The following is a 218,650-nucleotide window of genomic DNA, read 5'->3' on the forward strand; positions in this document are numbered from 1 at the left end:
CCGACGGGACTACCGGAGATCTCCATTTATCGTCATCGCAATAAAATAATAAATGATGCCATATGGTCATTAAGAGATAAGGACGTACGCCACACGCGCCGAGTGAAGATAACAGAGAGTATCCCGAGGATATTAAACTCTGTAGGTGTCACTCACCTTCACTGCATCAAGCCCTTAGATCCGAATCTATCCACACGGACTCCGATATAGATAGAGAAATAGAGAGAGGATGTTACTTACGGAACACGACCCAACTGGAGTTTAGTCTATTAACTCTATTTAGAGAGAGATCCCAATTTAGTTTGTTTAACGACGGAGAACAGAGCGTTGACCTGTTGAGGCAGGAGGCAAATTGACACCCGTCGGTTACCAGAGTGTAAATTCGAGGTTACCTTTTCAACCAATATAAATATTCATCCATGAAAAGCCTCTCCCCTATATCTTACGGAGAGAGTGGTGGTAGCGGCAGCATTTGTACCAGATTTCAAGGGAGAGTGTGTGTGATATATATATATATATATATACAGAGAGAGAGAGAGAAAGAAAGAAATTGAGTATTGCCATCTTTTAAATATTTTTGGTAGAACGGGGAGAGCTTCTGGTGCAGTGATCCCTTTAGGTAGCATTAGCAAAGAAAGAATAAAAAACACCGCGCAAAACAGCAGAAGCAAGCAAGCAAGCAAGAAGAAGAAGATAAACGTCTCCCTGCAAGGCTGCAATCTTTCCAATCATCCCCTTCTTGTCTCCATTCTCTATCCATCTATGTTCCTCTGGCTCTACCCAATCCTACCCTTTTGCCTTCTGCAACTGCAGTGTCAATACAACAAAACTGTTCTTCTTTAGAATTACAAATCCCCAAAAACAGAGGGCGGCATACACAAACATTACAGAGGAAGAAGAATAGCACCATCTCCTCTCCGGTTGTTGTTTCTTTCTTTGGCCTGTACCTCTCAAAATGGGTACTGGTTGGCGGAGAGCCTTCTGTACTTCCATCCCTCGAGACACAGAAAACACAGTTGCAGACAAGCAGCAACAAGCCCGCACCACCAGCCCCAGCCCCAGTCCCAGAAGCTGTACAAAGTTAGCCCTTTTTCTGTCCGGCGGTAGCAATCCCTCAACGCCGCGCTTGAAGTCCAATCCCTCCACCCCGCGCTTGCAAGCAGAACCAGTTTCGAGCCCCAGCTTGCGGTGCCGAACGACCGCAGCGTCTACTCTGTTACCACCATCTTCGCACGACAACAGTCCCAAGCTCCAATGCAAGACTACGGTGACAACAAAAAGCCCCCGACTATTTCAGGGCTCCAACCCATCGTCTCCCAGATCGCCTTCGACATTTTCCCTCCTCAAGTCCAGTTTGCGGTTCTCCAGGGTAAGAACTAGTACCGAGTACGGTTTGAAATTGTAGCTTGTTTTTCCTTCCTTTCTTATGCTATTGCCATCCCTCTTTTCTTTCTTTTTCTCATCGTCGTCGTACACAGTGATAGTTGGTTAGTGTTCGTTCGTGCAAAGTCGAAATGATGAAAGAATTTTTGACTTTATCGTCTTTTTCTCTGTTTCTCCTTTTTCAGAGTAGTTGCGGAATCTGTTTGCAGAGCGTGAAAACGGGGCAAGGAACCGCCATTTTCACGGCAGAGTGTTCTCACGCCTTTCACTTCCCGTGCATAGCTGCGCACGTTAGAAAGCACGGCAGCCTCGTGTGCCCAGTCTGTCGTGCCAGCTGGAGAGAAGTACCTTTACTCGCCGCCCACAAGAATCAACACCAATTCCAATCCGAAGAAGCAGTAAATGAACAGGACAAATGTCACAGTGCAGTGAAGCAGCAGCATCAAGAGAAGAGACGAGAATCCTCCTCTCCTCGGAACGTCAAGATCAAGTACGATCAGCCATCTAAATCGTCTGATCTACGGGTTTATGACGATGACGAACCGCTGCTCTCTCCGACGGCCGGCGCTCGGTTCGTTCCGATACCAGAGGCTGACGAGAACGGCGAAGAAGAAGATGAAGCGGAAGATGAGATCGAAGAATTCCAAGGATTCTTCGTGAATTCGACCCGTTCGTCCTCGTTCAAAGAAACAGATGGAGCAGCAATCAACACCACAAACTTGAGGAACGTCGAGGTTAGAATGCTACCAGAGGCCGCAGTTGTTTCGGTCGACCGAAGCCACGAGACTTACGTGATCGCGCTGAAGCTGAAGGCTCCTCCATCCTCGGCGCGCAATAGCTGTACGACGGCGCCGCTGCTAGATCCTGGCCGCCGAGCGCCCATCGATCTGGTCACGGTGCTCGACGTCAGCGGGAGCATGACCGGCGCAAAGCTACACATGCTGAAACGCGCCATGCGCTTGGTAATCTCGTCGCTCGGCTCCTCCGATCGCCTCTCCATCGTTGCCTTTTCGGCTAGCACCAAGAGATTGTTGCCACTGAGGAGAATGACGGCTAACGGCCAGCGCTCGGCGCGGCGCATCGTCGATCGGCTTGTCTGTGGTCAAGGCACCAGCGTCGGCGAAGCCCTCAGAAAGGCCACTAAGGTTCTGGAAGACCGACGGGAAAGGAACCCCGTGGCTAGCATCATGCTTCTATCGGACGGCCAAGACGAGCGGGTCTCCAACAATTCATCCAATCGACGGTGTACGACTTCGAACGTGTCTTCGACGCGGTTCGCCCACCTGGAGATCCCAGTTCACGCGTTCGGCTTCGGAGAAAAAGGCGGGCATAGCAACGAGCCGGCGGAGGACGCCTTCGCCAAGTGCGTTGGCGGGTTACTGAGCGTTGTCGTGCAAGATCTACGAATCCAGCTGGGCTTCTGTTCTGGCTCGGCTCCCGCCGAGATAACCGCCGTGTACAACTGCAGCGGACGGCCAACGGTGTTCCGATCCGGTTCGATTCGGGTTGGCGATCTCTACGCCGAGGAGGAGAGGGAATTACTGGTAGAGCTGAAGGTTCCAACGTCAACTATGGGGGCCCACCATATAATGTCAGTCCAGTGCTCTTACAAGGATCCGGCTACGCAAGAAGTGATCAATGGGAAGGAACAGGCGCTTCTCGTGCCGAGGCCGCAAGCCATCCGATCATCGGCCTCGAAGATCGAGCGGCTGAGGAGCTTCTACGTGAGTACTCGCGCGTCGATAGAGGCGCGTCGCCTGGTGGAGCGGAACGAGTTATCAAGCGCGTACAACATGCTGTCTTCAGCTCGCGCGTTGTTGATGCAATCGAGTGAGGGTGAGGAATATGTGCGCAGCGTGGAAGCGGAGCTAGCGGAGCTGCACTGGCGATTGCAGCATCAATATCAGAGTCAGCAGCAGATCCAAAGGCGGAATGGTGGTAGGGGTGCCGAGAGGGAACCCGTTTACGCGGACGAGAATGGTGAGCCGCTCACGCCGACGTCGGCTTGGCGAGCAGCCGAGCGTCTGGCTAAAGTAGCCATTATGAGGAAATCGTTGAACAGAGTGAGCGATTTGCACGGCTTCGAGAACGCAAGATTCTAAATTTTTTTAAAAGAAAAAATGTTGATTTGAATGAGGAAAAGGAGAAAGAAAGAGAAAAAAAAAAACAAGAAGAGAGAGGGCGAGAGCGGCCCCGGGCGTATAATAGAGACAAGCAGTAGAAGACGGTTGGGCGCTTTCTCCAGAGGGATAAAAACAGGGAAGGAAAACGAAAAAAAGTAAACCCCACAAGGAATTGATTGAGGAGGGGTGCGGCGTTGCTTGTCTCCTGTCCCCCGGTTTTTAATCTTTTTGATTAAAAAGATACAAAGAAATGAAGAGGGGAGAGAGAAAGAGAGAAGAGAAGTGGGAAGTACGTGTATGTAATCTTGCTGTGTAAATGCATGTGCCGGAGTTATGTTTCTATTTTCTTTTTCTTTTTTTTTATATTTATATAATTTTAGTTCAAATGGTTTATTGTTTAGCTTTATTTTATTTGGGGAAGGGGGTTGGTGGATGAGTGAAAATTAAGTGACAACATTCACTCCAAATAAAATAGAAGAGAAAGGAATTGGAATGATGAAAATTAATAGTTTTCATTTGAAATTTATCTTTTTTTTTTTTCATCTGCTCCAAAGATTTCCTTTACAGCAATCAGCATCCCCCTTATCCTCCTAGCTTATATCTATATATGGGGGAGGGAAGGAAGAAAACGTGACGTGAATGATTGAACAATGTTTCATTCCCAGAAAGAGTAATGCTTTCCTTTTGCTAGCAGCCTAGCATCGTGGAATCTTCAAACTCCTGGTGTGTATATGTATATATCTTCTCTCTCTCACACAGGCGTGAGCCGTGAGGTTGGTTCGAAACGAGGTTGGGATTCTTCTTGCTTGTTCATTACTCCATAGGTTGATTGTCTCCATCTCATGCTCTTACAGTGTGTGGGCAAATGCAACGGATGGTGACAGTGGGACGTTGATCCCTCCTTCCCTCCCAACCACCCAGCACACTCAATTGTCCAATCAAAATCAAATTACCCAATCTATAATTTGGAGTGTCATGATCGAACATTTTACTGTTTTAACGATGATGAATAGCTCAAACTATGTATCACCATTATCACCAGTTGCATCAACATGCATCTTATTGTTATGAGATATGATGGTGGGTTCCTCAATTTCTGGTTTACCGCCACATCGATGAATAGTGCATTAGATGGAGACGTGTTTGATATGGAAGGGTTACTATTGAGAGATGAGAGGAGAGGAGAGGGGGGACCGGGTGCACCACCCCTCCCCTCCATCTTTATATCCATCTGTTTGTATAGTTCTATACACATTCTCTTGTGGGATTTGATTCGAGGCCACGTTAGAAAAACTTTGTTAAGAAAAGGAGGGAGAAAAAAAAGTAAAGTGTACCAACTTTTGTACAAGCTTAAAGAGTGGGTGTCTGTGCATGTGTGCATGCTTTGGGATAGGAGACACTTGAGACTTAAGAGGGAGGGAAGGGGGGGTGCCTTGTGCCTTGTGGGCGATCAGAGATTGAAAACTGAGGCTGCACACAACGAGAGATAAAATAAAATAAGGGTAAGGAGATCAGGAGATCAGGAGATCCAAACTTAACTGGAGCCTGGGACCTGGGGGAGGGGGAGTGAGAGTGACTCTCTTTAGCTTTTGGTGATGGATGATTTTTCTTAAATTAAGGACACTTTTAGTTTTGGGATCCCCTTAGTTCCTCTTAAATTAAGCACCAAGTCCTTGCGTGCAGTGTGTGTATGTATTTGTATCTCTCACACACCTCTTTACTTAGGGTAACCCATAATATTCAACCCATCTGTGTTCTGCTCTCAAACTCGTCGAAAATGATCAACATCATCTGAATGTTCAGCATTGGATCCTGTTGCCGAAAGGTCAAGAGTTTGAGCCACAAGCATCATCTGACCATCTGTAGGATGTAGCTGTATTAAGGTATGTTAATTAAGTTTTGTGAAACGATATTTGCTAGGGGGGCTCCCCCAATCACATAACAACAATTGGAAACCGATTTGTAGCAATCAGTCAGTTTGTTTACTTCCAAGTACCAACAACACGTACGCAACCACCCCCCAATGACAACACATTATGGTCACAACACAAGTCTAAACTGTCGGGATGCCTTCCCCTGTAGTACCCGCACAAGTGACCGACCAACTAAGCATTTCTCCATTGCCATCGTCTTTCCTGCCCCTGGGGGACAAGTAAAGCTTTACGTTATGTGGCTTTGGGCCCATTTGAGTCAACCGTTACCAACATTGAGGCTTCATACAACGGGTCACAACTCAAGATCCAAGAATCTGATTTATCCATTATTATGTCGTTCTAATGAAAACAGCCAAAACCCACGCCCACGATATATATATAACCAACCTTCTTTCTATGCTTAACTATGATCTACGGGGAACCTATTCGATGGCTTTGATAGATTTCAGTATTCTGAATATGGAACAGGTGGCAAGTTCTTGTCCTCACAGTCACAATGGACTAACCCAACGTATTCAACTCTCTCTCTCTGCTTTATGAGTGTGTTTGTTAGATGGGAATTCACATGTTTGCCTTCTTCTATTGACAACCCATCTAATAAATTCTCCAACTCCAGTTTCCCACTGAAAACTCGAAAGGTGCCAAGGGTAGCCAAGGTGCTCAATCATAGTGAAAAGGAATTTAAACATGGCCGTTTTGGCCATTTCAAAATTATGCTTCTTTAATCTATTCAAAATTTAAAGGGTATTTATGTCCTTTTACATGCCATTTAACATCGCTTGGGCTATATTTGGTTGCAGTGCAATTTTGTTTGCATTAGTACAAATGCATGGGAGTGCAAATGAAAAAAATGTAAATTCTCGTTTAATTTTGATTTGACTTTTACTTTATTCTGCTTCATGTCTTAATTTACTTCATATGCAATGCAATAAAACAAATAAGCTATAATTTAAAATAAAAATAGGTCAGAATTTACACTCGAATCATTTGCACTGCCCAGCTTCACATCAGTGCAAATTTATTTGCATTGCAATCAAACAGTCTTAACTATTTTAGACAAAACTGGCAACTTTTCAGAATTCAGGTACTAGTACTACAGTGGCACGTTTTAAAGTTCAGGTACTAAAATGAGACTATCCCCAAAGTACATGGTACTAATCTATAATTTAACCTTACAATTATTGATCTCCATCTATGGAATATATTGGGCTTTAAATTTAAGATTGTAAGCCCATTAAAGAACGAAAACTGTTACAGAATAGAATCATACAATGGTTCACAGGGAAATAACTATTACAGCATAAAGTATAAAGTAGCCCAGATACATCCTATCAATCCTCAATGGAAAAAGCTTCACCAGTAAATCCAACGGTTTTAGATGAAGTCGGTTGACTGTCTTAATGGTGACACAACACTGCAACAGAAGCTCGTTTGATGTGGCAACAAACAAGCTATCTTTCATCTCCCTCGAACCATCTTTAAACTAGCCCTACCTCAATAATTCACCACCACCCAACTGGACAGTTACAAAGTGTCTAGTCGATTTGATATTCAGGACCATGGATTGCTGATTCTGGTCGGACGATGCCTGAGCTAAACCGGAAGATTGAGACAATAGGCATTGGCTCCACAAAATTATTGGCATGTGCGTCACACAGAGAGGATAGGGAAGAGGTCCCATCACAGAGAGAATGGATGCCAAAAGATGAGCATGCTCAGCTGACCTCAACAGCGCATTTACTGTTTTCATTTGGACCAGCATTTGAACTGCAAAATTGTACTCGTAAAAGATCCAAATACAACTCCAAAGATCATCAACATGTATACGTGATAAAGCTGATTTTCAGCATAGACGGTCTCTATGGAGGGAAACAATCTATAGGTAAGTCTCGTGGGTTGACACCTACCAATCTACCATATGCCAATCCACCAATCACTCACACATTTAAGTAAATACATAGGACAAAGCATTTAACATAAAGATGTAACCCCGTTGGAGAACAGGATTTTCAAAATAAAAGGTAACTAGAAATAAACACAACCAGAAAATAACTAGTAAAGAACTAAAGACGAGAGATTTTTTTTCTTTTTCTCATTACTAAAGGAAGCTCGGCCTCAGATTCACTGACCATCTTGCAAATTAGGTTTATCTTCCATTTGGCACCCAAACTAAAACTTTCCAAATCATTCCTTGCCAGATGAGAACAATGATTACACCACTAGTCTTGACCAGTGAACCTAACAATCTAGAAAGCACTAGTAAACTTCCAGCTTGTCAACATTTTGGCTCCTGTCTACCAGCTTATTTCAGGCCTTTTACACTGTTCAGGTTCAATTTTAGCTCCCTCAAAAGCAGAGTTCTACTCCAAGCAAAGTATTTAATACGAAACATTTTGCAGATAATATTGATCAACCCGCTTTTCTGGGGAAGACCCGAGGGGAGGGGGGTTAATCATGAAGGAAACGCCTAACATTCAAATTCCCAAGCGTTTGACTAGTAAGAAGTATGTTCCTCTGGTGAAAGACCGTTACCTTTTACTCTGGCAACAAAAGATCGATGATTGGGACTATAACAATATCAGCTTTTCAAAAGATAAAATATTAAAATCCTTGAACTCTTTTTTGGGGGAGAGACATTGAAAAACCAAGTGATGATGATAATCTCTACCAAAATTATTCAATAATAGTTACAAACTTACAATATGGAACAAAAGTCGATAGTTACATTATACTTGCAGCTTCATCAGCATACATCCATTAAGGGGATGGGATAATGAAATAGAATAAAATAATGAATGCTATCTGACCAATATTTTATGGAATCACCATCCTTGTATTAGTTTATCCTATTCCCTGAGTTTTAGGATTTCCAGGAGACATGATAAAACATGAAGAACAAGGTTAACTGTCAAAACTGTGTCAGGTACCTCAAAAAGCTTTGAACTTGGAATGGGGGTAATGATCCTCAATGGAAGCGTATGATAAATTTATTCAATTCCTTTCACTTGTAACCTGTTTTCATTAACAAACCGAAAGTATTTTTCTTCCCCATAATATGCCCTGAGAAAATAAACGAACATGTGAAAAGCTTCTACTAATATATTTATCATAAAAAATGCTTCTATTAACATGCATCATAATGTGAAATATAATTTTTACCCGAGGGTGCAAATACATGAATACAATCCAAAATATCCATTGCACTTTCAGTCATCTTTACAGATATCATATGTGAGATGTAAAAGACCCATTCCTTTCATCTATAAATTTACATTTGAGTTCCATTCTTTTAAACTAGAAAAATTTGCAAACTAATCTATAGCTACAAATAACCAAGCAATTTGGACCATTACTTAGAAAACCACTCATTTGATCATATTCTAGGCAAAGCATTTCTTCAAATTTAAAGATATTGACAACTTTTTCTTCCTTTGTTTTCTAAACTCTATTTTCTTCTTTCACTTCAAATAAAAGTTTAGTGAGTGTAAGGACATAAACATGGTGTATGATCAAATTAGTGGATCTAAGACCATTGGCATTCTTTATAGATTCCTTATAGATTACATTTCCCAAATAATGAATACAATCTCATTATATAATTAAAACTGCATAGATAAGAAGAAGAAAATTACTGAGAACAAAAATTAGGCATTTATTTTAAAATAGAATAGATGTGAACATAAAACAACATATTATATGGTATTGGGATATACACAATATAAGGGAAAAAAAGAACATAAAAGAAGAGATATGAACACGTCACAAAAAATAGAGAGAGAGAGAGAGATGAAATAAAACATAAATAAATTGCTATAGCATTGTGAACAAGTAATACACAATTTCACATATGAGATCAGAAGGAACAAGAAAGAATTCTAGCACCTGACATAATATGGAAGCCATCCATGTAACAACCTACATGGACACTTCAAATTTTTTGCACTTTGCACTTATACATGCATCTATGTTTATTTTTTTTTTCTTTTTCAACAATTAGTCCATTACATTAAAAATATGCAAGTTAAAGCTAAAGTATAGTAACCAAGTTCACCAATCCTTTTTTTGGACTTTCTAAGCCCAACACCTTACACCTGTACCAGATTCTAACACTTGCAATGTTAATCAAAGAAATAACTTACGCCAAATCTGCTAAGGTCTCTGACTTATTGATAGCCTTTCCCTCTGGGAGTTCAAGGCAGGAATGGTGCATTATCATTTCCTTCAGAGTTTGTTTTGTGCTTTTGACATCATTGTCCCACAAGATGCTCTGGAAGTCAAAATACACAAACTGTTTAGTTAATCTAATCCAATCCAGAACATCTAAAACATCTAATCTCTTCCCAAAGAAGCCAGAAACCATTCCAACAGTAGAATATATCAAAAAGAACTAAAATTCAATTCAATCTAGCTTCATCATTAAGGGCTATGTTTCAATATACAGGGGTTATCGCATCCCATCAAAGTTTGACCATTTTTTATCAATAATATAACCATTTTATTAGAATTAAGAAAAAAGATACAAATACAGGTGCGGAGAGGGGTAAACTCTTTTAAACCTTCCCACAAGGAACAACAGAATTACAAGATATATGTAGCCCAAAACATTTGATCCCTTCCCACCCCTTGCTTGGCAAGTGTGTCTGCAAAAGAATTAGCACATCTTTTAACCCACTGCAGTCTCACTTTCATACCCTGAGTCAGCCACTTAAACTTACTTCGTTCAATAATGTAGCTCCACAAACTGTCATCCTCCTCTAGCCAACCTATTACCAATTTTGAATTCCTTCAATGACCAACCTGCTAATGTTCAGTTCCCTAGCCCTTTTGCACCCTCTAAAACAGTTAAAATCTCAACTCAAAGTGAGTCCCCCACACCAACTGGACCTGAAAACAAGGCAATAGTTTCACCTTCCCCATTCCGGAAAACTCCTCCAACACCTGAAGGGTCAGGGTTTCCTTCACTACTACCATCAAAGTTAAACTTAGTGAAACCAAAGTTTGACCAATTGACCTCATCACATATACCATAAAACAGAGAAAATGTTTTGAGGGGCATCAGAAAAGCACCTTTCTTAGATATTCCCTTTTTACATCCTCCCAGTATAATTTCCCACTTGGAGAGAAAATAGAAGCATTCCACAGGGCTCCTCTAGCTACCATCACAGATGTGGCACCTGTCAGGAGAACCATGATCAATGAACAAATTTTAAATTACTAACAAGGATGATAGATGCATGCGACAGAAAGTTGTGCATATTAAAGTAGTTTAAAGTTGTGTGGTGTTACTATAATAAACTTTGTGAACCTCAGATTTTGCAGTCAACATAATGGTTCATATGACAAGTTAAAGTAGTAAAATTTGGTATACAAACCAAATAGATAGTGAGATTAGAGTAGAAGCCCAAAAATGATCTAAAGTGGTGCAGGGGAAAGGTCTCCAGACTTGCATTTTCTTTCAGCATTTTCCACATGTTGCAAAGATTTGGAATCAATGCCTATGGTTCTGTGCATGAGGGGCAGCAGAGGGAGAGAACCCGCTGTTTCTTTGATGTATACGTATTTATTATGCCATAAATGTAGTTTGTCTTAATAGAGCATACTTTGATATAGATTTAGTTCCTCATACATAAATACATAATCGTAAAGGCCATTACTTGATCTAATGGTAAAATCTCAAGCTGACATGCACGAGAACACAGGTCCAAGCCTGAGGTCAGCCACTTTACACAAAAAAAAAGGTACCCGTCCCAAGACCCATCTGGGACCAACAATTGGGTAATGGCCTTTTTTATACATAAATCTTGTATACTCAGGGACCTCGGAGTCAGAGTCACGTGTAGAAACATCCCGTATACTCATGGTGAGTGTTTTTAAAGATTTACAAAACTTGCCTTCAGGCTCACCTTGAGGCAAGGCTCAAAGGTTAAGTCTCAAAGCTCAACCTCAAGGTTCATGTCAGAAAAGGCATATTCCTTGTGCCTTGAGACCCCCTGTGTGTACGTAACATGTATATTCATGGATATGCTTGCCTTGTGCCTGAATATATTCTTTGAAACATAGAAAACCATTTTGAGGCATTATTTTAACATTTAGAACTTTTTTAATATGCTGTTTAAGAATGCTACGACTTTCTCTTTTATTCCTTGTTAATATGATCATTTATTAATTTATATGGTATTCCTATATAAAAATTATACTGTTGTGCATATTTCTATGCTTCAGTTTGATGTTTTTCTTCCTTAAAAGATGGGTAATTCATTACGCTTTAAGCCTCATGCCTCAAGGCTTACACCTCACACATCTAAAGGTCCTGGTGCCTCACCTGACACATACATGCACATATTTGTATATATGCTTTAAAGTCCAACGGTAGGCATCTCAGGATGTGGTTATTTCTTCTTTGTAATTTGGGGGAAGGGGTGACCAATGCACAACCACATAACAGTTTTATAGTCATTTTATTTCTAGTGCATCAAATTGCATAATAAAGAAAGAAAACAATACAAGGGATCACAAATTGTGGCTCCCTCCACAAATTAAATCAGTCAATCAAATCTTTTGATTCAAAAGCAAATTAAGATCAGATTTGAGAATAAGTATGTTTCCACCTGTTGCATCTCTAATATGCTGAAAATCTTTGTAATTGAAGACATCACCATTTGCTATAACCGGTATAGATAATGCTGCTACAATATCAGCAATCTCACTCCACTTAGCAGGATCCCTTGGCCTATCTGCAACTTTTCTGCAATTTATTTGACACCAGACATGCAACATTTCACTATAAAAATAACAATGAGAGCTCATAAAAATAAAATAAAAAATAAAAAAACAATGAAAGGAGACAAATTCCATTGTTACTAGGGAATGGACAAACTCCATTTTTGATAAACCAGGGATATCTCTAACAGAGAGAGAGAGGGAGGAAGGAACCCTTATTTGTAATGATAAAAATCCACAGGAGTGTTTTGGTTGGCCCTTTAAAACATGTACTTTTTGAATAATGATTAGAGGTTTGCCCAATGTTGCAGGGAAACAGGCATGAGAGTTGGAATCCGATGCATATCCAAGAGTTTGACTCAACAAGATGAGACAACATGGATTCATGCATTGGCAGATTCATTGGCAAAGCAAGGGGCAACAAGAAATCATTTGTATTGGGGACTAGTCCCCCAATAAAGTAATCATGTTGTTCTTACAAAAAAAAAAACAGAAAGACAACAGATTCATTGGAAAACAGGGGTGGATAGAGGGAATTTCCTTTGGGGAGTGATGAGAGGTGATGTAACTTGAATGGTGTAACTTAGGTGACAAAAAGTAATTAAGGTGGACCTGGGTTGGCTAAAAAACATAATAAACCTCCAAAAAGGGGTTTAAAATGTAATCTTTATTATCAAGTAATATTTGATGTGAACAATATCACTTATCCTTTACATTACCCGTTTATTTATGTCAAATAAACTAAGAGATAAAAAGGAAATGTTACGTAGAAGTGTCCTCAAGAATCCAAGTGTCAGACTCCAATGCAAGTCCAACACAAACATCACTAAACCTGTTCATGGGCCGGGCTCAGGCTTGGCTTTTGCCAGAATTCTAATGGGCCCAACCTGAAGCTCTAGCCCAAAATAGTGTAAAGTTGCGCCCAAAACCCGGCCCATGAACAGGTCTACACATCATCATCCATTTAGGACAGTTTATGCAAGTTTTGCCAACTTTAGTAAAAAAATGAAATATTCCCAAACCACTCCACTTGATTAAGTTTCAAGCCATAAAATAAGTGTAAGAAACATTACATGCTAATATGTTTCCCAGTGAAATGTCTTTTTTTTTTTTTGAAAGGTAAAGTAAATTTATTAATAATAGAAAAGAAGATACAACAGACTCCTAGCCAGAGTAGGACTGGCCAAGGATCAACTCAGATTACAGACTCCAAGGGGATTGGGACCTCAGCAACTGAGGCACATTCAGGTGTTTGAATTCAGAGATTACAGATACCCAAGAAATCAGCTTGCTTACGCACCCTTTATTCCATTTAGGACAAATAAAAAAATTCTGAAATTCCAGATACTTGGTTGAACTACTTTATCACTAATGAGATCAAACAAGCTTTATTAATAATCAGTAAATGGTAAACACAAAAGCCTCTTATAAAGACAAGACAGACTCACAACCATTCTGGGAGGGATGCTCTCAAATAGAGTTCCCCCATCTCATACTCATTCAAGTATCAAAATATTGTTTATCAAATATAATTCTCAAAATCTGGTAATTTTGGTTTTGTTCAACTAAAAAGGAATTGTAATCAGTTTTGTAACTTGTAAGGCTCAGAACAGACCGGATGGTTGAACTGATGACCCAGTGACCTTTCCAGATCCTGGTTAAATGACAGTTTCATGGTTTGAACAGACCAACCATCTGGTTAACCTGTAAAACCGTGACCCAGTCAGCATTCTGATTTTATGCACAGTCCAAGTCTTAGTTTCTTATAACTAGGGATGTCAACAAGTCAGATTCGGCATAGGTTTGGCTCAACCCAAACTCAAGTCAAAACTACAGAAACCTAAACCAACCCCAACCTGACTAAAGAATATGGAAAGCCAAACCTGATCCGATCCACCCCACAAATAGCTCACCTACACACTACAAAAGCTACTTTTACAAATGTTTCAATGTTACATGTCAACAAGTTGGGTTTGGTACGGGGCAGCCTCAACCCAAACCCAACCCTAAACAAGATTAAAGCTGACCTGACCTTAACCTAATAGGGTCAGGTCAAAACAGTTTACCACTTAAACATAACCCAACCCACTGTTTGCCCTACTTACAACATAAGGAGAAAGCCAAATCGCACAAGGGGGCTTAGAAAATCAAAACAAAATAGACAAAGAAAAAAGAAAAACTAAAACTAAAATTGGCAAAGGACCATATTTAACATTTCCAGGGGGATTGAACATCAGATGATAAATGAAAGCTTCAGTGGTTCTAATCTTTTCAAGATGGCTAGCAATTTAGAATTGGCTGTTTTAACACCAACAAATGTAGGACCCAGATGACATAAGGATAATTCTTAGGAGGGTAACAATGGGCTAAAAATGGTTTAGGGATGATTCTAAGACTAGAAAGAAAGGTTAAGAGGGGTTAGAAAGGTTCCAGCCTTCCAGGTCAAATTGCTGAGAACCATAGTTTTTCTATGCAGTGGCAGAAAAATAGAAATTAAAAAACCAAGCATAGGGATGGAAGTTTTAAATGAAACTTGTGGACATGTTTGGAATGATGGATTGTATAGAGCTATTTGAAGAATAATATAGCCAGATCAATTCTAGAGATATTGAATGAACTCCCTTTTTTGTAGAATTTTTAGGCTGTTAATGGCTGTAATGGCTACTAGCAAAATTAGAGAGAATAGAGAGATGGAGAAGGGGTAAGGCTGTGTACATTTGTCCCTCCCCAGAGGCCCAGACCCCACATTGGCGGGAGCCTCATACACTGGGCTGCCCCTTTTTTAGAGAAATGGAGAAGGGACAGAAATTTCAAATCATGCATCAAGGGCCTACAATGACTCTAGAATATTGGAATTACTTGGTACTCAAAAATTAGAGAATCATCACCTTTGTTTTTGATAATGGAAACTAAGAATTGCAACTATGTTATGGACGCATTCCTCGGGAAAAAGTATCATCACCGCCGGCAGCAACAAGAACCTGACCCACCGCCGGCAGCAGCAGTGATTCAATGATCCTCGTCCTACCCAGTTCGGCAACAGCATATTAGATTAGATCATCTTGCTTGTTCTTATCTTATTCTATTGCTCTTATCTTATTAGTGGATTATCAGATTAGGATTAACTTATCTTATCCTTGGCAAGATAGAACTGGAAGTCTCCCTATTCAGCAAGGAGACTCCCTAAGATTAGGACTCTTGTAATCTCCTATTTAAGGAGACACCATTATTGAATGAGATATCGAATATTCAAGTAAAGAAGTGAATTAGGAGAGTTTGGTGATCTCTTGAACAAATCACCAAGGTGCCAAGTTAGGTTCATCAAGAGCAGGAAGGAACAAGGGAAACAGGAGGTTTTCCCCGTGGACCGACCCGTGACGAGATCCTATTCTCGGGCCCTCAACAACTTGGTATCAGAGAAAGGCGTCATGGGAGATCTGGAGCAGCTGCCATCCAGGGCCTCAAGCACCAACTCGTGGAGACCAGTTCAGAAGTACGTGAGATCAAAGACGAGGTAAGGGAGCTACGACATCTGATGGAGTTGTTCCTTTCTAACAAGGAAAGGAACACGGAAGGAGGGACAGCCACTAGCGGCCGCTGACCAGATCTGCCAGAGTCTTCCGGCAAACAGCAGTCCGTTAGCCAAGGAGCCGCAATCATCCCCAAGTACAGCAGGTTGGAATTTCCGTCGTACAACGGCAACGGAGACCCCTTGGGCTGGCTGTACCGATGCGAGCAGTTTTTTCGGAATCAGTGGACAGATGACCGGGATAAGGTAAGTCTCGCCGCCTTTCATTTAACAGAGGAAGCACAATTTTGGTACTATCAGTTAGAGCAAGAACCCGGGCTCGGTTGGCCCCAGTTTAAGTCCTATTGCCTCCTTCGATTCGGATCCCCACTGACCAGCAACCCCCTAGGTGAGCTGATTAACCTTAAACAGGCCGGAACGGTGGCAGAATACCAGCGCCAGTTCCAAACCCTCCTCGCGAGGGCATCCTCCGTGCGATCGGACCAGCAGGTGGACATGTTCACAGCAGGGTTAGTAGAACCCCTGCGGGTGGATGTCGAAATGCAGAATCCCCCAAATTTGGTTACAGCCATGAACTTAGCCCGGGCGTTCGAGCGCAAGCTGCAGCTCAGCCGCGGGACCTACAATGTGGGTCGTCCACCGAACTCATGGGCACCTCCAAAATCAGCGACAGCGACCCCCTCTCCAGCAGCCAGCCGGGAACTGAGATCTCACACAACCGCTACCTCTAGATCGGTGACAAGTGCAGGTAGCAACATGGCCGCTCCACCCATTAAGCGGTTGACTAGGACAGAAATGGCAGAACGCCGAGAGAGAGGCCAATGTTTCAACTGCGATGACCTCTACTCGGCAGGACATAGGTGCAAGAGGCTTTTTTGCCTCCTAGTTGATGAGCAAGAGGAGGAGGAAGAAGAGCCCGTCATATTCGAGCCGAAGATCTCCCTCCATGCGATCACCGGTATTAAAACCTCTCAGACCATGCAGTTACAAGCACAGATAGCAGGTCAACCGGTGCGCATTCTTGTCGATTCAGGGAGCACACACAACTTCATAAGTGAACATGCCGCCCTTCAGTTAAAACTACCAATGGAACTCCGGCCACGACTGCAGGTAGCCATCGCGAACAGTGAAAGAGTTCACAGTCCGGGAATCTGTAAGAGCATCCTGCTAGGTCAATTCTGAACTATTTTTTGCTGATTTATTTGTACTCTCCTTGGATGGGTTCGATGTTGTTCTTGGGGTCAAATGGTTAATTACCCTAGGCCCGATTTTATAGGACTTCAGTGCACTCACAATGACATTCCACCTAAATGGGAAGCAAGTTTCATGGCACGGTTGCAGGATTAAAGAGAGGACACCACAGGTCCATGCACTTCAGACAGAACCGGCGACCATGGAAAGACTTCTCACCGAGTTTTTAGATATATTCCAGGAACCCAAGGGGCTCCCTCCTCCCCGAGCATGCGACCATCGAATTCCTTTGGTGGCGGGTTCAGAACTAGTCATTGTCCAGCCTTATCGCTACCCTCACCTATAGAAGGACGAGATAGAAAAGCAATGTACAGAGATGCTGAAACAAGGGATCATACGCAAGAGTCACTCTCCTTTCTCTTCGTCGGTTCTGTTGGTGGCGAAGCAGGATGGAACTTGGAGGTTCTGTGTTGACTACAGAGAACTCAACGGCCGGACGATCAAGGATAAGTTCCCTATTCCCGTTGTGGACAAATTGCTAGACGAGCTACATGGTGCTCAGTACTTCTCTAAGTTGGACCTCAGGTCTGGATACTTTCAGGTTCGCATGGCTCCCAGTGACGTGAAAAAGACTGCCTTTCGAACCCACCATGGCCACTTCGAATTTTTAGTCATGCCATTCGGTCTCTCCAACGCCCCATCCACATTCCAATCATTGATGAACGAGGTATTTCAGCCCCATCTGCGCAAATTTGTTTTAGTATTCCTTGATGACATCCTCGTTTATAGCAAATCATTGGTAGAGCATGTGCACCATCTGCGGACAGTTTTTGAGCTCCTTCGGGGAGCGACAGGTTCTTTATCTCGGCCATGTCATCCACGGGCAGGGTGTGACGTTTGATGGTTCCAAAATTCAGGCTATCAAGGACTGGCCCAAGCCTCAATCAGCCAAGGCCTTATGCGGGTTCCTCGGATTAACGGGTTACTACCGCAAATTTGTACAAAATTATGGACTGTTGGCTGCCCCGTTAACCAACCTGTTAAAGAAGAATTCCTTCCAGTGGGACGACGCAGCCGATGTAGCTTTTCTAACACTGAGAAATGCCCTATCTTCCACCCCAGTCCTGCAATTACCAAATTTCGCTCTCGAATTTACAGTCGAGTGCAATGCCTCTAGAATGGGTATCGGGGCCGTGTTACAGCAGCAAGGGCACCCGATTGCTTTCTTCAGCCACAGACTGGCCGATCGGCACCTGAAACTTCCAGCCTATGAGCGCGAACTAATCGGCCTAGCCCGAGCCGTCCAGCACTGGAGGCCGTATTTGTGGGGGCTGTCGTTCGTCGTCAAAACTGATCATTACAGCCTCAAATACCTGTTGGAGCAACGCCTCACCACTTCCCCTTAGCAGCATTGGGTTATCAAGCTGCTCGGGTTCGATTTCCAGGTGGAATACAAGGCGGGTTCGTCAAATCGCGCAACTGATGCCTTGTCTAGGCGAGATGAAGACGCGATGGCTCTGTATGCAATTTCCCAACCCCGGATCTCCCTGTTAGACGACATTAAGAAGGCAACGCCACAGTCTCCGGAATGGTCGCTCCTGGTCCAGAAGATCCAGTCCGGCACTGCCAACTCCAATTGGTCACTTCACGACGGGTTGGTACTATATAAAGGCCGGGTACATCTTCCGCCTGACTCCCCGTTGATTTCCACCATCATCACCGGTGTCCATAACTCCACCCATGAAGGCGTTCAGAAGACACTACACCGCGTCCGAGCTGATTTCCATTGGCGGGGTATGAAGACTTCTATTCGGGATTTTGTCCATAATTGCTCCACGTGTCAACAGCATAAATGGGAAAACCTACACCCGGCAGGCCTCCTTCAGCCCCTTTCGATCCCGACACAGATCTGGGCCGACATTTCCATGGACTTCATTGAGGGACTACCCAAGGTAGGTGGCAAATCAGTCCTCTTCGTGGTAGTAGATCGCTTCTATAAGTATGCCCACTTCGTCCCTCCATCACATCCGTACAGTGCCACTTCAGTTGCCCTCGCCTTCTTTACACATGTTTTCCGCTTACATGGGTTACCAGAATCCATCGTCAGCGATAGGGATCCGGTTTTCACTAGTGCCTTCTGGAAAGAGTTATTCAGACTGCACGGCACCACCCTGGCCTTCTCCTCAGCTTATCATCCACAGACCGACGGTCAGACGGAAGTGGTCAACCGCACAATCGAGATGTATCTCCGTTGCTTCGTAGGGGATCAACCGCGACGGTGGGTGGATTGGCTTCCTTGGGCCGAGTACTATTACAACACGGCCTACCATTCTTCCCTCGGCATGACTCCCTTTCGCGTCGTTTATGGTCGATACCCTCCTCGCTTGCTGTCCTATGAGCCCGGTTCTACTCGTTTGGAAGAAATTGATCACTCCTTACAAGAACGCGACGCCCTCCTAGCCGACGTCCACCTTCGCTTACAACAGGCCCAGCTCCGAATGAAGCTCAATTATGACAAGCACCACCGGGAACTGTCGTTCGAACCAGGACAATTTGTTTGGTTAAAACTCCAGCCCTACCGGCAACGCTCCTTGTGCCACAGGGCTGCCCCGAAACTGGCCCCTAAGTTCTATGGGCCCTTCAAGGTTCTACGGCGGATTGGCAGTGTGGCCTACCAGTTGGAATTGTCGGAGAACAGCCGGATTCATGATGTTTTTCACATCTCCTTGCTGAAACCATTTATGGGTGATCCTCCGGACCAAATCCCCTCCCTGCCGCCCTTGAAAGATGGCAAACTTGTTCCCCAGCCTAAGGCTCTCACCCGCTTTCGTTTCAATCGAGGAATTCTTGAAGTCTTGGTGGAATGGGGTAGCTTACCATCGGCCGAAGCCACCTGGATTCCATTGGCAGAGTTCCAAGCCACGTATCCGGAGTTCGAGCTTGAGGACAAGCTCTTAGTCCAGGAGGGGAGTAATGTTATGGACGCATTCCTCGGGAAAAAGTATCATCGCCGCCGGCAGCAACAGGAACCTGACCCACCGCCAGCAGCAGCAGTGATTCAATGATCCTCGTCCTACCCAGTTTGGCAACAGCAGATTAGATTAGATCATCTTGCTTGTTCTTATCTTATTCTATTGCTCTTATCTTATCTTATTAGTGGATTATCATATTAGGATTAACTTATCTTATCCTTAGCAAGATAGAACTGGAAGTCTCCCTATTCACCAAGGAGACTCCCTAAGATTAGGACTCTTGTAATCTCCTATTTAAGGAGACACCATTATTGAATGAGATATCGAATATTCAGTTAAAGAATTGAGTTAGGAGAGTTTGGTGATCTCTTGAACAAATCACCAAGGTGCCAAGATAGGTTCATCAAGAGCAGGAAGGAACAAGGGAAAACAGGAGGTTTTCCCCGTGGACCGACCCGTGACGAGATCCTATTCTCGGGCCCTCAACAAACTATCACACTTTAACAATTGACTCAAAGAAAATAACTCCTAGACTAACATTAAAAAATTATAATAAACTACTTAATCAATGACTGAAATCTTAAGAACAAATAAACCAAAATTAAACACATCAAACTCTTTACACCAGACCCTCGGAAACAATATATAAAATGACCAAAATACACTTATTGTCTACGAATGCAAAAATACATAAAAATCCAGAAAAGCCCATATCTAGCACCTTGGTTCCCATATCACTACCTGATCAGAGATTTTCTTATATAATTTTTATGCAAAAATACATAAAAATCCAGAAAACTCCATATCTAGCCCCTTGGTTCCCACATCACTACCTGATCTGAAATATTTTTTGATATAATTTTTATGCAAAATACATAAAAAAATCCAGAAAACTCCATATCTAGCCAACCCCATAAATGATGACGACAATGATGATGCATTGAAAGGAAAATAGAAAATTCAAGATTTCAACTAAGGTGAAGAGGTCTTGCCCCAACACAAGAGATACTAGCATACACCGGGAATCAAACAACAAATAACAACTAAATGACTAATATTCATCATTTGCAATATATAAAGTCAACCAAAAATTAACATCAAGAGCCAAATATTCCACATTTTAAAATTCAGGATTTGAGAGCAAATTGTAGCCACAGTTCCTCTATTTTTGCTACATTGCTTTACCACAAATATCCTTTTATTGCTTTCCCTCAAATCAAATACCGAATCTCAAATAATGGGGCTCCAAAGAAACAAATATAATAGTTTTCTTAACAGTGAACAGGCTATGAACCTAATTGGTTTCCAGAAAATGTTTTACTGATTTAGGTGTCTTCAATTAAACATGATAATTTAGCCCATTCAATAAACCAGCCATCAACTCAGATTAATACACATACCAAATGGCTTTCGATGGAAACATGTAAATAGTGCACAATTAAATCCAATGTATGGGAGTGATTTTTGAATGGCCACAAACAGCAGAACAATGAACCCAACCATAACCTGAATTCTATGGTGATAGTCCATGATAGTTGCATTTCTTCTCCTTTTTTTACAAAAAGGACAAGAACTATATAACAGAAAAGAGAAAAGGTCTGTGTGCAGAGGACACTATGCAAAAATACAAGTAAAACATACACTCAAAATTCAAAAACTAAAGAAGGGTACTCGAACTTGAACTATATGAACATGGTTGAAGGAATGACCACAAGTTGCAAAACAAAAGCAAAAAAGAAAAGAGGCATATGCATCATTGATAAATTTTCTATACATCCACAAATTGAGCCCAGAAAAGAGACGATTAACACCTTGTGATCCTCACCCCACCCTATATTTGCAGAACAAATGTTGGCCCAAAAAGGCCTTGCATGTGTTCAGAATAAGCCCCTTATTATGGGTAAGTTTTATATTAAAGACTCCAAAAAATAAAGAGAATGAGAAATTATCATAAAGCACTTTTACAGTTTTACTTGATCAAAGGACATAAGCAAATAGGTTACCTTCCATGAACAGCAAGGGCAGAAACACCAGTTCTCTCAATACGCCGTGCTAGTTCTACCGTATCCTGAGATGATTTTAGAAGTCGAATCTTACATGTTATCGGTGTGTCCAAGTTCCTCTTTAATGTTGTCAGTATCTGCAGAAACAGGAAAGAACAAACCAATGAATACAGAATTGCTAAACAAAAGTAAATAACAAGTCCAATCACATTAGAGTGGCATGACTTTAATACATCATGAATAAGCTCTGGTTTAGCCAATAATGCAGCACCCATCCCTCCACTAATTGAGAATGACTTGGGGCAACCCATGTTGACATCTATTGCCGCTACATCTTTGCACCTAAAGGAAGATATACCATGTTAGTAATTCATCCAAGATAATAGAGAGTAAACCACAGCTACATCAGATTAACACATGACTTTTTTCCTGAAAAGGTGAAGTATGTATGATTTGCTGCAGAACTATATCAGAACATATAATGACTATTCTTCCGTTGCCGGGATTTGAACCCGGGTCTCCTGGGTGAAAGCCAGATATCCTAACCAGGCTGGACGACAACGGATTAAAATCTAAGTCATGATAAATTAAGCTGCAATAATCTAGCATTTTGATAACAGGTGAGGCTCATTTTGTGGTATGAACCTCCCCTGAACCCAGGTGCACTTAACCTGGATCTTGCTATATTTTGATGAAATACCCTTGAATTTGATTTTGAATAGGTAACCCACTATGCTATAGGACAACAATTTAATGCGTGGATGAGTTACTCATCATATAAACAAGGACTAAAAAGAAGTAAGCTTTCTCGCAAATCCTTCTAGAAAATTAGAAAGTTTTCATGTAAACCACAACTTCAAATGGGCGTTGAAAACCCTAAATTGTCATCCAAGCCTTATCCCAACTATATAGGATTGGGCTACATGATTGCTGCTTTGCCATTCCATTCTATTTAATGTCGCATCCATTGTTAAATTATGGGCACTTAACTCATTTTTAACTACTTCAACCCAAGTCCTTTTCGGTCTACCCTAGCCCTTCTAGCCCCTTCAATTTGCAACGGACCATTTCTTCTAATGGATGCTGTTGGTAGTCTTCTATGCATGTGACCAAACCCTCTTAGTCTACTTTCTCTCATTTTTTCACCCATGGGAGCTACCTAGGAATCTTAGAAATGGCCTTTTAACTCAGTCTTGTCATGAAAATCCTACTCCATTTGATGTACAAAGCATATGTTTTTGAATCAAGGCACCTAAAATGCGATGCATGTGCATTATACTTCTAGGAGTGAGCCTCAAGGGTTTTTTATCAGTCTGAAACTATATTTATTTAGCATAAAAAAAATGAATCACAGTGCCATAGATTGAACCAAGGGCTCTTTTTTTGTTGCACTTCTTGCCTTTTTTATCACCAATAGGATTAAAGTTTTTTTAATAGTTTCGCTCTAGTTGTGCTTCTTGCTTTTAGAATACTATGACCACTTACATGAAGAGAAAGAGAAAAGGGAAATACCTAGGAATATGCTCACTATTCACTCCAAAGGTGCAGATATAATGCATATTTTGAAAAAATTGCAAAAGGGAAATATCCAAGAAGCTATACATTGTTTGTCCAGAAGGTACATATAAAATACAAATAATCTAGTACCAAAAGGATGGCCGATACAGTTGACAAGCAAGGAGTGAATAGGGAACAGTTTTTTTGAGGTCCCTTACCTGTAAAGTGAAAATGGGGTAGGGATTATGGGCACAGCCTACTCGTAAAAGAGATGAAACGTATATACTTCATTCTTTGTTTCATTATGAATAAAACTAGTACCCAAGAGAATTTTGGTAGCAATCATCAAATTGAGTTGAGTTGTAACTAGAAAGGTCAATCAGGTTCTACCTTATGGATCATGAACACCTTTCTAGCATTCAGTCTGTGAAAGGAAGTAATCGGAGAATATTCGAAACATTGGAAAGGCCTTAGTGTCACTTTGCAAAGCTTTCTTGATGTATTTGTGTTTTGTTCTCTATGAGTTTAAGGGATTCAGAAAATCAGATACACAGGTTTTGCTCATAAATGGTTCAATATGTTAGGGTAGAGGGCAGCATACCATAAAGATTGTTTCCTTGGGCCCGCTTTTTTTATACATCTTAACATAATTATACATTAACAACCAGATCAATATGGTTCCAATTTCTAATTTTTAATAAGCAGACCAATTATCAATATATGAAGGAATTAAGAAGGTTGGTTGAGGAAATAAATGCAACATTTGCATAGAAACACAGTACAGAAAATGGTATGGCTGATATGCTGGCAAGAGAAGGACTGAAAAAAGAAAGACCATTAGAAGGTGACTTCACAAGGGAGAAGTTTGTAACAGAAAGAAGCAAAGTGATAACTAGGGGGTAGCATTGCTAACCTCCATAAGGGGTGCTTGCACATCTTTACGTACACTTCTTTCATTAATTAATAAATTAACCAGTTGCTGCTAAAAAATAAGCAGAACAATATAGTTAGGCATATTTTAGAACTTCCCCATCATTGAGTTCTGAATTAGAAGAAGAGTGATGATGAACAACAATAACTGCAGGATTCAGAAGTGTATTTGAATTTTGATCACTAACGAAACCAATTGGTCATTCAACCAAAAAAAAACATTTTGCACCACTTGCCACTTGTGTGAAGAACCCTAGAGAGAAAAGTAGTTGAAGAATTGAAATGCAGATACCAGGCATAGTTGTCAAACGGAAAAATATTTTACCATATGGTTAACAGAGACAAAATAATAGCATCTAAGAAACTTACACTATCTGAGCAGCAGTGAGAGCCCTCACAGCATCAGAAGTGCCTATTTGAAATACCACCCGATTTCTTTCCTCATTACAAGTTCTGAATACAACATTTTCTGTTCCCTTCTCCACAAAATCAATAGAACCAATTGACTCTAGTGCAAGAAAAGAAAATGATACGAGTTAACAAAAGAAAAGGAATAAGAATAAGATTACAAAAAGACCTCATTAACAACAAAAGGTTGACTACCGAAAGTTGCAGTTTCTTTAGTTTCTCTTTTTCCAGTTATGATGCTGAAAGTTTATTAGAATGAAAAGAAAGGAAGAGAAAATACAAATGTGCTACCAGAAAAACTAGAGAACAGAATAAGCAAATTGGGATTTAATTCCCTTAGGCAAGCTCCTATTACGTCACTTCATCAAAATTCTTGACAACAGATCAAGATACACAAATCAGATGCTAACACCCCACAAATGAAAAATAAGGTCATATTATCCCGAAGATACAAGACTTATATTTTTCACAATCCAAAAAGATGGCAAATTATAATGCCCTCTCTGCAGGGGTATTGTCCAGACAACCTTGGCATTAAAACTACATAATTTCCAAATACACAGTGGCTGCTTAACAGCAAAAGAAGAGATATTGATGACAATAAGAATTTCAGTGGGTAAAATTGAGTCCTAGGTCTCTGTTTCAAAAGAGTTTAAGCACCAAGACACTTTTCTGCTGCTGAACTAAAAAGGCTTGTGGGAAATTTGATACATTTCTTATCCTGGAGGGATATGCTTCCCCTGTGGCCCAGGTGCTGTATTGGCCTGAAAAGGGAAAACAACTCCAAATACACAACCCCATGCGATCACGTTAAACAATAAAACAATTGGACCAATTGTCTCTGAAGCTACAATCTAGGAAAAGTATATTATGGCATCCCAAGATAAATGGATGTCTCATTAACCTATGCTTCAAATAATGTTATGTACATTCCGTGCATGTCCCATCACCAAAGAAATCCTCTAATGATCCATACAAACCAAACCCAGGATGACTAAACTACTTATTATCTCATATATACCAAAAATATAAAACTTTTTATTGCTGTCCTTTTCTTTCTTTGATAAATGGGTAAAACATAACAGTTAACCAAACAGAAGAGTTTTTAATCTTGTTCCGGCTCATTTGGGATAGGAGGAATGCTAAACTTTGTGGCAACCAGGTGCTCCACCCGTTACAGCTAGTGAGAAAAGCAATTTAATACCTACTACCCCCATTAACACCCACCGGAAATCAAGGAACATCCGTTTCCCCCTCTTAACAAAATCCTACCACAGATTATATGCTATATGTGGATGGGTCTTTCATGCCTGAAACAGGGATAGCAGCTACAGGTTATATAATTCTCACTAAGGAGCAATCTACTGTGTATGCAGCCAGCAGAAGAATCAATGCTCATGGAAGCCTTCAAGCAAAATGGTGGGCCCTCTTGGATGGGTTGAGCAAGGTAGCTGAATTAAACATCAGATCTCTTTCTATATTTTCTGACTCTAAAAATATTGTAAATATTTTATCAAACTATGCTAGGGGACTGCTGGGTTAGAGCTCTACAAGGTCAAATTTTAGGACTGAAAAATTTTTTTAAATACTTTTGTTATTAAGCATACATCCAGATCTATGAATGTCACTGCCCATTACAATGCTTGTAAATATAATATTATAGTATCTAAAAGGGGCAGTACTCAAGTGGATTTTGTAACTCTGCATATATTTAATGATATCTCCTCTTTTGGGCGGAAAAAAAAAAACATGTCAGGAAGTACACCACAACAAAACATTGCAGATTGCAAAAATAAGTTGGGACATCCATGTTAACGGACTATATACGATGAAACATAAAGTGTTTGTTTAGCATTCAAACAATGAAGAACGCAAAACTGAATGCGAAAATGAAAGCAGCACCATAAAAGTGAGGACCTATCAATTGGTGATTGCATAAAAAAAGTGCAACGACTGAACGCAAAAATAACCATGATACCAATGGGCATGTCAATGGAAATACCATTTATCCGGCGTTCGCACTTGACAAACTTGTGATCAATAATTTCCTCCCCGTAAGTAATATCTGCACCGTATTGAGCAGCTAACAACCTAAACGGTAAAGTGCCCTATGAGATAAAAAGAATAACTAAATTAAATTAGAATTCCAGAAAAAACACAAGCAAAAAATACATAGAAAAGGCAGTAATGATATATAGATAACATAATTGATATTCCAATGCTTTTTAATCAACGAAACAAACAGCAGAATTCGTGTTTGCAGTATACCTAATTACGAAGGGAACAATAAAATCGAGTCTAAGTTGACGTCAAAAGACATAGATTTGAATTGTACAACGGGCTTGAAAACCCTAATTTATGCACCCTCACTTTATAGTTAATGTTCTCCAGTACATTTCTACTGATAAGCAGTTTCTTATCGGTTTTGGATAGAGTAAATACAGAGATAACATCTACTCACCACTCGAACCATGGGAGCGAGTACAAGCTTGTTCTCGTATTCCATCTCCTTTGCAAGCTTGAGCTCCCAATGTTTGGCGGGACGATTCAGTTTGCGGAGTGTCGTTAAAACCCGCTACACAGATAAATTAACGCAAGATCTCTGAACCGTCGATCCAGTAAACTTAACGAATCAAGTTTAAGGATTTGGCGTGACATGCACAAAGGCGAAACCGCAGTAAGTCATGCAAGTGAGTCCGGATCTGCACTTGACAGAGCGCTCCTCTCTCTAAACCTCATAGCATATTCCAACCGTACATCGAAAGCATTCTTTGTATGCAATTATTTTTAGGAGATGTTCTCAATATACGGTAGAATATGTGGCTGTGAGATCGGGGCCGCCCCATTCCCTCATCATAAAGAAAATGGGCGACAATGGGTCAAATATTTTTGACCCGAAAGGTTTACATTTAATTCTCTGAATCGACTTTACAACCAGAAGGTAAATTATTAAAATATTCTTAGATTTAATTTTAATTTTTTAAATCTTCTTGAATTTCCTCCAAATTCTTAAAACCTAAGAGCCAATATCTTATAATCTCATTTCTAAAATATTCTTAAATGTCCATAATTCTATTTATAAAATATCTTTAAAATTTTATGTATTTTTAAGTGGTTGTCTTAGATGGGAAAATTACCGGATTTTCTGCCACCGAGAATTACTATTTGGACAAGTTGGTCCAAATAAATCCTGCGTTACCAAAGTTAAACCCCAATGTTAGTTAAGTGCCACGTACAAATGCACGAGGAAGGGGGTATTCATTTTTTCGATTTGTAGACGGGAAAAGCTATTATACCGGGTTGTGATCAAGAAATCTACATTCCTTTTTTTAAATTTATGTGAGGATTAAGGAAAGTCTATTTTTCTGGGGTAAGTGATACCCATCTCCCAGGTGGGTAAATAACTTTTCCATCAAAGGAAAAATTGTCAATATTTGGATGGAACAAAAATACCCCTTTTAATAATGAAACTTTATGGCTAAAATAGTCATTGGTTTATTTATCTCGGAAGCAGAGCCTTAGGAGGAAATAGTGGATAAGGATAGAAATAGAAATTGAATAAATAGAAGGGGTATTTGGGGCTTGGGGTGAAGCGGTTAAGAAGTTTGAATAATGTTTCGGCACTCAAATCTCCTACCCGCACCTATCTACAAGACACTATAATTTACAGCCACACATCGGAAAAATCTCTCATGCTTGTATGTCATTCATGGGAAGCATGGTTTTTAAAACCAAACCGGTCAGGGGGCTAGTTACCGATTTGAACAGTCCAACAATTTGACCCGAACGGCCGGCCCATTCTGACAAAAAAATTAAAAATTTTGAAAAACGGTCAAAACCATTCGAACGGATAACCGGCCGGTTCAGTAGTTTGCTGACCAAAATCAACGATTTTGGGGGGGGAAAGCGGGTTTGGGAAAAGTGACCAATTCCCGGTTTTTTGGTCCGACTGTCCGGTCCAGTCCAGTTTTGAAAACCATGATGGGAAGATGTTCCCAATGTACAGTGATGTCCCATCGATAGGAGATCCAAATGTGGGTTATAGACATGCAAGCATAAAGGCACATGACACGGCTAAGGCTCCGTTCGCTTTTGATAAGTTATTCACCCAGGTAAATGCACTTTCCAAAGTAAATAAACCAATGACCATTTTAGCTATAAAAATCTATTATTATATGGGACAATTTTGTCACATCCAAGTGTTGGCAACTTTCCACAAGGTGGGAAATAAGTTATTTACCCACCTGGAGATGGGTATCACATAAATATGTAAAATGAACATACGATTCTTGGTTAGAAATCGGATTCAGTCAATGCAAGGCCCGTTCAAACAGTCTTTATAACCTTGCATTGGGAATATCTCCCATAAAATAAAAAATAGAAGTATGAATATATCCCCAATGCAAGGCTGTAAAAACTATTTGAACGGCGTTCGAATGGATCTTGCATCGACTGAAGCCGATCTCTCTTAATCAATGAGATATCCCCAATGCAAGGCTGTAAAGCCCCCTAATAGTGTACATAAAAACATACAAGGTCCACTCTATACAATTTTATGTACCAAATAGACATGATTCGAGAAAAATTATAACCAAACAACTAGTATCATAGGTCGCCAATAACGTGGTATTTATCAAAATTCACTCGGGGGTATTTGGGCAAAGCCCTCCCAATTTCATGTATTTCCAGCAGCATAAAGGCAAAGCCCTTCACATTCGAAGTTCTGGTCAGGGTTCAAAGTAATGACTCCCAATAGGCTTATTTAAATGGAGTTTTGAGAATTATTCTTTTTTAATAAATAAAATATATTTTGAAAAAAAAAAACTAAAAAAATGTAAAGGTGGAAATTTCAAAGTATCGATACACTCCATCCATTATATCAGGAGTGTATAATACTTGAACCTTGGTTCTACTTTTCCGATATCCATTTTATATAAGATACATAAGATACATATAGACAAGTCCAAATTACCAATATTGAAGAGGCATTGAAATACACTTGTTTTTTATATAAAATAGTAGAGATAGAAAGTTAAGTTCTTCAAAATTATTGGGTAAAATATAAAAACCTTTCTTGCAGTTTTGAAGAAAAAAACTATATTTACCTCCCTTGCATCATTGTAGTAGTCAGAAAAGCGTTGGCCAAATGTATTTGTTTCTTTTAAAAATATCCATTTTACCCTCATATTTATCTATTCACAAAAAATTATTAAAATACCCTCGAAAGAACTTTTAACTTTTAGCTAAAAATCTTTGGGGGCGTTATTTTTTTTTCAGATTTTAAGAGTGGGGAAAGTTGGTCAATGGGATTTTAGTTCTCATTGACCAAGAATCCCATGTTCTTTTTTCAAATTTATGTAAGGTATAAGGAAAGTTTATTTTCCTGGGTAAGTGATACTCATCTCCTAAGTGCATAAATAACTTTTCCACCTAGAGGGAAAGTTGCCAACACTTGAACGGGACAAAAATGCCATTTTTAATAATAGATTTTTATGGCTAAAATGGTCATTGCCTTATTTACATGAGAAGTAAAAGAACATGGGTAAATGCACTTACACACATAAGTGTTTTCCAATAAAAACTTACATAGGTAACTGCATTTACTCGGATAAATAACTTACTGAAAAGCGAACGGGCCTTATTGAAAAGAGTAAAGTAATTTTACTTTGTAAATTTGTCGATTAAAGTATAGAAGGGAAAACTTTGACATTTTGAATTATGTAGAAAAAGGTCCAAACAAGCAATAAAGGCAATTTAGTAAATTATAAGTCTTTATTACTAGAACAATGACACTATGAGGTAATTGCATGTTTTTCAAAACTATATAGGAGGCTTTTATTAAAATGAAACCTTAGGAGGAGGTTTTTGTGATTGTCAGAAACCTCAGAGAAGTTTCTATATTTTACCCTTTTTTGGTAATAACGTGAAGTTCTCAAGTAATTTTGTCCCTTTACATTGATGTTTCTTCCTATTTTTTATCAAAGTATACATAGAGGTGGAAGGCTAAAGTATTAATGGAATATTAGGAAAATTTTAATTAAATGGATTTAAAAATACATGAATAAAATTAAATCTAAGTCTCAAATAACCATAACAAAACATACACATAGAAAAAAAAAAAAAGAGAGAAACCATAGACTTAAATCATTTTTGTGAGCCACCAATATATACCAAAAAGTCATTCCATCTATGTAACATACAATAAGCTCCAAAATTAATGCACAGTGGATTGCATGAATGCTTTGAACCATGGATATTGAATAGGGAAAATATGACCGAAACCCACCTAACAAATTTTAACTTCGCCATACATTCACAACAATTCAAATCTTCCAACACCCCCACTTTGACACCCACAACAATTCAATTTTAATTTTACTTAACGACTTAAGCTTTTAGGTTGAACAGTTTTTTAGATGGTATCCAAACTTGTTTGACCAATTGGTCTAGTATTCAATCCTAACCCAAACATTTAGGGTTAGGTCTACCATTTGCTGACCCAACCCAAATTGCCAGGTTTCATATATTTTTGGAGCGCTGTTGTAGCTCAGGTCTCAACATTCTATCAAAGTATAGACACTTAGGGTGCAGGGTGGTATGTGCCAACTGGGGCTCAGTTGGTAATTAATGTCTCTAGTTGTTTGAAGTGGAGATTTGGGTGGTAATGGGCCGAATGACCAATAATGGGTATGGCCATATGGGGGATCAGCTCCCCCAGTTGTGTTACTCATTCGGTACCTTTAATTGGTTGGCTAATATTTGGAACTTTAAATGCCCCCAAAAGATAAAGACTTTTCTCTTTTTCCTTCTCAACAATACCTACCAAAAGCCATCTTAAGAAAAGAGGATATAACATCGATGGCTCTTGTAGTTTTTGTGGGGATAAGGAAGTTACAGACCTATATTTTTAAAAATTGTGCCCACACATAAGAATTGTGGCTTACCTTAAACACTCCCCTGGAGGTGGAAGTGTAAAGTGGACCGTGTCGGGCCGACACGGCATGGCCTATGGGCGTCATGCCGCCCTCCCTAGTTAAAACTTTGGGGGTTGGCTCAACACGACCCATGGCCTGGCCCCGTGCTGGGCTGGGCCGTGCCGGCCCGTGGACCTAAAATCCCAGGCCTAACACGGCTCACATGGTTGTGTTGGGCTTGGCACGGCCTGCAAACCATCGTGCGCACCAGCCCGATTTACACCTCTACCTAGAGGGACCAAATGAGAATGAAAGTTTGAAGGATTGGTGGACAAGGGTCGGCAATAAAAAGGAAAACAAGATTCTTTTAGTAAAAGAAAAACTTGCATTTGTTCTTTGGGATGTTTGGAAAAATAGGAACACAAAAACTTTCAATAATGTTTCAAATCCCATTCCAATTATTTTAGATCGGACTCTTGATATGTTTGTAGAGTTTCTTGATGGGAGCAAATATAAAAGTCATTGCACAAATGGATAACGTGTGGAAACCAATTATTTGGAGTGCTCCAAAATTTGGCACTATTAAAATAAATTTTGATACCTCTCGTAACAGTAACGAGAAATGTGTTGTGGCTAGTATTGTTCGTGACCATCTTGGTCGGGTGATAGCGGTTAAAGAATATAAGTTCGGCACCTGTACCATCAACCAAGCGGAAGTGTGGGTTACATGGGAAGCTCATATTCAAGCGACAAACTATAGGGAGCATCCTATTATCATCGAGGGTGATTCATTATTGGTTATCCCGTGCCTCAACAAAAAGGCGGATGTTCCTTGGAATTTGAAAGGTATCATCTCTTGGTGCTTGAAGATGAGAGGTCTGTTCAAGGGAGGTCTTCGATACCAGCATATTTTTAGAAAAGCTAACCAGGCAACAGATTGGCTTGTTCATGAAGCTCTTTCTTCTTCTTCCCCTTCTCTAGACTATTGTATCAACTCCCTTCCCCCTTCCCTTCTTCTTATTTGTTTTGCGGGTTTTTGGAGACGTGCTATCCCCCGTTGTGTGTAGTACATTTCTTTTTATTTCAAAAAAAAAAAAAGTACAACTCTAGATGGATAACTTGTTCAATCAGCTTGTCCAAACAAGCCATATGTCCCACGTTTTTATTGGTGTTTATGAGTTATGACAAATTCCTTCTTGCGTGTATTGATTTGTCAAAGAAATTGCTCTTTTTTTTTTTGGATTGAAGTTGGAAGTCGTTTTAGTTTTCAGTCTTGAGATTCTTTTCACACTGGTAACTATTTTTTTGGTAAATTTTCACATTGGGAAGTTGACGGTCAATAGACGACCATTCGATATGTGTCCTGTTAGGCTTGGGAGGTCAACGCCTTCTCTTATGGTTGCCTTTCATTTTTGCCCACCGTCCGCTTGACAGATTTTGATCTGTTCAAACTGATTTTTGGGACACCGTCCATAATCCACATAAAGGTTAAAGCAAACCTCTTATGGTTGTGCTGAACGGCTGATCTTCACTCTTCATCCCCTCAGTTCATGTTCTTTAGGTGGGAATCGCAGGTGATAGGTCCGATACTCCTCCCAGAAAAGGAAAAGAGGGACATTTGATGACCTCAACACCAAAAATGAACCTAATTTTACAGGGGACCTACACTAGAAATAAAAGAAATACAACAAAGAGGACTTCACCCTTATCTCAGGACTCAGATGAATGAATGGTACTTGGATAGCCTTTCGACACCCTAACTTGATAGCATGGCGTCAAGTGATCTGCCCGAGAGGCCGGAGGGATGAGAACAACAGATGGAAGAGCTCTCGAAGCAAAGCTACTGGCCTGGCCTTGATCGATTCAATCCCCGACTTTTTGAGTATGATTCCTAAATTAATTTCCTTTGTTTTTTAATTTTTTTGGCGATCCTAAAATTTTGCTAGTAAATGAATCGACTAACCAAGTGGATGGATGGCATTCAGCTCTCCTACACACAGGACGTCATAGCCATACGTCCCTGTACTTGTATGTTATCATTTATGGAGGGATGTTTCCGATGTGCAGATCCGGACTGGGAAAGATCATGGATGATGTAGATTCTCAAACTAGAATGACTAGTCACTTAGGCTATGTTTGGTTTGAAGGAAAAAGTAGAAAAAGAAAGGAAAGAAAGAAAAACCTTTATAAATTTGGGATCGAATCTGCCTGCACCATGGTTGGAGGGATTAAGCCATTATGGGTTTGGAGACAGGATCTCCCTAAAGAAAGTCGTGTACACAACCTGAGAGCAGAGCATCCAGCCGTAACATGGGTCAGTTTGAACCTTGAATCAAATAATGACGGTATGCAGTTTCACAAACGGGAAGGGAACACACTGCATTAATGCAACATGGCTGGGCCAATTAATACCCTACGGTCGTGCCACCAGCACAGAGTAAAACAGGAAGAAAGAATGGCATAGCCAAAGAGGGCCAAGTCGGCTAAGCAAGTTGAAGCCTGAAAGATCTATCAACTCCCATTCAGAGGCAAAAAGAAAGAATGACAGGGAAGCATGAAGAAGAAAATATATTTCAAAACTGAATTCATCAGTAGATAATTACAAGAAAAATGTTTCTCCGTACGTAGGCTGTCCATTGTTAGCAGCAACTTGATAAATATATCATTCATTACAGGTTCAAGCTCACATCAAAAAGTTGCTCCTTTCCTCAGGCTGGGCAGAAAATTAGATTATACATTATAAATATACAAATGCATCCTACACACGAATTGGGCAGAAGCTCCTATCAACTCCCGTTGAATTAAATGACCCCCATTGGAACCAACTCTGTCTCTTTTCCTCTGCATGAAGAATATAACAGAAATGACATTGATGACAATGTGAGGATGTTATCCTCTTATTTGAATTTGACAAACGAAAGAAGTGAGGTGAAAGACATCTGTTTTGAAATCTTATTTTTGTGTTTGTTCCACCTTAGCTCGAATTTTTTGTTCCAAAATGGATATCTCTGTTTCAAGACTGAACATCCTGTTAAGTGCATGCATATTCTCAAGTGTCTCACTCAGGGTCCGGCTATCACTGCCATCACATCTCAGGTGCTGCATTGGACCATGAAGGAGCTTGTTTACTATACCACGGCTGAGGTCATCCACAGCTTTCCTTGATTTCTTTGGGATATCATCACCCATTTTCGACAAGCACTTTTCTAACTCTGCCATTCTAATTCTTTCAGCATATGCTCTCAGTTTCTTGATGGTTGGAACAGTTTCAAGGGAGTCTCTCCAAGCTTGGAATTGTTTTGATTCCTCAGCAATAATTGCCTGGGCTTCCATTGCTTTGCGGTGTCGGTCCTCCTTATTAGCTGCTACAACTTCCTTAAGATTGTCAACATTGTAGACTCTCGCAGTCTTGAGATCTGAGACACAAGAGCCTACATTCCTGGGAACAGATATATCAATGAAGAGCCTCAATCCGCCAATTTCTGGACTGCCAATAGGGAGTGCTTCAACATGCTCCTTCAAGAACAATGGGGTTTCTGAGGCTGTGCTGGTGAAAATCACATCAGCTTCTGCAGTGCAATTGAGCATTTCTGTTAGGGGCTTGTAGATTATCTCAACATCCTTTAGCTCCTCACGGATGGCAGCAACTCTGTCCTCAGATCGATTGACAACCACTATCTTTGTGCACCCTTTTGCAACCAAGTGTTTAATCACAAGTTTTCCCATCTTGCCTGCTCCAATCACCAACATTCTGGCAGTGGAAGACGAGGATTCAGGAAGCTTCATGAGGGCAAGTTCAACAGCAGCAGAACTGACAGAAACTGCACCAGATGCAATGTTGGTCTCAGTTCTAACACGTTTTCCAACACTGATTGCATGCTTGAACAGTCCACTGATATTTCTCCCAAAGCCAACAACACCTTGTCCAACTTTGACAACTTGTTTGACCTGAGCAAGGATTTGTCCTTCTCCTAGAACTAGAGAGTCAAGCCCAGCAGACACTTCAAACAGATGCTGTGTGGCATCATCGTCATGAAGTAGAAAAAGATGTTGACGAAGATCCGAAACAGGAATTCCACTTGTCTGCCAAACAAAAAAGATATTAACAACTAGGACCACATTTTAATTTCTACAATGGAAAAAAGACACATTGATCACCAAAGAAATTTTCATATTTGGTTGCAAGATAGGATCCATGGCACACATGCAAATAAGTTAGAAACTCAGAATTCACCATCCCAACTAGAAGATCTAAGCCAAGGAATAACCAGTTGAATGAGAACAACTATCTGCATATTTTGAATGGCTGCTGTCAATAACAAAATAAGTATGCTGTCCATCACAGGAGATTTCCTAGTTGGAACTCCCACAATGGTTAGTTCCTACTGCCTGCCCTAACATTAATTCGCTCTCCTCTATAGTACCAACCTTTGTTTCTTGCATCTAAAAAAGTAAAAATAGCCTTGCAGTGGAAAACAAAATGAAGATAAGAGTACATGGAGTAAAGGAGTACCTTGGCCATCCAGTCAGTCACTTCTCTGATCCCACGATGCCGAGATAGAGCCACTACATATATTTCCATTCTGTTGCAGGTACTAAGAACAGCAGCTTCTTCTATATGGTTCAAGCCACACAGCTCTCCAATGGCTCGAGGCCATTCTGCTTCTGGAATGGCAAGTTTCTCACGCATCTCTACTGGTGCTGTGTGCACACTAAGCCCTATGACAACAATGCTACTCCTTTCCTTGGTATATCCTGGAAAACAACAGTAATTAAACTTTCAAAAGGTTAGAAGTTAGAACCTCGAGATAACTTCATATAGGTTTTACAAAAGGATCATAAAATCTCACAAAGAGTCAGGCATAACGGAGAAGGAAATGATTTATGACATAAAACACAACAGCACAGATTATTCAATATGGAAGGTGCTCACAACATTGGTATGCACGCCCTCCAACACTGGAAAACTCGGAACCCAAGACAAGAAATGATCACTATAGCACATTAAAAGTTGCTAGTAAATTAGAAACTTGAGTATCAACAAAATGATGGTAGATTCCCTTGGCGTAATAACTAGTATAACATTGTTTGAGCCTTTTCTCATGCTTACGTTTTATAAAGTCTACAACATAATAAATGCTAGTTGCTATTTGTTAAGTATCTTCTACCAAACTACTAAAACTCAGGCAACTGGTCTCTTTGGTTTCTTACACAGGCATGGTTGTGATTTGGTATGTCAACAAACTGAGCAACGGGATAAAAATATCTGACAAAAAGGAAAGAGCTAAACCCCGCACACAACCATATAAATATGTTGGAAATAATTTTTTTCTTAAATATTCAACCTGTTGCTACATCGATCCTTCGTCACCTAAATAAATGAAAGAAATTAAACACATGCAATCCCTAGTGGAATTAACGGGACGTGAAGCACTACTAAATTTGAAGAACTTATAATTGAATTTTCAAAGAAAGAGGGACAGACATTTTAAAAGTTTGGGGACGTATTATCCGTTTCACAACCGCAAAGATAACAATGAATTGAAATTCAAACAATAAACCTCATCAATTACCAAACAAAATCAACTCCTTACAAAGAAAGGGGGAGGTGACAAAGGGTTGACTTACTATCAGCCGCCGATGTCTTGAGCTGTTCGAGAATGAAAACGCTGGAAGCCCTCGAATCGACGTTCTCATCCTGAACCAAAACATCGGACGCAGCCTCACACCTAGGGTTCAAAGAGAGCCCTCTGGTAGCGATTCGTCTCCTGTTACCGGCGGGCTTGCAAAATAAACGAACCTGAGAAGAGGAAGATGTTGAAGAAGAAATCCTTGAGGAAGATAGGAGAGACTCCAACTTCACGCCCGAAAAAGAAGTGGCGAACCCGCTCGTAGCTGCCATTGCAGCAATCCCTAACCCTAGAAGGTGAACAGATGGGTAGGAGAAGAGCAGAGAGAGAGAGGAACGTGGGAGGCAGGAGCTTTGCACGTTGTTGGTTCAGCGGTACCCTTCAAAAATCAAAATGGGTTAATTGGGGTGGGTTATGACTTGGTGTCTTTACTCTTTAGTCTCTACTTTTTTTGTCAACAAAGGGAGGAGGAGATGGTGATGAGAAAAAAGGTTAGGTTGGTGACGCGTCTTGATTTCTCTGCATTCTGATTGGCGGGTTGAACACACGCTTTATCCACACTCCCGCCCCACAAACGACTGAACGAGTCCCTCCACTCCAATAAACCTGTAATTCACTATTCTGAATTCTGACTGAACTCGGAATTTAATTATTTAAAGAATCCTCCCCCCTTTTTTCATTTTGACTCAACTCCCACGTATTTTCAATGGAAGTTTTTCGTACATTCATTTTTTTTTTAAATCTGAGGAAACTGGCCCAATCAAGATAAGCCACGTCGGCCTGACGTGTAGGGCCTACTTCCGCTATGGAAGATTTTTGGGCCTAACCATGGATGGATGCATGATTTATCAGCCCACTAAGATGGGGATCAATCAACCATTAGTTAAGTTTGGTGATCAGTATTAGGTTTATCAATAGAACTGTCTACTATACGTTTATCAACAGAACTGTCTACTATAATAGGAATAATAACAATTTCATTTGAAATGGAATCGTTCTGGTCACTGATTTTTGGGTTGATGGTTTGATCATCTTATTTAAACGGATGGTCTGTTCTGATAAAAAAACTAAAAATAGAAAACAATAAAAAACTATTGAACGGGTCGATGATTTGACTGTCCGGGTCAATAGGTCGTTGCCTTATTCAATAATTTTTTGTCAGAGATCGGATTTGAGGTAAAATGAAACCGATTGTCTGAATGGTTTCTAGGCCAAATGGTCTAACTATTTGGGTCAACGACGATTCAAAAACCATGGTGTAGAATAAAGAACAACCCCATATGTAATGGAAATACCACCAACTAAAATGGATTTGCCACACAAGATGATGGGTTGTAAGCTAAAACACTCCTTCAAATGAGATGTTTTTTCTTTAATTTTTGATAAGCAAATTGGGCTTTGGCTTCTTTATTCTATAAAGCCCATGAGAAGCAGGCCAAAAGTAGCCAAGCTAAGTAGCTAACACAACCTAATTCATTAGACCATTATTTATTAATTGAGAAGGTAGTAGTAATTAGTAACCACTACTTAGGCGTGGGCCGTGGGCAAGGAAAAAACTGTAGTGAATCCAAGGTAGCAGAGCGAGATATCCTGATAGATGGCAGAGATATTGATGGAAAGAGATAAGGTGGATGTGTCCAAGGATATGTGGCGATTTGGAGTTTGTGATGGAAATTGCTCTCTTGGATTTCATGCCCTCCTTCAGCCACACATTCCAATTGTGGTTTCTTTTTGCATAGGACCGTGGACAACTCCGTGCTCACAACTACAAGATTGTATGCATATGTAATATGATTTTTCACTTGTTTAATAGTTGTTTTTTGTAGGTTAGCTCCACTTGGATCCGTGGACCATGCCATAAGGATCCATTACAAGATTTTCAACCAATAAACTGAACTCTTTTGATTTCTTTTCTCTTTTGAACCAATAAATTCCATGGCATATACATGATATATATCTTACTTGATTTTGGTGCATATGGTAAGAGTTAAATTTGATTATAAATGTCAATTTATATATTTATTCTTTACCATATGCCTTTACACTAGTCTAAATGATAGTCAATAAATCCATGGTTTTCTATTACTATCTTGATAACAACACACATATTAAGTATAAATGGGCATGGTAATTACTAATTAAAATTCATGCATTAGGCTTCATGTAGCTAACCTCGTATAATTGGGACAAAACTTAGATGATGATGATTGATGGTGTGCGATCTGAATGCTGGAGGGAAGTTCGGATGTCGGTTGAACTGTAAGAAAAAGACATTTAGAGGACCTGAGGTGGTTTACCTGGTGTGGGTGCCCCGATACTTAAGTTGGTACTCTGGTATACGAGCTAAAAGCTTGAACGCTAAAAGGCTAGTGAGCAAATAATTGCGCGTACCCTGTGACGTTGATGTTGGTGCCCTTATATAGGTGAGCTATTATATGTCTTACGAAACACCTCTGAAATCCCCGACCTGTGCTACTAGGAATCCGTTCTACACTAGGAGGTGGACTTTGTGTTAGCTGATAAGGCTTATCGAGTATGTTCGATCCGGGCGGGATAAAGATAAGGTTTGCAAACATGCAATGTGATCCCGGAGAGGTCGGAGACAACTGACTAGCTTCTAGAAGTTGGTTGCGTGTCACCTTGGCAGGTCGGGCCATCACGAGCTACTCATACCTCGATCTTGGCCGAGGTGCCCGAGGTACCCAAATTGACCTGGCTTGCTGAGGTGGCAGGGAATGCTGAGTCATCATCCAATCAGCAGGTCGCTTCCATGTATTCGGGTGTTGATAGGTCAGGCCAAATTATCCCTCATCAATGATGATGGCGCATTATACTTAGCGTTTTATAATCATTTTAAGCTTATATCGTATTTACAGAACAAGATATACCTATGTGTAGACATACAAATAATAGCGGACTTAAAAAAATTGTGTAAAAAGCTAGCATTCTCAAACATAGATAGATCAAATTATTAGTTTTATGGTCATCAGTTTGTTATTTTTGCAATTTGAAATTCATTAACCTTTAGTCTGACTTTTGAGTTCAAGTTATACATGCCCCAAACATACTTTATGTTTGACTTTTGAGTTAAAAATTAACTTAAAGGCTGAACCGTTTTTGTCTCCGGGTCATGGGTCACCGATTCAACTAGTCGAGTTGAATGGTTCAAACCATGCTGCATCAGCACATATATATATATATATATATATATATATATATATATAATATGTTATATCTTATATGTATTATTTTATATTTAGTATATGCTTTTTAATTTTTTATTTATAGAAATATTAAAAATTGCAATTTTAGGCCAAAAAAGGGTTTTTTTTTCATGAAAATAGTGGGACAAGGCGCCTACGATACCTTTGGATGCATATATCTCAAAAAGTTACCCAAAAATATAAAAAAAAATCACCATATTCGGATATCGGGGTACAAAGTTATGGCCTCTGAAAGTTTGCATGTATTCAATGTGTAATCCGTGATTTAGTTATCGGGTTGAATGATTCTTGACTAAGTCAACGATTTTTTGACCGACCGACAGGTCTTAACTGAATCAGACCTAAAATTTTGGTCAAGTGATGATTTGAATGATTTGATTGGAATAAAAATGGTTTATTCCCCCAAGTCCCGACTAAAACTGGAATTAGAATTTTCTTTCTCAATATAAGAATCAGAATTGGCTGAAATGAATTTTCTTTCTCAATATAAGAAAAAATGGAAAATACCATTCCATCATAAATGAGAATCAGATTCCTGTTTTACCCAACCAAATAATTGAATTCCAATATCCTCCCACCTTTCACTTTTACATCACCATCCACTTTTTGCGTTAATTAAAAGTTATGGAACTGTGAGAGGGAGTCCTGGATGGGTAATTAATGTAGCATGAAGGACAAAACAAGTTCTGTCAGGACCCTGACGATTGAAAAACCTCGTAGGACCCATCAATGGAAAATCTCTGAAACTAAAATTTAGGTTTAATTTTGGATAAATCTCTTAAACTATACCTATACTCACTTTTATCCTTTAGTCTTACAGTATTAAACATTAACAGAAAAAATGAAATATTGAATTTATCCTTTACTATTTATCAAAATTTTAAAATAAAATCCAACTAACTATATAAACCAGTTCATTGCTCTTCGTGGGAGAGGATGCCGAAGTTTCCATCGTCACTGTAATTGCCACCGGTGACGGTGCTGCCTTTTCGGGTTTTGAACTACGGTATTCTCTCGAACCTGGGAGAAAGGTGAATAAATTAGATGGATGGAGAGCCTTCTTGAATCGAAGTTAGAAAAAGAAAAGCAATCTCTCAAAAGTCTAAAACACGAGCGGGGAGAGGCCTACTTTTTTCGCGTCTTGAACCAAAGGCATCTGCTTTGTCGTGGGTGGGAGTCTAAATCAATCTCCATTATCCTACTGTTTGCAAAGATTGCTAGGTCCCGACTCCAAAATTCTTCTTCTGCAAGCCAGAGTGGCGAGTTGGGTCATCCATGGTTTGTCTCCCTGGAAATGGAAGCTAGAGAACACCGGTGAAAGCAGAGAAGGCGTAATGGGAAAAGATTTTCTCAAATTCTTTATTTCTCCCTTCCTCTTTCTCGTCGGATTCAGATATCACTGATAATTTGAGGCAAGCTTGCCGCTTGGAGTCATGTGGGAGCGACTACGGACGGTTTGGAATCATGTAGGAGCTGGATTTGTTGGTGAAAAAGAGGAAGCACCGTAGCTCATCGGCACTGTTACACCGTTATTCACATTTCTCTTAGGTTTCAAGACGTGTTCTGAGCGACTACGGACGGTTTGTAGGAGCTGGATTTGTTAGTAATGGATGCCTTCCTCTTTCTCGCCGCTTGTAACAGTGCCAATGACGGTGCTCTCTGGGGAGTGGGGACAAACCACAAGTGTGGTTGTTACAACCGGGGCGAGGAATAGAGAAGCAGATCCAATGCGGCAGCGAAACTGAAGTTTGGAAGTCTGCGACCAGACCCCTGAGGTGCGCCCAGATTTGTCTTCGCCTGTGCCTCTGCTTAAGAAGAGCAGAGCCCAGAGCAGCAGATGTGTTTGCCTCTTAGTTAGAACTTCGTCATCAGGAGGTGGTTGTGGTGTTCCACCGTCACTGGAATTGCTACCGGTGAGTCGGTGACGGTGTTCCAACAGTGGCGGTGAGCAATAAGGGTATTTTAGGAATTTTAAAATAATTAACACTCATGTGATGTCACATGTGAACGGAGTGTGACAGAAAATTAACGGTAAGGGAGGTGTTAAACAATTGTCAGAAAACCTAAGAGTACTGCAAGACAATATCTAAACAGTAAGAGTACAATTGATCAATTTCGTGAATAGTAAGGGTAGTTTAAGAGACTTACCCTTTAATTTTTGGTTGTTGAAAGCAAGGGTTTTAAAACTTAATCGGACAATGAACTGGTTAGGGGTCCAGTTTTTAGGTTGAACAGTCCGACTGTTCAAATCAAATAGATAGCCAATTCTAACAAAAAAATAATAATTTTTTTTAAAAATAAAAAACACCAAAACCGTTGGATGGTTTGACCATCCGGGTCAACAATTTGTTGACTAAACCAATGATTTTTGGCGAAATAACGGTTCTGGGGTAAAATGAAACTGATCACCTGACCGGTTCCCTTTTTCGGTCCAACTATCTCCGGTCCGGTTTTGAAAACCATTCTTGAAAGAGAAATCATGGTTTAGGTTTTTTTTTTTTTTTTTTTTTTTTTTTTTTTCCGCTGTAGAAAGAGAGATTATAGTTGAAAGGAGAGAGCACCTTCTAATTCTAGAGTCTAGGAGAAGTATGCCAAAAAAATAATGGTGGTAGAAGGAGAATAAAGCTAGGGAAAGAAACTAAAATGAACCTAGCACATTAAAGCAATGGCAACCAGCTATCAAATTAAGTAAAAATATTGAGGTAGTGTTTGAAAACACTTAAAAGAAGTACTTTTAATAACTACATCTTTTAAGACATGGGACCACACATTAAGTGATTTTTAAGTACTTATAGGTGTTTGGTAAAAAAATGGGGAATAAGTACTTCTTTGAAAAAGTGACTTCAAGTTGCATTCTCCAAAAAAAAATAGGACAAACTAGTCCCTGACAAATTTTTATAATGACTAAAATACCCTCATGAGGGTTATACCTCCTCCTTCTCCATTCATTCGAACCTCAAACCCTAGTAGCTTCTCACCAATTGCAGGTCCACCGGCGACGATCGGTGGTGAGAAACAGTTGCCAGCGGACCTGTCGTTTGGCCTCTTTCTTCTATGTTTTGAAGTTTTTTTCTCATTTAATCGTTTTTTTTTTTCAACTTGAACTTTGTTCTTTGTAGATCTACTATTGTGAAATCTACGGTTCGAACGACGACTGACGACAAGAGGTTAGTTCTCTACAGAGATCGATCTCTGTATTTTCTTCCTGGGTTTTCCTTTTCATTCGTTCTGATATGTGATAAGTGATGACGAAGTTGGTTGCGTGAAATCTGAAATCCGAAACAGAGCTCGATCTCAGATCTCTGAAACGTAAATCTGAAATAGAGATTGACCTCAGATCTCTGAAAGAGAGATTGAACTGGTTTCGTGTTTCTCTACTTTTAGTTTGATAATCATGATATGGATTGACTGATATACCTGCAATAGCTGTTTATTATGTATTCCTATAATTTTTTTACCTAAACTTTATATGTTTTTTATTCTTATGCTGTAAGTTATGGGAAATCATAATGAATTGTATGTGAAGTTGGTTATATCTGGGTGCTGCCGGATACCCTATTTTGGGTTGTCTCGATGTCTTGAACTGGTTTCCAACCATGTTACAACTTATGTGAATTCAAGCTGTTACAACTTGATTTCCCCAAATGAAGCTAAAGCATATTTAGCTGCGTTTGAAATAAATCTATTTTTTGGTGATGGTCAACTTTTTGGGCTAAGTACCTCGTCACTTGGTCTGCTTCCAAGTGGCCAAACTGACCAGGCTGAGCTGGGGGCAGATTGGGTGTCGAGCTGACTGGGCAGGTTAGGTGCCAGACTGACTGAGCCGAGCTGGGCAGGTTAGGTGGCGGACTAACAGGGCCAAGCTAGGCATGTTATGTGACGAGCTGACTGGGAGGTGAGCTTCCTGTAAGGTGCCAGGCTGCCTGGTGGCGAGTTGACTAGGAGGTGTCGAGCTGCCTATTAGTTTCCGAGCTGACCAGAGTGCCGAGCTGACCAGAGGTCCGAGCGGGCTGGTGGCGAGCTGGATTGATCGTTGAACTTCTAGAGAACTGCAAGGAACCAAATGTCAGAGGACCTGGGGTGGCTAACCCGACGAGGTTGCTCTGATGCTTAAGTCAGTACTCTCATAGTAGATTGCGAGCTAAAAATCACAAAGTATGAGAACTAGGATTTTCTTACTTGCTTGCTTGCTTGCCTGCTGTCGTTGGGGTTGGTGCCTTTATATAGGCCTTGCTCATGTAACACCTCCGAGATCTCTGGGAGGTCGTGTTTAACGGGTCCGAGATCCTCGGAGGTAACTGCCATGCACGTTGACCACCTTTTGGGATGTGGGCCGACCTCCAAGGGTCATGGGGTATGCATGCCGAATTTTTCGGCAAGCATGTCTCGCAGATCGCCACCTGGACCTTAGTCAAATTGGCACACCCTCGAGGGAGGTCGCTCCTTGTGTCGAGGGCACTTCGGCCAGTGACGAGGTGCTGTAGGTCGGCCCTAGACGAGGTGCATCTAACCGACCTAAGTTGTGGTTGAGTTTGTCAGGTTGGCACTAGTGCCAGATCGGCGTCAGGGCCAAGCCGCCAAGCCGTGCGCATGCCGCCAGACCGCCAAATGGGACACCATCAACTTGGCAAATTTGTTGCCTAAGTGGTTCCGAATGTCACCTAAACTAGTGCCAGGCCAAAGTTGGAATAGCATTCCTCTTTCTAAGATAATCTCAAATTGCATATTGGTCATGACTAAAGTTCTTGCTCTATGGAAAATTTCCATGTAACCACTAGTTAATAATCTAGGAACCACAATCAAATATTAGCAATTATTCCAATCCAAAGTCTACATAGATTAAACCATTGGCTGATGTGAATTCAAGCTGTTACAACTTGATTTCCCCAAATGATTTGGAATGCCATCAACTGAAGTAACAGTTTTCAACAAATGAATTGGGACTTTTTCTGTTTTTTGCAAAAGCAGATTTGGCTCAGCATTATTTGCTCCTTTTCAACTCTTAATGATCTTTTAATTTTCTTTTATATCTTCTCCTTGAACATCATATAGGTAGAAAATAGTACAGAATTTTTGGGATGGGTTTCATATTCAATTCTGATTGGTTTTAATGGTTTTGTATGAGAAGAAAAGGGTACACTATAGGCATGGTTATCCGGTAGTCCATTAAATCCATTTCATGTACAATTCATAGTTCACAAAATGCTTTCTTATAAATGTTTAGTTTGCAACCGTTTGTCTTGATTTCAACAAGTTTTGGTATGCTGAACAATATCTGTGATGCTGGAAAGAGACAATGGGAATAACTTATAATCAACCAACCAGCTTTGACACAATAATTATAATTGAGACTCAAAACTACCCATTGATAGCATGCTGTCCGGAGAGAGAAAATTTGATTGCAATTTGGTTTGATAGAAAATAGGAGAGAAACAGAGTTGAGGGAAAGATTTTTAGGGAATTTCCCTTATTTTCTACCAAACCAAATACATGGTTAGACTATTGAGAATAGGATTCCATTATCCATAATGCGTCTTAAAAGTACTTTCTGAAAGTATTTTGTGTAAAATGCATCTTAAAAGTATTTTCTGGAAGTATTTTGTGTAAATTGTGCCTTAAAAACAATTTCTGTAAGTATTTTGTAAAAATAGTGCCTTAAAAGTACTTTCTGAAAATATTTGTGTAAACTGCGCCTTAAAATACTTTCTGGAAGTATTTTATGTAAACTGCACCTTGAAAGTGCTTTCTGAAAGTAATTTGTAAAATCTGCACAGTAAAAACACTTTTTGGTAGTATTTTGTTATTTATCAATATTATTCATTATTTATTAATATTATTCATTATTCAATAATGATAATAATAATAATAAGTGCTTTTAAGAAACAAGTACTTTTTTTAACAAGTGCTTAATCATCAAACAAGGCCTAAAAGTTCTCCATGTCTCAAAACCCAATAACTAAAGTTGCCATGGTGTCCAAGAGTCTCAAGACCAAATCAGCCTCCCACTAGATTGCCCCTCACAACATTTCATAGTACATCTTCCCCATGATGATATGCCAAAAATGATAATATCATCATCAGGAGATGTTCCCAATACACAACGGGATGTTGTGGGGGGCTGATTTGAACTCTACTTACTCATCCATTCATTGAAAGCATTATGGTACGAAAAACAACACATGTCCTGCCAGTGCAAAAGCCCTACCGGCTGGAACATATGTCCTCCCAGAATACTACCTTCTCCTCATTTAAATAATCTCACAGTCTTGCACTTGCTGCCATTCTAAGATTTTGGGTTAGGTATTCCAACTAATGGTCGGTGGGCTGCATTTACCAACTTGTTCACGGGCCCAATTCTTAGCTTTGCGTTGTTATTATAAATGTGAATGATTAGGAATCCCGTTATTAGTCAACATGAGTTTATGGATAGGAGTCTCAATTGGATTGGATTTGGTCCAATCCGGTCCAGTCTAATGTGAGTCTATTACAAATGGATTGGGTCTAATTCAATCAAATGAATATTTTGTACCATTTTGAATCGGTCCAATTTAATTTCTGGACCATCTAATCTGTTCAACTTTGTTTTAATTTAGATTAATTTTATTCCAAACTTGATCCAGTGACACTTATATTCTGATCTTCTATCAATGGACTAAATATTGGCTCAATCCAATCCAATCCAATCTAATGTAAATTCATTATGGATGGATTAGATCCAATCCAATTCAATAAATACTTTTGACCATTAGCTCTTGACTGATCCAATTCAATATGTGTTGTGGTCCATCTAATATGTCCAAATTAATTTTGGTTTGGATGGGAGATCAAATCAGCCCCTCACAAGACTGCACCCCACAACTTCCCATGGTACATTCTTGCTGTGTATTGGGAACATCTTCCGATGATAGTATCTAAAATAATGATGTCATCATCTGGAGATGTTTCTAATACACAGCGGGAATGTACAATGGAAAGTTGTGGGGCCCATTTGATTGCAAGCACACATGATCTTTTCATGTGCGTTGTACCTGATTAAAGCTGCAAATTAAGTACCAAAGAACACCTTCATGTCCATGTGGGACAGGATTTCTTCGATCCTTCACTCACTAAGAAATGAGACCATCTTATCAACCAAGGTTCAAAATCAATATATTTTGGTTTTTAGGATCACCAATACGATTAAATATATTGTTGGATTGTATTATTTTTTAATTATTAAGATTATTTTTAATATAATGGTTGGTGTGGTTAAAGAGGGTTTTATATATAAAAGGTGTCTTTTGCATATAGAGTTGAGAGAGAGAAAGAGGATGCTATTGGTGTAAGAGTGGAGTTTTTTCTCTTGTTTTTATTCTTTGAGTTGATAGAAGAAATAAAGATCGGGTGTACAAGAATTAAATATTGGTTTGGTATACAAGTTACAAGGTAACATTATATTTATGCATTGACAAATGATAGACCAATGTATATTTACATTGATAATAAGATGTAAAAGTACATCAATAAAAAAAAGAAGAAGTAAATTTGAATTCAAGTGAGCTTTTGATTAAAAAAAAAAGCGCGTATGTTTTATTGGAATTCATGTTTGCATCTATTACAACTAAAAATCTGTTTGATAAGAAGATAAATTTGTCAATGCAAAACTAACCCAATTTTATAATTTATATGAATCGTCTTACACTCTACACATTTACATTGTTTCCAAACACAACATAACCAATCGAAATACTAAACTCATTCAAATTCTCCATATTCATACCTAACCAAAAGAAAGACTAAGCTCATTCAAATTCTCCATAAACAAATTTTGAAACATGAATCCGGACAACAGTGAATCCATTTATGTCTTCTATGGTATCGTGTATTAATCAAATAATTAAAACGTTAACCTACAGGCTACTAAAATGAATGCAATATATTTTAATTTTGATCAAAATATCACAGTACTGCCATATTGCATTTACATAACCCAATACTCATCTCCATCATGAATGGCGCTTGCGATTGAGGGATCCCGGGATAGTCCTAATTCTGGAGATCCTCAAAAGTCAACATTCGCTTTCGTCAGCCCATGTATTCCAGTTTGTCAAAGCCGAGAGAATTGTCGGAATGATACTTAATTTTGACCATAGACAACTCACAGAATCACACCTAATACCATCTGAATCCATTCTAAGTCATGTGAAACACAATTGGATAAATCTGACTTAGAAAAGAGCATTAATTTTGATTAGGGCAGCAACTTGATCAGATCTTAGGTTTGGATTTTCGGGCTCTGGGCTGGACCTAGATTTGGAAACTGGGGCTTGACTCAATTTGGGTTGGGCTTTAGTGGAGGCCGTGAGTAGCCTTAGCCTGGATCAAACTGTCCAAACCCAACCTTACACAGAGAGTATAATGCGTAGTATGATCAGTAAGACCTTCAAATCTGGCCAAGCCAGCCAAACCCAAGTTTTTGGTAAGGGACTAAGGGTATCCCCAAGATCCATGTCTTGGGGTTGCTGATCGAGGTTAACCTCAATTTGGACCAGGCCTGCTGAGCCTAAGATCCACGCCTTAGCGTTGGACCTAGGTGTCTAGGTTAACCCCATATCTGGCTCATATCTCCGAAGTTGCACCCCCACCCCCACCCCCTACTTTGCTAATGTTAATATCATTTTCTAATGTGCATATAGGGTTTCCAGAAATGTATTCACATGACTACTTGAAATTTTGAGAGGGGTCTTCGTGGTCATATGCGTAGAGGACTTAGGAAAGATTAGACATAAAATCCCAAAGCTACAGATATCAAGAATCAAGGTTCAAAATATTAACATGTATAGGCTTGTATTAGTTAATACATATTGTATTGGGAGTTTTTCGATATACCCATACAGAGAATGCATTAGGGTTTTAACCGATTTAGGAAATAAACGGATTAAACTGATTCCTCTAAATCAGATTTGAAAAAAAAAAAAAAAAAAACAAAACTAAAAAAACCACCAAAATTGCCAAATACGCCTCTACCGATGTATCAGGCGTATAAATATTATGAACCTTGCCAAGAATGCGATTCGATCAAAATGGTGATTTCCAAATTATATTCTCATCAACGGTAATAGTCAAGACGGGCATTATGTGTCAAGTATATATGAACGAAAACAGCTATATCTGCAGCACTTGGATTCTGAATAAGAAGAAGAAAAAATGCACAAATGCTATAAATTTCAACAGTGACGTCGACACGGCCTTATCTACGACCACCAACCCCAAATGTCACTTCATCAGGTCGATGGTTTGAATATGCGAAATCATCTCTTCGTGTTGCACAAAGACTTGGTTGTAGGGTTTGCGCATGGTCAATATTAGCATCACTAATCCAATTGAGACACTCATAACACCATTATTTATGGTAAGGCCAAATTTGACGCCGATCAAAACCAGTCACGTGGCGTCAAGATTGAATAAGGATGTTCTTGTGTATGGGTTATTTAGGCCGGTTTGGAAAACCTTCTCCTAAGGACTAAACTACTTGACAAATACGACACCTCCTTTATAAATAGGTAAGATGGTCCTGAATAAATTTATGTGCGTGATACACAACACCTCTACCCTCTTGCTCCCCTATTTGAGGCTGTGTTTGGTGTGAACGGAAAAGTAGGAAAATCTTTATAAACCTTATATAGGTTTCTTTACTTTTCCCTTTATTTTCCTATCTTTTCTTTCAAATCAAACATAATCTTTAAGTCTGCCCCTTTTGCAGGTCTTCATGAGCAATTCAGCTCAACCGCTTAACTTGGTTCATCATCTTTATTTCTTGACCATATTTGACTATAACAATTTATAAAAAAGAAAGACAAAAAATTAGGACAATTTTTGAATGCCATAGACATGCTACATGTACAAAGAATACAATTTTTATCTAGCTTAATAACACAAGTTCCATATATAACTAGCACCGGCAGATCTATGTTGATGTCACAGTGGTCAATTGCTCCAATGAGATTCAAAAACAAACAAACAAACAAACACATAATTGTGAAACTTATTACAATTGCCCCCACTCAAATGAATGACATCCATGTCTCTCAGTCTCTCTTTCATGTGAATCAAGTTATGAGCTTTGGGCCTTGGGTTTTAACTTTTATGTTTTTCTACTTTCATTTTTTTCATTTTCTTTTTTCCCTCATTTCACATCCTTCAACAACTCAATCTTATCTTTCTATTTTGTCTCTACAAACCTAGAGATGACAATTTTCCCCGTTCCAGTGGGTATCCAACCTCCTCAACTTAATCAGGTTGGAGAGGGAGACTACCTTAATGGAGATGGGAATTAATAAAGATACCCAATCAAGGACAAGGACGGGACAGGGAGTGAAGTTCTTGCCCTACCATAACCCTAATGGAAAACTTGAGGATTTAGACCAAAATTTTTCATTTATTTCAAGTAAATTTGTTTCCACAAAAAAAAAATTATTAAAAAGTCAAGGATTTGGGTCCCCAATGGAAAACTCTTCTCCATTATAGATCAGGAATGGAGGTTAACCTTTCTTTCTAACGAAGACAAGGGTCAGGGATGGGGAGTATGGTCCATGCCCTAAACCCACCCTATTATTTATTTAGGGTCCATTTGGTTTGTGGGAATAGGGGTCTGGAATTGAAATCGGAATGGGCTATTCCGATTTCAACTGTTTGATTGGGTGGAATCGGAATCCCATTCCTATTCCTGTTGAAATGACATTCCCCCATTTGAGAGAATGGTCATTCCCTGCCTCTCCCTTGGGAATGAAATCTCATTCCTGCTGATTTTAATTCCTATTATGGACCATTCCAATTCTAATTCCGGAAGATTTTAATTCTGATTCTAACTACAAACCAAACGAACCCTTATTTTTTATATTTTTGATCGATAAAAACACCTTGTTATAACTAAAATGCGTGTCCCCACTGGGAGAAGGTATTGGATCCGCCATTATAAGCTACAGATGAATCCTTCCAATATCACCAAAGTTACTCTTTCAGTCAAGTCTCAAGTTTTTTGGCTAGTCATGGGACCAACTCGGAAGGTTCCCCCATCATATACAAGCAGTAACCATGATCTCCCTTCATGTGGCAAATCAAGTCGTCAAAACAAACCTAATGCATGTTCTATTATCAGGATTGTCAAATACAAACCTTTTTTAGGTATTCGGTGTTATGCACCATTAAACCTCCGCTTGATCCCTTTTTTCCCCAAAGTGATGGTGATTTGATTTTGCGACACTTCTGAAATAAACCAGCTGATACACCACCGAGCCACCTTCCTGTTGGTTCAACTATCTAATATGCTTGAGATTGGTAATTTGTTAAATTTTCAATGGGCCCAAATCTAATATGAGCCCACTGTAATTGAAAATTCTTCAAATCTGGCAACTTGATTTACAGACCTACCTAGAATCACAGGCAATAACCCACAAGTCCACAATAACTGTATATAGGAGTCTAGCTTAATTTAGGTGATGACCACCAGTTAGAGAATTCATTCCCTTGAATATTAAGGGGCGTTCTACGATGTGAATTCTTTTTTCGTGTTGATGGTCCCAAAATCAAATCAAAACCATTTGATTTGAAAATAAATTGTTTCTCAAAACAAAATCATAAAAAATGCGTTCTTGAATTTATGCTTTCAAAAAGATGTTTTCATTTGATTATTTAATAAAATTTGTTATCATTTTAAAAACCATTATTTTGGAAGGTTCCCCAAACATATATTCTTTCTTTGAAACAAAATCAAATTGTTTTTCCCTTTGAAAACAAAAACGGAGTTCAATAACACTATAACAGTTGTTTTTTCTATTCCAAAACAAATGAAAACAAAAGCATTGATCATGTTGCAGAAAGTCCCCTAAAGCAACAACTCAAAGTAACAAGGGAGAAACACCAATGTCCTTTTAAGATTATGTTTGGTTTGATAGAAAACAAGAGAGGGAGATGAACAAAATGCGGAGGGGAATTTTTTTTTAGCAGAATTTGTAAAATTTATTGAAAGCTTTTTCTCTTATCAAACCAAACACAGCCTTGAAATCCTCTGAAACCTCTCTAGTCTCCATCCCCAATACTCAATACATTGAAATTATGAATCAGCGCAGGCATTTTATTGCTCAATTTTATATGGGTCCCCCTCCATGCCACAGTCCACACTTAGAATGCCACTCTTCCGAGTAGACCTGTTCATGGGCCGGGCTTGGGTCGAGCTTTTACTCTTCATGAATAGAAATTTGTTAGGCCCAAGCCCGAGCCCGGCCCGACCAACGGGCTTACAACTTGGGCCCGAGCCTGGCCCTGATAAAAAGCCCGAAGCCCAGGCTTTTACTCACTGCTGGTGATTGTGTTCGTCGGAGCTGAGTTCGCGATGAATTCGCCAGTGCCTATATTCACTGATTTGCTGGTGTATGAGATTTGAAAGAGAAGTGAGAAGAGGAACGAGAGAGAGAAAGGAAGAGAGAGAGAGAGAGAGAGTGAGAGAAGGAGAGGACTCACCGCCGGAGTTGTTGCGCTGGTGAATGTTTGCCTCCTCGCCGGTTGTGTGGCTGCCTGAGAGTGTGAGGACTGAAGAGGATGTGAAGAGAATAGAGGTTCAGCTAAGGGGAAAGATGTGAAAGAGGTGAAAGAGAAGAGATGTTCGAATTAGGGTTTTTTAAGTTTAGTCTATAGATCGGACCGGTCCGGGCTGGGCTATTTTGGCAAATCCCGAGCCCAACTCGAATTTATTGCAGGCCGGAATTTTTGGCCCAAGGTTAAGCCTGTGGAATCATTTGCATGTTCAAGCCCGTCCGAGAGCCGGGCTAGGCCGATCCGGCCCATCGGGCCACCCGGCCATGAACAAGTCTACTCCCGAGAGGAGGCAATCTGATCAGCACACAGTTTGTGTAAAAACAATTGGAATATATCCTTCTAGGATTTATTGATAATCCTTCATCTCAGAACTTTTTGTAGCACAATATAATACAATAGACGCGAAGGTGAAGATGTATCTGAAAAGTCAGTGTGTCCTTTTGGCTAATTTCGTTAAACAGAAAAAAAAAAGGTGGTTTTAGGAACAAAGAATATTCAAAATAGCTTGCTTCTTAATTCCTAATAATTTCATATGAATTTGATATTCGTGCAACCCTTTCCAGATGAGAGAATCTTTCAGGAACAGCAACACCAGGAATGGTTCTTGATTCCAGTTTAGAAACCCAGAAACTTTTCCAAATGCAGCGTAAGACAATGTTAAAACGACAAAGACAAAAGTTTATTCTTCATACGACTACGTCCACCTCACACCCTAAAGAAGGAACGTCCAGAAAAAAGTGAAAATGAAATCAGTAGAAAGGGAAAAAAAAAAAAAAGAAACTGAAGAGAGAAGGAAGATCTAATTGCTTAAATGGCGAGTTCATCACTTTGATCATAGAAGTGCCAGTTCAAAACTAGAAATACGTCTAAAATTTTCCTGTCCAGATTCCAAACAGGAAACGAGTATACAAATAGGGATATATTGAGGTGAAAAATATCTGTAATAGCCACTTTCCTTCCACCGTTGTTTTGATTTTCCTTCTCAAAGATGATGTTGATCAAAAGGACATACAACTTTTCTTACTCATAGGAAATTGAATAGATGGAGAGAAGAGAGGAACCCACGTACAACTTTCCTTTAAAATCTTGGAAAATCGGTGTTTAAAAGAAACAAAACACTTCAATTGGTTATAATACAGGAATGAAATTACACTTATACTGATTAGGCTTAGGCATAACTCGAACAATAATGCTCGAATTGGATTTGGCTCAAATGGAATTGCCATAGGGCTACCATCTCTTTAATTTTGCTAAAAAAATCCCGTACATCTCACGTTTCCGTATTAATCCATCTATCTATCTACAAACACTAAAAACAAGGGAGTCTACTTTTTTTTTTCTTTTTCTATGCCAATTTTGAAGCAACCAATTCGATACTCTCCTTTCCACATAAACATTTTCTTAAGATCTCTCTCTCATTCTCAGGGACCTCTTCTCCTAAATTATCTCTACACCTGAACATCTCCTAATTTGTCTCACATGCCTAATGATCCATTTAATTCCATTTAATTCTAAGTTTTTTTTCCCACCCTAACCGCCCCCCCCCCCCTTTCTCCTAGGGATGGCAGGGGGGGGGGGGGGGGGGGGGGGGCATAGCTAAAATCCCCGCACTCGTCTTTGCCCCGTCCCCAGTATCGGGTTGAAGATTCAACCTCCATCGATGAAGACGGGGAATCCCTAACATGTACCCGCCCTGCAACCAAAGTTCTGGGGACGGGTAATCCCTGACATGTATTCGCCCCGCCTCGATGGCATTATTGTATATACCTCATTCAAATTAGTTCTGATCCGTTTACAACCTTACTATCTAATCATCAATTAAACCCAATTCGATCCAAAAACCCAACTAGTCGACTAAAGTTCCTTTCCAGAATCGATTATCATTCTTTCTTAAGCTCCTGCATCGTTTCGTTAATCTATAAAAAAGATCACATTGCACTAATCAATTTGACCAGTTTGAAGACCTAACCAGTAGCTCATCAGCATAAGAGTAGAACCTATAAAGTATAAAAACCAAGCATCCATCAAGAATAAATCAAGTCCCATGGTGGACAAGTCTGTGATGAAGAAAATTGGCATCTGAGCACTGAATCCAGGCACTTTACCATTATCTGTAACAAATTCTAAGTATTTAATTTAACTCAAACACCATATGTTTTAAAGAAGGGGAATACAAAGAAAAAAAAAACAATGGGTTAAAAATCTACAAGCTAGTCCCGCATTAAAAATAAAAAACCAAGTGCTCACAAGTATCAACGATAATCCTTCATCATGGTTCTAAATTCCAATCCCACAACCACAAACCAAATGGCCCTACTCGTGCTACACCTTAGCCCAGGCTCAGTACCTCCTCCTAGGACTCCTTGAACGGTGTCCACGCAGTGATCTACAAACCAAGAGGAAACTATCACAATCCGAACAAAGAAGAAAACTATCAAATATCTCACGAAACAACCTTTTGGCTTGGAGCATGCATGTCCCAAGGAGGAACTTCGTAAGAAAAATCCAAATATGACATTAAACTTTGCTTGCTGATAAACATGCTTCATAATATGTTATACATTTTAATGTTTCCATAATTCCATGCAATAATTTGTCATCATAAAAAAGGGGGAGGTTATTCATCTTATATTTTTTGATGATAACAAATACAAAGTCATTAAGGCTACTAATGAATATGCTCTAAATGTGCAACCTAAGTATACATATTCAATTATGTGCAAAAGAGATAAGAAAGTAAGCTGAGAAGCAAGTAGCCCCAAGAGAATAAAACGAATATCAATGCTAAATATTCAATTGAATATTCAATGCTAAATATTTAATGAATATGCTCTAAATGTGCAACCTAAGTATATGATTATGTGCAAAAGAGATAAGAAAGCAAGCTGAGAAGCAAGTAGCCCGAAGAGAATAAAAGGAATATCAATGCTAAATATTCAATGATAACAGCAGTCTCCAAGATCCAAGAGCTTGTTGATTGCATTAATTGGGATCTCATTGTCATTAGCATGCAATGTGCATAGTAGGGTTCAAATGTACTAACCATGGTGTGCTTAAAATACCTTAATGACCAATACCTAGGATAGGCAAACTTTTATAAAGCCATCTAGTTTGATACATGCATGGGTTATGCTTAATGGTGTGTTGGGTTTACTTCTCTTTCTTAGCCCTTTTCATTCAATATTATCACAATCCACACATAAAAGCTTTATGATAGAAACATTTAGAAGGTTAAGTGTGTTTTCACCAAATAAATTACATTCTGTTTTTCAATCTTGCAAGATAAAGATCAAGAACAATGTACAAAACAACTATTGTACTACCTTGGCGGTTTTGCTGGAGGAATTCTAGTGAGCATATTGCTGCACTTTAGTAGGTATTACTCTACAAGACATATTGAAGCATTTTCAAATTGACTCCACATATGAGAAGATATTAGTTTTTATTTTTAAATAATTTACTTGTCTCTCTAGAACTAAAGGAAAATAAATTGTTTGCTAGTTTAATTTCAGAGAAGAGAGAAGAAGAGAAGCCAAAACTGAGTGTATGTTCTAGTGTTCCTGTTTGCCCATGACTTAGGTTTCCAACAAATTGGGAAATGTGTTACCTGATCCAAAGTACACAAATGCGGCTCCATCTCACTCAATCAACTTTCTACTTCAATCCACAACCCTACTTTCCTAAAACAATAAAAAAAAAACAAGAGTTAGTATATGAAGTTTAAGTTAAAACTATATCAAAATCATCACTATTTAAATACCTCATCATCTATATCTGAATCATCACTATTAATGGTGTTATAAGTGCAATGATCCTCACCAATAGGAGCATCTACATAAAAGAAGAAAGTTAATTATAAAGGTGAAATGATGAACATTCATTTTTTTTCAATACATAAATATTCAATTTAAATAACATTACCTTGAATTTCATGCGCCAACCAATTTTGAGAACACATCAATGCCTCCAATGTGTTAGCACGAAGTCCTCTACTGCGATGTGGACTTACTAGCCTTCCCCTAGTGCTAATGGCAGACTCTGAATCAACTATGAAAATAGAAATATGTAGCACATCCCTAGCAATTATTTATAAGGTAGGATACTTGAGTCCATTTGACTTTCACCAAGCTAAAACATCAAAGTTCTGAGTTTTAGGCAGCACATTTTGTTCCAAATAATGATCCAAATCTGACTTCACAATTAAATTACTTGAACTCCTATTAACAAACAAGTCATAATTGGACAGTGGATCTTGTTTTTCCAATATCAATGTTTTCAGATGTGTAAACCGAACTAACTAAATTTTCACTGTCATGTCCAACTTCTTTATAGTTGGATTTGGATTGATACTCATGAAGCAAGTCATAATACAACTGATGAATCCTCTCAATCTCACCATTTGCATATATCATAGGAAAATAATATTCTGTTAACTTCATTATCTTGGATCCAATACTGCTACCACACCCAAAATGCCATTGATTACACATCAATACTTGTTAAATTTCTCAACCATTTTCAATGCCATCTTCCTTACAACCTCACATGAACATCTAAGCCACTGAGATAATACTATTTTGATCTCACAAACTTTGGGAAAATATAAATTTGTTGTGGGATACTTAGTTCCTGAGAATAACTCAGTCACATTATAAAACAACTTTAACCTCCCACAAATTTCTTTTGCCAACTCCCATTCTTCCTTACTTGGCAAATATTTATATTGTGATTCACGTTGCCAACATCATTCCCAGAGCTTGAAGATGGAAGAGCTATTGTAGTTGTATCATCTCCATTTAGGGTTGAAGCAAGAGACATGATAGCACTTTGGCTAGCCGGTACTACTAGAGAGTTTGAATTATCTCCTTGTCTAGACATCAAGATTCAAGAATAACCTTAAAGAAAAAATATATATTTCATAAGTAGTTAAAATATCAAGATTTACAAAGTAGTTAATATATTGAGGCAAACTTTTTGTAACAAGAATTCATAGGCATTTTGTTTTGCAAAAAATTAATGTTTTCTTTCATCTTTTATCCAAATTTCAATATGTAGGAGGTATCATGGCTAGTTTCAAGGACTGACTTTGGAGAGAGAGAGAGAGAGAGGCATAAGGTAGAAAATACTATTGCAGTCTTTGTACATAATTGGAAATTTCTTTGCAATGAAAATATTTATTTTATACACCCTATTGACATATGCTAGCTCTAGTCCATGAATGATAGGTTGCAGCTCTACTTCATTACTTCTATTAGTAAAACCTATCTTCCCACAGCTACAAGACAAGAAAAAAACTTCCCTATGCTCTTAAGAAATGAACCATAAACAAATAAGGTAGTATACAGTCTCCTTCTGGTTAATGATTGACCATACAAGATGGTCCAACATCTCATGAACAATCAGTTTAGCCTGTCATACTAATCTAACTTTTTAGGGTTAGTCTCAATGTTCCCTTCTCTTTTCTTAGAAGTGTTGAGTAATGTTGTATGTTCAAGTATTATTCGACATATAAGTGTTATGGTTCAAAGAGATTTGTAAGGAAAAGAAAGATGAAAGAAGGTTGTGTGTGGCTCCAAGGTTCAATTAGCTATTTAGTATAAAAAAGTCTATAATCAAAGGAAAAGTCAAAGTTTTGCTCAAGCTACTCATATGCTAATAAGTTTAAGTTTGGAAGAAAAGAAAATGATTTAAAGTTATTCTAAACCAATCATACTAGGACATGTGTGTAACCCAACATGATGAAAAGATTAATCGGACATAAATTTTTTTCTCCCACACCTTAGGAGATTGAAATATCATCATCAATATCTAACCATGAACTCCGAGCCTTGATGGTTTTGGAATCCATCAATATCTAACCATGAACTCTGAGTTTTACTGCACCACAGTCCCTCTTGAAACTCTTCCAAGAGCCAACCCTCTCAATATCTAACCCTCTGAGTTGTGCCCAGCACCACAGACCACAGTCCATAGCCCTTCTTGAAACTCTGAGTTTCAAGAGCCAACCCTCTCAATATCTAACCCTCTGAGTTGTGCCCAGCACCACTGTCCCGAATAGGGATGGCTCCTGTTTTTGTTTTGAATTACTCTGAGTTTCACTGTACTCATCACCCTGACTCTCTCTCTCTACCTCTGTGAGGTCTAAAGACCCTAAACTACACTTCTCTCAGTCTTCTCTGTTTGTCCGTCGACTCCATCCTTCCTCGGCCAATCGGCCTTGACGAGAATACTGAATGGTCGAAAGACCACAAAAGACAAACATAAAAATTGAAGAAGCAACTTCTTCTAGTTTGAAATAATATTTTGTATGAGTGCAAGTGCAGGCTCTTGATATGATACGAGGTAAAAGCATACTTCGATTCACATTTAGAGGGAAACCTTTCAACAAAAGAACCAACAGAAGTCACGAAGGAAAAGTATCAGTGAGAACAGAAGTCACGAAGGTAAAGTATCAGTGAGAGCTGTTTTCAAAACAAAAACTGGTTTGCTCTGTGCTAGGGTGGTCGACGGTCGGCGGTCGGCGGTTCTACGGTGGCGGCGGCGCCCGGCAGTCGACAGATGAACGACACTTCTTACTTCTTAGTTTCTCAGTCTGCAAAAACGAGGGTCGCTTGCAGACTGAGCCGCAACTCTATGCACTATGCTACGGCAATCGGCGGCCGGCAGTCGGTGGTTCTACTGTGGCGGCGGCGCCCGGCTGTCGGCAGATGAACGAAACTTTTTACTTATAAGTTTCTCAGTCTCCAAAAATGATGGTCTCTTGCAGACTGAGCCGCAACTCTGTGTACTATGCTACGGCGATCGGCGGCCGGCGGTCGGCGGTTCAACGGTGGAGGCGACGCCTGGCGGTCGGTGATTGTGTTGTGCGAAGGTTGTGCGACATTGTGACTGCGAACTGCGGTTCTAGTAATCTGGTTCTACCTCTGCGAGCGAAGAAGTTGAACAGTGAACGACTGTCAACTGAACGTATTACTCATACCCAAATAATTTAATACAATATATATAAGAGGAATAATTGTAAATTACATTCGGGGTCGGGGCGGGTTCGGGGATTTATAGGCAGACTCCACCCCCGCCCCCGTCCCTGGTCCGGGGCAAAAAAAAATCCCCGAACCCAACCCGCATGCATTTGTTACCGGAGAAAATCTGCCCCGTTCGGGACGGGGCGGGGCGGGGACCCGGATTTGTGGGTAAAATTGCCACCCCTACTCTCTCCCTTGTAAATACACGTGTTTAATTTTTCATCAATGTATAAAATATTTAATGCTTAAGTTAAAACTTTTTTTTTTGAAAACACCTAAACATTGAAATAGGATGAGTAAAAGAATATCTAAAATGTTAATAAGAGAAAAATAAATAAATAAGACAATAAGACAAATAATAAAACTAAAGTAATAAAAATTAATAATTAATTTAAATTATTATTATACTTATAAATAATATTTTCATATAGTCATTATGAAATTTTATAGTTATAAAATAATAACATTTAATTTCACTTTATAAACAATTAACACGATAGAAAATTCAAAATCGATTACTTTTTTATAATTTTAACAATAATATTTGTTAAATTTTAATTAAAATAATATTATACTTAATTTATAATAACAAATCCTAACATCATTAAAAAGTTTAAACAAATAATAAACATAGCATAATATCATAGCTTAAACTACACCTCAATAACAATTCACAAAATAAATTAAAATTGAATAAGAGTAAAAATATTAATTTAAACTCAATTTAAATTCAATTTTAAAATAATGAAAAATAAACACAATAAGCCAAGTTAAGTACAAGTTTGCCTTCACCCTAACCAGGCCTCTCTTTTCGCCACATCATTGGACACTTAGCATCTTGCCACGTCACCTTACCTCACATTTTACCGTTGTAACAAAGGCAAAAACTTTCTAAACATTAAACATATAGGATAATCAAAATATTTATAGGATTGATTTATTATAATATTTTTAATAAGTATTTATTCGTAAGCACATAAATTTTTGAAATTAATTTATTCATATCAATAATGATTGAACAATCAATAGTGAAACGTTAATAATTAATAACATTCATTGAAAATTTTCAATAATTAAATACTAAGTTTATTATTATTATTATATGAAATTAATTACATATTATTATTAACTGAAATTAATAATTATTACCTGAAATTAATAAAACGACAACAGTGTTCAATCAACTCCTTAAAAGCTAGCTACATTACAAGGTAATTTGCTATTGTCAAGTCTGTCTACGTGCTCACATAACAAACCCCAAGATCCTTACTTCCACATTAATTATTTACTTACTGTTACTAAAAATACACCAACCACTGCCTTATGAGTTAATGATTCATGACTTTTTTCATATACTTACATCAACTCATAATTGTCTCACGATATATGAGATCGATTGACCTGACCGCCGGTTAGTCGTGTCGTGATCAGGGTTATAAATTTCGAGAATTTCTTCCATTATTCTTCACTGGGACAAAAACTTAGCTATATATTAACCATTTTATTAATGTTTTTATCTTTTTATCATATTTTATAATTACATTGGTTGTAGGAATGCAAACAGAGATGGGATTCAAATCAGATGCACTTACAACTTAATTAAGCAAAAAATTATTATATACTTCTAATTCTTCTTGTTCTTTTTTTTTCTGTATTTAGTAATATACCTAAATCTCTGTACGTGCCGTTTGAGTAGTGCAGCATCACATTTAACTCCCCCTCCCTACATTAATTTAACCAGAAATAAATGACTTAGAAATACTAATCTACAACCCTTAAAGCTCAGTTTGGAAGGAGTATAGATACGAATTTGTAGAATACAAAACCTTATATTTTGTATGCATTTTCGCTGTACTTATTTGTTTGTATAATTTTTGTATGTAATATACTGTTTTTAAAACCGGACCAGATCGGAAAAACTGGGACTTGACCGGTTTCGTTTTCCTCGAAAACCATTTTTTCTCCAAAACTGTTGATTTTGGTCAGCAAACCGCTGAATCGGCTGGTTAATTGTTTGAACGGTTTTGACCATTTTTCAATTTTTTTAATATTTTTTATTTTTTTTTGTCATAATGAGCCACCTATTTGGGTCGAACGATCGGACCATTCAAACTGGTAACCAGACCCCTGACCGGTTCGGTCACCAGTTCGTTTTTAAAAACTATGATGCAATATTCAAACCAGATCTGACAATAAATTCAAAGTTTTTTGGTAGAGAATAAATTCACATTAATGTTATGCACATGTAAGTATGCTATCCACCCATTCAAATCCAATCAGTGTTTTCGAATCGTTGTTGACCTGGATGATCAGACTGTTTGGCCCAACAACCATCTAGGCAATTGATTCTGTTTTACACTTAACCCAGTCTTTGACTAAAAATCATTGATTTGATCATTAACCTGCTGAATCAGGCAATTAAACCATCAATTCATTTGACTTGTTTAATGTTTTTTGACAAATTTTTATTTTTTAAATTAAAACAAAACATCCATTTGAACCGGATGAACGGTTTGAAAACTTACTTCTAAAAACCAGTGACCAGAATAATTCCAATTACGGACCGGTTTTTAGAACTTTGCTTCCAATTATAAATCATACCACATCTCACGTTAAACCTGTCTTTCGTTTTTCTAACTCGCGTAGGTGGTAGGGACCCACAACATCGGTTTGAATAGACACACCATCATCATTAAACGGTAATTCGTAAATCGGCATGTAATGAGAGCGTATGATATGATACAGATGGAGTGTATTTAATAAGAGCCCGCCGTTCTCTGCACCCGTGGGTGCACGGCAAGCGTGAACAATCGTTTTTCCGCCGATCGGTTCCACGTTTACAAACGTTAGTGGGATGTTTCTTTTGGGGTTATGTTTGGTTTGAAGGAAAAGGAAGCAAAATCAATACAAAAGTTATAAAGGTTTTTCTACATTTTTTTCCTTTCCTTACAATTTCCTTCAAATCAAACATAACCTTGAATTAGGACTGGAAGGAGAATGAAAATGGGAAATTGGGAGAGAGTTTAAATGAAATCCCAAATAATTGGTTTTTATTTATATTTGTCCTTTTGTATCCGGTTCAACCGAGTTCAAGTAGCTAACGTTACTAACGTTAGCATGAGAAATTGGTGACGTGCGCACTCCTATTAGAGAGTTTACGCTTCCCGTACACCCACGGTTTCATAGAACGCGGACTCATTAATAATGCCTCTGATTCACGACTTCGTGGCTACCTGGTTGGCCGAGCCGCCGTAACAAAGGCGTTATCTAATCTTTTATCGTCAGCTGGGAGAATAATTAGAACGGAGTTAGGGATTGCGTTGATTTGATGCTTAAACCTCGGACGGTGGAAGTGTGACGTGGCACGTCAGCTGAAGCCAGATACTATTTTTTCTTTCGCCATTAAAAATGGAAACAATTCTCCCGAAAACAAGAGCCACGCTAGAAGCCAGATACTATTATTATTTTTTGTTTATTGTTTTGACCACAGGATAAAGATTCTAATGGGACCGAGAGCATTTTATTAGAAAGATCCTGTACTATGGGGTCTGTGACAAAAACCCCCTGTATTTTGTTTTGCGATAAAGACTCCTTTGTATTACTACCGTGAGATAAAAGACTCTTTTCTGTAACTTTTTGTTGAAATTTATCGTTTTAATTCCCAAAATACCTTTATAATAAATATTCCAACAATTAAGAGAAAACATTATTCATCTTTTCCAACCTCACGATACCAAATACCGTCTCTCTTTCTTTTCCTTCTCTACCCCACTTGCTCATTGGTTCAGAACTTCTCTACTCCATTCCCTCCGACCCTAATTATGTTTCCTTTCGAGAATCCCTTTGTCGTCATGTGAATCTCCTGATAATTCATTCAATGTGACTAATACTCTAGTTCCCAATCTTTCCAATCTTCCATCTCTGCTCTCTCCCTCACCTTCTCCTCCTCCTTTTAACCAGAAGTCAAGATATCACCGAAGAACAGGCAAGAATAAAGAGAACCGCCACTGTAATCCCCGAAATGAATCCTTTGGACCGCAAAACAGAATTCTTGGGAGGAACAAATGATGGCAGATTCAAAGTAGTCAAGGAATCTCCGATGGAGGCATTCGAATTACTAAAGCTCCAAGCAAGAATCATATGGTATTCAACTAACTGTCCCGTCGCCACAGTGAAACCAACATACATTTCATCCAAGAGAATGTCGGAGAGGTTGATAGGAGTACTAATCAAAGATTGTTGAGGCCTTTTCGTTCCGGCTTGGGCCATAATGACATTAAGCAGAGAATCCGAGTAATCAATCCATACATAATAGAGTAGAAGGGGAGGATAGTGGACGTATTGGGGGCCCTCATAGGTATCTTAGAATTGTAAAGTGCTCGACCAATGGTAAAGGCGGTAGTGTTTGTGAGGACGAGAAGACGGGATTCGAGCGTTGCGGTGCTGTAGAATAAAAGATCAGACAAACTGAAGCCGTTGAAGGCAAAATCGACGACGAAAGATGATCGGAGGAGCAACGCTTTAGCTAATAAAAACAAGAGTAACTGAAGGTGGACAGCCATTTTTAACGGAAGCAGCAGAAGAGAAGAAACTGCTTTGTCGCAGGCGAGAGAGATCTGAATGAAGTTCGGAACCAATGAACAAGTGGAGTAGAGAAAGAAGGTCAAGGAAGATAAACAATATTTTATCCCAATTGTTAGAATATTTATTATAAATGTAGTATGGAGATTAAAACATTGGATTTCAAGGAAAAGTTAAGGAAAGGAGTCTTTGTCTCACGGTAATAGTACAATAAGGGAATCTTTATCGCAAAATAAAGTACAGGGCGTCTTTATCACAAACTCCATAGTACGGGGGGTCTTTATAATTTACCCTTCTATAAGTTCTATTTAATAAAGTTGCGTGCTTATGGGCCTGACTAGGCCGATCTAATCCCCAATTTTGCGATATCCATGGGCCAGGTATTCCGGGATCGGGATGGCCGTCGCCGGTCGCCCCCTACTTAAGCCACCCAAAACACACACCCCCCATTCTTGTCTATTCATTCAACCAACTCTAATTAAATAACAAATACACGGAGGACAGCTAAGCTATATTCACGGAAATCAAAAGGGAAATCCAATGCAGCCTATTATACAGTTTTGGATAAATGAAGAAATTCAAACTAACCGTTTTGACCCTTGGGCAAAATCCCAAATGTGTTAGGATTTAACCATGGTTGAAATGGTTTCAGAGAACTGGGCTGGAGTTGGGTTAAACTTGGGTTAGTAGATGGCTTTAAAAGGGAGTGCTTACTACTCTGTTTTCGCACCCTTCCCGTCTGCTTTATTCGGAGCCTTCCCTCTACTGAAATTGGATGGTGGATACATCCATTTCCCCTTCCGTTTTTCATTTGTTTTAGGGTTTCATTTTGTTCTTCTTTCTTGTTTCGAGCTTCCAGTTTCTGCCTTTTCTGGTGAGCTCCCTCCCTCTTGATCCAATTCCTATGCTTTCGTTTCTGTTTGATGAACTCTGTGAATCACCCCCTCTGTGAATCATCTGTCTCAATTTCAACATGTTGCGCTGCAAAGCCTCTGGTTTTTGGTGGTTTTACTGTTTTAAATTTTATCTATCTTGAACTTATTGAAGAATTCTACGTGAACTCAGAAACCTCCGACAGAAATAACAATACCATCGATCGAGAACATTTCCACAGAAAAATTAATATGAGTAAATTATCTAGATCCTTGTATATGGCCCAAACCTTTAAAACTTCAACGTTCATATGGGAGAAGTCCATACACAACTATTTTATAATGTCTGGCAAGTACTGGATAGTGTTGTGTTGCATATGAAATAAAAAATTACATGAAAAACTTATCTCTAAATTATAATAGCGTTTAAAAATCCGAATTTTCTGAGATTTTTTAAGTCATTTGTCTATATTTTTTTTCTATACTTTTGTGATGCTCTATTTGAATCTTCCTATGTATATATTCTTTGAGGATGTTCTTCGCTTGTTCGAGTATCTGAGATTTTATATTTGTTGATCAACCAATAACAAGGTTGCTGAAAGGAGATGGCGGCGAACGGAACCGGAAACGGGAACCAAGAATTCAGCTTCAAGAACGTTGCAGCTGCTGGCAACGGGCTCGCGAGGATCCAAACTCATAAGAAGCAAAATGGAATCTGTCACGACGACAGTTCCCCTCCGGTTAAAGCTCAGACGATCGATGAACTGCATTCCCTCCAGAAAAAGAAATCAGCGCCAACTACGCCGATCAAAGGAACTCAAGGTGCTTTTGCCACAATTTCCGAAGAGGAGCGCCAAAAGCAGCAGCTCCAATCCATCAGGTAAGAGTGAATCAAAGAGAATTTTTTGTTTTTTTTTTTTATTGAAAACGCATTCAACCCATTTTAATGGTTCCTTCATTAAAATTAGCATGCTGACTTCTGAGTGAATTACCAAAATTAGCTTGCTGTTTGTTGCATTCCTTTTGGCTGCTTGAAGTTCTATGAGTATTTTCGGAAAATCGGTGTTTATAATATTTGTGATCTTTGTTCTGAAACAGTGCCTCCTTGGCGTCGCTGACGAGGGAGACGGGGCCAAAGGTGGTGAAAGGAGACCCGGCGAGAAAATCCGAAACACCCAGAGTTGCTCACGAGCATCACTACACACCGGCAATCAGCATCAGTGACAGCGCTTTAAAGTTCACCCACATCCTCTATAATCTTTCTCCAGCAGGTTTCATTCTCCTGAACCCTTAACCAACTATTCTTTTTTTATTGTTTTCCTTTACTCCAAGTTGTTTGTATTTCGTGATTTAACCGAATCACTGAATGAAAACTTCGCGTTATCGTATCGATTAATTTATCTAAATAGATAGATGCATGGATATAGTTTTTTTTTCTTTTTTCCCATGTTCTGGTTCTACAGCTTCTTCCGGGCTCTCTCTCTCTCTCTCTCTCTCGGGTTATTCTGTATATTTGAATTATGTGGATGTGAAAGATAAATTGACGATCGTTCCCTACAGAGCTGTACGAACAAGCCATAAAGTACGAGCATGGATCGTTCATAACGTCGAATGGAGCCTTGGCGACGCTCTCAGGAGCTAAGGCAGGTCGCTCTCCTAGAGATAAACGCGTCGTAAGGGATGAGACAACAGAAAATGAGCTTTGGTGGGAAAAGTAAGTTGGGTCTTCACTCTTCTTTTTTTTTCCTGTGGTGTAGTTGAATCTTCACTTTCGTTTCTTCTCAGCCATTGGTTTCATTATGGACCTCTCTTTTGACAAAATATATAGGGGTTCACCCAACATTGAAATGGACGAGCACACTTTCCTGGTGAACAGAGAAAGAGCCGTTGATTACTTGAACTCGCTGGATAAGGTATCCTTTCTCTTTTTTTCTTTTCCTTCCTTCATTTTGGATTTCAGCCATTAATGTTTTATAATTCAATTAAGAAATATTGAGTTGTCCATTTGCAAGGTAGGATAAGGTCTATTATTTTTTTGGAAATTAGGAATTCATTATTCATTTCCATGTCCCATGGGGATGGGTTGGGTCCATCTATTTTATTATTTCTGGTTAAAAAAAAAAATTGCATACAAAGAGCCTACACAAAGAAATGGGGAAGCTTTAATAAATTGTTCTTCTTTCCGAAAAGGATAACCTATGCTGTATTTAGCAACACGTCTCCGCGACCGACCGCGGAATTATGGTTCTCTTTCTATGAGCAACAGATCCAACCTGTGTTTGTGTCGATCGATCAGCCTTCATACATCATCTGATTCATCTCTGAATCATTTTTTTTTTAACGGTGGAAGCTTTATAATATGATAGTCTTCTCTCTTAACTTGCGTCCCATGACTGGTATCACTCACCATTATTTTTCTTAATTTTCTTCGGCGACAACTTTCTTGGCTTCCTCTGTAAATTGACTGGAGCTCCTTCAATGGTCCGTTCAACAGTCTCTTTTCTTGTCTTATTTGTGTGGGGCCGTTGCTAAACTACAATATCCTTCATGTGAGTTCCCACGATTCCACGAATAACGGGATCGGTGCGGGTTTTGGGATTAACCCGTCTATGGCTGTTCACGGGTCGGGTTGGGTCGGTTTACTATGGTTTTTCCAATCGATTCGACCTGGTCGGGTTATCTGACATAGAAACCAAAACCGATCTGATCGGTTTGAGTCAGGTTGGATCGGCTTGGGTTGGTTTCGGTTCTAAGTTCATCCCTGTGATAAAATCTTGCTAAATTTAAAAAATCATAAATTGAACAACATTTCAGCCATCTCTTATGATAAAATTTAAATGAAAAATTAATCACAAAAGTTGTTCATTAATCACTATTCACTAATCCAAAATTTCTTACAATCATTAAAAAAACTAGATGGCCTAATGGATTTTGAAACTTCATATTTGAATTAGAAATTAAGTTGATTCAGTTCGGGTTAGTCTGGATTAATCGGGTTAGTCTGAATTGGGCCTTCTTATGAACAGCCCTTTACCCGTCCATTGACAGGCCTCCGTTGGACACAATATTTACTAAGAAACGGTATGTAGTAATAACTGAATGTATAATGCAATTTCAGGTATATGTGAATGATCAGTTTCTAAACTGGGACCCAGAGCACCGAATCAAAGTCCGGATTGTGTCGGCCAGAGCTTACCATTCATTGTTTATGCACAACATGTAAGTAAAAGCGAAATTACATAAATCAGCATATTTTGTTTTCCGAAATCCGAATCCATCCCTCCTCATCCTCAGTCCTCTCAATGATTAATGGGCCTGGGCCTTGCCAGATAAGTCCTCTCTTGTCGTTGATATATACATATTGATACGTACTGTGTTGATTTGTTTATTAACCATCTGTACTATTTACCCATCATCATCCCATGATAGAAATCACTAGCTAGGCATCTAAGCTTTGGGTTAATGAAAAAAAAAAAGTGTACAGAGATGGAACAAAAGTATTAGTTAGTGTAGAAATGGATAACCGCGTGGAGTTGCAGGTGTATCCGACCCACGGCTGAAGAGCTGGAGAATTTCGGTACTCCGGACTTCACCATTTACAATGCTGGGCAGTTCCCGTGTAATCGATACACCCACTACATGACATCCTCCACGAGCGTAGATCTTAACCTTGCTAGGAGGGAGATGGTCATCCTTGGCACGCAGTACGCCGGGGAAATGAAGAAGGGTCTGTTCAGCGTTATGCACTACCTCATGCCTAAGCGTCAAATCCTGTCTTTACATTCTGGCTGCAATATGGGCAAAGATGGCGATGTCGCCCTCTTCTTTGGATTATCAGGTACACTATTACCGGATCGTTGCTGCATGCCCCCGAGAGATTAGGTGGTCTTGTCGCCCTCCCCCTCCCTTGAATTCTTTTTCTTTTTTTTTTTTTTTATTTGCAATCCTGGTTGTTAGCTTTTTGATTTCACTTCCATTTCCTTTATTGCTGCTGATCAGTTATCCAACTACGTTTTGAATGTCGTTAGGAACTGGGAAGACAACTTTGTCTACGGATCATAATAGGTATTTAATTGGAGATGATGAACACTGCTGGAGTGAGAACGGTGTGTCCAACATTGAGGGCGGTTGCTATGCTAAGTGCATTGACCTTTCAGGGGAAAAGGAGCCTGATATCTGGAATGCCATTAAGTTTGGAACCGGTACTAATCCCCCATTCCCACCCCCCACCTTCCTTTTGCTCTTTTCTTACTCTTTTTTAATGGGGACAGAACTCATTTATCATTTGATTTATGTATTGGCCTGGGGGGGTTGGATTGGGGATATACTCGGTTTGATCTTGATCAATGTCTGACTCCTAATTCCATTAACCATTAATGACTTGTGGTTGGCACCATTGGCAGTGCTGGAAAATGTGGTGTTCGACGAGCACACTCGCGAGGTGGATTATTCCGACAAATCTGTTACAGGTTACTATAATAAATCAGGAATTTAAAGATTGATTGATCGAGTTAGATTGGCAATATACATCAGATAAAACCAGAATCAATCTGTCAGGCTGAGAATGATTTCTTCTGATTTGTGTTTCTACTCTCTATTACTTACTGCAGAGAACACTCGAGCAGCATACCCAATTGAGTACATCCCTAATGCGAAGATTCCTTGCGTGGGTCCACACCCAAAGAATGTCATTCTTCTAGCATGTGATGCCTTTGGTGTGCTCCCGCCGGTGAGCAAGTTGAGCCTGGCCCAGACCATGTACCATTTTATCAGCGGCTACACGGCTCTGGTATTTTCCTTCAAATGCCAAATTAAAATGAATTGTGAATTCTAAACTTACGAGTCATGCATAATTCTACAGACAAGCTTCGTTGAAGCTGGAAACTGTTACAGGTTTCCGAAATTTCTGCAATTATCAATCATATGACCATTTCCTGGAATTAAAAACAGGTGGCCGGGACAGAGGATGGTATAAAGGAGCCACAGGCAACGTTCTCAGCCTGCTTTGGAGCAGCATTTATCATGTTGCATCCCACCAAGTATGCGGCTATGCTGGCGGAGAAGATGAGCAAACATGGAGCCACTGGTTGGCTAGTTAACACTGGCTGGTCAGGTGGAAGGTATGCCAGTCAGTCTTCACAGTCATATTACCATCAATTATCCCTATTATCCCTTGGAAACTGGAATAATGGAGATATGAATGCGATTCACCATTTTACTCCTTGCAGCTATGGCTCGGGTAACCGCATCAAGTTGGCACACACAAGGAAGATTATTGATGCTATCCACTCCGGTAGTCTCCTGAGAGCTAATTACACCAAAACTGAAGTTTTCGGGCTTGAGATCCCCACTGAAATTGAGGGCGTCCCTTCACAAATCCTGGATTCAATGAACACTGTCAGTTGGCTTTTCCTTACCCTCTTGGCTTCCTTCAAATTTAAAGTGCTCTCGACCTTCAGTGCTGTAATATGTGTACGTGTGTTAGTTTTGTTTCCACTAATATATGAAAATGTTGGATTGCAGTGGTCGGACAAGAATGCATACAAGGACACCCTGTTGAAGCTTGCAGGTTTGTTCCAGAAAAATTTTCAGGGGTTTATGAATTACAAGATAGGAAAGGATAATTCACTGACCGAGGAGATCCTCGCAGCTGGTCCTATCTTCTGATCTCACTAAAGCAAAGCAATTATGTGGGAGCTTGGGGTCTTATTTAAATGTTCTTTTTTATATGCTTTACTAAAAAAAATCTAAAAAGCCCCTAGACAACTATTATCCCTTTATTTTATAATACAGAAAGATGGTTATTCATTTTACCCAAAAAAAAAAAAAATTGTTGTAGCTTTCTTCTCCTCCCTTTTTTTGGCTTTTTAGATGCTATTAAATTTATTTTAATACTTCAGGATTAACCAGATGAATTGCCAGCTTAATTGGCCATGGACCTACATGATTCCCGGTAAAAACCCTGCACTAGACACGCGTAAATTATGGTTGAATTTCCATTTGAACTGATACAAAACTATGACAGTGCAAATGATTTTAGTGTAAATTCTAAAACAAAATTAAAAAAGAATTTACATTTTTTTACATTTGCACTCCTATACATTTATAGGAGTGCAAATAAATTTACACAGCAACCAAACAGTCTTAGGCTCAGTTTAGAAAGAGTACAAATACAAATACATATAAAATAATATAAAATATAAAGTTTTATACTTTACAAATTTGTATTTATATTCCTTCCAAATTGAGCCTTATCTGCAATTGTATTTCTTTTTTATCTAAACCCTAAGTTGAACCTTTATTTTCTACACTTCTTTAATGGCTGATTTCTTTCCACACTTGGGCTGTTCAAAAGGTCTTGCTCTGTAATTGTAAGTGCATCGATGTGCTGCAAATCAAATAACAATGAAGCCTCCTTAGAAAAAGCGCTTAAACCTCATTTCATTCATTTACGGCTCACTGTTAATCCGTTAAAATCTCTACATGAATAATGGGGAAAGAGAAAGACTAAGGCCATGTCTAAGAGTGATTATTTGGACCATTGAGCACTTATTGGTATTTGAGAAATAAACCTAAAATAAGTGTTTATTTTAAAAATAGGGGCTTATATTTAAGCCCAAATTTCTAGTTTTTTTAAGTGCTTATACAATAAACACTTATTAGCCATTTTTTTTCTTCCAAAATTATTCCTATTTGAATTTTAAAATACCACTTATAAAATTACCCCTAGTTGAATTTTATAAAAAGTACTTTTATGAAAATACTTTTACAAAAACACTTATAAAAGTACTTTTACGAAAGCACTTTTATGAAAGCATTCATAAAAATACTTTCGTAAAAATACTTTCTTAAAAGTGTTTTCATAAAAGTACTTTTGTAAAAGTACTTTAATAAAAATACTTTTTACAAAAGTACTTTCATAAAAATACTTTTTACAAAAGTACTTTCATAAAAATACTTTTTACAAAAGTACTTTCATAAAAATACTTTTACAAAAGTACTTTCATAAAAATACTTTTACAAAAGTACTTTCATAAAAATACTTTTACAAAAGTACTTTCACAAAAATATTTTCATAAAAGTATTTTTATAAAAGTACTTTCATAAAAGTATTTTTATAAAAGTACTTTCATAAAAGTATTTTTATAAAAGTACTTTCATAAAAGTATTTTTATAAAAGTAATTTAATAAAAGTGCTTTCAAAGAAAGGGTGTATTTTGAAAATTTAAAAGAAAATGAAGGACAAAATAATCACAAATGTTTATTTAAGTGCTTATTAGAGAAAAATATTACCAAACATCCAATATAAAATAAGTGCTTATTTTAAAAAATAAGTACTTGAAAAAGCTGGGTGTCAAATGCAAATAAGTGCTTATTTGAGATATAATAAAACGATCATAATACCCTCGTCAAGTACAATGTCAATGTTTATACGATCACATAATCAACTACACAACAGTGGATATTTGTTTTTAAAGAAGCAAATAAAGATACTTAGTTGTATGAGAAATCCCCCAAATTTTTTTCTTAATATACTAACGTAGAAAGCTATGCAAGAGTATATAAAATCAAGATATCCTGAAGAAACCCACCTTTTTTTGTCACATGGAGGAGGATTCTATTCTTCTTTCTCATAGTCATCTTCAGCCTTGATTGATGATATGACTCAAGTGAGTCCCCCACCCCCCACCTCCATTGTCTTCAATTTTTCAATCAGTAAGCAAGAAACTAATAATAACAAAAGAGGAATCATAGAGGAGGGATTATATACTGGGTAAATTTTCCCAAAAATAAAAATTCACACAGAATACACAAAAAAAAAAGAGAAATTTAAGCAAATAAAACCACACACACACAGATTCACCTTAATAAGCAACATGCTCCATTGTTCAAACAATAAGAGGCGGTGAGGAATGAGGACCAATGAGAAACCAGGACAGCATATAGAGTTTTGTAATCTTTTGTTCAGACAAAAGAACAAAGAGAAGCATGTTAAGGAGAAACCACAAATCAACATAGAGCCTTCACCAACCATTATTCAAACACTAGAATCAAGAAAGAGCAGACAAGGGCTGTCTGTGTTTATGCAGATACAGGACTGACAGTCCCTCCTACCACCCCAAGAAAAGAACTGTGAATCCACTTGATAAGTTAGCCAACCAGACAAGAATTTGTTTGGATAAATTGGCCTACAGCCCATTGAGTGGGTAACCAAGAACCCATTGTAATGGGTTGTACAAGTGTAGCTTCTAGTCCTATGGATCTACACCCAAGGATGAGAAACCATGATTATGATTCGTGCCCCTTTAGTTGGTATCTGTTTACAACACCCACGAATAACTCGTTGTAGATAGTAATATGGAATTTATTCATCAAAAGTAATATGGAATTTAAGTAATGCAGTTATGGTCAGAAGGATTACATGGTGTCATGGACCTCCTGAACTCTATCTCTTGGGTTCCTAATCAAACATCTTCCATAGGATTTCTCATCCAGTCAGACAGCCATTCTGATCAATTACTTTAAAATCATGGTTCTGATCAAAATTTCTAGTTCATAGCAATGAAGTATCTCATCTGTTTCTTTCCATGAAATGCCTGATATATTTCTCATTTTTTTGCTTGTCAGATGTTATGTAGCATACCCTTGAACTTCTTTATTCATACTTGCAGAATCTGATAGAGAAAAGCATTTGGCCTATGCTTGCAGCAGAAAGTTTAAAGGCTTTAGTTTAAGTCTATCTGATTTCTCTCAGAGGAAAGGTTGTTGCAGAAACAAGAGATTCAGAAGTTTCTGTGTTCTCTGCCTGCTAAGCAACTGATTTCACTTCATACCCAGAGGTTGGGCTTGAATACAATAATGGAGATACCCACCTCAGTTTGTTTATCTCAATTTGTTTAGTCAAAACTCAAAAGTCTAGTTGCTCATTGCACTGACCCGAAGTAGATAGAGGGATCAAATAACAATTCAACTTGTCCATGTACAGTTACTATGGATGTTTTCAAGTTTGAACAGTGCTGACAAGCCTTAAATTCAGGTTTCATGTTTTCAGAATGTTGACAAGTGTCAGGTGGAAATTTAATGGGCAACACCAAACGAGTTAGAATTTGAATAGGATGGGAAACGTGGGGAGGTGCATGTCCAAAAAATCAATGTGGCAAAATGCAAATGCTTAGATGGATGAGAGGTAAAACTAGAAAAGACACGGTTAGAAATGAAATCATATGAAGGAACCTATGAGTAGCTCCAATAGGTGATAAAACGAAAAAAGTAGATTGGGATGGTTTTTTTCACATGCATAGAAGCCCATCTATAACACCTATTAGAAAAGGTGATCTGTTACAAGTTGAAAGTACAAGAAGATCCAAGGGCAGACCCAAAAGGATTTGGGTGGAAGTACTAAGAAATGATTTAAGCACCCATAATTTAGCAATGGGTATGGACTGAACAGAATGGAATGGAGAAACAGGATTCATGTAACCAACCCCATATAGTTGGGATAATGCAAAGATGGTGATGATGATGATGACACGTAAACCCCACGATGATGGTGATAATGATGATGACACCAGACATAAGTTAGTTAAGAAATCATTAGCCATTTGATCATACAGACTGAATTAAGTAGCCTTATTGGGATTTCTAATATCCATATTGATGAAGCATGAAATTTTTTTTGATAAGCAATGAAGAATGAAATTTTCCAACAGAAAAATATTTACTGGCCATAATCTCGTATCTAACTGTACTTGAATGCCAAATAGTGTACATTTGAAGGGATATTACTGATAAATCAACCTGAACACTTATTATTTTCCTGAAGCTTGGAGATCTTTGAATTAGTCATTGTATTTTGAGGTCTCAACAATAAAATACAGACTAAGATTCACTAGACACAGCTGCATCATCTTTGTGCTTGATCATTCCAGAGTCGACAAGGATGGGCACCTCTGCAGCAAGCCATGGTGCAAGACCCAAACATAGAGCGTGCGCAATACCAAATCTAGGACTGTCAAGATAAACAAAATCTGAAATCAAGAATTGGCCATATACCTTTTCAGAATTTTTCTAGCTAGTTTAGCGTATGGGTCCAGATGATGATGTTCTGAGGTATGATATACTATTTTTCAGTTCCAGAATAAGAAAGTAATTTTTTTAGAAAGGAACCCCAAACTACTCTTGTACTCCCACTAATAAGCGAAATAACCAACATCAAATTTCAAAATAAGGAACGAAAGAAATATATTGTCATTAACTATTTGTTTCATGAGTCATAAGACCCATCAATTCCATACCATCCACACAAAAAAATGATAACCAAGATTCAAAGAAAAAATTTAAAAGGCTTCGAACATCATGCATCCAAAATATACGAAATTAAAAGAAAATTGAGGAGACATTTCATTAAAAGTATATATAAAGGAATATATTTACCAGTTTTTGGCCCACAGTGGCTTGAAGTGCACGGTCAAGCAGATTTTCCCACCTCTATACATCTAAAAGAAAAATACAGAACAAATAACAACAATTAAAAATTAATCACCCAGAAAAGCTTTGAAAGAAGAAAAGAAGGGGGGAGAGAAGAAAGAAAAAAGATAAAGAATGAACCTTATGTGTCTTTCCATCGAGCTGGGGGAGCTCGATCTCCGGAGCGGTGGAAGGGTATGTGACGGGAATGTCGAATTGGAGATCGAATTCGTATTTGAGGAGGTTGTGGATGTACCAGCACTTGCCAGTCCACCTCGTCCCCTCAGGGTTCGCAGCAGATATCCTGAACCAGTCGTTGTCGTTGGATTTGTTCATCCCCGTGTACGCAATCAGCGCCTTGTACTCCTCCTTCAGCCTCTGCGTCCAGGCCGCTCCATCCCTTGGACCCGCCTTCGTCGTCAACAGAGGGATCTGCGTCAGTGTCGATTTCGTGTTCGGATCCCAACCTTCCATCACTAAAACCCTCTCTCTCGCTCGGCCGCACGCCCTTTGGTGGAGGAAGAACCCGCGCTCCCGCTCCGTATGAGTTATGAGACCTCTGTACTGTGTGCGTGCTCTGGGACTCTTAAAAAGCTCTGGCAACTGGCATTGAGTAATTTCTGATCATGCGGACTTTTCACGCAGGGAATATATGGTAGAAGACTAGGGAGGTGTTTGGACCATTGCGTTTTTTCAATTTTTGATAAAACGTTTTTCATGGTGCTGTTTGGTTCTATTGCTATTTTCGAGAAAACGGAATCATGTAGAGTCACATCAGTCATCATGCCAAAAAACGCTTTGTGGAAAGAAAAAACACTAAAAATGTTTTCGAACAATTTTTTGGAAAGAAAAAAGAACAATAAAACATTTGTTTTTTTAGAAGCAGTTAACCAAACGTCATAAATTGATGCATTTTTTTGGGGTTTTGTTTTCTCAAAAAAAAATGGCAATGATCCCAAACACCACCTAAAAGTAATGACGTTTGGATCTCGTATGTCACAACTACTCGTAAAACCAAAGCACTAAGCCTGCATTTGTTTTAGGTGTAAATTCAATTTTACACCGATGGGAAATGTGAATCGGTTTAGTTGCTGATGGAAATTGGAAATGGTAAATTTTGAAAATTTATACTGATTATATTTGGTTGTTGATGAAGGGAAATTTGGCCCGACCTCGCCATCACTCGATGCGTGGCAAAAGCGAACAGCTCAGGGCAACAGAGCACCCAAAACACAAGCACCAAAAGAAAAAGGAGCACGAGCTCCCTACTAGGAGCCCGAGCTCCCTACTAAGAACCCGAGCTCCCTACTAGGAGCCCAAGCTCGCTACTAAGGACCCGAGCTCCCTGCAAGGAGCCCGAACTCTCTCCTGGGCCCTAAACCTCACAAGGCCGTGACCCGAGCTGGCCCATGGCAGCTCGGAGCACTCCCCAAACCGAACTCAAGACTTTGTCCCCCCCGTTACTCCGGCACTTCGCCTCCGAAACGCCAGACTAACCAAGCGTACCATACCTGACACCAAGGATGTCCGTTTCCAAGGGCGGCGCACCCGACTGATTTGGGATCTGATGCTTGACAGCCGCATTTCAAACAGCCTCCTGCCACCGTCGTCACCAGCCGCAGAAACGGCTCCGACAAAAGGAGCAGTGGCGGTTCTGCCCGGCCAAAAGGGATGACATCCAAACTGGCAGGAGCTCAGAGATAGTCAGGCCCGATCTGACAGAAACCTGGAAGTGAGTGCGCGAGGTGGTTATAAAAGGCTCCCTACCCCCCAAGAACAAGGTATGCAAACTTTGCGCTATCTGGTTTATCTTGCCTTTGAAGGATTCTAACTTGAGCTTCGGAGCCTCTACACCGGGTTCTCCCCGGAGCTTCTTCATCTCCCCCGTTTCAGGTCCCCAGTTACTCAATTTAGAGGCAAGGTCGTTGACAGCTAAGACCGGTCGGATCGCGCATCATCAGTTGTCAAGGTGTAAATTCTATGAAATTTTACACAAAGGAGGAGGAAAGCAGATGAAGAAGAAGAAGAAAAAAAATGATGAGAATAAAGAAAGAGAGAGAATGAAAGAAGAAGATAGAGAACAGACCTGCCATTGCCACCCTAGTTTCAGATCTGCCATTGCAATTAGTTGCAGCGATGATGATGGAACAGAGAAAGAAAAAAAAAGGGGGAAGAAGAAGAAGAGAGGAGAGAGAGAGAAAAGGGGGGGAAGAAAGAGACGTAAAACTACACTGATAATTTCGATGTATATTTTACATCGATTATCGGTGTAACAAATTTAAAAAACCAGTTTTACACCGATTTACAATGTAAAACTACACGCTTTCCAAACATGTGGAAAATCAAATCGAGGTATAAAGTTTACCCCGGTTCGATTTTTCACCCCAAACAAGCGTGGCCTAGAGCAAAAATTAGGAACCAAACATGATCCTAGGGGTGCAAATGGATTGGATCATGATCAGATCCTATCCTATTTGGTCGAATTCGGATCGCCCTTGTTGATATTTGGATCGGATCATATAAATTAGATTTCGGATCCCCCTATCCGATCAAAAAAAAATCTGATCTGATGTGTTATATATTTATAAATATGATATATACAAAATATAATATATATATATATATATATATATGCTATTTATTTATTTATAGATATATTATTTATATTGTTTTTTGATAAATTTGTTGTATTATTTATAAAAAGCATGTATATATATAATGAAAATGATTAAAATTTACCTTTTTTGTTTTTTCTTTATTTAATTTGTTATATTTTTTTATTTTAATTTTATTATTTTTTTATGAAAACAAGTCAAATTAAATCATATCTGAAGATCCAAAGATCTGATTGCATTCGAATTCAAATAAAGTCCTATCAGATCCAATCAGATCTTCGAATTGTATCGGATCTGGCATTAACAATGTTGGATTGGATCCGAATATACCCTAATCCGAATCCGATCTGATCCATTTGCATCCCTACATGATCCCTCAAGACTCCTTTTTTCTTGTTTTTTTTTTTTTAATTACCCATATGGTTTAACTAATTGACTAAGTATACCCCTATTGTTTAATTATTGTCTAACACTATCTCTATTATTTCTGAAAATTACCATTATCGTTAAAATACTGACGTAAGGGCCGAAATGTTCATTTTGCCCTTAAGTCAAATTGGAAGCTCCTCTAATTTTGCAATGCCGTCTAGACCCCCTACTGCTTAGAAGATGCAAAGCTCAAAGACAAAACCCTGCAACATAACCGTCTTCAATATGGTTTTCACAGGCGATTCTGAAAACTCTATAAATCGATCAACATGAGGTTGTAATTCGATCGACGAGTGGAGTCTTCAATTTGAGTTTTGCAACCCTGTAAACCGATCAACATAAATCCACAACATCAAAAACATCAAAATTGGGACTACAGCTACCATAGATGTCCTTCAATCATCCTTTCCACCTTCGAACGGAGCGTTCAGTCCGATATCTCCATACCGTTGATGAAGCCTCTATTACAATTCTTGAACCCGAGCAAATCCTATTTCTTCCTCAACGCCTACCCTTACCTCCCATGGTCTGACAATCCCATGAACATTAACCTCAACTATGTGCTTTTCAAAGGGAACCAGACCTACACCGACCCACGAAACAGCTTAGCTTACACCACCCCCCTCGACTAAATAAATGCTCGACTCGTCATCTTTGCCATAACCAAACTTGGTTCCCAAACGTTCAGCTGGTAATGACTTTAAGACAGGGTGGGATGTGGTTGTGATGTCTGGTGTAAGGATCACAGTATAATGAATCCGAATTCATAGGCATTCATGACTTTAAGGCCCTGTTTCCTTTTTGGATAGTTATTTATCCGAGTAAATGCAATTATCTGGATAAGCGCATTTATCCATATTTTTTAATTTCTCATATAAATAAGGTAATGACCATTTTAGCCATAAAAATTCATTATTAAAAGGGACATTTTTGTCTCATTCAAGTATTGGCAATTCCCTCCTAGGTGGAAAAGTTATTTACCCACCTACGAGATGGGTATATCACTTACCCGGATAAGTAATACCCAAGAAAATAAATTTTTCCTCTATTTTCACATAATCTCCAAGCTAATTTGGCTAAAAAAATTAGATTGAGAGCTTGGGGGTCCCTAAAGCGTAGGCCTCCTTGAAATTGTCTCTTATAAACTTTTTTCCAACTAATCTAATTTATCTTTCCATGATCTTTGACTTCCCCCACAAAAATTTCTTTTGGGTCTTTGCTATATGATTGCATATGCCTTTGGGGAAAAAAAAAAAAAAAAAAAAAAAAAACACGACATAGGATAGGTGGGACCTGAAGTCAAGACAAACTTTAACATAACTTCATTTCCTGCATAAGAGAGAAAAGGATTTTTTCAAGCATTTGTTTGGTTTTCCGTTCTCTCATATAAGTAATTAAATATGTTTTCCTTTGTTTTGCCAATATTGTGAGGCAAGACCAAGATAGGAGAATGGCTTGTTAACACATTTAATACCAATGGCTTTTGAGATGATTTTCTGAAGTCTTTGATGCATACGAAGACTGAAAAAGAGTTCAGATTTAGAGAAATTGACCTTTTTCCCGGATACCTCCCCATAATGCCTCGAAGCTTCCATGATCATTTGCTTTTGATATGTAGGAATCATTTGCAAAAAATAGAAGGGTAATAGCAGGGCACTGCCTATTTAGTTGAATACCAAAGATTTTTCCTGGCTCATACATATTCTGGAGGGTTAAAGACAATACAATTGAACAAATTAATAATCAATACGAAGACAGTGTGCCTCCTTGCCTCAAGCCTCTTGATGGGAGGAATTGCTTATCCGGGCTTTTGTTCACAAGAATCTAGTAGGGCACAGTAGAAATACACATCATGATTCATTCTATGAATCTGTCCCCAAAACCCATTTTTTCCATGACTTTTTTAATAAAGCTCCATTCAATCTTGTCGTGAGTTTTGTTCATATCTAATTTAATTGCCTTGAGACATTGCTTTTGTCTTATTATTCCTAGAGAATATGTAACTACAGGATTTTTCAAAATTATAGGAGAGGTTTTTGTTAAAATGAAACTCCAGGAGAGGATTGTATAATTGTCAGAAACCACAGGGGAGTAAGTTTATTTTAAAATGAAATTTTAATTTTGCATTGAATGTTTTCTTATTTTAGTAGACAAAAAATACCCTTAACATTCAATCTTAAAAGAACAAAAGGGCATTTCAGTGAAATGCATTTAATGTTTATTTATAAAGAAAGCAAGACAATGTATTCTAATTTAGCAAAAGAGACAATGGTTTGCAATATTTGGTAGCAGCGATTTTAAAGGAGCGGTAGACATTATTCACAAATTGGTTTGAAGAAAACAGTGGCAAACGTTCTAAAATTGAAGACTGGAATTGACTCCAAAACTTTGAAGTATTAGTTTATTCTGGTTGCAAAACTTATTGTGTGCAACGGGGAAAATTGTTGGTTTCGGATTCGCAGTAAGAGCAAGAACGGTCATCTTTGTAACATTTGATGTATCAGCAAGAGAGGCAACCGTCAATCCTCCTGGACAAACATTAGAAGGGGTTTGAGAAGCTCAAGAGATTTGTAGTGAAAATGAGGAGGAAATAATGATGAACAAGGTCATGTTGAAGATTGAATGTGGTGGGTATTATTATTATTATTATTATAAATTTCTTAAACCACTTTATCATTATTTAGTTAATTGACCAAATATATTTTTATTATTTGAAAATTGAAGTGCTCTTACTATTTCTGACAATTGAGTACTACTTTCCTTAATATGCATCACGTGACAATTGAGTACTACATTCTCGTGCAAGAAGCTTCCTTCCCGAAAAATCAATGATAGAATGTTTCTTGCCATCACGAAAAATCCTGAAACCCCCGCATATACAAGTTTCACATTCAGTGAAGCAACAAACTGCCAGTGTGGTGTTATGGGAACCAAAACGGTCTCGGCGATCTTCGGCGAGGTCGGCATAGTATTTCAAGCGGTTCCGATGGCGTGGCGTCAGGTCCTGACGGACATTCGTGAACAAAGGTGGACGAGGGGCGGCGGTGGAGTCGATGGACATTCGTGAGTAGCGGTTCTGAACAGAGCGGTGGTGACAACGAAGCCTTGTAGTTGTTCCGAACAGAACAATGACGGACATTGTTCTGCTCTCTCTCTCTCTCTCTCCCCCCCCCCCCCTTCCTGGTTCAACCTTGCAGCGGTGACAACAAAGCCTCACCATTCCTGTCTACTAATTGGTAAATTTGGTTTCAGCATTGTTCATCATCGAACACTCTCTCTCTCTCTCTCTCTCCTTCCTAGTTCAACCTTGCGGCGGTGACAAATCTGATACTCAGTTTATTATCTGAAGCAGCGAGATTTTGTACCTCCTCGCAAATCAGATTTTTGGCATAGTTCATCAAACACTGTTCGTCCATCGTCCCCAACCTCTTGCCTGATACCCTGTTCATTATCTCCATTAATGTTGAACCAGAGGTGACAAGGTTCTCCACCTCACCCAAGCATTGAACCAGCACTCTTAATTGTGCAGCAATTGTCGTCACCTGCAACTGGTCCTTCATCAGCAACACTGTGTTTCATGTAATAAGCGTCATTTTTCCTTTGTCGGCAACCTACAATTGGTCCTAAAACGTTGAAGTCAACCTCTGTTCATACCCACAATCAACATTTTGGGTTTTGGACCTAGTTCAACTTGGGTGTTCATCAATTGCCCTATCCATGAACTAAATAAATTCAAACAATATTTAATGCCATGTAGTTCATTAGCATAGGCTCACCCAAACATAAGAATATCATTTATGAACAATATATAGATGATTAAGCCTTAGTCCACACCTCTTCCAAATTTGACCCCTTTAAAATTGCCATTAAACATCCAAAAAAAGGTTAGACAAATAGGAGATAGTGGACAACCTTGCCTTAGTCCATGTTGGGGATGTATTCAATTGTAAGGCATCCCAATCAAAACCATTTGCATAGAGGAATAGGCTATGCAATGATTAATTAGTTCACAAAATGGGCAAGAAGCCACGTAACTTCAAACATTCTAAAACAAAGCCCCTCTCCTTGCAATCATAATTCATAAGCAAGGAAATCCATACACCACCCTTTCATTCTTTTAATGGAATTAATGACTTCTAAAGCAATGATCCTACTAACTGTAATATGCCAGCCTAGAGTAAATGCATTTTGCATGGGGATGAGGCAAAAGATAATTGCACAAAGTCTGAAGGTAATGATATTTGTGATAATTGTTGGAGGTTACATGCATGGCTATATTTGTAATGCTGATAAATTTTGGGGACTTGTATGTATTTATGGGAGGAAGAAGAGTATGCATGTAATTCTAATATAATTTGTTCTTTTGCCTATTTAAGCCATTAGTTGTGTGGGATGAGAATGAGAGAGTGAATGAGGACATTTTGATGTGAGTCTGTAGAGAGGTAAGTTTTAATTTTTTCTTCTCATAGTGTATGTTTTCCCTATCTTCCCTGAAGTAGAGTTTTGATCTCCTTAGGTAACATGGGGTTTTGATTTTCTTTATTTAGTTTGCTTTCCCATTGGCCAGCTCCAGTAGAGTTTTGATCTCATTAGGTGACATGGGATTTTGATTACCTTTATCTGGTTGTCTTTCCGATTGTCCAACTTCGACCTTAGAATTTTGATCTCCTCAAGTGACATGAGATTTTGATTCTCTTCATCTAGTTGGCTTTCACTCTAATCTTGGAGTTTTGATCTCCTCATGTAACATTGGATTTTGATTCTCTTTTTCTAGTTGGCTTCCCGATTGGTTAACTTTGATCATGGAGTTTTGATCTCCTTAGGTGACATAGGATTTTGATTCTCTTTATCTAGTTAGCTTTCTAATTAGCCAACTCAAGTTGGCCTTTTCCTAGCCAACTCCATTTTGCTTCATTTTGGTGATTATGAGATTATGACTTGGTTATACCCTAACTTTTTTACACGAGTTCCCCACCTCAAGTTTGAGGAAGGTGTAAAGATATGTATTGTATTTGTTTTTTTTTTTTTCAGTGTAGGTGTTGGAGGTTATAGGAGTATATTTGTAATGTTAGAGGTTATATGGGTAAATTTATAATATTGGGGACCTGCATGTATTTATGGAATGAAGAGGACTTGTGTGTAATTTTGATATAATTTGGTATTTTGCTTATTTAAGCCATTGGTTGTGTGAGATAAGAGTGTGTGTGTGTGTGTGAGAGAGAGAGAGAGAAGACATTTTGTTGAGCCTATGGAGAGATCAATCTTGTATCTCTTCTTCTCATTGTGGATGTTTTCCCTCTCTCCCGCGGATGTAAGCTACCAAGCCGAACCATGTTAAATCTTTATGCTTTCTCTCTTTCTTCTTTCTTCCATTTATTTTTCTTCTTTGTTTACTATTTTCTTTCCAAATCCTTGACAATAATAATATGCTAGCCTAGGGTAAATGCATTTTGCATAGGGGTGAAGGGGCAAGAGATAATCAATGAAACCTATAGGTAATAATTCTTACGATAATCTTAAATAAATTGGACTAATGCTTATATACTATAGTTCCAACATTTATGATAGAATAAAAAGGAGATTCCGTTTGGGCCTAGAGCTTCCATGGGCCTTATATAAAATAGAGCATCATGAATCTCTTCCTTTGATGGGATTGTCATACGTATAGAATTTTCCTCTTCAATAATTTGGCTAGGTAGTATATGGGTAGGAAATGAGGATGGATAAGGATTTGTAGAAGAGAATAAATTAGAAAAATAATTTTTGATAACACCTTAAATCACGTGGAAGTTGTTTGTCCTATTTCTATATAGACTGCACAACCAGGTAATAATGTTCTTGTACCACCATCTAGAAGCGAAGGAGTAATAAAATCTATGGAGAAGTACGGACAGACCCAATGCAGATTTCTGATTTCCACTACAGAGCTATAAACATTCAAAAGGTCAAAAACCCACACTCTATGCACCCATACCCGCCCGTGATTTGGCATCAATTCCGAAATGGCATCTACCCCGAATATACTTTGAGCTTATAAATTCTGACCCTGGGTTGAACCATCATTCTCCATAAAATCTAATGTTCTTATGTCCTTTTTGTCAACCAATGTCACTTTAAGCGTTGCTTCCAATGAAAGTTCCCCTAATTCCAATAGACAATCCAATTGTGCTAGCAAAAATCACTCATCTCCAATATTTGCATTAGTATGAGTAATATTTTGGATTTCCATAACGTGATTATTAATAAGTTTGATACTCTCACTTAACATGCCAATGGTGTCTTTGATATTTAAGTGATTTCACTTTCTTAAAATCTCTCTAAATTCCTCTACTTTGTCAAATAAAAGTAGGGGTATAAATTGAATAAGTTAATAAGTACTAAACCAAGCCCATAAGTAGACATAGGTCCAAGGCCAAAACCTATGTTTTTCAACTCAAACCTTGCCTCAAAGTTAAATCCAACACAACTTAGGATGGGTTTGAGTGGTTTGGTTAGGCGTAACTGAGTTGAGATTTGAAAGTCTTCACACTAAGGGTGGTCATTTTTACTCTGGCCTAGCCTATAATATATGTATATATTATTATATGCATTATATTTTATATTGTAAGAAATATAAAATATATTTTGTACATATATAATATATCATGTTGAAGTCTATTATTCGATGTTGAAGTCACTATGGCAGGAGTTGGATTTTATGGAAACATTTGCATGGGAAAGCACGAAAGATGCTGAAATTTTCAGAAAATTTGTGGAAAGAAACTGGGTGTTTGAGTTCCTTACAAGACTCAATCCTAAATTTGATATTACAAGGCAAAATATCTTGGCTAAGGATGATGTGTCACTTGCACAGGCATACTCTATGGTGAGCAGTGAAAAGTGCAGGCGACAGGTACAGCTACAGACCCCACCTCCTCTAGAATATTTTGCACATGCTAGAATAAAATCAAAGGGGCTGAATGAGAAAAAGGAAGTGATATGTGAATACTACAAGAAGCCAAAATATACTAAGGATTCTGGTTGGAAGCTTCATCAAGATCTTCTTCCTGAGAAGTTCCGGAACAACAACAACTCTAAGAAGGGTGGTAAGTTTAGAAAACCCAAGAATGCAAATGTTGCCATAGTGTCTAAATGTGAAGAAAAATCTGTTGTGGAATGGTTGGCAGCAGTGAAGGCAGAATTTGAGAGATATGGGAAATTTATAAATCGGTTGGAGTCTACTGTTGTATCTTCCTCCTCAGGCACCCCCTCTACATCCTCTTTTGCCTATTCAGGTATTCGTGCTTCTGCAAATCATGATACAATCCCAAGTAATCATAGAATTCCTTAGATTATAGATTCTGGTGCATCAGACCATATGACTAGCTTACCCAACCTCTTTTGCTCATACCAACTCCTCTCAGGTAGAGAGAAGATTTCTCTTGCCGATGGGTCTCTTGCTCCCATATCTGACAAGGGGAATATTAAAGCCTCTAATTCACTTGTTTTATCCTCTGTCCTTCATATTCCCAAACTTAGCACTGGCGTTCTATCTGTTAGTAGTTTAACCAAATCATTGCTGCAACATAACTTTCTTTCATACTTATTGTGTTTTTCAGGACCTGAAGTCTCAGAGGACGATTGGGAGTGGCCATGAGGTGAATGGGATTTACTTGCTGGATGTCTCTGATCAAAGTCCCGGATTACCGAGTGGAGTTGCTTTGGAGTCTGTTTTATCAGAGTCAGTTAATAGAGTCATGATATGTCATTTCATATTTGGTCATTTGTCTTTTTTTAGCTTTGAGTCATTTGTTTCTAGAAATGTTTAAGGGAATATCCCTATCGAGTCTTCATTGTGAGTCATATGAACTTGTTAAACATTGTAGACAATCTTTTTTAGTGAGTAATAAAATATCTATTTCTCCTTTCCATATTGTGCACTCTGATGTGTGGGGGCCATATCATTTACCTACTATGGGGGGCTACAAATATTTCATTCTTTTCATTGATGATTTTTCTCGTTATACATGGATTTACCTTCTAAATTCTTGGGTTGAAGTACCAAATATTGTACAAAAGTTTCATGAACTTATTCTTACCTAGTTTAACACTTGGATCAAAATATTCTAATATGATAATGCAAAGGAATATTTTTAGAAGCGTCTCTCCTCCTACTTTGATACCTTTGGAGTTATCCATTAGAGTTTCTGTTCCTACACTCCTCAATAAAATGAAGTGGCGGAAAGGAAAAAAAGACAAGTGGTTGAGGTTGCAAGGAGCCTTTTTTTTGCTTCCCATGTTCTTATTAAATTTTGGGGTGATGTTGTTCTTATAACTACATACTTGATAAATCGAATGCCTTCTCAGGTTCTGGGGTTTAAAACTCCCTTTAGCTTGCTTTTTCCAAATGAAGATCTATTTTCTCTTCCTCTCCGAGTGTTTGGGTGCACTTGCTATGTCCATGTTCACAGTCATCAAAGTCATAAGTTTGAGCCTAAAGCACACAAATGTGTCTTTTTGGGATATGCCTCAACACAGAAAGGGTACTGCTGTTTTGATCCAATTCGTGGCACTCGCTTTATTTCTACATATGTCACATTTGCAGAGTTAGTCCCTTTCTTTGGTACTTCTCTTGAGGGGGAGCATTCAGATGAGTAGTTTACATTGTCATCATTTATTCCTCTTCCAATTCCCATTGAATCTTCCATAGAGTCTACTCTAGTTGAGTCATCTATCCCTGCTCCCTCTCCTCCTACTACTCATCCCCCTTCTTTTTTTTCCTATCCTATTATCCAGAGGTGGTACCAGAGACATACAAGTTGTTTCCATGCCTTCAGATGTGCCTCTTGCTCCTTCCATCACTACTGAGATAACAAGTCAGCCCTCTTCTACCACTTCGGATACCTTCCCTGACCTTGATCTCCCTATTGCCCTTCGCAAAGGCAAATAAAAATGCACAACTCATTGTATTTCCAAACACCTGTCCTACAGCCTCCTTTCCCCTTCCTACTATTCCTTCATTGCCTCTGTTTCCACACATGTAACTCCCCAGTCTGTCCCATATGCCTTGTCCAAACCAGGATGGAGAGATGCTATGATGACTTAACTAAATGCTTTGCATTAGAACAATACCTAGAAAATTGTGGATTTGCCTGAGGGAAAGGAACCGGTTGGCTGTAAGTGGGTGTTCACTATTAAGTATCATTTTGATGGTATTATTGAGATATATAAGTCCCATTTGGTTGCTAAAGGATATACTCAGATGTATGGTATTGACTAATTAGAAACTTTTGCCCCAATAGTCAAGATGATTTCAGTTCGGGTTTTGCTATCTTTAGCTACTACTTTTGACTGGCCTTTTCATCAGTTTGATGTAAAGAATGTCTTTTTAAATGGGGACCTAAATAAAGAATTTTATATGTCTTTACCTCCAGAGGTGTATGGGAAGGAGATGCAAGGAAAGGTATGTAAAGTAAAAAAGTCTTTTTATGGCCTTAAGCAGTCTCCTAGAGCCTGGTTTGACAGATTTCAGGCTGCTCTTGTTACTTTTGGATACACACAGACTTAGTCAGATCATACTTTGTTTGTTAAGAGGAGAGATTCCTTAGTGACCTCCTGATTGTCTATGTTGATGATATTGTGGTTACAGGAAATGATACGCAGTAAGCTGTTCATCTCAAGAGTTTTCTTAACACTAAGTTTGAAATTAAATACTTGGGAGAACTCAGATATTTATTGGGAATTGAAGTTGCCAGATCTAAGGATAGTATCTTCATTTCTCAACGGAAGTATGTTCTTGATCTCCTTGTAGAGACTGGAAAACTGGGGGGTCGACCTATTGATCTAAATCATAAGTTGTTAGCGATTGAAGGTGAACTGTTGCCTGATAAGGGGGTGTTCTAGAGACTGGTTGGGAAGTTACTTTACCTTTGCATAACTCGGCCAGATATCTCCTATACAGTTAGTTTAATCAGCTAGTTTATGCATTCTTCCATAGATACACATTTAACAACTACTGAGAGAGTTCTGTGTTATCTAAAAGGGACTCCAGGGAAAGGCATCTTGTTTTTTAAGCATGGACATATGAAGCTGAAAGCATACACTGATGCTGACTGGGCCGGATGTATTAATGATAAGAGGTCTGCTTCAAGTTACTGTGTTATGGTAGCAAGGAACATTGTATCGTGGAGGAGTAAGAAATAGTCTGTAGTGGCAAGATCTTCAGCTGAAGCGGAATACAGGGCAATGGCACATGGAGTTTCTGAACTTCTGTGGTTGATATCACTTTTAGATGAATTGGGTATAGACTGTAAGAAGCCAATGATGTTATATTGTGACAACCAGGCTGCTATCAACATTGCACACAATCATGTTCAACATGACAGAACTAAACACATTGAGGTTGACATGCATTTTATATGAGAGAGAGTTGCCTCATGAGAAGTCTACCTACCATTTGTTGCTTCTGAAAAACAATTGGCTGTTATTTTGACAAAAGGTGTTCCTAAAGGAAAGGTGGTTCATTATATAAGCTAGCTAGGCATGATGGATATCTATGCTCAGCTTGAGGGGGAGTGTAGAGAGACTGGGCCAAATGGGCCCTAGCCCATTAGTGTCTTTCTTATTAGTTATTTCATGCTATGTTTTCTTATTGGGCCTTTTCTTTATGGACCTTTAGTTCTTTTTATGTTTTTCTAAGTTTAGTGCTGATGTGGACGCCTACTTAAGGGCCTCCTTGTAATTTATGTAACTTAAGTATGTTTTATAAAAGATAAGAGTAGGGGAAAGAGGAGACATTCGAACTCCTCATTTCTTTCTCCTTTCTTCTCCAATCTTCCTCCTTCTTCTTGTTGTCTCCTTCTTCTTCTCTGATTTCTTTTACTTTATTCTTAAATATTCTATTGATTTTATTAGTTTTGAATCACATCTAGGGGGACCCATGGCATGTGGGGCACTTGTAGGGCACACTTGGTGAGGAGCCCATCCAAACTCTTGCCATGTCAGCACGCCTTTCCTTTTTGTGCTAATATTTATCTATTTTGTGATTTTTTAATCTTTTGTTTTTTAAATTGAACAAATAACTCAGTTAGTCAATCAACTTTAAGACCTTAATTAAGACTTTCATCTCTCCTCATTAACTCACCATTATTCCCTTCTCTCTCTCATTAACTCCTTTAATTATCTCTTGTCATTAATCATTCCATTAACTATCTCTCCTCTAATAACTCACTCCACTAATTATCTCTCCTTTCAATTACTCCATTCAATTGTTTAAAATTCATACTCCTTTTCCTTTTTTATTTTTATTTTATTCTCTAATCTAATAAACTAAAAGCAAGTTGCTTAGGGGAGATCATTTCACTTTGATTTAGGCCTGGGCTCGTATCAAACCCACAAATTTCAAGGCCAAGCTTGGGCCTAATGCTTCAAGGCCATCGTGGGCCCAACCTAGACCATAAACAAATAACAAGTTAAAAATTAGTTAATAAAATTATCATAAATAGTTAAATCACCTAAAAATAAAGAGAGAGGGAGAGAGAGAGAGAGAGAGGGAGAGAGAGAGAGAGAGAGGATTCTAAGACATAGGTGCCACCCCTTCCATCATTAACCTATTTTAGCATATTTCTATAGGCCTCTTCCATTATTAGCGTATTGTATTCCAAAGAGAGAATTTTACTTTCATACAAATTCTCTTTATTTGTTTCATATTTAATTGGTTAATTGTTAGAAAATTATAATTTGAAATATAATAACTAAAATTAATAAAAATTACTTAAGTTTATAAAAATATTAAATTTTAACATTTTTTATCTAACAACTAAAAATTAAAATACATTTGAATTCTATTTAAAAATAACTAATATTAATAGGATAACAAAAATTAATAAGAAAAAGTAAAAAAATTATTAAAAGTATTAAAACAAAGCATTTGCATCCCATATAGAAATGAACTAAAATAATAAAACTAATAATAACATAATTAGAAATGTTATAAAACTCTTACTTAGAGATGACTATTACTTAGTCCAACCTAGCTAGACTTACAAATTTCCAAGGTTAAGCAACTATTTTTTTTCTAAGTTAGGTCTAGTTTGAATCTGCACCAAGCTCACACACAATACAGGTAATAGGATTATAAATGGATCGGACTAAGATCAGGTTAAATTGCATCCACATTTGATTATGAAATATCTAGATGTGCATCCACATTCAATTGTTATGTTGGACCTTGGATTGTATTCAGATTTAATCCAAACCATTTTATTATGTTAAAAATGACCAAAAATAGAAAATAATTATTTTGAAAGTATATATGTATAATAAATGTATATAAATATAAAATATTAAATTTGTCAATTATAAACTTTATATAATTATACATAATAACTATATGTATACATAAAATGATATTTTTATTAGACGTGGATTTTAATTGGATCGGATGGGGTTAAATCCATATCTGATTTGATTATTAACAATGCAAGTTCTAACATCCAAATCTGGGTTCATTAGATTCGGAGTTGAATCTGGTATCATACTTTCAGAGTCCATGGACAACCTTAGCGGGCAAGGCTCAAGCTAAGAAACCCCTAAGCTCAACCTAAAAGTTATATACATATATATGTTAAATATTATTATACAATATTTAGATAGAAAAATATATATTAATATATAAATAGAACTTTTTATATACTTTTTTATAATAGAAATTTTAATTGTAAAAAATATAATTAACATGGGCAAGTGTGTCCCTGTCAAGGTTCAAAGTATCAGAAATGCAAGGTGTATCGAAAAACAATTTTAAGAGATGTATCGGGATATGCTTTGGATACATATGGATATGGACGAAAAATCAAGATACACATAAATATGGTAAAAAATTCAAATAAGTCTTAAAAATATATTACTAACTATATTTACATATTTTATATGATTGTAAATAAGTCATTTAAATGTAAAAAACCATAATTTAATGATTTATATAAAGTGTGACATATCGGGACACAATTAGTAACCATTGAAAAATGATGGAATAACTAAAATATAAAAAACAAAAATAAAATAAAATGTGAATGCCAATTTTCAAAAATCAATATAATTAATCTTAATATTTATTAGTATATAAATTTTAATAATTAATTATAGCATTTATTAATAAAAACTTGTCACTCATTAAGAAAAGTGAAAATTTACTTAAAATTAAAAATACATATAATCATAGCAAATAAATATGTGTGGCTCGTTGGTAAACTTGTGGTTGTTAAAATCAAGTGACCAAGGTTCAAATCTTGCTATATCTAAAATTTGAAGATTTTACACTAACAAAGCAAAATTAATGAGAGAATTTGAAGCAGGGGCTAAAATTCAAATTTAAATTTAAAATTGCCTTGTAGTAATTGGCTAATTAATGAAAGAGAAATTAGACTTAAATAAAAATCTGGTATGTTGTAATAATAGTTAAAAAGAAACCTTGTTGGAACAATACGAATCGGCCCATATGAACCAATATGTTGCAATATTTTGAACCTTGGTCCCTGTCCTATTAATACATTATAAAAATCTGGCTTGAGATATTTTATTTTTTTGGTTAATTGGGATACATGATGGGGGTAGCCCATCCCCCATAGCTCCTTTGGCTTCAATATCTAAAAATAGTTAAAAAAACCTAAAAAAATGTATGCACGGGTTGTATTTGGTTTGGTTCCATCCAATTACGAATGTCATATTGCTCTTAGGGGTGCAACTTGGGTGGGTTGAGGGTCAATCCAACCTATTCCAAAGGCTTAAACCTCAAGCTTAGGCTTAGATTAATTCAATTATGACTACAACCTAATTTTATATATTTACTAATATTTAAGTATTTTAAATATTTATGTAATATTTATAGAAAATTTGTAACATTAAATTATTAATAAATTAAAATAAATAAAATAGAACAATAATAGATAATATGAAAAAATAATTATTTTATTAAGTAATTAGTAGCAATTTACTATTTTTGTTAAAAATTATTAACATAATTATCCAAACTGCTAAACTACTAAATTATTTATGTGACAAATTACTAAAATAAAGATTAATTATTTTAAATAACATTGAATTCCTTATGATAGTTATCAGTTTCAATTGTTTCACTTTCTTTTGACAAATCTTGTGCATTGCACAAGTCTCCATTAATAATATAGATATTAGTTATAGATAAAGGGTTATTTGGAGGTATCTAAAAGCTATGTCCTCATATCCTAAAAGCCTGAAGATGAGATGTTTTAGACATTAACAACAAAGTGAGGGGATGTTTCAAATAAGATCCATTTGGGAGACTTTAGTGCTGATTTATGCCTAGAATGTGCTGCTTTTAAGAAACTATGTACCAAAAATAGCTTCATGGAAAGTTTATTTTTCAGCGTAAGCACATGTTTGGCTTTCCATGTTTTTCACCAAATATGGCTTGAAGGCTTTTTTTTTTTAGGCTTGTATGCTTCAGGCTTTCTCCACCGAGACAGACCTTAGAAGTAGCAAATAATTTCCTTATAAGGTTTTATTTGGTTTGGTAGATTTATTTCTCTCTTATTTTTCTTAAACTATCTTTACGGTTTAGCTAATTGATTAACTATACAATCTTATGCTACTCCTATTGTTTCAAACAATTACTATGATCATTAAATCATAACGAAAAGGATGAAAATGTCCATTTTGCCCTTAAATCCTTCTCTCCCCATCCTTGCCGGTGAATTGTTCATCTTCTACAACCCTTCGACACACCAATAGAGTGGTAGCGAAAACACTTTGACAACAGTGATTGATACTCGGCCATAGCGGCCCTAATCGATTTCTCTTTCATATCTTCGGTGATTACTCACTATTTTGGGTTTCTTTTTTTCTTGTCCTCTCTCGTACCTATGTTGGTTCTCAAGCTTGATAGCTTCTTTAAAGCATCCATCTCACCTCCTCCCACAATCACTTGTTATGACCACCGTTCAGCCATCCAACATTTCCGACAAAACTCCCCATCATCGATTCTCCACTGATTTTCAAAGGTAAATAGCTATTGGCTAGGGTGGTGATGGGAAGGAGGGGGTAGATAGCGAAGATTCTAAAACAGGGCTATTTGAAGTCGTCAACGGTGTTTGATAGCGAAAATTCCGGTGAGCTCGTCTGATAGCGTAGCAGCTACTCGAGGTCGTCACCGACCCACATGGGTCCTGTCCTGTCCTCTCCGATCAACATCAACCTCATCTGGTGCAAGTGGGCTCCGAAGCTCCTCATCGAAGACTTCCTCCACTCCATCTCTACCAACCATCGGGATACCCCTTCGCCATCTGTCTCTAATTGGTTCGATTTTAGTTTGGTATTTTTGAAAAATCGAAGGAGTGGTTTAATTTTCGGTTATCATAGAAAAAAATTAACGGTTAACCAAACGGATGGTATATAATTATATTTATATTTTATATATATTTTTTAAATATATGTCACATATTTTCTATATATTATATATAAATATATACATATATTATATTTATAATTATCTATTTATAAATATTATATATATTATGCTTTTATAATATATTATATATCATTTATTATTTATAATATAATATTATATATATATATATATATATATATTTAAATAATATATATTATGAATATAAAAAACCGAAAAACTGAAGAACCGAATCGGTCAAAAACCGAAATCGAAATATATTTATAATATATTATATATCATTTATTATTTATAATATAATATTATATATATATTTAAATAATATATATTATGAATATAAAAAACCGAAAAACTAAAGAATCGAATCGGTCAAAAACCGAAATCGAAATATATTTATAATATATTATATATCAGTTCGATTTGGTTTAGAAAATTTAAAAAACTGGTAAGATCTGTTTAATTTGCAAAATAACTGAACCATGAACACCCCTAATGATTGAATTATGACAGAACTCTAATAATAAAGAAATAATTAATTAATCAATTATTAGAAAACTTGAGGGTAATTTAAGATAATAATTAAACCTTAACGATACAATTTATAATTAACTAAACAGTATACAGTAGGGATAATTTAAGAAATTTGAAAAAAAAGTGAATGGCGCAAGTTTGCTGAGCAGAAAAATTCTTCAGAGTTGAAAAACAGACGATCCGGACCATCATTAATTTTTACGGAAAAGACGGACAGGTCCAATGCAGATTTCTGACTCGCCCGTGAATTGGAGCTGCTTCCGAGGTTAGTTTGTTCTCTTCTCTCTCTCACTCGAAGTTGGAGCTTCCGAGGTTTTAGGGTTTTAGCTCGATGAGTGAATCTGGGAACAAATTCTGGGTTCTGTTGATCCAGATTGTTTTCTAAATTTCTTCGTAGTTCTTTCTTTTATGGCGCTTGGATTTTGCACCCGTTATGCTCTAAGTAGATCTTCGAAGCTCTTCCGGTTTCCACAGTGGCGATTTGCTTCAGTGCGCCTACTGTCAACTTCAAAGCTCTTCAGTAGTGGTAAGTCTGGAGCTTAAAGAAGGCTCTGTTTTCTTTCCTCATTTTATTTTTTATTTCAGATTCTGTTAGAAGCAATTATGCTATTTCTGAAACTTTCCTGTTGGAAACAGCTCGAGACATAGAGAAAAGCATCTACACAATTCTCACAATTCATCGTTGGGAATCCCTGAATCACATGGACTATAAATTGGCTTCGCTTAGAACTGTTCATGGAAAGCTGGCCTTAAAGTTCCTTAATTGGGTTATCCGGCAACCGGGTTTGGAATTCGATCACCTCACCCACATATTCTGCATCACAACTCACGTACTTGTCAAAGCCAGAATGTATGGACCAGCAAAGCTGATTTTGCGACATCTTTCTGAAATGGGTATTGGGGGAGATTCTGTATTTTCTGCTCTTATGCGGACATACTCGCTTTGCAACTCGAATCCTTCGGTTTTTGACCTTCTAATTAGAATTTATGTACGTCGAGGAATGTTAAAAGATGCAGTTGAGACATTTCGGTTGATGGGTGCTCGAGGTTTCAAGCCGTCTGTTTATACTTGTAATAGTGTGCTAGCTGCCATTGTGGAAGAGAGTAGAGTGGGGTTAGTATGGTTCTTCTTTAAGGAGATGTTGACCAGGAAAATTTGTCCTAATGTCGTTACCTTTAATGTACTGTTGAATTTTCTCTGTGCAGAAGGGAAGCTCAAGAGAGCTAGTTATCTCTTGAGGAAGATGGAAGAGACTGGTTATAACCCAACAATAGTTAGTTATAATACTTTGCTCAATTGGTATTGCAAGAAGGGCAGATACAAAGCAGCTTCTGGGCTTATTGATCACATGGGTTGTAAAGGCATTGAAGTCGATGTATGTACTTATAACTTATTTATTGACAGCTTATGTAAAAACAATAGGAGTGCGAAAGCTTATTTACTGTTGAAAAAGATGAGGAAGAAAAGAATATCTCCAAATGAAGTCACTTACAACACTCTTGTTAAAGGATTTTGTAAAGAAGGGAAGATTGCAATAGCTATCCGGGTGTTTGATGAGATGTTGACTTTTAATCTTGCACCAAATTGCATTACATATAATTCTTTGATTGATGGGTATTGCCAACAAGGGGGTTTAGAAGAAGCATTGAGACTTTTGAGTGAAATGGAAGCTTTGGGATTAAGACCTAATTGGGTTACTTATGGTATACTTATGAATGGGTTTTGCATGGCTTCTCGAATGGATTTAGCAAGAAATCTTCTTGAGAGGATGGGGAGAAGTGGGATTTTTATTGGCCATATCACATACACAATGTTAATAGATGGATACTGCAAAATTGGACAGCTTGGTGAAGCCTTAGAATTGCTTGATAAAATGCTACATGGTGGTGTTAATCCTGATGTTGTCAGTTATTCAGTGCTTATTAATGGATTCTGCAAAGCAGGAATGATTAAAAATGCAAAGGGGATTCTTTGCAAGATGCATAAGACTGGAGTTATGCCCAACCATGTCACATATTCTACATTAATCTACAGCTTGTGCAAGCAGGGAAATGTTATGGAAGCAATGAAGGCCTATGTAAGTATGAACCATGGGGGCTATGATGCAGACCTTATGACCTGTAACATGTTGGTTGCTTCTCTCTGTGAATGTGGGATGTTGGAAGAGGCAAATATCTTCATGCAACACATTGGTAGGATGGGCATACTTCCTAATTCAATCACCTTTAACTGCATTATAAATGGCTATGGAAGTATAGGTGATGGATTAAGAGCATTTTCATTGTTTGATGACATGATTAAGTTGGGTCATCATCCAAGTCCTTTCACGTATGGAAGCTTATTAAAAGGACTCTTCATTGGTGGTAACTTAGAAGAGGCAAGGAAATTTTTGCATAAACTCCAGTATGTTCCTTGTGCTGTGAATAGTTTTGTCTATAACACATTACTGTCTGAAGCATGTAAAGCTGGAAGGTTGGAGGAGGCAGTGTTTCTATATGATGATATGGTTAGAAAAGATATAGTTCCAGATGTTTATACATTTACTATTCTTCTCAATGGTCTTTGTAGGAAGAACAAGACGCTAACTGCAATTATTTTATTTGGGAAAATGAAGGAAAGGGAAACTTTACTACCAAACCGGGTCATGTACACTTGTATGATTCATGGTCTTTTCAAGGAAGGCCTACCAAAAGTTGCTTCCTATATGTATGAAGAGATGTTGGGGAAAGGTTTATACCCAGATACAGTTATGCTAAATGTGATGCTAGATGGATACTCAAGAATGGGGCAGGTGTATAAAGTGGAGAGTTTTATTTCTGCAGTAAATAACCAAAGTCTGTGTTGTAATTTGATTTCATATAACATTCTCTTACATGCATATTCCAAGAGGCAGCTCTTGTTCAGATGCTTTAAAGTGTACAACACCATGATTAGAAGAGGATTTTTGCCAGATAATGTAACATACCATTCCTTAGTTCTTGTACTTTGCAAGTCTGGCATACAGGATGTTGGGGTTAAATTTTTAGAAAAGATGGTAATGGAAGGTATAATTCCAGACTGCTTTACATTTAACATGCTTATTTCCAAATACAGTGAAAATGGTGAAATGGGGAAAATTTTTTATCTGGTTAACTGTATGAGAAGGTTAGGTGTGTCAATGGATAGGGATACCTACATCACAATTATTAATGGACTCAATAGAAAATATTATTTTCGGGAATCACATATTCTTCTGCATGAAATGCTTGGCAAAGGGTTTCTTCCCACCCATAAACATTACATTGCTTTGATTAAGGGGATGTGCAAGGTGGGTGATATAAAGAGAGCATTCAAATTTAAAGATGAGATGCAGATGCTAGGTTTAGCATCTTGCAAAATTGCTGAGAGTGCTCTTGTTAGAGGGCTCCTACAGTGCGGAAAGACTGAGGAAGCAATGCTGGTTCTTGATTGGATGCTTCGGACGGGTTTGGTTCCAACTAGTTCTACTTTTACTACTATAATGCATAATCTCTTTAAAGAAGCTAAGCCCATTGAAGCTTTGAAGTTGAGGGATCTGATGGAATGTTATGGGGTAAAACTTGATATTGTTGCTTACAATGTTTTCATTTCAGGTCTCTGTGCTTGTGGCAACGTTGCCACTGCCTTTGAACTATATGATGAGATGAAAAAAATTGGTATTTGGCCTAATACTACTACTTATACTGTACTTATCCGTGCCATTGTTAAGGAAAATAATCCTGTTAAGGGTGAAACATTATTGCTTGATATACAAGAAAGGGGATTCATTCCTCAATATGGAAATACTAGAGATTTGCATCAGAGATTGGTTGATACTCTGAAAAGGTTAAATTTATTACAGCAAAGGAAGAGGAAACAATGACGTAGGATGAGTGGGAAAAACTGGAGTGCTAAATTATAGTGCTGGCTTTTAAGAAGTAAAAGTTCAATTGGCTGGTGATTCTGGGATGTGGTTCATTATTAAGTAATCTTGTTAGGTGTTCACTGCATGCAATGTTGACACTTTGAATCTGTTCTTTTTGCTATCCATGTTGGATCATATCCAGATTCCACCCATGATTTTGCATAGAAGTGGCTCATCATCCCCATGCAAGAGAATTACCTGAACATTAAACCCAGTCCCAATGGTGGTAAGAATTCTAGTTTTCCTTTCTGTCGAAGTTGTAAGTTGATTAATACTATCTTTGATAAGATTTCTTAACTCTAAACTTATGGCTTTCAGGAAGAAACATGTTTACAGCTGGATAAGCCAAAATGGCTGTATACTGTACCATGTAAGTTTGCTTGTTGGCCTTGTTTGTGCTTTAATTACTTCTTGAAATATCAAGTTACCTTCCAACTCATCATGAAGAAAACTGGTTTCCAATCAGAAGTTGGATAAAGTGTCATTTGAGGTATCTATTTTGCACAAACTATATTCTATATCATGCTCTCTTGTAGAGTGGTTTGCATGACCTGTGCACTATTCTTGCTTATGATGAGTTTTGAGGATTAATTGTTACTTTTAGATGTTGTCAATAGTATGCTTGTTAAACTTGATGTGCGGAGTCCATATTCTCCTCCCCATTCCCTCGCAGCAGAGATGGCGAGATATCATTTGAATTTTTATCAATTCCTCTTGAATCTCCTTCTTCTCCATTTTCCTGCCAAAAACTTTGCAATCAGGTCATGTGTGTGATGCTCTGTCAGTGGATCCATGGTCTCGATACTGTTCACAAACAGAAGAAAAATTCTCTCATCAGGGATGCAACCTCCTTTCTCAGTGTTGCAACTCATGTGAATTTTTGTTTCTTGCTGCCTAAATCAAGAACAAGTGTTAAAAGTGAAAATTGCCAAACCAGTGGTTGCAGTTAGAAAAGGAGTGGGGATGGAGGGAAGAAACACAGGAGATTTCATACCAGCTTCCAGATGGAGAGAAGAACTTGCGATAGAAGTGAAAAAATTGCTGTTGGAACAAAGAAAGAGTAGGGGACAAATTTTGTTGAAGATAAGAAGGAAAAGTGACCATTTTTCTACTAGATTTTTGGCTTTGACAACCCCTGAACTTCGCGGAAAGGCCAATTTCGACCTTAAAGAATTTTGAGGGCCATTTCAGACCTCAAACTAAGTTGAAAAGGCCACCGGTAGCCCAAAAAACACACGGTGTTAGTGATGCCGTTCACAATCTGTTAAATAATGAATAAAATAATAAGAAATGCTGATGTGGCATTATTCAACTAAAAAAAATGAAAAATTACAAGTGGGTCCCACTAAATAAAATAAACTATTTAATATATAAATTAATAAATGTTAAAAATAATATATATTTGGGTCCCACTTGAAATTTCCTCTTTTAAGAGAAAAATAATAAGTGGATCCCACTTGAAAATTTCTCCTTTAAGAGGAAAATAATAGGTGGTCCCCCCCACACACCCCCCCCCTCTCTCTCTCTCTCTCTTCTTCTTCTTCTTGTTCTTGTTCTTCTTCGTCTTCCTTGGCGCCATGTTCATGTTCATTGTCGTTTCTTGGTGAGCAGAGGACGTTTGCAGCAGTGGTTCCTCTGCTCGCATTCTGCTTCTTTGGAATTTTTGTGTTCCTATGCAATTGGATTTCGTAGACATGGGATTGCATTTCAAGCAAATCAGAGCCTAGACATAGGATTGCACTCACTGAATATGATCGATGCCATGCTTTCAGAAGGCCAAATAAACGGAATAAAAACATTGGAGAGAGTCCTCCCTACAATAGCCATTTTACACATTCCTTTTCAGCAGCAAACTTTTTCTATAAGAAAGATGTTGACACAAGCCATTCACTTGTTCTCTGCCTTCTTGGATTGCCTATGGCTTTCAACCTTCTTCCTTGCAGCTTCAAATTCTTTTTCGGTGGGTTCTGGATGTGATTCACTGCCATTATATTTTGCCATCAATGATGAGAACATGGAAACAAATTGCTCTTTCCTTTGACTTCGTCGTTGAGAAATAACTGCAAGCAACTTTGACTCAGACTCTTTGTTTGATTTTTTTCTTTGTTTTAGAGGATCAGTAGGTGGCTCTGTTTCAACTACTTGCTTTGCCCATTTCTGGTAGGCTTTGGTTGCATTAAGCTCTCCTGCAGCTATAGTCTCATCAAGAATATCCTTGAACTTGTGTGAATCCAGTTCAGGATCTGAACAGAGCATCGAACAGAAAAGCATGTTCATATTTGCCCTTGTACTTCTGAAAAAGATCCTTCAAATCATTCTTCTCTGAACCAGACCCTTGGTAATTTGTTTCAAGCTCTTCGATATTAGCTTCCATAACCTTTTTGTACATTGTTCTGAAATAGTCGTGCAGATTTTGAGCCACTTCCCCCGCAAGCTCAGCATCATCAATACAACCAGTTTGATCATATGGTGCCTTTTTCTTGTCATCTCCAATAATGGATATCGCCTTCTCTAGTGCGAGCAGAGGAGCCACCACTGCAAGTGTCCTCTGCTCGCCCAGAAATGACAATGAACATGGCGTCGAGTAAAGAAGAAGAAGAGAGAAAGTGGGACCTACCTATTATTTTCCTCTTAGAAGAGAAATTTTCAAGTGGAACCCACCTATAGTTTCAAGTGGGACCCACTTATAATTTCAAGTGGTGCCCACCTATTATTTTCAACATTATTAATTTATACATTAAATGCTTTTTTTTTTAATTTAGTGAGACCCACTTGTAATTTTTCATTTTTTTTAGTTGAATAGTGCCACATTAGCATTTCTTATTATTTTATTCATTATTTAATAGATTGTGAATGACGTTACTAACACTCTGTGTTTTTGGGCTAAAGATGGCCTTTTCAATTTAGTTTGAGGTCTAAAATGGCCCTCTAAATTCTTTAAGGTCGAAACTGGCCTATTTGCAAAGTTCAAGGGTTGTTAGAGCCAAAAATCCTTTTTCTACTGGGTGAAGCTATACAGTGGTTGAAAGGCTTCATCAATGGAGTACTGTACTCTATGAGGGTGGAAGGATGGAAAGGTGTTTTGGAAATTCCAAGAAGGAAGTATTTGGTGGAGTTGAAGAGGAACCGAAAAAGGGTTGGTTTGTGGTGGTATCTGAATTTTTTGGACACAACAGTAAACAGCTAATCTGTTTACCCAAAGGAAAGCAAGGGATGGAAGCTAGTTGCAGAGAAGCTACAGAGTTTTTCTTTTTGTTGTGTATTTATCTATGTATGGTCTGCAGGGGTATTATTGTCCTTTTATGTTATTTTTATTAGTTGTACTGTCGCCCTAGTATTTATACTAATAGAGGTGCCGCCAGCCATGCTTTTTTGGCTCTCATTCTTTCTTCTCTCTTCTCTCCCTCTTCTCTTCTCTACTCTCTCTTTTAACCTCGATAATATGGTATCATAGCAGGTGGGGTCCTGAAAAGCAGATCGAGATTTTATCTTTTCCCTTTTTTCTTGTTCTCTTGGATTGAAAGATATCTACAGATTACAGATCTGATCTGAGAAAACCGTAGGGCTCCATCCTTTTCCTTTTTTTTTTAATTTTTTCTTCTTGGTCGTGTGCCAAGAAAACTCAGAAATCTAAATTAGATGCTGTGAAGGAGATTAGAAATCTCCTGTGGATTGTAGGATCCTTCTGTAACAAGGAAAGTATACTTAGTAGGTCTCATATGACCTTTTAGTGTGGTGAACACTGTGGACTGGTGCTGTGAAGCTTTTGTGGGGTCTGTTTTTGGTACAGTACTGTGTTTGTACAGACCTGGAAGTACTCAGATCAGTGTTGGGAAGGTGCTGTTTGGCGTACAGTAATTTTTTCTGGGGATCCATTGTGAACCGAAGCAGCTAGGGTGCAGTTCCAATGGCCTCTGAAGACAGTGTTACTTCTGGTGTTACATCTGGACAAAGAGGACTGAACAGTAACATTGACCATGTGAATTTTCCAATGTCCATTACCTCCCTTGATGGTAGTAATTATCTCGCATGGTCCAGAGAGATGAAGTTATATATTACAGCTAGGGGGAAGATCGGTTACATAAGTGGAACAGTAAAAGAACTGAAGAATGGCACTACTGAATATGATAGGTGGAATCAGGAGAACTGCTTAATCATGTCTTGGCTTCTCTCTACCATGTTACCATCGATCAAGCAGAATTTTGTGTGGGCAGAGACAGCATATGAGATTTGGGAGTAGGCAAAATCCACATACTCTGAACAGAGGCATTATGCTAGAATCTATCAGCTGCAACCTGCAAGCAGAGTCTTCTAGATGCAAAGAGGGGAAACGGAGTTTATCAGCCTACCATTCTGCCCTTTCCTCCATTTGGACGGAACTTGACTACTATTAGAGAATTGAATGGGAGAGTGGTAAAGATGCTAAAGCCTATAAAGCCCTAGTTTTCAGCAGTGTGTGTTTTGCCTTTTTACTATGGCTGAATTTAGTGTATGAACCTACTAGGGTTCAAATATTAGGTAGTAAGGATCTCCCTTCCATCAATGAAGTGTATGCCTTAGGAGGAATGCAATGAATAATTCAGAGGGGGAGTAGATTGCTCTAGCTGCAAGGAGTGTCATGAATACCACTAAGAAAGGGGATTTCCAAAAGAAAGGGGATGGGAAAGATAAATTATGGTGCACTCACTGTCAGCAACCTAGACATACATGTGAAAGTTGTTGGAACTTAGTTGGAAAACCAAGTGGTCTCAAGAACTGAGTAAGAAATCAGCACTGGAACAGAACAAGAAACCAAATCCTTAGTATCAGGGTCGTTCCTCTAGTTAGAAGAAGTCTGTCTCTACCAATGTGGCTTTTCAGGAGCAAACAACTAGTTCTTCTATGAACACATCTCAAGAGTATTATTCTGGTTCAGATCCTAAGGAAGACTTCTTCAATGCCTTCCGTGACCATTTGGAACCATATGTGGTAGGGCCCTTCGACAGATGGATTCTGGGTCCACCCCCTCGACTTCCTTCGTGTCTACATCAGGCAACACTACCTTGGATTTCCATGTTTCCTCTCAGACTTCGGAATCACCATGGATTATCAATTCTGGAGCTCCCAACCATATGACTAGTAAGTCCTCTTTGTTTCAGTCCTATATCCTTCTTTCTGGCAAAGAAAAGGTGAGACTTGCTAATGGTTCTTTCTCTTCCATAGTTAGTTGATGAGCTATCTCTCAATCGTTTGGCTTTGCTCTTCTAGATGTGTTTCATGTTCCTAATTTACCTATTAACTTGTCATCTATTAGTAGCATTACCCGTTCCTTAAATTGTTCAGTTACCTTTTTGCCTCATTCTTGTGTGTTTTAGGATCTGGCCTCTAGGAGGATGATTAGAAGAGGAAACTTGGCAGATGGTCTCTGCGTGCTAGAGAATAAAGCTGGTCTTGTGGCTATAGGTTCTATGAGCCAATCCCTTGTGAGTAGTGCCTACTTGTGGCACAATCGTCTTGATCGTTTGTCTTTTGAGTGTTTGAAAATTTTGCTTCCCAAATTGTTTAAGTCCATGTCAATTTCTGAGTTATAGTGTCAAACATGTCAGTTAAGTAAGCATTGTAGAAGCTCCTTTCCAATGAGAAATAAAAGATTGGATTTTCCTTTTCACATTGTGTATTTTGATGTGTGGGGTCCTGTTACTATCCCCTCTGAGATTGGCTATAAATATTTTATCACATTTATTGATGACTATTTCTGCTACACATGGATTTATCCAATGTGTTCAAGAGAAGAAGTACCAAAGGTTGTGCAAGATTTTCACCTAGTTTTAGACTGAAATACAATTCTTTGAGTCTAACAATGCAAAAGAGTATTTTCATAGTGACTTGACAGAATTTTTTACTTCTTGTGGTACTCTTCATTGAAGTTCATGTGCAAGAACCCCCCCAACAAAATAGTGTTGCAAAAAGGAAGAACCGACATTTGCTTTAAGTTGCTCGGGGCATGTTATCACATGCATGTTCCCAAGCGTTTTTGGATGGATGTTGTTTTGTCTACAACATATGTTATCAATCGTATGCCTTCCCGGCTGTTATCAAACCTTTTTCCCATAAGTATTATATTTCTATGGATGTATCCGTTTTTGAATCTGAACCCTTCTTTCAAGGAGAGAGTAATGTTGAGGAGAAACCGACTTAAGTTTTGCTTCCTCCTCATCTTGATCCTCCTCCCTTTCATGTCTTTCTCCGTCGTCGCAAGGATCAACAATGTTCAAGAGTTGTGGAACAGCTTGAAGCTGTGCAACCAATACCATCGAACTCTCCGGGGGTAGATCTATTGCAATCAGGTACCATTTACCCAAAAGGGCCTTATTAACCGTTTTGAGATTTCTGATGCCAAGGCCTCCAAATTTTCTAGGTTCGCACATCAGTCATGACTCATTAACTCCATAGGTACTTGGAAAATGACTTCTCTCGAATGTGAATGCATGCATAAGTTCATTGCGTTTGCATATAATTTTGGATCTGAACCTGGTACACCATTTAAAACCTCAATGCACCTACTAAGTGGATATGGGTCAGGTAGTGGAACTAATGGCAAACTCTTTTCATGATCTTTATTCATATGGTACGTTGACTCCATAGTAAATGCCATGCAAGCTTCACCATAAGCCTTCAAATTGTTGACTAATGTTTTTGACCTTTTGGGGTAATGACTTTGTCTAGGGATATTGGTCTCTTCCCTCTATTGGAAATATTTGTGCATCTGATGTAAGCATGGGATTTGAAGAATCCAACCTAGTATACTTAGTTTGGTATTTACCAGAATCCAATAAAAAGTTACTACTCTCTGCATCAGGGGTATCTTTATCTTCTTCCCTAGAAGATCTTGCACGAATAGTAATTTTAGTGGTGTCACAAAAAATTTTGCAAAGCTCATCCCACAAGGGAAATCCTGTTTGTAAATTTTTTTGCAATGAGATGATCTTGCATGGATGGATGTAATTGGATAAATTATATACTTAAATTACTAATACTTTAAAAAGATTGAATCATAAAATACATATGACTCACTCTTATGTAGGCCTCCCATACATCATCATATGCCAAAGTGATCTTCCTAGATGGATCCATACTAAAACCTGTTTGCTTGCATGCATTCTTGAACTTTTATACACACTTCATAGTTTTTGAATTTTGTTTTTCAGTTGCATATCTGTATACTTGCACCCTATCTTCCTATTGAAATCCCTTTGAACTTCTTTCCAACCAATAGAGGTAAACGTAGTAGTCTAATTATTACCCTTTTTGCACTGCTCTACCATCAATTCAACAAATATCCTCTCCTCCTTTCTTGACCATTTGGCATTATCTTTTGTATCTCTAGATGTACTATAAGGCACGTTAAAGTGATGGGGTTGATTGGTACCTATTCATCTCGGGCCTAACTGGCCAAGTGGGAGATGATGGTAGAGTGGCCATAGGCCCTCATTTAATCCTCAACATGTTGGAATATCCAATGGCCATGTGACAAGCCACATGTTGATGGTTATCTCCATGCAACACTCTCACACACAATCATTCATTTTAAATAGTTACCTATTTATTTATTTTTTATAAAAAGCATTTTCATGCATGGAGATACCAATGCTGTTGGATTATTTGGATCCATATTCCAGCTCTTATTGGATCAATGGATATCCATTTGACCCGGTGTAGACTGGATGACCAAGTGGTTAGATCCTTGGTCAACATGAGACACTTGTCTCAAATCTGATGGAGCATGAATTCTAATGTTAAGGAACACTTATCTCAATTGGTTATTCTGGTAACTGTTTGTTCCTAATGTCAAGGAACTTAACGTTGGAGAAGCAACTATATAAGGGATCACTCCCAAGTGCTTCAACAACATGACATAAGTTCTTTACTGAGAAAGGAAAAATATCCTCTCAGCCTCAGCTCTGATCAGATTAAGCAGTTCTCTCTTACACTTTGTTTGAGAGGTTGGTGTCTCGGATCCTATACTGTGCAGCTGCTATTATTCTCCTTGCATGCAGGTTCGACACATAGAGATCTCAGCCGTTCGCTTCTGCATATACTTGGATCATCAATTAATGCAAGGGCTCGGGTGTTGGGTGGAGGCACTTGCATCAATGCTAGCTTCTACACAAGAGCAAGCTCCAGGTATCATATATATGTTTCTTCTTTCTTTAATTATAATCATATGTACGCAATAGATTAATAATTAATTTGTTTTGAACTCCTTTAGTAATTAGTGGGGTTTGAACTCAAGGCATTATTTCTTTTGGTTACCAGCAGAGAACTAGAGGTTTCTACTCAACTTTCTACATCTATTCTGGGTATTCAATTCTCTGAGGGTTGTGTTAAGAACTTCTTCCGTGTTCAGTGCATATATGAACATGTAGATACATTCATCTTTGTATGTGTAGCTTTAGGCGAACATGTAAAGAGTTCTGTTTTTATAGGATATATCATATATGTGTAGGTGGAAAGCAATTATTCAATCTTGTAGGATTTATAAAGGCACAAAAGATAAGCCCGGTTCATAATTCCTGAATCTTGATAAAATGCTGGATTAAGGCACCAACATTTTCATGATCAAAGGATTCAAAAGTTTTCTTGGTTCATCAGACAGCTACTAGTGTTGGATACTAAGTAAAGTTAAGGAGAGTTGTTTATAAGAAAATACAATCTGGAATCTGGATGATGAGTGAGAACTGCCAAGTATTGGGCAACGATACTAGACCTTTAAATCTTTACCCAATTTTAGTTCGACTCCAACTAACTACATGAATCCTGTTTTGCAGAGTTGGTTAGTTCTAGATTTGGTGTCAGGTTGAATAAATAAATTATAGGGAAGAACTGTTGCTCTTTTGTTGGGATCATTCTACAGTTTGTGGTCTTACTTTGTTTTTTTCCCTTGGCATTTCACTCAATTTGAATGGCAAAGAGAAAGGCTATTTTTGGATTCTCTGATGCAGAATACCATTTTTTTTTTGTCTTGGCTTTTTATTATGTGTAATTTTTAAGCAACTAGTTAAATTTCATTTGGTTAAACAGATCTTTCAACTAAAACTATGAGCGTATTTTTGCTTTCTAAAAAGGGCAGCCCCAGTGTACGAGGCTTTTTCTAATGCAGGGTCTGGGGAGGGACAGGTGTATGCAGCCTTACCCCTGCACATATAGAGAGGCTGTTTCCATGATTTGAACCCTGGTCACCCAGGTTGCAATGGAGTAACCCAACCAAAGGCCTACCCTCTGGAAGAGAGAAAAGTAGTTCTGGTTTTAGCATTTATTATAGTCTTTGACAACGGTACTGTTTCTCAGTAGTTACATGGATGTTGTAATGGATTCTATGTAAAGGATTTACTTTCTATAATCCTTCATGTTCTTAACAATTCAAATGCTAGGAAATGATTTATGAAGTACTCCTTCCCCTTAAAACTCAAACCGATGGTGAGAACTTAAGGCCTCATACAAAGATTCAACAAGAAAAAAGTTATTGTCTTTGTTGTTATAGACTTGTTAACATGTTTTAATTTCTTGATTTTCTTCCTTCTACCCTATTGGGTCTTTTGCTCTTATTTATTCTTAATTTTGCATATACTTAGGTGAGCCTCTAATATATAAAATCTGGAGATGGTTCAAGGATGAACCTCCTTCCCTCTATGTTAAGAACAGACTAGAGCTTTTGCTGCATTACTGGTTGACATTTTTTTAGTAAACGGAAAAAAAGTATTGTAGTACTGTAAGGAGGGTGAGGAATCCTTAGAATTTACAAACAAGTATGACTATAATATCCACATGACATATACAACATGTTCAAAAAATGATGGAGCTCTACTGATTCTGGAAACAATCAAAAGGAGCTCTCATGAATTGGTGTTGTACTTTGGCCCATCTCAACAAGGTCTATCATTTTTTTTCCATTTAATTTTTACCCAACTTTCTGATTATAGGTGACTTATCTAAAAATTTCCTGTGTGAATAAGAACAAGATTGTATTCCTTCCAAACTGAGCCTGTAGAATTCCCATGTTTCATTGTTCCAGACATTTATGCAAAAAACACGGTATTTTCCTTGATTGTATATGTTGTGTTTCCTTCCATGGCTTGAGCCCTAATGGCTAAAATTCATGGCAGGCTGGAGAGTTCTCTTCTCGCATTCAGCAGCTAGCTAGCTAGCTGTGGTTCTGCTGCCAACCAGGACTTGGTCGGTTCAAAATTTTGGATGAGTTGATCATTGACCTGTTGCTGAAGAAGGCATCTTAATATATGAATCAACTGTGCCAAGTGAAGCTAGGCAATGTGCTGAGGTGTTCCATATGTGCCTTCACTATGGTCCATGGAGATTTTTTATTCCTTCTTCCCCAATGACATCCAACTAATTTTCCCTAGTTCTGTTTTTTCCCATTCTTTGTTATTCTTCTTTGATAGAGAACTGCATATCTGGCTGTACTTGAAAAGCCCCAACCATGTAATTTTGGTGTATGCTGCTTATTGGAAGTAATTTAGACTCGCATTTCATTTTGTAATTGTGATTTTGAAGGTCAAAGGATTGACATGATCTTATAAGCATTGGCATTTTAAACTCTCCTCTGCTATTTGTTATTTGTGAAAATTCAATGGTTCATTAAATAACCAGAACTAGTTTGATTTTCATAAAGAAAACAAAAAATTATGACAACAGACTTAAATGCCCCAAATTTAAGCCCAAAATAGTGGCAGATGGTGTTTTCTTCTATCGTTCTAGAGGAAAAACTTGAATTAGGCTCAATTTGGGTTTAAAAGAAGAGGCAGCATGGTTTATTTCCAAAACTTTTAGGGGCATTTAAGACTTTATGACATGGTTATCAAATCCATGTCCAAAGGGTAAAATTGGAAAGAGATGAAAAAAATAACAATTTACCCAGTACAGTGGGTGTTGCAAAAGAATGGGAAAATAAGAAACATCATTTATCTGGGCAAATCAAACAAAAAAAGAACATGGGTAAATGTGATTCCGAAAAAGAACATGGCCTTAGAAAAGAATTTGGCCTTGAAATAATTAGGCCAACAACTAGCTTAAGATAGGACCCGCCAGAGGGCTTTAAGTCTATAGAGTTTACACAGATCCTCTAGACTTCTTAGACAAAGGTCTCCTTTTAAAGATTTGTAGGCATTATGCCAAGATACCTAGTACTAGTAGTGTTTGCTTTCCTCCTCATAACCCGTCCAAAGAAAATGACTAATTTTCTTCTCAAGGGTTCTCATAATACTTTTGGGAATGCCAAAATCCATAAGTAGATATGTAGAGGCATAAAATAAAGGGCATGCTTTAGTAGAATAATTAGAGCTCCAGCTGAGAGAAAAATTTCCTTTCGAGATTCAAATTTAAAATAATTTTTCTTAAGGCTGCGTTTGGGAACGATGCAAATGGAGTGTCAATCCCGGTTCAGGGTAAATTTGCACTCTAGTTCATTTTTGCATGTGTTTGGCAATATTATATTTATGCATTGACAAATGATAGATCAATGCATATTTACATTGATAATAAGATGTAAAAGTACATCAATAAAAATGAAGTAAATTTGCATTCAAGTGGGTTTTTGATAAAAAAAAACATATGCTTTATTGTAATTCATGTTTGCATCCATTACAGTTAAAAGTTTGTTTCGTAAGAAGGCAAATTTGTCAGTGCAAGACTAACCCAACTTTACATGAACCATTTTATACTCTACATATTTGCATTCACACTTATTCGTATTGTTTCCAAACACAGCCTAACAAATCATCAAACATATAATGTCTTGCATTGCCTTTATGAATTAGAACACCCAAATATCTACAAGGAAGTGATTGTTTGCTAAAAACCAAAGCCATCCAAATCATTTTACATCAAGTATTAGACACCTTGGATGAGGTATACAAGTAACTTTTGAATTTATTTATTCTTTGACCAGACCTAGCTTCATAACCACCACATTCAATTCACTCTATTTAAGTCTTGTTTTTTTTTAATAAAATGAAAAAAAAAATATTACAAAATGAATAATCTAGCCAAGCAATAGGGGTGCAAATGGATCATATCATGATCCAATCCAATATATATATATATATATATATATATATATATATATATATATATATATATATATATGTGTGTGTGTGTGTGTGTGTGTGTGTGTGTGTGTGTTGTTTATCTATTTATAAATATATTATTTATATTGCATTTTTTTGTAAATTTATTGTATTGTTTTTATATAAAATGTATATATATGGTGAAAATAGTTAAAAAGGTACTTGTATTTTTTGTTTTTCTTTATTTAAATTGTTATATTTTAATTTTAATTAAATTGGAACGGATCATATACAAATATATAACTTCCTCATTGGATTCATATTCAAATCCATATTTATGAGATGCAATCAGATCTGCTATTAATAGTATTCGGTCATATTTGAATATACCTTGATTCAAATTCGATAAAATCCGTTTGTATCCATACCAAGTAGGTAGGCTTGTCAATGATATCTAAAACTTCACAACTCAATCCAATTATCACATATTTGGATGAGATATTTATATAATCATATTTGGATTTTGCAATCTAAATCCGATTAATAATAATAAATATAAATTATATAAACAAAAAAAAAACATACAAGTTTATAAAAAAATTGGATATATTATTACTATCATTATCATCATTTATAATTGACACATGCAAAGCATGTGCATGCTTACTAGTATGTATATATATAATGTATAATATATTAAATAAATTATATATATAGAGAGAGAGAGAGACTATGCATATAATATTTAATATATATTATACATAAATATTTATTTTTTATTTATTATAATCAGGTCTATTGGGTGAAACCCGATTGTCCCGAGAACCGATCAATTTGGTTCCGGGTCCAAAAAAATTACAGACCCTATCGGGTTTGGGTCCTCAACATTTCATATTGGGTCGGTTCTGGTTCTGACCCATACCCGACCCTTGACAGCCCTAGTCATAGCTTAGAGTAATCAGTGTCCCTCGTGATCATACCTTATTGTGCTTGAAGAGAAAACTAGATCTTACCTTACTTCATCCTTTGAGATCAATCCTCGCTTTTTTTTGCCTTGTGAATATATGTTGGTTTTTCAATGTATTTTAGTGTATAAATTTATATATAAAAAAAAAAGTGTTTTAGTGTAGAAGATTTAATAGCTTGTGAGTTATGGCTTTTTGAAATGTTTAAGTTGTGTATTAAAAAGTATGATTGAGGCATTGGGCCTTTGGAATTTTTATTGACTAAAATACCCCTAATTTTGAATTTGGGCATTCTTTACTAATATGATCAAATTAAAAAAATGTAATTTTTATACTACTATTTTGTTCATTCAATTCCCTTCCATTAAGTCCCATGTATAAGGTACATTAATTAAAGTTGTAAATAATGATTTTAATAGTATGATAACCTATATTTTTAAATCAACCCATAAACGAAACCACTTTTCATCTAGGTAGTAGGTAAGTAGTTCAACCATTTCAGTCAAATGAGTAAACCCATGATACTAAAATTAAACAACAAAAATTTAAAAATACAAATATATTAAAATATAAAAAATAAAGATAATCTGTAAAAAATTTAGGGTAGTCTATATTGTTATATATTTGTCATATATTGAACATAAGTATGATGTTATTCTTCTAGATTAAATAGAAATATACTAAAAGGACAAAAAAATAAGTATATACAATAGAAACACCCAAATAGAGCAAACAAAAACCCAAGCCATACGATGACAACCAAAAAAAAAATAAGTATGATAATATAAAATTTAAAATGACATGAGATGAAAACCATTTTTTGTGTCTATGTGGTGGGTCAACAATTTAACCATTAACTCTTTAAAAATAAAAAATACAAAAGAAAATATACAGAACAATTTTGGGCACATCCCTAATATTATATATTAATTACATTAAACAAAAAGAAGTATGATAAACAGTATTTGCTTTTATTAACGGTGAAAATGAAATACAAAATTCAATTGTCATAGTCAAATGGGTCAGCCAATAATGTAATAATTACACAATAAAAATACACAAAGTTTTAGAAGATATATAAAAATGTAGAAAATTTTGGCATATCTTTGATATTATATTCTCAATGTATTGAAAAAAAATGTAATAAGTAAGAATCAGTTTTATCAATGCTGGAAATGAAATACAAAAATTAGGAAAAAAATATAATTGAAGTATAATTCATGATCCCATTAATCGGGTCAAGGTCATTAACCATTGGATAAGCCCAATGTTCTAAAGATCAATTGCAATTGCATTTCCCTCACAAATAAATAAGTTAACTTGTGATATCATAAAATAATTAATGAAGCATAAAATATAAAAAAGTATAAACTTGTAGAAAATTTAATCATGTATTAAATATTATATATTCTTCATATCTATGGTGCCAAAACAGTATGAAACTAGAGTTGTGACCACCATCCCCAGTAAATTTTGATGGATACCACATGATTGGTGGCATACAAGTAAACCAATGAGTAACTCCAATAAGGGAAAATGAGATAAAGTAGATTACTGAAATTGTTTGGTCATGTGCATAGAAAACTATATATAACATTTTTTCGGGAAAAAAAAAACAATTTAATGTTGAAGGGGATAAAATTTGAAGATGGATATGGTACTAAATAGAATTGAATGCTGAAAGATGATTCATGTAGTCAATACCATATAATTGGGAAAATGATAAACATTGACCATGTGATTGGTTGTCACTTCTATGGTACCAGCTGAACTATGCTTTGATTACTTATCATTGTGCACACTTACTAGTAATAATTGAAGTGTTGAATTGAATGTCTTTTCTTTTTGTCTGTTAAAATAATTATCAAAACTTCCAATAAGATGGCAGCCAGCCCAACTTTCAAGTTCAACTTCAGCTATTGGAGGAGTTAATAACACTACTTATTTACCAAGGTCAATTAGAAAATGAATGAGAGTGATAGAGGAAACAATTATAGAGGGGTTACGCATGGATTTGGTGAGTGAGTTGTTCATTTCTTAGAATCACATGGGTCATTCAACTATTTCACAAGTATAAAAAAATACAAATGGTATACGAAAATACATACATAGAATTTGTAGAGAATTTTTTTGATGCATCTATCTAATATCATATATTTATCATACTAAAAAATGCAGGTATTATAAATAAAAATATCTTTCTACCAATGAAAGGAATAACTTAAAATAATAAAAAAATAATAATATTTCATGTGAAAAGTGAACTTCAGGCATGTACATACGAAACATGCATTGGCTAGGGGTGATTATGAGCCGGGCCAGGCTGGGCTTGACACTTATGCCAGGGGATCTAGTCCAGGCTTGAGTCCTAGTTTCAACTTTCAGGCCTATGATTTCAAATATATTATAAGAATAAAAATATAAAATAATATATTTTATTTTTTATCATCATCATCCAAGCTTTACCCCAACTATAAACTATATTTTGTTTTGTTATAATACCCATTTTAAATGCCTTCACTCAAGGTCAAATGTTAGATTTAAAAGTTTAAAATTATGAATATATATATATATATATAATTAGATTTTTAAAATAATCGTACTTCTTTACCAGACCCAAAAATTTCCAGTCTGATGTGGGACCACTACGGCTCAGTCAAATCTGAACACAAAGCCATAGCCCTGGCCTGAAAGTTTTGGGGTGGGATGAAAATGATTACAAACAGTGTACAAAAAGTCTTACAGCTGGTCCCAAACCCAAATAAAGGGTAAGGGTTACGTCAAAGTGGTAACCAATACCAATATTTGTTTTTTCCAATTTTTTCATGTTTGAACAGCAGAATGGAGAGACATAATTCATGTAGCCAACTCCATATAGGGACAAGGCTTATGTGACGAGAATGCTGAATTATATGAATGAATTTGTCATCATGTCCTAATTCGTTTTATTGGGGGTAAATCTCTAAAAGTATTCCTGAATTTTTTAACAATTGGCTAGATCCTTCCTGATGTTAATGTCCATTAGTGTTCCATCATAAGGGAAATGAATGAAGCCTTGGGGTGTGTCAATTGATCTATGAACTATTTGGGGATGCCCTTAGGTGATAATCCGAATAAAGAAAGTTTTTGGAACCCTATAATTGATATATTTCAGAAGAAGTTAGCCGCTTTGAAGAATAACTATTTATCTCTAGGTGGCAAAATCACATTGATTAAATCTACATTGACAAGTTTGCATGTGTATTACTTGTGAGCTTTTAGAGTCCCACTAAAAATAATTAGAGTATTGGAAAAGTTGTCGAGAAACTTCTTGTGAGAATCAGGGGATGAAAAGAATAATTATATGGTAAATTGGGATTTGGTCTCTAAAAGTAGGGCTGATGGAGGGTTAGGACTAAGTAATATTCGGAAGAAAAATGAGGCTTTGTTGGAGAAATGGTTGTGGAGGTTGGAAGGTGAGAGGGGGAAGCCGTGGATTAGAGTTATATTCGGTATTTATGGTCAAATAGAGGATGAATTGGATACAGGATCTTTGGCAAGGCCAATTGGAGATTCTCCTTGTAAATCTATTCATGACATTCTATATTCCTTTATACAATACATCAAGTATGGTCTTTGTTTTGGAAATCAGGTATAATTTTGGGAGCATATATGGGCCAGGTGATTTACCTTTGAAATACCAATTTCCTTATTCTTTTATCACTTTCCCGACATAAGGGAAAGTTTGTGTCTAGTTTTCTAGTTCCTTCTCAGTCCAACATTGGGTTTGATTGGGATATGGGGTTTAGGGGCTGCCTAAGGGATTGGGGAACTGAAAATGTAATGAATCTGATTCAAATACTAAATGGGGTGGTGTTGGATCCTTCTAAGAGGGATAGGAGACTGAGGACTCTAACTCCTTATGGGACATTCTTTTATGCTTACTTCTTTAATCCCCTTTTGCATTCTACCATTAATTTTGCACCAAAATTTCCATATAAGGAAGTTTGGGGTGAGCCGATTCCTTCAAGGGTTGGAATTTTTTGTTGGGAAGTCTTATTGGAAAGATATAATACATGTGATTTACTCCAAAGGAAAATGCCTTGTTGATGCTTATCTCCTTGTTGGTGTATTCTTTGTAAAGCTAATGGTGAAAACTCCTACCACTTATTAATTTCTTACCCTTTTGCTTTTGTTTATTTGGGATTGGTTTCTTTATCTTCTTGGTTACAAGTGGACCCCCTCGATCAAACATCAAAAGCTTGTTTATGTTTAGCTCATCATTCCTTATACGGCCAAAGAGAATGAGAAGGATTATGTGGAAATGCGTGCGGGCTGCTACTTGCAGGACTCTATAGGACGAAAGGAATTCCATTTTTTTTTTCTATATAAAAAGGAACGAAGTAAATAAGGTATTATTGAGGCCATAAGAGTTAGGGTGGTGCATTGGATAAAATTTGTACAACTATTTGATGATGTTTTTACGATTATATTGCTGAACAACTAGATGGAAGTGGCTAACTCTGCATCAGCTTGGTTTTCCACTGCTCATGTGTGGTTACCTCCTAGCAATGGATTTATAAAGCTAAATTTTGATGTAACAGTGAAAGTTAACTCAAGCCCTTTAGGTGTAGGGGTGTCTTCAATGACGAGGAGGGAAAGGTGATAGAAATGTATTTGTGCTCTATTGGGGTTGGGGACTCTTTTAGAGCTGAGAATCTGAGATATAACTGTTTCTGGATAATATTAGAAAGAATAAGGAACTGAATATACAAAAGTTAATTATTGAAGGGAACTCAATGGTGGTGTTAAGCCAGTTACAAAGGGGAAGCGGTTTTTGGAAGTTTGTTAATAAAATAATGGAAATCAAACGGCTAATTAGGGGGATGGACTAAATGGTGTGTTTGCAGGTGCTTTGACAAATCAGGGGTGGGAAATTGATTGATTGTACTAGGCTGTATTATGAAATTTTATTTTGCTCTCTTGTGGATAGTTAGGTATTTTTAACTATCTCGGGGTTGCTTTACCCAATTCTTATGAATTTAATGAAATTCCGCTATATATATATAATAACCAAAAAAATACTTAAATTTTTATTTTTCTTTTTAAAAATTTATTAATTTTTTATATAATTCAGATTGGAACAAAGCAAATTTGGATACCCAAGATCCTTGACATATTCATTTTCAAATCACCGTTTGTGATATCCGATCATATATTCAAACCAGATTGGATCTTTGATACGTGTTAGTGGATCGTGTTCTGTTATACCCTGATTTGAATCCGATCCAATCCATTTGCATCCCTAAATAGAACGAGGACACATCTACGAGGATTCTCTTCTCTCTTATCATTCTACATTCCTTGCAAAGAACACCATACTACAAAATCTTAATTTCAAATTTTCATTTTGACGATTGACAATTTAAATGAGTGTGATGGGCAAGATAATACTTTCCATATTTCTTTTTAACACATACTAATAACATAGGAGGATTTAATTAATTATCTAAAATATCAGGGATATTTCAATGCATTTTTTTTATAATAAAAATAGGGGGGGGGGGGAGCAATATTAAAGTGAAGGTTGGCTAGCAATTCATTGTGGACGATTCCACATTGGTGTCTCAATTATGTAATATATAAAACTAGTTTAAAGGGCACATGCTATGTGTATTAGCAAAAATATAAGCTTACATTATATAAATCAAATTTGACCTTTATGACATACATGCAAATCATGGCAAGTATCAATTTAATATGTCATTGCAATAGTTTGGATTTAACTTTTATGACCCATATAAAATCCAAGGTAAGTATCTATTTTATATAAATTATAATTCGTCACTTTATATTTTGGACTAGTGACACCTAGCCTTACAAATTTCACATGCAATAGAATAAGTCAACCTTTAGCACTCTATCAATTAACTTTAAAAAAATTCTCATGTGACTGTCAGACATCTTTTTAATACTTGTAAAGCCCTATATTGTCCTTATATAATTTTATGAATATATTTTATAGACATTGATAAAATGCAAAAAATAGGGAAGTAAAAGAAAATTAGAATTTGTAAAAAATATAGAAAATACAACAATACACATCAAATAGAAAAATACAATAGACTAATATAAGAAAATACAAAAAAAATGCAAGATATATCATGCTTTATCAATTAACATACATATTTTTGTTATTTTGGTATTTCAGGTGGATCTTTGTTGCAAATGGAAGTTAGTATGGACTATGGAGGGAGGTAAGTGTTACTGTCCCCAAAGTAAAAGGAGAAAATATGTCACTTAATAAACTTCCAAATGGAGGGCGCGTCATGCGTATACGGCGCATTTTAGTGCCCCCCGATAAACGAAGAAGGCAAGAATCTGAGAAAGGGCAAAAAAAAAAAAAAAAAAAAAATCGGGCCCTCCGATAAATTTTTATGTTTGTGCACTCCACAATTGAATTTTATTGTCCAACCGAGTTGGGAGAAAAGAAGCGACGGAAGGAGGTTGAGGAATCAGTAGACGTCCTTCTATTTGGTATTCACAGTCCCCGCGCTTCGCAAAATTGTTGAATAAAAGCAAAAAAATAATTGTGTTCAAAACCCTAAGAGTACTGGGGAAAACCTACATAGTGTTCTTTGGCTTCTGAGGAATTATATGTGATAGCGCATACATGGCCGGAGCTTCCCGAGAGCAAGCGCTCTCTCTTCTCGGTGCCGCGAAGAACCACGGTGATTTGGCAGTAAAACTCTCATCTTTGAAACAGGCGAAAGAGATTTTGTTATTCGGCGAACCGTCATTTGCAGCAGAATTCTTCCCATACCTCGTTGAGCTTCAGACATCGCCCGAAAGCTTGGTTAGAAAATGCCTCCTCGAGTAAGTTCGGTGTTCTAAGCTACGTCCTTTTCTTCACTCTTGTAGTTCTCTTAGTGTTTGCCATAAATTTGCAACTTCCACCATCATCTTCATCATCACTATCACCTCTTCTCGCTTATCTGCTTCTCTCCCTCTCTCCGTCTATCTGTACACCTCTATGATTGAACTGTATAGGTTGCATTATATGTTTTTATCTTTCAATAAGACATTACATGTTCGTCGAGTTACGCATAATGAGAGAAAAAAAAGAGGAAAAAATGGTTCAAGCAGGCGTCTTTGTGGTATATCCCACAATGGCTGCGAGGACTATTACAATAACAGGTGAAGGCGCGTTTAAAGGTCCTATATGAATATCGAAAACAATTTAAGGGCAAATACGAGGTGTTCTGGTAGTTGATTGATCCTATTGCAAGATGACTGTAGGGCATGGGCGGGGGCTAGGGCTAAACACATTGAGTGGCTTGGTGAGCATCAGCTTGCTGTTTTTTTTTAATTGTACTAGCCCTCCACTCGATACATGACATTCTAGGTGGTTCTTTTGTGGAAATCAAAGCATTGTGCACATTGGTGGATCACTTAATAATACCTAATGCTCAGGGAAAGGCCTTATTTGAGAAATAAATGAGGTAAAGATAGAGGAGGGAATGAGGGAGTGAGAGGGGGGATGGTATGGATAGTAAATAGGTAGGGAGAGATGAAAGATGCATAGGGATATAATAAGGTCTTGATTTCAATATGCAAGGTGCCAACCAGCGGGTTGGTAAGGGGATTTGTGTGGCTGAGGGGCATTCAGGGTGTGTGAGAGAGAGATATATTTTAAAGAAGGGGAGGAGGGTGTATATTGTAGGAGAGGAGGGAAGGGTGTCTGAAGGGGATAATGGGGAAATGGAAAATTCTACTCAGGAGATGGGTGTTCAAATTGTTGATTGAGAGGAGGGGGAGAAGAAGGTTAAATCTAGGAAAAGGTTGGAGGCTGAAATCCTTATGTCTTCAAGAATCAAGGTGGAAAAGACCTTGTAAAGAAGAGGGAAATTGGTGGACAAGAAGTTTGGGGGATAGGGAGTAGGGACTGTTGGAGATTCAATGAAGTGAAGAATTGTGAAGGACCTTCTGAGGAGAATTAAGCCATCAATGGTGTTGGCACATGAAACAAAATTGGAACTGGTTAATGATGTGTGGTTGAGGAGTATTTGGGGTTCCAGGAATAACAAATGTTTTTTTTAAACCATTGGTGGGTGCCTTGGGCGGTATTTTAGTTGCTTGGGAGGACAATCAAGTGGAGTGTGTGGATGAGCTATTAGGAAACTTGACAGTTACAGCAAGGTTCAAAAACAAAGAAGAATGGTTTTGAGTGGCGGTTAACTAATGTCTACGCCTCTACGGACCCACTTCATGCCGACATAGGGAGAATTTGTGGATGTAATTGTATGGTGTCAGCAGAATGTGTGAAGGGGCTTTGTGCTTAGCCGGTGTCTTTAATGTCACTCAGTTCTGTGTGGAAAAGAATGTGGGGCCTTCTAGAGTCGCAGGAAGCATGAGATTGTTGATGAGTGTGCTTAGAGATATCCAGTTGCAGAATTCACAATTAACTTTGTCTAACTTACAAGAAAATTCTGTCCATTGTAAACTGGATAGGTTTTTTGTTACAACAGAATGGGAAGAACATTTTGGTTCAATTGTGGAAGACCTTGATTAGCCAATCTCTGATCATTGGCTGTTATTGATGCAATTGGATGAGATGTCTTCTGGTCCTACACCATTCCAGTTCAAAGACATGTGGGTAAAACATTCTGAATTTAAGGAAATTATTGAGGACCGATGGAAGGAAGGTCATATAGGGGGTTGGGCTCGTTTCCAATATATGCAAAAATTAAATGATCAAAGGAAAATTGTTGAAGATTTGGAATGCCCAAGCTTTTGGAAGAGTTAGGATAAACAGGTGGAATCATTGAGGCAAAGGGATTAGAGAATGAAACTAAAGGCTGAATTTGTTGGAGGCAAAAATCCAGGTGTAAGTGGCTAACGGAGGGGGATGGGAACTGTAAGTGTTCCACTCTATAGCAAATAGGAGAAGAAAGAACAATAAAATCTCTAGGATTGTGGTGAATGGGGAGGAAACGCTGAATTAGGGTGGCATTGAATCCATTTTAACTTCACATTTCATGGCCTTGTGGCCCTTGTATGCACCTGAATGTCCAGTGAGGCCTGTGTTGGAAGGAATGGACTATGAAAGGGTTCTAGTGGATTTGATAGCAAAAGTTGAGGAACCTTTCTCATTCAATGAGATCAAGAGGGCAACGGTATTGGGAATGAGTGGTGATAAGGCCCCTAGGCCAGATGGTTAAAAAATGACATTTTACCATGAGTGTTGGGACAAGGCAAGATTTACAAAGAGTTTTTGATGAGTAACATGGGTTTCACTCGAGGGGGAAGGAGGGAAAAGGAATGAATGCTATCTTTGTGTCTTTGATACCTAAATGTGTGGGTGCCGTGTCTTCAAATGATTTTACCTATAAGCTTGAACAAAATTGTGGCTAAAGTTCTGTTGATTAGACTAAAGGAAGTACTCCATTTTGTGGTGCCAATGAACAAGGGGCCTTTTTTAATGGCAACCAAATTCTTGATCAAATTCTCATAGTAATGAGGCAGTGGAGGATCTTAGAAGATTAGGGAGAAAAGGTTTTGTGTTCAAATGGGATCTTGAGAAGGCTTATGATCATGTGGATTGGTGATATCTAGAATGGGTGATGGAGCAGATGGGTTTTGGGCAAGATGGATAAAAGGATTATGGGCCGTTTAAGGACAACCCACTTCTCAATTATCATTAATGAGTCACCAAAGAACTTTTTAAGCTTCTAGGGTGTATGGTAGGGAGACCCCTATCCCCACTGTTGTTTATGCTAGTAGCAGATGAGAGAGACAATTTTCCGGGTTTCTTGGAGTAGGGAGACAGGGATAGTCAAGTTGTTTCTCATTTGCAATTTGTGGATGACACTTTGATCCTGAGGGAATTTAGAGCGGCTCAATGTGAGGGCTCTTAAGTACATCTTAGAGGTTGTAGAGATGATAACTGGGCTGAAAGTGAATCTAGAAAAATGCAGCTTGGGAGATATCCAAACAGAGAGAAATGAATTGGAGTGTGCGGCTATTTTGCAGTGTGAAATTATTGGCTAATGAAACATTTTTGGCTTCCATTTGGGGTAGGGGTGTTCATGGGTCAGTTTGGTTTGGTTTGGTTCGGTTTCAGGCTGTTTGGCCAGGTTGGGAAATTGGCCACCTGAAACCGACCGGCCACAAGTGAAAACTGGCCCTACTGTAAAGAATCGGTTTGGGTGGTTTATCAGTTTGATTGGTTGGTTCAAACGACAGCCCATAAGTGATTTTCACTATGTTTTCAATAGATAAAAATCTTATATTGAATTGTTAATGTGAAGGAAGTAAGGTTTGCACAGGTAAAAATTAAACATTAAATGGTATTATGAAAACCATTTGCTGTATATGATTGTAGAAAGTGTTTTCCCTCTCTCTCTCTCTCTATATATATATATATAGTTGGGCCGGGTTGGTTTTGGTCTGTTAACACACGACCAAACCGAAACCGAACCAACATCTTGGGTTACCATAATGCATGAATTGGAACTGATAAAAATAGTTGAAAACCAGTCAACTTGGGTTGAGTTGGGTCGGTTTGATCGGTTTCATGAGCAACCCTTATTGGGGGGCAATTCTAGGATACAGCTTTTTGAGAGGCAATAATTGAGAGGTTTGTAAAAGGGTTAGCCGGTTAGCCTCTTGGAAAAGAAATTACGTCTCAAGGGGGGTCACTTTAATCAATTCTAATCTTTTTCTTGTTAGTGTTTAAGGCCCAGTGAAAGTTATACAGAGAATTGAGAAAAGAATTAGGTATTTCTTGTGGGACCGTGGGAGTAACAAAAGCAGTCATCTTTTAAAGTGGAAGGATGTTTGTAATTCAAAATAAGTGGGTTGGTTAGGGTTAGGTAGAATTTAGTAAAATAACAAGGCGTTTCTGGGAAATTAGCTTTGGAGATTCCCTAAAGAAAGATAGGCTTTTTGGTATTTGGTTAATAAAAAGCATTTATAGGTTATGCCATATTGGGTAGGACTTGGGCCCAACGAAGTGTTACTCTAGATGTCCTTGGAAAACAATTTTGATGTGGCTTCCTTCCTTCTTGCAGCATATTAGATATGATGTAATTTCTGGACAAAGGGTGAAATTTTGGGAGGACACTTGGTGGGAGAGTTCTCCTTTGTGCCTCTCCTTCCCTAGCATTTACAACTTATCCAATTGTAAGACCAAATCAGTTGCTGATTTGGTAACCTGTGATGGGAATGGGTTGGTTTGGGACTTGGGGCCGAGAAGACCTTTGAGAGACCATGAGACTGATGAGGTGATCCATCTGGTTAGCATTCTCAAAGGTGTCAACCTGCTTGGCTGCTTCCTTCAGGTAATGGTGAGAGGGTGTGGAGCGCTAACTGTCCTTGGCAATTTCACCTGTGCTTCTTTCTTTAGAACCTTTTATACACCAAATCAGAACTCTCCCTTTCCAGTCAAGGAATTCTGGTTTATAGCCCCATTTACCCTAAAGTCAAGATGTTTTGTCGGAAGGCTGCCGATCAAATCATCAATACCTATGAAAGACTCCAAAGGAAGTGGAGAAATTGGGCTGTCTCTCACCACATGTTTTTGTCCTATGCTTGAAGAGTTGGGAATCTACCAACCACCTCCTGTTGCATTGTTCCTACACCTCACAGGTGTGGCAATATTTTTTCCCTTTGGTAGGAAGACCTTGGGTAGCTGCTACTGAGGTTGTGGACTTGTTCAAGTCAGATGTGGTGAGTTGCTCTACCCAGAGGCAGGACATTATGTGGCAATTGTGTTCATGGTGCAATTTATGGGGGCTGTGGAGTGAAGAGAATGCTAGAATCTTTAAAGAAAGACACAAGCAGGAAAGGGAACTGATTGAACTTATAATGAGAAGAGCTGCATGTTGGGCTTTAATTTGTAAAGAGTTCAAAGGGGTTAATTTGAACGACTTGTTGAGGGATTGGCAGATTGTGGCAGATTTCCAAAGTAAAAAGCCTAAAAAAATAGTGGGTTGGTGTCCACCAGTAGATGCAGGGTTTAAACTAAATTTTGGTGGTTGTTGTTTGGTAATCCAGGGGACTCTGGAGTGAGAGGAGTGGTTTGGGTGTGCAATGGTTGCATGATACTAAGCTACTCGTGTCTGGTTATTCATGGGAACTCATTGAGGGCTGAACTGTTGGCCCTAATTCAAGGTTTAAAATTAATGGTGCTGCAAGAATTAAGGAATGTGGAGGCTGAGGGTGATTGCCAAACTGTTCTCTGCTGGATGAGGAATAGGATCAGATCCCTTGGCATTTTAAGCCTTTGGTGAGATTGTTTCACTCATAGGCACCACCCACCAACTTGAACATCTCATTCAACTGGGATACTAGAAGTGTTAACACACTGACTGACTCTTTGGCAAGAGCAGGGGTGGGGAGGGATGCACTTGATTGGGGTGCCCAGGGCTTGTCTGTAATCTATAATTTTATTGTTTTCTTCCTGAAGCTTTGTTGAAGGAAGCTACTTTGTACCTTTTGGCCTGCTGCTCTTATTGAGCAGGAAGGTGTTTCTTTCTCATTTAACGAATACATTTTATTTATCAAATAATGTAACATATATCATCAGGTGATAGATTGTTCACTCTTCAAACACGATGTCACACATCAGAAGGGAGAACTTTAACATATTCTTTCCTCCCTTAAGGCATGCCACTTTGACATGGGGGCATTAAGAATTCTACATAATGCTGATCGAGTTTCAATCTTTGAGCGTGCATCTCCCAGAAGAATAACCAGGCAAGCTTTGTGTAATTCCCTGGAGGCTGGACAACATGGAAATATGCCATAGATATTGCTGACTTCCCTTGCATATCTTTAGCATTTTTGGAGTACTGTAATCTTACATTTCTTTTTTTTTTGTAAAATTATCAAATGCTGCTAATGTTCATAATTGCTCAAAACTCATATTAAGTATTTATTATTAGTTTTATGACATTTTTTCAATCAGTTACTTGATGATACATTTCATACTTTCTTCTACCATTTTGAATTGTTTTCAGGCTGATCGAAGAGCTTGGTTTGAAGGTGATGGAGCGTTCATCTGTAATGATGCCAATGCTATTGTCACTTTTAAAAGATGATGCATCTTCTGTTGCAAGACAATCTATTATTAGTGGTACAAATTTCTTTTGCAGCATCCTGGAAGAGATGACACTACAGGTCCTTCTCATAGAATAAAGTATTCTTGTTATTTGGAATTTAGGCTTTATCTTTTATTTATTTGTTCATTCCTGTGACAGTAACCTTTTTTTGGTATTCTTTCTGTGACAATAACCAATAACTAGATTTCTGCCCTAAAGATTATATTTATGATTATAACATAAACATTCATCATTTTCCAATATTTCTTCATTTATTTATTTATCTATTATTTTTTTAACTTTAACTTTATCTTTTAACCATTTAATTTATTGTAAAAAGGAAGAAACTTTCTTTGTGGTGATATTTGTGATTAAATTATGCATGCCAATTAGTCTTGGACATTCTTCTTTTTGATAGGTAATGGTCAGAATTTATTGATGTTTGTGTTATTCAATGGTCTATTTTCCAACCAATATAAAAATGGTATATAAGGTGCCAAGTACCCCCTGTTCTCTACCCTCCTTTTATCTCTTCAGATGTTAAGTCAGATGCAGGTTTGCTGAGTTCATCACGAGTCTGATTTGTGGACATTTGTTGATCCTTTGCCTAACTAAATTGTCTGTATGACATTGCCTGCCCGTCTTCTTCCTATGAGTAATTTCCTATGGGAAGTTGGAAATTCTAAGAAGGACCATTTAATCAATTTAGATTGTGTTTGCAAGAAAGAAAGAGGATGATGACTTGGGTATGGGGAGTGTTAGGGAGAAGAACACCTCTTTAGCTTTGCAAAATGCTGTGGTGTTTCCTTGTGGAAGATCTAACTTTATGGCATCCCATTACCAAAAGCAAACACAACATGAATAAGAATGCCTGGGACTTGCGACCTGCCTATGGAGTAACTCTTTGAGTCTTTCTTTGCCCATGGGAAGCAATCATTTCTTTTTTCCCCTTTTTGTTAGGTGTATTAGGTATATGCCATCACTAGCACTTCTTTAATGCTTATGTGCCAGTTCTGGTTGTTGTTTGGCTCCGGTCTCTCATCTCTAAGGACACCAGAGAGAAGGTGTTGTATTTCATATTGTTTTATAATTGATAAAGTACAAGTTATGTTACTTATAAAAAACAGGGTAAATTACAAACTGCCACCCTGTACTTAGGGGGCGGTGACACATAGCCCCTTGAACTTTGTTTTGCAACAAAGATTCCCTTTAATTTCTGGATTTCAGCACTTTGCCCCACTCCATTAACAGGGTTGACAGTGAAGGTAAAATAACTTAATTTCCCATTTGAGATTTGATGGGCTGAGAGGAAAAGCTATTGGATGACAGAAATGGGTGTGCTAGGCACAATATCTCTTTTGGATTGGGTTACTGTGTTTCTAAGCCTCTGTTTGGGAGTGTTTATTTTTAATCTTATTTTGGGCTGGTACCACACCAATAAGCACTTATGTGCATTTGGGATATAAGCCCCAATAAATGCTTATGAAATAGGCCCGTTTTGAATAAGCACCCAAGGGTGCTTATTTTTAAGCATTTATTGAGAAAGCACTTATTGCTTTCTGATATGTCTTGGCCCACCACGTAATTTTTGAAATACCTATACTACCCGTGTTTGAAAGAAGCAATTTTTCACCAAACACTGGTAAGTGCTTATTTGAATAAGCACTTATTTTAACAATAAGCATTCCCAAACGAGGCCTAAACCCTTGCTAAAGAAGAAACAAAGTTCACTGTCAAGGTTTTGGAAGCATAGTACCTAGCCCATAAGAGATAGTGTGAGTTAATCCCCATTTTTATCATTTTAATAACTTTTTCTCTCAGCCCATCAAATCTCGAATGGGCAATTTTGCAATTTTACCTTCATTGTCAACCCCATTAGCAGATTAGCTGGGTAGGGGGCAAAGTGCTGATAGTGTCTCTTACTCCCCTCTGAGTTTATCTCAGGATCTTGGGTTTAGAATGGGTTTTGAGAATTGAGAGACCAAGAAACTTATGATCTAATCTCCCATTTAGAGTTTTGTTTGATTGGTATGTTTGAACCTTAAATTCAGTGGGTGCTTTTTCATCCTCCTCCTTTGTTACAAATCTTGATGAGTCCATTCCCTCTCTCTTTCCTTTTTTGGTTAAGGCACTTTGGGATGGTCCTATGCCTCCAAAGATTAAAACTTTTTGATGGAGGCCATTTTGATGATATTCAATGTAGGTGAATGCTCCAGTAAAGAGAAAAAACTTGGAAGATCTACCCTGATATGTGTGCCCCATGCCTAATAAGCAGTGAGAATGTTGACCATATATTCCTCTCTCGTCTTTGCATAACAAACTGGTTTTCTCCTCTATTTGGAGCTTACTGGGTTTCACTTGTAGTTCTCAGAGACTTATTTAAAAGCTCTATTTTGTCTTTGAGGACAATAAGAGGAAAATCGATGTGGAATTGCAATTAGGCAGGTTTTTGGTGTTAGAAGAATGGTAGTATCTTTAACAACAACAGCAGCAGATAAAGCATTATAGATGTAATGCCAGTGAAAGGGGCATGATTATCTCATCAGTTTGGGTTACAGAGCAGCCAATGTTTTGGCAGATGCCTTGGCAAAACAAGGGGCAGAAAGGGAGAACCTATTTTGGGGTGTAGGAGCAATACTTAACGTACCAAGAACTCAACAAAGATTATCAGAGAGGAATTTACAGGTGTCTTTGTGGGTTCTATGCTAAGGAGTGGCAGTTGGTTCTCAATTGATGGTCAAGTGCCTACAAATTAAAGGGAATGGCTTATGGATGCACCAAAATGAATTAAAGAAGATTATGGTTAACTAGAGATATGAATTTGAGAGTTCAATGGGTCCAAAGGATGGCTAATAGCATGGATGATTACTCGGCAATACAAGGGATTGGAAGAAATCAAATGTTTTTGTAATTTTTTTTGGTTTTGGAGATAAGTTGCTTTTATCTCTAACTGTATTCTAGTTATCTCATCTTTGATTAGTGAAAGTTACTGTTATTGATAAAACAAAGTGGCAGGTGGTTGCTGGGTTTACAGCAAACAAGACAAATTGCACAGGTTTGGGTGGTTCCTAAAACTGCAGTTGTCAAGTCCAATTTTGATGGATGTGCTTTGGGTAATTCTGGTCCATTAAGGATTGATGGGGTATTTAACGTCCATGTTTTATTTATTTTTCTTGAGGTTTTTTGGCCAGTTGGGGAGGACAATTTGTTAAGGGCTGCATTGTTGGCACATCTCTAAAGATTAATAGCTTTGATTGGTGCATGGCTCAATTTTTGTAAAGGGGCATGCCCTTAGTGAATAGGTGAAAGATGATGTATTGAAAAGACAGGTACCCCTATGCACCTCTGTACTGTAATAATGATACTTTTTTGTCTTTTCACAAGGGATGTGCCCTAATCAGTTCTTGGAGTCAAAACAAAAAACATACTCTTATGATTTGACTGGTTTTCTGGTTGAAGATGACTGTCATGTGGTGATAAATTGGATGTTCTTGGCAGTGGATGGACCTTAGACTCTTAAATTCCTCACAAGGGAACCTAGAGAATTAGCTGCTTACTTTAATAATTAATGCCTTAGCTAATTCACTTGCACGGGAAGTGGTTGTAAACTTAGATTTTTGCTGGGGCATGGGGACTGGGGTTGATTAAATCCATCCTGTAGAAGATGAACTTCAGTTTCTTTCTACTGGGGCATGAAGGTGACTATTAAATGCAGATTATACTCATAAAAATATGCAGATTATACAGACATCTTAAACTCAGTTACTGTTTATCTTTTTGATCTTTCTTGTCCAAGATTTCTGTACTCATTAGTTTGACAGTTTTATTATCATTTTGTTGGCAATTTATCACACTTTTCTCTTTATGCCCTTCTTTAGGATGGTCCCCGGTTTTGAAGGGCCTTTAGTATGGAAGAGGAAGGGTCCGGAGCAAAAAGGAATTTTGAAGGGCCTTTGGAAAAAAACAGACTACTTATTTGGTCTTGGAGGGAGCAAGCTCGAATATCAAAAGAACATCAAAAATCAAATTCTCTCTGACAGGTATAATTTGGGAAGGCTGGGCATTAAAGTAGGTGAAGAGCTCGGTCGGGTTATAGGGGTGTTTGCTCTGAACCTGATGGACTGCTGAGGGACTTTAGTAACTCGTCGGATTGTCCTGACGAGTTAGCCTCTAAAAAGGATACTTGAGAGTCTTATATCAAATCTGATAACCCTCGGTTGGAAGCAAATCAGGGATCCCATCCAAAAGGTTCTTCTGTCTCTTTAGGTAGGTCGAGAGGTGACGAAGCTGTTGATACGACCTTGGTGTGGGGCAAGAAGGAAAATTGTTTCAAGGACGGTAAGAGGAGACTCTTAGGGCCTTTAAAACCTTTGCTGAAGAGAAACGGAGCAACAAAGAGATTTGTGGTGGAGGCTAGAGAAGAAAAGGAAAAGAGGTGGGTTTGGCTAATAGCCAGATTTGACAAAAGCGGTAAGAAGAGGATCATAAGTGGTCCTAGTAAGCTTCTCGACGACGTTCTGCCTTCTGTGATCAACACTGCTGACCTCCTCTCTCTGGTCAGTAAGGAGTCTGATGGAAAACATGTATCCCCAGAGTTCAGAGGAACAACTTGCGTCTCTGGAAGCCCAGTTTTGCTGCTTCCAGAGGTTGTGGCCCCTGCTGAGTCAGTGAGGTTGGAAGGGGAGGAGGAAAAGGATTGGGAAAGGAGTGCTGGTAATGGGGTTGGATTGGGAGTTGAGGGCGAGGCAGAGGGTAAAGAAATCCCCTGTGATGATGAACTCACTGGAGGGCAGGTTGAAGAAGGTCAGCATTATGAGAAGGTTGAAGCCAAAAGGTTGGGTGTTACTTTGGGTCGAAAAAGTAACCTTGAAGAGAAGGAAGAGGATCGGGCTAATGGGTTAATTAACAAGAAAATGCACAACTCAAGATCTCACAATATTGTTCATGTGACTAAAATATTTTCAAGGCTAAAGCTTGGTGTGGCAGGTGCATGACCTACAAAATATTTCAAATGGGTGTGCAGAAGAAAAAGATGGAGAGGTAACAAGTTGACTGTCCCTGATCATAGGGGGGTGACTATGCCTGCTCAGCCTCCGTCTTCCACTATGTTGAACAGTTGAAGGATCATCAGGAAGGCAAGAGGAGCAACAGCTCTGATTCTACTGTGGTCCGGCCGCAGCAGAATTCTGATGCACTTGAAGAAGATTCCAGAGGCATGACATTACAGAATATAGTTGATAGAGAAGTCACGACTGGGAAAAGTTTGGGCCTGTTTTTATGGGGAGGTGAGGATTTTGCTAGGAAAGCTTTCGAGGAATTTGAAAGAAGAAGAAAGGAAGAGAAAGAGAAAAACAAAGATATCTCACAACGAAAAGGGGCATGGGACGAGGATTTTTCAACCCAAGAGGACATGCTCACAGATGAAGATTGATGCGGGTTCAGGAAAGGGAGATTTGTTTAGTGTTGGGTTTGTGACTCTTGTTTTTGGGGTTGTTGGAGTGTGCGTTTTCATTTTTCTTTTGGGTGTTTGGTCATGTTTCATTGATGTAAGTTGTGTTTGTATTGGGTCTTATTGGGCCTCTTGAGTGGGTTTTCAAGCTGTTTGGTGATTTCTTATCACCTTCTGCTGTACTTCTTTCTATTTTTAATGAATTTTCTTTTTACCCTTAACAAAGGATGGCCCCTGGTTTCTCTCTGAAATTGACTTTTAAAAACAAGGATAAGAAAACCTGGGGCTTTTTGAAGTTCTTTTGGACCTCATGTTATGTTGAGTTGGAGCCATTTTCAAGTATATCTGAAGTGGTACTTGTCATGGTTTCTCTATTATTTTATCCAGTTGTATTATGGTGTTGTGTGGCAAGCAAAGAAATTTGTGTTTACTCTATTGATTTTTTAGTCTAATATTTTCATAATACTGGTTCCCTTTGTTTGATGCAAATTATCTTTTGTATCTCATGGTAATAATGTACTGTGTTTTGAAAACTTATAGTTTCAGCAAACTGGTAAAGTTGAGAGGTGGCTTGAAGAACTTTGGATGTGGATGACTAAGTTTAAGGATGCTGTTTTTGGCATTGCCTTGGAGGTATATATTTGCTTTTCTGGTCCTTTTATAGAATAATCAATTGCCTTTGATTTTTCAATGATTATCCAAAATATTTGCCATGAAGAGCCATTGGTGCATTGCTCTATATTTGATGGGAAAATAGTTTTGTTGATAAAAGAAACCGGGATACGTTCATGCCTTCAACACTGACACTGATGGCTTACATACATGATGAAACTGTTACTTAGAATGAATTTCTGAGAGTAATGAGACTTAATAGCGATGAATGGCTTACATACAGTATGAAACTGACTGAGAAGAAGCCTATGGTTGGGGTTTTAGGATGAGAGTAATGAATGTCTTCGGCTGCCTGGGTGGGACTTTGGAGGTTTGTTTCTTATAATCCTAGTCCATATTAACCTGATATTTATTATAAAATTCAACATTCTACCATCTCCGATGTGATTTTTCAATCCTTGATTCCCTTGATTATTTAGAGCTCCTTTACTTTTTTACCTTTAAAATTATGGCACATGCAAGTTTGCTCATGTACAAGAAGATGCTATAACTATTGCATTGGTTTATTTACAATTCCCAGTAAGCAAAACAGGTATACCTAAGTATTCTGCAAAATTAGAGAATTCATATTGTTGGGAAATCTTATTGACTATACTTTTCTTGCATTTTGACCTTTTCTACAAAGATACTTGTGGATTATTGTGACATGATGTTTTATTTGACTGCAATAATTTGAAGGACTAGGCTAACATGGATGTTTTATTTGATATGATGCTGTAGCCTAGTTCTATTGGGACGAGGTTGCTGGCATTGAAATTTGTGGAAACATACATTTTTCTTTTTACACCTGATGGCAATGATTCCGAAACATCTTTCAAAGAAGGTATGGTGCTTCAATCATTTATTGTCTCTGGACATCGCACCTCTGGTTCAAGATTTACATGTCAGAAAAAATTAATGTATTTGTGAAATTTTGTCCTTATCTTCAACAGGAAGGGGGCGGAATTTTAATATTTCACGGGTAGCAGGAGGGCACCCAATTCTGGATCCAGCATTGTTTATATTAGAAGCAAACAGAGCTCTAGGTCTTCTACTGGAATTGTTGCAATCGGCTAACACTCTTCGTGGTTCTTTGATAATTACTCTTATTAACTGGTGAGCCTTAACATTCTAATTATCACATTTTTATCAGTGTCAATTTCTTATTAACTGCTTATTCATAAAAAAAGAATTCTTATTAGCTGCTTCATTTTCCTCCGAAGGTATTGTTGGTTAACTTTTTATGCTATATTTGTAATGGTTCAGGTCTACTTATAAAAAGATAGCTTGCTGCTTGGCAATGCTTAGCTAAGTTTAATCTAAATCCCAATAACTTTGGGTTGGTTATATGAATCCTATTTCTTCATGCCACTTGGTCAAGGGCCATATCTTTGTTAAGTTATGAAAAAAAATCTCAATTTCGTAGGAAACAGATATTTAATGTGCTAAGATCTGTAATCCCAGTAGAAGAGATACAATGACCTGAAATGAGGAAATCTGAATAAACATAGGTTTTGCTACAATAATAGTTGGAATGAAATTATGAATAATTAAATAATGGAATAATTAGTCAAACTATTTTTTTTTTCTGCAAGGGTAAAGTTTACCTCCTGATTATCAGGTTGTCGTTCCTTGGGAAGTTTCACATTCTTTTTTCCAGTTGCCTCAATCATTTTTAAATTGATCATCTGTTTGTATTATGGTGCTTTCTTCTAGGTTCCAAGCTACATCTTGTGGCTGATATTTAATTTTTTTCCTAGCATGGTAATGGATTTGCAAGGATATAGGATTGTAGCTTTTGCCTAAAGATTAAGTGGTCTTGTTGTTTGACATAACTGGAAAAAGAAAAGGAGATATTATGTGGGCAGTGTGGCTGGCCATGGCCAGGCCAAGATTGGGGTGCTTGGCACCTGTACATTATCTAGTCTTTTCAATTAATTAATAGAGTTTGTTGATCTGTTACTGATTGAAACACACGCACAGACATACTTTGATCCCCCTTTTGTGAATAACAAAAAAATATCTCATCAAGTATTAAACACTTCTCTATTTTGTTTGTTTTTCTCTACTTTTTATTTCTGGTGGGAATCAGGCACAAATTTCATATTCACTAAAGGAATATGCCATATTTTGATATAAGAATGCGACCAATTGATCCCTTTATTTTGCTTTTGTTGGCAGAGTGCATTGAAACTTATTTTTCCCACTCTGTCTTGTGGGTTTAATGATTGGTAGAGTTACAGGATTTATTTAATATTTATTTATTTTATGCTGATTGGCTTGATGCAGTAGTTATTAGTTAAAAGCTTCAGTTTCCTTTGAACCCATGTTTTTCTCCCTTGGACTAGTAGCTTTGTTGGTAGTCAGTGCTTTCTAATAATGAGAAACAAAATTATATGAATGAAACAAGTATATATTTGTGGTGGTGTGCCCCAGCCCTGCTGCTCTCCCTAATGGTTTGTAAAGCAAGTGGAGAAAACCAGGTTTGGACCTGGTTTTGTGGTACCAACATATTTATTTGACAAATAATTATCAGGACTAATGTTTATTGCATGGACATCTCTTCTCTTGTACAAAGACTTATTGCACATTCTGTTGTATTGTTCTTTTTCATGTACTGTAATACAAACCAATACTTTAACCTCACACTTTCAAGGAAAAGAAAAAAATATCTTCAATAGAGAAAAAAATGAAAAAAAAACTTAGATGTTTTATACTTTGTTTGTCCTTCCCCTATTTTTGTTATTTCTTTTTCTTGCTGAGTGGAAGCCCTTTTGTATCTATTTTGATTGATAAAGTCTTTTCTGTCTTGCTGAAAAACATCAAACATCTCATCAATCTGTTTACCAATTCTCCACAGTTGATGACATTAGTATGTGTGCATTGTATTTGGTTATTGTTGTCTGCCAATTGGTAATTAAATTTTCTAAAGGTTTTCACCCTTAAGGTGTAACTGTATGAGATTTTGACAGCTGGGAAACTTGAACAAGTGAAAAAGCATTTAAGTGGATCATTGTAGAGTAGGGAACAAGTTCAGTAATTTGAATTTCACCACTGTTCTCACTTTAGCTACCCTTGGTATCTTGATCCTGATCAACTGAAAGTTGCAATTCCAGTTAATACATGTTACAAGCAGGCATGATTCAAATGCATATGTGATATAAGGAAGACACTTCAGTTTATGCATTTTAATATGCAATCTGATACTTATTTAGGTGTTTTTGTATATTCAATGTACCAGTTATTCTTTGTCATGTTTGGATGTGTTCATGTGGACTGTGACTGTCCATATACACATCTACATGCTCACCCCTTGACAAGACAGATGTTAGTGTTGCCTTCTGTTGCAAGTACAATATTGTAGTCCAATCGAGATTGTTTTACTGCAACACAATGATGAGACAATTTATCCTATTTTATCAGATTCGCTCCGGAGGATGTACAGGATATGGGTTGTTCCAAAAATATTTCATTCATAAGAAAAATCCTTCTGGTCACATGTTTGATATGTCTTATCCACCAAGAAAAAGGAAGTCTTACTTTATGTCTAGAGTTCTTGATGTAGCACGGCGAGTAATACAGGATTATACATGTAATTTTGATGTTTAAAATTTCATGTTTTCCAGTAGTACTATCGTATGACTATTTCCTACATTGCCCTAGTCTGCCCTGAAATAGTTGTAGTATTTAATGACTATATATGTTTCTGACTTTGGCTGATGTTCTCCTGCATTCCAGTCATTAGTTATCTAGGGTATGATAATGCATTATGGTTAGATTGCATTGCCCTTATGATGTCATGCATGCCTTTTGTTTTTTGTTATTATTTTCTTTTAGATTTATGAGGGCCTTAATTGTTTTCACTATAGCTGTAAAGTATGTTTTGTTTTCTGTTTCACTGTTTTTTTATTGGTAGTTCTACTGTTTTTTAGAAAATTTGAAAAGGCTACTGAAGTTTGGAAACAGGTTGTAGTGCAAGTTCATCTGCTATTAATGGCATTATTGTGGCATTCTCACCAGCTCTCTTGTCTGAAGAAAGACGACAGTGTGGTGATAACTGATTGGGCTTGTGCTTGAGACTGCTGCATCGATGGCTCAAATAATGGGAGTAACGGGACTAGACAATATTAAACTGGACGTCATATGGCTACTGGGGTCTAGTTGATGCCAACACCATTGACCAGTTATAGGAGATGAGAATCAATGAATGAGATTTACCATCCTATGTGCTGAAAGGATCTTATTTGTCATGTGTTGCAGTTTATGTCTGTAAACTGTGTAGTCCATCTATTTCTTGGAATATCATCTGCTGTATGTTGATACAGCTGTTGGTTTGCAAGTGCCATTTGGAATTGTAATAATTATTTTTAACTGTCGATACACATTCAACTCTTGCAATAATTAAAATTCCTTTTCCTTCTGATTTTTTAATCACCCGGCAACTTTAACATTGCTTCCCGTATCATGATGGTTGGCTTTTTCTTCATTTTTTTTTGTTTCTCTCCTTCCTATTTTCTGTTTGTCTTGTAGCAGAGGTTCCTTTTCTGGAACATTCTTTGCTTTATTTGTTCTATATGTGGTGATGCATAACAGTGGTGGCCTGGTATTTGATGAATATGCACTTGTAAATTTGGAGGCCGTTTGCTCCAATTTTTCTTCTTAACCAAGTAGGTTATGAATTCACCCCAATTTTGTTTTTCTCGTCCTTTTTGCTTTCATCCATCAACTTGGTCCATTGAAAAAAATTCCATAAGATGAGCTGTGGATTCAGTTGATGGTTGTGTAAGCTGTACATCTAATGATCAAAATATGTGTACGAGGGGCAGACTATTGTAAAGAAATCATTCACTGCATGGTGATGCTTCGAAGTTGTTACTATTTTGATATTTCATTTTCACTTGAAAGGGTACTCTAAGGTCTTTATAAGCTTGAGTTCTTTACGTTTTTACAAGAGCTTATAAAATTCATGTCGCACCAATTCGTTTCATTTGCCTGTGAAATGGGTGAGGAACAACTATTCCATCTAATTCACACGATATGAATTGACATCTCTGCAGCTCAGTCCATTCATTTAATGTGCTTCCATGGGGTAAACATGTGGAAATCATGATTCAATGTAATCTATCTGACATGCCTTCTCCTAATTCCTTTGTCAAAACTCTCGTAGTCACATTTTTCTGAGAAACATGATGAACTAATTTCTAGTTGATGAAATATTTGTTTCGAATAATTGTCCTTGTAAGATGGGTGTAGGTAAAAGCCAAAAAAGTTCAGGGAGAGCAAGATGATATTAACCGGCACATGTCTTGTTTCTGCCTAAGTGGACATTACAGAACTTGAAATAAATTTTGATTCATATTTCTAATTCAAGTTATATGGAACTGTTAATAGAAGTTAATGTCTTCTTGATATCAATTTGATCTGCTGCTTCTGGTGTTATATGTATATTTAATTTTTTTCCTTAATAAAAGAACTATTTACAGACCATTTATAAAAAAATAATATTTACAGACCAGATTGATGCCAAGAGCAGTGCTGTACTTGGTTTTCCAGATGAACTTGTATTAGAGGCTAGGTGATTATTTGTGTAAAATGTTGATCAACTACTAGTTGCCAAATCATTCCCACTTTTTGTTATGACAAAAGAGATGCTGCATCTCTTTGTGTTCAAAAAGAAGTTCAGGCAGAACAAGTGTTTGCTATGCTGCTTGGATAGGCAGGTGCTGGTATGCACTAAATAGATGCCATTATTGTAAATAGATAAAAATTTAACTGTTTTTTGTCATAATAATGCCTCTAGGAAAATTTTCTAGTCATGTTATAGACTACATGGTTCCATGGGTAGCTATATGCTTGTTTTTTTGTAGGCTGTGGATGACTACCAGGGGAGGGGATGTTCTAAATATATGTGCTTAGATGCATCATCATTCCTGGACCTTCTACTCATAGTGATTGATTTGTCAAAGGAATGGAGTTAGGCTAATAACGTTCCTTGCTTTCTAATATTGTGTGCTCCTTTTTGTGAAAGGTTATGTTTGCATGCTAAGGCTTTAAAAAAAGCATGCATGTAGTAGTTGCCCTTAATATGTTCATATGTTTGAGGATTTTGAGTACTGTATGCTTGTCTGTATGCTTTTGGCTAGAGTATGTGGAATGGTCCCATCCTACCAAAAATAAGAGCATTATCTGGGAGGTGATACAAGTGAAAATTAATTCTTATTATATGCTTCATCACAGGTGACTGCCCTGGTTTCTTTCACCCATGTTTTCTCTTTGCAATACCCATGCTGAATCCATTCATGGCCTTTTGTTCTGTCTCTGAGACTCTGGATAACTTTTTCTCCTTTCTTGATGCGGGGTAGATGCGTCAGGCAGAGCTATGGAAATTAGGACATTAATTAAGTCCTCTTTCTTCTCTCTTCATTCAGTTATGGGAAATATCATGTGGAGGTTTATGAACTGGTAGTTCTGTGGTCAACCTGTGGGGTCAGTATGCCAATCTTCTTTGCCAAGATGCAGGCATCTGAGAACCTAATACATATTACCGTTAAGGTCATTCTTTTGGTATTGGAGGTTTTTTCCCTTCTTTTTCTTTTGATAAATAAATTATTTGGTGTTGAAGTTGGTTCTTCTTTGTCTTTAGAATAGGTAGAGGTCCATGTGGGGATGCATTTTGGCTGCTATTTTGTGGGGTACTAGGGAGGAATGGAATTTGTGGATATTCTCAAATTGAGATCATTCATTATTAACAATCTTTGATTTGATCACATAAAATTGGCTACTTTTTTTGTTCTAGAGTTGCAGATTATCTCAAGATGTTTCATCTGTGAATTGTGAAAGGGAGATTTTGTAAAAGTTATCTATTTTCCTTAAACAAAAGGAACTAGAAACTTATTTTTGATAGTTGCTCCTCAGGAACCAGGGTCATCTGTTGTTTGTGGTGTCTTCAGTGTTCATCTAGTTAAACTTTTCTTGTTTATTTTTAACCTAGAGGGAGTGGAGAATGATAAAGTTAGAGCTCATATTTTGGTGCTGATTTTCAGGCTTAAATTATTCTTGGTTATTGAGGGAGTTTAGGTAGTGGTCAGCTCATTATTCTGGTAATTCATTCTGACAGGTCTTAATGATTGAGACATTTTGTCCAGAGGAAAGGTAACTGGCAGCTATGCTGGATATGCCATTGAGATGGATCTTGATGCCTGTTTTGAGGAGTGAATTTTACTGGGGACTTTTTTTTGCTGGGTTAGTTTTGTATTTAATGGGGACTTTTTGGCAACCTCAGAGCCTCAGGTGTGGGTGGTGTGTTAAGAGAGGAAGCAGTTAGAATTCTTCTAAGCTTTTTTGGCCTGTGGGAACCAGAAACTCCTTGAGACTTGAGAGCTGAAATATTGGCTGCTCAAGGACTGAAATTGATTAACCAGCAGAACTGGAAGAACTTGATCTTAGAAGGTGGCTACCAAGTGGTTATTTCATGGCTACCGGCCGAAGAAGAACCTCCTTAGATGTTCTGATTTTTGGAAAGGGAAGCTAAATATCCAGGAAGATACCTGAATTGCTCGTTCAAGTGGATATCTAGGTCTGCAAATGGGCCAGCAGATTCCTTAAAAGCAGGGGTGACAAGGCAAGGACTTGAATGTTTTATTTTTTTAAGTCCCCAAACTTTTCTCAGGGTGGAGGGGTGGCCCTGGATTTTTTATTAATTCTCAAAACAAGCCTGAGGGGTGGACATATAAAAGTCTTATCCCTCTACAGGGGCTATACAAGGAGATTCATTGGTTCATATAAATACAGAAAAAGCCCTATGATCAAGAAAAAAGGACAAGCTATGGATGAATGTAAGGAAGGCTCATCTTATCCTCTTGGATAAACCTCTGAATATGGGGAATTCACACCTGCGCCCCACAGAGCATGCCCCACAGCACATCCGAATTGTGTATTGGGAACATCTCCCAACGACAAGTACGGGAGATATTCCCAATGCATGCTTAGATGTGCATGTGGGGCGCAGATGTGATTTCGAATATGTGATGGGGGAGCCGTAAAATCATGATAAACAAAACTGAATGGGGTTTACCAGGGTCCTTGAATGATTTGTAATTTGTATACTAATCAAATTATCTGTTAGTCTGTCAGCTGAAAGTCGTTGTATTGCCTGTGTTCTCTGTCTTGGGACAGTGAGGTTCTTTCTTCATTATAAATGAATGAAATTCATTTCTGTTGAGTGTTGACTATAAAATAATCATGTGCAAAGGGATGAGGAAAATGTTAATTTTCTGTTTGTCTCCATGAAAGTAGCTAGATGTGCGGAGTTTTTGCTTGTCTCTTTCTGGAGTAGACTTGGTGTGTCAAAAGGACCTTGTGTGGTGTTTTTGTTGTGGTCTTGTACCCCAGTTAGAGCATGGGTTAGAATCTTTCCTCAGGCTCTGTTTGCAATTCTAATCCAGACTACATGTAAAATTTGCACCCCTACTTTAATGCAAAATTTGCAGTTTTTTGTCTCATTTGTACCCATATTCTGTAGGCAGTACAAGTTTTGTATCCAAAAAACTGTTGCAAAAATTGCACCATGTTTTTCTTACTTTGATTCCCTCTCATATTAAGTGGGATCTATATCATGTTACTTGCCATTTTACTGCTCTAAGTAAACAACTTTCCTTCTATTTCCATTTTTTCTAGTATGAGGTAGGATTACATCATTTTACTTCCAAGTTTGCTCCTCCAAACAAATAAAACAAAGTAAAACCTGAAAAATAATGGAAGTGACACTCAGCCTATTTACATTTCCTTAAATATCCATCTTTGCAAATAAAAATTGGACTTGATACAAACCTCATGGTTCCTTTTCTTTGTTTTTTTTTTTTTTTTTGATCAGTAACTGAAAACTTTTATTAAATAGAAATATAAGTACAAGCAAGGGGGAGATAAAATGTCTTTGCTCCCCACCAATAGATCACAAGAAAAACTTAGAAATTAGCCCAAAATAAAGAGTCCCTATACGCCCCTTGTTTGGCTAGACCATCAGCAAGTGAGTTGGCACTCCTTTTCACCCAGCTGTACTTCACCTCAATACCCCTAGTAAGCCATTTGAATTTCTTCCTTTCATTGCTAAACCTCCACATGCCACTGCTGTCTTCCTTTATCCATCTTATCACCACCTCTGAATCACCTTCAATGATCAACCTCCTGAAGTTCAGATCCCTAGTTTTTTTAGATACCTTCCAGAGCTGCAAAGATCTCAGCTCTAAGTGAGTCTCCTTCTCCAATAGGGCCTGAGAAAAAAGCTAAAATAATCCCCTCCTCATTCCTGAACCCCAATTCCAGAACGCCCTGGATTCCCCACACTACAGCCATGAATATTCAGTTTTATGAATCCATAAGGTGGGGACGTCCAAGAGGGGCTAGAAGACCTCTTAAATTGGGCAATGTTAGCTATCTCTTTCCAGTTTCTCATCAAGTCAGCCAGTGAGACATCTGTGAATAGGTCCACAGATTTCAGCCAATGGACCACCCTTAACAGAATCAGTTCTGTTAAACTCTCATAGGTTCTTTCCTTGTCAGGAAAGATACGTGAGTTCCTTTCTTCCCACAAAGACCAACAAATTGCTGCCCTAATGCATCTCCACATCATTCTCCCTCTTTTCTTAGGCAAACTGAAGAAGGAGGGTGAAAACAGGCTTTGCACATCCACAAGGGGAACCCAAATACACCCAAAAAGGGAAAAAACCCACTCCCAAATAGTCTTAGAAAAACGGCAAGAAACCAAAAGGTGGTAGCCAGTTTCCCCATCAGCTTTGCAAATGGAACATCTATTAGGGGATAAACAAAGATTGAGTCTCTTTCTTTGAAGCAGATCAATTGTGTAGATTCTTTCCAGGAAAGTTTCCCAAATCCTAACAAAAACTACCAACCCGAGGAGGAATGGGCTTGCTCCAAATCTCACTAACAGTTCATGGTCCCTTTTCTAATCATTAGTGGTTGAGGAAGGAGGAATTGTCTGATGATTACTCAAACCATACTGGGTTGTGGGCATTTATTTCCTATTTTATTGGTTGTCAATCTTGAAACAGTTTAGAGATGCGTGAGAATTATCTAACAGGCTGGATGCATTATTGTTTTGGTCAGTAACATAAAATTTTATTAATGGTTATGAAATGTAGATTATGTACATTCAAGGATAGATAGCATTACAGAATTTGCAAAAAAAAGGACATATGAAAGAGAAAGACTAACCCTGCTCCATTTTTTTTTGAGAAAAGGACATCTGAAACAGCTTTTCATGATGTGATGTACAGTTCCAGTCCTATACTCCTATACAGGCTTACAACTAATATCTTTTATGGTTATTGATTGATATTCATGTACTTGTGTCTATGCATAATGTATGTATGTATGGATGGATGGATGTCAGTTTGTCTCTATGTATAGAGCCTTGGTGTACTTGGGCCTTGTTTATAGTAGTTTTTTCAGCAATGCATTACTTTGCCTTTCAAAATAACAAATGAATAATACAATGAGGATGCTACAATCAAAAATAAATTTATGAAATGATAGGGGACAAGATTATCTGAACTCCCAAGACTGGAAAAATCTGTTTGCTTGGGATGATGGAAGGTTGGTTAAGATGTTTGAGCAGGTCTACCACTGTTTTAACTGGTGTCTCTGTTATTAGAGACCAGATAAGTCAGGACCTTTCTGAGTCAAATCATATCATGGAGTTCTTATCTACTTGGGTGATGAGTTAGTGCCCTGGTGCGGGATTTGGAAGGTCAAAGCTCTATCCAAGGTGATTTTCTTTGCATGGACTGCTATTTTGGAAAAGATTCTTACCATTTGCCCATTACAGGTTTAGGGGCATGCCATTGGTCAACATATGTTACTTATATGGGTGCCATAAGGAATCAGCTAGCCACTTGTTAATTCATTGGAGTTTCTCTTATAGCACATGGACTCATTTCTTTCAGCTCTTCAATAGACAGGGTCCATTACGATGATATCTGAAAACTCTGTTCTCTTCTTGGTCGACTCAAAGTTTAGTCAAAGGGTAAAGTCTTTTGGAAGTTAGAACTTAGTCCTACTTGTCCTGTGCTGGAATCGTTGGAAAGTACAAAATTGCATGATTTTTGAAAATAAAGAATCCCTGAAGGGAGTTATAACAGGAAGAGTGGAGAAAACCATCATTCTGTGGTCCAAATCCCACAGAGTTAAAGAATCTCAACTATCAGCTCTTTTGCAAAATCATTTTGACAATGCTTTCTGTGTCCAATCTGTATCTTTCCTTGCAGCAGTCTGATTAGCTGCTTGCTTTGTTTTATATATATATATACACATATATACATACATAAACACACACACACATATATATATATATCTTGTCGTGTATAGAAGCTAAACACAGTACATGTTTTGAGGGAAACTCTCCCTCTTTTTTAATTGAGTTACATATGTCAAAAAAAGAATATAAAGTACAAACTTAGGTTAGGGAAGATATTGTCCCTTCTATATTTAAGCAGCTAGAAGAGAGGGAGCATAGGATGAAAAAGGTGGTGGAGGGTGGAGACTGGAGTATCCCTCCTAATGGTCATTGAAGACAGCAATGTTGAGGTGGTAAGGCCCACTGAGGTTTATTGTTATAGTGATGGTGAGGTAGTGAAGTTTTGTGTGATAGGAGGAAGGGTTAGTAAGAAAAAGAGTGCTCTTTAAGGTGGTTTGGTTGCCAGATTTACCTACAAGAGGGTCGTCCTGGAGCAGATGAGGATGTGGAAGTGTTGGCATAGGGGCCATTAGTCAGCCTATTGTGGGTTGTCTAGTCTGGTGCTGGGTTTTGGTAGGTTTAGTGGGAAATGAAAGGCTTTTGGTGAAGTATGCAAGTCTTTGTTTTTGATAGTTTGGGCAGAATTAGTTTGCTTCTGATGTTTTAACTAGTTGTTATTCCATTCTTTTGTTCTGCAAGTATGATGAGGCTCTTATATGCATGTAAGTTGCTTCTTGGGGCTGTTCTTTTGCTTGGGCTGTATTGCATTCTACTTTTTCCCTCTTTTATTTTAACACAAAACTTCTTTATTATTAAGGACTCTTTCTATTTGGCCTTGGGATTGTTTTAATTGTTCAAGAAGCTTGGTAGCCTTGAACCAACTTAAAAACTGTCATAGTTATATAGTGTAACAGTTATTTAATTTATTATATACTGTAACAGCTATTTAATTTATATTTTCAAGATCTCTTGAAACTTAAGGAGACTGATCCAAAAAGCGTTATCTGTATTCGTGCTGATTTCATTAAATTTTCATGTTGTTTACCTATTGAAGGTAATATACATACATAAAAAGAGGTGACCAATCAGGTGGTATTCATCAAAATTCATGGGGGTGCTTTGATTGGTCAAAGTTCTTCCGGTATGTATGCTGAGATTGGATAAGTTCACAGTTCTCAATTTTGTTTGTGCCTAGATTTTTGGGATGCTGGTGCTGGTGTTAACTTCAAAAACTAATGGGCATTTTAATAAAACTTAGGAGGCCTGTATGGAAATTTTTATGGTTGAGAGAAGGATACTGATTTAGATGATCATGAAAAACAAGTGACATTTAGATGAGCATGAGTGCATGACACTATAGGAGGACTGGACACGATTGACTGTCCAGGAGAAAAAGAAAAGTGGGCAGAGGAGGTCCTTTGGCCCAAGGATAATAGCACCAGAGGCTAGGGGAGTTGTCACAAAAGGAAAATAGTCCTAAAAAGAGTGTTATTTTTTGTTTGGTTGAAGAAGTGAGAGGTTGTTTAACCTGGTTCGTTCTTTTCTGTGTATGATTAGTGGGGAGAAGTAACTTGGGTTGGTTGAAGTCGGGGGGGGATTTGGTAGATGGTATTTTTTCCTTTTTTCAGCCTGGCAAGTTGCTACTATTTGGTAGATGGTATTCTTGGGAGGTTCTTTTTCTCTCTCTGAGCTTCTAATGTGTATTTGAGGCTTTTTAGTTTCTTTTGGACTCAAGGTTATTTATATGTGTTCCTTTGTGTGTGTGTGTGTGTCTAAGTGAAAACAAAAGCTTTTATGGTTCTCTCTGTCTGCAAATTCATTTACAACTAAAAGCAAATGAAATATTGAGAATGAAACTAGGTAAAAGTTACCGAAGTGGTGTTTGTTGACATCGATGAAAAGCTACAAGTAGTGGTTAAACTATATCTGTGATGGCTGTAATGAACCAAGGTGCTTTGACTTATGAGGTACCATAACGTGGGCTTTTCCTTCTCTCAAGGAAACAAAATGATCTAAACTTTTCCTGTGATTATATAGAAAAAGGCTATTTCCCAATGTTGGTCTCAGGGGTTGAAACGCCATAACGTGGGCTTTTCCTGCTCTCAAACTTGAACCCAATTTCTCACACTTGTCCGCTTGATATTTCACCATAGCACCAATCAATGACCCCTTTTTTCTTTGATTAAATGCATAGAAAATTCAAATGAAGCATTATTCACCAGAAGTTCTCTCACTTATGGCTTCAACTATCAATTTCTTGGCAAACATGGAATTTCAACTATCCATTTCAAAACTGTTCCATTTCCTTGATGTCCAGTGGTCTGCCAACTGCCTAGTAGCCTTTCAAAATTGAGAAGGGATGAATGCCCTGTATTCAGGATCTTCGGTCCTGGAACAAATGTGGTTTTATTCACTTTTCTTTCCATGATTTTGGTTTAGTTTCTCTTTAAGGCTCTCCAGACTTTCCCATCTATGGGGCTGGATTTTGTAATTTTCTTGCTTCTCCTATCAATTTCTATTAAATCCATACCTTTCAAAGAAATAAAACTATTGAAATCTATTGCTGTAAACTATTAAAAATGGTTTGTGGCTGTACAGTAATGAGAAGAAGAAATTCCAATCACTGACAAAAGACATGGAAGTTAAAGTAGTTTGGGTTAAGAGATGTGCCAACTCCCTTGCTAATGGGCTAGCAAACCTAGGGGTGAAAAGGGAGAACTTGTTTTGGGCTCAAATGTAACTTATATGTTTTTTTCTTGCTTGGGGGAGACAAGAGAGGTTATCTCCTCCCTCTGTACACTTTTTTATTAATTAATGAAATCCTTTGTTATTGACTAAGAAAAAATCTATTGCTGTAAACTAAAGAAATGCCCTTCTTTCTTAGGAGGTTCTCTTGTTGTGTTAGGTTTTTGGACATCTGCATTTTATTATTTTATTATTGTTAATTTGATTAATTACAAAGGTCTATAGTGGTTTCCATAACTTAATTGTAAATGTGATTGGAAATTTTGTAGGAATTTGTTTTTTGCATCTTAAACGATATGTATATTTGTCATGTTTTATAATGCTATTAGTATGGTACACCCTTGCATGTTTTGATACTAGCTAACAACATTGATCTTTGGTTGGCAGTCTTGCAGCCATTGCAAGGAAGAGGCCCATTCACTATAGTAGTATATTTTCTGCACTGCTGGGTTTTGATCCAAATTTTGAGACAATAAAGGGTGGTCATGGTGCCAGTATTCAATATTCTATAAGGACTGCCTTTTTGGGGTTCTTGAGGTGTGCTCATCCAACCGTTATGGAGGTAAAACTTTTCCGACATTCTATTTTGTTTCTTTTGTGCTATTTACTTATTCATTATCTCATGATATAAACCAAGCCAAGCTGCCAGATCCAGAAAAATAGCAAAGAAAAATTGTATGGAACTGAGATGGATGAATGGAAAAGTTAGGAAGGGTCAAATATGAAGTCATTCAAAGGAACCTAGGAGTAGCTCCATTAGGTGATAAATTTATACTAGATGTTTTATCATGTGCATAGAAGACCATCAGTAGCACCCGTAAGAAGAAGTGACATGTTGCAAGTTGAAGGAGCTAGATAATTTTTGAGCCAACAAGGTGAAGCTAGGTGACCAAAGGGTGCCCAGATGCCTAGGCGATGGATTTTATTGTTACCTTCAGACCCTTATGTGTGATACTATTATTTCGGCAAATTCCTACTTCAAGAATGATAGAAAACCAAAATAAAGAGAAGTGGAAGAGCAAGGGGGGTGGAGCCCCTGTTACAGACCAGGGAAGGGGAAAAGAGAGAAAAAAACTAAGAAAAGGAGGGGTAGACTGCAAAGAAGAAGATATGAAGACATGCATGTTGTTCTGTTCAAGCTCAAAAATCGAGGCTCTTCGGTTGAGACATTGAGTCTCTTTGGTCTTCAAGACCCATGGTCGAGCATTAAGAGAAAATAATAAAATATAATAGAATTCAGCATTCAGTACATCTTACAATTAAAAAGAATGATACTGTATAGCAGGGTGTACTGTAAGAGATATGAACTAAGCAATTAGAAAATCAAAAAATATTTATTTATTGCTGATAAAAAATATTTACTCATATAAATCACCAGCCTGGTTGCCTAGTTGTGTGTCTTATGTTTAAATCTTCAGTTGTTTGGGTGAGGTGAGTTTGTATTAGTGCTTAGTCACCTAGGCATTGACTTGACAGCTATGGGGGCTAGAAGGGCTTAGGTTAGACCAAGAAGGACATGGGTCCAAGTAATAAGAAATGATTTAAGTTCTCATAATTTCATGGATATGGCATTAAACAGAATGGAATGGCGGAACAAGATTCATGTAGCGTGTAGCGGACCCCATATGGTTGGGATAAGGCTCAGACAATGATGATTACTATTATATTGTTTGACTTATTGGCTCTGGATTTCTATTTGTTTCTTTGATTTGAAAGGAAAAGAGGCTTAGTGAGTGCATTTCCATGTATACATTGATGCCCTATATACTCTGTATTGAGTCATTTGGTAAGTGATCTCATGATCCCCATAGTTAAAGCAGCTCAACTCAACTCAACCTTAAATTCCAGCTATCTGCTTTTGGTTACAATCCCGTTCCATCATTATTTGTCTATAAAGAATTCTATTATCTGGGAATCATAGTTCTAGATATAGGTGTGATGGTTCTGCTTTGCTTTGCAAACCCTAAGGTTACCTCGTTAATAAAAAATGTTTCACCTAGTTGAATTGACTGCTATTTGATTTCTGTAAACATCTGGAAGTGACAAGGCTTGGCTGAAAAAGGGACACATTAATCATTTAAACTAGTCAAATTTTTAGATTTCAGTGTTACCTTAAATCCCTTAAATGAATTGCTCTGCATAGCCCTTTAACACAAACGACTCCTGAGTTGGCTGGTTTTTCTGGGCCCTGTGGATTCACTGATTTGACAGATGAAAGGTAGTCATCCTAATCTATCATAATATAGGATGTATCTTCAATGGGATAATTTCTTCAACTCATGTGGTATACTGACAGAGGATTGGATTTTGAACTTGAGATAAATACATGCTATTTGCATGATAATTGGTTTTACCTCTAAATATGCTCATTATCTCTTCAAAACAAGTTAGTTTTATCTTCTCCCTTTCTCTCTTGATGGTTTGATATTATTTGGAGATAGAGTGAAAAGGTACAATCATGATGATAGCAGCTAACAGCTTGATCCACCAGATATTAGATTATGTTGATACTGTATAGAGCTTTTATATCTTAATCTTGTTGATGATAATTATACTGGATTTAAGTAATACTTTTTATTAATGAGGTAGCTTCTCTTTAGTCATTCATTATTCTCATTTCAAATAAATTTTATCTTCTAGAGGAGAATTACATAAGGTGTAGGTTCCACTTTCTTCCTTTTTGTCAACTTGTTATTTTCTTCCTTTAACCATTTGCATGTTGAGGAGGCTTCGCGGTCTTTATTTTGTGGAAATTATTAACAATCAAAATTCTTGTTTCCAAATTGCTATCCTCCCCTACATTTATCTCTAGATATGACTTACTTTGATCATCAGTACTACACCTCATACCTGACATACATACATATTGCTTTGTTTTCTTTTGTTAGTCACGGGATAAATTACTCAAGGCTTTGCGAACAATGAATGCTGGGGATGCAGCTGATCAAGTTATTCGGCAAGTTGGTAAGATTATAAAGAATTTGGAGCGTTCACGTGATGCTCGATCCATCAAGGTAAAATGTGTAGAGAACAAACAATTCATTTTTGAGCTTTGCATGGTGATGATTATCCTATAGTGGTATTCTTATTCTTTAGTGCAAATTCATTTAATTTTTACAGCGCATCCATTTTTTGATGTTCAGGAGGATCAACCATCATCCCAAAATCCTGTTTCTGTGGATTTGGCAAAGAAAAGGTCTCTACTTCAGGATAATGAAGGCTCAACTGATGAAGTGTCTGCTAAGCGAACTCGCTATGGCCCTTTGGGCAACTCAGGTTTGTCTGTTCAGGTGCCAGGTGATTCTATGCAGGATGATGTTGGTGTAAACGGATTTGCTCCTAAGGTGCCTTTGCTGGACAATGATCTGACGCCTGTTGAACAAATGATTGCCATGATTGGTGCTTTATTGGCTGAAGGTGAAAGAGGTGCTGAATCTCTTGAAATTCTCATCTCGAAAATCCATCCTGACCTGTTGGCTGATATAGTCATAGCTAATATGAAACACTTACCAAAGAATACCCCACCCTTAGCAAGCAGATTTGGGAACCCACCTGTAGCTTCACAGGCAAGTTCTTCAAGCACTGCATCTCAAGTGGCCCCAACTGCTCCAGTAATGTCTTTGCAGTCTCCAGTGGTAACTACCCAAGTTGCTTCTTCAACAATGGGAATCAGCATGTCATCATCTGACTTGTCTGCAGTCTCCAATCTTCCTGCAGATTTTAAACGTGATCCTCGGAGGGTACTACTGAAATTTTGTCATTATTTGCAATTTCTGTCCACTGGACATCACTCAACTAGTTTTCAGTTTGCACTGAACAATTTATTTAACCATAGTGCTTAACATTTTAGATTAATTTAATTGGAAAATAATGCACATCTAATTTCTCAGGATCCTCGTCGGCTTGACCCACGGCGTGTGGCTGGACCTGCTGGTGCACAATCAGTGCCCATGAAAGAAGATATTGGTGATTTTCAATCTGGATTTGATGGTTCTACTTCTTTGAGTGGACCTCTTTCTATTCCGGCAGCGAGCAAGGTTGAAAGTCTTTCAGTACCTTCAACATCCAAAAGTGATATTAACTCCCCAGAAAGTTCAGTGGTTCCCACAACTGAGCAGCTAAACCCTAAGGAAAGTTTGGAGGCTCTGGATGAAACTAAGGAAATTGAACCAGTTCAAGAGGTCAATACTACTTCGGGCAATGCTCTATCCCCTGCTCGTACTGTTGTTGACGACCTGGTGGCATCGTCATCGTCGTCGTCGTCATCATCATCATCATCAGAAATTACAGTGACAGAGGGAGTTGATGCATCTTCTTCTCTGGATTCTGATCAGCAATCTCCAGCTATCCCTAGCACATCTGCCACTGATGATTCTCAGGACTTACCACCACTTCCATCTTTTATTGATTTGGCAGAAGAACAGCAGAAAAGAGTTTGTAAATCAGCAATTGAACATATTATTGAGTCATACAAGCAAATGCAGGCAATTGGCTGTAACAAGACACGCATGACATTACTTGCCCACTTGGTTGCTCAGGTAGTGACAATGTGCAATTTTATTGGTCCATTTCTCTCCACAGTTATTTAAGTACTTTTTTTGGCCTTATCCATTGTTATTGATGTTATATAAAGTGTTACTGAAACTATTCCTTCATTCACATGTACTGGTAATATTGATGTTGTGACATGGTAAGTTGAATGAAGACCTTTATGTAGTCTATGGAGTGGTAAGATTTCAAAGTTCAACTCATCATATTATGGATGAAGCTTTAAATTGTATTGTTATATTTTCTTCTTGCACATCATTATTTAGAGAATGTGCTTTGTTCTTCCCAAAGGCTAGATCAAGTAGCTTTTGGCTGGTGCATGTTGAAAAGCACTCTAACTGCTATCCATTCTCATGGCTGTGACTAAGATATTATATTTAAGCATCTTGTTTATTGATTAATCATCACTGGACTTCTTTGATAATTATGCAATGAATGAATTAAAGAGAAAATGTACACAAGGAGTATGCAGTGTGGAGACCCAAATTTTATAATAAAAAAACACCATTACCCAATGTTGGTCCACTGCATACAGTGCTAACCTTTGGAATTTTTTTTGGCACAAAGTGGCGTTTTCAGACTTGAATCCATGTTCTTATGCTTGACAGCCCAAGATTTTACCATTTACACCAAGTAATGGCCCCTCAAAAATTACAACTTAAAAGAAGATAAAAAATGGCAAGGGGTGGCAAACATAAACAACCTCTCCTGGACAAAGCCCCCACCTATACAACTGCTGCTATAAAAATTGCCCTGGTTGTTGTGAAGCTAGTTGTTGGACCATTTGATCTAGCTTTTGGTGAAGACATAGATGGAGGTTGTTTTTTTTATTGATATTGAGATTATTGGTGAAAGCAGTTTATCTTCTTCATTGCAAATTACAACTTCAGAACAAGCAATAGTGTAGACAGCTGGACTAAACAATCTACCTTGGGAGACTACACTGTTTTGGGGCTGGCTACATTGTCTCTTAAAGAATCTGTAGTTCTCTGGATACAGTGGATCAAGATGTTCACTGTGGAAGTCAAGGATGTAGCCTCCCTGATGTTTTGACGAAGTAGGTAAGAGCCCATCTTACTATGTATCATCCACGATATATTTGCATCGTTTATCATCCACTCACCTGTAAATCTCTCTCTACTTCACCTAAGAATATCCCTTGAAGGCCATTGATAAAATAGTATCCACTAATTAGGAGGGAAAATACATGGAAAGAAATTAATGAAGAAAGACGGTGAAGTGGTAATAGGCCTTTGCCCTTAATGTATCTTTAAGGACTAATGCTTCCTTGGCTCTTATTTTTCTTCTTGAATTATTTAAATTTAATTTGAAAATTTTATTGATGCGTGGAAAATAATATTAAATATGTGCAAGGATAGATGTGCTTAAAGCACCCTAAATTCACAAAGGGGAGTTGCACCCCCTCCCCATATCCCTTCTTTGTAGTTAGGATTTGGTATTTTTCCTGTTCCTCAAATGTGGTCACCCAAAATAAATGATCCCCGCTGACCCTCAAAACGTGTATTTTAATTAATTGTTTTCGTTCTTTCCACTTAAAAGAATTTAGCTTAGTGGATTTCCTAGACTTATTTTTTAAAGTCTCTTTCTTTCAAGAATAAGTTGGCTTGCACAGTGTGTCAGAGATTCAAGGAAAGGCACTTGTACATCTAGGTAGAAGCTGGTCAAGAGGCATTTCAGGCAAGTAATGGTAGGTAATCTAATACAAACAAGATGCTAACCAAGCTGTATCTTTGTTTCTGATAAAAGAAATATATGTACAACCTGTCTTGTGAGGATTACAAGAATGTAGTTTTAGAAATAAACTATTGATTTTTTATGGGTAACAGTAATTTTTTAACTGAAAACCAGAAAGTGATACATAAAAGTGCAGAAGTTGGTTGGTCTTGGCTAATCACCTAAAAATTTGAGATTACATTTAAACTCCCTTTACGTAATCACACCCCAATGTAAATGCACTCTGCCCACTCAAAACATTGAGATTACTCAGTCACACCCCAACACAAGTTGTCTCTGCCCATCCCTTGCGTTGCCAGCCCATCTGCTAAACCATTAGCTGATCTAAGTATCCAATTTATAGTAGCTCCCAACTCTTGATTTAGCTACTGCACTTCTCTATGGCCTTGGAGGGCAGCAGATCACTTAATAAATTGGCCATTGTGTTTGGCTAATGTTTTAGTATACAAAAATTGGAGTTCCTCTTTTTGCATGGATATGAGATGGCCATTGCTTGGAGTAATGGTAAAATCTTGGGCTGACGAAGTTTGAGTCTGAGAGCCACCACTGTATGCCCAAAAAAGCCAAATATTAGGTCTGTATCTGGTGCATCCCTGACAAGACCAGGTAGCAGAGACATTGGATAATGGTTTTTTCATTCTTTCTTTTCAAATTTTTCATGGAAATGAGGATCAAGCATGATTTTGACGGTGGATTGCTTAATAAATCAGGGAGGTCATATGACTAATGTATTTATTTTATGCAAGGAAAGAAAGGATATTGTAAGCATCATTTTATGCATTGTAGTTTTATGTGGAATCTATTGTGTACATATCTGAAGCTTTCTAGGGGGGAATCACCAATTCATGTAGTCCTCCCATGTTGATTAAATTCTGGTCGCTAGAAGTCCTGAATGAAAGTAAAGTATGCTATTTGGGGCATTCTAGAGGCTATGGAAGGAAAGATGGAACATAGCCCCTGTCAATCGCTATAGGTCTAAGTAAGTTGTTAGAACAGAGTTGAATAATTTCTAATGCATTGGATTTTGATTATGAATTTCTTTTTCTGCAGACAAAACAAAACTACATTTAGATATATTGTTTTCACAATTTGGGTTTTCTTGTTGATAGTACTATGTGTTTTTTCTTTGTTTTTCTTTAACTTGTAAGTGTTATCTTCCATCAGTTATTACCTGACATACTTTGTTTATTTGGCAGACTGATGCCAATGTTGATATTGTGGGGATGTTGCAGAAACATATTATTTTGGATTACCAACACCAGAAGGTACATACTTCTTGGACATTGTAGATTATCATTTTTGCCTCAACCTTTCACATGTTCTTTATTTTTTTTTTAAATTACTGGGCATTTTTAAGAACTTTAATTTTTATCTATTAAAAATAGTAGGGAAAATTTTCACAAAAAAAAAAAGAGTAGGACATGGATACTGGGGGTCAGGAGATAGAAGAGGGAGTTGATGGGTGATTGGTTTTTTTATGTGGATCAACTTTTTCTGGACATTTTCGTACTCCCTGTAAATCCCCGAAAGGAGGAAATATGAAAGCAAAGACCTTAACTTTTGGGTTTAAAGGAAAATCTTTTGTAGAACTTCACTTTTTAACTAAATGTGTGTGTGTGCACACTCACGTGTTTGGCCATATTTTCACTATAAAGCTTTTGTTTTGGGTTTAAAGGAAAATCTTTTGTAGAACTTCACTTTTTAACTAAATGTGTGTGTGTGCACACTCACGTGTTTGGCCATATTTTCACTATAAAGCTTTTGTTTCTGAAAATCTTCTTAATAAGAAAAAACTCCAATTTGGTTTACCAGTATTAGTTGGCCAAAACTCCCACGCAGGGTGGGATATGAGCTTATATAAGCCTAGGGTGGGCATGTGGATAATCTCAATGGTCTATTTGATGGATGTCCTGGGTTGACTGTTGGGATGCAATATGGCACAGATATATACAATTGTCTATAGGGATGCAAATTAGGTACCCAATTTGAATAATTTTCTGATCTGGGCTTTCATGTCAGGTTCTTTCAAAGTTTAACAAATGCTGAACCCAGGCCTGCCCAAGTAGCACTCCTAATCTTCTGAGGAAATTTGCTAGTTCACCTAGTACAAGGGTTATGAATTTCCAAGTAATCAAATTTTCAGCAATTGGAAGAAGAAGGAGATTCAAAAATGATCTTTTCTTGGGCCAGGAGTAAGCAGTTTGTGCCATGGATCTATATGCTTGAGTTTAGGGAAATAGAAAGCATCAAGCAGGACCTGGACATAACTTTCAATTGGGTCAGAAGGACAGCAAGTGGGATGGCTGATGGTTTAGCAAAACAAGGGGTATATAGGCAACAATTGTTTTGGGCACTATTGTAATCTTGTAACTTTTTTGAGATTGGGTTTTTATTTTAGGTGGATATACCCTTTCATTGTATTAACCAATTTCATATTTTAGTATAATTCCAATTTTTTTGCTGATAAAAAAAATATTTTACTTGCTGATATGCATATATCAGCAAGTTCAGCACCTGATTTTCTTGCTGATATGCATATATGCGAATTTCTATTCACATATATTTTACTTAATTTATTATTGGTTCTCTTAAATTTAGGAGTTCAAGTTCAGTACCTGATTTGAAGAATTTGCACTGTATCAGGCCTATTCAAAATTTATCAAATTCCCAACCCAAGCCCTCCCAAGTTGCACCCCTACTTAAAGTTCATTTTAGAAGCTTTTCCTGAGGCTCTGGTTGATCAACAAAAAAAAGCAGTTTCTCCCGAGGCTGGAATAGGAGGCCTTTTGCACTGCACAGATGATGAGATTATTTGGGCTTACAGTGGAGCTATCTCAGCAACACAGACCTGTGCTCTTCAAAAATGACTAGAAACCTATTAGGAGAAATTCTGTGCAATTGAACCGTTGAAGCAACACTAGATAGCATGTTCTTATTTTAGGTTTCAAATATTGTCTAATTGATGCCGATAAAAAAAAAATGTCTAATTGATTCTAGAAGTGCCCATAGTTTGGACAATGAGTAACTTATCTTTCCTTTTCACTCTTCTGTTCTTTGTTTATTTGTTTCCTACATTATTCCCCCTCTCCCTTTGAAGAAAATAATTTTTATTGGTGTTGGATTTTTTTTGGCTTATTGTTTACATATAACTTGTATATTCTGGTTAACATCTATGCATGTTCATGTAACTTTTTTGTATGTGGTCCTTAAACCTTTCTACAAGATGATAAATTGTAGCTGCATTTACTTAAATATAAAAGAAAATTGGTAAAAAGTAATGCTGCTAGTTGCTTTTATTCTTTTCCTTTCAAAGATGTTCTTTTTGAATTTAAGGTTTCTACAGTATTACATTAAACTAGTTTGTGTATTCTGAACCTTTTGGTGGATGTGATGATTTTTTTTGAATCACTTTTGTCATCTAAATATTTGAGATTCGTGATGCAGTTTATTCCTTTTCTCAGGGGCACGAGCTTGCAATGCATGTCCTGTATCATTTGCATGCTCTCATGATCTCTGACTCAGATGAAAACATATCAAATGCTGCCAATATATATGAAAAGTTTCTCCTTGCCATGGTAGGGATTCTACTGGTTCTCAAATTTATTTTCCAATGCACATGAGTTTATTTACTCCTCTGTTATGTAGGCAAAGTCTTTGAGGGATACACTACCAGCTTCAGATAAGTCTTTTAGCAGATTCCTTGGTGAAGTTCCTCTTTTGCCTGATTCTGCTCTGAAACTACTAGAGGATCTTTGCTATTCTGATGATTCTGGTCACCATGGGAAGGAAATGCGTGATGGTGATCGTGTCACCCAGGGCCTTGGTGCTGTATGGAGCTTGATTTTGGGGCGTCCTGTCAATAGGCATGCCTGTTTGGATATAGCTTTGAAGGTACTGTTCTCTAATTGAGCAAAAAATGTATATGTGTAAACATATATACATGTATAGTAGGAAGATGTTTTCTGGCAGTCTTATTTGGATAACCCTATTTAGGTTTGGAATTTTTTAGTTGAGATTTGTGATGGATTCCACAAATCCACATCTGACTCTGTATGGGTCAATTTAATTTACCACATTACCCATGGTATTGACTTGTTAAAATGATGGATCCTATCTCATTTTTTGGTATGCTTGCAAGTTGAGATGTTTCACAAGAATAATTAACATAAAAGAACTTCCAGACTTTGGATTTCAGTAAGATGCAGCATGGAAGTGTGGCAAGAATTACAGGTAGTCTGAGGCAAAGATGCCTACTTGGAATTTGTCTCTAGGTTGCTGTTCTTGAAAATCCTTGCCATTGGCTCACTGCTCATTGTTGAAGATGATAGGCTGATAGGCAAAACCTTAAACCACCCAACTCCTGTTACACTGTTCCTTAACCCCTGTTTCTATTTCAATCTTGATAGCAGCTAAAACATTTGAAGTTTGAACTTCCTGTAGGATAAATAGATGACTGAGTTTGTATCAGTAGCATCATTTGCATTCCCTTTCTTCGCTCCCTTAAACTTTTCTGGTTTTAAGTAGGTAGAAAGTTTCAAATATCTGTCCCTAAAATTCTTAGCCTTTTTATAGTAATCACAACCTCATTGGTCTCCTCTGTTGGAGTAGTCTTTTTACCACACACCAGTTTTTGCTTGGCAGATATCATTGTGGAATGCTTGGGGCCAGATGCATACTCTTCTCCTTGAGTAGCATCATCAGAATCTATCTACCCTGTATAAATATTTCCCATTCTGCATCTTGCTGAAAATTTTTGTTTTTATGTATAGGGAAGCCTGTATAAGTACTAGAGCCTATCAACTCTGCAAAGAAGCTTGTAGCATTCATCAGGTTGAATACTACAAGCAGTGTGCCATATATTTCTTCACTAGGGCTTATCTCCTATAACAAAGTAGCAAAGCCTGTCTAAATATTTCCCAGATGTTTTTATCTATTGACTTCTGCATTGTTTTATTATGGGGCAATGTAATGGTGCTTTAGAAGTATTTATGTTACACTAGAAATCTATTGCCTTTAAACATAAAATCATTGATGCATACATACATATACACATACATTCATATATGCATAATACATGCATATATACATATTTATATGAATTTGTATGTATGAAGACACGTTAGGTTCAGGTTGTCCAATACCTAAGGCTTAACCCAAACCCACAGTTAAGTTCAGTTCATATTTTCCAATGTTAACCCAACCCAACCCAACCTGACTCTTTTAGGTTGCAGTCGGACTAACCTGGCTGATGTTGCACCTCTACCCAATGTTTTCAAACCGCCATTGGCCTGGATGGCCGGACTGTTCAGCCAAGGAACCGTCCGGGCAACCGGTTCCGTTTTATCCCAAACCCAGCCCCTAGCCAAAAACCGTTGAATTGGTCAATGACCCATTGACCCAGGCTGTCAAACCGTTGACCCGTTCAACAGTTTTGGCCTTTTATTTTAATTATTTTAATTTTTTGTCAGAATGGGCCGTCCATTCAAACCGGATGGTTGAACCGTTGACCCGGAAACCAGTGGCCAGAACGGTTCCGGTTCCGGGTTGTTTTTTAAAACATTGCCCCTACCTATCAACCTATGAGATGCACTAATCATTGAAGTCCTTCAATATACAAATTGGTTGACTAGGAACTTTCAAGAAAGTTGCTGCCATCAAGTTTTACCATGGTGATCTTAACATTTGGACTATCTTTAGACCCTGGATAATACCAAATTCAATATTTGCTTCTGAATCTGAAGCCACCATGAAAATCTAGGTGATTGCATGAGGCTATCTTTTCTTGAAGCAACCGAGACAAGCCCAAGGGCAGCCACAGTTCACCATGCTTCAAACTATAGCAGCATTTGGTACACCTCCCACAGAGGACTATATGTGAACAACACATCAACTTAGCAAACAGCCCAAAATGCAGTACATGGAACTTGGTGCTACAATAGAAGGGGTAAAACCCACACCATATACTTCACAGAATCAAGTTTACTTCCTGAAGCTTCATAAATATCAGACAAATTGAATAATAGCAGCCAAGCCCCTAAAAACTCCCAACAGATTGTACCATATCCCAATATCTAAACTGTATTATCTGCAATTTTCTCTGAAAAAATCATGAAAATACTAAAATGATCTCAAATCCATGTGATTTCCATATCAGAGTTCTAAAATCACATTGAGTTAAGATCTAGGGTTTTCAGTTTCAGGAGTTAGTGCCATCCATATGGCATGATTACATTTGAGAAAGTTTCTGAGATGTTTCTTATCCAGCAAAATATATATCTACCCTATTACCCTACTTTGGCCGGATAAACAGGGTTGAAGGCCCTGTTTGGCATCATTCCTGTATCTCAGTTTCTGAGAGATTTTCTGAAACGAAGTATTTCTCTTTTTTTTTTCTCATTTCTGAGGAATTCTGAACGCATTTGGCAAAATGTTCCTGAGAAACAGATTTTCTGATTCACAGGATGAGAATGATGTTTGGAATTAGTTACCCTCATTCTTAAAATAATTTTTTAGTTTGAACCGCATTGAAGTATAAAACTAGATTATAGACACCAAACAAACATTGTACTCACATAGAAAAAAAACATGCACTCACTATCATGATCGCCAAACATTTTTAAACCACCTTCAAAATATGCACTTTTTACAATTCTACTTGATAATTGAAATAAAACAATTAACTAGTAAAACACATGCACAGTTCCTGGAACAGACTTCCCCGTATGAAAAACACATCTTAATTTTATATTTTGGCCACAAGGGATTGGCTCCAAGAATCAAAATGCCTCTATAGATGTTAGGAATCTCATTAAAAAGAGGAACAAAGAGCAACCATTTGGGGTTTTAAAAAAGAAGAGAAAGTTATCGTTTAGAGGACTTGTGCTGGGGTTTGTTGGTGCATGCAAGGAACGAAACCAACCATTTCTTTGACAACATAGAAGATCTCCAATCTGATCTAACTGTTTGCTGCCTTCTCAATCTCTATGGTCTCCATTCTCAGAGCTCCTCTCCTCTAATATAGTAGTCACAGTTGCCAGAACCAATTCACTGTTGCTAGTTTACCTTGGTTGACTGCAAACCCTTATCAAGAGCTGTGGTGGAGAATGAGATGACAATGAAGGTTTGCAACTTATATATTTATCACAAAAAAAAAGGTTTGCAACTTATATCTTCTAAATTTTGGCACTTTTGCATATTTGCCCTCACTTATATGTGTGGATAGAACACATGTATCCTATTTTAAAGTTATTCCAAGAAGAAGCGTGCACTTCTTTTTTGGAGGCACCATATTTCTTTTCTAAATGGGCCCATTTCTCTCAAGAATTCCCAACCAAACACATTTTTTCTTTGGAGAAATGTGAGAAGCGGTACAAATATTTCTTGGCATGATGCTAAATGCAGCTAAAATGCTGGTGTTGGAGCTGAGCACAAGTTATATGTCATTATGTTGTCTCCCAGATCAGAAAATAACAATCAATCTCCTCATAAAACAAGGGGAGAAAAGAAATGAATTTTATTTGTTTATTTTGTGTTTATTCTGCCAGGGAAGAAACTTGTGAAAAACTGAAATCAGTGGCCAGCTTAGGCTAGTTAACTATAAGGAGTGAATTGCACCATTGTATGCATACTAATATTTTAACATCAATAAACGTTTTTAACTTTTACTGATAAAAATATTGTAATCATATAGTAGTTCTAGCAATTTAAGGAGATCATCTTTGCACTATCTGTATAGCCTTTAATAGTTCCTGAAAGTACTTTGAAGCAATACCATTAGACTGGTATCTATAGCTTATTGATTGACAATCTGTGTAGAACCATTACTCTTTCAGCTGGCTCTTGTTTTTGTCCTCCACATGGGGTGTATATGTAAGGCAGTTCTTGAAATGGGATAAATGCTGGATACAAAGCTGGAGAAAAGATCAAACAAGACATTGATGCTGATTGATGTGTATAAATGATTTGTGATTATTTATCTGCTGTTTATGATATCCTGCTTGAACCAGAGCTTGTGGGTTAAGGGTCCCTATATTCTTCCTATTTCTTTTATTGTCCCTAAAATAAGTAATAAAAGAAGTTGCAAATGGGCATTCTATGTTAGCCATTTGTTTACCCTTGCTTTTTGGATCCTTCATTTCCCTGGCTTATTCCGAACCTGATAAATATCCCTGTAAGGGCCTTTTCTTTTTCACAATCTTTGTCTCTACCAACACCAGGGCACAATTAACTCATGCAAATGCTTTTATGCATATCCATCCTCTGTTGTTTAACCTTTTACTTCATTGTTTTAATTTTTATACTTGTTCATCTAATACTTTCAGTGTGCTGTGCATTCTCGAGATGAAATTCGGGCAAAGGCTATCCGGCTGGTATGTTGACTAATTAGTAATTACATTTTCCATTGAGATTACAGAGTTCAAAATTTAGCATGCCACCTGATGTAAAAGTTTCAAATATGCATGAGAAATATATATTTATTTTTCATTGGAATTTTGAGCAGCAACCTGTTCCATAAATGTATGTCCCCTTATTTTTTATAATATAAATCACTAAATGTATGTTCCCTTTTGATTACAGATTCCTTAAAACTAATAGTAATGCTGAGCTTGTCCTGATGACCATCATTTCTTTCCAGTCCCTTAATCCAAACCATTAAGAACATGCTTTGGAATTCACACTCTGCAAAATATGGCTCATTAGGCATCTTTGATTGGCTAAGATGCTAGGGACCAGATAAAAAATGATGTTCTTGAGACTGGCTAAGTTTTTTTACCAAAAGCTAGATTTGAGAAACATTCTTTTCCAACCTCATACTTTTTTGTTTGTCTTCCTTTCTTTTTTTTTATAAATATTTGTCTTCCTTTCTTTACCAAAAGCTGTTTTTATAGTTCTAACCTTTTATTTTGGGACAGGTGGCAAACAAGCTTTATCTTCTTACATATGTATCTGAAAGCATTGAGCAGTTTGCAACAAGCATGCTATTGTCAGTCGTTGATCAGCACATTCCAGATGTAGATCCTTCACTAGCATGGTCCACTGAACAGAGAACAGAAGGGAATGTATGGAACTCTATTTTCATTTCCATGTGTTTAGTTCCTGAAGTTCAATTTCTGTTGATTTTCTATTGTAAGATAAACTAGAGTTTCAGGATTTATTGAGACATTAGGGATTACTTTCTTGTCTTTAAATGTCATACATTTTTTTATTTTATTATTATTGTTTTTTATTGTTTAAATTTCATAGAACTTTGAACTTTCCATACCACTACATGAACAGAAATGCCCGAAAACAACAAAAAATAAACAAAGAAGGCAAAAGAAAATAAACAACTGAGGAAATTTGGTTTCTGCTTCCATTGTTTCTTTTCCCTTTGCAACTGTTGCATAATCCATCTGATTCTGCCAGTGTTCTTGGTTACCTCTTGATTAACTTGATGGATCATAATACAGAAGTCCACACTACATCTCAATTCCATCCATACTTCTTTCTTTCCTTTTATAAGGTATAAAGTGGGAAATGGTTTTAAAATTAAATTCTGGAAAGATCTTTGGTGAGGGAATCCACCGTGGAAGCCTCTTTCCCTAGGCTTTTTAACCTTACTCTCGACCAAGAAGCCACTATTTCTTCCTGCCTTCCAAACCAAACTGCCGAGAACTCCTTAAACCTCCACCTCAGAAGACCCCTAAGGGACTCAGAGATTTCTGATTTAATAGCCCTAATTCAGACCCTCAAAGAAGCCTACATCTCCCCCTCTTATTCTGACACCCAAATCTGGACCCTACACCCAAATGGAGAATTCTCTTCTAAGTCTATGTTCAGGGCTTTGATCGCTGATGATCAGCATTCCTCCTTTCCTTATAAGAAAATCTGGTATAGCCACATCCCTTTAAGAATTTGCTTCTTTGTTTGGGAAGCTTGTCTCCAGAAAGTAGATACTTGTGATCTCCTGCAGAAAAAGATTTTGGGAAGACGTTCCATATCTCGTCATGTTTGTATTCTATGCTTCAGCGAAGGTGAATCTGCAGATCACATCCTTCTTCACTGCAGGTTCACCCAAAAGATATGGTCCCACTTCTTGAAAATGGCAGGTTATAGCTGGGCTTTTCCAAAACACATTATGGACACATTGCATCAATGGCAAGGAACAGGGTTAAGTAAAAGGGGTTAAAGGGGTTAAGTCTTTTGGCAATCAGTGCTACATGCAGTGTTGTGGGGTGTCTGGGATGAAAGAAACAATCGCCTCTTTGACAATAAAAGCAGAACCCTGGAGGAGTTAATCTCAGATATTACTTACCTTTGCAACCTCTGAACGGTGAATTCAGATCTGTTCAAAGGACTTTCAGTCAATGATCTTAATAGAGATGTTTACCCCTTTCTGTTTCTCCCTCATCCCCAGCTAACATCCTTGAGGCACCCTGTCCCCAGCAGTGAAGGAGTGATGACCCTTAACTTCAACGGTAGTGTCTTAGGTAACCCTGGATTAGATGGTATTGGAGGTACAGTAAGGGACGAAAGGGGCAATATATGCTGGACTTTTAGTGGTCCAATTGGCTTGGCTGACTCCACAAAGGCTGAAGTGATGGCTGCTCTCACCGGAATCAGGATGATAAAAAATTTGGGATTCTTTGGACTGCTTAAATGTTAATTTAGTTTGGATTCCTAGGGAACACAATCATACTGCAGATGGCCTAGCTAAATTTGGTGTGTATTTGGAGCATTTGTATAGCGACAAGCTTCCTCCTTTATCCCTTTGGTGTGTAACTTGTAGGGGTTCTTCCCCTGCTTTGTATATCTTCCCATGTTCCCTCTCTTTATCTTAATGAATTCTGGTTAAATTTTCTCAAAAAAAATGCTGAGAAGCAAATATACCTAGTGTATATCCTGGTTATTATAATATGCAAATCCGATAAAGTCCAATACAGAAGAAATGTGAAACTTGGCAAACTGTTCTCTGAAAACAATGAAGATATTTTCCTGATAAGAAATGAATTTTACTTTTTTCTGAATTCTTCATCGATTCTTTCTTTTTTTTTTTTGGGGGGGGGGGAGGTGTCAGGAGTAGCAATGCTCATTTCACGTTCAGTTCAATTTTTGATTTTTTCTGTGCCTTTGTTTTGTTGCTGAAGCACATCTTTATTTCCATGCCCTTTGTTTTTATTTTCTCATTTTGTTCTTACAGGTTGCAAGCCAGGAAACATCTATCAGTGGTTCTCAGAATTCAGAACCTGGAGCTTCTGAAAGTGACTCTACAAAGGGCATACAACCAGTTCAGAGAGTTGCAGCTGTGTCATTGTCTCAAGCTCAGCGCCACATGTCCCTCTATTTTGCATTATGCACCAAGGTCTTATTTATTTCTCTTTTTTGTTTCATTGGTTCTATGTATCATTCCCTATTGGACCAAGAAGACCATGACTAAAAAATTGCTTGGCATTAAGGCTATGTTTGGTTTGAAGGAAATGGTAGGGAAAGGAAGGGTAAGGCAGGGAAACCTATACAAGTTTTGTACATATTTCCCTTCCTTTCTTTTGCTTTACTTACCTTTTCTTTCAAACCAAACATAGCCTAAAACATTCAGTGATGTTGGTTCATTTTTCTGAAAAGTTGCTTGACATTAACTAAAACAATCAGTGATGTTGGTTCATTTTTCTAAAAAGTTGCTTGACATTAAAACAATCAGTGTTGTTGGTTCATTTTTCTCACAGAAACCAAGTCTTCTTCAACTTGTTTTTGATACTTACGGTCGAGCTCCAAAGGCTGTTAAGCAGGTCCTTTCTGTTTATGTGATTCTTATTTTTTTCTGTTCATTTTTAATTGAAAAATTTGGGAAGGAGTTGACAGTATGTGTATTTTTATTTATCTTATACTTTGAACATGTTGAGACATTGCAGGCTGTCCATAGGCATATCCCTATCTTAGTGAGGACCCTAGGATCATCCTATACTGAGTTGCTGCATATAATCTCTGATCCACCACAAGGAAGCGAAAATCTTCTGATGCTGGTACAAGCATAGATCTTTATTAATAAAATCAATTTGTTATTTTGTTTTGCTTTATATTTGTAATTGTTATCCCTAAATAACACTGATTTTAATAACTTTTTCCTAAAGGTGTTGCAAATACTGACCGAAGAGACAACACCTTCTGCTGATCTGATTGCTACTGTCAAGCATTTATATGAAATTAAACTAAAGGTTATCATCTCATAATTTACATTCTGTTTTTCTTATTACCATCCAAAGCAAGGTTTCTAATATCCGGGTTATTGTGCTTATGTTTGTTCCTTTTCAGGATGCTGCGGTTCTCATTCCTCTGCTTTCTTCACTTTCAAAAGAAGAGGTTTTTTTTTTCTTATTTCCTATGCCCTTCATTTGGTTCTTTTTGTTACCGTTTTAATTTATATTACGTGCCAAAATTTAACTGATGTTGTACAATGCAATACGTTGGTATTGAAAGAGAAGGAGGTTCCTTATTTATCTGAGATTGTGGTTTACCAATTTGTACACATTTACCCAAAAATCAATAATTGTTTACTTTATCCATAATACCAACACTTTAATTACCTTAGATTTTACCTGAAACTATTTTTTTCTGTATTGTCTAATAAATGCGTATCATAGTGGGCTACCCCTATTACCTGGGAAGTAAGGGAATGTGCTCCATTTGTAACACATTCATTTAGCATGTTGAAGTTTATCTTTTTTTTCCCTTTGAGGGACTTAATGACTTCTTTCTCATTTAATGAATTCGCTCATTTTAGGGAAGTGGGATGAATGAATCTGTTGATGAATATAATTTGATATTTTGTTTTGAATAATTGTAATGGCCATCTTCCTAAGCATACCATAGCTATTGGATCAAGGGACTTTTTTTATCAGCAACAACGAATCTTTGTTCATTGATTAAAAGAATAGGTAGATGATTACAAGTTACATTACAGATTAAATGTGTCATGCTCTCCATTCTGGTAAGCACCACTGGATCAAGAGTTTTAGTGAGAGGAGAGCTGTTATTTTCCGACAGGAACCTAACACTGTCTCTGTGTAAGGATTTGAGGGACTTACTGTGGAGGGAGACTCACAGATAGACATTGGTTGGATGAAGAAGAGGGTCAGGGACCTAGAAGACCTTGGAAGCTTAGTTACAGGGCTTAGGTGTAATGGGAGTAGGTTTTCTAGTTGAGTTGTTTAGGAGAAAAAGATGCACAACCATGGGGTCTTCCATGTGTTAAATTAGATTGGGGCTCAGCTAGTCTTGAAAACAATGCATGTTCCTCTTGCTATCCTCTACTGGTGGGGAAAACTTGATCCTGAAACCCCTTGCCATGTTGCCATAATAAACCCATCTTTTTGAGTAAACACCAACAATTGGAACTTTCAACAACCAATATTACCACAGGGGAAACACCAATAAAAGGTGGGATGTATGCCTTATGTGGACTGGATGATTGAATAGATGGCCATTCCAAATGGACAATAATCTGATGTCTAGGGCTGATGGTTTTCCTGCTTGGTCAATGGCTCAGATTGCAACCTCATCCCTCCATGTGTCAGAAATATGGCAAGCCTTTTTTTATCAAAAATAAAGAAATATGGCAAGCCTTGTTGTGATGCTCCATGCATTGATTCCTGAAAATAATGGTATGGTATTGTTGAGTTGAAGGTTTTTTTTTCAACTAGTCTCATTTCAACCCCATAATTGCAAAAGCGTTGTTTTTAAGGTTAAAAACAGTTGCAAGTCCTACTCATGTTTTCGTGGGCAAAACTCTTGATGAAGTGTTGATTTCAAGTGAATAGATGTTAAAATGGCATATGACCATGTGGAGTTGGGTTTCTTAGAAGAGTTTTTTTGGGGAGGGGGTTTCTTAGAAGAATTTTTTTTGGGAGGGGGTTTCTTAGAAGAATTTATGAGGATCATTGATTATGGTGAATATATTGAGGGTAGATTGTTTTCATGTATTTCCTCACTATCCTTTTCTGTCTTGGTAAAAAATCACCAACAAACTTTTTTAAAGTTTCTTGATAAAGTAGATAAGGAGATTCCATGTCACCATTATTGAGAGTGGTCGTGAAAGTGGCAGCTTATAGCTCCTATAGTTTAAAAGCTACTTCTATAGCATCTTATCAGTCTAAAGTGTTTAGTAGTACTACTAGCGAGGATAAAGGCCAACTACACTTTTGGTGTAAGAGACTCGGTTGTGTGTGTTTTTCTTACTTGAAATATGTTTTTCTTCATTTGTTTGAGTCTAGTCATTTATAACTCCGGTGTGAAGTTTTTGAGTATGCAATTATCCAACATCATATCCTTTAAGCAATAATAAAAGTTCAATTCCTTGTACTATCATTCACTCTGATTTGTAGGAAACCATTTCTACTACCTCTTTTTAGATATTGTTATTCTGTTACATCTGTTAATTATTGTGTTCTTGATATAAATCGGTTTATTTGATGAAGCCCAAAAATGAATTTTATAACAATTTCAAAAGAACTTCACAAATTGGGAGTGAGTATATTTCTCTGGTCTTCAGTCCCTATGTTGGAACTCGTAAGCAAAACGGGTTGGCTGAAACAAAATTTTCTGCCTTGTGGAAGTTGCTTAGGCTAGTGGCAGGTATTAATGTTCCAAGAACTTTATGGTATAATACTTTCTCATTTTATCACCTATATCAGCTACTCATAGGTTCTTTCGAATAATTTCATTTCTAATCCTGTCTCCACCCCTTAGTCCCCCTATAATGTATAATATATATTACAAGTATTTGGTAAAATTTTCCTTAAGCTAAGTGGACTTCCATCACATAGGGCAGCGAATGCACCTCTCCATTGTGTGCATCTTGCTCTAATTCTATGGGCAGTTTCCTCAATTTTCCCTTGTTGTTGTTATTGAACCAAGGTAAAGAAAGAAGTCACGTTGAGGCATCTCTTGATGGTATTGCTTGTAATAAGGCATATATGGGTTTATCATCTTTGAAGGGGCATTTATGTCTTTTCTAAAGGGCATCCCAGTGCACGAGACTCCTGCCAATGTGAGGTTTGGGAAGGACAGATGTATATATTTGGGGTCCTTTGGTAATTTTGGATAAACATTAATATATCTTGTCTTTCTTCTTTCTCATTATTAACAACAAGAATGTACACAAAGAATAATGACTTCTTCAATGAAAAGTACAATCTGGCACAAGTTGAAGCCCCAAAAGGAGAAGGGACATAGGTCAAAAGTAGTAAGGGGAGACCTGATGGCCTATGATCATGTTGTGGTAGGTGATTTAGACGGTTGGGTCTAGGCCTAGATGAGTTGAATTTAGTAGATGAAGTAAACTTAATATGCATGTAACTGGAGCATTGAAAGTGTGATTGTGTTGCTAGAGCTATACATTAATCAAGTGAAACCTCTGCTTGATTATCTCAAAATATTCAATGTCATCAATGAATGAATTGTTCCTCATGGAATATAACCTCTGTTTTGTGTCTAATAGGTTATTATTTCATAACATGATGTATCATGCTTTTTTTGGAAATCCAATTCAGAGGTACTGCTCTGACAGTCGATATGGAGTGGACCTTTAACTTGATAAAACTCATACATTTGTTCTATGCTAAATATTGTATGATCCCAATTGTCTAATGCATAATGGACACGATATAAGAAATTACAGCCATTTTTAATAGTAACATATTAGAGAAATCTTACTAAGAATAAAAAGAAGTACAAGAGTAATAAATGAAACCTCTGCAGGAAGGGATGAGTCATTGAATTGGGTGTTCATTCTTAAGGTCGATATAGCCTCCCTAATAAAATGATAAAGCAATGATGGCCCTTCTGCTTTATTGCACATCCACTGAAGAGCCTCCTGGACCTGCCAGATTTGTAAAGAAACAAGCTCGATCACAATCTTTGAAGGGATAGGAGCTCAACTCAAATGGGATCTCCTATTAGGCCATAAAAGGCTAACAAAATTTCTTGAGCATGAATCTTGGTTTCTCAAAACCTGATCTTCCTGTATTCCCAATGAAGCAGCCATCGAAGATGAGGTTAATGACATCTGGGGGAGGGAATACCAAGACAGAAGGGCTATAACACTACCTTCAAAATATTTGATAGCGGGATCCATTGAATAATGTGCCACACATTACATTCTTCCTTGCTGTTACTTTATGCATCCTTTTCTGTGTAATAGTCTCAGGTTGACAAATATTAGAAGTGTTCCGTAGTGGCACCAAAAATTTACCTGGTCTGATAAGTGTTAAGCTGTTAAACCATATTGATGTCATTGATACCTGTTATATGATATCTTACATTTATTAATATAAAGATAGAGGGGAAAGGATTTCTCACATATGCAAATTGTGGTTCCCATATGACACCAGGTTCTGCCTATTTTTCACCGGCTTGTTGATCTTCCATTAGAAAAATTTCAGGCAGCCCTTGCTCGCATATTGCAGGTATGAATTAATGAATCTGTATCTATTTTGTAAACTATGCATATGTGCTTTTTTTATATGCTTCTTGGGCACGTGAGTTCATCTTTTCCTACACTTTTCTGTTAGGGCTGGAAGTCAATCCAGCTGCTTATTCTTGCATGGTCTCCATATATCTGGTTATGTTGATTCAATTGTTAGATCTGGGTGCCTTTTTCTATGTTTTGACCTATTTCTTACAGGAAATAATATGCTTACATGTGATTGATCTGTTGATGTCTTTTTATTTTATCTTATAAATTCTTCTTTTTTCTGAGGAATATCTTTTAAATTCTTCTTTCCCATATATGAAAAATATAGCATCATGGATGTTGGGGGGTGCTTTCACCAGTTTCCCTTGCATTTGAATTTCTTTTCTGGTGTTGCAAGAAGATTTTTTTTCCAAGTTACTATTCTCCATAATGGATTAGTGTCATGATGTAACGTGGTACCTTTTCGTTCAACAACCTTTGCCCTGTCACTGCTTTATGATTAATTAGAACAATATCAAATAAAATAATTTGTGAAGAATTTTAGCATGGATGTTAAACAAATTTTGAATGTTTCATGGCAGGGTTCAGCTCATACAGGTCCAGCATTAACACCTGCCGAAGTTTTGGTTGCTATCCATGATATTAGTCCTGAAAAAGATGGAATTGCTCTTAAAAAGGTATGGTTGCTCTTATCCTTTTAAAAATGATTGTTTCAGTTCTTGAGGACGGGCTGTGCATTCCGTTTTGAAATATCGTTGTTGTTGACCTGTTGACTGCAAATTGCATTAATGCAAGTCCAGAAGAAGTATGGAAATGCTCTTGAAAAGGCATGCTTCTTTCAATCATTTTAAAAATGGTAGTTATAATTATTGAGGGAGGACTGTGTGTTCCTTTTCGAAGACCATACTGTTAACCTGTTAACTGCAACTTGTGAGGGGTGGACCTGTCAATTGATTGGTCAGAGATCAGCGATATACTATTTTAATCTTTTTTATCGAATGACTGTTCCAAGCATCAACCTACAGGATGATCATATTGACCAGCAGGTTGTGATATCTTGGAAGTCTGGAACAGTTTAAAAGTGGAGTAGATGACAATTGTTATTTTGACTTTTATTGGAAATCTATTTGGTGGTATCCATGAAACAATGTGTCTATTCAAGGCATGGCTACTGCATTGAATTGGTAGCTATTTCCATTTATAGGCTATATTCTTATTATGTAGAAGGGCCATGACCAAATGTTGGTCCCATCTATCTGGGGTTTTGAGGGCGTGGTAGTCTTTGGCAATTTCTTGCAGAATGCAGCCACTTTCAGAGTAAAGCTGATGTTTTCACACTTGTCAGCCTGGAAATTTTCCATTGCACCAAGCAATACCTCTAGGCTATCAAATGTGTGCCTTAGATATTTTTTGATATGTCTGTTTAGATTTAGACATCAAATAAAAATGACCTTCCCGTGGTTCCAGATAACGGATGCTTGTTCAGCTTGCTTTGAACAACGCACAGTTTTTACACAGCAGGTTCTAGCAAAGGCCTTGAATCAGTTGGTATGTAATGATCATCCCTAAGAAAGTATACCATCATTACTTTTTAAGCTTGTTATGGTAACCTTTTCAATTTTCAGGTTGAACAAACTCCTCTACCTCTATTGTTCATGAGAACAGTAATTCAATCCATTGATGCATTTCCTACTCTGGTAAGTGTAACTCCCTGTTTCTTGCATTTGATTTTCGTTTCAATGTGAGATTATTAGGATACTCTTTACAGTGTATGCATCCAGTTTCATTGTTTGTGTTCCTATTTACAGAATTTGTAATATAGGGTAATTTGGGTTTGGAATGTAATTGCAAGTTGGGTGTTCTGAAAAAGCTCCTGTAAGGTAAAAAATGGTGTTTGGAATAACAAGGACCTTATCTCAATTTACTAGCAGGAATGCCCCTTGGTAGTGATATAGCAGTAAGTATTAGGAAGAAGAGCACCATCTTCTTCAAAGGAAAGAAAAAAAGAAAAGAAAAAAACCTTGAATCCACAAGGAGAGAAAGAAAGTCAGAAATTTGATTGAATTCTGATGTAATCTTAGTTATGTGCCGCAAGGGCACTTTTGTCTTTTCTTTTATTTCTTATATTGTCACCCTAACATAAAAATACAAAGACCGGCGCCACTAGCTATACCTTTTGGTCTCTATCTTCTTCTCACTCTTGATCGAAATCATGGTATCAGAGCAGGACAGCACTCTGTAAAAGGCGTCTTATCTGATCGAAGGTCTGAGATCGGCAGATGATTGACTGAGATTTTCTAGAGGTCGGTGGCTGCTCTTCCATTCTTCTCTGGACTGTAACTTCCAAAAGTCAGTCGAACTGATTAGGAACCTACACTGAAGTGCTTTTTATCATTGATTCTTGGTATTGTTACCAAGAACATCCTAAAATCTGCCCTAGCCGAATGGTGTAGGCTTGTTTAATAACTTCCTGTGGGTTGGTGATCCAAAACTGTGTGGGTGAAGAACCTGTGTAGGTCATGTGTGACCTGGTTCAGATGGAGAAATACGTCAGCAGAATTGTAGATGTTATATGTGGCTTAAACTAGCCCTTGTGAGGTCAGTTAGACCTGTAAATCTGTGACAGAAGGTTCTGTCTTACTGTGACTGCAATTTGATTTTAAATCTTACAGTGAGGGTTGTGTGTTTGTGAGTGTGTGGACTGTGGGAGAAGGGTTGTAGGTCTGAAACTTCTGCTAGCAGCCTTTGTTATGGCCTCTGAAGACTCTGCAACCTCTGGAACTTCTTTCAACCAAGGAGGAATGAACAGCAGTCTTGACTCTATGAGCTTTTTAACGACCATTATTCCTTTAGTTGGCAAAAATCATTTGACATGGTCTAAGGAGATGCGGCTGTACATCACAACCCGAGGTAAGGTACTGCTGAATATGATAAGTGGGACCAGGAAAACTGCATGATTATGTCATGACTTTTGACTATTATGCTACCATCGGTTAGGCAGAATTTTATGTGGGCTGAGACAGCCAAGGAAATATGGGAACAAGCAAGGTCAACTTACTCCAAGCAGAGACACTATGCTAGAATCTATCAATTGCAAGCCGAGTCTGCAACATGTAAACAAGGGGAAAGTAGCTTATCCACCTACTATTCTGCCCTCATATCTATCTGGAAAGAGTTAGATTACTATCAGAACATTGACTAGGAGAGTGAAAAGAATGCCAAAGCCTACAAACAGAGTGTCACAGCAGCGGGTGTTTGCTTTTTTGTTAGGGCTTAATCCCATGTATGAACCCGTTCGAATTCAAATTTTGGGCAGCAAGGATCTCCCTTCTATCCAAGAGGTGTATGCACTGGTTCAATCCGAGGAAAGTAGAAAATCTGCCATGAATCCCCCTGAGGGGGCGGCCATTGCTTTAGTTGCGAGAGGTAATACCAATTCAGCAAGAATGGGAGATGGTCAGAAAAGGGTTGATGATAAAGATAAAATGTGGTGCACTCATTGTTAGAAATCCTAACACATAGGAGACATGTTGGGAATTACATGGACCTAAATAAGAAATCAGCACAAGAACAGAACAAGAAACCAAATCAGAGGAGGTTCACCTCGACTAACTTGGCCTCTCATGAGTCACAGAGTGGAGGAACTATTGTGAACTCTCAAGGAAAATATTATCTTTGCCTTCCGTGACCATTTGGAGCAATACGGTAGGGCTTTCACACAAGCAGATTTTGGACCCACTCCTTCAACCTCTTTTGCTTCTTCCTTGGGTAACTTAGCTTTTGCATTCCATGTGTCTACCGATACCTCCGAATTTCCATGGATTATTGATTCTGGTGCTTCCAATCACATGACTGGTAAGTCAACCTTTTTTCCAATCATACACTCTTCTTTCTAGCAAAGATAAAGTGAGGTTAGCTGATGGATCCTTCTCTTCCATTGTTGGTCGAGGATATATATCTTTGCCATTTGGCTTGCCTCTATCAAATGTTTTACATGTTCCAAAACTGCCTATTAATTTGCTATCTATTAGCAGCATTACACACTCTTTGAACTTCTCAGTAACCTTTTTTCCTCAGTCTTATGTCTTTCAGGATTTGGCCTCTGGGATGATGATTAGTAAAGGGAACATGGTGAATGGTCTCTGTGTGTTGGAGAATAAAGTTGGTCTTACGGCCTCAGAGTCTTTGAGTCAGTCAAATAAGAGTCAAGTTACTTTGTGGCACAATCGTTTGGGTCATATGTCCTTTGAGTCTTTGAAGTACTTGTTTCCGTAATAAAAGATCAGATCTTTCCTTTATGTAATAAAAGATCAGATGTTTCTTTTTCCATTGTGTATTCTGATGTTTGGGGTCATGTAAATATTCCAATAGAGAATGGCTACAGATACTTCATATCTTTCATTGACGAATTCTCTCAATGCACGTGGGTATACCCTATGCACTCTCGAGAAGAAGTTTCTAAATTTGTGAAAGCCTTCCAACATATGGTATACACAATTTCAGACAGAGATTAAAATTTTCCAATCAAACAATGCCGAAGAGTATTTTCATGGTGACCTCACATAATTTTTTGAAACTTGTGGCTCTCTTCATCGTAGTTCTTGTGCTAGAACCCCTCAACAGAATGGGGTGGCGGAGAGAAATAATCGTCATCTTCTAGAGGTTGCTTGGGAGTTGCTTATACACATGAATGTTCCCAAAAGGTTCTGGGTGGATGTTGTAATGATTGCGGCTTATCTTGTCAATCGGATGCCATCTCGTCTCTTGGAATACAAGTCCCCTGATCAGCTCATCTTCCCTATAGCTCCATTGTTTCCTATCCCTATGTGTGTCTTTAGGTGTAAATGTTTTGTCCATGATTTGTCTCTTACCCGTGGTAAGCTAGATCCCAAAGCCATTGTTTGTGTTTTCCTTGGCTACCCCCTTTCCAAAAAGGGTTGTTGTTGCTTTGACCCTATTTCCAAAAAGTACTTTGTATCCATGGATGTTTCTTTCTTTGAAGATGTTTTTCTTTCCTACTTCTCCTTAAGGGGAGAGTCCATGTGAGGAGAAACAGAGACAGGTTTTGTTGCCTTCTCCCCCTGACCCTCCTCCATTTTAGGTCTTTTGTAGATAGTGGTACAAAAGTCAAGGCCGGGGTCAACAAAGTTCAATAGACACAAAGCATCCTAAAGTTGTGCAACCTATGCCATCGGGCTCTCAAGGGTTGAATCCATCACCGCATCCAGGTACTATTGTTCCAATTAATGTCCCTGAACCCATTGATATTGATACTGTAGGTATTCAAGACTGCTATCAGTCTTGATCACTAAGAAACTTCAGGTTCGAAAAGAAGAGAAAGTGAAGAAGAAAGAGGAGAAAGAGTAGTGAGAGAGCAATAGAACACAGGCTTTGAAAGGAAGGACAGAATCTCAATATTCTGCCGCCGCCACTTCAATTTAATATTTATATGTTATGCTAGTTACATGAAAGGACACATCTGCCCTTGGTGTTTACATCATAACACAACAATATAAAACTGAAAAGTAAATAACAACTAGAATAACAGAATAACAGATTGACCATCAGCTATGACTAGATACATTCTACCCTACGAACAGAGTGGAACCACAGATGTGGGGCCCACATCAGTGTTCTCTACACTCCCCCTCAAGTTGGGAGTAAATGTTCATCATTCCCAACTTGGATAGATATGCTTCTAGCTTCTTTCTTGATACAGCTTTAGTGAGGATGTCTGGTAGTTGCATACTGGATGTGATGTAAGGGAGGCATACTTCTTGAGATGAGACCCTCTCTCGTACAAAATGGCGGTCAACTTCAATGTGTTTGGTTCTGTCATGCTGCACTGGATTATGTGCTATATTAATGGCTACTTGATTATCAAAATACAGCATCAGGGGCTTCTCATACTCAATACCCAACTCCTCAAGTAGAGATCTTAGCCATAGGATTTCAGCCACTCCGTTGGCCATGGACCTGTATTCTGCTTCAGCACTAGACCGGGAGACAACACTTTGTTTCTTACTTCTCCAGGAGACAAGGTTTCCTCCCACAAGGGCACAATATCCTGAGGTAGACCTTCTGTCATCAACACTCCCAGCCCAATCGGCATCCGTATAGACCTCCACCTTCATGTGGTTGTTCTTGAACAGTATACCCCTACCCGGGCATCTCTTCAAATAGGCTAAAATTCTTTCTGCCGCAAGAAGATGTGTGGTTCTAGGAGAATGCATGTACTGGCTGACAACACTAACGGCATAAGTAATATCTGGCCGAGTGAGGCAGAGATATAGGAGCTTTCCTACCAATCGTTGGAACATAACTTTGTCTTCAAGAGGCTCCCCACTCTCTGCACTAATTCTGTGATTCTGTTCAATTGGTGTATTTGCAGGCTTGACACCTAACTTTCCAGTTTTTGCTAACAGGTCTAGGACATATTTCCTCTGAGAGATAAAGATCCCCTGTTTGGATCTAGCAACCTCAATACCCAAAAAATACCGGAGTACACCAAGGTCTTTCACCTCAAATTCTTGATGGAGTTGTTTAAGGGACTCAATCTCATGGCTATCATTCCCTGTGACCACAATATCATCAACATATATTGCCAGTAGTGTCAAGGAGGACTCCACCCTCTTGATGAATAGAGTATGATCTGACTGGGCCTGTACATAACCAAACTTCACAAGAGCTAGTCTGAATCTATCGAACCAAGCCCTAGGTGACTGTTTCAAACCATACAATGCCTTGTTGAGCCGGCAAACCTTCTTACCTGTTTCTGCATCATAGAATCCAGGAGGCAAACGCATGTAAACCTCTTCCTGCAGATCTCCATTCAGAAAAGCATTTTTCACGTCCATTTGGTATAAAGGCCAAGTGTGACTTGCTGCAAGGGATAATAGGACTCGAATAGTGGTCATCTTGGCCACCAGGGCAAAGGTCTCCAAGTAATCTATGCCATAATGTGTAAACCCTCTTGCAACTAACCGAGCTTTATACCTCTCAATGGATCCATCTGCATTATGCTTCACAGTAAATACCCATATGCATCCAATTGGTTTCTTTCCTTTGGGCAGATCAACTACCTCCCAGGTGTTATTTTTCCATAGGGCATCCATCTCAACCTGCATTGCATCTTTCCATTCCGGGACGGATAGGGCTTCTTACACTGTTCTTGGAATAGGGACATTGGAAATGGAACTAAGGTAGGACCTGTAGGTAGGAGATAGGCGATCATAGGATAAAAATTGGGAAATACAATGGGTTGTAGATGTGGTACAATGTCGTTTCCCTTTACGGATTGCAATCTGAAGGTCAAGGTCATCTGTAGGAGGTGAAATGGCAACAATAGAGGAAGTCTCTGTGGGCCCTTGGACTATAATATCTGGACATGGAGCTGCAGATGAGATTGGAGCTGGCCTGGACTACTGATGATCGGGGTCAACTTGCCTACACCGCCTGTGATAGACCCTCAACTCTTGATCCCTCTGACCACCCTCACCATTGCAGCTCCCCCTCAACTCCTGATCCCTCTGACCACCCTCACCATTGCAGCTCTCATCACCCAATGGAATAGGTAAAGGAACTACCCCACTCCCACTGTTCTCCCCCTGAAGACAAGGACTCAAACCCCTACTCTCACTGCTCTCCCCCTGAGGAGAAACCCGAGGATAATAGGGTGTCTCCTCAAAGAAGGTGACATCCATGGAGACAAACTTCCTCCCTGAGACAGGATCATAGCAACAATAACCCTTTTGAGTTTGTGCATAACCAAGGAAGATGCATTTGGAGGCTTTGGGTTCGAACTTGGAGTGATGGGGTCCGAGAAGCTGAACAAAGCAGGTACAAGCAAATGTTTTAAGGGGAATAGAAAACAAGTCCCCACGTGGGTGTAGAAGGGAAAAAGGAGATCTCATATCAAGGACCCGGGAAGGAACCCGATTAATAAGATATACCGCTGTGATGATAGCATCACCTCAAAAGCGGATAGGAACATTGGAAGTAAACATGAGACTTCTAGCCACTTCCAAGATGTGCCTATTCTTCCTTTCAGCAACTCCATTCTGCTGAGGTGTATGAGGGCAAGAGCTCTGGTGGATAACCCCATGATGAAGAAGATAAGATGTCAATGGTTTAGCAAAGTATTCCTTTGCGTTATCAGATCTGAGAACTTTGATCTTGGGCATCAAATTGGGTTAGGATCATTTGGTGAAAGTTTTGGGTCAGGCCAAGTACCTCATCTCATGAACGCATGAGATAAACCCAAGAAAAACGGGTATGGTCATCAACAAATAACAAGAAATATTTGTACCCACCCATGGAAGGGATGTGATAAGGCCCCCAAACGTCAGTATGCACAATATCAAAAAAATTATCACTCCTTTTATTACTCAATAAATAAGTCTTTCTACAATGCTTAGCAAACTCACAACTTTCACACTGCAACCGAGACAACTCAATAGACTCAAATAAAGCTGGAAACAGACTCTTTAGAGACCGAAAGGACAAATGACCTAATCGGTTATGCCAAAGCATAACCGGACTCACACTCTGAGAAACAAAAGACATCTTCTCTACTGACTCTTCCTGGTGGAACCTCTCCCCGAGCAGATAGATCCCATTCGTCTCACGGCCAGTCCCAATCACCTTCTTCGTCTCCAAGTCCTGAAAAACACATCGGTCAGGGAAGAAGGTTACTGAGCAGTTCATATGCTTGGTAATACTACTAACTGAAAGAAGGTTAGTATCAAGCTTAGGAACATGCAAGACAGATGACAGGGAGATAGTATCTGATAACTTGATGTCACCCTTCCCAGAAATAGGAACCAGGGAGCCATCAGCAATAGATACTTCTTTATCCCTACCAGAAGACAAATGGTAAGTGGTAAACAGTGAAAGCAAGCTAGTCATGTGATCGGATGCACCTGAATCTATTACCCAACAAGGTTTAGTAGTACCTGGAGCTAAGGCATGGTAGGCTGAAGCTCGAGTTCCTGAATGTGCGAAGGCAGATGTGGCAGGGGCTGATGGTGACTACGGTGGCTGAGCTGAATTTCCAACTTCCTTTTCTAACTGTATTAGGGCAGCCTGAACTGCAGCTAAGGTCTCTAAAGATGTTCCTTTTGTGCCAGATGAGGATGCTGAATCAGTGTTCACAGCCACATGAGCAATGCCCTTCTTGCTTCTCAACTTCGCAGGAACCAAGTGAGGATGCAGTTCCCAACATGTTTCTTTTGTATGTTTGGGCTTCTTACAATGTTCACATACCACATCCTTCTTGTCTTCCTTCCTCTTGTCCTTCTTTGAATCACCCCCTGATTTGGGTGTGACCGCTACAAAGGCTGGTGTGGGGGGCTGAGGTTGCATCATAACTTTCCTTCTGGTCTCTTCACTGTGTACGAATGAGTATGCCTGAGAGAGAGTCACACTGTCTCTAGTCAAAATCTATTGCCGCACAATATCATACTCTGAATTTAGGCCTGTCAGAAACTCAAATACCCGGTTTGTCTCAACCTGCTTTCTATATATCCGTGCATCTTTGGGACTCTCCCACTCAAGAGTCTCTAAGTGATCAATCTCACGCCACAGGGACTACAAGGTAGAGAAATATACCGAAACCAGTTTCTCTCCTTGTTTAAGATTTTTCACTTCACATTTCAATTCATATGCTCTGGCAACATTAAGGGGTTGGGAATAAGTTTCTTTCATAACATCCCATATCTCCTTAGCTGTCTTTGCCCACAAGTAATTTCGGCTAATATGAGGCTGCATAGAATTACACAGCCATGTCATAACCAAGTAGTTTTCTTGGATCTACTTGGTATATGTCGGGTCTCCCTTGGGGGGTTCTTTCATATCTCGCAAGAGGTACCCTAATTTACCTCTTCCCCCAATAGCCATCACGGCTGATTGGGCCCATTCCAAATAGTTTGATCCATCAAACTTTACGGTTGTAATCTGACCACCCATCTCAGAAACACTACCATAACTGATGTTCCCAAAGCTGCCTTCTGCCTGATTTTTAAACTCCATTTCTGTCAAGTCTCAAAACAGCACTTGGACTACCAATCACAATCAAAAAACAGTATAGGCCTGATTTGTATTCACAGTGTATGTGCACAAAACTGGGATAACTCTGATCTGAAACCAACTAGCCAACACAACAGTAGCTGTCCGTAGAGCTCTAACCCCTTAAGAGAGTTCGAAAACCCCAAAAGACTCTGAAAAACAGCTTAGAAGTAGGTCTGATATGCTTGGCAGAGTTAGGGTTTTAATCAGTCCTTAAAGTGAACAATTCAGTTGCACAATCCAATCAGTACCGTATAGATAGACTTGCAGTAGGGTTAATAAGAAACCCTAGAATCTGATCAATGCTAACAATAAACTTGAGGACAACTCTAGGTAGATCGCAAGGTTCAGTCTAACACTAGGGCTTGCCGCAAGATCACTTTCAAACCCTAGAGCAGAGAGAAACAAAGTTGAGACAGTTCGGCCCAACAGTAGGGTTTGCTATAAAACCCTAGTGAATCGAAGAGAGAAAACCCTAGAATGGTTCGGCCTCCCTCTCTAGATAGGTCCAACCTATCTTCTCTGATAGAACTTCTCTTAGAAAATAAATAACTTACAAGGAAAAATTGTTCGCTGCCTTCTAAGGTTACCCAAACCCTAGTCTTCTCTAATCCTTCCTGACCACCAACACTCTACAACCCTAACAAGCTTCCAACAACTGCTAGCACTTCTGGCGATCTCCAAGAATCAGTCTGCGAACTCCTCCTTTTCAGCTTCCAGTCCTAGGAGATTCTCATGTGGTCGGCTGGTAATAGACTCACATGAGAAACCCTAACTTGGCTCTGATACCATGTAGGTGTTCAAAACTGCTATCAGTCTTGATCACTAAGAAACTTCAGGTTCGAAAAGAAGAGAAAGTGAAGAAGAAAGAGGAGAAAGAGTGGTGAGAGAGCAATAGAACACAGGCTTTGAAAGGAATGACAGAATCTCAATATTCTGCCACCGCCACTTCAATTTAATATTTATATGTTATGCTAGTTACATGAAAAGACACATCTGCCCTTGGTGTTTACATCATAACACATAACAATATAAAACTGAAAAGTAAATAACAACTAGAATAACAGATTGACCATCAGCTATGACTAGATACATTCTACCCTACGGACAGAGTGGGACCACAGCTGTGGGGCCCACATCAGTGTTCTCTACAGATACTTCTAATTGTGATCTGGATCTTCCTATTGCTAAGAGGAAGGGTGTTAGATCATGCACCACACACCACCCAATGGCTCATTCCTTATCCTATGAGAATGTTTCACCCTCTTTCCATGCTTTCCTCTCTGCTATTGGCAGTGTCTCCCTTCCTAAGAGTGTTGCAGAAGCTTTACTTGTTCCTAAGTGGACAGATGCAATGAAGGAGGATATCAATGCCCTTCACAAAAATGGCATGTGGGAGTTGGTAGATCTTCTTGAGGGAAAAGAACCTGTGGGATGTTGGGTGCAAATGAGTATTCTCTGTGAAACATAAGGCAGATGGCATAGTGGAGAGGTACAAGGCCTAGCTAGTTGCAAAAGGTTTTTCACAGGTGTATGGAGTTGATTATGTAGAAACCTTTGCACCTGTAGCAAAAATGAACTATATTCTAGTTCTCTTTTCTTTTAGCAGCAAATCTAGATTGGGAGCTTCATCAATTGGACATTAAAAATGCCTTTTTGAATGGTGACTTAGAAAAAGATGTGTACATGACCCAACCTCCAGGTTTTTGTGCTAAGGGAAATGAGTATAAAGTCTGCAGACTAAAGAAATCTTTGTATGTCTTAAAACAGTCTTCAAGGGCCTGGTTCAGTAGGTTCCACAAGGCAGTTCAACAGATAGGCTTTAAGCAGTGCCAGTCTGATCACACACTCTTTGTGAAGAGAGGACAAGGAAGAATGGCAGTTTTAGTTGTGTATGTCGATGACATTATTATCACCAGTGATTGGGACTCAGAGATACAGAGATTGAAGAGATTCTTGGCTACTCAGTTTGAAGTGAAGGATTTGGGGTTGGAATTGAAGTTGCCCGCTCTAATCAAGGTATCTTCATCTCCTAGAGGAAATATATTCTAGATCTCTTGAAAGATATGGGGAAGCTTGGAGCAAAACCTATTGACATTCCTATAGATGTAAACCACAGGCTTGGGAATTGCACTAATGAGCCCATAGCAGACACAAAGCAGTATCAAAGATTGGTGGGCAGACTTCTCTACTTATCTATGACAAGACTTGACATTGCGTATGCAGTGGGAGTCCTTAGTCAATCTATGCATGCTCCCAGGGCCACACACTAGGAGGCAGCATACAGAGTTCTTAGATATTTGAAGAAATTGACAGGGCTCCTATTTGAAAAACATGGGCATATGAAAGTTGAGGTTTACACTGATGCAGATTGGGTTGGTTCTATGGATGACAAAAAATCCACTAGTGGCTATTGTGCCTTTATTTGGGGAAATCTTGTTACTTGGAGGAGTAAGAAACAAAGTGCAGTGGGCAAATCGAGTGCAGAAGCTGAATTCAGGGCCATGTCTCATGGTGTGGTAGAACTTCTATGGATAAAGAATCTCTTGAGTGAATTGGGCTTTCCTCTCAGTGGCCCTATGTCACTCTATTGTGACAATAAGGGATCCATCAACGTTGCAGCCAATCCTGTTCTCCATGATAGAACTAAACATGTAGAGGTTGACAAACACTTCATCAGGGAAAATTTTGAAAAAGGAGAAGTTTGCACTCCCTACATCAGCTCTAAGGAACAACTTGCAGACATCCTTACCAAAGGATTAAGGGATGATTGATATCTACACCCCAACTTGAGGGGGAGTGATGTAATCTTAGTTATGTGCCGCAAGGGCACTTTTGTCTTTTCTTTTATTTCTTATATTGTTGCCCTAACATATAAATACAAAGACCCGCGCCGCCAGCTATTCTTCTTCTTCTTCTTCTTCACCCCTTGTGGTTGGGATACGGCTTTGTTCAGTTAACTTTAGTTCATTATCTCAAATCTTTGCCAGATGGTATGAAAATGTGACTCTATTAGGTGTCATTATCCCCTCGTTGGAATGTGGAAGACTTATGTGGAGTAAGAGAAAAAAAGCATATATTTTTGCATGATGGACCTACTTTATATTTGAACTGGGTTTATGTGGGTTTATTTGGCTTGTTGCTGTTTCTGTTTTATGTGAGATGCACATGCATGTGCCATCTGCCTGGCATAGAGACTGGTAATAGTATGCATTATGATAGTAAATGTTTCTTGACACGCCTGCTTGCTTATTTTGCAGGTTGATTTTGTCATGGAGATACTCTCCAAACTTGTGAGTAAGCAGGTATGCTGGCTTGACCAAATATTTTGTTATATTTTTTGTTGGTGTTATTCAAGTGTGTGTGTGTGTGTGTGCATCATGGTTTAGCCCATTTCTTTAGGGGCCAATATGAAGGACTACAGGAATCTCTTTTTCCCCCCATATCCCCAGTATATTGCCTATGCATCAATGATATTTCAAATGTCATCGATAAATCAAACATTTAATGATTAAAATTTCATAATTTCATGGAAACCTTCCTTCATGTTGCTAATATCATCCTAATTTTTCCGAAAAGAAAAAAAATGGAAATTCTGGGTGGGATGACTAGCTTATGATTATGAATGTGATTCAATTGGTGAGTCATTGAAAAAAAAAAAAAAAGACAACTGGAAAAGGGAATTCTCAATCAAATAAAGATATATAATAAGGAAGAAATATTTGTTTAATGGTAACGAGTTAAATGTTTTTGGTAATCAGTATACCTGTTTGAGTCTCTTTATCTTCTCTTGTTTGATATGTACAGTTGTTTATTAGGCCCCGTTTGGTTCGTGGGAATAGGGGTCTGGAGTCAGAATCAGAATGGGCTATTCCGATTCCAACTGTTTGGTTGGGCGGAATCGGAATCCCATTCCCATTCCTGGTGGAATGGCATTCCCCATTTGAGGGAATGGCATTCCTTCCCCCTTCCTTGGGAATGAAACCCATTCCTGCTGACTCCAATTCCCATTATCATTCCTGTCTGAACCAAACAGACTTGGGAATAGACCATTCCCATTCCGATTCGGATTCCAACTGTGAACCAAGCGGACCCTTATTGTTTTTGAGTCTCAAATGTACAATTATTACCTATTCTAATAAAGTGTCATTAACAAATTCCATGTTTATAGTAATCTTTCCCTTTTTTTGGATTCTCCAAATATCTTAGTGAAGTATCTTTAAGTTTCTTATTTCTGTATGGAGAAGCATTTATCGGAGTTGAAATCATGGACCATGGTTTTAATGTTGTTATTGTAGTTTTAATGGTAGCATGGTTTCTTTCTTACAGATATGGAAGATGCCAAAATTGTGGGTAGGGTTCTTGAAATGTGCATATCAGACACAGCCACATTCTTTTCATGTGCTATTACAGGTTTGATATGGCATCTTTCTTTGAATAACGAATTGTTCCTTTCTTATTGGCGTTTACAGTTAAGCGTCTGTCCCCTTTATCCTGCTTGCAGTTACCTCCTCCACAGCTTGAGAGTGCTCTTAACAAGCATTGTAATCTCAGAGGTCCCCTTGCTGCTTATGCCAATCAGCCAACTGTAAGGGCTTCACTGCCAAGGTACATTTTTTGTTGACCCATCTGACTACTGATCCCATGCCAGAAAGGTGCTGTAGGTTTGTGCATCTTTATAAGGGTTGTTGTGTATTTGATTCTTGAGTTGATTTGAGGAGCACGGATGTGGTCAAATCCAGAATATGCCATTCTGGTTAAAGTTTTTTTTGTTTTTTAGAGGATGGAGGGGGGGCTTGCCTGCCATATGCTATAGTGGATGGACTGCTTTGGTCATGTGTGTTTTCCCTTCTTTTCATGTGACAGCTCTTTCCCCACCTGTTTTTTGCATTGACAGTTGGGCTATGTTGTAAATTTTATATATGTTTATTAATAATCCCCACGTGCAGACTGTTCTCTATTTCAATATAGTATATCTCAAAATTCCACCAGTTTTTAGTATCAATTTTTGTGTTCAAGCACAAACTTCATGTTGAATGAGTTAAACATGTTGTAGACCTTTGGGTCTTGTGCTCTCTATAGGAAGTGAACCTTGTGTCTTGTGCTTTTTGCTTTGTTATTTATGAGCTACTTCTTGCCAAGAAAGATGTGTTCCTCACTTACCAGAAAATACAAGGAATAACTTGCAAAAGATTAAGTATTCATGGCCTATATCATTATCAGTTTATCACCATTGTCATCATATGTAATTTATCTCACTATGGGATTGGCAACTCTATTCTCATTCGTCCAACAACCTAAGCCTATGTCTCCATGTTCCCTGAACCCAGTCTCTTCATCAACCTAACCCTGATCTACAGCTACTGCACTTTCATTCTGTGAGAGGTATCTATTATACATTTGTAAATACTTGTATAGACCTTATGTAATAGGAAACCTGTCACAGAGAGTATAGAAGTGCAAGAAAAAATGAGACAGATCCAGACTCCCAACTTACACCAAAACGAGTCCTTATTTGTACATTTGTTTGTCTTCATTTTGTGTGGCCAACCTTTCTTCTAAAAAGTTTGGCTAGTATTATTAGAGTCTAAAATGTACAAGTCCTTATTTGCACATATGTTTATCTTTATTGAATGTGTTTCTTGATTGCTCAACATTTTGTCTGAAAGTTTTGGCTAGTATTATTAGTGTCCTATTAATTTTAGTGTTGTTGTTGATCACAACTCTTGTAAAGCACATCCATACTTCGCTATCCACTTATCTCTAAATCTATGACAGACACTTGCTCAATTTCACCATCCTATTGCTATTGGATAATTGAGCTGTGACAAAATATGATGCTTAAACTTCAACCTATCTGCCCAATCTCTAATATTTTGTTCATTAAATTGTGATCTCTACAATTGGGAAGTTTAACCCTTGGAAAGCTGTCCTTTGACTTTGTTGTTCTAGTACTAAGTTTCATAAGCTAACTTAAGCTGTATAAAACAGATCGATGTTGGCGGTTCTGGGTCTTGCAAATGAATCACATGCACAACGATCATATCATGCACCTTCTCTACACACTTCAGATGCAGGTTCTTCGGTTCATGGTGCAACACTAACGTGACACCTATAGCCATTGAGCTCTAGAACTTGACTAGCAGCGCTTCAATCATCATGGAGGGTGAGAAAATGTTTATTGGCCCCATCCCATGGTTGCTATTGTTGAAAAGGAACAACAGTGGACGGCCCTGATAAACCTTGTCACGTGAGATTATGAACAGGTGATGGGCGGATTTTAACTGGTTAATAGCATGGAATCAGCGGGAAGGAATCATTTTATAGAGGGAGGAGAAATGTTGAAGAAAAGGATCCCTTCTTTGCAAGCCCGTAGGAGAATGTATCATAGTTGTATCTTATTTTCATTTTATTAGCTTATCCTTTTTTCCATCATAGTTTGATGATTTATGTTCTTTCCCGTCCCAATCTAGGGCTTGTTCAATAATATCTTTTGTTGAGTCTGTAATTTGTAGTTAAGTTTTGATCAGTCACGAGCGTCTTCCGTTTTAAATCTCTGTATTGTTGATTCTTGAATGTAATGGCTATTTGCTTTACCTCAGATTTACATTTTCAACTAATATGTTCATACAGATAGGTCTCAACTCTCAAGGGAGTTGATCTAGTGTTTATGTGGGCTACGCCTAATATAACCTTTTGAAAGTACAATGCTAAAGAATTATATCAGGAGCCAGCATTTATGTTGACTATTCAAAATTTTAGAAGCTGATCACAAGTACAAGACCAAAATTCAAAGTTGGAATTTAACATTTCAATATTGCCTTGATTATCTATGCTATCAAAAGGACCTTCTATATACCTTTGGTCATCAAGGAAATACTAATGGGATAACTGATAGCAATCAGAAGTATATGCCAACCTATGCTTTTGAGTGGTAACCTGATTGCTAAATACCTTACTTGCCTGTTTGCAGTGCCTCGATTATACTGATGCACAAGTATGAGAATGCTAAGTGATCTGAGTGTAAATTTTGACGTTTGACTCTTTTATTTGCAATGAAGACGAAATAAAATAAAGTCTGAACCAAATTAAGTAAAGCCAAATGCAGTTACTGTATCCTCATGTATCTGTACTGGTGCAAATAAAATTGCACTTCAAACAAATGGAGCCTTTGGATCCCGATCAAATCAGAGATGATGCACTTGTATATAAAAAATTGCACTTCAAAGTTCAAACAAATGGAGCTTTTGGATCCCGATCGAATCAGAGATGATGCGCTTGTACACAAATATTTTGTATACTTGGGTATGTCAAAATAAATTAGAAAATATAAATTTCTGAATTTTCGTATTTATATTTTGATCGTGTTTCTTTGGAAAAACTTTGGCTGTTGGGGGCCAATAGCCTCTGTTGTTGAGAACATTTTTGGGATTGCGACGTTACCATAGAGGGGTAAAATAGTAATTGCCTTCTATTTCTTTTGAATTATAAATATAGACATGGGCATGAATTAGTAAATGTGTCCAGCCTAAGAAAGCTCTCAACAGCATAGACTGTTGACCAAAGTTAACTCGTTTTCTTTTCATCTCCTATCCTTTTCCCTCCCTATATATGTGGGTGATTGTGTGGATAACACTGACGTATGGTGTGGAGCTGCCATGTCCTGGGAACCAACCAAAGACTCGTAATATTGCTTGCCCACAAAGCCACAATCTGGCACCAGCAAACATGTACTCGTTCATTTAAAAAATAAATAAATAAATACCAGCTCGGGAGCATATTCAACTCGGGAAAGGCAATATGGCTGCAACTGCAAATAGGGGGGGGGAGCCATGCCCCCAATCCCCATTTGTATGTCTTTTATATTTTGGCCCATCTAGTTGTTCAGCTTTACCCCCCCCCTGAAAAAGCAAAATAAATTAACATTCGAATTCAATACAATAAAGATATGGTATATTCAAATCTTATCCTTCAAATATGTGAAATATGGATTCAATTAAATTTGTTTCTACATTCAGAAATCTGACTGAAGCAGCATAAATCTACAAAGCTAAATATGAAAAAGAATAAACTGTATGATATAAACAGAAAAAGTAGGGTTTTTTTTTAAATTCCAAATCCTACTTAATCCTAAAAAGCCCTGAGTTAGAATTATAAAGAATCCAATGATCAAGTGGTCCAACACAAGCACGCGCGCACAGATCACAGTTTTCACACACAAACAAATCAGATTCTAGCAGATTAAATCAAATGACGCCTGAATTCAATTTGATTAATAAATAGATCACATTTTCAAAACTGACCCAATCTGATTATGGTGACATCAGAAATCTGAATCCAGTTTATGGATTGGAGTTGAATTCTAACTTCATTAAAAACCAATCCATTTGCAGCCCTGAGAGGCAAGAAGCTTTGATGGGGTTGAGTTTATACACCTACCCTGTTCTGAAAATGTATGGCTTATAATATTATCAACTTCTGTCTTTGAATTACTGTGCAAGTCGAACGAAGTTAAGGTCAACCCCAACCCAACCCAAGCTGTTAAGGTTGGTATAGCCCAACCTTTGAATTCCTGTTCAGGTTATAGCCCAATTTCTTCACTTTTTTTTTTCATTAAAATGTTCGTATAATTTTAAGATGGACTGATATTAGATACATATGGGTACAAGGTTATGGTGCTTTAGGAGTAATTTAAAATTATTGAATGCATATATTTGTTTTTATACATACGTACATACGTATTTGTTTTTGTACAAATACAGAAACATGTTAGATTCGCGTTGAAGTTGCGAAAATGCATCATCCCTAACCCAACACAGAGCTCTATTTTTCTTGCTTGCCTTGTCTTTGTTTTTTTTTTTTTTCATGCTTTGTTCCTGATTAATGAATTATCTGGTTTACCCAAAAAAAGGAAAACACAATCGAGAGTCAAATTCATATTTTTCAACCGAAACCCTAGCACAACATTCAAGCCAACATTTTTAGATTGGGTTCAGAACTTCAGATAACCCAGCCCAAGAAACACTCCTAATTCCCAATTTTCCCATGCATGTACGGGTCCTTCATGTTCTCAATAGAATCATCTCTTTTCAAGCAAATGAAAAAAGAAAAACCAAATGCTTATAATTTTGCACTCGAATAGGTGATATTTATAATGGCGCTGTAGGAAAGAAAATGTTTCAAAAGACCATTCTTCAATTATATGATTATCTATTAAACGCCCCAAATCCAAAGGGACTACAGAATACAAGAACTAGTCCAAATTGCTGGAACAAAGCTAGATTTGTAGCACAATTTTTCCTTGAAACACACACAAAAAAAAAAACCGATCTATAAAATGGCTCTCACTTGATTTTGATACAAGGCCTACCAAAAGATAGGGTATTGGCACAAACCAGAAATTTTGGTGTGCATGATTTGAGTCAGAAATCCAGTATTCCAGTGCAAAAAAAATTTACAAGTACATCACAAAAGCAACATCAACTCTACAGCAAGATTGAATACTGCTTCCCGCAAAAGAATATAAAGCAGAAAAATTTTAAAAGATACAAAAGAACACTGATTCTCTTCTGGACTGTTGCTGTTGTGCTGTTATATGCTAATGCTGCTACTGCTGTTGATGGTCGACAGTGGAGGCACTAACAATTGTGTGCTGCGGGATGAGGAAGCCCACAAGAACTAGATATTGTTAAAGCCACTGTCATGAAAAAGTAAAATGAAGTATGAGAATACAGTTTACTTATTGAATTAGTTTAAAAAGATAAAGAAGAGTCTATTTCCTTTCACAAGAAACACTAAAAACTTGCAAAGTTCAAAAGCTACCAAGTCAATGCCAAAAAACCCTACTTTACAGAATTCCAAACAAATGGTAATTATTGAGAGTCTAAAAATAATGCATGGAAAAGCATCTAACAAGCAGAACCAAAAAAAAGCATTAAGCAACTCAAATCTATTAGGATAATCATAGCCACCACAATCCATAACTTATAACACCTGATGCAGGAAAAGGTTAGGTTTATAGGAGAAAAGCAAGAAGCGGGAACACTATTATATAACCGCTTCAATAGAATTTGTGGTTATCTGCACAAAAGATTTTAATAAAAAAGATATATATTTTCCAATTTATTTACATACTTTGTCTTTTAGATAAGAAAAAGAAAACAGCTTTTATTTTCATTATAGACCAGTGTCTGCAACTGCTACTGTTTCAAATGTTAGGAGAAATCTTAAAGTGATTATAAACAGACCTGTTTCATTGACAAAATAATTAAGCAGCTGATTTTCTTCACTTCAGAGGAAGTATAACATCCAGGTTCTTCTGTAACCGCCAACCTCTGGGATGAACAAGACCATGAGCTTCCAAATGAAGATGCCAATTCAAAACCCTGCCACACCCATGGGGTATGCCTTCCATTTGACTTTCATCTTCCACCACCTGCTCTATAAATGTAGTCTCCTGAGAATGTTAAATAAAGAAAACCAGTTATAGCATGACACGAAAGGTTGTAGCATAAGCAACAGATATATGTATGATTTATCAAAGTACATCAGAATAAAGTATAACGCATACTTGAAACCCTTCCTTCACTGTGTCAAGCTGACGTATAGGATCTAACACAGGGCGATGCCATATCTTGGGGTTCCAGAGAATGGTGCTGTTGAAAGCAAATCCTGACATATCAACATGAAACCTTCTAAGCTTCTTGCTCTTCTCATTTGTGTGCCATCCAATTACTTGACTTCCATTGCAGACCGGGCCTTCCAGTATTGCCTTGTTTTTGCTTTGAGTGAGCATGGAAACAGGCCAAGTGCCAAAACGCCTGCAAATGATCATAAGAAAAATATCAAGAATTGTGAAAGCCATAACACACAGATAAAGGAAAACAGGAGCTTATAGCAAAATTTAGTGTTCAAAATTAGACAAATGGTGCTCCATTTTGTTGCTGGAGGCTTTAAAGACTAAAATGACTTTTTTTTGCCACAGAAGGTTGACATGGCAGAAACCCCATCCATATGATGAGTACATGATTCACCATATATGTACTTGTCCACATTAGAACTGCAAATGATAGCTACTTATCTGAATTCAAATTCGAATCTGGTATTATTATGGTGATCCAAATTCAATCCATCTATAATTAGTTTGAATGTAAATCAATCCGAAATTGATCCAATATATATCCAGTCCACCCGTCCCAGGACCAACATTGGGTAATGGCCCCTTTTCCCCTCATATCTTAAATAAAATTAGTATGTATCAATTAGTAAAGTTGGTTTGGATATTGTTGTAGGAAATCAAACTTTGATGGTTGCAGCTTAGGTAACCCATGTTAAGCTGAACTTCTAGGCCCTGAGAATTTTCATGTGAACCAAGTTTCTCAGAGCCTATAGGCAAATTCTCTGAGAGTTGAATTTCTAGTAATATTACAAGGGTTAAAGCTAGCTACAAGCAACAGATAGACAAATTTAGAAGTGGAAGGAACCTGTCAAGTTGTGGTTAAGGGAAAGAAACATCACGGGTGCTAACATTTCTGGATAAAGAAGCAAAAGCCTTGGCTACAAATTTGAATTGCTTGTTCAAATGGGCTCCAAGAGTTGATAATACCCTAGAAAATTCATTAGACAGATTAGAGTTACAAGGTATAATCTTGAATGGGGCTATCCAGGGTTGTGGGTTGAGTTGTAAAACCACTTCCGTTTTCTGGTTTTTTCATTCATGGGATTGAATAGCTAAACGCTATTCTCCTTGCACCTTATTCATTATTTGTTTGGTGGGCCGAGATTTCTATCTTCAGTGAATGAGATTCTCTTCATGGTTGCCAATCAAAAAATTATTTGTTCATTCTTTTATTTACAGCTCTGTGGTGAAAATAGCCACAGTTTGTTTCATAATGGACAGCAAATTTCCAGAAAAGAAAAGAAATACGGAGATAAAAAGTACGAAAAACAACCCAGGAAAAAAAAAGGCTAAACCCCAGTCTTCATAAAAGGTTAACCCAATCAGTCTTATTGCTTGCTGAAAATTATAAAAGAAGCATATTGGATGAAACTGCAATGCTAGCAAACAAAGTAAAGAACAAAACAATCTGGTCCTGGTTTGAGCCTTCTGGAATTTTGGCTTCATAATCATCTTTATGTTACTTCAAACCTTCTGAAATATAATCCGAGCTTTGACTCAAGCATACAACCTAATACCCTAAACCAAAAAATTTATGTCATATTGGCCTAATGTTTTTGGCTTTTTACTCTATTTATTTTTGTTGTGCAGTAGTTGCACAGAAAATGCAAAACATTTTTAGAAGACTCACAAATTGTTTCTTACCGATCACAGGCTTGACTGCAGTGATGCTGCAGAAGAATTAAGTGTGGGAGAAAATGATACATCTATAAATGTAAATTGATGAGTAAAATGATTGTTAAAAATAACAGACATTCCATGGAGCCAGGTTAGAATCCACTGCTTGATATGATGGTAAAATCCGTGGCTGACAAGCATGAGAACAGAGTTCAAATCTGAGGGTGGCCACTTTGTGCAAACAAAAAAAAAAATGCTGGAGGATAGAATGATATCCAGTCTACTGTCTACCCCTCCAAAGGAACCAGCATTTGGAAATTGGAATGGCCTCTACTCCATGGACCAGGATGAACACATGCATGGTTTGACATTTGATATTTGGGCAAATTACCATCCAAATGAGTACATATTCAACAAAATATCATCCATATGCACACTACAGGATGAATAAAACCAATCAAAGAAACAAGTCCAAAAATTGTATTCATAACAAATGAGCTTGGAAAAGTTTATGCTAGGCAATGTTATTGCAGTTCTGGAAATAACCACCTTTTCCAGTACTACAATCATATTGGGTACAAAATTAAACTGATTGAAATTGCCTAGAGGATCCACAATGGGTATATGTTAGAAGACTGACTGGAAAAACGTAACATCGGAGACAAAGTTGAAATATTCATGTAGAAAAGGAAAGTGAGGAAATTGGAAAAAGAAAGAATACCTGATTTCTCTTATGCTTTCAAATAGCTGAAGAGAATAGATGTTATCATCATCTGCAAAGTAGACAATACCATCCAGTCTATGGTGTTCAATATGCTCGAGTGCCGTGTTCCGCTGGTGAACGCCTCTGTCTTTTATATTCGTCAAATTCTTGGTGCACACCAGGTGTCTATACATGACACTGCTTTTCCTTAGTATCTCAGCAGTCTCCGTTGAAGCTGAGTTCATCTCCACGACAATCCACAGCAGGGGTGGGGGAACAAGACTTAACGTGTGTGCCAAGCGGTTGAGATAGAATGCCTGGAGTGCCCGATTGTATGTGGGAGTTACAACTATCAGCTGCTTCTGGGGGATGAAATCGAATCTCTCCACCACCTCTTGTTTTGTCTCAAGACCTAAATTCACCGTCTCCATCACGACATTTTCCTGTCTGGCAACGACTCGGAGGTCCTGTTGCAGATTAACCGTAGGGGGTCTAATCTCGAAGGAGATGCGATGGCTGTTGATATCATCCACATTCCAAAATGGAGCCAATCCAAGCAACAGACCAATAACGAAACATAGCAAAAAACTATACAACGACCGTTTCCACGTCTGATGACCCTTGCGGGAGTGTCTCAGCGGAAAAATTGCCGCCAGAAATCGCCAAATTCTAGCTGCCAATACGGAAAAGGACAGGGAAGGTGACGACGAATAATTTGGACCAGCGATAATCTTATGGGACGGAGATGAAATCGACAAAGGATTCCCCCCATTCTGGTAAGAACGGTCGTAATACGCAATGGATTGACTTCGCCGAAACGACGCCATAATTCAAATTGTGAAGCACAGAGAAACCCTACTTCATCCCATAGTCTGATCCGATTTCCATGGTTCCCACAAAAATTCTCTACTCGATTAAACAGCAACGAATCCAACAATAGCAACCAGATCAAATGAAAACAACACGAAATGAGAAAGAAAAGGAAGGGAACAATTGAATTAGGGAAATTCAATGAGGAGATCTAAGTTGATTCACCGGAGAATCGAAAAAAAGATTTGCGGTCACAAGTGACAAAGCGTTATAAGGATCAAAGCAGTAATAACAATTTTACTACCAAATCTTTGTTGATGTCGCACACTCGAACGTTTGTTTCGGCTTATTGTCTTTTCTACGACTGGTCTCCGGTTAACGTGTATAGAAAAGCGGCGACGATACAGCGGCGTTCCGAGAAAGGGGAGGAGACGGCCATGGTTGTAATATAAATTTTTGCCGGGGGCGAACTGCCCAAATCCTTGATGGATGATTGGGTGGTGTTGGGAACGAAAAATTACGCGCTACGCCTACGCGCCCGTACTGGAACAAACACCTGTCATGTTTTTTGGGACGAAACTGAAACGTGGGAAGGTTCTTCGGTGTCAATGGCACGGCCGGTGAGAGTGACAAAAACCCCCATTGTTTCTAATAAAGAAATTAATTAATATTTAAAAATGGTTTACATGAGTTTAATTAATCAATAGAGTTGTTGGGAAATTATTTTCCCGGGAACCATTGAAAGATTGGTGGTGGACCTTTCAAAGACCCTGTTGCTTGAAGGGGATTGTTATATAGAAAAATGTGTTTTTCTGTTATGACATTTGTGAAAGTGCAAAAATTTGAGGGTTTTCAAAAATCTCTCGATTCCTTCTTTTAACGTCATTTGAAAAGGCTCTCGATTAACTAGCTCATAGAATTTCAAGAATTTTCAAAGAAGCCTAATGGCGATGGTTTAAATAAAGATTATAAATTCATAAGATGGAATTCCCCCGATTATGGTGAGATTAAAATCAATTTTGATGCATCTCAAATGGAGGACGGTTTGTGCATCATTGCGGCTCTTGCTAAAAATCATTTGGGTGCAGTTTTGGATATTAAAGTTCATAAATTGGGCTTTACCTTCATCAATATGGTGGAAGCTTGGGCTGCCTTGGAAGCTTATAATTTAGCTTTGAACTTCACAAACTTTCCTATCATAATTGAGGGTGATTTCAAGATTAAAATTTCTTGTCTAAACAAATCCAGTCCATGCATGTAGAATCTGAGGAGTGTCATTCAAGACTGCCGGGAGCTCAAGGAGAAGAGTGGGAAGGGAATCATCTACAAGCATATTTATCGAGAAGCAAATCAAGCTGCAGATTGGCTGGACTCGCTCACCATGCTCATGAAACTCAATTGCTGAGTGATAGCTTTATATCTCTTAATCTTTGTAAGTTGCCTTGGCTGTTTGCATTTACTTGTGATTTGTGGGGACGTGCTACCCCCGTCTTGTCTTGTGTAGTTCCTTTAGTTTTATTAAAAAAAAATGGTTAATTAAGACGTAGATTAAAAGTAAGTTCAAAGCAAGAAAGTGAAAAGGCAAGAGAGTCTTCCAACTGAGTCAGCGGAAGCAGAGACCGGATCTGCTTGTGAGGCTCCCATGCGTGAGGAGAAGATCCCGTTCCGCGGAAGCATTACAGACGGCACTGATTCAGCATGTTTGCATGCGGAGACTGAGGGCATGTGTCTCGATAAAGCCCAAATCGTTGGGACCAGGGAGATGCATGTTGGTAGACTTCAACAAGTTGGGGTTGGGGGGAGTAGAGATCTTAATTTGGCTCTATTTAGCCACCAGGTGTGCTGTCTCATCAGCCATTCAATATGATTATAATTTGGGGCAGAATATTTAAAGAATGATTGAATAAATACTATCACTTTAAGGGAATAAAATATTACTCAAACAACAGCATCACGTCTTTAATACCAAATCAGTTTTACGTCTGGAGTAAAACTAAAAATATATTAGACAGAAGTAACCTCTACAAAGGTCTCAACCCTAGGAGTTTTTGTCCGTTGGGAGACCTTATGAGTTAGTAGTGTAGAAATTAAGTTCTTAGTTCTCATAAAAAACTAGTGGCAGAATTAGGGGGGAAATATATGGTTAATAGTGTAGTTGTTGAGCAGTCGAAGATGGATGGCATGTTTATATGCACTATTAAGTAGGTGCAGTAATTCTATATGATGATAATAATGTATTCAAAAGTTTTTATAAATTTTATGTATTTTTATTTTTATATTTTTTGTTTTTAATTATTAATTGGATGCAGATTGTCAATTCTAAATAGGTATATAAATATTTTATACAAATATGTGATAATTGGATTGAATTGTGAATTTTAAGTATCATTGACAGACTTATTTGTTTGGTTATATTCTTCTTTTTGTAATGTTTTATCTTTATTTGTTCATTTATGAAAAAAAAATGTATGATTTAAATAAAAATAAATGAATGAAGTGAAAAGTAGCAGTTCAATTTACAATTTAAACATCGCAATTAAATAGATACTAAATTCAAAAATGAGTATTTTAGTCAAAAGAAATTTCCAAAATCTTATTCATATTTTTAATAGTAGTGTATATATAGAATTATAAATGTGTTAAATTTTTTTATAATTTGTTTTATTTTTGTGTGTAAAAAATAATTCTAATGTGCTACACTTACTTTTTGTTTAATATGATAAATATATGATATTATAAATGTGCCTGATTTTTTTTTGCAAAATTTATGTACTTTTTTCATTTTTGTATTTTTATATTTTATTAATTTAATTATTTGTTTATGATATTAAATTTTGACACATTTGACCAATAAGTTGAACTAATGATCTTTGTCAAATAGTAAAATAATTTCATTTTCGGTCAATTCTAAATTATGTATGTCATTTTCATCATCAATAAAAACAATTATTATTTATTACACTATTTTTAAATGTGATTGATAAAAATATCATAAATGTGTCTACTTTTTCTATTTTTTGTAATTTTCTATATTTATTTATATTTTATAAATTTTATTACCTAACTATCACTTCATAGGTTGATCAATTTGAGTTGGATGGTTGAATTACTTAGCCACCACTTGGATAAAGAATGATTTTATTTTTTAAGTCAATTTTAAAATATATATATAGGTTTATATTGTTAAAAATATTGGAATACATCTAATTAATAGTATTTATTAATAAAAAATAACTTAAATATATGATTTAATAAGAACAAATGGGAGTCAATGCTTTAAGTAAAAGAGTTAATGAGAGAGGATTAAATGAAGTAGAAAGTAATAATTGAAGTTGCATTTTCAACCCTTACAATTGGAGATGGACTAAATACACATATATGGGCATTTTGCTAACATTAAAAAACTTTCACCCTGCATCTACACTTTTATATATAGTATATATTTTAATATACTTCTTTGCCTACACTTAGGAGTGTCCATGGGTCAGTTTAGTTCGGTTTTTAGTCTGCTTGATCAACCAAGTGGACTTGGTTTGGTTGGGAAACTTTCCATTTGAAACTAATTGACAATTAGTGAAAATCGACCCTACAATAGATAATTGGTTTGGATTGATTTATTTATGTTGGTGGTTGGTTCACAAGACATCCCATAAGTAGTTTTCCACTATGTTTTCAAAGGATTTGACCATGATATCAATAATACATTATGGAGCTGTTTGGCATCATTGTCATTTCCTAGAGCAACGGCGCCACATCAGCACCACATCGGAAAAAACAATGCTCCAAGAAACAGGCATTTGTTTGGAAATGTTTTTCCATAAAAAACGGTGCTCCAAGTCACGCCTCGGAAATCGGGAAGCCATGGCTTGGAGCAATGCCAAATTTGGCATTTCCTAGAGTTGCAGCTCGTTGCTGCCATCAGTGCAGCGATGTGGCACTGGATAATGGGTACTAGTGCTGAAAACGTTTCCTGGAGCAATGGTACCAAACAGAAAAAGTTGTTGTTGCTCCAGGAAACGTCCTACCTGGTAGCAACGATTCCAAACAAAAATTGCTCCAAGCCACACATCAGTAGCATCGATGCCAAACATATACTATATTTGAAAAACTTGTGATCAATTAATTAGTATCATAAACGCATTAACCAATCAGATGATACTTATCAAAATTCGTGGGTTAGTTTTGATTGGTCAAAGCTTTTCCAATAAAGTGTCTTTTTGGCATCATAAATTTTTCATGTTTTCAAAAGATTTAAAAAAAAAAAACTTCACCAAAAAATAAGATAGAAATCATAGATTGAATTGGTCAATGTGAAGGAAGTAAGGTTTTCCACACCGTGCTGGGAGGTGGTTGGAAGGCGTGTTGTGTGTGGAGCAAATCCAATCTTTGTGGGACAAGTTCTTGGCATCATGGATTTTATTCTATTCTATCATTTCTTATCATCTCAGGGTAATGGAAGAATGCATTATTAGGGGTGCATAATTAAGGTTCAATTTGAGAAGAGTATAAACACACACACACACATATACTACTTAAAAAAGCACCAATGGCCTCAATAATATTTTTGGATTTTCTAAGAACAAAATTTACTCCTCTATATTTAAATTTATTGATAAAAAATGAGGGCAAATAAGGTAATCGGTTATTGATATTAAATGGGTTTAAAATAGGTAATTTTAAGATATTCAATGCATTCAATCCTCTCTCATTAAATCCAACATTTAAGTTATTAACTTGCATTCATGTTCATTTAATCATATATTTAAGTCATTTTTGTTTCTTCTCATCATTAAGTTTTATTAATTAAATCCATACTTAATAAATTAATAATTCTAATAACATGAAAGCTTATACTTTTAAAGTCTACCTAACAAAAATAGTGTCTTCATCTAGGCAATGGTAAGAAATTAAATCATTTTGGGTCAAATGGGTCAATCCATATTGCCACAATTAAATAATAAAATGAAAAAAAATAGATAAAATGAAAAATTGAAAATTAAAAAAATTGGGAACATTTTTAAAATACATATTAAACAATAATAAGTATGATAAATATGAAATGTTTTTTATTAATGATGGAAATGAAATGTAAATTTAAAACCAATTAGAAATAAAAAATATTTTCCTATTCTACTCATTAAATCCAATTTTTAAGATATATGTTTATCATTATTAAATTCTTGTAATTAAATCCATAATATTATTTTAGTAGTATAAAAATAAATATTTTGAAAACAAAACCATTTTCTTCCCTCCCGGTGGAGGGTAAGCAATTCGACCATTTGGGGTCAAATTAATTAATAAATAATGTTATAATTAAATAATAAAAAATTAAAATAAATAACTATGAAATATAAGAAGTATTTTTATTTTTTATTAATGATGAAAATGAATGCTAAAATTAAAATCTACCTGGAAATGAAATGATGCCATATTCAAATAAAAATAATAATAATAGAAAATACAAAGGATCACAAAAAAAAAGATAAAGAAATTTTGGGCACATATCTAATGTTATATATTTATAAAAAATAAAATATTTGGTACATCTCTAATATTGTGCATTCATTATAATGAACAAAAATAAGTTTATACATAAGAAATAATTTTATCAATGATGGAAATGTAATACAAAATTTAATGTCAACCTAAAAATCAAACTATTTTTCTTTTTAGATGGTGGGTTAGTGTATTGAGTCAAATGATACCACAGACAAATAAAAATTAAGTGTGATAAGTAAAAAATATTTTATATAATGTAAATGAAATATATAATTTAAAGAAAAAATTATAGTCAAAGTCAGTTGTACATCTAAAAATAGGTCGCAAGTTGGTTCAGAAACCAACAAAACTTTGACAATCAGTTATACATTTCAAATTATAAAAAACCCTACCATGTCATTAGAGGCATATGTGGTTGTTACCAACATGGGACTCTTAGTCCATGTTAAAGCCTATATCGAAAATAGGTTTTCAGTTTCTCTTCCACTCCACCTGTGTCTTGACCTCCCTCCCTTCTCTCTCACTCTCATAGTCATATCTCGATCTTCATCTCCCTCTGTCTCTTCCACTATTTCAGCTTTGGTCTATAGCCAAATCAAAACCCCTCTCTCTTTCTCTCTCTATTGTTCTTCCTCAATCTCTCATTTTCTTCCCCCTCACTCTCCCTCTCGATCAATATCTCCTTTTCCCTCGATCTCTATCATTCTTTAGTTGGTGTAAATTTCATAGCCAAGAGTTTCTTGTGAATTTTTATCAATTTGGTATAATGATTTTTGAACCATACCAAGTTGGTCTCATGCTCTTTTATACAATATGATTAATACCATATAAGTGTGTAAGAAAATTAAAAAAAAAAAAAAGAACAAGAGAGGGAGTGGGGAGAAATTGAGGGAGAATGATAGAAATTAAGGAAGAATGAGAAATCAACTGAGAAAGAGAATGAGAGAAATTGATGAATAAAGATAGCTAGAGAGAGGATGAGAGAGATTGATATAGAGAATGTAAATACAAAAACCAAAAACCATTTTTATTTGTTTTCAAATCACACAGTCATTGAGTAGATAAAGATGACTGTGAGAGTGAGAGAGTGTGAGGGATATTGAGAGAGAGAGAAACTAAAAACCCTTTTTTATTTTTCCAATCACCCAACATTAAAGGGCAATTCCAGTATAAGCTTTTTGTTGTGTCCAATATGGATTAAGAGTCCCATGTTGGCAACAGCCACATAAGCCTTTGATGACATGTGAGGGTTTTTATAATTTGAAATGTAGAGCGGATTGTCAGAATTTTGTTGGTTTTTGGACCAACTTATAGCTTAATTTTAAATGTACAACTGGCTCCGACTATATTTTTCCCTAATTTAAAACTAATCTAAAAGCAAAGCTATTTTCTTATCTAGATGGTGGGTCAATGATCCAACTTTTTAAAGAAACTCATGATGTCATAATTGAATAATAAATATTTAAAAAATTATAGAACACCAAAAATTAAAATGTATAGAATTTTGTTGAAAACATTTGAGAACATTTCTAATGTTATATATTCATCATATTAAATAAAAATAATTGTTAAGATAAAATTTATTTTTATTTACGATAAAAATGTAATATAAAATTTAATAATAATAATAATAATTGTTATTTGCTACAAGCATTTAAGTTTATTTTTAATCATATTATTACTTTTGTTAATTTTCAATTTCTATCTTAGCTATGATATATTTACAATTCAAGTAATTAATACGAAGAAAATTTTCTCACATGAAACACATGTGTTTAATTACTAGTATATAGCAAAAGAGAACATTAAAATTTACTCTCTTTACTCTCCACTTTCTTTTAGACTGTGTTTAAGTATAGAAAGGTAAGGAAACCTATAAAAAGTTTGTAAAGGTTTCCTTACCTTTCCCTTCCTCTCCCTACCTTTTCCTTCGAACAAAACATAGCCTTAGGTTGTATTTGGTTTGAAAAAAAAAATGTAGGGAAAGGAAAGCAAAGATAGGGAAACTTGTACAACCAAACACAGTCTAGCCTTATAGCAAAAAAAAGGGCAAGGAGCCCCCCCCACCCATGGTGTTGTTTTAGCTTTTCTTTCACTTCACCAGTAAGTATGCATGTGCTTTGTACATGGTAATTTTCTACGATTTTTTATATATCCATGGCTATAATATTTATTCTTATTTATCATGCTTATTTTTTTGTTTAATGTGATGAATATACAATATTAGATATGTGTCCATATGTTTTTACAAACTTTTTTGAATTTTATACTTTTGTTTGTTTACATATTTTTAAAATTTATTATTATTTAATTATGACATCAAAGTCTGACACATTTGACCTAAATGGTTGAATTGTTGACTTTCCACCAAATAGGGAAACAACTCATTTTTTTGTTATTTTTAAATTTGTATTTTTTCTCTTGTCAATTAAAACAATTATTTTTTGCCACACTTATTTTCCTTTTATATGGTTAGTTAATATCTTAAACATAAAATTTAATGAGAGGGAGTTGAATGGGGAAAAGTGTGGTCATTCAAATTACATTTTGTACCCTCAAAATTAGAGGTACCAACTTCAAAAAATAAGGGTATTCTAGTCAATAACAAGATTCAATAAATGCTAATGAGAGTTGCTACCTTAAATACAAGACATAATGAAAGTGATTTTAATGGGGAGAAAAGTATGTGTTAAAGTTACATTTTTTTACCTTACAATTTTAGAGTGACCAAAAAAAAAATGGATATTTTAGTCAAAGATAAGTTTTGCAATCCTTTCACACTTTTAATGGTAGTACTAGTAAAAGTCCACGCGCATTGCACGTGGCAATATCAAATGATGATGATGATAATAGTCAGCAACCAAATGACCTTATTGGTTGAATCCTTTCACACTTTTACTTAATTTTTTTCTTTGTATTTTAGCCATTTCTATCTTTACTAACAATAATTCTTATTTTTCAAACATATTGTTGTTTAATATGAAGAGCTAGCAAAGGGGGCCCTGCGTTGCAGGGGCTCGCTCATAAACTCTCAGGCTCGAGCTCGATTTGAATTAGAGACTTAAGCTTGAGCTCAATCTCGGATACCTTTGGTTGCAGGTCTCTCAAGTAGCCGAGGTGCCGAGCTAGCCGAGGTCTCCCTCAATTGTCGAGGTGCCAAATTGAGGTCTCCCTCAACTATTGAAGTGTTGAGTTGAGGTTTCCCTAGCAGGCGAGGTGTCAAGCTAAGGTATCCCTTAGTTGACAAGGTGTCAAGCTGAGGTCTACCTTAGTTGTCAAGGTGTTGAGCCGAGATCTCCCTTAGTGATTGAGGTGTTGAGCCGAGGTCTCCCTCAATGGTCGAGGTGTCGTCTATCTCAAGCTCGAGCTCAGAAGTTTGAGCTTGGCTTGGCTCAAATTCGACTACCTTTGAATGCAAATCCCCTAGCGGCCGAGATGCCGAGCTGAGGTCTCCCTCAGTTGGAGAGAGAGTGGCATTCTTGTAATTTATAAGAGAGAGAGAGAGTTGGTAGGAAAGAGAGTGGCATTCTTGTAATTTGAAAGAAAAAAAAGCAAGAGAGAGGGTGGGTAGAAGATAGTGGAATTCTTGTAATTTGAAAGAAAAAAAGCAAAAGAGAGAGTTGGTAGAGAGTGGCATTCTTATAATTTATATGAAAAATAGGCAAAAAACACGGTTAGATTCCATCTCGCTCATCCTCATGCCTTATTACGTACACATTTCAGCTGAATATATTTATATAGACATATAACATTAATGCATGTTCAAAAATTTCTATCAAATTTATAAAAAATATATATATTTGTATTTTTATTATTTAATTTATGAGATAATAAAAATTACTTATTTACCAAGAGGAAATGTAATTTCAATATATTGTTTGAATAATGGTTTTTAATATTGTGGTCAAATCAATTATATATATATATATATATATATATATATATAATGAAAGTAGTTGAAAAAATACTTATATTTTTTTGTTTTTCTTTATTTCAACTATTATATTGTCTTTTCCTTTTAACAATTTATGATTTTTTTAAATTAAATCAGATCGTATTAGATCCGGATATCCAACATCTTGATTAGATTCAGATTTGAATCAATATTTATGAGATTCGATAAGATATTCGAATCGAATTGAATTCAAAATTGCTTCGATCTATTTGCATCCCTACCAAACCACTTGCCTATAATGACCTAGCCAATTAAATCATTGAACCATTTGACATGGTTAGTGGGGTCATGTGTTAGACATTAATGCTCTTTATTTTTTATCCTAATTTTTATCCCATTTCTATCATTAATGAAAATGATTCTCATTAATCACACTTTTTTTTATATGACAAATATATAACATTATATAATGCATCCAAAATTATCTACAAATTTCTATATTTTCTAGAATTTTATGTATTTTATTATTTAATAATAACATCATGTGTTGATCCATTTGACATGGATGGTTGAACCACTAACCTACCACTTGGATGGAAAAACCATTTGTTCTTTTTTGGTTGATTTTAAATCATGCATTACATTTTCATCACCAATAAAAGTAATTCTTATTTTTGCACGCGATAGTATCAAATGATGATGATGATAATAATTAGCAACCAAATGACCTTATAGTTGAACTGTTAACCTATTTAATCAGGAAAATGGACTATGATTAAGATATTAATTCATTTTTTTCTTTGTATTTTAGCCATTTCTATCTTTACTAACAAAAATTCTTACTTTTTAAAACATATTTTTGTTTAATATGAAAAACATATAATATTAATGTATGTTCAATTTTTTTATAAAATTTATAAAAAAAAATTATATTTTTATTTTTTATTATTTAATTTATGAGATAATAAAAATTACTTATTTACCAAGAGGAAATGCAATTCCAATATATTGTTTAAGTATTGATTTTTAATATTGTGGTCAAATCAATTATTTATATATAAATAGTATTTATATATAATATAGATGTTATTTATTATTTATTTATAAATATGTTATTTATATTACATTTTTGTAAACTTTTTATACGATGGAAATAGTTGAAAATACTTTTATTTATCTTTTTTTTTATTTCAACTGCTATATTTTCTTTTTCTCCTAATAACATATTTTTTTTTAAATTAAATCAGGTTCGTATATCCGACATCTTGATCGGATTCGGATTCAAATCAATGTTTATGAGACCCATTCGAATCTTTGGATCATATCAGATTTGAATATACATTGATTCAAATTTGATATGATTGTTTGCATCCCTACTAAACCACTTGCTTACAATGACCTAGATAATTAAATCATTGAATCATTTGACATGGTTAGTCGGGTTTTGTGTTAGACATTAATGCTCTTTATTTTTTATCATAATTTTTATTCCATTTCTATCATTAATAAAAATAATTCTCATTAGTCACACTTTTTATATAATGAATATATAATATTATAGAATGTACCCAAAATTATCAACAAATTTTTATATTTTTTAGAATTTTATGTATTTTATTATTTAATAATAACATCATGTGTTGATCCATTTGACATGGATAGTTGAATCACTAACCCACCACTTAGATGGAAAAACCATTTTGCCTTTTCGATTAATTTTAAATCATGTATTCCATTTTCATCATCGATAAAAGTAATTCTTATTTTCATATTTATTTTGTTTAATATGATGAATATATAACAATAGAATTGTATCAAAATGCTTTATGTATAAAGCTTATATTTTTCTTTGATATATTTATATATATATATATATATGTATATGTATGTATGTATTTAATATTTATTACTTATTTATGACATTATAGATTGACCCATTTGACTTAGAATGTTAGGTCATTGACCTACCTACCATTTAGATATAGGAATGGTTTCATTTTAAGGTTGGTTTTAAATTTTGTATTTCATTTATATCATTGATAAAATAATTATTATTTATCATATATATTTTTGTTTATATTATTAGTATACAATATTATAGATGTGCCCACAATTGTTTCATTTTTTTTGTACTATTCTATTTAAAAAAATAATTTTAATTATACATCATGGGTTAACCTATTTGACCTGAAAGTTTGAACCACTAATCCACTCCCTAGATAGGAAGATGGTTTAATTTGTATATTCGATGTCCATCATTAATAAAATTATGCCTATTTTATCATATTTATTATTTAATATGACAAATATATAATAATAGAAACGTGCTCAATTTTTTTCAAATTTTTTTTCTATATTTTTTATATTTCTAAATTTGTATTATTTATTTATGACATCATGAATGCCATTAATAAAATAATTATTGCTTATCATACTTATTTTTGTTTATATTATTAATATATAATATCATACATGCGCACAAAATTGTTTCATATTTTTTTGTACCATTCTATTTTTAATTATACATCATGGGTTAACCTATTTGACTTGAAAGGTTGAACCACTAACCTACCCCCTAGATAGGAAGATGGTTTAATTCCCCATCAGTTTTAAGTTGTATATTTGATGCCCATCAATAATAAAAGTATGCCTATTTTATCATACTTATTTTTTAATGTGGCAAATATATAATAGTAGAAACATGTCCAATCTTTTCTATATTTTTTGAATTTTTTATATTTCTAAATTTGTGTTATTTATTTATGACATCATGAAATTATCAATTTGACTCAGATGGTTGAAGTACTTACCCATGACCTAGATGGAAAATATGATTTCATTTCTAGGTTTATTTTAAAAATATCAAATTTCATTATATTAATAAATATTGTGTATGGATTTTTTAGTGGAATTTAATAATGATAAACAATAATATTTTTTTTATATTTCTAAATGTGTATTATTTATTTATGACATCATGAAATTATCTATTTGACCCAAATAGTTTAACTACTTACCCACCACCTAGATGAAAAATATGATTTAATTTCTATGTTTATTTTAAAAATATAATATTTCATTATATTAGTAATTATTGTGTATGGATTTATTAGTGGAATTTAATGATGATAAACAAAAGCATAAATGTTGGATTCAATGAGAGAGAATGTGATTTATATAATGACTTAAATGTTAGACTTAATGAGAGGTAATTGAATGTACTTAATGATATTCTTTTAATAAAATTTTCTGCCCTTTAAATGGAGATGAACTAAATTCAAGAGGAGGGATATTTTCGTAAAATAAAATTTCCAAACGCCAATACCTCCTCGTTCACACTTTTCTAAGTAGTATAGATAGATATATAGATAGCATACAAGAATACTTAAAGTGGAACATTGCTCTATTCAATGGAATGGGAGTGAGGAAAAGGAACTTGCATCATATGGACCCTTTGGTCCACATTTTACATGTATCCTCCAATAAATTTCGCCATGCCTTCTAATTCTTAAAATTTTAAAATCAATGGGAATCAACGGAATGATGCAACAACCCTTATCTCGTTTCTCTCTTTCCTGCTATTACCTTCTTTTTTTTTCTTCCTTCCATCACTTTTTACCTTAGTGCACTCTAAGGAACAAATGGGCAATCTCCTCCTCCTCCTCCTCCTCTCTCTCTCTCTCTCTCTCTCCATTCCTCAACTATTGCCATTAAACTGGTGAACCAAGTACCATTGTCCTCTATTTTCTCTCTCAATGTCTTGAAGATGCAACTAGATGACTATGTGTTTATCCTTTATTCAACCTTGTAAATATTCATGGGCGGAGCCAAGGGACCCAGGGGAGCCATGCCCCCCCTATGGTTTAGAAAATCTCCACTTCCTATGTAAAATTTCCCCTCCCCCCACTCTCTACCTCAATGATTGGCCCCCTATGGGTCCATCCATATTTCATTTAGGTTTTGGCCCACTTATAAAAATTTCCTTGCTCCACCCCCGTAAATATTGAAGAACAAATTAATTGACATGGGTTTCCATTGTATTTTTTAAGGATCTCAAATACACTAATAGAACTCCCAACCACACATTGAACTACTTATTTGAAAATTGTTTTCCTAAATTTAGATTTGCATTTTTATAGGTTTTGTGCTAATGTTTGGGTTTTTCCATTGTTGTTCTTCTATTCTACATGAGTTACCCTTACCCTTTTTCAATACTAACATTAATCTAACATTTGACAAGTTTAGGTGAAAATGGAAAACAGTGTTAATGTTACTTATGCTCAGTTTGAAAAGAGTACAAATGCAAATATGTACAGTACAAATACATAGAAAATAATACAAAATACAAGGTTTTGCACTCTATATATTTGCATTTGTATTTCTTCCAAACTAAGCCTTATGTGGCTAAAAGCCTTAATTCTTGTTTGTCATATCTAAGCTTGAGAGGGACTGTGGACAATGATATGTTACATTATTAAAGTCCCAATAATGGTAGATGATATGTATTGATAAGTTGCAATTACATCCAGGAAAAAAACTCGAGGGCCCGTTCATTTTTTGGATTGAGAGGGGAAAAATTGGTCAATGGGATTATACCCATGTTTTTTTTTAGACTCATATGGGTCCATGGAAATTTTATTTTCTCCAAACAAGTGATATCCATCTCAATTTTCTTAGGTATGTGGCCAATGAGAAGTTGCCAACACTTAGATGCAACACAAATTTCACTTTTAATAATGGCTTTTTGTGGTTAAAACAATCATTGTTTTGTTTACGCAGGAAATAAAAAAAAAGGCATGGGTAAATGCACTTACCCGAGTAAATAACTTCCCAAAATGTGAACGAGGCCTTAATGTTTTTTATCGTTCTCATCTCCTATATTATGTGGTATTTGTATATAACTGATTCATTGTTGGAATAAATGCGATGAATCTCACAAAATAGATAATCAGTCATAATAGTAACATGCAAATAAGGAATATGTAGTGTCTTGTGGGTAAGTGTGGTTATGGATGTAGTGTCTAGTGCGTAGGTGTGGGTAGGGGTTCTTGTGAGTAGGAGACCTGAACACTATGACCCCATTTATTTACCTAAATAAGAGGGGAAAAGTTGGTCAATGGGCATCTATTTCCCATTGACCAACTTTACAATGATATTTAAAGCAAAAAAACTTTATAGTGTTCTTTTTGCATTAAGTATTGAGCCCCACATTAAAGAGAGCTTTATTTACCCAATGAAACTTATCCATATCCTAGGTGGAAAAGTTATCCACTTAGAGAAAAAGTTTATAAAACATGATGAGATAAGTTTGCCGTTTTTAACATTAACTTGTTATAGTTAAAAAGGTCATTATATCACTTACATAAGAATTAAAGAAACATGAATAAGTAAACATACACAGATAAGTGTTACACAGGAAATGAACGGGCCCGATTGATGTTTACATCATAAGTTTGGAGCAATGCCAAATTTGGCATTTCCTGGAGCTACAAATGAACAGGGCTTAAATGTAAAAGTGGATCAAAGGATCTATATGATGTTTACATTAGAATTTGTAGAAATTGAATGTCGACACTCTCACTTATCTATAGGATACTTTAATTAATTGTGAGATACTTCCTTGACCCGATGGGGTCGGGATGGGGAATGAGGTCAATGCCCCGCCCTAACCCCATATATATATATTAATTTATATTAAATATATATTATTATATATGACATTATTTATACATATCAAAACACATTTAAAACAATATTTAGATTTTAAAATTTGTACTTATTTTAAATAAATCTATTTATTTTTAAATTGTTAACAAAAAAATCGATAACTCGTCCCCGTCAAGGATCAAAGACGGGGATAGGGAATATGATCCCCGCACCGTTGCCACTCCTACCGGAGGATCCTTTAAATAAGGGAAAATTTCACTTTAGTATCCTGAACTTTGGGGGTAGTGTAAAGTTAGTACCTGAACTTTCAAATATGTCATTGCAATACCTAAACTTTCAAAAAGTGTCAAATTGGTCATTATCATTAATCGACGTCGGTTATCTGTCGAAAATGTCAAAACTATCATTCAAAAGAAGACATTATTCATTATCTTCTACCTTGAGATTGAATTGGTTATCTTTAAAGAAAAAGAAAGAAAAAACATGAAATATGATAGAGGGAAACAATAAATGAAAGCAAAAAAAAAAAAAAAAGACAAGAATGCATTTTAGATCTAAAGGTAGAAGACAATAATTTTATTAGTCTAGTATCTCAAACATCTCAACGGATTCAGTCTCAAGATAGTAGATAATGAACAATATCTTATTTTGAAAGGTAATTTTGACATTTTCAAGAAATAATTGACGGTCAATTAACCACAAACACTAATTTGACACTTTTTAAAAGTTTAAGTATTGCAATGATACGTTTGAAAATTCAGGTACCCAAAAGTAAAATTTAATTTTCCCTTTAAATAATTTACAAAACAGTCATTTCGTCGTAGGCGGCTGTTAAAAGGCCTGCCAGGGCCTGCCAGGATGCCACGCGTCATCTTGATTCTGGCCGTCTGAGTTTCGGTTTTGCGCGCGTTGTTGTTACGCTGATTAATCCCCGTTAGGGTGGCATTCCCGGCGAAGTTGCAAGGGAGTGTTACGCCATCCGCGCTGGTTAGTAATTGCTTACATACCAGTTTCTGGGCCCTTCCTTCGTCTTCCTCGTGTGTCAACCGCTACAGCCATATCGACGAAGAGATACCTTCTTTATTGATAGGTTTTTCAATTTGCAGAATTCGATTTGTGGCACGGGGTCTGGATCTACTTTATCTGTATGATCCTTGAGCTTCGCTGGTTCTTGCTGGGCTCCCGATCGAGGATTCGCCGTTGAAGATTGCGAGCAATTGATCCGACTTTTGTTGATTCTACAGGTAATTTCAATACTTTTTTTAAAGAGTCAATTTCCCTTTTTTTTCTGTTTAGTTAATTTCTTTATGTTTTATATGTAGATCAGGTCTTTTTATTGTTCCGTGGTTTCACAGAGTTTTGGTTGCTACTTTTTCTTATTTCATTATCATTACGGGTTAGGATTCAGGGTTTGTAGGTATTGTTGATGCGACAATGGCTCGGGTATTTTTTATCTTAAAAAATAAATAAATTAGGGATTGAATTTTTAGATTTCCTTTCAAGAATGGGGATTTCAATAATTTCATTAATTCTGTACGGTTTTCTCATCATTTTCCTTTTCCCCGTTTATCTTCATTCCGTATGTCGTCAATTAAATAAAAGACAATGTTTATGGAAATTTGAAAGAATGAATAGGGATGCATGTGTTAAGGTACATGGATCAAAATATAAAGAAGATCAGAATGCAATTCTGCTGCGACCATCAGCGCTTGAATTTTATTGAAGGATTTTACAATTTCGTCAATGTGGTGCTAATTTCCTCCTTTGGTCTTGAATGGTATTGATATTTGGAATCCCCATGAGGGCGACAAAGTATAGTAGTTTTTTTTTTTCCTTATTTCCGAAGTATAACAATGAAGTTATAGATAGAGCTAAATATTATTGTATTCACTTTATGCTCTCTGTATTTGATCGTTAATACTGAAGCATGATTTGCTCCTTTGAGTGCATGTGTAATGTATCTTTTTTTTTTATGTGGATTTTCAGGCATCACTTTTTTTGTGGTTACTGCTTATGCGATTTAATCTAGGAAGCTTCAACGGGATTTAGCAAAAAGATGCGGGGCTATAGTAGAGCTGTAAGCAGTCTGTTGATTTTTGTTGAAGCCTAGTAGTTTCCTGCGTTTTAGATGGCACAATTGTTCAGATTTATTTTTCTACTCTCCTTACTATTTCATTACAATTTTTGTTATACCCTTCACAGGAACTCCATCAACGTGATGAAGAATTAGATGAATATGAAGAGGGTGGGGAAGATCAAGAGGGAGAAGCAGACGAGTATGAAGACGAAGTAGAAGAGGAAGATCCAAAACCTACCAAAGAGGAGCTTCAATACTTACAGTTAAGGCAAAAGCTAAAAGAAACCCTTAGAAAGAAGTATAAGAAGGAATCTGGTGCTGTTCCCAGTAAGACCCAGGAGGAAAAGAAAAAGAAGCTTCCATATGACAAGTGAGTGTTTCTTTAACCATACCACATAACTTCATTTTAAGTAATTGACTGGTTTTCTTAAGATTAATATCAACCACATGATGTGTGCTCCATTTCTCTAATAATATTGGCTTCTATCAGCGGTACTTTTCTCCTCTTTGTTTTTGTATCTCGTGGATTATTAGTGAGAGGACTGAATTTTACTTACTTCATTTTATGAAACTTGTGATGATAGATTCAGTTATCGTTATCAAAGCATAACTACTCATCAAGAAGCTAGTTGATGAACATGCTGACTGTATTGGTAACTAATTGGTCAATACCCATCACCTGTGATGTGGTCAGTTAGAACAACTAATCATCAAGTAGGCCAACAACACCTTGTTGACCAAGTCAAACACAAATTTATTTTGAAGCATTATTTATCTCTTATTACTTAATATCACATGTGATTTTATCATGTTAATGCATGTGTTTTGTTTTAAGCATTTGTAATATGTTGGTTGGGTTATGGTATATAATAATAGGAACAAGGTATAAAATAAAAGAAGACTATTGTATTTTTTTAGGTCTTTTCCAGCCCCTCGGTTAGCCTATCCATCCACAACATTTTATGATTGTAAATGAAGGAAGTAAACTAAATGTTCGATATCATTCTCTAATTGCATATTTGCAATTTATCTTAACTTTGTGTATGGAGATTGCATCAATATCTTAAATTCTTAAAATGGATTTTTTTAGGTAAACTAGTAAGCAAACCTAGGAACTGATTAATCATCAAATTTCTTATGAAGGGCAAAACAACTTGTCATTGTTTTACTGTATGGCATTAAGTTATGTAACAATCTATATTTTGATAATGGCACAAGCTGGGCTTTGTGCACACTGTAATCACCATGGACTCTTGACAGTTGGTCAAGTCCCCGAAGGTCCGGAGAGACGATGAGGAAGATAGGGGAAGAGAGGAGAGACAGGAGAGATCTCCTTGAGAAACCCTAGGGTTAGGGCAATGTGGTCTTCTTGTCCCCGCGGGGGAGAGTTATTCCCCTTTTTATAGAGAGGACCCCAATGCTATAAGAAGAAGGATCTAAAAGGAGACCCTTCCTATTAGGAAAGGGGATCTTCAACGAGATCCTTTAAGGATAAAGTTTCCCTTTTCCTAAGGATTCTCGTGTGGTGCATGTAGGCTATGTCCCCTTATGGGTTTTCCTATGAACAGGTGTTAAGGGAAAGACCTGACTGGTGTGCTCGGGTGTCGCTGGCCTCGGGGTCTATCCTCCGTTCATTACGGCGAGAGTTGCCATTTCATGCTCATCGCAAGTCTCAAGTGATGCTGATTGCTTATTGCATGTCCAGGGAGGTGTTTTATGTTCATCGCAGGTCTTGGATGACGCTTCATGCTCATCGCAAGTGTAGGATGGCCTTCTGTGCTCATCACAAGTATGTGGGCCTTACATTACTTTGATAAAGTGTCATTGTGCCATTACAAAGGTGTCCCGGTTGGGATTTCTCCGTTTTTCTTTTAACATTCCCACCATAGTCCCGGTGATAGTGAACTGCATGTACTTACACACACTTTGTTAGTATTGAATATAATGGATACAAATCTAGGCCTGAGATAACGAAGCGTAGGTGTTGGATTTAGTGATCAAGTGACTTCTTAATATAGAATCTTGTTAGGTAGGAATGGCAACGTTCGAAGAATGCCTTTTAACTTTTTTTGGGGGATTCTATTGTTTAATGTGCCTCAGTTTGTCATCACTATTCATGATTTTATTGTTAAATACTGTTTCAAGATTTCTGGTAGAACTGAAATAAATCATGCAATTAATATAATTGGATGGAGGACGGACATTAACCAGGACCATGGACACACTTACATGCAATAAGAGAGGCAATATCTTGGTATCCAGTGTGAATACCTTGTTTGGGTGGATTCCAAGATCCATCAACTCTGCATCTGATTTGAAAGGGAAGGTTCAAAAGGGAGGATATGTATTTGGATCTACCTTGGGAGGTAGACAATTTTAAGGTCATTTATATAACTTTTTTTTTTAAGAAACTTTTCATATGTGTGTGGTAATATTTATGGTCTGGAGCTAGATATTCTATATCCAGCTCGTTTATTGTTCTCTCTTCATGTAATAAAATCTTGTTTGATCTGTTACCAACAAAAAAATACCAAATAATTGATTTGGGATTTTCTGTAATGGTCAGTAATCAATATTTAAATTCCTTTTATCCGTTTGAAGAGATTCTGTAGTTGGCTACATGTTTTTTTTTTTTTTTTTAATCTTTAACTCCTAGAGTTTGCCATTCCTCATTTATAGTATTTCTTGCTTGCAGTTATGGATCATTCTTTGGCCCTTCTAAGCCTGTTATTGCTCAAAGAGTACTGGAAGAGAGCAAATCAATACTAGAAACCCGGCATTTGGTATCAAGGATTTCAAGTTCCCATCATACCGTATGTACCATGGATCTTTCTCTTTAGATGGTGCTGCATATTTTAATCCTTTTACAATCTCCCCCTTATACATGCACATGTATGTAGGTAGGGATCCTACATGTGGTGGGTCCAGCTAAGACATCTTTCCCACTGAATGTTCCTTACAATTTGCATGGCCAATTGTAATAGGAACTCCAGGAAAGGAGATGATTCATTCAGTAGTTTGGAGCTAGAGTCTTCTGATTGCACAATGTAGCATAGAAGTTCTTCTCATGGGACCACCATTACCACTTGTATGAACCATGTGTGCTGTAATGCAGTTAGGTCCTGGCAGCGGGGGGGTTTGAAGATTCTTTTTCAAGTGTCATCATTATTTCCCATATGTTTTGTGTTTTCCAGTTGATAATCTCAATTTTCCTCTCCAGAACAAAAAAGGCTCTGCTTCAATCACATCAGGAACAAAGCCTTCTGTACATGATAAACCACCAAAAATTATTAATGAGGTAAAATATGTTATAGTTTATTTATTTTTAATAAGTTGTTCAGGAACCTTAAAATACCTGTAATATGTTGTAACCTATGATCACCTATCTTGTAGTTACAAAGAAAAGTGCAGAAGCTCAAGGATACACGGAACTATTCTTTTCTGTTTTCCGATGATGCAGAACTCCCTTCTCCCGCAAAAGAGCATCCACCACGAAATGTTTCTGTCCCAAGTTCTGGTGAGATCATATTCTGATGAATCATATCTAGTTGTTCTTGTAGGCCATCAAGTAGTATTTTATTGGAGAAACTTATACAGGTTTTTGCTGATATTGAAGATGCCCGATCAGCTCAAGTGCCATTGAAGAGCAAACAGTCAATGAACAAGCCTAGCAGGCCAGTTTCCAATGGCCATGAAGAAAGAAAACATGTTTCTGTGAATCACAAAATGCCCCCTAAAGTAGGGCTCCAGAAGGTGGCTCCTACTAATAGGCCAAAGTCGATTTCTGCTGATCCTAAAAGACAGCTTGGTAGCAACTCTGAGAGTGGACCTGGCCGGCCAGTTGGGTCAAAGGGCTTGTCCTCCAAAATTCCAGTTCCTGCTGCATACAAGAAACCATCTGTAGTAGGGGCAAAAAGTTCCTTGCCTGGTGTGCAGAAAGTACCATCATTGAAGTTGAATTCATCTGTGCAAAAGCAACATTCAGAACAGAAAAGGGATTTTTATCAACCTGATAAGGCCAAAGTGATATCAAAACAGCCAGTTTCTTCTTCAAAACCCCAGGTTTACATCTCTCTCCTTCCCTCTGTCCCTCCCTGTGTGTGTGTGTGCTCTGATAGCTTCATTGCCATGGTAAAGGATGATTTTTTTATTTCTTGCTGAAAGATGCTTGACATTTGCTTGTTCTGTGGAACTGTGCAGATTAAGCCCCCAAACCAAATTCCAAGGCATGCAACCATGGGAGAGCATTGCCCAAAAAGGAAGCCTGTGAAACGGTATTCTGATGAAGATGATGATGACGAGGGTGTTCAGGCTATCAGCATGATTAGAAAAATGTTTGGGTAAGGTTCTCTTGTGTTTCTTTTCTGCCAATGTGTACATTTGTGAGGTTAAATCAAGTTGTAATCCAACAATCTGCTCGGGGTTGTTTAAATGCTGCTATATCGCTATTATGAATGGGGATGTAGCAATATAATAGCTAACATGCAGACTTTTATTTTGTTTATTTTATTTTATTTTCATGAGCTGTTTGTTGTTTGGCATGCTATTTTCCAGAAACCGCTGGTATTTAAGAATGGTGCAATAAGTCTATTCTCAAGTGGAGTAATAATTGCATCATTCAACCGTCTTAAACTACTAAGTAAAAAAAGGGCAGCCCAGTGCATGAGGCTCCTGGCAATGCAGGGGCTGGGGAGGGACAGATGCACACAGCCTTACACCTGCACAAACAGGGAGGCTGTTTCCAAGATTTGAACCCTGGTCACCCAGGTTGCAATGGAGCAACCCAATTGGCAACCTTTGCACCAATGCCCACCCTCTGTCTTAAACTACTAAGTGCCAGACATAATTAGAAGCAGTTTCAATGTTGTGTCGTGTGCATGCAGGATGGATTTTTTAGTTGGCCCTAGAATCATACCTGACAGCTTAAGCCTCCCTAGAAATCCCATTGTTTTCATTATTACTTTTCTTTTTTTAATATTGACCTCTGAAAAGAAAAGGCATTATAAACAGTTTATGCTATTGTGAAAGCAAAAATCGTGCATGATACACTGAATGCATAGCCAGTTCAAAGTTTGGGTATGATGAACAATCTAGACTAGTCACTCCCTCAAGTGACTACAAGAAGGATTATCCAGAAAAGGATATATGATGAACCGATTTTACAACTATGCCCCCTGCCAAAACTTAGTAGAGTGCTAAACTTAAAATCAATAGCAAAATTTATAACAAAAGCTTATAAACGTAATTAGATCTAAATAATTAAACCACCACAAAGGAAATAACGAAATTTAAAATTAATGAACATAGAAAAAAAAGTATACTTCATTTGTGTCCATATAGGATCAAGAATCTGGAATTTTTTGTTGCTTGCTTCATGGTGTAACTGGAGTAAAATCTTTTGCAGGTATAACCCCAATAAGTATGCTGGCAGAGATGAGGATGACAGTGACATGGAAGCTAATTTCGATGATATACAAAGGGAGGAGAGAAAAAGGTATGTATTACAACTTGTTGAAGCCTTCATGCCTACTCTTCTGTTAGTCTTGCTAAATGGCGGGGTATCAGTCATCCTTTGCATCATTATGTGGCTATCATCATGTTGATATAATCACTTCATAAGCCTTGATGTTGTTTTACACTCAAGGTACTTACCGAATGTTCTTGGTTTTGACAGTGCAAGAATTGCAAAGGAGGAGGATGAAAGAGAGCTTCGCCTCATTGAAGAAGAAGAAAGAAGGGAAAGGTTGAGAAAATTAAAAAAGCGCAAGCTTTAGCCGGCAATGACCATGGCCACCCCATGTCTTGGATGCTTTTCTTCTGTTTCTTCTATTTTGTAGGATGGTCTCCTTTCGATAACTTATCTGTCCCATCCCTTTTTTCCTTTTCTCCTCAATTGTAGTAATTGATATGCATGGCATTCATGTTTTGGTTAATAATGACCGTTTTCATTTAGTGGTACGATTATTACCTTTTCAATTGGGGGTCATAGAATTATGTGTTTGCAAGTCATGGACAAACAAAAGATGAAGACAGAAAAGTTATCTCTGACACGTATTTGGCTTATTTTTATCTCCACTTCCTACGGAGAATTATAGAAACAAATGCAGCCGCATTTAACATTTCATAATGCTTTACTTTCAGTTAAGGTCATGGAAACGAATTTAGATTCTATGTGCACAACACAATTCTATTTCAGGATTTCATTCTCGTCAAATATAATGAGGATTTTATATTTTTAATTAAGTATTTTATTGGAATTTCAGTCCCATGTAAGTCCATTACAAATGGATCAGGTCCAATCAAATCCAATGAATATTTTTGACCATTTGGGACCAATTCAACAGAAAAAAAAAAGAGGCAAGGGAAGGAGGAGCAATCAGAAGCTTCAGTGGTTTAGACGGGAGAGAAGAGTGGGCAGTGGAGCAAGCAGGGGAGTTGCAGGAGACACGAGTGCAAATGTTGGAAGATGGGAGAAAAGAGTGGACGGTGGAGCGGACAGGGGAGTTGCATGAGACAGGCACAGATGTCGGAAGACAGGAGATAAGAGTGGACGGCGGAGCAGGCAGGGGAGTTGCAGGAGAAACCAAGGTCGGCGGGGTGGTGTCGTATTTGTCTTGGCAGAGAGATATGACAGCGAACCAAGTGGTGGCGATGACTAGCCGGGGATCTGGGCGATCTACTTGACAGGGAAAGAGATTACATGCCTTCAAAATTTTCAGTCGGCCCTGTTCTGCTCTCCCATCTCTCTCTCTACTATTCTTACTATTCTTCTTTTTTTGTTCAGATTAAAGGGGCATTGAAGCTTTCAACGAACATGAACCACCAAATCAATGACTCCACTACCCATACAACCTTTATGTTAAAATCATGGAAAGGCTTGAAACAAGATAAATGGTTGTGAAATTTTCTACTGAAACAACCTATTTATGTGATAAAGTTTCAAAGTCTGAAACCAAAAACTGCTCGTATCTTGTAGAAGATGAGCTCCCGCCAGCCCCTCTTGGTGTTTTCAACAACTGTAGCATTGCCATATCTGCATCACAACTTGCAAACGATAATAATCAGAAAAGAAAAACAATTAAAAATGCCCCAAAACCAGAAGAATATAAATATCAGATTAGAAAGAACCGCAGCAACCCAACATATCCTCCTCTGGTACGTCCAGTTAGCTTAATAATGGTAACACCGGTTCCAGGCTCTTCAAAAGTAAGCTGCACCTACGTTGAACAAATGTATATCCTCGTCAATTCCAATTACCCAATCCATGAAGTTACGAGGAAAAAGTAAACAAGGACAATTAAACTATAATGATAATTGTCAGAAAATTTAAGGATAAATAAGTAAACAATAAGGGTATAATTTGTCAATTTCGTGAACAGTGTAGATAATTTAAGATATTTACCCTACAAAAGTAATTTTCACAACGTGAAAAAAAAATAATAAACATATTATTGAATCATGTTTTTGTTTTTGTTTTGAAATGCAAGAAAACCAGTTTTTTTTTTTCGATACAATAACCATTAAAATTATGGGTTTTAATATAGATACAAATGTTGTAGTGTCTTTTTTTTAAGGGAAAATTTTCATTCAAAAGCGTAGATTACATCTCTTTTGTAGTACCTAATAAAGGATTACAAGACTTAGCTCGTGTCCTATAAAATGGACTATTATTTATGAAACATGATATTACCTTTTTTTTATAGTAACTATTTTTAGGCTGCGTTTGTTTGTGGTGCAAGACTCTATCGATGGAGGTCAACCATTGTTTTAAAAGGCTTAAGCCTTGGGGCGTGAAGCGTACACCTTGAGGTTAGGTGCATAGATTTTGCTTAAAGCCTTAAGCTTCACAACTTTAATGTGAGGTTAAAGACTTTGCTAGAATGAGGCATAAACATCAAACCTAAAGGCCTGAGGTGTAAAAAGGTATATATACATATACATATTTTTATAATTTAAATCATATATAAAAACCACTTCAATAATTATAGGCCAAATAAAAAAAATAGAAAAATCAATAAGTCAAATCAAATTCTATTAGTTTTCCTTGGTGTTTTAAGAGAGTTCAATGCCAAAAGGATTGATCAAGTTATTAATTTCTTTTGGATAAATCAAATGAGATTTTTTCTTATTATTCTAAATGTAATGTCCCAAGTTTGTTATTTTTCTCATTTCTTCTACTAATGGGTTATTATTAGCATCATTATTATTATTATTATTATTATCAACTAATCAATATTAGTATTATTGTTATCATAGATCAAATCAATTGAGTTTTTTTTCATTTCTTTTAAATTGGTTTTTTACATGAAATGTAAAATGTTTATAATTGTTAATTGATTAGTTATTATTTTATTTAATGCATAAATGCCAAAACATATTGCTTATAAACCTCTAGTTTATAGATATGTGTACTTTCTATCATTTTAATTTGACATATTATATATTATTTTCATCAATTTATAAACTTTAATTATTTTTTTTCTTAAACGTCGAGGCTTACACCATGCAACTTCAATTTTTTTCCTTAAACTTTTGAGGCTTACACCTTGCAACTCCTTGAGGCTTATGCCTCACATTTATTGGGCAGTTACACCTCAACTACACCTCTGACTTTTAAAATCTTGAGTTCAACTATAATGAGTTTAAAAAGTTGTGAACCGTTGTACCTTGAAAATTGTTATTATCGATGTAAATATTACATTGATTTTATCAATGTTGTATTTACACCAATTATCAATACAAAACTCTACTGTGAGTGGAATTTTAAATTGATTTAAGATGTAGAATTACAATCCATTAAAACATCGGCAAATATGATCCGGGAATGAAATTTTACATCGATGGGCTCCCCGCCTGCACATGGAGGTTGTCCTGCTTCAGCTCACCTTGCTCTCCAACGAAGGCAGGTGGAAAAACCTCGAGCAAAGACAGAGCTCCACCTGTGCATGAAGGGAGCCTCGACCGGAAACACCACCACCACCTCCATGACCATCTACGCAAAGATGGTGCTTGAACTGAAATCTGGAGCCTGATCTGATATGGGTGAAAAAATGGGAGCCTAATCTGATGGCGGATCGTTCAATGACCTTCGAACTGAAATATGGAGCTTGATCTAATTGAAGATAGAAAAGATTGGGAGATCTTTGAATAGTATTTTGTCGGATTTGGCTTCAACGATTGAGTCTGGAAAGATTTCTCGAGAGATCGTTTTTCATTACTCTGACTAGGAGAAGTCACCGGATTTGACTTTGATAGTTGTTGGTTGATGATATCTTCTTGGCTAAGGTCACCATGAGCTTAAATAAAAAAAAAAATGTACAAAAAAATACTATTTCTAGCCAAAGCTTTGCCGCTAGGAAGTTGCAATGGCTGCCATCGCCTGCGACGATGATAATGCTCAATCTCTACTTTTTGGGTGTTTTGTTCAATTGAGTGAACCCGCACATATGTAGCGTTTTGTTCAATTGAGTGAACCCACACATATGTATTAAAACAAGGGACAAAAAATTAATTTAACTTTGAATCTTATGCTGCATTTGGATGCGATGTAAATCAAGAATCGATGTAAAATTTACGTCAGTTCGTTTTTGTATGTGTTTGGTAGAAGAGTATAATTATTATCGATGTTAAATTATACTCCGGTTCAATTTTGTGTGCATTTGGATGGAGTATAATTTTACGTTGATAATATATATAAAAGCGATTGTAAAACTTTACATTTTTTTACATTAATTTTCAAAATGCAACTTCATCAATGTATTTTTACATTGAGGACGTTTTACACTTCTTCCA

The 218,650-nt window shown here is 37.3% G+C and overlaps 9 protein-coding genes, 1 long non-coding RNA gene, 1 other non-coding gene and 1 pseudogene across 18 annotated transcripts; 6 read left to right on the top strand and 6 right to left on the bottom strand.

The window, feature by feature from the left end:
• The first annotated feature begins 437 nt into the window (after positions 1-437).
• On the top strand, positions 438-4,028 carry LOC104595574 (E3 ubiquitin-protein ligase WAV3). Its single transcript, XM_010256354.3, has 2 exons — positions 438-1,369; positions 1,569-4,028. The coding sequence occupies exons 1-2, from the start codon at positions 956-958 to the stop codon at positions 3,483-3,485; spliced, it is 2,331 nt and encodes a 776-aa protein (XP_010254656.1). The 5' UTR covers positions 438-955; the 3' UTR covers positions 3,486-4,028.
• A 2,528-nt stretch (positions 4,029-6,556) lies between these two features.
• On the bottom strand, positions 6,557-27,446 carry LOC104595575 (Aldolase-type TIM barrel family protein). Of its 2 annotated transcripts, XR_016076639.1 has the most exons (10): positions 27,152-27,446; positions 26,693-26,798; positions 24,652-24,790; positions 22,089-22,197; positions 21,856-21,992; positions 12,049-12,185; positions 10,508-10,614; positions 9,580-9,707; positions 8,368-8,500; positions 6,557-7,207 (listed from the first exon to the last, which is right to left on the bottom strand). XR_016076639.1 is itself a non-coding variant. In XM_010256355.3 (9 exons), the coding sequence occupies exons 1-9, from the start codon at positions 27,194-27,196 to the stop codon at positions 8,428-8,430; spliced, it is 981 nt and encodes a 326-aa protein (XP_010254657.1). In that variant the 5' UTR covers positions 27,197-27,445; the 3' UTR covers positions 8,027-8,427. The 2 variants fall into 2 exon arrangements, 1 of the variants encoding a protein (XP_010254657.1); XM_010256355.3 differs by lacking the exon at positions 6,557-7,207 and having other exon boundaries at positions 8,027-8,500; positions 27,152-27,445.
• Positions 22,347-22,420, bottom strand: TRNAE-UUC (transfer RNA glutamic acid (anticodon UUC)). The gene has a single exon. It is a non-coding gene; the product is annotated as a tRNA-Glu (tRNA).
• Positions 27,447-31,683: 4,237 nt separating the features above from the next.
• LOC109114590 (uncharacterized) lies at positions 31,684-34,365 on the top strand. The gene is made up of 2 exons (XR_002022591.2): positions 31,684-33,486; positions 33,672-34,365. It is a non-coding gene; the product is annotated as an uncharacterized LOC109114590 (long non-coding RNA).
• Positions 34,147-37,696, bottom strand: LOC104595576 (glutamyl-tRNA reductase 1, chloroplastic-like). The gene is made up of 3 exons (XM_010256356.3): positions 37,233-37,696; positions 36,118-36,359; positions 34,147-35,687 (listed from the first exon to the last, which is right to left on the bottom strand). Exons 1-3 carry the CDS (start codon positions 37,504-37,506, stop codon positions 34,557-34,559), a joined length of 1,647 nt encoding a protein of 548 aa, XP_010254658.1. The 5' UTR covers positions 37,507-37,696; the 3' UTR covers positions 34,147-34,556.
• Positions 37,697-65,360: 27,664 nt separating this feature from the next.
• On the top strand, positions 65,361-71,409 carry LOC104595577 (phosphoenolpyruvate carboxykinase (ATP) 1-like). Of its 3 annotated transcripts, XM_010256358.3 has the most exons (13): positions 65,361-65,508; positions 66,098-66,386; positions 66,605-66,777; positions 67,067-67,220; positions 67,335-67,419; positions 68,625-68,725; positions 69,046-69,344; positions 69,535-69,708; positions 69,910-69,975; positions 70,117-70,295; positions 70,457-70,626; positions 70,735-70,903; positions 71,030-71,409. In XM_010256358.3, the coding sequence occupies exons 2-13, from the start codon at positions 66,112-66,114 to the stop codon at positions 71,171-71,173; spliced, it is 1,989 nt and encodes a 662-aa protein (XP_010254660.1). In that variant the 5' UTR covers positions 65,361-65,508; positions 66,098-66,111; the 3' UTR covers positions 71,174-71,409. The 3 variants fall into 3 exon arrangements, with proteins under 3 accessions (XP_010254660.1, XP_088743521.1, XP_088743522.1); XM_088887395.1 differs by having other exon boundaries at positions 70,735-71,409; XM_088887396.1 differs by having other exon boundaries at positions 65,370-65,508; positions 66,038-66,386; positions 70,735-71,409.
• A 3,796-nt stretch (positions 71,410-75,205) lies between these two features.
• LOC104595579 (ubiquitin-fold modifier-conjugating enzyme) lies at positions 75,206-76,590 on the bottom strand. Its single transcript, XM_010256359.3, has 3 exons — positions 76,115-76,590; positions 75,941-76,002; positions 75,206-75,515 (listed from the first exon to the last, which is right to left on the bottom strand). The coding sequence occupies exons 1-3, from the start codon at positions 76,445-76,447 to the stop codon at positions 75,386-75,388; spliced, it is 525 nt and encodes a 174-aa protein (XP_010254661.1). The 5' UTR covers positions 76,448-76,590; the 3' UTR covers positions 75,206-75,385.
• Positions 76,591-94,808: 18,218 nt separating this feature from the next.
• LOC104595580 (PPR superfamily protein) lies at positions 94,809-109,487 on the top strand. Of its 4 annotated transcripts, none has more exons than XR_016076661.1 (6): positions 94,809-95,234; positions 95,367-95,495; positions 95,606-99,118; positions 99,211-99,382; positions 106,929-107,055; positions 109,035-109,487. XR_016076661.1 is itself a non-coding variant. In XM_088888827.1 (3 exons), the coding sequence occupies exons 1-3, from the start codon at positions 95,192-95,194 to the stop codon at positions 98,848-98,850; spliced, it is 3,417 nt and encodes a 1,138-aa protein (XP_088744953.1). In that variant the 5' UTR covers positions 94,809-95,191; the 3' UTR covers positions 98,851-99,119. The 4 variants fall into 4 exon arrangements, 1 of the variants encoding a protein (XP_088744953.1); XR_016076662.1 differs by having other exon boundaries at positions 99,211-99,262; XR_016076663.1 differs by lacking the exons at positions 106,929-107,055; positions 109,035-109,487 and having other exon boundaries at positions 99,211-99,436.
• On the bottom strand, positions 100,317-105,185 carry LOC104595922 (chaperone protein dnaJ 6 pseudogene; annotated as a pseudogene).
• An 8,825-nt stretch (positions 109,488-118,312) lies between the features above and the next one.
• On the top strand, positions 118,313-184,510 carry LOC104595581 (symplekin). Its single transcript, XM_010256361.3, has 27 exons — positions 118,313-118,771; positions 124,918-125,077; positions 130,988-131,080; positions 131,840-131,942; positions 132,052-132,214; positions 145,482-145,656; positions 147,983-148,108; positions 148,238-148,834; positions 148,985-149,632; positions 152,594-152,662; positions 154,859-154,972; positions 155,043-155,288; positions 159,719-159,766; positions 160,310-160,456; positions 162,577-162,738; positions 163,100-163,162; positions 163,286-163,396; positions 163,505-163,588; positions 163,686-163,733; positions 167,762-167,836; positions 168,426-168,521; positions 169,312-169,392; positions 169,470-169,541; positions 181,170-181,214; positions 182,239-182,322; positions 182,414-182,517; positions 183,901-184,510. The coding sequence occupies exons 1-27, from the start codon at positions 118,569-118,571 to the stop codon at positions 184,016-184,018; spliced, it is 4,035 nt and encodes a 1,344-aa protein (XP_010254663.1). The 5' UTR covers positions 118,313-118,568; the 3' UTR covers positions 184,019-184,510.
• Positions 184,511-187,099: 2,589 nt separating this feature from the next.
• On the bottom strand, positions 187,100-192,401 carry IRX9-L (Nucleotide-diphospho-sugar transferases superfamily protein). Its single transcript, XM_010256362.2, has 4 exons — positions 190,926-192,401; positions 188,480-188,729; positions 188,157-188,365; positions 187,100-187,606 (listed from the first exon to the last, which is right to left on the bottom strand). The coding sequence occupies exons 1-3, from the start codon at positions 191,732-191,734 to the stop codon at positions 188,195-188,197; spliced, it is 1,230 nt and encodes a 409-aa protein (XP_010254664.1). The 5' UTR covers positions 191,735-192,401; the 3' UTR covers positions 187,100-187,606; positions 188,157-188,194.
• A 15,139-nt stretch (positions 192,402-207,540) lies between these two features.
• Positions 207,541-214,908, top strand: LOC104595583 (uncharacterized). 2 transcript variants are annotated; one of them, XM_010256364.3, is made up of 11 exons: positions 207,541-207,768; positions 207,888-208,025; positions 208,768-208,858; positions 208,984-209,228; positions 211,554-211,671; positions 212,079-212,156; positions 212,252-212,375; positions 212,475-212,920; positions 213,059-213,198; positions 214,263-214,352; positions 214,533-214,908. In XM_010256364.3, the coding sequence occupies exons 3-11, from the start codon at positions 208,838-208,840 to the stop codon at positions 214,630-214,632; spliced, it is 1,362 nt and encodes a 453-aa protein (XP_010254666.1). In that variant the 5' UTR covers positions 207,541-207,768; positions 207,888-208,025; positions 208,768-208,837; the 3' UTR covers positions 214,633-214,908. The 2 variants fall into 2 exon arrangements, with proteins under 2 accessions (XP_010254666.1, XP_010254665.1); XM_010256363.2 differs by lacking the exon at positions 207,541-207,768 and having other exon boundaries at positions 207,779-208,025.
• Positions 214,909-218,650: the final 3,742 nt, after the last annotated feature.

This window comes from Nelumbo nucifera, chromosome 5 (assembly GCF_055504915.1).
Source record: "Nelumbo nucifera cultivar China Antique chromosome 5, China Antique-T2T, whole genome shotgun sequence".
Classification (NCBI taxonomy): domain Eukaryota; kingdom Viridiplantae; phylum Streptophyta; class Magnoliopsida; order Proteales; family Nelumbonaceae; genus Nelumbo; species Nelumbo nucifera.

Bases quoted from the DNA above. Each gene is read 5' to 3' on its own strand.
- LOC104595574 (XM_010256354.3), top strand. From the start codon at position 956: ATGGGTACTGGTTGGCGGAGAGCCTTCTGTACTTCCATCCCTCGAGAC. The intron at 1,370-1,568 runs GTAAGAACTAGT...CTCCTTTTTCAG, and splicing joins CCAGTTTGCGGTTCTCCAGG to AGTAGTTGCGGAATCTGTTT.
- LOC104595575 (XM_010256355.3), bottom strand. From the start codon at position 27,196: ATGGAATACGAGAACAAGCTTGTACTCGCTCCCATGGTTCGAGTG. The intron at 26,799-27,151 runs GTGAGTAGATGT...TTTATCTCATAG, and splicing joins TCGCTCCCATGGTTCGAGTG to GGCACTTTACCGTTTAGGTT. The intron at 10,615-12,048 runs GTGGAAACATAC...TTCTCCTGACAG, and splicing joins GCATATTAGAGATGCAACAG to GTGCCACATCTGTGATGGTA.
- LOC104595576 (XM_010256356.3), bottom strand. From the start codon at position 37,506: ATGGCAGCTACGAGCGGGTTCGCCACTTCTTTTTCGGGCGTGAAGTTG. The intron at 36,360-37,232 runs GTAAGTCAACCC...GTTGTTTTCCAG, and splicing joins CAAGACATCGGCGGCTGATA to GATATACCAAGGAAAGGAGT. The intron at 35,688-36,117 runs GTACTCCTTTAC...TTTGTTTGGCAG, and splicing joins TGACTGACTGGATGGCCAAG to ACAAGTGGAATTCCTGTTTC.
- LOC104595577 (XM_088887395.1), top strand. From the start codon at position 66,112: ATGGCGGCGAACGGAACCGGAAACGGGAACCAAGAATTCAGCTTCAAG. The intron at 67,420-68,624 runs GTATCCTTTCTC...ATGCAATTTCAG, and splicing joins ACTTGAACTCGCTGGATAAG to GTATATGTGAATGATCAGTT. The intron at 69,709-69,909 runs GTACTAATCCCC...CACCATTGGCAG, and splicing joins TGCCATTAAGTTTGGAACCG to TGCTGGAAAATGTGGTGTTC.
- LOC104595579 (XM_010256359.3), bottom strand. From the start codon at position 76,447: ATGGAAGGTTGGGATCCGAACACGAAATCGACACTGACGCAGATCCCT. The intron at 76,003-76,114 runs GTTCATTCTTTA...TTTTTCTTTTAG, and splicing joins TCGATGGAAAGACACATAAG to ATGTATAGAGGTGGGAAAAT. The intron at 75,516-75,940 runs GTAAATATATTC...TTATCTTGACAG, and splicing joins CCACTGTGGGCCAAAAACTG to TCCTAGATTTGGTATTGCGC.
- LOC104595580 (XM_088888827.1), top strand. From the start codon at position 95,192: ATGCAGATTTCTGACTCGCCCGTGAATTGGAGCTGCTTCCGAG. The intron at 95,235-95,366 runs GTTAGTTTGTTC...ATTTCTTCGTAG, and splicing joins GAATTGGAGCTGCTTCCGAG to TTCTTTCTTTTATGGCGCTT. The intron at 95,496-95,605 runs GTAAGTCTGGAG...TGTTGGAAACAG, and splicing joins TTCAAAGCTCTTCAGTAGTG to CTCGAGACATAGAGAAAAGC.
- LOC104595581 (XM_010256361.3), top strand. From the start codon at position 118,569: ATGGCCGGAGCTTCCCGAGAGCAAGCGCTCTCTCTTCTCGGTGCCGCG. The intron at 131,943-132,051 runs GTATGGTGCTTC...TATCTTCAACAG, and splicing joins CGAAACATCTTTCAAAGAAG to GAAGGGGGCGGAATTTTAAT. The intron at 149,633-152,593 runs GTAGTGACAATG...TTTATTTGGCAG, and splicing joins TTGCCCACTTGGTTGCTCAG to ACTGATGCCAATGTTGATAT.
- IRX9-L (XM_010256362.2), bottom strand. From the start codon at position 191,734: ATGGCGTCGTTTCGGCGAAGTCAATCCATTGCGTATTACGACCGTTCT. The intron at 188,730-190,925 runs GTATTCTTTCTT...GATCATTTGCAG, and splicing joins GAAAGCATAAGAGAAATCAG to GCGTTTTGGCACTTGGCCTG. The intron at 188,366-188,479 runs GTATGCGTTATA...TAACATTCTCAG, and splicing joins CAGTGAAGGAAGGGTTTCAA to GAGACTACATTTATAGAGCA.
- LOC104595583 (XM_010256364.3), top strand. From the start codon at position 208,838: ATGCGGGGCTATAGTAGAGCT. The intron at 209,229-211,553 runs GTGAGTGTTTCT...TCTTGCTTGCAG, and splicing joins AAGAAGCTTCCATATGACAA to TTATGGATCATTCTTTGGCC. The intron at 212,376-212,474 runs GTGAGATCATAT...CTGATATTGAAG, and splicing joins TGTTTCTGTCCCAAGTTCTG to ATGCCCGATCAGCTCAAGTG.